The sequence below is a fragment of the Pan paniscus genome, chromosome 16, assembly GCF_029289425.2.
Source record: "Pan paniscus chromosome 16, NHGRI_mPanPan1-v2.0_pri, whole genome shotgun sequence".
Classification (NCBI taxonomy): Eukaryota; Metazoa; Chordata; class Mammalia; order Primates; family Hominidae; genus Pan; species Pan paniscus.
The window spans coordinates 89,108,036-89,359,670 of NC_073265.2; the positions used below are offsets into that span (position 1 = coordinate 89,108,036).

The 251,635-nt window shown below is 38.4% G+C and overlaps 2 protein-coding genes across 27 annotated transcripts; one reads left to right on the forward strand and one right to left on the reverse strand.

Moving 5' to 3' along the window:
* The first annotated feature begins 211 nt into the window (after positions 1–211).
* On the forward strand, positions 212–150,867 carry MEF2A (myocyte enhancer factor 2A). Of its 20 annotated transcripts, none has more exons than XM_055098867.2 (13): positions 218–720; positions 33,075–33,156; positions 36,558–36,726; positions 67,441–67,636; positions 80,015–80,218; positions 105,723–105,854; positions 108,791–109,010; positions 109,800–109,859; positions 124,693–124,880; positions 137,860–137,883; positions 141,220–141,346; positions 145,105–145,231; positions 146,860–150,867. In XM_055098867.2, exons 4-13 carry the CDS (start codon positions 67,583–67,585, stop codon positions 147,236–147,238), a joined length of 1,515 nt encoding a protein of 504 aa, XP_054954842.2. In that variant the 5' UTR covers positions 218–720; positions 33,075–33,156; positions 36,558–36,726; positions 67,441–67,582; the 3' UTR covers positions 147,239–150,867. The 20 variants fall into 20 exon arrangements, with proteins under 20 accessions (XP_008968116.4, XP_063453011.1, XP_014197078.4 ...); XM_063596943.1 differs by lacking the exon at positions 105,723–105,854 and adding an exon at positions 105,920–106,069; XM_008969868.6 differs by lacking the exon at positions 36,558–36,726 and having other exon boundaries at positions 212–720.
* Positions 150,868–161,877: 11,010 nt separating this feature from the next.
* Positions 161,878–167,938, reverse strand: LYSMD4 (LysM domain containing 4). Of its 7 annotated transcripts, XM_008969873.5 has the most exons (4): positions 166,191–166,384; positions 165,831–165,895; positions 165,649–165,674; positions 161,878–164,205 (listed from the first exon to the last, which is right to left on the reverse strand). In XM_008969873.5, exons 1-4 carry the CDS (start codon positions 166,382–166,384, stop codon positions 163,597–163,599), a joined length of 894 nt encoding a protein of 297 aa, XP_008968121.1. In that variant the 3' UTR covers positions 161,878–163,596. The 7 variants fall into 7 exon arrangements, 6 of the variants coding, with proteins under 6 accessions (XP_008968121.1, XP_008968118.1, XP_034795397.1 ...); XM_008969870.5 differs by lacking the exons at positions 165,649–165,674; positions 165,831–165,895 and adding an exon at positions 167,819–167,938 and having other exon boundaries at positions 166,191–166,480; XM_034939506.4 differs by lacking the exons at positions 165,649–165,674; positions 165,831–165,895 and adding an exon at positions 167,819–167,926 and having other exon boundaries at positions 166,191–166,536.
* Positions 167,939–251,635: the final 83,697 nt, after the last annotated feature.

Below are 251,635 nucleotides of genomic sequence, written 5' to 3' on the forward strand. Positions count from 1 at the left end.
CCGGGTTGGCCGCCCTGGAGGCCACGCGCGGCGATTTGCCACGCGCCGCGTCACCGGGCCGCTCCCGGCCTGGGCTCCCGGGGGCTGGTCACGGAGGTGGCGGCGGCTGAGCGGCGGAGCGGGGGCGGCAGGGCGCGACGCCGCCGGGCCGCCCCGCCCTGGGAGGCGCCCGGGCCCTCATCAAGTGACCAGTATCCCTTCCAGGAGAACACGGTCCTTCAGAGGAAAGCGAGCTCCAACCCGCGGCCCCGGCGCCAAGCCGCCGTCATCTCCTTCCTGTGCCGGGTGATCGTCTCCTCACCCACCCGGAAAAACATAGTCCGCCCCCACGTCCTTGTGGAATAGCGCCCGCTTCCAAGCACCGTGACTCTCTTTGCCCTACCCTTGTCTTTCCCATTCCAATTACTCTAGAACCCACCGAGAGGATAATTCAGTCCTGAAAAGAAACTGACGGGGAGAGGCGAGGAAGGGAACCCAGGAGGGAGGGGAGGCAGGGCTGCGGAGGGACACCGAGGCGGCGGACGTAGTGCGCACGCGCAGCACAGAACGAGTTCCGGTCTGGCCGAGGCTTGTCTCCTAAAAATAGCCCCGGTGTGGGGATCCGTGCGCGGATGTCCCGGCGAGTCCCGGGCTGAAAGAGGCGGCTCCGGGCGGCGCGGAGCGCTGGTGGCGGGCCCGGGCTGCGGCGTGTGCGCGCCCGCCAGCTGCTCCGGAGATACGGTGAGGGCCGCGGGCAGCGGGGCTCAGTCCGCGGCGCCGGCAGTGCTGGAGGGGGGCGGCGTCTCGCTTAGGGGACCGAGTAGGGGTTGGGGTGGAGGTGCTGGGGCGGGGGACGGCGCGGCCGAGAGGGTCGCCCGGGGGGCTCCGGGGACCCCTGGACGAGGCCGTGTCGGGCTTGGAGGGGGCCAGGGTCGCGTTCGCGCATTGGCGGGGCGGGTAGGGTGCTGGGAGGCGGGTAGGGTGCTGGGAGGCGGCGAGGGGTGGTCGGGTCGGGGTCGGCGCTGAGGAGCTAGGCGCCCGGGGAGGTGGGGGCGGGGTGCCCTGAGGGCGGGCCGGGGGGGCTGGATGGGGCTCGGCTGGGCGGGCCGAGGGGAGCTCAGTCGCGCGGGCTGGTGGCGAGCAGCCTCCCCGGGCGCGCACCGCTTGGGGCCGGGGGGCGGTGGTGGACGTCGCCTCCTTGAAAGTTGAAGGAGTTCTCTGGAGACCCCGGAGCTTCTCCGAGGTGGTGCGCTCCGAGGGCCCTTTCCTTCCCCTTTTCCCTCCAAGCCCGGGGGTCTCCCCGAAGGGATTAGCCCCAAGTGCGGGGGGCCTTCTGCCCTGTTGGACTTGAAGAAGTTCCCCCACTTCTGCTTTGGGAGAAGATTGGTCCAACGGGGCGGAACGCTTAGGTACGAATTCTGTGAGTGTGTAGATGTCAGTGGCGGGGTCGGTGTTTGGGGCGGACACCTGCGGTTGCGGACGCCGGATCGTGCGGGGAGACGTCGCGGGGACAGAGGGGCTGCACAGGGAACCGCTGGCTGAACCCCTGCCATCCGGCTAGATCCCAGCACGCAGAAAATATTTTTTGTGTTAGAAACTTTGCTTTTTGGCTCGATTTCATGCCTTTGAGCAGTGAGGGTTAAAGTAAGTGAGATAGTGCAAACAAGTTTGGAAAAGGTGAGCAATCCTGAATAAGAAAACAGTTTTTCTTTAAAAGTGTAGCTGTAGAATTGTTGCTCACATCCGAAATAGATTCCTGAGCTGTGAAGCGAGCCTCCTGTTATGGTCCAGCAGGGAACCGTGTGTAGCTTGAATATAACATAGTGTTAACCTGCGTTTTAGTTTACAGTGAGATTGGGATTCCAATAAATGCCCTATTAGAAAGGCCTGCTGTGATGTGTTAACAATAGCATATGTATTTTTAAACAAACATTGTCTTAACATTTTTTCGGGTTTTTAGCGCAGTGTGTTTCCCTTGTGTCTTGTATCATCTATTACTATATGAAGAGGAGATTCTCTAAAGCTGTAATTAGGTGTACATTACCCAAGAGTACTTTCCCTTTAAGAATCCAGCTGTGTTGTTTTGGCAACTGCTAAGTACTCTAGTTGTCAGTTTTAGAATCTGTGTTACCTTGGCAGTTCTTGAACAGTCTGTGGAAAAGGTAAACAAAATAGTTCTTTTTTAAACATACAAAAATGACATTTCTTTTAATATGAATTTAGGAAGTGAGGATAAAAATGACTGCATTGTGCCTTTATGGCTTTTGTATGTACTCTGTGTGTGTGTGTGTGTGTGTGTGTGTGTATTTTTGGAGAGCTCAGTCTCCATTTCTTTTTCTGTAAATTACAACTTTTGTTTTAGGGAATCAAGAGTTTTCACTAAAGCAGGTGCTGATTTAGATTAGTTTATATTAAATGTCATAAACACACACCTGTATATCATAAAACATTAAGATCAGTATTTGTTATATGGTGACACATTAATTGACAATAGAATCACCTTTATTTTAATTCTCAGTGAGCATTGTTGCAAAAAGTTGTGATAATGGTGTTACAATAATCAAAAGTACTCTGAAGAGCTAAAACTGGTGATTTGAATGTTTGTAGACTCTAGATTAACAGTTTTGTTGAAGAGTGTGGTTCCAGTAGCTACTTAGTGAAGACAGTGACTGTGAAGTAATGGTGACCTCTCTAAACGCAATTATTTGCTTACCTATTTCCTTTAATTCACACTATGGTTATATATAAAATTGTGGTTTGATTTCATATTAGAACAAAAGTGTTAAAATTACACTTTACTTGCCTTCAAAAGTTGTTTAAAAAATTAAATTCTGGGGGGTGTTCAGTGGAAGGAAAATAGCTTATTGACACCCAGAAATAATTGTAATGTCACCATGTTGAATTAATGGTTTGAGAATAATTTCCTTCTGTATTCTTAGAGTTTGTTTTCATATGGGTATGTGTGACAAGGATTTTTTTTTGTAAATGCAGTTGGAAATAATCTCTTAAAAAGGTTGAGTTGTTTCAAATGGTGATGTTATGTTTTTCAAAGCAATTTCATTACAATTTGCCTTTTCCATCATGCATTGTGGGTTAATATTAATTTTATTAATATTCCAGCAATAGCAGTGTCATCCATTAATTGGCTACCAAAAAGAGGAATATTGCATTATATTCTGAGGGTGGTTAAGAAATTGTGGAAATGTTCATTAGAATATGATTTTGGAGTTTGAAATAGTCTAGCTAAATCTTTTCAGTAGATTTGTGTTCTGATTTAGGAGGAAGAAGCCATGAGGAAATTTGTTACTGAAAAATAGCATTATGCTTGTCAGGTTGGAAAACCATCTTTTTTCCTCCCTTTGCTGCTTTTAGTCTGGCAAGAAGAATGTAGTGTAATATACGGTGATGATGGGCCTGGATTTGGGGGCATTTCTAATTTCACATATTCTGTGTTTTCATCAGACCGTGCCCCGGTTACTCATGGTACATATGAATGTTTCAAAGTCTAGCTGAAGTTTTCTTTTATGCGATGACACTATGAGAAAACCATTTGTGGACCAAAAATGATCACTATTTCTTTTTTCTAGATAAGAAAGAAAATCTGTGGATTCTTAGTAAATGGAGAAGTGAGTGCCTTCTCTCCTAATGTTTAAATAATAAGTGTAAATATGGAAATCAGATCACCCTTTAAGCTGGATAACCTCATGCAAGAGAATGCTTTTAACATATGCTGATTTGCAAGCCCCAGTAAAGGAAGGCTGCTTGACTCTGTAGTCAGATCTTGATTCAGATCCAGCTCCACTGCTGACAGAGTTGAGATATCTCCTGTAAAATGAGATAGAATTACACTACCTGCCCCGTGTTGGAATTAAATGAGATAGCGAGTGTAAAAGTTCTAGCACACTGCCTGAAGCTTCATGTGCAAAAATGCGTATTGCCTGATCTCCCTGCATCCCTTCTGGCTTTTGTTTCTTCTTTCCTCTGAAGATTATGTAGGTACCCTGCCCAGTACCCATACGTTTAGTGTTTGTGACCAAAAGGATTTCGTAGAATGTATCAATAGAGAATGCTTAATGTGTTTGTTTTGGATAAAATATCCCAGCATCTTAAATTCATTGTCAGATTATACATAAAACGCTTAATTGGCTGTTTTAAAACATTAGAATTTTGATCTTCAACCATAGTTTGTTTCTAATCTCCATAATCTCCCCAAATATTTTTCTAAAGATTCAAGTTAAATATAAATAGTTTCCCAATCTTCAGTGAATTCTGTCTTTTAGGGATTGTCTGTGGGAGTGGTCTCTAAGATATGGTATTTAAAATTTAAAGTTAGAAGAATACTTCTGTAATCTACCTTGAATAGGTATTTTAAAATAGCTTAATTTCTGAAGAAAAGTTTTTAAATATTTTAATATTGAAGGTTATTTTAATATTTTAAAGTAACTTTAGTTAATCTGTAATTTTTAAAATACTTTTATTTGGTGTGAAATTAATGATTTTCTCGTGTATAGTTTATCTGTGTGCCTTATAATAAATGGACCTTGTGTCCAGTTTATTATAATTAAGAGTGTAAATCCATTTGTTAATTAGTAAATCTTACACATAGCACACGATATAGGTTGGTACTTATTTAATAAGTACTACATTTTTATATAGATGCTTTATACTTTAATAATATTTATATTTACAGAATTTAATTGATATTTACTGAATTTAATATTTTAATTATATTAATTATCTTAGTCGAGATGAAATCATAAGCATATGAGTTAAAAATATTAGATCCTTTGTGAGGTGGAATACCATATTTAAACATTGGTGTATGAAGGCAGGTAATTTACTTCATCATTATTTTAACAAGTGATGTTGATAAAAGCCAGAGGAACAAACATGGGTGAAAAACATATTAATTAATTAAACTTCTAGTAAATACCAACCCGGGCATGTCTTTTTATGGTTGTCTTGAATTAATACTAATTTTACTTCCTTACACAAAAATACAAACTTCGAAAACAAAATAAAGAAACAAGAAAACATGAAAACATAAAAACGAAACAAAGCAAAAACAAAACAAAAACCTTTAATATATGGACTTAAAAAAATTCTCACCATTATTAAAATTATATGCTTGAGAAAGGTTTTCAGTAGTGGTCAGTAAGTTTATACTGCATGAGCTGGACATTTTTACTTTGTTACTTTTGCGTGACCAGCAGCATGCATGTGCAGGTTGACTTGGATTCATTTGAGGCATGATTTGTGACACTTGGAACAAAGGGCTGCTTCCCATTCGACCTGGTAAGAGAAATTGTAACTTTTGGGCTTAATAAAACAAGCGGCTCTTGCATTGACTAATACTATATTTGCCTGTTTCACCTCTCGTCCTCATCCTTAGCTGTCCATCTTCTACATAGAAATTGGAATTATATTTCTAAAATTCAGATCTATGTGTCATTTCTTCTTAGAGAAAAAAAACAACTTTTGAAGGCGTATGAGATCAATAGAGTGGCAGTAATGTAAGGGATAGAAGATTGGCCTGTAAAATCAGACTTCCTGGCTGGGCGCGGTGGCTCATGCCTGTAATCCCAGAACTTTGGGAGGTGGAGGCGGGCAGATCACCTGAGGTCGGGAGTTTGAGACCAACCTGGCCAACGTGGTGAAGCCCCGTCTCCACTAAAAATACAAAAATTAGCCGGGCATAGTGGCTCACACCTGTTATCCCAGCCACTCTGGAGGCTTAGGCACGAGAATCGCTTGAACCCAGGAGGCGGAGGTTGCAGTGAGCCGAGATCGTGCCACTGCACTCCAGCCTGGGTGATAGAATGAGACTCCATCTCCAAAAAAAAAAAAAAAAAAAATCACAACAACAACAGACTTCCCATCCTAAGTTAAAATACCTACTGTTCTTACTGTGTTCTTACTTAGTTACTTACACTTTGTGTTCTTCGGCAAGTTCTTATGATTTTTGAGGCTTAGTGTATAAAATAGTAATTATAACATTATTTCATACAGTTTTTGAGAGGATTAAATGAGGTGTGTATTATAAAGTGCAGTGCCTGGTATATAACCTGCATCAATTTTCCTCCTACCATTACTATCGTTACTACTACTGCTATTGCTATTAGTCATGGCTCACTTTATAATATGATTCCATCGTGTCTTTTGAGGCTCATTTTCAGCCATCACCTTTCAGTTTCTATGCCCTAGTCAAAGCCAACTATTAGCACTAATCTGAAAAGGCCATATGTTTTCATACTGATGACTACTACTTTTATTTTTCCAGCCCAGACTTCTCTTGAGTTTGATATTCACTTGGAAGTCTAGTTGGAATCTCAAATATAATATAAATGATATGGGTAAAATATAGCTATTTTTTCCCTCTCCCCCAGCCTTCTTCCTACCCCTAAACCCTGGTGTCTCTGCTGGCATTCCCCATATCCATAAATGGCAGTACCCAAGCCAAAAACTTAAGATATTATTCTTGATTCTTTCCATTTCTCTTAAGTCCGATCCATCCCCGCGTCCTGTTGCATCTTCACAATTTGCCTTGAGCAGTCCACTGCTCTTAGTCTTCGTTGCCACCTCTTTATTTGAAGCCATCATTCTCTTGCATGAAGTACTGCAGTAATTTTCTAAGTGGGCTTCTTCTTTTTCTTCTTGCTCCACAGAAGTTTTTTTTTTTTTTTTTTCTTCACACAGCAGCCTGAGAATTATTTTAAGAGCCTACATTGGATCATATCATTTCTCTGCTTAAAATCTTCTGGTGACTTCCCATTCCTCTCAAAATCAAGTCCTCCATTCTGTGGCCTAAATGGCCCTGAATGAGCTTTCTCCTTCTCATCATTCTTCCCCTCATTCATCACATGTCAGCCACGAAGGCCTCTCAGTGTTTCTTAAACCCTCTGCACCCTTTTTTCTTTTAGGGCCTTTTGCACTTTCTGTACTCCCTCCTTGGGATATTCTTCAAATGTCTGGCTTGGCTAAACACTTTGGAGTTTGGCCCAAATCTCACTTCTCACTCAGAGACCTAATCTGACCATCCTATTTAATACTGCAGTCTGTCATTTTACTCTCTTACACAGATTATTTCCTTCAAGACAATTGTAATTTGTGTATACCTGGTTTGTTTAGTTAATGCTTATTTATGGTATTTGTCTATTACCTGAATGTAAACTCCATAAAGGCAGAGGCCTTGTTCATCTTACTCTTAGCTGTATCCCCAGGCATTAGCATGCCGCCTGGCATTTGGAAGATAGTAAATATTTGATGCTTCTGTATCTTTGTTCCTGTTTTTTGCCAATGATTGGAATGCTGTCTTGCACACATAGTTATAGTTATTGAACTACTTATCCTTTAAGTCTTAGCTCAGATGTCATCTGTGATACCAGTTTTAATCTCCTAGACAAAAGTTTTTTGCTCTTGCTCTTGTGTGCTTCTAAAGCCCATGATACATGCACTATTTGTAGAGTAAATCCCATGTTAGGTATTTAGAATATTATTTGATTATTTGAATATAATTGATGTCACTGTCTTCTATTAGGCTGAATTGCTATGTCAAGGACCAGCTGGCTCTTTTGTGTGCTCAGTATCTACCAACCAACCTATTATAGTAGATATAGTGAATTCTCAGTAAATGTTGAATTGAGTAGAAGTTGTCCTAATCGGCCGGGTGCGGTGGCTCACGCCTGTAATCCCAGCACTTTGGGAGGCCGAGGCGGGCGTATCACGAGGTCAGGAGATTGAGACCATCCTGGCTAACACAGTGAAACCCCGTCTCTACTAAAAATACAAAAAATTAGCCGGGCGTGGTGGTGGGCACCAGTAGTCCCAGCTATGCGGGAGGCTGAGGCAGGAGAATGGCGTGAACCCGGGAGGCGGAGCCTGCAGTGAGCCAAGATCGTGCCACTGCACTCCAGCCTGGGCAACAGCTAGACTCCAGCTCAAAAAAAAAAAAAAAAAAAAAAAAGAAGTTGTCCTAATCAACGGAAATAACCAACCACAGACCAGTTTTCCCAAATCACACTTTAAAAATCATAAAGGTACTTTCCAGATTATAATCTTACTTTATGTGTTTTCTATTAACGTACGGTCATTATTCTAAGGGCAGGAATTTGAGAGCTATGGAGCACAAGGGGCATTTCCTCAGATTCTATTTTGCTTTCTTGCTGGGCACTGAGTAGCCATCTTGTCTGAGGGAAGTATTTCCAGTTTGAAATGCATATCTCTGTTGTTCCTTACTAACCAACATCCCTTCTGGCCCTATTCCTTCCCTCTAGCTTATCCAACTAATTTCATATGTTTATAGAAAAGCTCCAAGTTGAGGGGGAACCTTATGGAAATTAACACAGTATACATGAAATACATTACTAATTCAGCTGTATTGCTAATGAAAATACATCAAAGAACTTTTGTAGCCAACATTAGGAACCCAGTCACCATTTGTAATAGTGAAAGTCATTCCCCATTCTAAATAGCTGACTTACAAATAGGCTTTTGGAACATACCCCATTTGTAAATTGGGGATTCCTTTGGCAAAATGTTTATTTTGATACTGAAAACCTTTTTGTTAATGGTGATAAACCTAATTGATGATATGGATTACGAAGAGAAAGGGAGAGAAGAGTCTAGGAGTTAAGGTTTTGTTTTTGTTTTCTTTCAGAAATGGCTTAATTTCCACAAAGTAAAGTTTTAGGGTTGACAGATTTTTTTTTTTTAATTTATTTCGGAAAAAAATCAAACCTAGAGAAAAGTTACAAGAATAGTACAATGAACTCCCATTTATATCTGCCGCAGATTCACCAGTTGTTACCATGTACCATATTTGCTTTGTCGTTCTTGCTCTCTTTTTATATTTGCAGAGTGGGTACAAAGTCTGGAAACAGAGATTATTATTTTATTTACAGTTTGAAACTCCTTGATTACATCTTCTGCCTAGAGCAGCTATTACCAGCCTTTTTGGCACCAGGGACCAGTTTTGTGGAAGACAATTTTTCCATGAATGGTGGGGGGAGGGGATGGTTTCAAAATGATTCAAGCACATTACATTTATTGTACACTTTATTTTCCATTATTATTACATTGTAATATGTGATGAAATACTTATACAACTCACCATAATGTAGAATCAGTGGGAGCCCAGAGCTTGTTTTCCTGCTACTAGAGGGTCCCATCTTGGGGTGATGGGAGACAGTGACTGATGATCTCATCAGGCATTAGATTCTCATAAGGAGTGCACAACCTAGATCCTTGGCGTGTGTGGTTCACAGTGGGGTTTGTGCTTCTGCGATAATTAAGTGTTGCCGTTGATCTGACAGGAGGTGGAGCTCAGGTGGTAATGCAAGCGATGGGGAGCGGCTGTAAATACAGATGAAGGTTCACTCACTGGCATGCCGCTCATCTCTTGCTGTGTGGCCCCATTCCTAACAGGCCATGGACTGGTACTGATCTATGGCCCCGGGGTGGGGACCTCTGGTCTAGAATATGTCAAAGATGCAAGTTTATTTAGTTAAAGTCAGTGGCAAAACATCACAGGTATGATTAAATTCAGGTTATATACAGGGATAGATGGAAATGCTATGTTAATGCACTGTGTACATTTCTAACAAGGAAACCTGACATGTTATTATCATTAACACATCAGGCATTGTTATATAATATCAAGAATCCACTGTGTAGATCTGTTTCCTCATCTCTTTTTCTCTTTTTTGTTCTCTTCCTATTAAAATTATTTTTATTGTTGAACCATTTGAGAGGAGGTTGCGCACATCAAGTTCCCTTACCCCTAAATACTTCAACTGATATCTCCTAATAAGGGCATATTCTTACATTAGTATGGGGGATTCAAGAAATTTAATATTGATCTTATTGTTTAATGTACAGTTCATGTTGAAATTTCTCCCATAGTGTCAATAATATCCTTTAATATTTTTCCCATTCCAATATTATACAATGCATTTTAATTATATCCCTTGTATTGTTTAATCTGAACAGTTCTTCAGCCTTTTTAATTTTTGGGTTTTGTAGAGTACAGACCCTTTGTTTTGTAGGATGTCCATCAGTTTGGATTTGTCCAGGTGCTTCTTTGTAATTAGATTCAGGTTTTGCATTTTTGGCAAAAATCCCATGTAAGTGATGGTATATCCTCAGTGCATCACATCATGAGGCAGTACGGTGTCATTTTGACCATGTTGTTGATGTTTATTTGGACCACTTAGTTAAGGTTTTACCTGCTAGTTTTCTCTATTACAAAAGGTATCATAGTCCCCTTTGTTATTACTGAATAATCTGTTGGAGACACTTGGAGACTGAAAATTTCCTCCTCCAAACGCTTACAGAATGGTTTTAGCATTCATTGATTACTCTTGCCTGAATCACTTACTACACAGAATTGCAAAATAGTGTTTTTCTAACCATCGTTCCCTCTCCATTTATTAGTGGGCATTCTAGTCTGTTTTAAAGAAGACCTTGTCCTATTCATTTTGATATCAATATGATATAATGGATTCTTTTTTATTAAGTAGGTTGTTTTCTGTTACCTGCCAGTATTCATTTTGATGTTCCAAATTAACCCACATTTGGTTAGTGGAAACTTCTTCACATTAACTCATTGGTTGTTTTAACATGCCCCCATCATTTGTTGAGCACTTTCTTGCATTCCGGACCAGTAAGATATTCCAGGCTCATCTTATGGTCATCTCCTGCTCTTGTCCTGGAATCAGTCATTACATTATTTCAAATTTTCCTTTATTGGGTAAGAGTATTTAGAAACCAGAAACCAGGCAGCAGGTATGCTATTGATATTGGAGTTTCATTGTTTTAGAGCCTTTTGGCTTATTAAGCTGAGAAATTTTGAATTTATGCTGATTCCTCGGGCAGTAGTTTGTAATTTATCTTTATAGTCCCAAAACTCCTAGGAGAAACTGTTTTCTTTGAAAGTGTTAACAATTTAAATAACTACTTTCACCGAATTCTTCTATTTAATTCTACAGTGGTTGGGTCTTGTTTTCCAAAACATTTTAAAACAGGAGTATGAATCCTGTTTTATATCTTTTACTTACTCAGTGAATATGTTCATAGTGTCTTGAGCGTGGTTGATTTGTCTTGAACAAGGTTGTTGTTTATAATTATAATAATGACCCAACATTATTTTTATTACTTTTATATGATAATGAACTATTCCTGTATTTGTTATAATATTTTAGTTAATTTTGTGGAAACCTTTCTTTTAAGTGAAGTGTTGATTTTATATATTTTGTTTTTAATAACTGTTATTCTAGAAGAAACATAAACTTTAGTTTTTTTGTTGTTTTTTTTTTTTGAGACGGAATCTTACTCTGTCACCCAGGCTGGAGTACAGTGGCGCAATCTTGGCTCACTGCAAGCTCCGCCTCCCAGGTTCACGCCATTCTCCTGCCTCAGCCTCCTGAGTAGCTGGGACTACAGGCGCCTGCCACCACGCCCGGCTAATTTTGTTTCTTTGTATTTTTTAGTAGAGACGGGGTTTCACCCTGTTAGCTAGGATGGTCTTGATCTCCTGACCTCGTGATCCACCCACCTCGGCCTCCCAAAGTGCTGGGATTACAGGCGTGAGCCACCACGCCTGGCCATAAACTTTAGTTTTTAACTTAAAAAATTTAAAAGCCTAATTCCTGAAATTAAAGTATATAATTAATGAACATCAAAATGCCTAATGTTGGCATTGGTGTTATACTGTTTTGTTCATTAGCAAGTAAAATAACCTTTCTGGGCATCACTTTAATTATACAATGATATGATAGCTAGATCCTTTTTAACTCTATGTTACACACTGTATATGTAATTAATGTTAAATTGTTTATGAAAGTGAAATTAAGTGCTATAAAGCATAGTGGAAGGAATATTATGCTTCTGATCCAGGAGTTATTCAGTTCAAATTCTTTGTAACTATTGTGTTACTTTGGCTTATATATTTTGTTTTTAATAACTTATTCTAGAAGAAACATAAAGATTTATTTCACAGTTTGAAATAACTGGTAACAACTGGTAACTTCATTACTTTATTCAGTCCACTGGGCTAGGTGCTGCGGAATACCAGTGAGCAAGGCTTGGCTTTCACGGTCAGGGGGGAGTGTGGACATAGATGATTTGTGCTTGATTTTGATGTGTAATAGATGTGTACGATGCAGAGTACACATCTGCAAGGGTAATTAACCTAGTTTCAGGAATGCCAGGAAAATAAGCTTTAATGTTGGACAGCTATATAACCATAATGTAAATGCCAAAACCAGGAAAGTAATACTGGTATGATACTGTTTACCTTTTCACTATGAAAACCTTCTTTTGAATTTAATCAGTTTTTCTTCTAATGGTGTTTATCTGTTCTAAGTTCTAAGTTTCAATCCATAATCCCACATTGCATTTATTCGTTGTGTTTCTTTAGTCTCCTGAAATCTTGATATTAACTCATTTTTTCTGTTGTCTTTATGATCTTGATGCTTTTTTGAAGAGTACTGGTCGTTATTTTGTAGAATGTCTTTCAATTTGGGTTTCTCTGATGCTTTCTTATGATTAATGTGGGATTATACATTTTTGGCAATACACCGAAGTAATGGTATCATATCAGGAGATATGTTTATATCAGGGGCTACAGGATGTCACTGTCTTATTACTAATGATGTTAATCTTGTTCACTTAATTAAGGTAATATCTGCTGATCTCTCCTCTGTAAAGTCATAGTGTAGTTGATAAATATTTTTGGGGAGATACTTTGAGATTATGCTAATTTCTGTTTTTTCTTCCAACTTTCATCCATTCACTTCAGCATTCATTGCTGGAACTTATCTGTGATACCTACTACTGTAGTATTAACCTCATGGTGATTTTGTGATTTCCTTGTTCCTTTCTCATTTATTAAAATTCTTCAGTGAAGAAGTGTCCCTTCTCCCTCGTTTATTTATTCATTCATTTATATCAGTATGGACTCAGAGGTTTTTATTTTCTAGGTTGCAATCTGATGCTGTCGCTTATGTTACTGCTCAGATCGTTCTGCTTTGGCATTGAGAGCTCTGTCCGGTTGGTTCCTTGTCGTTTTTACATGCTCCCTTCAGCTTGAAAGCTCTTCTTCACTTTCTGGTACTGAAAAGTTTCTGAGAAACTTCAGGCTCATCTTGCATTTTACCAGCTCCAACCCTGTAATCATCTTCTTTTCCACAAAGCCCTGGCTCCTTGTTTTGGGGGATAGCATTTAGAAACCGAGATCTGGGTACTAGGACTGCCGCTCATTGCTACTGGGGAGTCTTTTTCCTTCTCAGCAGACAGAGCTAAGAAATATGTGTGTATACGAACCCACACATTTACTCACATCCACAGTCAATTCTGCTATAACGCAGCATATTTATTCCCCAAAATCACTATGTGTGCATAATCATGCAATGAAAGCCACAGGGTTCGTGTGATCAATGAAATTAGAGAAATAGCATTCAAAAACTTTGTCACTGACACAGTAAAAGAAAGGATTGGAACTTAAACCTGATTAAAACAGTGGCATGGTTTTAGACATGTTAAATCATTAAGGAATATATAAGTACATGATAAATGTGTTACTTTACCATGAAAAAGGCATGAAGTTTGCTTATGTGAGTGTCCTAAGGTGTGTGGCTTTTGAGTTACTGTGAAATGGTGGAAGGAGAGTTGTCAGATGAAACCTAACACCAGATGTGGATAGATGGGGCTCATAACACATGACCTGTGGTAGCTCATTTTCATTTGAATCACTTCTTTCTTGGGTGCCTTGCAATTTAGTCTTCATTTCTGTACTAATGTTGTATTTTTTCCCATTTCTTGTCTGAATTTAGCCACCTTTTAAATTGCTCTTTGTATTTTGTCCATTTAGTTTTTAGATTTCTGATTCACGGTAGTTTTCATATCATCAAATGCTTGTTTGAATGTATTTAATTCTGTTTAGAATATTGGCTTATAGTTTTTTTTTCTGCTTTAGGGTTTTTTTTTTCGGTCAGTGGAGGGTGGGGCAGGGTTCCTTGCTGGATATGTACCACATTCTCTTTCTTAATTTTCTGGACTTTATTTTTCTTTTGTCCTTTTTTTTGAGACAGAGTCTCACTCTGTCACCCAGGCTGGAATGCAGTGGCGTGATCTCAGCTCAGTACAACCTCTGCCTCCCAGTTTCAAGTGATTCTTGTGCTTCAGCCTCCCAAGTAGCTGGGATTACAGGCACGTGCCACCACGCCTGGCTAATTTTTTGTATTTTTAGTAGAGACGGGGTTTCGCCATGTTGGCCAGCCTGGTCTCGGACTCCCGGCCTCAAGTGATCCACTTGCCTCAACCTCCCAAAGTGCTGGGATTACAGGCGTGAGTCACTGTGCCCAGCCTTGTTTATTTTTATAGTATTGAGTGTTTTATAGTATTCCTAGTTTATTGATTCCCTCTTTTGTCAGTATAGAGTAGTCCTATTACTTCAGTGATTTTCATTTGTTTCAATGGTTGGAGAAGAGTTGTGGGACTTGCAATTTTATGAGTCTTTTAAGGTCTTGTAGGACCTTAACTATTCCCTTTTCTTTTTCCTTTTACCTTACAGTTACTGAAGAACAGTTTCCTCTCCCTTTTGCCCATTTTTGCCTGCTGCCAGAAGCTGTGTGTTTCGGTGCGCCTCTTTATGTGGCCCTTTAAATCAAGAGAATTTTGAAATTCCTTCCCTGTAGTCTGTGTTCTGATCTCTCCAGACACTTCTCCACTATTTTCAGATTTTAGGGTGGGTTTAATATTTCTGATGATCTTTCCAGATGATCCTTAGGTCTCATGGCTAGCCTCTTGCCACAAAGCTTTGGGGTTTCGGATGGATGAGAGTTTGGGGGATCAGTCAAAGAGCTGGGGTGAATGACAGTTTGAGGGATCAATGGCTGGGATTTGGTGACTTCCCCCGCCCCCCTCACAGTTTTGCATTGTCAACATTCTTTGTCTTCAGGCTGTGCTGTGTGGTTTGGAATAGAATTTCCTTTTCCTTTCTTGTTTTTTCACATGGTTTAGGGATAGTATTTTAGTGCATAGATACACTTGCACCAATGTGGCAAGTCTTTACTTTGAGAGGGATGAGGAAAACCCATTGACTTATCCTGCCCATGTTAATAAAGCTTTTAGTTATGAAAAGACATAGGCAGTCAACTTCCACTGGTGAGCTAGAGTCTCCGGAAAGTATTGTGGAGGAGGAGAAATAAACTACATTTAAATGCCCTTACTTCATTCTGATAACGTGCAAATACTGGTTCTGGGTTATTGCAAGTCTTACTGCTTTTTCTGAAAAGCAAGGTTATTCAAAGGTTTGTGTCTATAATATAAATAGGAAATGGCTTGGTTTTATTATATGAAGGAGTTATAGGCCTGTATTTGACCAAGGGCTTCCTTTGGTACTTTTTATTTCAATGTCAATCTAACATAAGATGTTTTCTGAAAAGGTAACTTCTAAACTTGTGAATTGGTTTGGTAGATGTTAGCTTTTTGAAAATTAAACTTCATTACCTCTTTATATATTTATTCTACTTTTGGTTTTCTTGGTTTTATTTTATGGTTTTGACAGTTGTTCCTTTCTTCCAATAAATGGTAGGTATGATGTTATTCCTTGACTCTACACTTGTTATTGTGTTTAGTAAGATGGCACTAAATCTGTTAGGTAGCTTAATTAGTTCTCTTTTATGCCTTTTATCTATTTTTTTAACGTGAGAGATTTAACATAAAGTTGGAATTGTGTAGAAGTTCTTTATGCTTGGTTTTCCTCTATAAATTAGTTGCTTAAAATATTTATTACTTGTGAACATTTTTTTCCTTAGAGATAGTGAGTAGTCTGTCAGTATTTTCTGTTGGAGTAAGAAATAGACTTAACTTCATTAGTCATTATACATTTATTTTTGTAAAAATATCAACCAGAATTAAAGGGCATATTGGCTTTTAACATCAGAATTCTATCATAATATAAATTAAAATCTTTTGCTATTAATGACACAGCTTTGGAGTTATCCACATGGCTTTCAAATGTTGTTCAAAAGCAGTCGGTCTCCATGCCCATGTGTCTGTCATTGGGACTTCATTTATGAGCTTTCTTTTTTTTTTCATAGTTTCCACAAGGCTTAATGACTTCTCAGACTCATTATACCTTCATTTCCTCATTTGAGTGATCATTTGCCAAAACTCTTTCTTTTTATTGACCTCCCGTTTTTTTCTTTCAACTGGTAAATATGGATCATCCCCATACAATGGCCTAGGCTCTGGTTCCCCCAAACCCTTCCTCTTTTGGACTCTGTCCCTTATCTGTTTCTCACTGTTTTAGTGATTATTTCTATATTGTTGATTCTGAAATGGAAACATATATAAGATATAGCTCTTTGCTTCTAGGAGGTAATGGTTTAGGCAGGGTAAAATCCCATTAATTACTAAGTGATGTGTAAATCTTACACATGATAATGGATTAGGGAGTTCAGGAGAGGAAGAGTTTGGAGGTGTTCAGGGAATGCTTCACGGAAGGATTGACATTTGAACTGGATATCAAGTTTTATTGTCAGAGTTGTGGAAAAAATACACCACATAGAACAGTTTGAGCAAAAGAGCCAAAACAGAAAAAGAAGAGCTGCTTGTTGGACACAGTTTGGCTAGATTGGAGGGTTTTTCAGAAAAAGAGATGGTAAAGTGGGAAAGAGAGCTCGAGACCAGTTTTTAGTGCCGCTGGAATGTTCAGCAGTTTAAATTTTGTTCTTCAGGTAAAAGAAAAAAAAGAGCCATTGACAGTTTGTAATCGTGGAAGTGACCAAAGCCTTCTTTAATATGCCCATATAAGATAATGAAGATAATGTATATGTCCTTTCTTATTATTAACATTAATAATGATTAATAAAGCTTGGGGCCTTAAAGAATAATGCTGAAGATACTTTTTTAGAAAGCATAGTGATAGGCTCATTCTTTGATTGTTTGAAGGGAATTGGTAGGAATACACAGCTTTCGAGTGGAAGATGGGGGTAAAGATTGTCCTTTCGTCATTCTTCCTTGTATCCCGCTTTCTTCTTGATTTCCTTTCCCAGGCCAGACTGTGCTGTCCTTGAAAACTGGATTCCTTCTCATTAGTAGTTTTTCTCTTTTAAAATCCGATAGTATTTTTTCTGCCTTACTGTATTTTTCATATTTGACCTTATACTAAGGTAATAGATGTATACACACTGCATTGAAGGCTTTTCTGCTTGTCTTATTTCTTCTTGTATTCTCTTCATGTAGCATCTCAGTGAAAATGTGGTATGTAAATGAATCCTTTACATTGCTGTCTTACAAATGACTCAGGATTTTACGCTTTGCAAAGTCGCTATTCATCTAGCATTTGGACTGAGCTGAGCTTTCGACATAGTGGCTTTAAAGTCATCTCTGTAGCTCTGCTGGTCTAGATAAGTAGTTGTCAGCCTTTTTCTTCTGTGAGATACAGTAGGTAAAATTTTGACATGCATGATGCACTCCCTTGACTTTTATAGCAGAGAGGTCTAGTATTACAGTAATTTATAATTGCCGCAACTATCCTGGGATATGTTGTAGATAGAACAGTTAGTAGGTAATGTGCAATTCTTAGGGCAGTAGCTATAAATCACCCCAGTTCTCTTCCACGGAAGAAGGGATATCATAGTGTAAGCAAAGGGGATGTTATGAGGATAGTCTGAAATAAACTCATTTTTCTTTTAAGATTCAAACTAATACTTTAGGAGTGTCACATTACTTGTAAGAGAACTCCCAAGTTGTTATGTTCATCTGTCAAGTTAGCTTTAAGACCTTTTGGAATTTTTATTTTCCATTAGTTCAGGTGCTTTTTGTTCGTTTTAAATAGATAGAACCCTATTTCAATATAGATTAGATTGGTAGTTGGGATTATACTCCTGGATTCTATTTCATTTCTCTGAGCTTTAGAGTTTGCATTCCTCAAATGTCCTCTGAGGCTTCTTCCAGTTCAGAACTTTAGGAAGTTGGTGAATATCATGAATAGAGCATCCAAACTTTTTCTACATTCTGGTTAAAAGCCTTATTAATATGGAAACCTGTTTGATAGACTTCGACACTTTACTAGATTGCTTAACCAAAGTCATGCATATTTGGCCATTATGTGAAGTACAAAAGATTACATTTTAAAGTGTTCCTGTTTTTAAAGTTTGTGTTTGTGTGTGCTTCTTGTTACAGGTGTTTGGGTGGTTGAGGACTGTAAAAGTGATGGATTCCAGTCACCATATGCCTGAGAAGGAATACTGGGAGTATTAGCTTGTACCATGATACTGAAGAGTAGGGCAAATAGAAACTTAGCATTTGGGAAGTCACATCCTCAATCTGAAGAATTAAAATTCTAATGAATTTGTAATTGATAATATGTATTAATAAATATTAGCCTTAATATTTATTACAGGCTAATATTAAGTTTAATGTGGAAACTTTCAGTATGGTTACTGATTATAGATTTGAGGTGGTAGTAGTGATAATTTATTTGGGAAAATACAATAGGTACAGTCATGAGTCACTTAATGACAGGGATATGTTCTGAGAAATGCATCATTAGCCAATTTTGTTACTTTGTGGACGTCATAGAGTGCACAGTATTTACACAAACTTAGATGGCACAGTCTACTACACACCTAGGCTATATTTGGTATAGCCTATTGCTCCTAGTCTACAAACCTTTACAGCATGTTACTCTGCTGAATACTGTAGGCATTTGTAACATAGTAGTGCGTATTCGTGTATCTAAACATATCTAAACGTGGAAAGGGTACAGTAAAAATATGGTATAAAAGATAAAAAATGGTAGACTTATATAGCACAGCTCCATTATAATCTTATGTGACCACCGTCATTTATGTGGTTCATTACTGACTGAAATGTTGCTATGCAATGACTGGGGAATGTCAGCCAATATGTGGATCACTGTGGAGAAGATGTTAGATACCCCAAGGCAGTGATACAGAAAATCTGAAGACACTCTTAGGTTTTTTATTGTAAGAACAGAAGCTAGAAATGAACACATAGATTCATGTGAAAACTTGTGTACAAATGCTCATGGCAGCATTAGTCATAATAGGTAAAAAGTTGAAATCACCCAAATGACCATCTGTTGATGAAAGAATGCATAATAGGTTGTATTTCCACACAAGGGAATATTACTCAGCAATAAAAAGGAATGAAGTGTAGATACGTGCTGCAACAGGGATGAATCTTGAAAACATGTCAAGTGAAAGAAGCCAGCCACAAAAGACCACATATTGTGTAATTCCATTTGTATGAAATTTCTGGAATAGGCAAATCTATAGAGACAGAAAGTAGGTGTCCCACTGCCTGAGACTGAGCCATAGGGGGCTGTGGTAGGCATAGGGAATGGGGAGTGAGTCCTAATTAGTACTGGGGTTCTTTTAAAGGGTGATGAAAATGTTATGGAATTAGATAGTGGTGAGGGTTGCACATACCTGAGGATATCAAAACATTCAAGTGTATGCTTTAAATGGGTGAATTGTATGTAAATTATATCTCAATAAAGCTACTTTCTTTTTTATTTTTTCAGAAAAGAACGGAAGCTGTTTGAACAGATGTTTTGGGCCTTTGGGTAGTTGAGTGGATGTAGATGGAGGTGGAAGGGCATGGGGGGGATAATGCGTATTTCTTGGCATTACTGTGTTATCACATTGTCACACAAATGCTACCTTCTCCTCCATCCACTAGCTAAGAATGTAATAAGTTGTGTTTTAGTGGAGATTGTATAAAAACCTATCTTTTTAACCTACCTAGCACTTGGGCTGGAATTGTGCTTTATTCTAGTTGACAGGATTAATCTTACCATTCTCTTATCTGTATTTTTTAATATTAAATTCAGATGCTTTCCTATTTTCAGGGTTAAGGTTATACAAAATTGTGTTCTGCCCATCTGTCTATCCTACACCCTCCTTTGCTGTTTGTTCATCCCTATTCAAGTTTGTGTCATTTTTCTTTTTTACCTCCTGTAATTGGAACAATCTCGTTTCGTGAGTGTGTATAATCACTTTCTTCCTTAAATGCTTGCTTGTGTGAAATTTTACTGACTTAAAGATATTGTTTCCTGTGAATTAGTATCTATTTATATGTTTTGAAATAAATCTGTTATTTTAAGACCTTATTAGTTTTTTTAAAAAAATTATAGTATTCAGCTATTTAATGATTCTAAATATATTCCAAAACTTCTAATTTGGCTTTTACTGTAATATTTGCCTTTCTGATGTCTTGGACACAGTGACGACTTTTCAATAAGAATGTCATTAAGAAATTAGTCATGTGTACCACAGTAAATACTTGGTACTTAAGGAGTTTTTAGTGTATGCCAGTCACTGTGCTAAGCACATTACATGCTTATTTAATTCTCACAACTGAACTTATGAGGTATAGATATTATACTATTTATAGATGAGGAAACAGACTCAAACAGTAATGCTGATTGTTCTTGGTGTTAACTTTGTGAAATCACAAAAATCTTTTAAATTATAGCTTTCCAGTGTTGAGGAGTGGCTTTCATAATGTATGAATTGTGGATCTTTTTGTGTTCTTCGGTGGTATCTTAAAAATTTGTAGGTTTTTTTCCTAAATGGAATCATGCAATAGGTATTCTCTAGTGTCTGGCTTTTGTCCCTCAGCAAAATGTTTTCGTGATTCATCTGTGTTTGTATCTATCAGTAGTTTGTTCCATTTTTCTGTTGACTAGTGTTCCTTTTATATTTAAACTACAATTTCGCTGTTTGCCTTTCATGGACTTTTGGTAGTATTATGAATAAAGTTGCTATGAAGATTTGAGTACATGCCTTTGTATGGACATATGCTTTCATTTTTCTTGGGTGAATATTATACCAAAGAGTGGGATTTCTGGGTCACATGGTATATGTATCTTTTATTTCATAAGAAACTGTGCAACTGTTTTCCAAAGTAGTTGTATGATTTTACAGTCCCATCAGTAGTAAATGAGAGTTCCAGTTTCTCCATATCTTCACCAACACTTTGCATTGTGAGCCTTTTTAAGTTGAGACATTTTAGTGGATATTTACTTGTATATCCATATCGTTTTAATCTCCACTTCTTTGATGACTAATGATTCTAAATGCTTTTCATTTACTGAGTGGCTCTTCATACATCTTTTTAAGTTTAATGTTCACATCTTTTGCCCATTTTTAATAGGGTTTTTTGCCTTCTTATTACTCAGCTGTAAGACATCTTTATATATTCTACATAGAAGTCTTTTTTTCATTTTCTCCATTATGTTGTGAATATTTTTATCCCTTAATGGTATCTTTCAAAGAGCAGAAGGTTTCAATTTTGATGAAGTGCTGTTTGTCAGTTTTCTCCCTTATGGATACCTGCTTTTTTGGTGTCCTATCTGATAAATGTTTGCCTTACTTGGGGCAGTGGGATTTTTGTTCAAACTATAAAACTTTGAGAAGTTTTATAGTTTAGCTTTTATTTATAAGTCTACAGTTCATTTTGAGTTAACTTCTGTGAATGTTACGAGGTAATGTCAAGGTTCAAGTATCATTTGTTGATAAGGTTTTTCTTTTCCCCTTGAATTACCTTGACATCTTTGTTGAAGATCAAATGACCGTATTTGTGTAGATTTATTTCTGGATTCTCTGTTATGTTCCATTGATGTATGTATTTTGTTATTACAAGAGCACACTGTATTAAATAGTCTTAAAATCAGGTAGTGTAAATCCTTCAACTTTTTTTTTTTAAATTATACTTTAAGTTCTGGGGTACATGTGCAGAATGTGGTGGTTTGTTACATAGGTATACATATGCCATGGTGGTTTGCTGCACCCATCAACCCATCATCTGCATTAGGTATTTCTCATAATGCTATCCCTCCCCTTGTCCCCCACCCCACGACAGGCCCCGGTGTGTGATGTTCCCCTCCCTGTGTCCATGTGTTCTTACTGTTCAGCTCCCACTTATGAGTGAGAACATGTGTTTGGTTTTCTGCTCTTGTGTTAGTTTGCTGAGAATGATGGTTTCCAGCTTCATCCATGTCCCTGCAAAGGACATGAACTCATCCTTTTTTTATGGCTGCCTTTGTTTCTTTTAAAATTGTTCTGGCTGTATTATAAATTTTTAATTTTTTTGTCAATCTTTACAAAAATGCTTTCTGAGATTTTGACTTAGATTGTGTTGAATCTATAGATCATTTTAGGGAGAATCAGTATCACAACAGTATTAACTGAGTGTTCAGCTCCATGAACATGGTATATAATTATTTTTGTAGGCCTTCCTTAATTTCTTTCAGCAGTGTTTTCTAGTATTCAGAATGTTAGTCTTGCACATGTTGTTAAATTTGTCTTTAAATATTTTCTGCTTTTGAAACTAATATAACATATTTTTACAAAACTTAATTTTATATTTTCATTACAAATATGTAGAAATACAGTTGATGTTTAATAGTGATCTTGTATCCTATACCCTTGCAAACTCCACTTCTTAGTTCCAGTTACTTTATTGTAGTTTTTTTTGTTTTTTACTGTGTGTGATGTTTGTGAATAGAACCTGTTTTAATTCTTCCTTTCCAATCTGGATGCCTTTTCTTTTTCTTACATTATTCCACTGCTTAGGACCTTCAGTAAAATAGCAATTAAAAATGGTTAGAGTGGACATTCTTGTTTTGTTCCAGTCTTAGAGGGGGAAATTAGTCTTTTACCATTAAGTATGATCTTAGCTGTAGGTTTTCTGTGGATGCTCTTTATAGGTTGAGGAAGTTGCCTTCTTTTTTAGTTTGCTGAGGTGTTTTGTTTTGTTTTGTTTTGTTTTGAGACAGGGTCTCCTCTGTTGCCCAGGCTGTTGTACAGTGGCACCGTCATGGCTCACTGCAGCCTCGACTGCCTGGGCTCAAGCAATCCTCCTGCCTCAGCCTCCTAAGTATTTGGAACCACAGGCGTGTGCCACCACACTCAGCTAATTTTTTTTTTGTTGTTTTTTCTTTTCTTTTCTTTTTTTGAGAAGGAGTCTCACTGTTGCCCAGGCTGGAGTGCAGTGGCACGATCTTGGCTCACTGCAACCTCTGCTTCCTGGGTTCAAGCAATTCTCCTGCCTCAGCCTCCCGAGTAGCTGGGACTACAGGCACACACCACCATGCCCAGCTAATTTTTGTTTCATATTTTAGTAGACTCAAGGTTTCACCCTGTTGCCCAGGCTGGTCTCAAACTCCTGAGCTCAGGCAATCTGGCCATCTCACCCTCCCAAAGTGCTAGGATTACAGGTGTGAGCCACTGCACCTGGCCTTAATTTTTGTATTTTTTTGTAGAGATGGGGTTTCACTATGTTGCCCAGGCTGTTCTCAAACCCTGGCCTCAGGCAGTCTTCTTGCCTCAGCCTCCCAAAGTGCTGGAGTTATAGCCGTGAGCCACTGCACCTGGCCAGTTTGCTGAGTTTTTGTTTTTTTTTTTTAATTTTTTCCTGAATGGGTGTTTTGTTATTTCTCTGTGTCTATTGGAATTAATCACATGGGTTTTTTTGGCATGTTAATGTAGTGAATTACATTGATTTTTGAATACTGAACCAACCTTGTATTCCTGAGACAAACCCCATCTGTACTGATATTTTCTTTACATATTTTGCTGGATTTGACCTGCTAATATTTTGTTAAGAATGTTTGCCTCTATACCCAAGTGACACTGGTATGAAGTTTCTTTTACTTGTGGTCCTCTTGCCTCATTTTGGTATCAGGGTTATTTATACTGGCCTCCTTAAATATGTTAGAAAGTGTGTCCTCTCCTTCTGTTTCCTGAAGAGATTGTGTACAGCTGATATTAAATCTTTAGATGATTGAAGAATTCACTAGTGAAACCATCTTGGTTTGGAGTTTTCTTTGTGGAAAGCTTTTAAATTACGAATTTAGTTTATTCGATACAGAATTATTTAGACTTTTCTTTCTGTGTCAGTTTTGATAGTCTGCATGTTCTAAGAAATTTTATCTACTTAAGTTGTCAGTTTTATTGGCATAAAATCACCCTTAGTATACTTTTAATGTTTGCAGCATTTGTAGTGATGTCCTTTCTTTTATTTCTGATGTTGGTAATTTGTGTCTTTTTTCTTGACCAGCCTAACTAGAAGTTCTTTTCAAATAACCAACTTTAATTGATTTTATCTAGTTTGTCCCACATCTCTGTTACCATTTTCTACTTTTGTTATTCCCTTACCTCTACTTTTAGTTTAATATGCTCCTTTTTTCTAGTGTCTTAGGGTGGAAGTTTGGAATGCTGTTAAACCATTATTTTTTCTTCTAAAATATGCACTTAAAAGCTGTAAATTTCCAAGTACGTATCTTTAGCTTTACCCTATATAATCTAATCATGTTTTTGCCATTTAGTTCAATGTATTTTTAAATTTTTAAATGATTTATTTGATCCATGAGTTATTTAGAAATCTTAATTTCCAAATGTTTGGAAAATGTCCCAAAATAGAAATGTCCCCCCCCAAAAAAATGTCCTTTTTGTAACTGATCTTTAATTCTTTTGTGGTCAGAAAACAGTTTCTATGTCATTTCAGTTCTTATAAATTCATGTGTCTTGTTTTATGGTCCAGCATATGTTCTTTGTTGTTGATTGTACCAAGACACATGTACATTTTCATGTTTGTTCTTATGTGGTTGGTTGTAGTATTCAGTTAAACCAAGGTGGTTTATAGTGTTGTTCAGGTCTTATACATCTTCACTGATTTTCCATCTACTCATTTTACCAGTTAGTGTGAAGGAAGTATTTAAATCTCCAGCTGTAATTGTAGATATCTATTTCTCCTTTTAGTTCTGTCAGTGTTTGCTGTATGTGTTGTGGAACTTTATCATTGGCTGCATAAATGTTTAGAATTATTTTGTAGTTTTGATAATTTGAGACTGTAAGCATTATGAAACATATTCCTTCTCCTAAAATCTTCTTTGTCTGATATTAATATAGGCACTGCTGCTTTTAGGATTAATGTTTATATGATATATCCTTTTCTATTTTATGTTTCCTATCTGTGTTAATTTAAAGTGATATCTTATAGACAACATATATATAGTTGGGTCTTGTTTTTTTACTTAATCTGACAATCTCTACTTTTAATCTAGTATGACAGTCTCTACTGTTTAATTGAGGTTTGTAGATAATATATATTTACTGTAATTATTGATATAGTTAGATTTAAGTGTACCATCTTGCCATCTTTGTTTTCTACTTGTCCTACCTATTTTGTGTTTTCTTTTCCTCTTTTTATACCTTTTTTGGATTACATATTTAAAAAATATGCATTCCATTTAATCTACTTTCTTGGTTGATTAGTTTTATTTTATGTATTTGGTAGTTGCCGTAGGGTTTTACAACATGAATCTCGAACTTATCGCAATCCACCTTCATCACTTTAGAAATAATGTAAGATCCTTACTGTAGTGCACTTCCAGTTTCCTTCCCTTCATTCTTTTTGCTTTTGTCATTGATTTTATTCTACATGTTATTACCATACATTATTACTACTTTTGCTTTAGATAATCAAATATCTTCTTAAAACTTAAATGTCTTATAATTTGTCACGTTTACCATTTGTTACTCTTTCCTTGTGTAGAGCTAGGTTTCTATCTGCTCTTTTAAAAAATTTCGTAGACTATATCTTAGAGCAGTTTTAGCTTTACAGAAAAATTGAACAGAAAGTACAGAGTTCATATATACTACCCCAATCCCACCCTTTGCAGGTTCCCTCTTGTATTGGTGTGGTACATTTGTTGCAACTGAGGGCTGATACATTATTCTTAGCTGAGTCCATAGTTCACATTAGGGCTCACTCTGTGATGTACAGTTCTACCATTTTTCTGCTTCTTAAAACTCTTCCTTCAGTGTTTCTTGGATTGCAGGCCTCCTGGTAACAGATTGTCTCAGCTTTTGTTTGTTTGAAATGTCTTTATTTCCCCTTTATCGGTGAAGAATATTTCTGCTTTATATAGATTTTAGCTTACAGAGTTTTTTTTTGTCCTTTCTAGCACTTTACAGATGTAATTCCTTTGTTGTAAACTTGTTGCATTACTCTTGACAAGGAGTCTGGTAATTATTATCTTTGTTCCTCTGTGTGTAATGTGTCTTTCCACTTCTTTGGCTTCTTGTAAGATTTTCTCTATATGACTGGATTTCTATTATGTGCCTTGGTGTGGTTTCTTTGTGCTTAATCTGCTTTATGTATGTTGAGTTTCTTGAATATGTGTGTTCAGTTTTCCTCAAATTTGGACCTTTTTCTGGCCCTATTTCGTCATATATTTTTTGTTTCTCCTTCCTTCTGCAGTTCCAATTACATTATGTTTAGGTTGCCCTTGATCTTCTCACAGGTTCTTCATAATCTGTTTTTGTTTTGTTTTGCTCTTTTTGATGTTTTTACATCTTCAATTTTGTCATCTTTTTTTCTGCAGTTTGATCTACTGTTAATTCCATCCAGTTACTTTTTTGAGATACTGCATTTTTTATGTTTAGAAAATGCATTTTATTCTTTTAAAAATCATTTTCTTTTTTGTTCCTTTAAAAAAATCCTTTAATATATTTATAATATTTTGAAGTTTGTGCCTTTAAAGACACCCTGTCTTGCTTCTGGGCTTCTTTCTTTTATCGGATTTCCCCCCTGGTGGTGTGGGTCACACATTTCTTCATTTTCTTACATTTAGTAAGTTTTGATTGACTCCTGGACATTCATCACACTGTTGTCTGGATTTTGTTGATTTCCTCTGAAGAGATTTTAATTTTGTTTTGGCAGACTGATAAATTTCTTGCAGATGTGTATGAACCTTTTGAGCTTCCTTTTACACTTTGTTCTGGCAGATCTAGTGTAGCCTTTACTGTAGGACTAGGTTAGCACGCGGCGGTGCTGCTGCTGCATTTTCTACTGATTGCCCAGGTTTCTCTGGGTGGAACTTGAGCATTCTGCAGTCTTATGTAATCTTTGGGAACTTTTTTTTAATTATACTGCTTCCTGATCATTGTTCTTTGCCTGGCCTTGTGAATTTCACTTTATTCATGCACACATTCAATGAAAAACTATAGAGCTGTGTTGTTACATGTGGTAGCCATTAGCCATATGTGGCTCTTGAGTGTTTGAATTATGGTTATTCTGAATTTAAATGTGCTGTATGTGCAAAACACACTGTGTTAGTCTGTTTGCATTGCTGTAAGGGAATAACTTAGACTGGATAATTTATAAAGAAAAGAGGCTTATTTTGACTCATAGTTCTGCAGACGTGCAAGAAGCATACTGCTGGCATCTGCTTCCAGATGAGTGTGTCAGGAATGTTACAGTCATGGTGAAAGGGAAAAGGGGAGCAAGCTTGTCACATGGTAAGAGGAGAAGCAAGAGAGAGTGGGTGGGGGGAGGTACTACACTCTTGAACAACCAGATCTTGCGTGAACTCAGAGTGAGAACTCACTACCAAGAGGAGGGCACCAAGTCGTTCATGAGACATCTGCTCCCATGACCCAAACACCTCTCACCAAGTCCCACCTCCAACATTAGGGGTTACATTTCAACATGAGATATGGGTGGGGACAGATATCCAAATCATATCACACACACTGAATGTTAGGGGTGTAGGTTGGAAAAACATATATGAAAATCTCACTTTTTAAATATCAGTTACATCCTGAAGTGATAATATTATGAGTGTATTGGGTGGTATACATTGTATTAAAATTAATTTCACCTTCTTTTTACTTTACAGTGTAGTTACTAGAAAATTAAAAATTACATTTTAGGTTCATAATATGTTTCTTTTGGGCAGTGCTGCTCTAGAATCCCTCTGCAGATTTCAGGAGCACTTTCTCTCCTGAGTACCATCCTTTTTGCTAATCTGTCGCACAAATTCCCACTACCTCAGACTTCCTGAATTTTTATCTGTCTCTTGTACTCCGTGAGTCCTCCGTATTCTTCTTGGCTTCCCTTTTCTGCACTGTCGTCCTGACTGTGCATCCAAGCATTTGTAGAGACACTTTCCCTTTTTCCAGGCCTCACAGTGCGGGGCTGTTCATTGTCTGATGTTTTAAAATTGTAGTTTTATATATTTTATCAGTTTTCTAGTTTAGTTCAATGGGAGAGCATGTCCGATACCAGTTACTACATCATGCCTGGTAGCAAATATCTTAAGGCATGAGGAGTTGGGTGCCCATATGAGTTCACCCTTATTTGGAATTAAAAATACCCGTTGCAACTAATCCTAAATTTTGATTACAAGTGAAATTCATAATTTTGTGAGTTTCATTTTGGATTGACTTTGGAACTGTTTTCATATAGAAACTTTTGTTTTCTTTGACACTGCATTATGCTCAGTACAGAAGCATCCAGTGAAATTTTGATAGTTTTTGAATGTAAGGTAGTTCAAATAGTTTGAACACTGATTGAAGTCATTTCATTTAACCATTCCTACTAGTATGGAAAATTGGAAGCTGAGTTAAGTTGTACCATGGTATAAAACATGATATTCAACATTTAAATGTCCTTGATAATGCTTCAAAGGTCTTGTTTCTTTCAGGAGTACCTTCTATTAAAAAAGATGTTTTGTTTTGTTTTGTTTTTAATCACCTATTTGAGATAGGTAAAAAACAAATTATTTTTTTTTTGTACTCTTTCACACACCACTCACCACAGGATACTTTGCCTTCGGTCACCAAAACGTGTGTGAGGGTTTCCCACTTACCAAGTAGTTCTCCAGTGGACACCAGCTGGATTTCCTATAATTCAGTTCAATTCTGATACTATCTACCTGGAGATGGCATCATATCCTACAGGTTGAGGGCTCAGCCTGACAAGACTGACCCACTTCAGATGCCAATTACAAGTCCCTGGTTGTGATCAGTACTTCTGATCAATTGGCTGTAAATCAGGGGTTCTCACTACCCCTTCTTCTGGTTTGATTAATTTGCTAGAGCAGCTCACAGAACTCAGGGAAACACTTTACTTATGTTTACCCATTTATCATGAAGGATATAGATGAATGACCAGATGGAAGAGATGCATAGGGCAAGGCGTATAGAAAGGGGCACAGAGCTTCCATCCTCTATCTGGTTGTGCTACCATCCAGGAACCTCCGCGTGTTCAGCAATCTGGAAGCACTCCAAACCCTGTCCTTTCTTTTTTTTTTTTTTTTTGAAGGGTTTGTTACCTAGGCATGATTGATTACATACATCATTGACCGTTGGTAATCAACGCAACCTTCCGTCTCTCTCCCCTCCCCAGAGGTTGGGAGTTGGGGCTGAAAACATCAACCCTCTGTTCATGCCTAGGTCTTTCTGATGACCAGCACACGTATTGAAGCTACCTAGGGCCCCCTAGTCACTAGTCATTTCACTGACATGCAAGAGACACTTGCCACTCCAGCAGAAACCAAATATGTATTTCTTATTACATCACATTATTTCTATCTGTGTGATTTGTGTGATATTGTATAATTTTTAGTTCTGGTAATTGTCATATAGAAACTCTAAATATATTTTAAAGGGTGTTATGAAATTATCAGTAACTGTAAATACTTCACAGCAGGTGTCTACATGTTCATGGTCTCTATCATATATAGGTATTGATGTACAACGTATATCTGAACCTGCTCAAATGTACTGGTCCTCTGAGACTGAATTTGCTTTGCTGTCTTGAATCTATTGCTATAGTAGGCATTCATTTTTTCCCCACCTCTTTATTCACCAAAAGCATTTACTGAATTGTGGTTTTGTATAGCAGTTAAAAGCATTCCTGGATTCTAATCCTGGCTTCACCACTTTACTAGCTGAATACCTTGGGAAGTTGCTTCTTTAGTATTTGCATTCCCTCTTGAGAATAGTAATGGGGTAATAATGAGGTTGTTGTTGGCATTACATCAGGTAATGACATGTAAAGCAATTAGTATGCTGATTAGCATATGATAAATACTCAAGTATTACTGCTGCTCTTGTAGTTGTTGTTATTATGTTAGGCTTTCCCTGGATGCATTGTCTATAGTTTTAATCTCCTTCCTCTGGCAGTACTTCCTTCCCTGCTTAATTTTTTTTTCTCATTAAGGACTTTTCCACCAACCTACCACCTATATTATATATTCCTTATTCACCTTGTACTATAGGTCTCCCCACTAGAATGTAAGCTCTATGAAGTCAGGAATAGGGATAGGGATTGATTCCTAGCACCTAGAAAAGTGCCTGGAATATGTTGGATGCTTAGTAAAAATTTTCCAAATGAATTATATTGAATCCTGGGCCAGATATTGAGTAGATATTGGGGATATAAAAAGAACAAAGTACAAAGTTCCTTCTTTTAAAAAAGCATATGGTATAATAGAGGAGACTCATACTTGTACAACTAACTACAATAATTTTACCCCCCTGGGAGTGATGGTGATAGTTAAGGTGTACTGAAGATGGCGTCACAGAACGCGTCATTGAAGTGTACGTTTGATCTATATAAGAGACACAGGGGAAAGTTATTTCCAGGTGGAGGTAAAAACAAAGTTAAAGAGCTTAACAGTTTCAGCAGTGGCTTGTTGTCTAGGTTAACAGTGTACGTCAACGGGTAGTCGAGGGAGATAGGGATAGCAATTAGAGGACCAGGCTGTCTCCCTTTTAGGTGGATGGAAGCAACGGGATTTGAAGGTTCAGTGTATGAAATTTGATGATAACTGACTCAGCACTAACATTCTAGTTTAGTTTTTTTTTTTAAAGAGCGTGTCTCATTACAGATTATTGTAAAATAACTATAAAAACTTGATTTTATACAGTATTGTCTTTTAGAAACTACTTGAAAACTAGGTACAACGTACATCATCAATAACAGTACATTTATATAATTGAGGAATGCATTTTGAGATGAGAATATGTACTGTGATGTGTAACTATCAAATTTGTGTTTAATCACTTGTTTGCCATGGGCCAAATAGCTAAATTTTGGCTTTACTTTGAATGATTGTATTTTAGAAGTTGGTAATGCAACTAAATTTGAGGAATTTTTTCCTGCATTTTAGTACCATTAGATTAAAAGCTGAAATTGGTGTTTTAAAGTAAGCTCCTTTTACCTTTGCAAAAAAAAAAAAAAAACTTGTTTATGTGTTTTTATGTCTTTTACAGTTTGGGTTTTTAATACTTAATTTGTTAGTATAAAAAGAATACTTGGCAGTTTGTGTTTTTCCCGCCCCCAGAGGAGGTGTCCGTTTCCAAATAGAAACAAAATCAGGGTCATAATAATTAATACTGCTGAATCAGATTCAAAAGATTGGTGTTTCTGTGGATAAATTACCATTTTCATTTGATGAAATGGATTTACTTGGGGATTGGTTGAATCACCGGATCATGCAATTCTAAATTATTGTGTTAGCATTATAATTGATCCTGGCCAATAGGAGCGAGGAGAGAGACAGCTTTCCTTTTTCTACCTGAATGTCCTGCTCTATCTTCAAGCAAGAATGTAGCAGGGCTGGATTATTGTTCGTGCACCTAATCCATTGAGCAGTGTTCACTAGTTGTTGCGAGAAGTCAGGGACCCCAAACGGAGGGACTGGCTGAAGCCATGGCAGAAGAACGTGGATTGTGAAGATTTCATGGACATTTATTAGTTCCCCAAATTAATACTTTTGTAATTTCTTATGCCTGTCTTTACTTCAGTCTCTTAATCCTGTCATCTGAGGAGGATGTATATCATCTCAGGACCCTGTAATAATTGCATTAACTGCACAAATTATACAGCATGTGTGTTTGAGCAGTATGAAATGTGGGCACCCTGAAAAAAAGAACAGGATAACAGTAATGTTTAGGCAACAAGAGAGATAACCTTAAACTCTGACTGCCGGTGAGCCGGGTGGAACAGAGCCATATTTCTCTTCTTTCAAAAGCAAATGGGAGAAATATCGCTGAATTCTTTTTCTCAGCATGGAACATCCCTGAGAAAGAGAATGCGCACCTGGGGGTGGGTCTCTGAACTGGCCCCCCGGGCGTGGTCGTCTCTTATGGTCGAGACTGCAGAGGTGAAATAGACTCCAGTCTCCCATAGCGCTCCCAGGCTCATTAGGAAGAGGAAATTCCCGCCTAATAAATTTTGGTCAGAGACCGGTTGATCTCAAAACCCTGTCTCCTGATAAGATGTTATCAGTGACAATGGTGCCCGAAACTTCATTAGCAATTTTAATTTCACCTCGGTCCTGTGGTCCTGTGGTCCTGTGATCTCGTGATCTCGCCCTGCCTCCACTTGCCTTGTGATATTCTGTTACCTTGTAAAGTACTTGATGTCTGTGACCCACACCTATTCGCACACTCCCTCCCCTTTTGAAACTCCCTAATAAAAACTTGCTGGTTTTTGTGGCTTGGGGGGCATCACGGAACCTACCGACATGTGATGTCTCCCCTGGACGCCCAGCTTTAAAATTTCTCTCTTTTGTACTCTGTCCCTTTATTTCTCAAGCTGGCCGACGCTTAAGGAAAATAGAAAAGAACCTACATGAATATTGGGGCAGATTCCCCGATAACTAGTGTTCCTTTATTAATGTGAATCATAGACAGCCATCAGTCTTCTATTCATTTTTGTCATTTTGTGTTAATTTCATTGTTCCCTTTAAAATATAGCTAGCTAGTGAAAATTACAAATATACACTTTGTATTGAAATACAGGTATATTTTGTGGTGATAACAATTATTTCACAATTTTCTTGATGAAAACAATATGGTGAACATTTTAAACTATTTAAAACAAGTTTAGTTTATTGAAACTAGTAAGTTCAATAGGCTATACGCACAGTACAGATAAATATAAAGCATAACATGATACAGAGGATAGGAAAATGGGACCTAGGAAACCAATTTTTGAATCTCGCGATGCAAAGAATATTACTGAACATTTGAGTAATACTTCCTGAAGAAAAAGGATTCGTAATAGTAGAAATACTCAGTTGGCTGACGTTTTGTTTTATTCCAAATAAATGACTTTTTAAAATATAATTTTCATTTAACAGTATTTGTGGAGCTTTCTGCTAGGAATGGTGTTGAGTGCTAGAATTTTGTATAATGTATATTTAATTCAGCTTTGGAGTCAAGAACAATAACGCATCTCAAATTTTTTTCTTTTTTAAGGAATTGCATTTTGTGAAAAAAGAACAAGAATTTTCTGCAAGGATCATATCTAAGTGCACTTTTTGCTGATACTTCATTTCTAGTAAGACATTTTTTCTTTTCTATGTTAAGTAAATACAATGGAAATGTATTTTAAAAATCAGGCTGTTCTTGTGAGATTGAATGGCAGTTATTTTAGAGGTTTTCTTGGGGGCGAGGGGGGCTTAATTTAGACCCAGTTGAGGAAATTTGTAAAATTCGGTTGAAATGCATAATATTGTGTAGTGGCAGTTTCTCTTATATTTTGTCTGACGCTGCTGAAATCATCTCATATTTTTTCATCTTTCACACTTCTTCCATATTCTCTATCAGTTAACCTCTATTTGAAGAAAGAAGAAAAAAAATTAGGTAGTTGGTAGTTACTGAGACAGTTAATAGGATGAAGGGAGAGTTGGGGGACATGAGTTACATGAGCTGAGGAAAGATTTTCAAGTGAAAGATGACATGCATGTCTAGCCATATCTCATGAAGCGTGGGAAAGGTCAAATAGAAAAAGCAAATTTTAGGGGATCTTTTAAAAATGTGGACATTTTTAATGACTTGGAATTTACTGCCTTAAATTAATGGGTTCATATTTGCAAAGCTCAGGAGGAGATTGTTTTGATTAAAAAAATTACATTGGCCTAGGTTAACATTCACAGTATCTCAGTAAGATGTGTAGTCCTCAAAAGTTTTCATATGTGTAGTCCTCAAAAGTTTTCATGAGTGAAACCTTACCTGAATTCCACCTTCTACTTAAAATGGAAAAGAAGTGAATTATATTAATGCTAGAATATTTTAAAATAAGTAATTTTGAAAAATGTTAGGGGATATTCTTCAGTGTGTTATAATAAGTTAACATTAGCATTTTAAATATTAGATATCATTGATCCAGGCTGATGATTATGTCAGTAAAAATCTTGGAAAAGGTATCTTAAAAATTTTTATTTTGCCCATTTCAGGAATACTTTTGCTACTTAACATAGGTCTAAATTTTTTTTCTTGAATAATTAAATAGTAGAAAGAAATCACATTTTACAAACTTAGAAAAATGAGTTCTTTGTTGAAGTATGATATTCTGACATCAGTTTCATATGGTTATATATTTTTCTTGTTATAACTTGACTGAAGAACAGCCCATTTAATGATTGATAATCTTTAGTTTAGGAGACTAGGAGAAAAAGACCTGTTTATCCAACTGATGCAAAGTACCTTCAGTTTAAAACTTGGTGTATGTGTAGGTGGGATGGGAACAGTGGAGTTTAATTCTCATTTTAAAATATAAACCTTGATTAGTCTTCTGTAAATCTTTTTCTTTTCTCATCATTACAGTTGGCCCTTACTACCCATAGGTTCCTCATCTGTGGATCAACCAACTGTGGATTAAAAAATACCCTAGACTTCAAAACAATAAAAAATAATACACCAATAAAAAATTTTACATTGCATTAGATATTATAAATATTCTAGAGATGATTCAAAATTATAGGAGGATTTATGTAGGTTGTATGCAAATACCGCACCATTTTTATATAAGAGACTTGAGTGTCCTAGGATTTTGGTATCCATGGAGGATCCTGGAACCAATTTCCCACTCCACAGATACTAAGCAAGGATTTTACTTAAATTTCTCACCTGTTTGTTTTGTTCATTAACTGCTGGAAACTGAGTGATATGAGCTAAAGCACTCATGCCCTTAGCTGAGAACTCTGTACTTTCTCTGAACCTCAGTGATGGCTGTGGGTATAACTTCAGATGTTATATTTTGAGTCATGTTTAAATTTTAGGGAATTCTCTATGCTGCTTCCTCTACTAGTCTCTAAGGATGTAGACAGTGTCTTATCCTTCATGACGGGCCTTCTCTATGGTTCTATGGGTTGTGCCTGAGTTAATAACTACTTGTTTAGGAGTTACTCTTGAGTGTTTAGATTGGAAATGCCCTTTCTTTTTGAATAGATTCGTATGTTAACTGGCGAAGCTCAGATTAGAGATTTTCTTTACAATTCTGCTGCAGTAGAAATTGAAGGTTTGTCATAGGGATTAGACAGAATTTCTCCTGGCTTTCCTTCATGTCTTGGAACTTCTTTGGACTACTACATTGAGGTCAGTGATCCATTTTGAATTAATTTTTGTATATGGTGTGAGGTAAGGGTTGAAGTTTACTTCTTTGAGTATAGATATCACATTGTTCCAGCAGTTTTTTTGAAAACATTATATTTTCCCCTGTTGAATTATCATGGCACCATTGTTGAACATTAATTGGCCATTATGTGTGGGTCTGTTTCAGGACTCTGTTCTGTTGATCTGTATATCCTTATGACAGTGCTTCACTGTCTTGATTACTGAAGCTTTTATAGTAAATCTTAAAATCTGGTAATGTAAATCCTCTAAGTTTGTTCTTCTGTTTCAAAGTTGTTTCTTCTATTCTGGATCCTTTTTATTTCTTTCTATGTAGTTTAGAATCAGCTTCTTAATTTCTACAAAAAAAGCCTAACAGGATCTTGATTATGAATGTTTTTACCCTAGAGATCAATTTGGGAGAATTGACCTCTTAAGGATATTGAATCTTATTAATGCGTGAGCTTGGTACCTCTATTCATTTAAGTCATCTTTACTTTTTCTCAGCAGTGTCTTGTAGTTTTCAGTGCAGTGGTCTGACACATAGTTTGTTAAATTCATCTCTAATTATTTTAATTTTGTTATTATAAATGGGAATTTAAAAGAATATCAGTTTCCAATTGATTGATGCTAGTTTACAGAGATAGAATTGATTTTTATATAAAACTTTATAATTTGTAATATTGCTAAATTAATTATTAGTGCTAGTGGCTTTTTTGTAGATTTCTTCAAATCGTCTGTGTAGATCATTATCTTCTCTGTGAGTAAAGACTATCATTTCCTCCATTTAAATTTATGCACCTTTTATTACTTTTGCTTGCTCTATTAGACTGGTTAGTAGTCCCAGTGCAATGTTGAATAGAAGTGGTGAGAACTAACATCCTTGCCTTGCTTCTGATCTTAGGTGGAAAACTTTGAGTTTGTCACCAGGTCTTGGTAAGAGTTTTTTTTTTTTTTTCGTTTTCACGAGTAGGTGTTGAATTTTGGCCAAATGTTTTTTCTGCATCTGTTGATATGGTCACCTACCTCCCCTCCTGTTTGTCTGTGCATATGGTCAGTTACACTGATTGATTTTAAATATTGAACCAACCATTCATGTATTCTTAGGATAATTATCACTTGGTCATGATGTGTTATACTTTTTGTGTATTGCTGGATTCACTTGCTAAAATTGCGTTGACTCTTTTAAAAAGTCTACATTCATAGAAGGCATTGGATTGTAGTTTTTGTCTGTTTTGTGTGTGTGTGTGTGTGTGTGTGTGTGTCAGGGTAATGCTGGTCTCAGAATGAGTTAAAATTTCTTGTTCTTGAAGAATTTGCATAGAATTGATGTTATTTCTTCTTTAGGTGTTTGGTAGAATTCACCAATGAAGACCTCTGGACCTGGAGGTTCTTTGTGGGAAGGTTTTAAACTGTTACCAGCGGTGAATCTGCATGGGTCTACGGCAACCTCAGTTCTTGCCTTCTCGGAAGAAAGAATTCGACTGAGGGGTATAAGGCAGAAGGAGAGACCGAGGCAAGTTTTAGAGCAGGAGTGAAAGTTTATTAAAAAGCTTTAGAGCAGGAATGAAAGGAAGTAAAGAACACTTGGAAGAGGGCCAAGTGGGCAGCTTGAGAGATCAGTGCGTGGTTTGACCTTTGACTCAGGGTTTTATATGTTGGCATACTTCTGGGGTCTTGTGTCCCTTCTGCCCTGATTCTTCCCTTGGGGTGGGCTGTCTGCATTCACAGTGGCCTAGCACTTGGGAGGGGAGCCTCTGCAGTGTGTTTACTGAAGTCGTATGTATGCTTCCTTGAGGTATTCTTCCCTTACCAGTCCAATGTCCCTAGGAAGTCATATACCAGTTAAACGCTACCATTTTGCCTCTTAATGCGCATGCTGGAGCCCATACGTCCAACTCCTGAGATGTTATAGGGAAGCGGCTGATCACCAGCTTCAGGTTTTTTCTATCTGTTGGGAGACTGCCTTTCACTGGCTTGGGCCGCGACCAATTATCATTTTAGAGAGACAGTTTAACAACTGCCTGACCGTCACCTGGTGGTTGCCTGACATTCCTGGTGTGTGTGTGTGTGTGTGTGTGTGTGTGTGTGTGTAGGGGTGGGGAGCTTTTCCTGCCCTGCTCATGTCTGACTAGCTACCTACTGTAACAAAACTATGAATTTAGTTTCCTTAACTGATACAGGGCTATTTGGATTTATGTTAATTCTTGTTAAATAAGCTTTAGTTGTTTGTTTTTCAAGGAATTTGTCTATTTTATGTAAGTTGTCTAATTTATTGGCACGAAGTTGTATTTTAGAATCCCTATTCTTTTACATTTGAAGAATCTGTAGTGATATTCCCTCTTTCGTTGCTGATATTTGGAAACTTACTTCTTTTTCTAAAAGAGTATTTAATCTTTTAATTTTCCTTTGTTTGCATCCTACAATGTTAGTAATGTTGTGTGTTCATTTACATGGAGTTCACAGTATTTTAAAATTTCCATTGTGATTTTTTTTCCTTGACCCACGTCATTTTCAAATATTTGGTTAATTTTCCAGATTTCTTTCTCTTACAGGTTTCTAATTTAATTCTACTGTTGTCCAAGAACATACTTTGTGTGATGTAAGTTCTTGTCAACTTGTGGAGATTTATTATAAGACACAGTTGTGGTGGTCTGTGTTAGTAAATTTTTTTTTTTTTTTTCCAAAGACAGTCTCACTCTGTTACCAAGGCTGGAGTGCAGTGGCGTGATCTTGCCTCACTACAGCCTCCACCTCCTGGGTACAAGCAATCCTGTGACCTCAGCCTCCTGATTAGCTGGGACTGTAGGCATGCAGCCATCACACCTGGCTGATTTTGTGTGTGTGTGTGTGTGTGTGTGTGTGTGTGTGTGTTTGTTTGGTAGAGATGGGGTTTTGCCATGTTGGCCAGGCTGGTCTCGAACTGCTGACCTCAAGTGATCTGTCTGCCTTAGCCTCCCAAAGTGCTGGGATTACAGGTGTGAGCCACCATGCCCAGCCAGTGTTAGTAAATGTTTTGTGTGTACTTAAGAAGAATGTGTTGAGTGGAGTTTTCTAAAAATGTTAACTAGGTCACATTGGTTGATAGTGTTCTTTTAAGACTTCTGTGTCCCTTTTGATTTTCTGTTTGTTTCAATAATTTCTGAAAGAGAAGTGTTCAATATTCAACTTTAATTGTGAATTTATTTTTCCTTTTACTGGTTCATGTGTTTGGAGGCTCTGTTACTAGGTGCATGCGTAGTAAGGGTTTTTATGTTTTCTTGATGAATTAGGTCTTTGTCACTATTAAATTTTGTGAAATAGTTTGTGAAATAGTTTGCATAGTTTCTGACAAAAAGTCTGCTGTTCTTACCTTTTGTTCCCAGTATGTAAGTTTTCTATTTTCTTTGGCTACTCTTAAGACTTTATTACTAGGTTTTAGTCATTTGATTTTGATGGGCCTTGTATGGTTTTCTTTGCAATAATGCTGCCTAGATTTTTTAGTTTATTGTTTAAAACCAAATTTGGAAATGTTTCACCACTATTTCTTCAAATATCCCACTTACTCCAGGTTTTTGTTTTTGTTTCCCCTGTAATTTTAGTTATATATTTGAAATATTGTCTCTCTTGGCACTGATACTGCTTTTGTTTTTCATTCTTTTCTTTCTGTCTGTGCTTTATTGGTTGGTTAACAGTACCATGCCTTGAAGTTCACTGATCTTTTCTTCTGCATTGAATAATCCCATCCAGGGTGTTTTTAATTTCTGAAAATCATTTTTCATTTCTGGAAGTTTTATTTCTTCCATTATTCTCTTCATGTTCTTATTTTTCTTTGTCTTCTGTAACATACTAAGTTTATTTATAATCTTTTTTTAATGCCCTTGTCAGTTCCATTAACTTTATCATTTTTGGATCTCTTCATATTGATTGACTTTTATTATATGGGCCACATTTTTTTGCCTCTTCTCATTCCCTATAATGTTTGGATGCTGGATGTTGTGGTTTGACATTGTTGGGCTTAGGGGTTTTTTTTGTGTGTGTGTGTCTTCTATATAGTGTTGGACTTTGTTTTTGTACATATATAAGTTAGTATCAGCTGAATCTTTTTGTTTAAGCTTGTCAGTGTTGGTCCAGAGAAGCCTTTTCCGTGGGGTTAATTTACTGCCCATTAAGGTTATATCCTTTTGAGGGCTATACTCCATGCTCTTCTGAGGATTATTCTCAATTCAAAGTAATCCCAATCAATATTCCAAAAATGTTGTTAGTTTATCTGTTTTTGTTGGAGACAGAGTCTTGCTCTGTCGCTCATCCTGGAGTACAGCAGTGTGAGCTCTGCTCACTGCAACCTCCACCTCCCAGGTTCAAGCCGTTCTCTTGCCTCATCCTCCCAAGCAGCTGGGACTACAGTCACGCATCACCACACCCAGCTATTTTTTTTTGTATTTTTAGTAGCGACGGGGTTTTGCCATGCTGGCCAGGCTGGTCTCGAACTCCTGGCCTCAAGTGATCTGGCTGCTTCAGTCTCCCAGAGTGCTGGAATTATAGGTGTGAGCTGCTGCGTCCTGCCTCTCTTCCACTTTTAAAGATGTGTTCACTTTGAGCCAACCCAGATAATCCAAATTAATTTACCTATTTTAAGGACAAATGATTACCAACTTTAATTCCATCTGCAACCTTAATTCTCCTTTTCCATGTAATGTAACATATTCACAGGTTCTGGCAATTTAGGATGTGGTTGTCTTTCCTGCGTAATTATTCTGCCTATCACAACTTCCAAAGTTGAACTATATTGTGCAAGGTGGACATCCAAGCTACCAACAATGTTGAAAGCTTAGATTTGTTCAACACATTTACAGACGTTACATTCTTCTTTATGCCTGAAAGGTAAACCTTATACATAAAGCATGAACAAGTAAATTGGTATGCTTTTTTATAGGATTCTTGGCTCAGGGCCCAAGGAGCTTTACAGTACTTTTTAGATTTTAGATTTAAAAAAAAAAAAGGGGCTGGGTGCAGTGGCTCGTGTCTGTAATGCCAGCACCTTGGGAGGCCAAAGGTGGGTGGATCACCTGAGCCTAGGAGTTCAAGACCAGCTTGGGCAACACAGCAAAACCCTGTCTCTACAAAAAATACAAAATTAGCCAGGCATGGTGACGCATGCCTGTAGTCGCAGCCACTCAGCAGGCTTAGGCAGGAGGATCACTTGAGACCGGGAGGCAGAGGTTGCAGTGAGCCGAGATCATGCCCTGTGTTGGATTTTAAAGGAAATTTTGTGGCCCAAGAATAGCTAAAGTAGTCTTGAAAGAAGATCAGAGTGGAAGAACTTTCTCTATTAAAAACTTATATAAATCTACAGTCACTGATTTCATGAAATAAAGCCACAAGGATAAACAAAAGAAATTAAATGCCTGGAAAAGGGTTCACATGTACACGGACACTTGCTTTATGACAAAACGCACACTTTAGTAGGGAAAGAATTATTCAATAAATCGTCCTGGAACAAGTGATAATCTCTATGGAAAGAAATGACTTATGTTCCATACCATATGCAAACATCAGTTTAAGAATGATTCGTATATTTCAACATGAAAGACAAAACTGAAACTTTTGGAAGCTAATATAGATGAACAGGTTCATGCTCTTTGGCCAGGAAAATATTTCTTAAAAAAAAATCAAAACGGCAAGTATTAAAAAGTTGATAATTTTGACTACCTTAAAATTAAGAAATTTTGTTCTTGCAAAGTCACCATTAAGAAAAGAGAGGCAAGTCAGAGTAGAGAAGATATCTGCAGTACCTTTAACAGACAAAAGACATGTATCAGAATATTCAAAGCGCTTCTACAAATCAGTGTGACAGAGACAATCCAATAGAAAAATGGGCAAGAGACATGAAAAATACTTCACAAAAGAAATTCAGATATTTAAGAAACGTGGAAAAAAAGTGCTTAACCTTATTAATAATCTGGGAAATGCGAATTAAAAAAAACTAGGCTCCACCATATGCCCACTAGAATGGCTGAAATTTTAAAAAGGGATTTATAGTACAAGTTTTTGAGAGGATGTTAGGTTATGGGAACTCAGCCAGTTTAAGAAACATCTTGACATTTACATACCCTGTGACGCATTAATTTCTTTTCATGGGTATACACTTGAGTAATACATGTACATGTGTGTGGAGGGATGTGTTAAAGAACGTTGGTAGCTGTTTGTAATAGCCTCACATTCAATATGATGTTCATCATAGTTGGCTACATAAATAAACTCATGATACATTCATACAGTGGAGTACTTTACAGCTGTAAAAATGGAATAACTATAGCTATGGATAAATATCACAAGATGTTTCTCAAATGAAGCCAGAAATCACACATTATGTGTGATTCCACGGATATAAAGTAAAAACAAAACATGCAAAAATAAAACAGGTAAAATAAGCTATGATGATTAGGGATCTGTGCTTATGCCATGAAACGGAAAATGAATAACAACAACAACAACAACAAAAGAGAGTTGCTACCACAATAATCAGGAAAATTGTTGACTTCTAGGTGTGGTGGAGGAGGGATTTAATGATTGTTGAATAGTGGGTGATTTTAGGAGTGCTCATATTCTCTTAGATCTGAATTGTAACTTGAGTTTGTAATCAGTCCTTGAATTGTGAATTTTTGTTTTATGTATTTTTACATCTCTGATATATACTCACAACCATATTTGACTGAATAAATATTGATAAGGTTAGACTTAGAGCACATTTATCAGGTTTGATTCAGATGATATGAGGTTAAAAGGTTTTAATATATTTGATATTTGAATCATGATGTAGAGAACCGAGATTATTTCTACTAATGATAATTCATCTTTTTGTATGATTTAATTATTTGTAAAACATTTTTTCCCCAGTAGTTATGACATCCTGAGAAGTATTTGAGATAGGCATAAGTATCTGCATTTTACAAATGAGGGAGCATTAATTATGAGAGTGAGTTGTTGGTGGTAAAGGATTAGAATCTCATTTTCATTTCTATGCCTTGCCTTGCTGTATCCTTTATTTCTCTTTTGTGTCCCATGTGAAGACAGGACGTTGTTCTTTATGTTGGTGTAATTAATCTGAGGATGAAAGAGCATGGATGGAGGGGCTGTCCTCTTAACAGGGCAGTTTACAAAGTCTCCTTTCTAATGATTTTCGTAATACTGTGCTTATCTCTAAGGAGTTCAAGGTGCCCTGTGATTATATCATCAGTTCTTATAATTTCCTGTAGGAGTTTTGAGCCATAGTCTTGCTGTGCTTTGTAGAAATGAATTGAGGTAGTAGAAGACATGAATCACCGAAAATCAAATTATAATTCATTGATATATTTGATATTTTATAGACTGGTCATCCAGATAAAAATTTTGAAGTTAGTAGTTTGGATGATTTACCATGATCAACTAATGGTTTATGTAGTTTTAAAATAATCATATGTCCTGTTTAAGGAAGCCCAACTTAAAAAAACTTTGAACTTCTTCAGCAGTTAAGTGAAGGGAGTGATTATTGACATTACAAAAAAAAATTACTTACAGCTTTAATGAAATTTAGTTAATTTCACTGTGAATGTAAGGTACTTGCACTATATTTGCTATTCATTGTATAAAATATGTTGCATATTTCACTAATAGGAATAGGCTGTAAACAGTTTACCCTTAAGCTTCTTTTATTTTTCAACATTCAGCTTTGAATGTCTCTAATCTAAAAACACTGTGTGGAAGCATACAAAAATATATAACTTGTTATTAATTAGAGAAATCCAAATTAAAATAGAAAGATGCCGTCTTTCAAACCATGTTTTAGATTTTTTAGATGATTTCTCCCCTCCTCCCATCCTGTTTTTGTTTTGGTGTATTGACTATTTTACCTAAAACATAAGAAGTAAACACATGATAAAAAGTAATACTTTGGGCGAGCGTGGTGGCTCATGCCTGTAATGTCAGCATTTTGGGAGGCCGAGGTGGGTGGATCACCTGAGGTCAGGAGTTTGAGACCCAGCCTGGCCAACATGGTGAAACCCCATCTCTACTAAAAATACAAAAAGTTAGCTGGGCGTGATGGCACATGCCTGTAATCCCAGCTACTTGGGAGGCTGAGGCAGGGGAATCACTTGAACCCGAGATGTGGAGGTTGCAGTGAGTTGAGATCGTGCCATTGGACTCCAGCCTGGGTAATAAGAGTGAAACTCCCGTCTCAAAAAAAAAAAGAAGGTGCTATTTTGTTGTTTTGATTTTAGGCAAAGGTACCAATAATCAGTATTTCAGTTGTCTTAACTTTTCTAACAAGTAGATAGTTTAGAGGTATCATAGCTAGACCACAGCTAGTCTTTGCAAAGTTGGAAAAGGCCCCTCTGATTTTAAGTAAATAGTGGCTTCTGCTACGGTTAAGGTGTTAGACAGTGGAAGACAAGTTGGCTTTCAGACCCCACCTGCTCACTCTTGGCCCCAGGCCCATGTGCATGGCACGACATTGTTCATAATGGCTTTGGGTCATAGTGATTTCTTGCTGTCTTCTAGTTAGTAAGGGATTATTTTTCTCAATGCCGTGTGTATTTTTGTATGTTTATTGATCTTATTTCTTGAATCAGATGTTAGTATTTTTGAATTTTACCTAAAAATGTATAATAACCTAATTTAATTCAGAACTTCATAAAATTAGTGTGAGTATTTGTAGGGTATGTTCTGCCTTTATGAAAGTTACATAAAGCCAAACTGCACTTTCAGGTAATGACCATAAGTCTATGAGATTTATATTCAAAGTACAGTTTATGTTTTTGTTATCGAATCATTTCTTTATGGCTGTGATTGTGTTCATACGACATAATGTTGTATTTTAAAAACATATGATAATATAGCATGTACAATTCAGGCTCAAATGGAATACCTTAGTCATTTTCCATAAAATAATAGCTTATGATAGTCTCAGGCTAATTTAGAATTTGAATTTTGCCTGGATTTAATTATAAACATTAATTAAAACATCTTAGTTTAGTGGGAACAAAGAAAAATTATCTTATATTAAAAGTAATTAGAAGATAATTCTGTAAGGGTAAAGAATCTGCCATTGTGTTACAAATTATAGAATAATTCTCCTCAAGCTTGACAAAGAGAGTATACAGTATGAGTGGGTTTTTATTTATATATTTTATAAGAAAATATATGGCATCATTTTTGTGTGTGGAATGTAGTTGCCTTGTCTCATATTAAAATTGGGATTAAAACTAATTGGCATTTCTTGATTCTGGTTTTTCACCATCTTTTAGCAAAGTAGACAGCCACTTGGGTTTCTTACTTAGATCAATTTTTTTTCATTCTAGTAGATACTATTCAGAGGACCCAGGGTATCATATTTAAATACAGTAAAAATTTTAAATTAACCATCTTTTATATTACTGGAAGCGTTTGAAATCAAGAATCGTATAGAGCACTGGCAGTGAACAATCCAAAAATGAAATTATGAAAATTATATTTATAGTATTATCAAAATAATACAGTTCTTAGGAATAAATTTCACAAAAGACACAGAGCACCTGTACACTAAAAACTACAAAGTATCATTGACAGAAATTAAAGAAGACCTAAATAAATGCAAAGACAGTACCATCTTTATTGATTGGCAGATTTAATCTTGTTAAGATTATAGTCATCCCAAATTAATCAACATATTTAACACAATTCCTATCAAAGTCCAGCTGGTCTCCCCCGCCCCCCCCCCCCCCCCCCCAGAAATTGACAAACTGATCCTAAAACTCATACGGAAATTGAAGATACCTAGAATAGCCAAAACAGTCTTTAAAAAGGATAAAGTTGGAGGCCTCCCACTTTTGAATTTGAGAATTTACTACAAAGCTACTGTAACCTAGACAGTATGTTACTGGCATAAGGATAAACAGATCAATGGGACAGAATTAAGAGTCTAGAAATAAACCCATGCATTTATGGCCAATTGATTTTTTTTAATTAATTTTTTTTTTCACAATGATGCCAAGACAGTTCAATGGAGGGAAATAGCCTTTTTAACAAATGGTGTTCAGACCTCTAACACTATATACAAGAATTGGCTCAAAGTGGATCAAGTACTTATTACATTGTAAGAGCTAAAACTATATAGGCTAAGTCTTCATGATCCTGAATTTGGCAATGGTTTCTTAGAAATAACATCAGAAGTAGAAATAACCAAAGAGGAAATAGGTAAATTGGACTTCAGCAAAATTAAAAACATTTTGCTTCTAGGGACACTATCGAGGAAATGAGACCGGGTGTGTTGGCTCATGCCTATAATCCCAGCACTTTGGGAGGCCGAGGTGGTTGGATCACTTGAGGTCAGGAGTTCGAGACCAACTTGGCCAACATGGTGAAACCCCATCCCTACTAAAAATACAGAAATTAGCCAGGCGTGTTGGCAGGGACTTGTAATCCCAGCTACTCAGGAGGCTGAGACAGGAGCATCACTTGAACCTGGGAGGTGGAGGTTGCAGTGAGCTGAGAATGTGCCACTGGACTCCAGCCTGGATGACAGAAGAAGACTCTGTCTCAAAAACAAAACAAAACAAAACAAAACTTGATGAGTGGGAGAAGGTATTTACAGATCATATATTTGTAAGTGTTAGTATCCAGAATATATGAACTCTTACATCGCAACAATGAAAAGACAGTAACCCAACTTCAAAAAGGATTTTCTCCGAAGAAGATAAATAAATGACCAATAGGCACATGAAAAGATGCTTAATGTTATAGTTGTTAGGGAAATGCAGAATTAAAACCACAGCAAGATACCACTTCACACCCACCATGATGGCATAATAAAAAAAGACAGAAAATAAGTGTTGGAGAGAATGTGGAGAAATTAGTATCCTCATACTTTGCTGGTGGTAATGTGAAATGCTTCAGACTCCTTAGAGAGTAGTCTGGCAGTTCCTCCAAAAGTTAAATGTTGTTACCATATGACCCAGCAGTTCTGCTCCTAGCGATATATCTGGTAGAATTGAAAGTATATGTCTGCACAAAAACTTGTGCACCGTTATTCATAGCAGCATTATTTATAATAGTCAAAGTGGAATCAACTCAGATGTCTATCACCTGATGAATGGGTAAATGAAATGTGGTGTATCCATACAGTACAATATTATTCAGCCAAAAAAGGATGAAGTACTGATTAATGCTATAACCCAGATGAACCTTGAAAACATCATGTTAAGTGAGAGAAGCCAGACACAGAAAGCTACAGATTGTATAATTGTATATTTCCAGAATAGGCAAATTCCATAGAGACAGAAAGTAGATGAGTATTTGCTGGGGACTAGGGAGAGGAAGGAGTGGGGAATGCCTGCTAATGAGTATCAAATTTCTTTTTGGGATGATAAAAATGTTCTATAATTAGATAGTGGTAATAGTTGCACTGCTTTGTGAATACGATTTTTAAAAAAACACTGGGCCAGGGGCAGTGGCTCACGCCTGTAATCCTAGCACTTTGGGAGGCCGAGATGGGTGGATCATGAGGTCAGGAGATCGAGACTATCCTGGCTAACAGGGTGAAACCCTGTTTCTACTAAAAACTACAAAAAAATTAGCTGGGCACGGTGGTGGGCGTCTGTAGTCCCAGCTACTTGAGAGTCTGAGGCAGGAGAATAGCATGAACCCGGGAGGCGGAGCTTGCAGTAAGCCGAGATCACACCACTCACTCCAGCCTGGATGACAGAGTGAGACTCTGTCTCAAAAAAACAAACAAACAAAACACTGAATTATTCACTTTTAAAAGGTGAGTTTTACGGTATATGAATACCATTCACATACCATATTTAAACTCAATTTAAAAATCATATAGAATTGAAGACACCACCCTGAACAACACAGTGAGACCCCATTTCTTCAAAAAACTTTTTTTTAAAAATTAGCAGAGTCAGGGCAAAGGAGAGGAGCTGAGATGAGAGGGTTCCTTGAGCCTAGGAGGTTGAACTATGATTGTGCTACTGCGTTCCAATCTGGCTAACTGAGTGGAAACCCTGTCTTTAAAAAATAAATAAAGGAAAACAGTGGTGTACTTCTAATAAACTGCTATCCAACCTGGATACTTTTGACAGTGAGGGGTCTTACTTAATAGTTACACCTGTCTCAGGTAAACCAGAATGTATGTTCTCCCTACTTTGGTGTGTTGAAACTATTTTTCCTTCAGAAATGTGAAGAATATAAAATTCTTCTCATATTCTTCTTTAGCAAGTGAAAAAAAAAAAAAAGGAAAAGACCAAGAAAGCCATGTAATTCAAGGAAACGGGAGAGAGAGATTTCTCTATGGAAATGAAGGCCATAAATGTGTGTATAAATTGCAGTGCGTAGATATAATGCAATCAGGACTTGATTCATTTGTATGATTTTGCTACTTCACTCTTGTACATAGCCAATCAGTGTTTGAATAAAGAGTGTAATATTGTAATATAATAAAACAGAGGCTGTGAACTAAAGACGTACATCATCATAATCTGTGGAGCTTTTAAAAAGTAGTCTTGCTTGGCTATTAGTCTCAGTTATGATTTGATAGTTTTATTGTGGGGCTAGGGCAAGTTTGTGCATGCAGAGTATATGTTTTAGTTCCTCAGTTGAATCCGGTGTCCTTTTAAATTGAGAACCACTGCATTAGATCAGTGAGTTTTATTGATCCATTTATTGAACTATCTAGTTATTATTGTTTTATGCAACAATAGTAAATGGCAGTAGGAACTGAGAGAACCTCAATCTAAACAATACACCCTTTAACAGTCCCCGCACCCACCCCTCCTAGGGCCATCCCTGTGGGTAATCTAGCAATTGTGATTCCTCTAAGTCTTTAATAATTGAGATTGAGAGGAGTCATTTATTTCTCTTTTTTTTAAAGGTACCTTGAAGCAGGAGTAGTAGTGGGAAGTAAGAAGCTGAAGTTCCTTTGCAAATGCTTGCAACTACAGTATATCCATGGAAGGCAGGGAAAGGTTATCAGCGTTGATAGCAGAGCAGGAGGGATTGGGAAATGGAGACCTTTGAGGAGGTCAGAACTCTTAAGTTAGCTGATAACTGCTCAAGGCATTTGTATTTTGACAGCCCATGGTAGCATCAGATAAATTGCCTTTTAAGGGGGAACGTATTGCCATGTAGTGGTCCTTCCACATGCTCTAGTTTCCCTTGTGCAGCCATACACAACTTAGTAGAAATTGTTTTAATATTCTACTACTGAAAAGTACCATAAACTCATGAAATTGGGGTTTGATGGCTCCTTGAAGGTTTTATCACATCAGTGACATTTTTAACCACTATTTAAATAGTTCCAGTGGTGATAATGTACTGTTATGGAAAAAGACATGATATTAGGGCCAAAATTTCAACTCTGCCTCCTAGTGTGACTTTGGGTAAGTACTGATTGTTTTTACTCGCAGTTGCTTCATTTAGAAAGTGGAACAGATGCCATCTACCTCACAGGGTTATTGTTACTGTTACATGAGATAATATATATTAAGGTCTAACACAGCTACTGATAAATGTAGAAGATATTTAATAAATATTGTTACCTTCCCTTCTGCAGTTCAGTGAAGAATAACTTCTTTTTTTTTGGAGATGAGGTCTCACTATGTTGCTCAGGCTGGTCTTGAACTTCTGAGCTCAAGTGATCCCTCACCTCACCCTCCCAAAGTGCTGGGATCACAGGCGTGAGTCACCGCGCCAAGCCCAACAATAACTTATAACTCCAAAAAATTGGTTCTTAGAGAATGTCCAATAGCCTGGGATTGTGAAATCTCATACTTTGACTTTTGCTTTCATTTGTTAAGCAACTATGGTAGCAGCTGAGGTTATAGGAGTAAATACAACAGACTTGATCTTCTCCTTTGGTTACAGTTTGGTTGGGGGAAAAGAAATCAAACATTTAATTGTATAAGGAAGTAATTACAGTTGAGATAAATGCCATAAGAGAGAAGTACAGTCTGTTAGGAAAGTGCATTAGAAATCCTAACATAGTTTGGATGTTAGGGAACATTTCCTTGAGGAAATAATGGTAATACTGAGACACAAAGGATGGGTAGGACTGTCAGTAAGGAGAAGGGCTTGGGATAAGAGCTACTGAGAGAGAGCAAGGTGGTAGTATGTATGAAAGCCCTGAAACAGAAAGGAGTTAGGAGCTTTCTAAGTACATAACAGCTTGTGTCAAGAAGCTTGCTGGGCAAGAGGAAGTGTGGCATGGAATGAGGAGTTCCATGAGTAGAGGAGTGACAGGATAAGGCAGAGCCTTACAGGCCATGTTAAAGGCTTGGGCTTTTAAGAACAGTGATAAGTGACATGATTATATTGGCACGTTAAAAGGTTGCTGTAATGAAAATGAGGAAATTGCACTGGAGGGAAATAAAAGTGCCTGCTGAGACCAGTTAGGGGGCTGTTGCAATGCTTAGGGTAAAGGTGAACAGTGGCTGGTACAGAAAAGGAACAGGCTTGGTGTGTTTGGTTTAAGAAAATGTTGGGTTTTGAGATACCTGTAGGGTATCTTAAGTTGAGTAGTTGAGAATGTGGTTGGATATAGCCAGTTAGGCTAGTGAGGTAGCTCTGGCTGAGGCCTTTGCAGTAGGCTGATAAGCTGAGTTTCTGGTATTTGTCTTTTATGCAGACTTAACAGCAACTTGAGTGCATGTGTTGTGAGTATTTTTATACTCATTATTTTACAGTTTTTAATATTAAGTAATGATTATCACTTTATTAAGTAATGGATATTGCATTATTTTACAGTTTTTAATATTAAGTAACGGTAATAATAATGGCCAACATTGAGCACATGTGCAGATTACTAGGCCAAATACTTCATATGTGTTATCTCTTAATCTTTACAAGTTTATGAGCATTATTATTAGTCCAGTATTTTAAAGATTTGGCATCTGAAGCTTAGAGAAATTGAGTAACTTCCTCAAGGCAACCCATGTAGTAAGAGGTGGAGCTGAGGTTTGAATGCAGGCGGGCATGCTGCAGACCCTGTCCTGTTAACCATGTTAACCACTACCGTATGCCACTTCTTTGTGAAATTTGAACCAACCAGACAAACCAAACAGAATGACTGAGAGACCATTTATTAGTGAACTTTTATGGAAGACCTGTGTATACTACACGTTGTACTATAGGTGATTTGATACAGTCTCTTATTTACATCAACATTCACATGGCCTGTGAAGTATGGTTTTTGCCTCATTTTAAAAATGAAGAAACTGTGGCTGAGCAAGTAAGTGACTTGGTCAAGATCACTAATAGCTATTTAGTGGAACTTGGATTCAAAATGGACTCTTCTGTGTTATACTACTTAAAAATAAAAACTGTGTTGACTTAAAAATAAGAAAATTTCGCTGGGGAACACAATTAGATTTAGTGGTTCCCATATATCAAGCCACAGTCAGACTAGTTCTTAAAAAAAAATTAGATCTCAATGTTTAAAATTATAGATTGAATTTAGAGAACAAACAGCTGAGAAAATTGAGATACTTAAAAATAAATAATAGGTATTTTACATGTATACAAAGTAAAGACTTTATTAAAATTATTTTAGAAAAGAAAATGAGAAAATATTTTCTAGGAAATGTGTATCCATTTTATAATATCTGCGAATAGATTAGACAAAATTACAATATTGATGACTAGGTTTTTTTTGTCAATAGTTAATTGTTAGCATTTGTATAGGACTGCATCTTGATCTTGCTGTAATCACTCTGTCCTTTAAAATTTCTTCTGTTTCTTCCTTAGTTTTGAGAAGACAAATGGAAATTAAGTCAATGAGGTAACATATTATAATGCATCTTAAATATTGGCTTCTTTTAGCATCAGAGTTAAGACTCATCTTACCAGTACTTTCTACTGCCTACTAAAAATTAATAAGAGGCAATTAAGCGTAGTATTAACAGTGTAGCTCCTTTGGGATCTGGTTTTTGGAATACTCTGTTTTCAGTAAGCCCTTTGCAGAGAGATTTAGCCTTAGGTATATACTAAAATAAATATGTATATATACACCCATCATGTGCCTTCCACTTTTTTACTGACAGTTGATGATGAGGGACATCTTTTGGGTACCGGATATCTGTAAAGTAATGTTATATTTGGTTTTCTTTTGGTCGATGGGTACACCATTGAAAGCTGTGGCCATGGGGCTTGTTATTACAGTAAGAAAAAGCCTATCTCCTGAGGCTAGCACAACCTGTCTGGAACAGATAATTGGATTTTGATTGGTTGGCTGGAAGTGAGAGCCTTTTTGAAGCAGTCTTATAAGGTGCTTTTGATTTTAGGAAGCCAAATCAACAAGTTACTCTTCCACTGTCTCCTGCCTTGTCTTTGTTACAGTCATTTATTTGTCTTTTTTCATGTGATTATGATCTGTGTATCTTACGAGAATTGCTTGCTCTTCTTTGAATGCTGTCTTCTGTCACCCAGCACTGCTGTTCAGCAGTTTTTGAGGACTTAACTCACACATCATCATTTCTTATAAAGACTGCCATACTGAGTTACCTATAGGATATCAGAAACAGTCAACTTCAGAACTGTATGAGAAGTTTCATTTTTAAGGCCATATATGTGTTTGGTTTTTTTTTTTTTTTTTTGGTATGGTCTGTATTTATTTGTAAGGTATCTTTGCTTTCTATTTCTAGCTTTCTGGCATTTTGACTTAGATGATTTTGGTCTTCTTGACACTTTAGATATGTTATTAGTACAGTTTTTATGGCTAGAATAGAAAATATAAGATGAAATGACAGAGCAGAGAAAGAATATTTATGATTTGACATGAAAATGACCTACCTAAAACATTTTTGAATGATGTATAATCTCCTTGTCCTTTTGGGAACAGATTATAATCAGCTCTTAAATTATCAGCATGTATGTATCAGGATACTTTCTGCTGCAAGTAACAGAGGCTAATCAAAACAGGAAAGATTTTACCATCTCATATAATGAGAAGTACAGTAGGGTGGTTCCAGGGTTGGTTAACTCCAGTCCCTCTTTCATCTTTTCTTTGTTATTTTCATTTTCTTCTACTCTTTCATTCTAAATTTTTTTTTGTTAAATTGCCCATAACTATTAGCATAGTCTCTAAGCAGTGTGTGGTTGACATAAACTGTGTTTATGCCTGTGGGGAGAAGAAGCAGTAGTCATAGGCTTCTTTGCTCTGAATTGTTTCTAATGATTCTAGTGTATTTTCTGTTTCATCTTTTATTCTCGTAGTTGAACCCAAAGGAATATGAATTGTTGCCTAGATACCTAACAGTGTTTATTTGTAAATTACATGTAAACATTTAATGAAACAAACTTTAAAAAAGCACGGAAAATCAGTGTTTCTCTCTGTAGTCAGAAGCCCCACAGACAATAAAGCATCCTGTCAGTAAATCCATTGCACTTACTGTGATGTCCCTTGAGTTGTAAAACATACTAATCTTTGCTTAGCAGAAATTATAATCTTCAATTAATATTACATATTACATTTTTAGAAGTGCTTTATAGATATTAGAACCATGGAATGTTAGAGCTATGTTACCCTAAGAAGGATCGAGAATCACTTGTGTAGTATTTTGGCTGGAACAATCCTAAACTGAGGAATATTCTGTATAATGACTGGCTTATATTCTTGAAAATGTCAGTGTCACAAAAGAGAAAGGCCAAGAAACTGCTCTAGATTACAGGAGACTAAAGAGACTGACAACTAAATGTGATGTATAATCCTGAATTGATCCTGTTACTGAAGAGGGTAAAAAATGCCCTAAAGAACGTTATTGGGATAAGTTACAAAATTGCGATTATGGCCTGCGCTTTAAAGTACTGTGGCAATGTTATATTTATTGAATTTGATAACTGTGCTGTGGTTATCTTTATATTAGAGAATATTCTTCTTAGGAAATTTCGACTTTAAATATTGAGGTGTAAAGGGCGTGATATATGCAACTTACCCACAAGCGGTTCAGAATAATACATTTATTTATCTATGTTTATATAGATGTGTAGTACATATACACATAAACATATCCATGAGAGTGAGAAGAGAGAGAATGAAAGTTAATGAAAAATGTTAAAAATTGATGAATCTAGGTAATAGGCAGGCATTCTCTATACTGTTCTTGTAACTTTTCACTAAGTTTGAAATTATTTTTAAAATGCAAAGTTAAAGTTGTAAGTTAAAAAGTAAAATAAAAACAGTTTTTCTAAATGGTTGCAAATATGAGTATACTTGCTAAAGACAAGCTTTATATTTTAAGGCATGTGTGAAATTTAAATTGTGAAAGGATAGGTATACTGAATCTAGGAAGATCTACATTCCAAAGTATGAGCAAATAGGAGGTGGCAGCACTTGAAGCTTGAAAGATTATAACACCTCTGGCATGGCTATTAAGGATGGAAGGGGGAAGGAGGGAAAGAACCAGGCTGTGAGAGCGGTGGTGGATTTCTTTATGTCGCTAGGGTTTATAGTCAACGCTCCTTTGGCAGCAGTGAGATGAGGATTTCTGTGGTAGGGCTGGGCAAGTAGCAGCCAGACTCCTTACCTTGGGGAGAGCCCTGGATCTACGGTCCCTGGGCAAGGGTGCTGCATTGCGCCTCAGACTAGCTGCTCCGAAAACCAAGGCAGGGCTTTAGCTTCTCACCCCCTCATGAAGGCAGCAGAATACAGCGGTTGGAGTGCTCTTCTGGAATACCACAGACCTGAGTTGTCTTGGCTCCAGTATTTAGCATCTGTGACCTTGGCGGGGTGATATTTACTGCCTAGGCTTCAGTTATTTTTCAGATTTAAAATGGGGATAATAATAATGCCTGTCTTATAAAGAGGTTGTAAGAATTTAAAAAGTTATGTGTGAAGTGTATTGCTGTTGTTACTATGCAGCAGGGCCCTAGAAAACCTTTCTTTCTCCATTCAGCCAACTGATTACTCATTTTGTTTTCAGATCATAAATATTCACATCATAAATGTTAATGTGTTCTATACCATGATTGAAAATGTGTGTGTTAGTATTGTAGTAATACTGTCTTTTGGACCCCTTTCTTCAAAATATTTGCAAATGTGTGGTATTTTATTCTGGCCTCATGTGGTACATATAATGCATATAATTGGATTTTCCTGTTATAAAAAGTCACTTTTACTTAGAAATTGTCAGGTGCCAAAGGTTATACAACTAGTTTAGTGACAGGTTTGGGGCTGGGATGCAGGTTTTCTCACTTGGCTTGCAGTAAACCTTCTCAGTCAGGTTGTGAAGAAAGAGTAACTGGAAATTGCACAAGATAGTAAAGTAGAAGCAACATTTCAGTAAGTTTAAAGTTTTCTGGCATTCAGGATGTTTTTCTTCTTAATCTTAAAAGCATCCATTAGTTCTTGTTTTGTAGTAACTTTTTTTCTTACCACGACAGTGGTGTGTATTTTAGAAAAAAGGAAAATAATTTTTTAAATTGCCTTTAAGTTATTATTTTAAATAACTTGAGTATATGCTGCTAGTCTTTTATCTGTGAACACAATATCTACAGAATTTTTTTCTTTGACTTTTATTTCTGGTTCAGGGGTATGTGTGTATGTTTGTTACATGAGTAAATTGCGTGTCACTGGGGTTTTGTGTGTGAATATTCATGTCACCCAAATAATAAGCACAGTAGGTGATAGTTTTTCAATCTTTACCCACCTCTTACGCTCCTCCCTCTAGTAGTCTCCAGTGTTTGTTGTTCTCAACTTCGTGTCTATATACACTCAATGTTTAGCTCTCACTGATAAACGAGAACAGTGGGATTTGGTTTCTGTTCCTGTGTTAATTCGCTTAGAATGATGGCCTCCAGCTGCCTCCGTGTTGCTGCAAAGGACATGATTTTGTTCTTTTTATGACTGTGTAGTGTTCCACGGTGTATATGCATCACGTTTTCTTTATCCATTCCACTGTTGTTGGATATCTAGGTTGATTCTATGTCTTTGCTATCATGACTAGTGTTATGATAAAACGTACATGTGTCTTTTTGGTAGATTAGTTTATTTTCCTTTGGGTATATACCCAATAATGGAATTGCTGGGTCAAATGGTAGTTCTGTTTTAAGTTCTTTGAGAAATCTCCAAACTGCTCTGCACAGTGGCTAAACTAATTTACATTCTCAGCAACAATGTGTAAATATTCCCCTTGCTCTGTAACCTCACAAACATCTTTTTTTTTTTTTTTGGACATTGAGTCTCACTCTGCCCCCCCAGGCTGAAGTGCAGTGGTGTGATCCCGGTTCACTGCAACCTCCGCCTCCAGGTTCAAGTGATTCTCATACCTCAGCCTCCGGAGTAGCTGGGATTACAGGCGCCTGCCACCATGCCTGGCTGATATTTATATTTTTAGTAGAGATGGAGTTTCACCATGTTGGCCAGGCTGGTCTTGAACTCTGGACCTCAGGTAATCTACCCTCCTCGGCCTCCCAAAGCGCTGGGATTACAGGCGTGAGCCACTGCGCCTGGCCAACCTCACCAATGTCTATCTACAGAATATTTAATAACAAAACTAGAACTACATTTTTCCTACCCACAACAATACATTGTAAACATTTATTGTACAGTGTTCCACCTTTTTAATGGCTACAGTATTGTATGGACAGGCCACCTCTGTAGGCTTCTATATTATTCCCCTGCCATATATTCACTCTTTTGATTGTGTTGGGATGAACATCCTTATTTGTATATTTTTCTCATTTTTTTTCTTAGACTAAATTCTTGAAAGTAGAATGGATTTTTCAGGGGAAGCTGAAATTCATTTCTTTTTGAAATACTAAATTTTTAAATGTTGCCCAAATTGTTTAAAAACTTTCTATCTACAGGATGATTTGGGGGCCATTCATTTGCAACAGTAGTAAGTGTTTCTGTTTCTTGGGGCTGAGTTTGCTGTTTTCATTTTACATTTTGTCCCTTTACTATTGTCTATATGCCCAAGACTCCCAATGCTTATTTTTAGCCCTGATGTATGAGTCTTATGTCTAGTTTCCTATTTGACATTTTCACTTGTCCATGACCATCTCAGGTTTCGTATGTCCAAAATTAAATCCTTAAGTTCCATTCTTTTAAAAAAGTAATAGATCCTTAAAGATTTTCTTTTGATAGAGATGCCTGTTTATTTCTTAAAGGAGTTCAGTTGTTGATTGTACATAATCATTTTTATTCCAAAAATCATTTGCTAGTTTAAAAAAAATTTTAATGTGTAGTTGATTGGCCAGAGTCATCAAAATGGGGTGTTCTGATGAACTCAGTGATTGGTGTTAATAAGGACTCAGTTGAAAAAGTAAAGTTTGCCCCCTGTTTAAAGTCCATGCTCTTAAAATATTTATTTACTTAAGCAACAAGTTTCTTTAAAACAGTAAACAAAATTGAGTTTAAAAGACTGTGAACATTTGTGATCAGTATTAGTATTAAATTGGTCTGAATATGAGTGCTAGATTGTATGATATCTTTTAAATTAAGACAGTAGAGCCCATATTGGGAATGTTTTTAAAAATCTGGTTCCTGATTTTTTTAAAAACATGACACATTTTTTTCAGTTACCTGAGTATTCAGTTTAAAGTAATTTTTTCCTGCATTCCTGTTGCCTGAATAACAGATATAGGACTTGGGATTTAATTGGAGAGATTCTTTTTTCCCTCCTAGGAAAAGATAATATTAGTTTATGGGAGAAATGCCCATCTGTTTTCTAAAGGTAGATTTTAAATGTTGCCATTTTGAGTAAAACTCCTTTAGCTTTACCATATTGAAAAATCAGTACTTGCATGATTTAAAAAGTTAGTGGTTAGCTTGAATTAATAAAATCTGACTCCTGGAATTATTTGAAAGATATATGCATTTTTTTCAGTATTTGAATATTTTGAAATTGTACATAAATTTTTTGAAATTGTTTGAAATTTGTAAAACATACTTAACATAGAATTTACCACTTTAACCCTTTTAAAGTATATAGGTTAGTGGCATTAAATAAATAGACATTGCTGTACAACCATCACCACCATCCTTCTTTAGGATGTTTTCTTTTTTTTTTTTTTTTCTTTTTTGAGATGGAGTCTTGCTCTGTCACCCAGGCTGGAGTGCAGTGGCGTGATCTTGGCTCACTGCAAGCTCCGCCTCCCGGGTTCATGCCATTCTCCTGCCTCAGCCTCCCTAGTAGCTGGGACTACAGGCCCCGCCACCATGCCCGGCTAATTTTTTTTTGTATTTTTAGTAGAGACGGGGTTTCACCATGTTAGGATGGTCTCGATCTCCTGACCTCATGATCCACCCGCCTCGGCCTCCCAAAGTGTTGGGATTACAGGCGTGAGCCACCACGCCCGGCCCGGATGTTTTCATCTTCTCAAACTGAAACTCTGTACTCATTACACAGTGACACCCTCCTCTTGACCCTCCCTGCAACCCCTAGCAACTAACTACCATTCTACTCTATGTCTCTGAATTTGACTACTTTACGTACTTCATACCAATGGACTCATTAGTAGATTGGTCCTTTTGTGATTGGTTTATTTCCCTTACCTAATGTCTTCAAGGTTCATCTCTGTTGTAGCATGTGACAGGATTTCCTTCTTTTTTAATGCTGAATAATATTCCATTGTATGTATGTACCACCTTTTAGTTTATTCTCCCACAGGTGGACATTCAGGTTGCTTCCACCTTTTGACTATTGTGAATAATGCTTCTATGAACATTGGTGTACGGATATCTGAGTTCCTGCTTTAAGTTTTTTTGATTATATGTCTAAAAGTGGAATTCTTGGATCAGATGGCAATTCTATATTTAATTTTCTGAGCAAACGCCATACTGTTTTCCATAGCAGCTGTACTATTTTACATTCCCAAGAACAGTGCACAAGTGTTCCAGTTTTCCACACCCATGCTAGTGCTTGCTGTTCTGTTTCTTAATAGCCATTTGAATGGATGTGAAATGGCATCTCATTGTGGTTTTGACTTGCATTTCCTAATGATTAGTGATGTTGAGCATCTTTTCATAGGCTTATTGAACATTGGTTTATCTTCTTTGGTGCAATGTCTATTCAAGTCCTTTGCCCATTTTTAAATTGGGTTATGTTTTTGTTGAGTTTTTAAATATATTCTGGATATTAATCTTGTATCAAATATATGATCTGCCGTTTTTTTTTTTTTAATTGAGACGGGGTTTCACCCTTGTTGCCCAGGCTGGAGTGCAATAGTGCGATCATGGCTCACTGCAATCTCCGCTTCCCAGGTTCAAGTGATTCTACTGCCTCAGCCTCCCAAGTAGCTGGGATTACAGGCATGCGCCACCAACCCGGCTAATTTTTTGTATATAATAGAGATTGGGTTTCACTATGTTGGTCAGTCTGATCTTGACCTCCTGACCTCAGGTAATCCACCCACCTCGACCTCCCAAAGCGTTGGGATTACAGGCATGAGCATGGCGCCTGGCCATGATCTGCAGTTATTATCTTTCATTTGGGGTTGCTGTTTTACTCTGTTGATAGTGCCGTTTGATGCACAGAAGTTTTTAATTTTGATAAAATGTAGTTTTTGTTGTTGTTGTTGTTGATGGTGCTTTTGGTGTTGTGACTAAGAAATTATTGCCAAATCCAACATCTTGAAGCTTTTGCTGTATGTTTTCTAAGAGTTTATAGTTTTAGCAGTTGGGTTTAAATCTTTGATCCATTGTGATTTAATTTTTGTATATGGTGTTAGATAAACATCCAACTTTATTCTTTTCCAGGTAGATATACCATTTTACCAGCATCATTTGTTGAAAAGACTGTCCCGCATTGAATGGTCTTAGCATCCTTTTTGAAAATCATTTGACCATATGTGAGGGTTTATTTGCGGGTTCTCTATTCTATTCCACTGGTCTTTATGTCTGTCTTTATGCCAGTACCACACTGTTTTGATTACTGTAGCATTATAGTAAATTTTGAAATCAGGTGTGAGTCCTTCAACTTTGTTCTTTTTCAAGATTATTTTGGCTATTTGGAGTCCCTTGAGATTTCATATGAGTTTTAGGGTGACCTTTTCTATTTCTGCAAAAATATCATTGGGATTTAATAGAGATTGCATTGAGTTTGTAGATCCCTTTGTGCAGTATTGATATCTTAATAACATGATCTTGAATCTATTAATATAAGACATCTTTCCATTTGTTTATGTCTTTATTCTTTCATCAGTGTTTTTTAGTTTTTAGTGTGCAAGCTTTTCACCTTCACCTCCTTGTTTCATTTTCTAAGTTCAGACGATACCCAACTTACAGTGGTTTGACTTACAATTTTTCGACTTTACAGTGTTGTGAAAGTGTTGAATTAATTACATGAGGTAGTCAACACTTTATTTTAAAATAGCTTTGTATTAGATGGTTTTGCTGAACTAGACTAATGTAAGTGTTCTGAGCACGTTTAAGATAGGATAGGCTAAGCTATGATGTTTGGTACGTTAGGTGTATTAAGTGCATTTTTGACTTAGGATATTTTCAATTTATGGTGGGTTTATAGGGATTTAACCCCATCGTAAGTCAAGTAGCATCTGTATTCTCTTTGATTCCATTGTAAATTGAATTTTCTTGTTTCATATTGTTCATTGTTAATATATAGAATTGCAGCTGGTTTGTGTGTTGATTTTGTATTTTGCTACTTTACTAAATTTATTAGTTCTACCATTTCTTTTGTAGAATCTTTAAGAGTTTTCTACGTGTAAGATCATGCTTGCTTATGAAAGGATTCTAGGGGACAAAAGACATCATGTCATCTTAAAACAGATATTTATACTCCTTTTTTTCTAATTTGGATGCCTTTATTTCTTTTTCTTGTCTAATTGCTCTAGCTAGAACTTCCATTACAGTGTTGAATAGAAGTGGTGAAAGTGGTCATCCGTATCTCATCCCTGATCTTAGAGGAAAGGCTTTCAGTCTTTGATCATTGAATATGATGTTAGCTGTGGAATTTTTATATATAGTATTTATTATGATGAAGTAGTTTCCTTCTTTTCCTAGTTTGGTTGAGTGTTTTTATCATAAAAGGGTGTTGTATTTTGTCAAATCCTTTTTCAGTACTAATTTAGATGATCATGTTTTTTTTCCCCCTTTATTCTCTTATGTGGTGTGTCACATTGATTTTAGTATGTTGAAACATCCTTGCGTTGCAGGAATAAATGCCACTTGATCACCATTATAATCCTTTTAATATTCGGTAGAATTCAGTTTGCTAGTATTTTATTGAGGGTTTTCGTGTCTATTCATAGGGTATATTGGTCTATAGTTTTCTTGTTGTATCTTTGATTTTGGTATTAGGGCAATAGGACCTCATAGAATGAGTTAGAAGATGTTCCTCTTCAGTTTTTTGGAAGAGTTTGAGGAGGATTGGTGTTAGTTCTTTAATTGTTTGGTAGAATTCATCAATGAAGCCATTGAGTCTAAAGCTTTTCTTTGTCAGGAGGTTTTTAATTACCAATTCAATCTCCTTACTAGTTATTGCTCTATTCAGCTCTTTTTTATTTCTTTGCAATTCAGTCTTGGTAGTTCTAGAAGCCTTTTGTGTTTCTAGGAATTTGTTCATTTTATCTAGGTTATCCCAGTTGTTGGTATATAGCTGTTTATAGTACCCTCTTACAGTCTCATTTATTTCTATAGAGTAAGTTGTAATGCCCCCACTTTCATTTCTGATTTTAGTAATTTTGCGTCTTCTCTTTTTCTTCCTAGTCAGTCTAGCTAAAGGTTTGTCAATTTTGTTAATCGTTTTGAAGAATCAACTTTTGGCTTCATTGATTTTTTTTTCTGTTGTTTTTCTGTTATCTATTTCATTTATCTCTGCTCTCAAATTTGTTATTTCCTGCTTTCTGCTAGCTTTGAGTTTTCCTTTGGGAGAAAATCACAGCATCTTAATTTTTATGGCTTTATATAGTATGTGTGTCTTTTAGCTTTATCATTCAAGGTTTTCTTGGCTATTCTTTAACCTTTGTATTTCCAAATGAATTTTAGAATCAGCTTATCAATTTCCACATACAATAAGAGAGAACCCGCTGATATGTTGATAGGGTTTGCATTCAGTCTGTACATGAATTTGGGGAGAATTAACATCTTTATAAAGTTGAAATTTCTGAAATTCTGCAAATATAGATTTGCTTATTATTTTCTACATTTTAAATTTCTCTCAGGATCAAGACAAGCAAAGTCATCTAACCGAAAGCGAAGATGACTGATGCATGTTGGAGATGTAAGCAGAGAGAATATGGCATAAAATAATCAACAAGGAATTGGGAAATGGAAGGTTTCTGGAAATGGAAGATTGTAATATGAAGGGAATATTTGAGGTTTAAGGTTCATGACCTTCATGAACTTAAAGTGAGATTAATTGGCTTGATTGGCATGCTAATTTTTTTCATCTAGCCATATTTAGCTACATGGAAGCTGGTCTTCAGGGGTCAGATTTTGCAACAAAATGGAGGCAAGGGGTTGGAGCCAAAAGGAGGTGAGGGTGTGAAAATGTAACTGGATAAGGAGGATAGTAAGGAACACGAAGTGGGTTAGGGCCAGTGAAAAAGTGGGAGTTTGAGATCAGCCTGGCCAACATGGTGAACCCCGCCTCTACTAAAAATACAAAAATTAGCTGAACATGATGGTGGATGCCTATAGTCCCAGGTACTCGGGAGGCTGAGGCAGGAGAATCACTTGAACCCAGGAGGTAGAGGTTGCAGTGAGCCGAGATCACGCCACTGCACTCCAGCCTTTATCTCAAAAAAAAAAAAAAAAATTACTTGCTATAATTGTAGACTTGACTTAGTTTTTTTGGTGTTGGCTTTATATATAGGCATACCCTGTTTCTTAGCTGAAGTTTATTTAGGAAAAGTGTATTTTTACATCGCAAAACTCAGTAGTCTAACAAACTGGTATATGTGAAAAGTCACAAATTATATTCCAAGTACAGTTTGTAGAATATTAGAATTACATTTAGGCATTTTGAAGCATGTAAAGGGAATGTGCATCTCTGATGTTGCTGGCAATAAGCAAGACATTACAATATTAGAAGCCTTTGAGCCATTGTCTTCCATGTGTGTTTGTGCTAAACATTTTTCTAATTGCCTTTCATATTTAGCCCTTATTTTTGCTTAGATTTGTAGAATGCACAAAAAAGTTGAGGAAGTGTTAAATTGTGGAGAAGGAAAAAAAGCCAGTGAGAAAGTAACTGCATATGAAGTCATGTAGTAAGCATTTTACATCCCTTAGCCATGGTAATTTACTATAAAAGGGGATTTTTTTGTGTGTTGAATTTTAAAAGAGAAATGATTGGGGATTATGGTTGATGTGTAACATATTATAATTTTTCCCTACTTGAAATAATGGGAAATAAATTTCTGGTTATGGTTTTTGCACAGAATATCTGATTTTCAGGAGCAGATTCCTAACTGTAAGTGTTGTTAGGTACACTCAGATTTAGAACTGATTTGTCTTCCTGGTGAATTGAACTTTTATTGTTTTGAAGTATCCTTCTATATCTATCCATGCACTCCATGTATATGTATCTAGTGTCTGCCTCCTGCATTCAAGTTTACTATGATAGCCACACAACTTTCTTTTGGTTTGTGTTTTACATGGTGTGTCTTTCACTATGCTTTTACTTTTTTTCTGTATCCCCATATTTAAGATGTGTCCTCTGTAATCATCATATAATTGGGATTTTTAAAAATCCACTTCTATTATCTTCTTTTAAAAATTGAGGTTTAGTTTAATCCTATTTAATGTAATTACTTACATATTTGAATTAAATCTGTCATCTCTGTTTGCTTTCTATTTGTCTTTCCTTTCTTGCCTTTTGGGTTATTTATTAATCCATTTTTTCCCCCTCTTAGCTATTTGTGCTTTTAGTGTTCTTGCCATAGTTACCCAAGAGATTACCACATGCATCCCTGACTTAAGGTCTAAAGTAAATGAGCATTTTTTCTACTTCCTAATCAATGAAAGGATTTTAGGACACTTTTATTTCATTTTGCTATCCTCCCCTATTATGTACTATTACTGTTATGTATTATAACATTTGAAATCCCACAAAGTATTATTGTTTAGTCAGTATTCCTTTATTCCTTTGGAGTTACTCACTGAACCCTCTCGACCCTGTTCATTGCGCTTCATCTTTTGTGCATATCCAAGCTGTATATAGGGTTCTTTTTTCTTTATACTTGAAAAGTCCCTTCAATATTTCCTGATAACAGACTCTGTTTGTTTGCCTTAAAGTTGCCTCTCTATTTTGCCTTCATTTCAGAAGGATTTTTTTTTTTTTTTTGTCAGATACAAAATTTTGGTTTGGCATTTCCCCACCAGCATTTTGAAGATACCATTTCACTGTCTTCTGGCTTTTATTATTTGGGAAAAGTCAGCTAGCTATAACTCTTATTGTTGCTTCTTGAAGTTAATGTTTTTAAATTTTTCTGGCTGCTTTTAAGATCTCTCTGTCTGGCTGAACGCGGTGGCTCATGCCTGTAATCCCAACACTTTGGGAGGCCGAGGCGGGTGGATCATGAGGTCAGGAGATCGAGACCATCCTGGTGTTAGGAATAACACTCAAAATCCTAAGGAAATTGAACACTCGAACAAAGGATTCTTAGCAAAGCAATTTACTTCTGCACAGAGGGGTGCCTCGTTGGCCAGTCGCCATGAGAGCACACCTGAACAAAGGGGCACGAGAGCCTTTATTCCTGACGCAAGTCCTGCCCCTGTACCCTTTTCCCATTGTCTGGGGTCGGGTCGTACAATCTAAACTAATCCCGGTTGGCTAAACATTTGATTTTTTTTTTAGATAAGGTGGGCATGTAAAAGAAAGCGGAGAGGAAAGGGGAAGGGGTGTCTGTAATGAGCTAGAAAGTTAGTCCTCTTTCCAAATAAGGAAAGGAATGTGAGCTGGTACTGATAACGCCTGGTACTGTGGCGTGCCTGGGCATCTAACAAAGGCAAAAGGAGAAAAAGGGAAAAAGGCCGGGGGGGTACTATGAATTAAAGAATAAAAGATTGATCATGTTATTTGAAGAGAAACTTCATCGTATCCCATACTGGCTAACACAGTGAAACCCTGTCTCTACTGAAAATACAAAAAATTAGCCGGGCGTGGTGGCATGTGCCTGTAGCTCCAGCTACTTGGGAGGCTGAGGCAGGAGAATCGCTTGAACCCTGGAAGCAGAAGTTGCGGTGAGCCAAGATCACGCCACTGCACTCCAGCCTGGGTGACAGAGCAAGTCTCTGTCTCAAAAAAAAAAAATCTCTCTTTGGGGGTGGGGGACCTCCTTCTCCCTCCCCCAGTCTTGCCCCCGTCCCTCTCTTCTCCCTCCCCTCTTTCTTTCCTTCTCCCCCTCTCTCCCCTTTGATGTGCCTAAGTGTGGTTTTCTTTGTATTTATTTTGCTTGAGGATTGATAGAGCTTCTTGAATCTGTGGCTCGATGTCTCACTGGTTAGTTTTGAAAGTTCTTAGCTATTATGTCTTCAGATATTTTTTTCTTGCCTATATGTTTTCTCCTCCCCTCTGAGACTCCAGTTACATGTACTTTGTATCCGTTTTCCATGTGCTATAATTTCTCATTCTTTTCTATATTTCTCATTCTCTTTTTGTGCTTCAGTCTAGGTGTTTTATTGTTTCCTGTCTTCTGGGTTGATTCTTCAGCTGTGTCTAAAGTATTATTAAAACCATCCATCACTTCTTTTTCAAAATTGTATTTTTTGATTTCATGTTTTCCACTTTTTGTTTATGAAAATTCTTCATTTTACTTTTTAATTCCTTGAACATTTAACTTGTTTTAAACTTTTTTCTGATAACACCATTATCTGGATCTACTGTGAATCTGTTTCTATTGCCATTTTAAAAATCTTGGTTTCAGTTGGGTTTTGACTGGTTATATTTTGATTTCCAGACATTTATATGAAACATGAAAAAATGTGAATTTCTAGATGATGTTATCTTTCTGCTGAGAATTACTTTTGCTACTGGTATGCAGCTAGGCCAATAAGAGTAGTTGGCCCAGATTGCCTTAATCTAATTAGGGATTGAGATGATTTAAAGCTGTGCTTCTCTTCCTGTGTGGGCTAGTCTGTTTCTAGTTTACCTTTATACCTAGAGTGTAGTTCTTTGGAGTCTGTCCATATGCCTGATGTGTTTACTAGGGCTGTTCCTCCTTGGTAGGCCCTAAATCTAAGTTTTGTATGTCCACCCACAGGTCTCTTGAAAGCTCTGTTAACGTTCTCAGTCTCTCAGGCAGTAGTTTTGGAATCTACAGGCAGATGAGTCCAGAGACTGGTCTCACCTATTTCTTCCAGATCTCCGCCCTGCAGATTCTCTAGTTTTGAAAGTTCTCTAGTGTATAAAACAGATTATCTTGTGTTTTTCTTTTCTAGTTGTTCTCAAAAGAAGGTTGGTTTGAAGCAAACTACTCCACCATTGTCAAAAGCAAAAAATGCCCAAATATGTTCTGGAATTCAGAATTTTTTAGGTGATATAAGGTAGTACAGTGTATCCATCTTACAGCCATTAAAATATCTTGCATGCCTTAGCAATACTGTCTCTGTAGTAAAATGTATTAATATTTCTCTTGCCTACTACAGTACAAGTGTTTATATTGGGAATTGGATACAATGTGATCTGTTAAAAGAAATATTCTACAACACAGCCTGTTTGATTGGGCCCCACGAGTGACTAGCCATCTTTCAGTTCCTCTAATGTTTCCTGTTCCCTTTTGTCATGGGGCTTTTGTACATGTTGTTCTCCCTGCCTAATATGTATATCTCATACTCGAGTTTGAGTATGAGACACATCCTCAGGGGAGCCTTTCCTGAACCATAAATTTAATTCAGATAAATGAACTTTCTAGTTTGGAATTATGCAAACTCATTTGCATTATGGTTTGATTAATGTCTTTTTCTTCTACTAGACTCTGAACTCTGCTAGATTAGGAATCATATCCTTTTTTTTTTTTTTTCTGACCATGTTATCCTCTGTGCATAGTTCAGTGTTTGGAAGTACATTTATTAGAAGTAGGTGAACAATTAATAGGTTATCAGTTAATAGATGATCAACTACTGTTTGTATCAATGAAGAAATAAAATAATGAGGGAAGATAAATAAGAAATGCTGTGCTGATGTTAGTGCTGGAAATGATAAGAAACGAAAGGCTTATAGCTTTTGAGCAAAAGCCAGATTTAATCACACACTGGATTTGCACAGTACAATTGAAGTTTTATTGATACACATGTACAGTATTAAAAATACTTGCATAAAATTCCCATGGGAATGTATTATTATGACTGTTCTATTATAGCATTCATGCCCCCATCTCCTCGTATTTTTATTATGTAAGTCTGAAAGCACTAGGTTTTTAAAATGACACAGCCATCATTCAGAACATGACAAACTATATCATTTCCAGTCATCCTACTACACAGAATAAATGGAATAAAAAACGCTTGAAAGATTTTTTAAGTCTTGAAGGAAAGCAGACTTAAAATTTATACACACACACGAAGGTGCTGTTGTTTATTCTACCAAGGGAAATTGATTTTCACTTCATCTGGCAGTGCAAACTAAATCTTGACTGATAAGGAGGTGTTCATTAAATGGCCAAAGGAATGTTTCATTTAAATGCATATTTTTACGAAAGTATATAGTGGCTTTGTGAATTGACAAATAGTGATTTGGCTGGAGGCTAGGGCAATTTGCAAGAATTTGAAAAGACAGATTGGGGCTATCCAGATTAGTTCATTGTTTGGTATGGAGGTCATCAGAAGTTTTTAAGGATATTCTGTGTTGTTAAGAACAGAAGTGCTGGAACCAGATTCCCTGAGTTTATAACCCCAAGCTCTGCCCCTTACTACGTGACCTTGGGCGTATTGCTTAATTTTTCTGTGTCTCAGTGTCTCTATTTATAAAATGGAGGTAATAATTATAGATTGCTATTAGGATTGAATGAGTTAAGACATGTCCATGCTTAGGAAAATGTCTAGTACATAGAAGAATCTCAATAAGGCTTGGCTCTTGTTGCTATTATTGTATACATTGAGAAAACCTCAAACATTATTGTTGCATTAGTTTAACCAGAACTAGAGACACAAAGAGATTCAAGAGGTATTTTAGGGGTAAAGTTAACAAGACTTCAACTTATTTGCTAATTTTGTATAACCAGAAATTTCAACTAATAATGCTGTGTGCAGTGTAAAAGCAAATTTGAAATTTGTATAATACTTACATGATTTGTAAACTTACAGATTTTAAATCTTCTAATTTGTGTTTTGTTTTAGATCTTGTAGAAAATTTCAGCTGTAGCCCTTGGACTAGAAGCTGAAATAACAGAAGCTGTGTACGATGCATTAGGGTATTGAAGAAAATTAACTTTTGAATTAAATATTTGGAATATAAGGAAATAAGGAAAGGTGACTGAAAATGGGGCGGAAGAAAATACAAATCACACGCATAATGGATGAAAGGAACCGACAGGTAAATGAAAATTTTAATTTATTTAATTGATATAAATATTCTTTTAAAAAAGAACATGGGACAGAATGGTTGGGTTTTTCTTAAACTTAATTTTAAGTCTAAATATTTTTAGTTACAGACTAAATGAAAAATTCTAACAATCATAAAATTGTGTCTTTTCATCATCTGCTTTAAAGAGACTTCCTTATTATAGAGATATGTCACCAAAAACATAGATACTCAAAAGTAAAATCACCACAATCCCCACCATTACCATCCATTATATAGATTCCTCATAAGATATTTAGTCTTCTATGTATTTGATTATATATTTGACTGTTAGTCTTTTTTACATTGATTATTTTTAAGTTATCTGTTTTTATAATTAGCTAAGTTAACTATAATTATCAGTGAATGTGTTCTAGTCAGTTAAATTTTCTGGTTAACCAATATGTAATGAGAATTTTTTATACTTATTGCAAATATTTATAAATTTATATATGTACCTCAGTTTTAATTGATAAAATATATTGAAGTTATTTTATGGTACCAGTGTGGGTAAATCCTTACAGATTCAAGGTAATTATAATGATGCTGGTATATGAAGAGGCCAGAAGTTTTAAGTGTCTAATGTTGGCTTAACAAACTATGGTCCATGGGCTGGCCATCTGTTATTGTAAATAAAGTTTTATTAGAGCACTGTCATGCTCATTCATTTACATATTGTCTATGGCTGCTTTCGCATTATAACAACAGAATTGAGTAGTTGCCCCAGAAACTATATGGTCCATAAGCGTAAAATGTTTACTCTCTGACACTTTTAGAAAAAGTTTACCAACTCCTTAGTTCAGAAGAAAGAAGGAAAAATAATTTCATAGCATATTATAAGGGAACTACTGGAGAGATGCTATCTCTGGGAAAGTTGCTTATCAGGAGAAGTTTCAAGAACAAGTGGTTTCAGAAAGTTTACCAGGAACAGAACGAAACTGAAGATTCTGCAAATCTGAGTAGTAATTCACTGGAATATAGATATAATTGGAGATAAAACTCAACTGAGCAGCCTGTAAGGAAGTTGGTGGGAGAGATGAGGGTTGCCCATAGACTGAATTAAAGAGGAGGCCCTGGTTTCAACTCATGAAGATTGTTCAACAAAGATATAAGGCCCACACAGTATGATTCATTATGAAGGTTGGTACAATAGGGAAGATTGGTAAACTATCCATGCTGTTATTCCAAAGGAATGATTCCAAGCAAGGCTGCAAATTATCTTCCCTTCACAATCTGAGGATTATGAAGTGTAGAGGAGGCATAGGGACCTGCTTCATGGATATATGCAGTATAAATATAAAATAGGGTTTATTGGGGAATAACATACAAGCAAAGAACTGGAGGACACATAAAATTTTCGAGCCCTTATTATTCCATAGATAGTCGTGTTTAAATTGGACATAGCTAAACTGGACCTACCTATGGAAGGGATTCACATTTGTAGAGAGAAAGAGCAGCTAGGAATGTGTAGGTGACGGTAATGGAACTTTTTGAGTTGAGGAAATGACCTTGTTGAAAAGATAGATACTGCCACTAAGCAACTAGAATGAGGCTGTTCTTACGTTGGACTTAGCTGCTGTGTCAGCTTCTTGCCTAGCTGCCAAATGGGGCAAGGACTATCTGAATTTCTGTCTCAGATAATTTTGGCAAAGATTGGAGAAAAGACATAAAAGAAATAATTGGACAGTTTATTTTTCAGGTTAAATTAGACACAGAAACAATTTGTCACAAACTAAAAGAGTATCTTTATTGATTTTAGAATTTGATTCTGATTTAAAAGTTTCATGTTTCTTCATGAAAGGGAGAAAAACTATATCTTTGCAGAAGAAAAGAGATGTCATTTATTTGTCCAGATTCAGATATATACTATATCCCAAGAGACTGTGTTAGGTCCTGGAAACTCACTAAAAATATATAGCCTACATAGGAGATCTAAATATGTGGCAAATAGAAATAATATCAGATACTGGGAGAGTTTATAGAAGAAACCGCTAACTTCTGATGGAGTGGTTTAGGGACTATTGGTTGGAGGAGGTAGTAGCAAATAAGAGTTTTGAATTACAGGTGTGAACTAGCAAGATAAAAATCACACTTCATCATTGGAACAGTACACAAATAATCTTGCAGGTGGTGGAGGGGTGACAGTATCATACACTTAAAGAGCTGCTTCACTTTACTTCCACTTAGAAGCCTCTGGTGAAACCTTATGTTTGTTCTTCCTTATCTAGAACACTTTTAAAAAAGTAAACCGTATTAAAGTATAAGATTAAGAAAAATTCAGAAATCCTAAGAGTGTGGTTCAGTGAATTTTTGCACAAAGAGGAAGACCATGTAGCCACCATATCCCAGAGCACCACCCGAGAGGCACTGTATCCTGTCTCCCAGTTGTTTCCCCCTGCCCCAAGGAAGGTCATTATCCTGACTTCTAACACTATAGATTAATTACACCTGTTGTTGAGTTTATATGAACAGTGTGTCTTCTTTCGCACAATATTACATTTGTGAAATTTATCAGTGGTATTGTTGCGTGTAGATATATGTAAGTATATCTTGTACATTTTCATTGATGTATAATCTGTTGTGTCAATAGAATACAATTTATGTATTTACTTTTTTCTATTGTAAATGGACATTTGGATTGTTTTCTACTTTGGTACTATTATGAAGACTGTAATTTTGAATATTCTCGATAGTATACGTGAACACTTGGGTAAATAGGAGTGCAGTTACTGAGTCATAAGGGTATGCATTTGGTTAGTAGTTGACGGAAGTTTTCTAAAGTAGTTCTACTGGTTTACACTCTGCTGGCAGAGTGTAAGAGTTCTAGCTGCTCCGGTCTTGAGCAATACTGGGTACTGTCCTTTTCATTTTAGTCATTCTTGTAGGTGAACAATAGTAATTTAATGTTAAGTTTCCATGATGTCTAATGAAGGTGCTCACTTTTTCATATTTTTATTGGCCATTTAGATATGTATCTTCTTCTGTGACTAGTCTGTTCACTTCATTTTGTTTTCTTCTAATGGGCTGCCTGCTTTTTTCTTATTAATATGCATTCTATATAATCAGGTGAGTGTTTTGTCCATGATATGCATTATAAATATTAGCTCTAAAACTATGGCTTGCCTTTTCACTTTCTTTTTTAAAAATTTTATTTTAGAGACAGGGTCTTGCTGTGACGCCCAGGCTGGAGTGCAGTGGTGCGATCATACGTCACTGTAACTCAAACTTTTGGGCTCAAGTGATCCTCTCGTCTTCACCTCTTGAGTAGGTTGGACTACAGGCATGTGCCACTAGGGCCGACCCATTCTTTTATTTTTTTGTAGAGATGGTGTCTCGCCTAGACTGGTCAGGAACTCTTGGCCTTAAGTGATCCTCCTGCCTTGGCTTCCCAAAGCACTAGGATTACAGGCATGAGCCACCACACCAGGCCTACACTTTCTTAATGTTTTAAAAAATCAATAATATTTTAATGGTTTCCCATTTACCTTTTTTTCCCATTCCTTTATGGGTAATGCCTTTTATGTCACGTTTAAGAAATCTTTACTTACCATAAGGCCATAAAGATATTCTTCTATGCTTTCTTCTGTAAGGACTCTTTTTTTTTTTTTTTTAACCTTTCATGTTTCAGACCTGTTATCCATTTGGTATTTTTGTGTTTGGTTTGAGGTGTAGGGGTCAGGATTTGTTATTTTCCAGATGGATATTGTTGTCCCAGTACAATTTATTGCATAAAACCATCCTTTCCTCACTATATGACAGGGTTGCCTTTATCATGAGTCGAGTAACCATATGTGTGTGAAACTGTTTCTAAATTCTCTGTTTTGTTCCATTTGATTATTTGTATATCCTTGCTTAATTCTGCACTGTTTTAATTACTATAATTTGATATCTGGTGGTGTAGTTCTGCACCTTTTTTTTTTTTTCTCAGAACCAGCTGACTATTCTTGCCCTTTTTCAGAATATCCAAATGAAACCAAGTGTCATTGTTCACTTAAGAAAACAAAAAACCTACTGGAATTTAGATATTTTTTTTCCACTGGATGTAGGGATCTATTTAGGGAGAATTGAAATCTTTACAGTGTCAAGTCTTGTAATCTATGAACATGTTTGTATTTCATTTGATTTTCATTAATTCTCTCCATAATGGCTGATAGTTTTCAAAATAAGTCTTCTACATTTTTGTTATATTTATTAGTAGATATTTGATTTTCTAAAGCATTATTAACATTTCTTCTCAAATTTTATTTTCTGCATATTTGCTGCTAAGTATATAAAAGTATACTTAAGAATTGCTAGATGACATGGTAACTCTTAAGTTTAACATTTTGGGAAATGCCAGACTGCCAAAGTGGCTGCACCATTTTGCTTTCTGCCTGCCATGTGTCAGCATTCTAGGTTTTCCACATCCCAGCCAACACTTGTTATTGTCTGTCTTTTTTTTTTTTTCTGTGTAAGACGGAGTCTCACTCTGTCGCCCAGGATGGAGTGCAGTGGCACGCTGTCGGCTCACTGCAAGCTCCGCCTCCCGGGTTCATGCCATTCTTCTGCCTCAGCCTCCTGAGTAGCTGGGATTACAGGCGCCTGCCACCACGCCCGGCTAATTTTTTTGTATTTTTAGTAGAGACGGGGTTTCATGGTGTCAGCCAGGATGGTCTTGATCTCCTGACCTCGTGATCTGCCCGCCTCGGCCTCCCAAAGTGTTGGAATCACAGGCGTGAGCCACCGCCCCCGGCCCTGTCTTTTTTATTGTAGCCATCCTGATGGGTATAAACTGGTATCTTGTGGTTTTAGTTTGCATTTCTCTGATGGCTAATGATGTTGAACATCTTTTCATGTGCTTATTGGACATTTGTATATCTTCCTTGGAAAAATGTCTATCCAAATCCTTTGCATAATTTTTCATTGTTTTTTAGTTGTATCATCATTTTGAAAGCTGTTTTTATTGGTTGTAGAATTCTAGATGGGCAGTTTTATTCTCTTAGTACTTTGAAGCAGTTGTCTTCCAACTTCCATTCATTTCTGTTAAGAGGCCAGCTTTTGATCTTAAAAAAAATTTTTTTTAAAGATAATGTGTCTTTCATTTCTTTTGTTGCTTTAAAGCCTTTGCTTTTCCTTTGTTAATATACATTTTTACTGTGATGGACCCACAAGGGGCATGTGTCTTCAGATATTGCTTGTGTCCCATTTTTTTCCTTCTCTGGGATTCTAGTTACATATAACGGTTTTGTATCCCATACATTTCTTATGTATTTTGTCCTCCTGTATTTTTTACTCTTTTTTTCTCTGTACTTCAGTTTGAATGTTTTCTAGTTATTTTCTAGCAATCTATTTTCTAGTAAGCCTTTCTCCTGCTTTTTAAAATTAACTGATAAAACAGCCTAGTACGTTCTTAATTTCTGATAATATAGTTTCGATTCTAGAATTTCTTTTTGATTTTTCATTTTTATGGAAATGGCCCATCTTTTCATGCATTTTCTCCATTTTTAAACTTTTTAAAAAATATTAGCCATAGTTATCTTTAAGTTCATGTCTGTGAATAGCTATATCTGGATTACCTGTAAGTCCATATCTGATCCCTTTTTCTCTTTGTTCTCAATTATACGATGCAGTCTTTTGACATGTCTAGTGGTTTTTAATGAGCCTTCAGACCTTGTATGTGAAAGAGATTATAGAATCTTAGCATCTCCAGTCTTCCTGCTTTAGCAGCTTTCTGATGTCTTTAAAGAGGTATTTGTTGTATTTCATCCTGTTTTACTAGTTGATTTCAGTGGGTTCTTTGGTCTTCCAACAACTACTCCCTCTAACCTAAAAGCAGACATCCTCATATACTTAAAAAAAAGAAAGAAAGCAGTTTAAAAATAAAAGTTTTTTCCAAAGGTTCCAAAGGTAGAGTACAGAGAACGATACTTCAAGGATTGCTATATTCATTATCCAGAAGTAACATATGTCAGTGCTGACACATTTGTTATATGTATTTTTATTTTTATTCATAAAGTGAAAACAATTAGAGATTTACTGTCCTCTTTATAATTTTTCCTGGTCTCTTCCTACTTTCCTTCTCATAACCACTATCATGAATTTACATTGTGTTTTCTTTATATTTTTTTAACAGGTATTATTTAATATGGTTTCAACATGGGTTTAAAGTTTTACATAGTGACGTTTTCATTTGCACTTGCTTTTTCACTCAGTGTAGTGTTTTGAGATCCATCTGCTCTTATTCAATACAGCTAGTTTTAGAAATAAATATTCTTAATTCATCAATACTTCTATCAAAGAACAACTATGTTGTTTCTAATTTTTTACTGTTATAAATGGTGTTGCAGTATATACATCTGTTGACCTGTCTCATTATACATGGGTAAAAGTTGCTCTGTGATACTTTCAGAAGGAATTGCTAGGCTGAGTATGTCCATCATCAGCTTTACCATGTTTTCAAGTTGCTTTCCAAAGTGATTGTACTAGCTACACTGCAGTAAGTTTGTATGATAATTCCTATTTGCCCATGTACTTTGCCTTTCCTTCTTTCTGTCTTGTCTGCCTTTCTTTTCTATTTTTTCTGTCTTTGTCCCTTTTTAAATTTTATTTTATTCTTTTTTTCTGATCTTAGGAAAGTGAAATGCAACCTGTTTTTGTGGTTTGCTTATTTTGTGCTGGGTTGTTGGTTTTGATTTTTTTCTCTTAGAAGTTCTTTACATATTCTGGATATTAATTCTGTATGTGTTGTCTCTGTTTCAGATAGTATCTTTCAGTCTTTACCAAAACACTTTGTAAACACTTTTATGATGGGGCTTATCATAGTGTTGTATATTGCCCTTATTTCAGTAGATTGTGAGCCTTTTTAAGTGTGTTAAGACTTGCTTTATTTCCTAAATCAAGATTGGTTTTTTAAATGTTCCGAATGGAGTTGGGTAAATATGTATTCTTTGATTGTTGGATGCATGCATCTCCATATATCTTTCAGATAACTCTCATTGTTGTGTTCTAACCTTCCGTATTCTTTGTGACTTTTTGTTTTTCGTTCATTGAGACTTATCAATAATTGTATGTACCACAATGGTGGATTTGTCCATTTCTCTGTATATTTTATTGATTTAATAATACTGTTTTATACATTTTGGGACTATTTCGTTAGGCTTGCACATATTTAGAGGTGATGTACCTTCTTGGCAAATTTTGCAATACATATTGACCATCTTTATCCTCAGTAAGGCATGTTTGTCTTAAATCTACCTTACCTCACCTTGATATAGCTACATATTTCTTCCTTTCCTTTTCTTTTTTTCTTTTCCTTCCTTCCTCCCTCTCTCCCTCCTTCACTCCCTTTCTCCCCTCCCCTCTTTTCTTTCTTTTCTTTTTTTTTTTTTTTTTTTGAGACAGGGTCTTGCTCTGTCACCCAGGCCAGAGTGCATTGGCATGATCATGGCTCACTGCAGCCTTGACCTCCTGTGCTCAAGCAATCCTCCTGCTTCAGCCTCCAGAGTAACTGGGACTACAGGTATGCGCACCATGCCTGGCTAATTTTTGTACTTTTTGCAGAGGTGAGGTCTCACCATGTTGCCCAGACTGGTCTTGAACTCCTGAGCTCAAGTGATCCTCCCACCTGGCCCTCCCAAAGTGCTGGGATTATAGTGTGAGCCACGGTGCCCAGCCAGTGTTTTCTTGGAGGTCTGAAAATCTGTGTTATCTTTCAACCTTACTGTTTCCTTATGTTTTAGGTATGTCTTTTATAGATAGTATAAAAGGCTGCATATTGGTTTTTTTATCTAGTTTGATACATCTCTTAACTCACCAGTCTAGTTGATTTTTATTCCCTGTGATCTTGTATGTATTTGTACTAGTTTACATGGTCCTAGTTGATCATATAAATTTGTTAGCGGGCCCCAGCCGTCAAAAAAGTCATAGTATCCGCAAAGAACTCTGATTGCAGCTCCACACAGAGCCCCCCAGGGAAAAGAACATTGGAAGAAGATATTTTATCTACCTGGTAATCCACCAAACTTGGAGGTTCTGAGTAAGAATGGTTGAGAAGTCACACTGCCAGAGGTTAGTCAGTTTCTACCTGATGTCTTCAACTCCTATCTCCAGCAGAGCTTTTGTACTGCCCAGGTTTCATTCTGGAGGGCGTCTGTCTGCATCAGCATGGCTGCCAGTTCTCTTGTGATGTAGCAGGCATTGAGTGTTCCAGGCAGCGGAGGTGAGAAGCACAAGCTGAACCCAAACTGCTGTTTTAAAAATTTGTCTTCTCGGCCGGGCGCGTTGGCTCACACCTGTAATCCCAGCACTTTGGGAGGCCGAGGCGGGCGGATCACAAGGTCAGGAGATCGAGACCATCCTGGCTAACACGGTGAAACCTGTCTCTACTAAAAAATACAAAAAATTAGCCAGGCGTGGTGGCAGGTGCCTGTAGTCCCAGCTACTCGGGAGGCTGAGGCAGGAGAACGGCATGAACTCGGGAGGCAGAGCTTGCAGTGAGCCGAGATCGTGCCACTTGCACTCCAGCCTGGGCGACAGAGTGAGACTCTGTCTTAAAAAATTTGTCTTCTCATAATCCCACTGGCTGATTTCTTCTCCAGGCTACAAGCCTCCACATCCCTGACCCCGTACATTTTCCAGCATACCCTCTGGGGTTTCTCACTTTTTCTTCATTATTCCTTTATAGATTTATTCAACAAATTTGTTTAGCACCGCCTCACTGCCACACAGTAGCTTTGTTTTAGAAGCTGAGCGTGCAGCATTGAACTTTTTTCAACTTATGTTCTACTCAGATGACTGGTTTTTTTTGTTTGTTTTTTTGTTTTTTCAGCAAGTAATGCTTGTTAGTTTTTTTGCCCCTAACAAGGGCTTGTAGGTGTTATACTTCCTGAGTTTTTTTATGTTTGAAAATGTTTATTGTCTTTATACTTGAAGTCTAACTTGGCTAGGTCTGACGTTCTAGGTATAGGCCCTATTTCTTTTCCCCAGAACATCGTAGAGATTTGGTCTTCTGACTTTGAATGTTGCCAGAATTCTAACACCAGACTGAGTTTTTTCCCTTCTTAAAAGTCACTCACTTCCTTCCTTGGTGTACATGGTATTCTTTCTTTGACCTTGACATTCAGTAACTTAATCTGAATATGCCATGAATTTGATTATTCCTTATCACTTTTTTGAGAGATTGTATGCCTTTCTGTGTTTCATTTTTTAATAAATATTTTTCCTTTGCTAAATGCTCTGGGCTTTTTTGGTATCTTCATTATCTGTCAACAATACAAACAACTTTTTTCTATTCATTTTAGTTTTCTGTTTTGATTCTTTGATTTTCATTATTGTGCTAAAAATCTCTGTTATGATTTGATTTTTTTTCTCTTCTCATTCATTTCCGAGCCATACCAGCTCACATTTTAGATCTGTTATCTCTGACAGTTTTGGCAATTATATGAAATATGAGTTAACAGAAATAGCTTTCCTATAAAATTATTTTCTTTATTTATTTTGGTTTCACCTTCCCTGGCATTCTACATTTAGAACAAGATTCTTCACTTATTTCATGGGCTTCTGATACTTGTGAATCTTGTAGCACTAATCAGAGGATCCTCTCAGAGGACACTGCCACTTGTGAAGAACTCAGTGTGAATTCTCTGAATCCACTTTCATTTTCTTCTAAATTTCACCACATCTGGCAGATGAAAATTTGTAGTTAGGGATTCTTACTTTCCTTGAAGAAAACCCAGTCTCTCTTTTATTATGTATGTATGTGTCCATGTTTTTAGAGGAGTAGAGAGGAGTAAACATGACTTTATTCCATTTTGAATTTAAAACTAACTTTTGTGATTTCTTTTGAAGTTAATATAAAGAATTTACATCATTTTAATGTAATTAAAATCATCAGTTTAAAAATATTGTCTTAGAATAATAAAGTTGAGTCTTGAGTTTTAATTATGTAGTTAGTATTCTGTAGCCTAATTTTAGATTACGTTACCTCTTTCATATCAAATTTATGAACTGAAACGTGGCTGTATTGTAAAATACTAATTAACACTCTACTAATTAGTTGGCTTTTACTGATTTTTCACTTTTAGATGTCTTAGAAAGCTAGTATGTAGAAGGAAAATCTCTGTATGACAACCAAAAACTTACTTTGAACTGAAAACACTAAAATCAAGGCAAAATGTAGACTCTTAACAGCTTGTTTTCTTGCTTTGTGACTTGTTATATTTTGTTATAATCTAATCTTCTAGGCATATACTCATGTCATAAGTGATAGTATTTTTCATTCCTTTCCTTATTGCTTTCCTCCATTGTATTCTATTTTGTTTTTGTTTGTTCCCAAATCTATTTGTAAAAACAAGTACATCAACAGATGTGGAGGTTTTTCTACTTGTAATTTCTGTTTTATATTGATAATTTTTTTTTTTTTTTGAGATGGAGTCTCGCTCTGTCGCCCAGGCTGGAGTGCAGTGGTGCGATCTCGGCTCACTGCAAGCTCTGCCTCCAGTGTTCATGCCATTCTCCTGCCTCAGCCTGCCGAGTAGGTGGGACTACAGGCGCCCACCACCACGCCCGGCTAATTTTTTGTGTTTTCAGTAGGGACGGGGTTTCGTAGTGTTAGCCAGGATGGTCTCCATCTCCTGAGCTCGTGATTCGCCTGCCTCAGCCTCCCAAAGTGCTGGGATTACGGGCGTGAGCCACCGTGCCCTGCCGAGAATTTTAAAGTATCAAATATAGACCAGTATTCAAAGATGATTCATAAAAGGTGATTTGGGTATATGGCACAATTTACATGTAAATATGTATCATGAACAGACTAGATGGTATTGGCTAGTTAAATTTTCTTGTTAAATGAATATTTAAAGAACCTTCTCAACTCTATTTTCATTCAGTTTACTAGCTAACAGAATATTTGAGCGGTCATATAATACGTGGAGTATTGTGCTTTGTGCACTTGAGAAATACGGAGAAAACATAAGGTTTTGAGACTGTTAAAGAGATTAGATCTACATAAAATTAAGAGTGATTAAGGTGACTAAATGCTAAGATGAGTAGATGTTAAATGCATTTGGTGTTACTATAGGGAGAAAACAGATATTCTGCTTAAATTTAGTGAAAACCATTGAACTACTATACCACTGTTTAATTTTATCATGCTACATAGGAAATAGACTGAAAAAATACAGAAACATCATTGAATTGTACATGTGAAATGAATTTTGTTGTTGTTTTGCTTTTACATGTACGTATTATATCTGTAATGAAAGAGGATATTAAAGTCATGCCCGTGAAAAAAATTTCTAGTGGCAGTAATTGCTTTTCATGATACTGGAGATCCTCTACTTCTTTAATAGCTACTGCAATAACTGATTTTAAGTCTAGGCCAATAGTTAAAGTTTATAGAAGAAAATCGTATGATAGGTATCCATGGGGAAAATTGCTGAACTTTATGTTGTTGCACAATTCCAAAGATTATTCAAAAGTATATTCTTACTGACCTTTCAAAAACTGTTTTTTAAATAGACTTTATGTTTTAGAGAAGTTTTAGGTTCACAACAGCATTGAGCAGAAAGTAAAGAGAGTTCCCTTGCACTCCTTTCCCATCCCGTATTAGAAGAAGAGGGATCAAGGGTAACTCTTGCTCACCCCAAGGAGGGTTGTTGGGTGGTAGAATTTTTGTATGGCATGAGCTTCAGAGTATTTGAAGTTTTTGAAGGGGAGGGAAAGAAAAGTAGTGTCGAAGAGAGAATACAGAGCATAAAAAGACATCGCTTTTAGGGCCTTCAGTCAATATAAAGGATGTAAATAAAAAAATTTTTGGGGGGGGTCTCTGTTAGAGAGGATTTCAGGTAACAGGTTTCAGTTAAAGAAAGAAACAGTTAAAGAAGAATTTGAGGACTTTGGGGAATTTGCTGATCCCAGACTGTGAATTTCAGTGGGTACAATAGAGAAGGGCTTGAGAGGGAGGAGAAATACTTTAGATTAGTGGATGTATTTAGTTGTTTAGGGATCAAAGTCTGGCTGATGCTACATTACCTGGCTGGGATTTGGGGTTTCTGATGGTAACAATTTTAACTGAATGATAAGGGAACACTGATCAACTGTTCCTTCTGCGGTTCTTCACCCTCTGTAGTGGAGTGGCAGCCAAGGATAAGGAAATACTTCCCCAGGAGACAGCTCTGTTGGAGAACTTGGCATATACAAAACAAATGTAGGACTGTAGCACAACAGGAGAGGGAAGGCTCATATGGAGGACAAAGCTGGGAACCTTTTCCGTCTTTGAAATCTGGCTCAGTATTAAGAAGAAGATTCATCTTCAGATAGCCCATATTCAAGTACTACTAATGCTTTTAATAAAAATATACCTTTTTTATTGTTTAGGTCACTTTTACAAAGAGAAAGTTTGGATTAATGAAGAAAGCCTATGAACTTAGTGTGCTCTGTGACTGTGAAATAGCACTCATCATTTTCAACAGCTCTAACAAACTGTTTCAATATGCTAGCACTGATATGGACAAAGTTCTTCTCAAGTATACAGAATATAATGAACCTCATGAAAGCAGAACCAACTCGGATATTGTTGAGGTAACACATATCTAGTAATACATGAATTGCAAGTAATACTGAAATATTTTGTTTAATAGCATTAACTGTCAGAATGACTTGTACATCTAAAACATAAATTAGGTGTATATGTATCTTTTCTCTAAATCATTTCTTAGAAGAGTGATTGCTGTATGGCGACTCACTTGTGTTATAAACATACTCTATTCATTCAGACAAAGTAAACTATGTTGTTTTACCATGTATACCAGCATAATCTTAACATTTCATCTATGATTACTTATTTTGTATGAGTTTTAAAATTAATATTGTAAGAGACTATCATTTTTGGACAGTATGAAGTTACAGTTTTGGTATGTCTTAATCATTTCATTATGTCATTGACAGCTCACAACTTTAAACACTTAAGAAAACAATGACAATTATGTAAATAATATTTGCTTTGTTAATAGTGCTTTAGTTGGGCAACAGGAGAAAGTCCTCATTTTCTTTGTTTATCTGCTGCCTATTTGATAGCTCTCATAGTTCTCCCAACCTAATTAAGTGAAAAAGAAAAGGATTTATTATTAGAATGATCTTCTCAGAAATAGTGTTTTACAATAAAACCTTCAAAATGGAAACCAGTATGCTTCCCCCTTTTTATCTTCTCTCTTTCAAGATCTTCCATAAGATAACTTTTCCATGTGTATTTCTAATCACATTTTAAATTAGCTTCATAGTTACTTTTGTCTCTTTTGTTTATATTTGGAGGTTTTATATTTATTCAGTGGAGGAATTTTTTATTACTTGAAAGATGCATATTTTGGCTTAGTTTGTAATAGAAAAGTATTAGGCATTTCGTTGGTGAAAGTACGGAAACCATGTGAGGATTATGTAGAACAACTGAAAAAGAACAAATGGAGTGCTAATCTAGATGGTATTTCTAATATTTAAAATTAAAGATAATTTAGCTGTTTTGTTGTATAGGAATCTAATTTATTTGCCTCCTCAAGTTGTTATTGTTCCGAAAATGCATTTTAAATTTCCCCTATACTTCTTTGCCTTAACTGTCCCTCTTTAGGCAGTGATTGATACCATTACTACACACATAAAAACTATTACTTGTATTTTAAAAACAGCTTTTGTTACTTTTTAGTCATTTTTTCAAATGAGAAGTAAAGGTATAGCATAATTACAGCTAGGACTCATCTCTGTTGCTTGACTTATCCATAGTTTTATTTATGGGGCTCACTGCTGTTAACCTCCCCTGAATTGTATATGAAATTTTTTATTTTGCTTTTGTTGATAACTTTGATTAAACTACATGGTTATATCTTTAGCTAAACCCCTTAATGCAGTTATATTTATGTCATTTATAAATTATATTATTTAGCAGTTATGTTATATGTTATTTATTTATAATACTGTATAGTAGACCTTTCCCCTATTACATGTCATGAATACATTTTGTATTGTAATATTGTAAATTAGGGTATCATTCAGGTAAGCTTTGTTAAGAGACTTCATAACTGGATTTCCTTGAAATGGAGAGTAACCCTGTTGTGTTTAAAATAGCTTCTTATCTTATAAATCTATATGTCTCATCAAAAGTTACACTGCCTCAACTCAAACCAGTGGAGCTGACTTCGATAATGTCAGCAAATAAGTATTCTAGCTAATTTCATTATAGAGGCAACCACCTCCTTAACCCTAACTACTCTGCTCTTTCATTGCAGCAGTTGTTATTCTTGGTCCGTGGAAGTTGAGGGTACTTCACACTGCCTAAAGCTTACTTCCCTAGAGAATACGGAGAATGTAGTCTAATTTAATCCTCATAGAATTTTCAGACTACCTCAATCTTCATCTCTGTTGTGGTCAGCAAAGTGTAAGAGAGCAGATCCCAAACATTTTTTTAAGCAGTCTCCTATATTACAGTCTGTTTCAATATGAAGGAAAACTTTTGCGGCTCAATTACATATTGGGATTTTGATGTTTTCTTTTTAATTGCATTTCCTCAAAATAAGTTAAAATGAATCGTGTTAATAGTTCCTTGTGAAGTTCTAAATTATATAAATACAGTAGATAGAAGACGCATTAGATTATTAGGGATTAATTTATTGTGGTAGGATAAATTACAAGGCTTAATTCACACTTCTTGTATATTAATGTCTTACTGAGTCAACTTTTATTAAGAGAGTGGTTGTTAAGCTTGTGAGATAGGCCTTTTTTCACATATGAAGATGATGCAGCCTACATCTTCACTAGTAGTGCAATTCACATACGAGTTCTTTTTGCCAGTGGTGTAATGGCTTACGCTAATGCATCTATACAGTTTGCTATGGTTCAAATTAAATTTACAGGATAACAGTAATGAAGTTACTTACATAGAGCTTCCTATGGGTCTTAGTTTTTACAAAGTACTTTACAGGTGTCTCATTGAAGGATATTTTTGGAATACCATTTTTTCCTTTTCACAGTTTCCTTTCAGGCAGTTGTATTGATGGGAAGCAGGCTTTTTGATGCCCATTTACTCATTTGACAAAGATTTGAGGGGCTTCTATGTGCTTTGCAAGTTGATCTTATTTAGAGATTCCTAATTCAGGCCAGAAGAATATTCTTCCTACCCATATTTTTATAAACCATTGAGGTATACTTTTACCAACTGAAGATTTTATGTATATTTATAAGAACTTTGAACAAGTTGGTGATAAGCTTCTGGACTCCTTAGCCATCTCATGTGGTTGAAAACATCAGGATAAAATAGAGGCATGAACAGTTATAAGTGATCTACTTTAGAGTGATTTCTAAAGTATATGACCAATATACTTAAGAGTTTGTGTCATTATGTGACCAATAATGACACAAACTCTGAAAACAACAACTTCCATAAGGCCTATAACCTGACTCCACATATTTCCGTTTGCATATATGTTAGTCTTTAAAAAATCGGCAGGATTTTACTTTCCCTATATTACTGAAATATGCTTTGACAAAGTCTTGAGTATATTAACATGGCGTCTTCATTAGATGTGTTCCTCTTCTGTTGCATCCAATACACAAGCCCTTTGAGGATGTGCTGTGAGGATATGCTGTCAGCCTCACCTGTGTAGTCTGTAGTATAGGACGCACATGTATTAGGTCTGTGGAGTTAGATATAGTGTGTTTTGTGGGAGTACTGTAAGATTAATATAATGTATTAAAAGTAGTTGGTATTTGAATATTGTTGATTATAAATAGGTAGAAATGGTGCTCTTATTTTTCTGTGTTTCAATTTTATTTATAAACTTAAATCCATCTATCTTTGTTCTGCCTCATTTTATATTATGTTTTTAAACTAGTTCTTAAATTTAAAATTTTAATCAATTTTTTAAACTTTGGTTAGAGTTGATAAAATTTAAAAAATTCTATACAGGTTTATTTTTTTAATTTGTACTTACATATTTTAAATTGCATTTAGGTATTTTAAATTAAGGTCTGCAGTGTCTTGAGGATGTATATATCCCCTACATTAAGAAAGCTGAATATATGATAAAGCAGACTTACACATTAGTAAATTAAGAGATTGCCATTAGGGTAAGATTCATAAGAGACTTCATAACTCAATTTCTCTGAAATGAAGAATATCATTGCTGTGTTTAAAATGTTTCCACACTGCTTTTCAGTAGTATATTTCTTACAAAACATGAGTTTTATAACTTTATTTCCCATATTTCATTAGGTGACATTCCACAAAGAATGTTGTCAAAGACACACATTTTATCTTTTCAAGTTATTAAGCATTGATACAAAAATAGGTGGCAGACTTTTGTTTGGTCCTATAAAATGTAGTAATTTAATTTAAATGTATAAAGAAAATGTTATAACTCCTTAGTTTTCTTTTCAGTAAAATTAAGATTAAAAATTATGAACTATATTATATAATTTTACAGGAATACTAGGTATGTCCTAGAGTGTAGGGAACCACAGATGGAAATTACCAATACAAGCAGTTGCCATTGTTCATACACATGTATATGTGTGTAATTTGAATTTATACTAAATAAAAGCCTAGGGCCAATAGAGGCTTTGGGATTCTGCATCAAAAGAACAATTATGCTAAAAGGCAACAAATGATACCTAAGAAACACCTGAGAATACTTTTGTATCCGTGTTTTTTCCTGTCATTTGGCAGAAATATTGAAAATACTAAATATTTCTGCTTATAATTTTTTAAAAATAGCCGTGACTTGGTAACATTCTGAAATCATTTGTATGGCAATTCAGATTATTGTGCTGTCATTTAAGGATGTAAATAAAAGGGTCATGGCCGTTTGTCTCTCGTTAATATCTGGTGCACTATTCCCAAAGAGAGGAGATTTTCACCACAGGCATACTACGGTACTTAAAACAAAAATTCTTCTCGCAGTATCTCATTTAAGCTTCATATCCAAGGTAAGCTTTTTCAGAAGCAAAAATTGGGATGCACATTAAAATGACTTGCCCAGAGTCATGTAGCAATGTAGTGGCAGAACCAGGATTAGGACCCAGGTCTGTGACATTAACCTTTCCCCTTGCTCCCTAGTTCACTGCATCCAGGGGAGCTCTGGAGCATTTTACCATAAGTAGATAAGATTTTATACATACACCAATCATGTACGATCTATAGCAGTCACGAATAAGTTTTCCTCAGTAATGAACACAAAACTAGTGAGGATAATAGCAGTAAGAATGATAGGTATTATTAAGCACTTAACATGGTCTAGTAAAGACTTTATTTGAATTATCTTATTGAATCCTTACTGTTGCCCTTATTTCACATTGAGGCAATGGAGACACAGTGATAAATTAAGTCAGATGTTGATAATTTGGATTCTGAAGAAAGAGAAAATCTGTTTATTTGAGTCTTAAAAATCCCTTCCTATTTTCAAATTACAAAAGAATTTGGAAGTAACATCTAAAAGAAAGGAAGATAGGGAATCAGTATAAGATCCGTCTATCAATTAGAAAATAAAAGCAGATGGTAGTGAAAGTGATTATACTTGAGAGTACCTTATTTAAAATCACTGGTCCTCACAATGTGTAGTGCCCTGATCAGCAGCAGCAGCAGCCCCAGAGGCTTCCTAGAAATGCAAGTTCTTGGTCCCACCTTAGACCTACTGAATCTGCAGCTTTTGAGATGAAGCCAAAGCAGTCATGAATTAATTTGAATTAACTTGCCTTGAGTGCAGTTATAGACTAAAAGTTTCCAGTTAACAGTTTCTTGGGAGTGATTATCCAGCTTTTTAAACATTTTTATCCCCAAGAATATCCCTGAAATAATTTCAAACAAAGAGCAAGCACAAACTGTAATTTTTTAAACCCTCTAAAAAGTAATTCAAACTAGTATGCAGTATTGGTGTGAATTGCACCTAAGGAATACATTTCTAATGGGTTACATTTCAGTTCGATTCCACATGGTTATAAGAGCTTGTGTGAGTGTGGTTTCTTTGAGGGGTGCTTCTTTGAGTGGTGTGGTGGGGATGAGTCGGAGGTGGAATCTGGCTCTTCAGATGAACAAAAAAGAAAGTTAAATGACTTATCTCCTAAGATCATCTAGTGCTTGACCTTACAAAAGTAGAAGCATGATTATGCTTGGATTTTCTGACAGTATCATGATATTCTCAAAGAGGCTTTTTGAGCCAGTCCTCTTTTCTCCCCATGTTATAGACGAGGAATGGAACAGACAGGGAGTATTTAAGAGGCTTGCCTAATGTTTTACAGGGCTGCAGTGGAGCATCAGGGAAAGGGAAAAAATAATGAGACATCTGAAGACAAGACAAAGCTTTCCTCCACCTCCAGTCCCCTGCCCTGCTCTTTTATTCCTAACAGAGCCTGAAGCAGCAGGATGATGATTCACAGGGTGAGGCACACAGTCCTCATGGCTCTCCTCCGCTTCCCACATGTCACTGCACCATCGCCTCACACAGCAGTCACCATAGCTCTTGTAATTTCAGTTTTACTACTTTTATTTTGCTGTGCATGTGAATATTATTTATCATACAATTATTGGTTTTCATTTATGTGCTTTGTATAAGGGACTACGCGTCTCTAAGTGTGGTTTTTCTTGAGGTCATATTTTTCTCCATTAGAGGTTCGTGTCATTGATACACAAATGAGAGTTCATGTGGGGAGGAAAAGATGATAGATATCACTTGTATATATAACTGAACTTTTTTCTGTAATACATTTCTTGTGATTATTGATGGATACCTACCTATGTGTTCTTTTTATGTCATATGTGTCAGGGATTGAATATTTTATTAATAGTACTTACCACCAGATAAAGTGTTCCTTTTTCTGCAGAAGATATCTGATGCTTTGGTCAAATTTTTGACCAATAAGAAGAGGAGATAAAGAGGATGGAGATAGAGTTGCTCTAGAGGTGATGCTATCACCAGAGTTCTTTAAAGCAGCAGTCCCCATCCTTGTTGGCACCAGGGATGGGGGTTGGGGGTGGGAGGAATGTGGACAGGGAGATGGTTTTGAGATGAAATTGTTCCACCTCAGATCATCAGGCATTAGATTCTCATAAGGAATGGGCAACCTAGATCCCTTGCTCGTGCAGTTCGCAGTAGGTTTCGTGCTCTTACGAGAATCCAGTGCTACTGCTGATGTGACGGGAGGCAGAGCTCAGGCAGTAATGCTCACTTGCCCGCCACTTACTTCCTGCTGTGCAGCCTGCTTCCTAACAGGGTCTGTGGCCCCGGGGGTTAGGGACCCTTGCTTTAAAGGGTATGGTAGGTGGAAAACAAAGATGCTGTAGGTCAGAGGGGCAGCTTATATGGAAATTAGGAAATGAGACACTGCAGTTAGTGTATGAAGTTGAAATCAGCCAAGTGTCACTGTAGTATACTGTGAAGAGTGGAATAGCTAAGACCTGAGAAGTAAACCAGGTCCACATGAGCTATATAAGGCCCTTCACTTTATCCTGCAGGTTTGGATAGCCACTGAAAGAGCTGAATAAAATAGCTGCTTAGGTTTCTCCTTGCATTTCCCAAGCAGTAAGTTGTGTTAGAACTGCATGGTAATTTTTTGAGGGGAGTTGAAGAAAAAGGAAAAGAGGTAAAAATATTGAATGTAATAGTTCTACATTTTAAATTTATTGTACTGATGTTTGTCATACTATGTACCAGGCATTTTGCTAAACACTGGGAATATAGTGGTAACTGGCCCTATTGCTGCCTTTTTCCTAATAAGATGATATGCTGGCTGTTTTATTATCTTATGGCAGAAGTGCTTTTGTTAGATACACTTCAATATCGACTTAAGACCCTTAGAATGCCAAGATTGTTATGTTACTCATCAGATATTAATCATTAAGCATATAACTATTATAAGATAAGATATTATACTGCTATTCAAGCCAGAAGCTCATTTAGGGCAGAAGATACTAGGTGCTTCCCGTGTTTCTCAATGTTCTGTGTCAGCCTGTAAGGTGAGATGTATATAGTCTAAATGATCTTTCAGTTCTCTTATATATAGATGGCTAATGCGGACATGCAGTTTTGTGAAACCTGGCACTTCAAACACACAATTTAAAATTAAAGAGACAGCTGTATAGTTTTCATATTTATTTTGAAGTTATTTTTGTGGCTCTGTTCTCAGAGACTAGGGATCTAGATTCTACAGAAAGACACCTTCTTGCATAGATTAGTCATAACTCAACTTTTTAATTTACAATTATGCAATCAGTGCTGTACTGGTAAAAGAAATTCCAAATGATAGTATGAATTATATTTTAGAAAATGAGACATACCTTATAATTTTCTAGGTTTTTGTTTAGTTGGTTGATTTTCAAATTTCTAACGTGTTTCACTGATTGTGTATGCTAAGGGTATTTTATAAAGAAAATTTGATATGGGATTATGGTTTTTTCCTCAAATAATGTTTCTTGTAGTTCTCATTTTAATTCATTAGCAGTAAAACATGAGAAGGTAAACCTTCCATATTGTTTTTAAAATGTTAGTGATTTTTAAAACTTGGTAAATAGGCACTACATGCTTAAGCCTTCTAGAATAACCCAAAGCTTTATTATGCACGTTGGACTTTATCTCCTGTAACTCAGTGGAGAATATTTTTCTGTCATGCTTTGTTTTTATATAAATTTTCTTTTCAAATATCTGGTTTATTTTGTGGTAATTTCTGGGCTTAAGTGTTATTTCCAGAATGTATCTCGAAAACTTTAAAAATGTTTATGCTCTGAAAAAAGAACGTAGAAGTAGCAACTAGTATTTGTAGAGGAATTCAAGACATTAGCTTGCTTTTTTTTGCGCCACCCATGTTCATATAGGATTATCCCATAATATTATATAATTAAAATATTTTTATTGTGGTTTTCCACATTTATGTAGTTGAATTAAGTTTTTAAAAATGGTTTCGTTACTTTGGTCTCTTATAAACCTATCAGTTTTGTGCTGTAGGGCAGTATAAAATAATGTTTTAGATATTTTGTGAAAGTTATTTGATATTAGACTCTCAAATCCTACTTAATATATCACTTACTAGTAAAGTAGATATCTGTATTTAATATTCTAACTAGCATATATTTGCTATATTATCCATTTATTTATTGAATGGTTAGTGTACTGGGTTACTAAGCTCAATGTTTAATAGGGCAGAGAGAACAGTATTAAAATTTTAAATCTTATTGAGTTTTGATGATCAGTTAAAATAATGTATGTGAAAGCATTTTGAGAACTATAGGTTGCTTCTGGATGCAGGCAACAGAAGACCTCACTGAAATTGGTCTTAAAAATAGGGGTATTGGGGGACAGAGCGAGACTCCATCTCAAAAAAGAAATAAATAAATAAATAAAAATAAATTTAAAAAAAAGGGGGGGGTATTGGTTATTTCATGTAACAAAAATTCCAGCAGCATGGTAGAGATTTGGCTGTGTTCAAGCGGGCTCCAGGTCTCTGCCTTTGCCCATGCATCATTGTCTTCACACTGGCTTTTTCATGTTGATAAAATGGCAGTGGTAGCTCTAGGCCTTATATGTGAACACAGCATCATATAAAGCAGCACTATCTAATAGAATTTGTTCCATACTTGTGCTGTCCAATATAGTAGCCATTAACTATGTGTAGTTATTGAGTGTGTAGTGCAACTGAAAAACCTGAGTTTTTAATCTTCTTAAATTTTAATTTAACCACATGTGGCGATTGGTTACTATATTGTTGAGCATCTATCTAAAGTATCAGAGATCAGTTGTGTCCCAGAATCCACAGCAGATGTTCTAAAATTAATTCTAATTGTACTGTTTAAATCGCTTGCCTCTCCATCTCCCACTCTGAAAACACTAAACACAGTGGTAGAGAAAGGATAGAATGTCCTGATTGGCTTATTCTAGCTAGATGTTACAGCCCTGGGATTTACTACAAAACTAAAGTAATTCAGTGTGATATTTGCATAGGGATAGGCATGTAGTTCAATAGAACAGAATAGAGAGCTCAGAAATGTACCCACGTATACATGGTTAATTGACTTTTGACAAAAGAGCCAAGGTAAATCAATGAGAAAAGGACAGTCTTTTCAATAAATGGTGCTGGAAAACCTGGATATCCATATAGAAAAAAAATAAGCCTCAGTATTTACCTTATATCATATACAAAATGTTTATGGAATAGAGGCTTTGCATAGGGGAGTAATCAAAGGTAAGGAAGAGACAAATTGAATATAGTTGATAGATGGTCTTGAATACCCAGCTGTGGTATTTAATATTTGTCCTATAGGCATTGGGCAGCCTTTAGAGGGGTGTTTAAAAGTTTTAAGTAGTCAAGTCATTGTTACAGGAATTAATCTGGCAGCAGATTAGCAGTATTTTAAAAGAAGTGTGTAGCTTTTAAAAATAAACTAAATTATCTCACTTATTACTTATGATAGGCTTTAGTAATGTTGAGAATTATAGAAAGAGGAATGCAATTCCATTTGGTTTGAATGGAGAGGGGAGATTAAAGTGGGGGGTTAGGCCATGTTCTAAGGAATAGAATATATTGACACATCATGCTGTTTAAAAATTGATTTATAGAAAATTTGCATAATTTGTAAAACATATATATTATTATATATAGAGAGAATTGACCTAATAATGCTGTGAAAAGTGGTTTGTGTGTTATAAAACAGTTAGGAAACTCTGATCTGGCTCTCTCTTTCATTTAACTGACGAGGAAGCCGCGTCCAAAGAGAGCAAGAAAGACTGTAGATCCTTTGAGGCAAAGACTTCGCTAAGGAACATTAGTATTTTTCACAGTGCTCAGTAAAGATTCAGCACACAGCTTAATAATGACCTATAAAATGGAACTAAAGGTAGTGTTGTGTACTTCAGCATTCACTTAATCATAAATTAAGAGTATTTATGATACTCAGTTAAAACTTCATCAAATATTACAAAATCTAGTACGGACAAAAATATAAAATATGTTTAAGTTGAAGGAACACTCAGTGTGTAGGAGGTGATTCTTTTTACTCTGTTAACACTGGAAATGATAACTTTATTTCCTTATCTCCCCATCCTCCACATCTACTAATATATATTACTTCCAACCTTTAGAGAAGTAAACGTACTTAAAAAGATAAGTATAGAGGCCTCTGCTGTATTGCAGTGTATGCATTCTTGAATAATCTCATAAACCGCAAAACCTATGCAGCTTTGTATCTGCACATGAACATAAATGATAATTGGAGGGATAGCTTGAAATGCTCAGTGAGGCATCTTAGTAGCTAGTGGCCACTGTGGTGGGTCCTGTAAATACACAAAATTACTTGAATAGAAATGCTGGCAGCACTTGAATTAGGATGGGCTAGTGCCTCTCAGGACAATATGATATGATTTCCAGTGTGATAACTTCATGATTGGAGTATACATTCCCAGAGCTTTCAGTAACCTAATTAATCAGGTTAATACTGTAGTAGTACTGTCACATTACCTTGTATCTTTATAAATAATTGCTCCAGACATCCTTAACTATCATGTGAAATTGAATGCATATTTTAATTGCTTATTGAAATGTGGTAGGCATACCTGAGATTAACTTTTTTGCTCTTCTTTTAAATGAGATATAATTCGTATACCATAAAATTCACCAGTGTAGATTATGCAGTTCAGTGGTTCTTAGTCCATTCACAAGTTGGTACAACCATGAACGCCATCTAATTCCAGAACATTTTCGTCAATCCGAAAAGAAACCCAGTACCCATTAGCAATCACTTACCAACTCCTCCTTCCCCTACATCCTGGCAACCACTAATGTACTTTCTGTGTCTATGGATTTACCTATTCTGGGAATTTGATATAGATGGAGTCATGCAGTATGTTCTTTTGTCCAGCTTTTTCACTTAGCATAATGTTTTCAAGGTCCATCCGTATGGTAGCTGTATCAGTACTTCATTCTATGACCAAATAGTATTCCATTTGCTACTGTGAAGTTTGTATACAAGTTTTGGTATGAGTATAAGTTTTCACTTCTCTTGGGTATCTAGTTAGTAGTAGAATTTCCTGGATTGTATGGTAAGTTCTGTGTTTAACTTTTTGAGGAACTGCCAAACCCTGTCCTACATCTAACTTAAAAAAAAAATAGCAAAAACATCAACAAAAACCAATAACTTTATGGATATTATTAGAAAATGGTTGATTTTTTTAAAAATTTTGATATTGTTGGGCTAGGTTATCTGGATCAACTCTTCTGTTGAAGACATCTAAAAACTAGATAAACTGTAAAAACAAAACAAAAAAACTTCTTTACGTTATCAAAGAGCTCAAGGAATATGCCAGGCCAAAATTTAAGAGAAGGTAAGAACATAAAGGTAAAAAAGTATTTAAAGTTCTAACCACCCTGAATCATTTGCCCATCTGGATAAAGCAGTTTGTAAAACTGAGATTTGGGTTCTGATAGATTCAGAATCAAGGGGAAAATGATCACTTCTAGGTTTATGAGCCTAATAGATACCCCCAAACCCCTTTAAGCTGGGGCCTTAAGAAAAGAGGAAAATCCACTGCCTTCTGCTCCCAAAGGATTCCAAGGAGAGTTATTTAGTACTGAGCAGATAGGGGAAAGAAGAGAACACGAAAAGAAAAAAAGAACATATCTGACAGATTGTAAACCAAGTTACCAGCATTGTGTGGAATCATAGTTCCAAGTCATATAATACCAGACATTCAAGAAAACTAGTGCCCTGTTAACTGGGGGAAGCAAATTTATATCCTTTTTGAAGAAAGTCACCTTATTCTGTGTATCAGAAATCTCTTTCAAATAACCTTTCAGAACTATAGAGCATCATACAAAGATGACCAAGCATACAAGAAAACAAGGCACAGTGAGGAAAACACAGCAGGATACAGCAGAAAATAGCTCTTATATATTTCAGATGACATTGTTATTATATGTAGATTATAGAACAGTTTCACTTTCTATGTTTTAAGAAATAAGCTTGAAAATATCAGTAGGAAACAGGAAGTTATATAGGAATTGACATAGCAGAGTTGAATGAAATACTTCAAGATGTGAAAAAATACGATGACCAAAACTAATTAATGCAGTAAACATGGTGGAAGTAGATTTTCCATAACCGCAGAGAGAATTTGTGAACCAAAGATAGAAGAAATTATCTAGAATTCAATGCAAATATTAAAAGGCAGAAAATATCAAGAAAGGTTTAAAGAAAAGGAGGATCATGTTTAGAAGTTCTAGCCTATGCTTAATTGGCATTGTAGAAGACGGAAACAGAGAATCGGGTAGAGGCAATATTTGATGAGATAATGACACAATTTTCTAGGATTGATGAAAGCCCACCATCCTTAGATTTAAGAAATTCAAATCCCATGCAGAGTAAATGTGTAAAAAAAAACCAAAAACTCTATATAGACATAGTGAAACTGTGCAGAAAACAAAGACAAGAAAGACGTAAAGAGACTATCCTCAAAAGAGTGCTATTTCCAAATAACAAATGAAATCTGGAGTCAATGAAATGATATCCTAAGTGTGCTGTTTAGGAAGGGAATAGAATGCAACCTAGAGTTCTATACCCAGAGAAAATTTCGAGAGGGAAAGCATAACACCTGTATATCAGTGTTACAATCAAACCATCTACTGCTTTGGAAGAAAGGGCCAAGACCAAGTCAGGCTGCCATGGTAAGAAAGCAGTCTTCATCGAATGACCAGATGATCTCTACAGTCTTCATGTGGACGATGATCTATGTCTAATTTATCAGTAAATATCAGCATCTAGTAGGGTGCTTTCGATAAATTTTGTTGAATGAAAAAAAAGGCAAATTAAGGTATTTATTCAGTAAACAAAAAGGGATGGTGAAGAACCAAGCTCCAGGACTTTTGAAGATAGACTTTCTTGTCTGTGGTGCACTGAGAATCAGCTCTATCTTAGTATTCATTTATGTGTGGAGATCTAGAACAGAGTTACATTCTTTCTGGTGACAAGCTGAGACTACCTGGCTGCTCAGTATCCAGCTCCTGGGAGACAAGGGCCTCAAAACTGTTGGGATTGGGGGGTGGGGCAGGTAGGGAATCTTACTACCATTTGTTAGGATTTTTACTATCAAACCTAGGAGTAGCTTAGAACTGGGTAAGATCTTAGAATTTAGAGAAGCCATAGCCTGAACACCACACACTTCTCACTGAGGAAGATAGGGGTGATAAGATCATGGAGGAACTGGAGAGGAATATGAAGACAGTGCCTACAACCACCACATACACAGTAAACATTCTCTCTTCTCAGTGGTTGAAGTTGTTCCTGATTACAGCTCTCTTATCTGTTCTCCCTTTGATTTGCTGACTGATGGATGCAGTCCATTTAAGAAATGAGCATAGCATATTGGAAAGAGCACTAGACTTAGATTCTAGTCCCAGTTCTGTCACTTAACAGCTATGTGTTGAGGTGAGGTGAGGGAAGAGTACTTGGATCTCTGGATCTCTTTTAACTTTAATATTCTCCTCTATAAGGGTAGAAGATGAACTAGAGGATCACAACAGTACCATTTAGTTTTCTGTTCAGTGGCAGTTTTGACATACTTTTTTGAGCATATATAATCTCAGAATCCTATGCCTCAAAACTTTGATTCACTGGACAGATTTCAAGAAAAATATAATTTAACAAATGTAATAAAGAAAAAATAGAAAAATTGAATAATCTTGTCAAGTTTTCCACAAAACTACAAGTCCAGATGGCTGCATAAGAAAATACTAGCAAATTTTTAAGAAGGAAGTAATTCCAGTATTTCACAAACCCTTCCAAAGAATAGTAAAAACAAAGAGCTTTCCTTTCCTCGTTATCTAAAATTAGCCTAACTTTGATAGCAAAACCAGCTAGGAGAGTTGCAAAGATAATAATCAGAAGCCAGTCTCACTGAACATAAATGTGAAAGTCTTCAGCAAAATATTAGGCTACTTCGTGTTCACATCTTTCTTACGGGAGACTTTTTTGTTTGTTTGTTTTTGAGATGGAGTTTCGCTCTTGTTGCCCAGGCTGGAGTGCAATGGCGTGATCTTGGCTCACCCCGATCTCCGCCTGGGAGGCATTTTTATTTTCAGAATGACCCATTTTCTCTACTGTTTGGGCACAAAACTAGACTCTGTATTAGCCTCCCCTGTGGTTAGGAGTGGCCATGTGACTGACCTCTGACCAAGGAGATGTGAGTGAAAATGATGCAGGCTGCTTCCAGGTGTGACCAGTAAGATACTTCCCACATAATCTTCATACTCTTTCTTCCCTGTTTGGCATCCCATGTGCTAAGAATGGGAACCCTGAGGTCCTATATGTGGAACCATAAGGTAAATGTCTTTGGGCTCTGAATCTCACACAGGGCTCACTGAGAATAAGAAACATCCTTCTTGGGCTTTGTATGAATAAGAAAGAAATAAACTTTCATTGTGTTAAGCCACTGAGATTTATGGATTTATTAAAGCATCTAGCATTACTTATACAGAGATTAAATCTAGTGATATGTAGATGAGATAATATATTATGACTAAGTTGAATGTATCCTAGTAGAGTTATACCATATTCATAGATCAGAAGTCTCAAATTATATATATCTGTGCCACATAAGATAATCTCTGTAGAGTTGATGAAATATCAATCAGATTCCCAAGAAATACTTTTTGAAAGAACTTCAACAACTGATTCTAAAGTTCACAGAGAAAATAGAACAGAAGACACTGAAGAAGAACAAGGTGAGAGGGTTTGCACTGCAATATATTGAGACTAATTTTAAAGCTATAATAATTAACATACAGTGGCAGTGGCACAAATACCAAATGCCAAACATACCAATGGAATAGCTCAGAAACAGAACCATGCATATTTAGATACTTAATATATGGTAGAGTGGCAGAACAAACTCCTTAAGCAGTGGTATAGGGACAATTGGGTATCCATATAGAAAACTCATGAAATTGGACTTACCTCAGATTATATACAAAATTACCTCCAGGATGCTTATAGACCTAAATGTAAAAGGCAAAATTATAAAGCTATTTACAGGATAATATAGGAGAATATCTTCATAATTTTGGAAAGGATTTCTTATATAAGGCATAAAAATCACTATCATATGGATAACTGGAAAGGAAAAAACTGATAAATTTGACTCCGTTTAAGAACTCTGCATCCAAAGATAAGCGTTTTTTTTTTTAATGCTACATAATGGGAAGATATTTTTACAATGTATAAAATTAGCCAAGGGCTTACATTGACTACTTATAAAATAATTACTATAAAAATAAATAATTAAAAGAACTACTATAAAACAATTATCAGAAGGCAGTAGAAAACTTAGCAAAGTACTTGAATAGGTGCCTCACAAAAGAGAACATCCATGTGGCCAATAGATATGAAATGTGCTTCATTTCATTAGTAGTTGGTATTGCAAGTTAAATCCCACAGGTAGGAATGCACATTGATACAATTACTTTAAAAGACAGTTTGGCATTATCTAGTATAACTGAAGATCCACATGTTTTATGAACTAATACTTCTATTCCTAAGAATACATACCCAAGAGAAATGTGTGCACATTATGCAGTAGACTATCTACAGAAATGTCCACAGCAGCATTTTTATAGATTCAAAAGATTGAAGCCACTCCAATGTCTGTCTGTTGTAGAATGGATAAAGCTTTTTTTTTTCAAGCCATGTAATACAGTATTTAGTGAAAATGAGCCAGCTATAACTCTGTGTAACTCTATGGCGGAATCTCATAAACAGTGTTAATACTGAATAGTGTACTGTGTGTGGTTCCATTTACATATCATTCACAAATAGGCATAGCTAAATTATATTTTTAGGGATATGTATATATGTGGTAAACGTATAAAGAAAATCCAGATAATTGTCATCACAGAGTTAGGATGGTATTACCTGTAAAGGTGGGAGGAGAGGGTTATGGGATGAAGGGAGATAGGGAGGGTTCTGGCCTTGGTCTATTTTTTTGACTTGATTGAAATGACTGATGTTCACTTTATAATTATTTGTTGAATTTTATATAAACTTGTACATACCTTACATATTTCACAATTTTTAAAAATTGTTTTTATGTGTTGTCAGAGTAGCTAGAAAGAATAGTATATGTTTCAAAATTGGAAATAATTATTTACAATGAGGAAAGACAACTTTTCTCATTTTTAAAATATCGCAATAATCTAGTTTCAATTTCCTGAAACTTAAGAAATGATTTCTTTTTTCCTCTTTTTTTTTTTTTTTTTTTTTTGAACAGAGTCTTGTTCTGTCACCCAGGCTGGAGTGCAATGGCACGATCTCAGCTCACTGCAACCTCCACCTCCTGGGGTTAAAGCGATTCTCCTGCCTCATCCTCCTGAGTACCTGGAATTACAGGTGTCTGCCACTACGCCCAGCTAATTTTTTTGTATTTGGAGTAGAGACAGGGTTTCACCATGTTGGCCAGGCTGGTTTCAAACTCCTGACCTAAAGTGATCTGCCCGTCTCTGCCTCCCAAAGTGCTAGGATTACAGGCATGAGCCACCGCGCCCGGCCCAAGCCATGATTTCTTTATTTTACAAGCACTTGCTTATACTTATGCTAGATTTACTGACTACTCAGCTGGTGTTTATGGAGCATGTACTGCTCAGCTGTGTCATAGCAATGAGATTTAAGGTGGGTGGTCAAATTTTTTGTGGGTTTATTTAATTGATTTAAATCAGTTAACTCCTCATGCATTTAAAAACCATGCATTTATACCTTTTGAGTAGTTTTAATTCCATAGTTTCACTTGTAAGTGCTATGATTCTATTAGCTTGGAATGGAATTTGGCAATAATAAAGTTGAGCGTATGTTAATTTTTTTTTTCAGTTCTTGGTAGGCAGGAGTTAAAAGTGCAGGCATGGGCTCTAGCAGATACTCCAGCAGTATAGGCTCTTCGATCCAAAATGTAGTGTCATATGTCAAGATTCCAGAAAATGCAAGTCCCTTGGGATATTTATAAGTTCTTATTTAAGAGCCCATATGCTTTAAATATTTATTTAAACACATTTAGAAAGATAATCCTGATTTATTTACTCTGTAAACAGATGCCAAAGATTATAGTAATATGCATTTGTGCACGTATATATATGCACACATTATATACAGAAATGGACTGCACTTTTAACTCCTGACTACCAAGAACTGAAAACACTTTTAACATATGCTCAACTTTATAATTGTCAAATTCCATTCCAAACAAATAGAATCACATATATATATTTAAAATTTTAGACAAGCTTATTTTCCATGGAAGTTTTTATGTATATAAAACTTTTTATATTTTATGTATAAAAGTTTATATTTAACTATTTTTTATATATGTATAACATTTCCATGGAAAATGTGGCTAAAATTTTAAATATAGAATTTCTTGCTGAGTATTTAACATGAAAGAGCATAAGCTAAAAGAAACGCATTTTAAATGAGTTGCCCTGCCTAATTAGTAATTCATTTTGAAATAAATTTTTGTAAGTTTATTATGTAAAAGAAAACCTCAACATACTTAAAAAAAAGTTTATACAGTATTGTTTTTGTCCTCTCAAGTATCTTTTTTCTTTGTCTTTTCACCTCTTCCCTTAATCCTTTCCATCTCTAGTTTCACCAAGAGGTTTAGTATATAAACCAGAAAATGAGAGGCAGATGTACAGGGTCAGCCAAGTGGTAACATATACCCAGAATTCTGTAAATGTTTCCTTGAATTTGAAAGGTAAGGTTGTCAGTACTCTATAAGTAGAATGATAGGACGTATGACTTTAAAGATTTTTGTTGGGGTAGATACCATTGTTTCAATCAGTTATCTTTGACCAACAACAGTAATTAATCATCACTTCTGGGTTTGAGACTCTTTCTGGATTCTATGTTGTAGAGGTACTAGCCAGACTTATTTTGAGAAATATGTGACTTGGATAAAGAGACTAATAATGTGTTACCTAAAGGATCACTAACAGTTTTCTTCCTCATGCTTCTTTGATTATAAGGGATAGAAACCCATTTAAAGTAGCTCCAACTAAAGAAAGAATTTGTTGAAAGAATGCAGACAGATAGCACTCAAAGGCAAGAGGCAGGAGTAGCTGGCTTCCTGAAGGCCGGACACCAGGAACTCCATATTAAGGGCTCCATGGTCTCTCATCTCTGCCACCAAGGCTGGTTTGCAAAATAACTCTCCTTGCAAGCACAACTGATAATCTTCATGTAGAAATGAATTGATTTAAAACAGGTGAGAAATTCAAAATGATATTGAGGGGAACTGAATTGGTAACAGTTTATGGAACAGATAGAATGGAGAGAGAGAAAAGTGGAAAAAAGATATAAGAGTCTAGACATAAGATAGTGCAGGCTTGAGTGAGTATGGGGACAGTAGAAATGGAAATAATATACAAAATTTGGTATTCCATGTGAATGTAGAGAGAGAACAAAGGGAATAAGGTCGACTAGGTTGGTAAGTCCAAAGGAGAGACTGGTTTAATAAAAGATAATGAATTCTATGCCAGTTAAGTTGAAATAGAAATGTTAGTAAAATATCCAAATGAAAGTGTGCAGCAGGCAGTTGGGATTATAAATCTTCCAAGTTGCAGATTAGATTTGGATGAAGGCATAAACATTACTATCATAAAATTATAAAATGAACATATTAGAGATTTTATTTGAGTCATTAATGAATGAGGGAACAATAAGATCATAAACAGAGGAGAACTCAAAAATATAACACATTTATAGTTAAAGAATGCAGAAGTAAATTTATAAATAGAAACAAAAGTGGCCAGTATCCACAGGGTGACAATCAATGGTATTCCACAGGAAACAATTTCTGGAAACAAGAATTATTTGCAGCTACTACAAGTTTTCTATAAGTTAACTAATGTCCATCTCTGCAGTGTTGTAAAATAGCCTCATCAAAGAAACGGAAGTGGATATAACTAACCTAAATGGAGGTTCTAGCCAGGGCACTCACTAAGTTTCAGGCTTTCATTGTTTTTCCTTAAATTGGTATGGAAATTTTAAACTCAAGAGCCTTCCTACTACTGGAGTGTTTGGTCAGCAGTAGATAGAAAGAAAAACAAGCAATGGGGAAAGGATTCCCTATTTAATAAATGGTGTTGGAAAAACGAGCCAGCCATATGCAGAAAGCTGAAACTGGATCCCTTCCTTACACCTTATACAAAAATTAAGATGGGTTAAAGATTTAAACGTAAGACCTAAAGCCATAAAAACTCTAGAAGAAAATCTAAGCAGTACCTTTCAGGACATAGGCATGGGCAAAGATTTCATGACTAAAACATCAAAAACAATGGCAACAAAAGCCAAAATAGATAAATAGGATCTGATTAAACTAAAGAGCTTCTGCACATCAAAAGAAACTTTATCATCAGAATGAACAGGCAGCCTACAGAATGGGAGAAAATTTTTGCGATCTATCCATCTGACAAAGGGTTAATATCCGGAATCTACAAAGAACTTAAATTTACAAAAAAAAAAAAAAAAGCCATCAAAAAGTGGGTGAAGGATATGAACAGACACTGCTCAAAAGAAGACATTTATGCAGCCAACAAACATAAGAAAAAAAGCTCATCATCACTGGTCATTAGAGAAATGCAAATCAAAACCATCATGAGATACCATCTCAAGCCAGTTAGAATGGTGATCATTAAAAAGTCAGGAAACAACAGGTGCTAGAGAGGATGTGGAGAAATGGGAACACTTTTATACTGCTGGTGGGAGTGTAAATTAGTTCAACCATGGTGGAAGACAGTGTGGTGATTCCTCAGGGATCTAGAACTAGAAATACCATTTGACCCAGTAATGCCATTACTGAATATATACCCAAAGGATTATAAATCATTCTACTGTAAAGACACATGCACACATATGTTTACTGCGGCACTGTTCACAATAGCAAAGACTTGGAATCAACCCAAATGTCCATCAGTGATAGACTGGATAAAGAAAATGTGGCACATATACACCATGGAATACTATGCAGCCATAAAAAAAGAATGAGTTCATGTCCTTTGCAAGGACATGGTTGACACTGGAAACCATCATTCTCAGCAAACTAACACAAAAACAGAAAACTAAACACCGCATGTTCTCACTCATAAGTGGGAGTTGAACAATGACAACACATGGACACGGAGCGGAACATCACACACTGGGGCTTGTCAGGGAGTGGGGGGCTAGTCTAGGGATAGTGGTAGAAGTACGTAATGTAGATGATGGGTTGATAGGTGCAGCAAGCCACCATGGCACATGTATACCTATGTAACAAACCTGCACGTTCTGCACATGTATCCCAGAACTTAAAGTATAATAATAATAATAATAATAATAATAAAAAGATCAGCAAAGAAAAAAAGGAAGGCTTTTAAAGTTCCTCTTCTTTTAGGTAAAACTGGTTTAATTAATGCTAGATAACAAAGCAAAACCTTCTCTTTTAAGTTTGATTTGGGCATTTACAACACAGAAATAGTGTGGATATGATGTAGGGATTCCTTTTCCCTAGAAATATTTTTAGGCAGTATGCCCTCCTCTCTTCCTCCACCAGCTTGAATTTCATTTTAGATCTTAATAGCTTCCGATGAAAGGAAGGTTGTGGGATTTGCTGTTTTAGACAGTTAACATTCTTAATGCTGCAATATAAATAACAATTTATGAATTACCACAAGAAGATTTTGAAGATGAGTATTGAAAGGCCACAGGCCCTGTCTTGTCATATTTCATCGATACTTGATATTATAACAAATACAGATTAATCAAATATTTTTAGAAAATTTTAAAGAACAGCATACTACTTCTTCCTTTCAAAAACCAATACTTGCTCCAATAATAAGTTCTATCGAGGGTTACTAGGAATCTCTTCCTGAGTTTAGATCTGAAATCAGTGACTTGGGTGGTTTCACACTCGTAAGTGGTAAAATAGTTTTTGTTTTTTGGTTTTTGGTTTTTATTTATTTATTTATTTGAGACAGAGTCTTGCTCTGTCGCCCAGGCTGGAGTGCAGTGGCACGATCTCAGCTCACTGCAAGCTCCGCCTCCCGGGTTTACGCCATTCTCCCGCCTCAGCCTCCCGAGTAGCTGGGACTACAGGTGCCCGCCACCACGCCCGGCTAACTTTGTTTTTGTATTTTTAGTAGAGACGGGGTTTCACCGTGTTAGCCAGGATGGTCTCAATCTCCTGACCTCGTGATCCGCCCGCCTCGGCCTCCCAAAGTGCTGGGATTACAGGCGTGAGCCACCGCGCCCGGCCGTAACATAGTTTTTTATAAAGGTGATTATATCAAGTGAACATGAGTCAAAAATTTTAAGTAATTAATTAGTGAGGGAGCCTGAAAAAAATGTTGCCTTTGTAAATTCAAAGATCAGACAAATATATAAGCCCACCAAGAAGGCCAAATGAATTTGCTTCATAAATACAAAAACTGGCTCTTCCACAGTTGAGAGAGGAAGTCAGTTGAACTTCCACGAGGCGGGATTTGTTTGCACATCTACAAACACACATTATTTGCATTACTCTCACTTTTCTACACATTATCTTCTGTTTACAGAGTTGGAAAATAGCTCAGAAACCAAGGTACAAACCCCCTAGAATCAGATAACTTGGAATGTGCTCTAAACAATACAGAGTTTTAAGAGAGATTTAGTTTTTTGGGTTTCATTTAAAAATATTTCACTATCCTTACATAACTAGCGTTGAAAGGTAAATATTAGCTAAGTTTATTACTTAAATCCTGCATTTTGTACCATAAATGAGAATGTGCAGAAAGTACCTGAATTGGCCCAAGTCATAAAAACCTGTTAAAATAATAATGGAATTTAACTTTGTTGTGACATAAATAGAAAAATGATTGTTTCTAACAAGTGCTTAACTGACCCTCCAAAAATAAAATTACTGTCTTCTGTAGACGTGTACTGATGAAAAATATAGGTGTGTTAATTTTAGGATTTTATTTGAGTAATATTGCCAATTGGGACCTTTAAATTAGTTTGGAACATGTATAGAACAGGGTGTATCATCGGCTTAAATTGATTAATAATTACTTATTAATATTGATCTTTATAGCAGCCTGTAATGTATGTTTTAGAAGACATTTCTTTAAGAAAAGCAACTAGGATAAGTCAACTTAAATGGGTACACACCATTGAAATTTGAAATTATTTTGGCACAATTGAGTTTTCTCCTTAAGTTTGTTGGAATGGCATTGAAAAACTCAATCACGTTATTTACAAGGAGTAAAATATCTTTGAAGTTTTATTTACTTTAGAATGGATTATAATGACTAGTAATAGCTATAGAGAGTACTCAGTGCTAGCACTCTTGATGCATTTTTCTACTTTTTCTTTATGAGGAATAAGCAGATCTCTCATAGTGGTGACCTTTCACACTGTATTTTCCTCATTGAGCAAGTGTCTTTATTGTGGCTAACTTGTGTGTGAGAAAACTGAAGCTGGCCAGGATCGTATGTACCTTGCCTGGCCTTCTTAATAGATTACGGCATTCCGCTTGATAATACCAGTGGCACAGGAGAAACTTCTACTGTTGTGCTATTTGGTAATGTGAAGACAGAAAAAGTCTTTTTATGGTAGTTGGGTCCTCAAAACAACTCTTCATGGTTTAGTGATAAGGAGACACAAGTTGCCTATCAAACAGAGGTACATTAGCTTATTATCTACAAAGCTGATAGAGCCTCTTAAATTCTCTCATGGTGACAGAAACCCCATCTGAAGTGAAGGCTTGCAGAGCTGAAGATACCAGAGCACTTTCCTTCCTCATAAATACAAGTAGAGTTAACCCTACTCTTGTAGAATAAAAATTGCATGTAATTGTTGAACAAAAGCTGCCTTCTTTTTTCTCTGGCAATTAAAATGTGGTCAAAGAGATATATACTTGGTGATTGCCATTTGTGAAAATTTCAGTGATAAGCATTACAGCTTACTAAGAAGAGCAAGACTAATTAACTAGTCTTAAAATAGATGAAAATTGAGGGGAAATATCAGAGATTTAGGACTAGAATAAGTCAACAACTTTATGATAAGATCTGTGTGTAGGCACCTACTATATTTGTTCTGTTTCTAGTGCTGTGTAGGTTTTAAGAGTTCAATGTGTTCCAGTGTTCTGAGTGTCTACATTTTCACTGCTCATAGCTACTTGGAAAGATTTGGCAAGTAAACTTGCTACCATGGTTGGGGGAGGATAAATGCCTTTATCCTTTAGTGCTCCCAACAACAGGACCTTTTATGGCCAAGCACACATAAAAGTCCATGTGATTACTTAGGCTCATAGAGCCTAGTGCCATGGAGAAAATGTTGGAGAAATAGATGTTGTGTTTGCTATATGCACATGCCAAGTAATTTAATAAGCTAACGTATCTGTACTAATGATTGTTTATGATTCTTCATGAAAAATTTTTAAAAATCACATTGAATAAAGTGAATTTTAAAAATAATTTGACTTTGGAGAAACAAAAAAATTCTTGAATCTTAATGTACTGTGCTTATGTTCTGCTTCATTCAAGAAAAAAGTAAAATAAACATCCATAATTATTGCTAATCATATTTTAAAGGATACTAAGATCTGCTATGAAATAATCAAAAATATCTTTAGATCTAATTTAATCGTTTATTGATGAACTTCTCTGGGACTAGTTCAGTGATCAAGCTTTGTTTCCTAACTAAGCTCTGTTAGTTAGGCTTACTTAGAAATTTTAACTTCCTAATCCTTCTCTGCAGTTGGTCAGAAAATCAAGAAGTCTCAGCCATTTCAGTGTTGAACCCTGTAACTCTACTTTAAGATACGACCCACCAGGATTTTTTAAAAAAGAAGAAAGAAAGAAATAAGACATTCTGAAAGTAAAGGAGTATTCCATATATTTTCAAGCTCTTGGTTTTTAATTTATCCTTTTAAGTACTGGACAAGTTATTTCGTGATGAATTTATGTTAAAAATAGAAATCAGAAAACCAACTGTTTTTTGCATTATACTAAGAAAAAAAAAGTCAGTATAATCCAGGAGATATTTTAATGGCACTCAAGAATATTCTCCAGAAAGGGCTGGGCACAGTGGCTCACGCCTGTAATCCCAGCACTTTGGGAGGCCGAGGTGGGTGGATCACGAGGTCAGGAGATCCAGACCATCCTGGCTAACATGGTGAAACCCCATCTCTACTAAAAATACAAAAAAAATTAGCCGGGCGTGGTGGTGGGCGCCTGTAGTCCCAGCTACTCGGGAGGCTGAGGCAGGAGAATGGCGTGAACCCAGGAGGCAGAGCTTGCAGTGAGCCAACATCGTGCCACTGCACTCCATCCTGGGCGACAGAACGAGACTCCGTCTCAAAAAAGAAAAAAAAAAAGAAAAGACAGTTCTTCAGAAAGTCAAATCAGTGGATTAAATCAAACCATGAAATACACTCTGAATAACTTTTGAGTGCAAATTTTAAGAATATGTAAAGTCACTGATAATTTGTACATTCTACATAGGAGTCATTGCAGACATAAATAATTATCAAGTTTGTTGTATTTCAAAGTTATACAGGAAAGTGAATAATAGGAATGAAATTATTGGGATATCGTGCTGATTCTTTCTGTTGAGTAGGATAAAAACTCCGATAGGCAGAAAGGAAGAATACGTGAAGTTGCTGAAATGTTCAATTTATAAAGGTATGATAACTTCTCAAAGCATCATTTTTATAGATTTCTATTTTAGTTCTTTCATGCATTGGTTATATCAGATAAATTGATCAGGCTTTAATCAGATTTGAGTTTTAACTGTGAGAGCAGTGAGTCATTTAGTATTTTGAGAAGTTTAGAAAGGAAGAATCCAAACAAATATTCCTTTTCTCTTAACATACAATGGGAGAATTAATTTTACTTATATTTAATGTTTATCTTATTTGAAGAAGTAAGTACATTTGTGATCATTTAGAAACCGTTTCAGTGGCTCTTGTATAATTCAGTTCATTCCGTCTGTGCTCTCTTAATAAATTTTACAGAAAAACTCATGGCAAGTTAGCATTATTTGTGTGTGAATTTTCCAATTGTATTTCAGACTTTAAGAAAGAAAGGCCTTAATGGTTGTGAGAGCCCTGATGCTGACGATTACTTTGAGCACAGTCCACTCTCGGAGGACAGATTCAGCAAACTAAATGAAGATAGTGATTTTATTTTCAAACGAGGCCCTGTAAGTACTTTTACTTTACCTCTACTTTTTATTTGTTGATCCTTTTTGTTAACTTCATTATTTAGGCTCTGAACAAGAAGGAACACAGAGGGTGCGACAGCCCAGACCCTGATACTTCATATGTGCTAACTCCACATACAGAAGAAAAATATAAAAAAATTAATGAGGAATTTGATAATATGATGCGGAATCATAAAATCGCAGTGAGTACTAAAGTATGGTTTGTGCTTTTATCTTGTGCATGAAGAGATTGACCAAACATCTTGTTGCTTATTTTTATAGTGGGTGATGACAACAATAAGTAGAAGGGAAGAAATGCATTTTATTAGTATTTTTTATAAAACTTCAAAATAAAATTGCTGAAATCTTATACATGTTCAGTATCTTAAATGTAGAAGTGAAGAGAAAACATGCCGATCCAGACTTTGCTACTTCTTACCCCAATACCTTTGGATAGGGCACCTAAACATCTTGAATTCTTTCTCCATCTATAGTGAGTTGGCTCTCATGATTTTTAAGGTATCTTCCAGCTCTAAAATTCTATGATTTATAGTATAGAGTATGTATAAAACTTTCCCTCTACTCCCATGACTTAAAAACATATGTGTTCTTAAATAGATCTTGAGAAAGCAAAATGTAAGGTAGTTAGGTTTGTTGCGAAACTTGTTTTTTTCCTAAATTATCTTCAATTATTTTATATAGTTGCTATAATAGCAGAGCTAAGCTTACTGCTTTGCAGTTTGTAAATGTCCCCAAATCACTTAGCAACAATACCACCAGACTTTTGTTCTTTTCTTATGCTGTAGATACTAAGGAAGAGCAGCTTGGCTTAATTTTAATTTAGGGCAACAATTTTCTTAAACTGATTGCAAAACAAATAGTGACTTTACAGTTTCTGTATACTCATTCATCTAACCGTAGTGAAAGAGTATTTTTCTTTGAGCTCATGCTCCTAGACTTGATAGTTTTTCAAAGAATTCTCACTGGAAGCTCCATTGGCAAGAGCTACTTAAAACAGTTATTCTGGATCTGATTTCCTAATTCTGTATATGTAGGTCAGCCGCCCTTGAACAAATTAGTTTCAATGCTGATATTTATTTTATCATCAGAGTTAATTCTTTCAAAACTGTGCCCTAAAGTATGCATGATGGATCATTTCTTCAGAGTAGTCCTGTATTACAGGTTGGGTATCCCTTATTGGAAATGCTTGGGACTAGGAAGTGTTTCAGATTTGGGATTTTTTTCAAAATTTGGAATATTTGCATATGTATAGTATCTTGGGGATGGGACCCAAGTCTAAACATTAAATTTATTAATGTTTCATACATACCTTACATACTCATGGACTGAAGGAAGTTTTATACAATATTTTTCATAATTTTGTACATGAAACAAGGTTTGTGTACATGGAACCATCAGAAAGCAAAGATGTCCCTGTCTCAGCTACCCATGTCATAGGTCTTGGCTCCATGTGGAGCATCATTGGGAACCTGCTGTTAGCATGTGTAGCCTACACATGTGCCATTTTATTACCCTTTGTGGATGTGCTTGTGTGAGGGAATCTGGGTGTGCACAGAAAAGATACATTGAAGCTGATGGCAGACTGGAACGGTCCTTTTCCCCTTGGAGACACTGAATAAACTGTGTATTGTATGCCTGCATTTCCACATGTCAGGTTTGGAATTCTCTATGGCATCATGTTGGTGCTCAGAAAGTTTTGGATTTTGGATTTTCAGATTAGGGATGCTCAACCTGTATAAGAAGCCAGCTCACAAAAAAATAGCCTTAAGGAGTTACTTTTGGGCAAGTACCATTATTATTCTTAAAAACAATACAGTAGCAAATAAAGGGATGTTGCTGACCTTGCAGTTAATGTTAAAGCTGCAAAGATATCGCACAAATAAAAGTGTTTTACTTTTGAAAAAAATTGTCATATACCCACTGTTTTTATATTTGTTGATGTATAATTTTTCTACATGAAATAAACTACTGTTGAATAAAGTACAATAAAATATATTCTTCCAACTTTGAATTAGCAGTGTTACCTTATTTTTGTATGTTAGTCTTTTAAAATGAGGGCAGAGTAAAGTTGTTTTATTTTTTCCCACTTTAAATTGTAAAGAGCAACATATATTTATCATGGTTAACAAGCATATTGTAAATGGTGTGTGGAGGAAATGCAAGATGAAAATAGAAAATAGAAAAAAGGGGATATGGAATAATTTGGAGGGAGGGAAGGTTAGCATTTATAATATTTGTAATTTAATCTTTATACAATTTAAAGAAGATACCAAAAACTTTATTACTTTTATTACTGGCTTGGTTAGTAGTTAATTTTGTTGTTTAGATTAGATTTCTTTGCATTTTCATTAAACTCAAATTGCATTGTTATGTATATAATTACTTTTTTTTTCTTAGTTTTGCCCTTTAGAAAGTTAGTCAATTAAATCAGAATGGGGAATATTTATGATTTATCAGATTTGACATATTAAGTTAATAATATGTGTACACACTTTTCTCCTTCCGTTATATTTGGGCTCTCTCAGTAGAAATGTAATGTTATTAAGGTTTACATTGAAGTGCCAATTTATGCTTACTTGGTGACAGTGATATATTTTGTAATGTCTAAATATGACAACACTACTTGATTATCAGGTTTATCCTCTTAAGTTTGTCTTTATGAATATTTGAAATATAGAATATAGACATTAGTATATATTAATATATAAAGTTGAAATTGAAAAGGCTCATGTCAGTCATATTCATGTTCAAACATAATTCTAAAGAAAATAGCTTTAATCTGTAAATTGGTTAAGAACCTATCCCTATCCTCTACTTTTAGTAACTTGAGTTACCTTGCCAAATTAAAGTTCAGAAGTTACTTTGTAGATGAATACGAAACCAACAGTTTTTTCCTTCTTTTTCTTTATTTACAGCCTGGTCTGCCACCTCAGAACTTTTCAATGTCTGTCACAGTTCCAGTGACCAGCCCCAATGCTTTGTCCTACACTAACCCAGGGAGTTCACTGGTGTCCCCATCTTTGGCAGCCAGCTCAACGTTAACAGATTCAAGCATGCTCTCTCCACCTCAAACCACATTACATAGAAATGTGTCTCCTGGAGCTCCTCAGAGACCACCAAGTACTGGCAATGCAGGTGTGTAGTGATACCTATTATGCTGGTTCTTTAATAAAGAGGGTGAAAAAATTCATGCTAACATAAGCAGTTTCTTATTTTGCTATTCTTACTTTTATTGCTTTGATGAGCAAGAATCACTGATACATAATTGGCCTCATTTTAAAGTATTTTTTTGAAAATCAATTGTGGGTGTAGCATTGTGTCATGCAAAGTAGAACAGTACTGAGAACCTGCCATTTATATGCTTTCCTTCTCATGGGAAAGCCATACTTTGACAGGCAGAAAATTTAGTTAGATAACAGAAGCAAAGATTTAAAGTAGAGTGTGAGCCATTCATGTTAGAAATATGGGTGATAGACTACCTGATTGGAGTTAGAGTATCTTTTACATCTCCTCCTGCCTGAATTACTTCATTAATTCAGCAAAATTTATGTTACATTTATTGTATTAGTCTACGAAATGCAGTGTCTCCTCTCCCTTAAGTCCTAGATTTAATTTAGTGATTTAATCATACTCCTTACACACTGCCCCCGTTTTTATCAGTATGTACTATTTTGGTATTGATGCAATACCACTATTTGGTATTGAAGGCGACATCAAGCTTGAAAGGTAAACTCATATATATGAGATATAATAACTACATCAGATTACATGTTAATGCCAACTTCAGACTGAGCCAGTTTTTATTTTTGTGTCTTTTTAGGATTAGAGTGAGAGTTACCTCTATTCAGTTCACATTCAGTTAGGTAAAGAGAGCTAATTCATATTCGTTCTCTGCCCTCTGTCTTCTCTCCGTAACGTTGTTAGGTGGGATGTTGAGCACTACAGACCTCACAGTGCCAAATGGAGCTGGAAGCAGTCCAGTGGGTGAGTGAATTCCTACTCTTCTGTTTTGTAGGTATCTATCCTATATGAGATTAAAGGAATGTTGTTCCTGAAATAAAGCTTTCTGGGAAATTTCCTTCTGAAGGGTGCTTTCACTAATACATCAAGATAATTTCTTAAGGGGAGACTTTCTCTAACTTCCCTGCTTACCAAAGTTAGACTGTTACCAAACTACTCTATCTTACAATAGCATGAAATGTTTTCAGAGAGATTAGAATGAAAAGAAATGGGGGGTCTATCTACTTCTACAGATAGAAAGATAATTAAGATATTTGTCTTGGCCGGGTGTGGTGGCTCACACCTGTAATCCCAGCACTTTGGGAGGACGAGGTGGGCAGATTGCCTGAGCTGAAGAGTTTGTGACCAGCCTGGGCAACACCGTGAAACCCTGTCTCTACTAAAATACAAAAAAATTTAGCTGGGCGTGGCAGTGTGCACCTGTAGTCCCAGCTATTCGGGAGGCCGAGGGAGGAGAATTGCTTGAATCCAGGAGGCGGTGGTTGCAGTGAGCTGAGATCGCATCACTGCATTCCAGCCTGGGCGATAGAGTGAGACTCCTCAAAAAAAAAAAAATTATGGAGATGATTGAATGAATTAATAAAAATGATGAGGAAGAAATAAACATCAATAAAGATATTATTAAGACAAGTTACAAAATATTTAATGACAAAGTAGGAATAAATGCCTAATTATATCTGCCACAGTATTAAATATTTTAATGGAATTAAACAGATAAGACCTATTGTGGAGTCTTACTTAACAGAAAACAATTAAATGTGGGAAAATACATAAAGGTTGTACCAGTTAAACACTAGGGCTGCTACTCTTGTATGTGTATTTCCAAATATTTATGGTTTTTTTTCAGCTCTTGTTTTAGTTGTTTGTATGCCTACATACTGTTTTTGTGTCCCTTTTTTTTTTGATTCCCCCAACAAAATAATAAGTTCAGGGCCCACCAAGAATTGTGAGAGCCTAATATGCTTCTCTCACATTGGGTTGACACCCCAAAAGGCTGGACTCTAGAAGTAAAGTAAACCAGAGATAAACAGTTCTTCTCAGTAGTGACATCTTACAGATGCATCATACAGTTTTGTGTTTTTTTTTTGTTTTTTTTTTTTTTTTGGATACGGAGTCTCGCTCTTGTCGCCCAGGCTGGAGTGCAGTGGCTCCATCTCCGCTCACTGCAAACTTCGCCTCCCGGGTTCACGCGATTCTCCTGCCTCAGCCTCCCGAGTAGCTGGGACTACAGGTGCCTGCCACCACGCCGGGCTAATTTTTTTGTATTTTTAGTAGAGACGGAGTTTCACCATGTTAGCCAGGATGGTCTCAGTCTCCCGACCTGGTGATCTGCCCACCTTGGCCTCCCAAAAGTTTGTTAAAATTAGATCGTAGTGATTAGAAATTAGATTTAGGGTTTCCAGAATGCCCAGAAAAGCAAATAGTCTCTGGAAGAATAAAATAAGCCTGGCCCACATGGCAAAACCCCATCTCTACTAAAAATACAAAAATTAGCCGGACGTGGTGGCAAGTGCCTGTAATCCCAGCTACTCAGGAGGCTGAGGCAGGAGCATCACTTGATCCCAGGAGGCGGAGGTTGCAGTGAGCCGAGATCATGCCACTGCACTCCAGCCTGTGCGACAAGAGCAAAACTCTTGTCTCAAAAATAAATAAATAAATAAATAAATAAATAAATAAATAAATAAAATAAAACACCATCTCAGACCTTATTATTTCTAACTTGGCACATAAGCTGAACTAGGCACACACACAAATAAAGCAAATGAAAACTTGCAGAAATAAACAAACAATGGAATCAGCCTCCTGGGAACTCCAGAATTTGGAGTTACTAGGCACAGACTTTGACTTTAATATAACAGTGTTTACTGTGTTCAAGGGTATTTAAAAAACAAAAAGATTGAGAATTTTAGCAGAGAACTGAAATTTATTTAAAAAATTGAAATTTTAGAACAAAAAAACCCCGTAATGTTAAGAACTTAACAGATGGGCTTAAAAACAGATTGGACAAAGCAAATACAAGAATTAAGAAACTAAAAGATAAGATAGAAGAAAATTATCCAGAATTTTGGAGACACAGAGGGATGGAAAATTAAAAAGAAGACCCAGAGCATGCAATAAAAAGGACTAGCATACATTAAATTGAAGTCCCAGGAAGCAAAGTCAGAGAAAATTGGGCAGAAGCAGTATTTGAAGAGATAATCACTGAGAATTTTCCAAAACTAACAACAACAAAAAAGCCACAAATTGGGAAGGCCTATAAAACTCAACGTGGAATACAGATAATGCTGTGCTTTATGAGAAATTTAAACCTTTATGAACAAAAGACTGGGAGATGGTGAGCTAAACCTCCTTCTCAGGAAGTCAGAAAAGGACAGCAAATTAAACATAAAGTAGGTAGAACCAAATAACAAAGATACAAGCATTGAAATAGAAAATAGAAAATTTTCTATTTCAGGCATGGTGAAACAGATGATCTCATACGTGCTTTTGTGGTATTGTAAATCAGTAACAATCTTTCTGGAAAGGTTTTGGCAAGATGTTTCAGTGGTCATAAAAATACAAGTATTGATACTGAAATAGAAAAACAAATTGAATTAACAAAACATACTGATTATTTAAAAGACTAATAAAATGGAATGTTTTCACTAATATTCAATTCGAAATATTTTCTAGTTTCCATTATATCTTTTTCTTTAACCTAACTTGTAAGTTATTTAGAATTATACTTCTTAATTTCAAATACATGGAGATTTTCCAGTTATCTTTGAGATACTATTTTCTAGCCAGATTGTTTTGTTACCGGAGAACTTACCTCTATATGATTAAGTTCTCTGAAATTTGCTGATACTTTTTTATAGGCCAGCATGTGCTCAATTTTTGTCTGTGTTGTGTACTGGAAAGGAATGTTTATTCTGTATTATAAGCATGGATTGCAAATTCTACTTGTTTTAAATACGTTTTATCTGTATATGTGTCATAACTTACTGTATCAGCTCCAGTTTAGAAACTCGTGATAGGTCAGTTCCAGATAGTTTTGCGTTACCTTTAAACCATATCATTTTTACCAATATTGTCATTTTCAAATACGTAATTTGTTTATAGACGAGTCTTCCATTTGCCTTGTTCGTATTTTAATTTTTGTTGCATCTTCTGCCTGCTTCCCTAAAATTGGAATACTTCAGGCCCATGTACTGTTGAAAGAAGAGGCATCCTTGAGACTTTTAAAGCACTGAACAAACTCAGGAAAGGCAAAGACTTCTTAAATAAGAAACCAAAGAAAGTCTAATGGAAAGACTGATTGATTTGCTTGTGTGAAAATTGGAAACTTTGTGAATCAAAAGCACTGTAAAGAGAGTAAAAAGGCAAGACAGAATGGGAGAATATATATAGTATGTATACAATCAATAGAGAGGTTTTTTTTTTTAAGAATACCTACAAATCAGTAAGAAAAAGAAAACTCGACTTTTGAAAATGTGCATGAGAACACATCACTTCACAAAAGAAATGTCTGATAAATGTGAAGAAATGCTCAGTCTCAGTAGTCATGGAAATGCAAAATTAAACCACAAAGAGAGAACACTGCACACCCACCAGAATTGCTAAGATGAAATAGATGGTATACCAAATATTGACAAAGCTATGAAAAAGCACAAACTCATACACTGGTAGTGGGAGTACAAGTTGTTGCAACCATTTGGCATTATCTGCCTAAGCTGCAGATACGTGTATTGTGTGACCCAGCATTTTCACTCATCCTTATGTACTGTAGAGAAATGCATTTGTGCATCACGAGTACCAAGAGATATGTAAAAGAATGTGTACAACATTATGTTAAAGTCATTATCTAGAAATAGTACAGATCTCTGTCAACAGTAGAATGGATAAATATAAGAGTACATTCATATGAAAGAATATTATACTGCAGTGAAAATGAAATCACAGCAGTTCTCAACATGGATGAATGTCACCAAACATTATGAATTAAAGAAGATAGATACATACTCAAGATTCTAACTATATAAAGTTTGAAAAGCAGGCCAAAAAAACTATAGTGTTTGGGACGCTTGTGTAGATAGATGGCAGAGCCATAAAGAAAAACCAAGAAATTACTGTAAAATTCACAATAGTGGTTACTTTGGGTAGGTGGGACTCTGGGAATATTTTAAGGGGCCCAGTTATGGAAACTTCTGGGGTTCTGGCAGTATTCTTAATCTGAATGGTGGTTACGTGGATCTTCACTTTATGATAAATCCTTAACCTATACGTTTTTGTTTTGTACATTTTCTGTTTATGTGTTACATTAGCAAGAAAACAGTTTTGAAAATAAAAGAATACACTAGATATAATAATAAAGGAACTATAACAACAAATATAAAGGCACTTTTTAAATTATAAGAGAAAATAATGTACATTTTGTGGTATTTATACTATTCCAAAATTCAGAGAGAAAATTTATAGACACTCAACACTCACATTCATGCACAAACTAGAGGTAGCCTTTGAGTCTTTGGACATTGTTGTCTGCATGTGGCAGCTGGAACTCAGCACCCATCTTAAGATCATGAGACAAGTCAGTTTAAGATGACAGGTCAAAATGCCAAGGTTGATGAAGTGAAAAGCTGGTGGCCCTCAGTGTTGAGCTGCTGAAGCAGCTGAGTCTGGGACCACTCTTCCCCTAGTCTTTTTATGTGAGATAATACGTGTTCCTCATTCTCCAGAGGAAAAAAGTAAGATAAAATCCAAGCAACAGATAGGGGAATGTTTAGTAATGGGCAATTAATTGTGCCAAAATACACAATTCAAAAAAGAAACCTAACTAGTATTTTAAAAACTGAAAAGGTTGTTCATCATTGGTAGTATTCATGAAATTCAAATTAAAATAACAAAAAAAAAAATACTACTCTTACTTACTAATTCCCAACTATTAGCACTTTTTATTGTGATATTCAGTGCTAATGAAGGCATGGTGAAACTGATGATCTCATGCATGCTTTTGTGGCATTGTAAATTAGTAACAATCTTTCTGGAAAGGTTTTGGCAAGAGGTTTTAGTTGTCATAAAAATGTTTATACCTCCAAGCCCACTAATCCCATTTTTGGGAATCTCTCCTGAAGAGGTAAGTTAGAATAAGCAAAGCTTCATTGCAACTTTATTTGTAGTAATGAATAATAGGAAGAAATCAACATATTCAACAATATGAAAATGAAGTAAATGAAATTTCAACTGAATTTCTTTTTGGTTGTGATTTAAAATGAGCAAAAAATATGAGCATGGAAAGCAAGGGAAAAATCCAAAGAGATTATAATACTTACATTAAGATGGTGGGACTGTAAGTGTTTTTCACTCTTTTTCTAGTTTCAGTGATGCTGTATTAGTACAGTTACCTCTACAGTCATAACATCTTTATTGTAGTAAATTAGAATATTTCTTTATTTATTACTTATAACTTGTTTTCCATTGTCATCTGTGCAAATAAAACTTGGCAGCTTTGTACATATTGTAATTTGTATAGATCTTTCATAGAGGTAATTTGCTTATTTGTTTATGATTTACTAGGTATATTTCTCTGGGGAGTTTATATTTAATACTGGGTTTATACTATAGTTCAAATGACTTTGGGGACTTTTTACTTTGGGCACACTTTAAAATATCAAGCATAAAATAAAGTCAGATATCCAACAACTTCACTTTTTAAAAACACATTGAGAAAGAGAAAAAACATATATGGTACTAGACATAGAAAGGCTCAAGATGCTCTTGGAATTATTTGGGGTTAAATGAAGGTAAAATAAGGGTTTGCATTGTAGCAGGCACACTGGCAGTTAAAAAGAAGAGATGGAAGAGGTGAAAGATATCATGAAGAAAGCTTGATTGCTCTGAAGGTGGGGATGGGATGGCGGAGGACAGCAGTAGTTGAAGTCTTTAGAACAAGCTGAGTTGAGATGACAGCAGCATGTCTGGGTGAAAGTGGCCACCAGATTATTGAATATGGACTGGAAATTAGGAAAGATAAAGCAGAAACCCAGTTTTCAGTCATTCACATGGAGGTGATAGTTGAAGTTGTATGTGCTTCAGCATTCATGCTTCATGAAGTTGCTGAAGTTTCTGAAAGAGAAGAAGATATGTTGCCTTTTGGGGGCTGCCCACATGGGATAGAGATGGGGAATACAGTATTCAGAAAGAAAAGAAGCGGACCCCATGAGCATTGCCTATTTTTGTTATAAATTTTTATTGGACAGGATCCATGTTGTCCATCTTACAAGACATTTCATTGAATCAAGTACACATGCATTCAATTCTTTCAAAACCTGTGATGTTTATTATTTTATTTTATTTTAGACTAGTCAGGTGCAGTAGTGAGAAGGGGGTAAAGAGTAGAACAAGGAGTTGGATAAGTTGAGATAACTCACTGCCTTCGAACCAGCCCTGTAATCTTTTCTACTTTCAGAAACCTCAAACAGTTCTTTGTACAAATGACATAATTTTATAACTGTTAGAATGTATTTTTGTTTATTGAATAATTAGCTGAATGTCAAATTTTATGAAAATTTTGCCAAATATGATTGAACTTTGCTTTGGATGAGTTTTTCAGAATCCTTTGAAGTTTGCACATCAGTTGGACTTCTGAAATGAATTCATAGTGAAATATTAGTGACATCATTGTCTGCAGTTTAACCCTAGAAGAGTAGTATCTAAGGTCACAGAGTACTTGCCAGCTACTCGAATGCATTATTTCAGCTGATGTGATTTATATTTTGAAATATGAGCCAGACTGATGGAATTGACTAACCTATCTTATAGCTATAGGACTGTAATTGAGATCAAGTTCTGTTAAGTTTCTGAAGGCATGGGTATGCGGTTTGCTCAAGAGCATTTTTTCACATTTGTGTTAGGATAGTAAATTACCTTGAAAACTGGAAACACATTTTAACAACATTAAATTGGATTTATTCATTTAGTGTAGATACTGTAGTTCCTAGGTTTGTAAACTGTGGCAAGATGGGTTATATACTGAAAGTATTTACCTCAAAAGTCTATCTGAAAAATATCTTCATTTTTGTAATAAAAATTGAGCTGGAGGTAAGAAGGTATATATTAGGGTATATATCACTGCACTCTACAAAATAACAAGTCGTGCATAGGAGATTCTCTTAGCTTCAGCCTGGCAAGTTACCAAACACTTACATCATCCTTTAATCATCATCTGCTACTGACTCCTGACTTTACATCAAGAAATACTGTGCTTTTAAGTCCCCTCTTACTCTTGAAATTTGGTTCTCATGAGTTACCATCATGTCATATCTATCTAAAGCACCATAGGCTGCACATGGGAAAATAGTATTTGTGCTTCTTGATGATGTGTGGCTCTGAATTATATATTTACATCATTTTTTGTCTTTGAGAGGAAATTCTACTTTCTCCTTCAGATTTGAGTATAAATCAAGTAAAGAAGAATCTTCTAAATAATATCAGAATCAGAACACATATTCATGCCATTGTATATTTTAAAAATTATTAATCTGACATTCTCATACTGTTAACGCAAAATGAAGTTTCTATTTAACCTTCCTATTTTTGAATAAAATTATTTAATAAACATTTTTAATTCTTCAACTGTCTGGCTTAGCAGTTACCTCTGTCCAAGTCATATATGATCTCTACTCGACAGGATGGCCTGGTGAAGTGGTTGTTTTTTAAACTGCACTGCTTTCTGAAGCTTAACAGGATGCAGGAAATTACTCTATGGGGTGTGGAAAGGATTTAATTCATACCCCTTCAAGATAATGAAAGCAGAATGCAGGAAATAACCTCATGAGGTTAACTGAAATACCAGTCCCCACAGCAAAATTAGATCATACATATGAATTAAAACTGAGTGGGTCACTTGGTAAACGTTTTGGAGGAAACAAGAGGAATTGGGTGAGGGTAAGGAAGAAAAAACCACACTAATCATCTGGAACTCAGAAATTCTTTTGTTCGTTTGAGACAGGATCTCACTCTGTTGCCCAGGCTGGACTACAGTGGCACGATCTCGGCTCACTGCAGCCTCCGCCTCTGTGGCTCAGGCAATTCTCCTGCGTCAGCCTCCCTAGTAGCCAGGATTACAGACATGCACCACCATGCCCTGCTAATTTAGCATTTTTTTTTTAGTGGGGTTTCGCCATGTTGGCCAGGCTGGTCTCCAACTCCTGACCTCAGGTGATCCACCCATCTCGGCCTCCCAAAGTGCTGGGATTACACTTGCAAGCCACCATGCCTGGGCCTTTTATTTAAAAAAAAAAAAAAAAAAAATTATTTCAGTAGTTTTGGGGGAACAAGTGGTGTTTTGTTGCATGGAAAAATTCTTTAGTGGTGATTTTGGAGTTCACCAGAGCAGTGTACCCTGTACCCAATATGTAGTCTTCTATGCCTCACCCCCTCCCAGCCTTCCTCCTTGAGTCCCCAAAGTCCATTGTATCATTCTTATGCCGTTGCATCCTCATAGCTTAGCTCCCACTTATAAGTGAAAACATGTGATGTTTGGTTTTCCATTCCTGAGTTACTTCTCTTAGAATAATGGTCTCCAGTTCCATCCAGATTGCTGCAAATGCCATTATTTTGTTCCCTTTTATGGCTTAGTAGTATTCCATGGTGTACATATATGTATATATATATATTACGTTTTCTGTATCCACTTGTTGGTTGATGGGCATTTGGGCTGGTTCCATATTTTCGCAATTGCAAAATGTGCTGCTATAAACATGTGTGCGCAAGTGTCTTTTTCATATACTGACTTCTTTTCCTCTGACCCAGTAGTGGGATTGCTAGATCAAACCGTAGTTCTACTTTTAGTTCTTTAAGCAATCTCTGTACTGTTTTCTTTAGTGGTTATACTAGTTTACATTCCCACCAGCAGTGTATGAGTGTTTGCTTTTCACCATATCCATGCCAACATCTATTATTTTTTGATTTTTTAAATATAGCTATTCTTGCAGGAGTAAGGTGGTATCTCATTGTGATTTTGATTTGCATTTCACTGATAATTAGTGATGTTGAGCATTTTTCGTATGTCTTTTGGCAATTTGTATATCTGCTTTTGAGAATTGTCTATTCATGGCCTTTGCCCACTTTTTGATGGGATTGTTTTTTTCTTGCTGATTTGAGTTCCTTGTAGATTCTGGATATTAGTCCTTTGTCAGATGCATAGTTTGCGAAGATTTTCTCCCACTCTCTGGGTTGTCTGCTGATTATTTCTTTTGCTGTGCAGAAGGTTTTTAGTTTAATTAGGTCCCATCTATTTATTTTTGTCTTTGTCATATTTGCTTTTGGGTTCTTGATCATGAACCCTTTGTCTAAGCCAATGTCTAGAAGAGTTTTTCCAGTGTTCTAGAATTTTTGTGATTTCAGGTCTTATATTTAAGTCTTTGATTCATCTTGAATTGATTTTTGTGTAAGATGAGAAATGAGGATCCAGTTTCTTTCTTCTACATGTGGCTTGCCTATTATGCCAGCACCATTTGCTGAATAGGGTGTCTTTTCCCCACTTTATGTTTTTGTTTGCTTTGTTGAAGATCAGTTGGCTGTAAGTATTTGGCTTTACTTCTTGGTTTTCTATTCTGTTCCATTGGTCTGTGTGCCTGTATTTATGCCAGTACCTTGCTTTTCTGGTAACTATAGTCTTGTAGTATAGTTTGAAATGGAAATAATGTGATGCCTCCAGATTTGTTCTTTTTGCTTAGTCTTGCTTTGGCTATGCAGGCTCTTTTGGTTCCATAGGAATTTTAGGATTTTTTTTCCCCCTAGTTCTGTGAAGAATGATGGTGGTATTTTGATGGGAATTGCATTGAATTTGTAGATTGCTTTTGGCAGTATGGCCATTTTCACAATATTGATTCTACCCATCCGTGAGCATGAGATGTGTTTCCATTTGTTTGTGTCATCTGTGATTTCTTTCAGCAGTGGTTCATAGTTTTCCTTGTAGAAATTTTTCACCTCCTTGGTTAGTTATGTTCCTAAGTATTTTTTTTTTTTTTGCACCTGTTGCAAAAAGCGTTGAGTTCTTGATTTGATTCTCAGCTTGGTCATTGTTGGTGTATAGCAGTGCTGTTGATTTTGTGTCCTGAAACTTTACTGAATCCAGTAAAGATGTCATAGATGGCTTTTATTACTTTAAGATATGCCCCTTCTGTGCCAGTTTTGCTTATTGACTTGTGTATGTTAAACCATCCCTGCATCCCTAGTATGAAACCCACTTGATCATGGTGTATTATCTTTTGATATGCTGTTGGATTTGGTCACCTGTTATTTTGTTGAGGATTTCTGCACCTGTGCTCATCATGGGTATTGGTCTGTAGTTTACTTTTGTTATATCCTTTCCTGGTTTTGGTATTAGGGTGATACTGGCTTCATAGAATGATTTAGGAAGGATTCTTTCTTACTCTGTCGTTTGGAATGGTAAAATAAGATTGGTACTAGTTCTTCTTTGAATGCTTGATAGAATTCGGCTCTGAATTCATCTGGTCTTGGACTTTTTTTTTATTAGCAGTTTTTAAAATTACTGTTTCAGTCTCGCTGCTTGTTATTGGTCCATGCAGAGTTTTTATTTCTTCCTCATTTAACCTAGGCGGGTTGTATATTTCCAGGAATTTATCCATCTCCTCTAGATTTTCTAGTATATTTTTCCACCCCTTTACTTTATGTGAGTCCTTACGTGTTAGGTGAGTGTGTTGAAGACAGCAGATACTTGGTGGATTTTTAACCATTCTGCCATTCTGTATATTTTAAGTGGAACATTTAGGCCATTTATATTCAATGTTAATATTGAGATGTGAGGTACTATTTTATTAATCATTGTGTTAGTTGTTGCCTGAATACTTTTTTTTTCATTGTGCTGTTGTTTTATGGGCCCTGTGAGATTTATGATTTAAGGAGGGTGTATTTTCAGGTTTTGTTTCAAGATTTAGAACTCCTTTTAGCATTTCTTGGTTGTGCTGGCTTAGTAGTGGTGAATTCTCTCAGCATTTGTTTGTCTGAAAAAGACTCTCTTCTTCATTCATGAAGGTTAGTTTTGCTGGGTACAGAACTCTTGACCGGCAATTATTTTGTTTGAGGAAGCTAAAGATAGGACCCCAATCTCTTCTGGCTTGTAGGGTTTCTGGAGAGAAATCTGCTGTTAATCTGGTAAGTTTTCCTTTGTTGGTTACCTGATGCTTTTGCCTCTCAGTTCTTAAGATTCTTCCCTTTGTCTTCACTTTAGATAATCTGATTACTGTGTGCCTGGGTGACAGTCTTTTTGCAATGAATTTCCCAGGTCTTTGAGCTTTTTGTATTTGGATTTCTAGATCTCTAGTGAGGCCAGGGAAGTTTTCCTCAATTATTTTCTCAAATATGTTTTCCAGACTTTTAGATTTCTCTTCTTCCTCAAGAACACCACTTATTCTTAGGTTTGGCTGTTTAGTGTAATCTCAAATTTTTTGGAGGCTTTGTTCATTTTTGTTTTTTGATTTTTTTTAAATTTGTCTTTGTTCGATTTGATTAATTCTGTCACCTAGGCTGGAATGTGGTGGTGTGGTCTTGGCTCACTGCAACCTCTACCTCCTGGGCTCACCTCAGCCTCCTTAGTTGCTGGGACTACAGGTGCACACCACCATGTCCTATTAATTTTTCTTTTCTTTTTTTTTTTTTTTTGTAGAGACGGGGTTTCACCATGTTGCCCAGGCTGGTTTTGAACTGGGCTCAAGCGATCTGCCCACCTCAGCCTCCCAAAATTCTGGGATTACAGGCATCAGCTACCACATCTGACCCAGAGGCAAACCATTTTACGTCTCAGAATGCAGTCTTGTCAGGATGAGATTATTAGGACGAATTTTAGACCAGTGTTAAGCACACAGCAGACACTCAGTTTTTGTTAGTCCTTGCATGTGTATTAATACAGGGGTGTGTGGGTGTGTGTGTGTATTTGTAACACCTAGTGTCTGCTTATTTTTCGTGAATTCTGAAGTTTTCTTTTTGGCTTTATACTAGAATGAAAGGAGCAGAACAAATACAGCTACTTTTTCCTTCTGATGGTCCCTGAAGCTGTGGATTATCCAGGCTTATCTGCTCTGCCATTCCTCACTCACACCTTGTTCATTCGTGCTTTAATGTGTTTTTCTCACATTTATCCATAATGCCTGCCTTCTCTTTTCTTCTGTTCTTCTCTCATTTCAGACTGCTCAGTAGTTAATCCCACAAAGGCTTTCCTAATTAAGCTGATAGATTTGTTATCAGTGCTTTCTATTTCATTGTAAATTTTGTGTGGTTACCTCTAGTTTGCCCATATTGTGAGTATAATTTTGGTATATTCATGCCTATGTGATATGCCTGCTCTTGCTAACTAGATGAAAAGCTACTTGAAGACCTGTAGGCTTTTTATGGTTTCTCTACATATACCCTCCCAGGGGCACAGTACTGTATACATAATAGATATTTGAATTTTTTTAATTTCCAAATAGTAAAGGTACTTCTATGATTTCCAATTTTAGGCAGTTGCTAGTCTTAATGACATATGAATGCTGAGTCCTCCCCGGAGAACTTAAGAGGCCTGTTTGGCTCATCAGGAACCTCTGGTTCACTATTCTGAATATTTTGTTCTTTGCCAGCTTTGTAATAAACACTTATCTTTTATTCTTCTCTGCTTTATTTGTGATTTACTTTGAAATTGAAATACCACACTGTAATCTCTGTTTTATAAATGCACATTATATGTTTCTGTACACTGGTTACTTATCTACTTTTTACTTGTCATTATCTCTGCTGTTGGACTGCAAGCTGGTGAATAATAGCTGTTTCTATTAGGATAGTATCAGTTGCAACTAACAGAAAACTACCTCAGGCTTAAATTATATAGGGGATGTATTAACTTACATGTAACCGAAAGATCCAGAAGTGGTACAGACTACAAGCATGGTTTAATCAGGGATTTTACATCATTTGTTTGCTGTTCTCCTTTTTGTATCAGCTTTTTCCTCATTCTGGCCTTCTTCTGAGTCTCAAAATGACTTAATAAAATGCTGGCCGGACACGTTGGCTCATGCCTGTAATCCCAGCACTTTGGGAGGCCGAGGCAGGCAGATCACGAAGTCAGGAGATCAAGACCATCCTGGCTAACACGGTGAAACCCTGTCTCTGGTAATACCACAGAAAATTAGCCGGGTGTGGTGGCGGGCGCCTGTAGTCCCAGCTACTCAGGAGGCTGAGGCAGGAGAATGGCGTGAACCCAGGAGGTGGAGCTTGCAGTGAGCCGAGATCGCGCTGCTGCACTCCAGCCTGGGCAACAGGGCAAGTCTCCGTCTGAAAAATAAATAAATAAATAAATAAAAATAAAATGCTTCCTCAGGCACAGTTTAGGGAATGTGGGAGCCTCCTGATAATCATGGAAGAGTTGTTTTACCCGGGTTCTGATTGGTCATTACCACATCCAGTCACTGTGGTGAGCGAGAATGACCTGAGTCAAATGCCTATCACTAAGTTCATCTGGGGGTTAGAGGGAGGGTTGCAGAGAGTCAGCCCCACCCAGTCCACGTGGTTGCTCTACATGGGAAGAAGTAGAATGACTGACTACAGTATTCATGAAAACAGGATGGTTTCATATTTATTTTATATCTCAACTAGTACCCAAAAGTATTATATACATAAAGCATATATCACAATGTGCATTTTTCCTCATTTCATTAAGGGAGATGGAAGGTTCTGTTAGGGAAAGTTTAGGAATAAGATGATTAAAGTGAGATAAATCAGAAATATTTAATAAGGACCTCAGTGAAGCTGAAGAAACAGAGTAGAAGTAGAGCCATAAGGAAGAAGTACATGGTGAAAACGGGGCATTAGAAATGAGTGCTGAATAAGCTGCAGTTAAGAAGCTGCTCTGATACGTACTTCACTACTCAGAACTTAGTGGTAGCAGTGCCTTTGCTCTCACAAGAGTGAATGAATAGGCTGGTCTCAGACATTTTTCTATAATACCTCCATTATTTTAGTCCCCAGTATGAGATGCCCTCTTAGAAATGTGGTCTTTTGCTTGTTTGTTTCTTTGAGACAGTTTCACTCTGTCACCCACGCTGTAGTGCAGGGGCATGATCTCAGCTCACGGCAACCTCCGTCTCCCGGGTTCAAGTGATTCTCCTGCCTCAGCCTCCTGAGTAGCTGGGATCACAGGCGTGCGCCACCACATCCAGCTAATTTTTGTATTATTAGTAGAGACGGGGTTTCAACGTGTTGGCCAAGCTGGTCTCAAACACCTGACCTCAAGTGATTCACCCTCCTCGGCATACCGAAGTGCTGGGATTACAGGCGTGAGCCACTGCACCTGGCCAGAAATGTGTTGTGTGTTAAATCTCTTTCAGCAAGTCCAAGGAGTAATGCTGTACAAGTATCATTAGTCTTAAGCTTTATATGTATTTCAGACTTTGCTTGTCTTCCTTTGCTTATTTTTAAGATATCCCAAGGTACTTCATTAGTTACCACAGGTTGAGTATCCCAAATACAAAATGCTCTAGAATCTGAAACATTTTGAGCACTGACGTGATTCTCAGAAGTGTTAATTGGAGGATTTTGGATTTTCAGGTTTAGGGATGCTCAGCCAATAAGTATGTAATACAAGTATTCCAAAATCAGAAACACTTCTGGTCCCAAGCATTTTGGACAAGGGATACTCAAACCTGTAGTGAGTTTTGTTATAAAATTTATTTGCAACTCAGACTGGGGAAAACTTGATTTGTTTGTGCCAAAGTATTTTAATAACTCTTCTCACATTATTGAATGATATTTTTCCCCCCAGGGAATGGATTTGTAAACTCAAGAGCTTCTCCAAATTTGATTGGAGCTACTGGTGCAAATAGTTTAGGCAAAGTCATGCCTACAAAGTCTCCCCCTCCACCAGGTGGTGGTAATCTTGGAATGAACAGTAGGAAACCAGATCTTCGAGTTGTCATCCCCCCTTCAAGCAAGGGCATGATGCCTCCACTAGTAAGTTGAACCTTTCTTCAACTTCATTCTTGAAAACACATATTTTATACATAGTCAATCTGTAGCTTCCTTTGGAATTTTCTGTGCCACCGTAGAATCTACACCTATTCCTAATAAATATTTCCATTCAAAATTAGTATTTGAAGAGACAAGTCTATTTCAAATACACAAAAATCAGATTATGGAAATTTGCTTAACAGTTACTTAAAATTAAAGCTAAATACGAACGTGGTTGGAACTGGAGGTTATTGTGTTAAGTGAAATAAGCCAGGCACAGAAAGATAGATACTGCAAGGTCTCACTCATGTGGGACCTAAAAAAATTGGTCTTGTGGAGATAGAGAATAGAATGATAGCAGAGGCTGGGAAGGGTGTGTGGGTGGGAGACGGGACGAAGAGCGGTTGATTCGTGGGTAAAAACATACACTTAGATACAATAAATATACCCCTGTATTTGATAGGAGAGAAGGGTGACTATAGTTAGCAACATTGCAGATGGAGTATATTTCAGAGTAGCTAGAAAAGAGGACTTGAAATGTTCCCAACAAATAGAAAGGATAAATACTCAAGGTAATAGATGCCCCAAACACCCTGACCTTGATCATTACGCATTCTATGAATGTAACAAATATTCACATGTACCCCATTAATATGTAACACATTTCGAATCAGTTTTTTTTTTGAGTCGTTTTAAGGAGTGAAATTTAGTAGCCAAGAAAGAAGGAAGGAAGGAGAAAACAGCTCCCTCCAACAGAGACAGAGGGAGGGGGGATTCAAACAAAGAGAAAACCCCTCGAATGAGTTTTTAAAAAGTAAAATACAGAGAGATTATTATGTTTAATTTTAATTTTACCAGGCTAGAAGCATTAACCATGACTTATTTATTCTCTGTACTTTGTATACTTTCATTAATCAATTAAACATGCTTTTCTGTGAGAGAAGCACTAAACTATTTGTTAGAAAATTCTACATACCAGGCAGGGTACAGTGGCTCACACCTGTAATCCCAGCACTTTGGGATGCCAGGGCGGGCGGATCACCTGGGGTCAGGAGTTCAAGACCAGCCTGGCCAACATGGTGAAACCCCATCTCTACTAAAAATACGAAAATTAGCCGGGCGTGGTGGCGCACGCCTGTAATCCCAGCTACTCAGGAGGCTGAGGCAGGAGAATCGTTTGAACCCAAGAGGTGGAGGTTGCAGTGAGCCGAGATCGCACCACTGCACTCCAGCCTGGGTGACAGAGCAAGACTCTGTCTCAAGAAAAAAAAAGAAAAAATTCTGCATACCACAGAACTATTGTAGGATAGGGAAGAAAGCACACAAACTTGAGTGAGTTATTCTCCAATTAATTTTATTTGCTTATTCCTTCTCAAATAACCTATTTAACTGTATAAAGAATGCAGGTAGCCTCTATTCCACTCCTTGATGACGGCTTTAGGGTTCTAGTCTCATTTGTTTTTGAGTCTTAAGTCTGTTTGTAAAGAACAGGAGAATCTATTTATCGCCCTTAGCTTCCTGTAGAAAAAAAACTAGAATATATAATCAAGTTTTAAAACTTCTTAGTTTAGCAACTGTTTGACTACTACCATACTAAATGATATGCCAGGTGTTCTCTCTGCTGAGCAGTTGCTAAACTCACCATTAGAGTTTTTGCTAAGTGAAAGCGATGCTGTCAGGCTTAGATAATAATTCCACTTTGGTATAATGCTTTATAGATTCCATAGCACCTTCATGTGTATATTGTCTCATTTAATTCTCAATTAGCCTGTGTCATTGCAAGGTAGAGATGAGGAAACTGAGTTAAAGGTTATTACTTGTCCAAGATAGTTCAAAATAGAGCTAGGACCAAATCTCTAAGTCTTACAGTCCAGGTCAAAAAACAAGTACTTTTTTATTTGGTTATACAGAAATCTGGAAACAGTCACTCCCAGCCTCACAATTTAAAAAACTTGGATATACAGAAAGTTCATAGTTTTCCTTGAACTCATTATAGTGCTGAGATTTCACGGCAACCAACTGGCCCAGATACTCCAGAGTCAAAGACACTGTAAGGAGAGTTGACATTTGAGCATTAGACAAGACACAGATGGTAAGAGTTAAGCTAGGGTGATTGGTGAATTGCTGGAGGCCAGGTGTACACTGACAGAACTGTGTGAAACTCCTGGGGGCCGCAGTATAACACACGGTGAGTCTGTGTTCTCTTGTATACTTTTTTCCTCCGTGAATCCCATGGGGTGCTCAGAAGCTCCTGAAAAGGTCTCGCTGTGGTACACAACTGGGAGAGGGGAAGAGTAGCCACTACACTAGGGGCAAAAAGTTTTGCCTGGATCTTTTTGTCTCCTTTCTCTAATATGAAACAAAAGCTTTAATCTCTGAGAAGACGAACAACAAACATTATCACTCTTAGGGCACTGTTGAAATCCTGTTTAATGGAAAAGGCAAAATATCTCAACCAGTGGTGAAGGAACAGGAAGACATGCTCGGTATGGAGCGATGCCAGGAGAGTGGCAGGATGACTGAGAAGGCCACAGCCTGAGGCACAACAAGAGAGGGGATGACTTAAAGCTGAGAGTGGAGCAGGCACTAGGGGAAAACCTGGCATGCAGATCCCCACCCCCAGAGGGATATGAAGCTTGTGGTAGGTGCCCTGATGGTAACCAGAGCAACAGTAAGGCTCAAACCCCGTCCAGCTGCTAATGAAATTAACTCGATTCTTGCACTAATAGCTTAGCAGGAGGGAAAAACCTGTAGGTGTATTAGTAGGAATTACCCATGCTGAAATACAAAGAGAAAGAAGAGTGAAAACAAGACAAAATAAACAGAACTAAGTATCCAAGAGCTATGCGCCATTATCAACTGGTGTAACATATTTATAATTGGACTTCCAAAAAGAGAAGAGAGAACAGATTAGGAGTAATATTTTAAATAATAACCAGTACCAAGTAGGATAATTACTACTGCCAACACACACATGCACGCATGCACACACACACACAGATGTATGCACGCACACACTCACTCCTAGACTGCTAAAAGCAAAAGATCAAGAGAAAAATCTTAGAGAAGAGATACATTACAGAAAAACAAGGATTGGTAACAAACTTTTTTCTTCACGAACTAAACTATTCGAGCAAGAAAAAGGGAGTAACATTATTTAATGTGCTGAAATTTGTAAAAAATTCCTCACCCCAAAATTCTCTACCCACCAAAAATATCTTTGAGAAATGAAGATTTCCTCAAACAAAAGTCATGGGAATTTATTGCCAGCAGAACTGCTCTACAAGAAATGTTAAAGGAAGCCCTTCAGCAGGACTGTGATCCCAGCAAAAACTCGAGTCTACACAAAGAAATGAACAGTGGAAATGCAATAAATGAAGATAAAATAAGTAAACTCTGGTTTTCCCTGCATTTTATAAACGTTTTATTTTTAGAACAATTTTAGATTTATAGAAAGATTGCAAACATAGTACAGGAAGTTTTCATACACCCCACACATCATTTTTTCTATTAACATTAGTATGGTGTTATTTGTCACAACTATTGAACCATTACTGATACGTTATTATTAACTGAAATTCGCAATTTATTCAGATTTACTTATTTTTAACCTTGCGTCTTTTTCTATTCTAGGATCCAATCCAGGATACCACATTATGTTTAGCAATCATGTCTCTTTAGCCTCCTCTTGACTGTGAGAGTTTCTAAGACTTTCCTTGCTTTAATGACCTTGACAGTTTTGAGGAGTACTAGTCAGGTATTTTTATAGAATGTCTCTAGTTAAGATTTGTCTGATGTTTTTCTCATGCTTATACTGTGGTTGTTGGTTTGACGGAGGTAGGCCATAGAATTAAGATGCCGTTTTCATCACATCGTATCAAGAGTGCCTACTACACATTTATTATCCCTTATCTGATACTCAGGACCAGAAGTATTCCAGATTTCAGATTTTTTCCAGTTTTGGAATATTTCCCTTATACTAATAAGTAGAGCATCCCAAATCCAAAAATCTGAAATCCACAACGATCCAATGAGTACTACATGCGAGTGTCATGTTGGTGCTCAACAGGTTTTGGATCTTGGAGCATTTCAGATTTCAGATTTTCAGATTTGGGATGACCAACCTGTATCGTCATAACTATTGCTGATGTTAATTTGGTCACCTGGCTGATGTTTAACAGGTATTTACCAGGTTTCTTTTCTGTAAAGTTACTCTTTCTCCCGCTTTTCATACTGTAGCCTTTGGGTAGGAAATTACCATGTTCAGCCCACACTTTTAAGGAGTGGGGAGTTAAGGCTTCACTTTCTTAAGAGAAGGATATCTACATAAATTATTTGGAATTCTTCTGCACAGGAGATTTATCTCTTCTCTCTCATTTATTCAACCATTTATTTCTATCAATATGGACTCGTGGGCATTTATTTTAATACTTTGGTTTATAATACAATACCACGTTTTTCTGTTGCTTTGTTCTAGCTTCAGCGTTTGAGGGCTATCTACTTGATTCCTATGTCCCTTTGATATATCCTTATTTTTGTGGGGTTTTTTTTTTTCAGGGGGAGCAGGCGCTTTTTTATTTTCCGGCACTATAATATGTTCTAGGCTCATCTTGTGTATTTTCTGCCCCAGTCCTAGAATCAGGCATTTCTCCAAGGAACATTATTTTTATGGAGAATGAAAGAAACCAAGATCCGAGTGCTTTCCCTCTTTTTAATTGCTCCAAAAGGTATCTGACTATGTAAGGCAAAAATAGTAACTGTATTTTGTTTCTGTAGCACATGTAAAAATAAAATATATGACAACAAAAGATGGGAGGGAGGAATTGACTCTACACATGATGTAAATATTATTTGAAGATGAACTCAAGGTAACTAAAGGTGTATATTATAAACCCCAGTGCAACTACAGAAGAAAATTTTAAAGAAGTGTAAATAAGTCAGTAGAAGAGATAAAATAGAAATATAAAAAATGCTCTACTAAGTAGCCCAAGAAATGGGAGAAAAGAAGACAAAAAGCAAGATAATGGTAGCTTTTAATCCAGTCATATAAGTAATCACATTGAATGTGGTGAGAAAGCGTCAGTTAAAAGATTGTCAGATTTGTGTGTGTGTGTGTGTGTGTGTGTGTGTGTGTGTGTGTGTGTTTCTTAAAAAGCAATGTGGTGGCTCATGCCTGTAATCCCAGCACTTTGGGAGGCTGAGACAGGCAGATCACCTGAGGTCGAGAGTTCGAGACCAGCCTGACCAACATGGAGAAACCCTGTCTCTACTAAAAATACAGAATTAGCTGGGCATGGTAGGTAGCACACGTCTGTAATCCCAGCTACTTGGTAGGCTGAGGCAGGAGAATCACTTGAACCCGGGAGGCGGAGGTTGCAGTGAGCCAAGATCATGCCATTGCGCTCCAGCCTGGGCAACAAGAGTGAAACTCCGTCTCAAAAAAAAAAAGAGAAATGCTGCTTACGAGAAATCCACTTTAAATATAAAGACATAGATAAAAGAAGGGAGAAAATTTACCATTGCAAACACCAAAAAGAAAGCTAAAGCAGACCTATTAATTTCAGACAATATAAGCTTCACAACAAGGAAGAGTATCAGCGATAAGGAGGGACGTGACATAGTCCACTTTCCAAGAAATAACTGTCTTTAATGTGTATGCACCTAACAGCAGCCTTCAAAATACATAAAGTGAAGACTGATAGAACTAAAAGGTGAGTAGAAAAATCCACAATTGTAGTTGGAGACTTCTATATCCCTCTCAGTAACTGATAGAACAACTAGGCAGAAAAATCAGTAAGGATCTAGATGATTTGAGCAACACTCGACCAACATGACCTAAGAGACATTTATAGAACACATCACTCGACAACAGCAGAACACACACTTTTCACAAGTGCACATGGAACATTCACCAAGATCACATCCTGTGCCAGGAAACAAACTGGCAAATTTCAGTGAATTGAAATCAGGCATATTATATTCTCTGGCCATAAGGAAATCAAACTAGAAATCAGTAACAGAAAGGTAGTAGGAAAATGGCCATATATTTAGACATTAAACAACATACTTTAACCCAAGGACCAGAGAAGAAATCTCAAAGGAAATTTAAAAATACATATAGCCAAATGAAAATGGAAATACAGCATCAAAATTTTGAGGCCCAACTAGAGTAGTGATGAAGTGAGATTTATAGCAACAAATGCCTATATTTGAAAAGAGGGATCCCAAATCAGTAATCTAAGCTCTTACCTTAAGAAACTCAAAAAAGAAGAGCAAACTTAACCCCAATCAAGCAGAAGAAAAGAAAATGTAAAGTGATACCAATTCTACACAGTCTCTTTCAGAAAAAATTAGGAGAGAACACTTTCCAACTTATTTTTTTAGGTCAGCATTACCCCGGTGCAAAACCAAAGTAAGCCAACACAAGAAAAAAAGTCTACAAATCCATATTCCTCATGAACTCTAGACACAAAAATCCTCAGTAAAAAGTAAGTAAATTGAGCAATATATAAAAAGGATAATATATCAAGACCAAGTTGGTTTTGTCCCAGGAATGCAAGGCTGAGTCTACATTTGAAAATTCATTAGTATAATCAGTATATTAACAATTCAACATCTATTCATCATTTTAAAAAAAAACTCAATGAACTAGTAATAGAAAGGAACTTAACCTAATAAAGAGCATCTACAAAAAATATACAGCTAAAATACTTCATAAGGGGAAAGCATTCAGTCTTCTAGCATTTGGAGCTAGGTAATGATATATTTTTTTCTCACCAGTCATATTTACCATGGTAGTAAAAGTCCTAGCCAGTACAGTTAGGCAAAAATAAATGAATAAAATGCATATATATCGGGAAGAGAGAAATTAAACTTCCTCTATTCACAGGAGATAGATTCTTTCATGTAGAAAAGTGTAAAGAAATTACAAAAAAACTCCTCGGACCAATCAGTGAGTTTAGCAAGGTTGCAGGGTACAAAGTTAATATATAAAAATCGATTATATGCCAGCAGTGAACAATTGGAGTTTGAAATTAAAAGCAAAATGATAGCACCCCAAATAAAGGAAGGAAAAGAAACATCTAGGTAAAATTCTGACAAAATATGTACAGTCTGTATGTTGAAGACTGCAAAACACTGATGAAAGAAATGAAAGAAGACCTAGGTGAATAGATAGATACATCATGTTAATGGATTTCAAGACTCAGTATTGTCAAGATGTCATTTCTTCCCAGATTGATCTGTAGATTAAACACAATTTCAAAATCCCAGCAAGCTCTTTTGTAGTTACTAACAAGCTGATTCTAAAATATATAGGTAAAGACAAAGGAACTACAATAGCTAGAATGATTTTAAGAAGGAACAAAATTTTTAAAAAATACTACTACTACCTGATTTCAAGACCTACTACAAAGCTATAGTAATCCAGAAAGTGTGATATTGACAAAAGGATGGGCACATAGATCAGTGGACAAAACGGCTCAGAAAATTTACACCTATACATATATATTCAGCTGGGTTTTTGGCAGAGGTAGTAAGGCAATTCAACAGAGAAAGGATGGTGGTTACAACGAATGGTGTTGAAACAATTCTACATCCATACACAAAACAAAAACAACCCAAAGTCTGAAAATAACTCAAACTTTATTAAAAAATTAACTAAAATTGGATTATAGACCCAAATTTAAAACAGGAAACTGAAATTTAGAGGAGAAAATCCAACACAAAAAGCAGGATCCATAAAGAAAAAACTGATGTATTGGAGGTTGAACTTAAGTTTTGCTCTGTGAAAGGCACTGTTCAGAGAGTATAGGACAACCTACAGATTAGAAGAAGGTATTTGCAAGTTACATATCCAATAAAGAGTTTGTATCCAGAATATTTTAAGAATTCTTAAAACCCAACAGTAAGAAAACATTTTTAAAAGGGCACAAGATCTGAACAGATACTTCAAAAAGAAGATACATGGATGGCAAATAAGTGTATGAAAATATGCTCAATATTTTCAGGCCCTAGGGAATTGAAAATTAAAACCTAATGAGATATAACTGCACATCTAGTAAAATGGCTAAAATTTAAGAAAACGCAACGGCTGGGCGCGGTGGCTCACACCTGTAATGCCAGCACTTTGGGAGGCTGAGGCAGGCAGATAACCTGAGGTTGGGAGTTCGAGACCAGCCTGATCAACATGGAGAAACCCCATCTCTACTAAAAATACAAAATTAGCCAGGGGTGGTGGCGCATGCCTGTAATCCCAGCTACTCAGGAGGCTGAGGCAGGGGAATCGCTTGAACCCAGGAGGCAAAGGTTGCAGTGAGCCAAGATCATACCATTGCACTCCAGCCTGGGCAACAAGAGTGAAACTCTGTCTCAAAAAAAAAAAACAAAAACGCAAAAACTAGAAATGCTGGTGAGGATGCAAAGCAGAAAATCTCTCCCATATCTTTGGAATGCAAAATGGTACAGCCACTTTGAAGAGTTGGTCAATTCTTATGAATTTAAATATACACTTGCTGGCCAGGCAGGGTGGCTCATGCCTATAATCCCCGCACTTTGGGAGGCCAAGGCAGGAAGACTGCTTGAGCCCAGGAGTTCAAGACCAGCCTGGGCAACACAGCAAGACCCTGTCTTAAAAATTTAAAAAAAAAAAAAAAAAAAAAACTTGCTGTACTATCCGGTAATGCCACTCTTTGAGTATTTACGCACATGAATTGAAAACTATACTTATAAGAAACCCGTATCTTTCATAATTGTGAAACACTGAAACTAGCCTAGATGTCCTTCAACAGATGAATGGATAAACACACTGTACACCCATATAAAGAAATGCTACTCAGCAATAAACTGTTTATTCACCCAGCAATACAGATGAATCCTAAGTGAATTTTGCTAAGTAAAAGAAGCAGTAGTGTATGATTCCATCTATATTTCATTCTGGAAAATGCAAAACTCACCGGCTGCCATGGGTTGGGAGTGGAGAGAGGAGTTGACTATAAAGGGTTAATAGGGAATTTTTGAGGTGATGGAACTAATCTGTGTGATGCTGTTTTGTTAGATGCATGGGTCTGTGTTGAAACTTATTAAACTGTACCTACAAAGAGTGACTTTTACTAAATGCAGTTTAGTAAAAAAAGATTCCGGGGGAGCCCAAGATGGAATGCATATTGTCACACATGAATATAACTTTATTACAGATGAGTAACATGATATTGAAGGGGTCAAGAAAGAACCTGGTCTAAGTAACTTTGGAAACTTTTGACTGGATACTGTAAGGTTAGAGACCAACAAAATTGTAGCAAATCACTGTACTCTAGATGGTAAATTCATCCCTCACATACACAAACACAAAGGGTTGAACATATAAACATAAATAAATATAAAATATAAATAAACAAATGGACATTGTAGATAAAGGCAGCCAGGTTTCTCATGGTTGGAGGAGAAAGTTGCAGATAACCCAGGGGGTTGGGGGTGGGGTCTAGAATGAGCCTGTGTTTCAGGGTTATAGTTGAAGGATTCAGTAAGAGTTTATATGTGTGTGTGTGTGTTTGTGTGTGTGTGTGTGTTTGTGTGTGTGTGTGTATACATATAATTTTTGTATTTTTAGTAGAGACTAATTTTTGTATTTTTAGTAGAGACGGGGTTTCGCCATGTTGGCCAGGCTGGTCTCAAACTCCTGAGGTCAACATCTGCCCGCCTCAGCCTCCCGAAGTGCTGGGATTACAGGCATGAGCCACTGTGCCCAGCCAGACACATACGTATATATGTGTGTATACACACACACACACACACACATATATGTATATATATATACACACACATATATCTATGTGTCTGGCTGGGCACAGTGGCTCGTGTCTGTAATCCCAGCACTTCGGGAGGCTGAGGCGGGCAGATGTTGAGCTCAGGAGTTTGAGACCAGCCTGGCCAACATGGCGAAACCCCGTCTCTACTAAAAATACAAAAATTAGTCGAGCGTGGTAGGATGCCCCCGTAGTCCCAGCTACTTGGGAGGCTGAAGTGAGAGGATCGCTTGAGCCCAGGAAGTCGAGGCTGCAGTGGCCTATGATTGTACCACTGCACTCCAGCCTGGGTGACATAGCGAGACCCTGTCACACACACACAAAAAAGGTACAGTTGTGTGTACGTATGAATTAGTATACATCATATATTTCCTAGCTCTGTTTGCTGAGAGGTCTGTGAGGCAATAGCATCCAGTAACTGAACATACCTGGTGCTCAGATTTTAGTTTCAGAACACCATTTTCTAATACAAGGACTCAGGGCTGCTTGGAAAAAAATGGTTTGTTGTAGAGCTGGGGCAGGGAAACGGGATGAGCTGGGGTTGTCAGAGGTTAAGAAAGTGCGTATCAAAAGTCACGGGAGCTGGCCTTTCAAAAGAGTTTCCAGTGGCCAAAACTAGAACAATTTGAGTAACAGAATAACAATAGTATTGGATTATAGCCCAGGGAATAAAAAACATTGAGTCCATTACTGATATAAATAAATGATAGAATAAATAAGGGGAAAGGGACAACTCTTCCTTAGAAAATAACTAATTAATAAATGTAGGAAGAGTGAGAGAGAGTAAATCAGCATTAGAACACCACAGTACAATGGTAATTGTTGCAGGCAAAGTCAGTGGATAAATGCTAACATAAGTGGGCAAAAAGTTTAAGTAAAAAGCCATTTTGCTTCATCTCAAAATGTCTCTTCCCCAATATTCATTTCTTACAAAGGGAAAAATTAGAGAATTAGAAATAGGAGAATCCTGGAAAACACTGCCTTAACCGGAGGATCAAGGTTAACATCACCAGTAATGGGACATAAAGACAACATGTGCCTTCCAATATGACATGCTAAGAAAGCCATGTCTCTTTGTGGTATTCTTGCAAAAATCCATGCCCTTCTATCTGATTATGAATGAAAATCAGACCCAAATTGAGAGACATTCTATAAGATACCTGATCAGCACTCTTTCAAAACAAGTTGTCAAGGTCATGCAAAACAAGTTGTCAAGGTCATGAAAAGGAAAGACTGAGGAACTGTCACAGAGCAGAGGAGACGAAGGAGATGTTGAGAACTAAAGGCTTGTGGGATCCAGGATCTGATCCTGGGTCAGGAAAAAGGACATCAGTTGAAAGACTGGTGAAATCCAAGTAAAGTCCAAAGCTTTAATTGGTGCTGTATTATTTTTATTAGTTTCAACAACTGCATTGTATTTCCTTGTGATGTTAACATTGTGGAAAGCTGAGTGAGATGTGAGGGAGCTCTCTTTGCAAATGCTGTCTAAAATTATTTCAGAATAAAAAGTTTAAAATATATACATACATACATAACAAAGAAATACACCCCAAAAGGGAGCCAAGAAAAAACGGCATTTAGGATGGTCCCATAGCTCACCTTTCAGGTACTGGATATGCAATACTTGCTACTGTCTTTCAGAAATAAACTCTACAAAATGTCATGTAGGGTACAGAAATGTTTACAAGAATTGTTAGTAAACTGCCAATTTAGAGACAAACTACATTTAAGCATTTTAGCAATTGCTTAATAAAGTTATGTCTGATTGTTAGGAGAGCATGAAGGATCTCCATGGAAAACTCAAAATGTGTCATATGAACTATTTACACGCTTATTCCTGTATATTAAAGTGAAAACCATATGTTTTACACATACACAGCTATAATGTTAGACAGTATATTTTGGTGTGTACCTTGTGTTTGGAGATATGTAAAGATATCTATAACAAAACAGTTGAATAGCATCTTGCCCACATTGGAGATAGCAGTTGTAGATCAAGTGATTGTTTTTCAGAGTAAGTAATCGGTCCCACCTACTTTACACCATTTACAGAGAAACCTTCTTCCAGATTAGGGCTTCATGTATCAGTGGCACTTACAATGACACTTTTCACAGACTGACAGAGAAGCTTAACTTACTCAAGTAAAACAAGTAAAAACTGATTAGACTGTTTCTAGCATATTAATATTTTCTAAATGTTACGGAGAAAAGGAGCAAAAATGTTTCTTTTTTTTTTTTTTTTTTTTTTTTTTTTTTTTTTTAGACGGAGTCTCACTCTGTCACCCAGGCTGGAGTGCAGTGGCGTGATCTCAGCTCACTGTAACCTCTGCGGCCCAGGTTCAAGCAATTCTCCTGCCTCAGTCTCCTGAGTAGCTGGGATTATAGGCACCTGCCACCGCACCTGGCTAATTTTTGTAGTTTTAGTAGAGACAGGGTTTCACCTTCCTGGCCAGGCTGGTCTTGAACTCCTGACGTGAGCCACCGTGCCCAGCCTTATTTCTTTTCTTTACATGACTTATGAATTCATTTCTCCTTCAGTCTCATTTTCTTCAAATATGTGGTTTTTCTCCATTGAAGTCATTTTATTCACATGAAAATATATTTGCAAATGATAAACATATATAAAACTGGTATTTAAAACTCATGTATTTATTAACAAATGTTTGTGTTCCTGTTGTTTTATAACTATGCTAGCTCCTGCGGGAAATAAAACATACAGCAGTTTCTTTCTGCCAAGAAGCAGAATTCAGTAGGAGATAGATAACATGTATCACCAGGTGGGGTAATAGTAGGGTGATTAAGATACAGAGTTACAGGTACAGAGTTGATATTCTCACAGTTCCAAATACAGATCGATAGCATGATGAGGAACCCCTTTTAAATACTGTTGCAGTAGCATGACTGTGTATAAGAGAGGCCAGCATGAGAGCAGACCAAGTTGGGGTAGGAGGGTGTCTTTGAATACTGGCCCTAGAGAATTTAAAATAATTTTTCTAGTCTTTTGAAAAATCAACAAGTAGAGACAAGTAATTTATATTTCTATCTGTTGTGTATATAATCGTCTCTTTAGAGTTCCAGACAGCTGCTAGTGTCCAAATATGTTTTTCTAAAGAAATATTTTGTTTGTGAGTACCAACAGTCTTAGTAACTCTCTTATCCCTCTTATGTGCTGAGTACAGTCGGAGGAAGAGGAATTGGAGTTGGTGAGTGTGGGTTTCTGCTTGAAGGAAGTTGAAACAGATGTAGAAAGTACTAATTCTCTTACGTGTTGTTATCTAACCAATGTTCCCTTTGTTACACAAATTTTTTTAAACACTATTCAAACACTTTGAATAAAGCAATCTACTGGTACTACAGACTCTAGTTTTTCTATTTATAATTGTATGTGTTGACCCATTTTATTTGTTGGAGGGAACATTGGAATAGAGCCTTTAAAAACAGTAGCTGTCCATGAGCATAGGATACTTGTTAATTTTTTTTTTTAAGGAAAGATACAAAATACCTTATATAGCTCTCCAAATTATTGAAATATTTTTAGAAAATGACTTCACCCTCGAAGTTCCTCAGATTGTAACACACGATGTTGTGTTGTTTCTCTTTCAAAAAGATTACATCATTTTTGGTGAGGTCACCTTTTTCAGCGTTGGAATTATTTCATCCTGCATGATACAGCCTGAACCACAAGGGGGTTCCCTGTTTACTAAAAGGAATGTCTGTAATTGAATGTATATAAGTATACTTTTCTATCAGAAGGCACTCTTTTCTTAAAAGCAGCTATTGCCCTTTTTCCAAAACAAACGTTTTCTGTTGGCTTTTCCTCTAGAAAATAAACTTGACTAAAAGCAACTTGCAGTTGATCTATTTCTTCTTTAGGAACTAAAACCAAAACCTCACAGGAGTCATCATATAATTTCAAAGTCAGCTGCTAATTAAAGGACTTTAGGGGAATAAAAACTTGAAAATGTTTCTTAGCATGGACAAAGGTTAAAAGTGCATGAAAGCATGGGGGAGGAAGGCATCCGCTGGTTTTAATATTCCATGTTTATGCATGCTGGTGTGTTTTGCACAGTTTGTTTTCTTTTCAAAGAAGGTTATCTGTTCCCCTTAAAATACGAGATTGTTCTTTATTTAGCTTTGTGATCACTCACAGTTTTGGGTGTAGTTTTGTACTGGCCAACTGAAATATTCTAGTCAGCTGTAAATGTTTTGAATTGTATTATGAATATCTTTTGGAGAAACACTTTCCTTAATGATACCATAATGATCAGTAAATGAGAGTTTATAATTCAAGCTAAAATAATTCACCTTAGGTTAGACCTCACTGTTCAAGGAGTTGTGAATGCGTCCATGAATTATCTAGCACTATACTGCCCTCTTGTGGTTCTGAAAATCACTCACTCTTGTAGAACTCAGTGCCGTTGAGATGAGGAGCTTAGATGAGTGCAACTAGTGTTTGAAGTCTTCACTGCTTTTGAAGACATGCCAGGAGATTGCATGAAGATGATGCCATGGAGTAGGTAGGGTCCAGGCAAAACTATGTCATACTGTATTCTTTCACCTAGTGATTGGACTTTTGAAGTTCCAGACTAAATATTAAAGAAGAAATTAAGTCCAAAGTAGATCTCTATCTCGAAAAGTCATTAAATTTATAAACTTCATGCTGAGACTAAAATATATTCCGAACTGGCATACGTTGATTTTCCACATTCCTCAGAGTACATCTGTAATTACAGAACCTCAGAGATAAATATATTAGGTCCTTGAAGACTTTAAAATACATATCTAAAAACTTATAAACAGCCATTTATATTATTTAAAACTTAATTAAAAATGCAGAACTTTATGTGCCAGAACCAAAATATAATCAGAAGCACAGTCCGTTACAACTTAGAAAGTTGTTCAACTTGCCTTGAGCTCTAAAGTATAATTGTGGATGACTCTGATCCGAAGTGCAGAAGGACAGGTGCCCTGGGGCCTGCACTAAAGACTGTACTGTTAAGACCAGCGACAGATTCCTTTAGAAGCCGAGCAATACTAGAACAACTTGACTTCATGAAAGCTGCAGTAGACTAGGCTATGGATTAGAAGGAATAAAAATATGTATCTTTTTTCCCACCAGTTATATAGAAATTTGGGACAGAGGGTTTCTTAGGACAATAAGGATATTATCTTACATTTGTGTAGTACTTCAGTTATGAAAGCACTTCTGACATAATAACCTCATTTGATTCTCACAGTAGCTGTGCAAGGCAGCCAGGACAAAGATTGCTATATCTTCTTTATTTGACAATGAAGAAGTTCAGAGAGGTCAAATTATTTTCCCAATGCCTAGGAAATGGTGAATCTGGGACAGAAACTCAGGCAATACATCCACATCCACATGATCTTTCTCACATCTTCTAACCTAGGTTAGAAAGTAGAAATTAAAAAGAAATAAACTGAGATCAGGATCCTCATCGAATGTTTGTAAGTGTCTACATCTAGCCAAAGGCCTTTTTGTCTGATGTACCCTTTTGAAAATTGTGATAGAGAAAATGGAATCACATTCTAACTCTTCATAATCTCAAAGGCACTGAATTATACTTTACTGATTTGGCTCAGACCCCCGAATGTCAGTTATCAGGCTGTAACATAATTTATAAAAAACAAATAGAGTTGTGCTGTGGCTTTCTTATGTGCTAGTGACACAGAGTCTGTTGTGTTCCTCTGATCTTTGATTTTCGAAAACTGTTACCTTAAGCCAGTTTGGCGAGAAACTGCTTCTGTCGTACTCCTACACGTTAAGGACAATGACTATCTTAGACTAACTGGATTATTTAATAGTTGAATTTTTTTTATCCATTCCCAGCATGGATAGGATGCTACACAGATGCATCCAGTTGGCAAAAAGCATTTAACATTGCTCTTCCACTGCCCTGTCGGCAGCACTTGATTCAAAATTCTCTACTCAAAGCCTCTGCTACAGAAGGCCAGGGGACTATGAAGGGATACATGTCCGAATCTGTTGTTAAAAAATAGGTCAACTGCATGATTGGAGAGAAAGAAATAAGAATACAAGCAGCACCCAATAAGCCATGACTTCAAACCGTGTTAACACGTAAATAATACCGCAAAGAAAAGTAGTTTTGATTCCTATACTCATAGACGTACAATCCCTATATATACAGATGACCTTTGCCATCATCAGGTATTTAAAACCTACACATACTTCATTTAGGGGAGTCTGACAGTATTTGTAGTGGCATCAAGTCCTCATTTTGTGCTAACAAATAGAAGTGCTAATGCCTGTAACAGAAGTTCCTATTTTAACGTGGGGTGTCTGACATTAATCAACTATTTTAAAAGAATTAATGTAAAAATAGGACCCTTCAAATTAAATATTTAGTTATTCTCACTAGTATTTTTGAAGTTTTCACATCATCAGTGCTTCAGAAAATGACATTCATATGAAACTGAAAAATGTCACTTAAATTGAAAGTGAATTTAAAGTCAACATAAATACCACATCAGAACACATTTTCTCTTTTTTGATCTCACAGAATACCCAAAGGATCAGTAGTTCTCAAGCCACTCAACCTCTTGCTACCCCAGTCGTGTCTGTGACAACCCCAAGCTTGCCTCCGCAAGGACTTGTGTACTCAGCAATGCCGACTGCCTACAACACTGGTGAGCCTGCTCTGGTGCCTTCCGTAGGTTTTACTGCTCTCTGTTTTGTGATCAACGTGTGCTTCTGTGATTTTTTTTTAAGTATATTTATTGAAATAAACTATTTCCAGTTTTTTAGATTTAAATTAGGATGTATTTTTCAATGTGCTAGCCTTGAAAAAATTACAAACAAAATGGATAGTGTGGATAGTGCGATGAGTAAGTTATTCCTGCTTCTCCAGTGTTAACTTTCACTTAACCCCTGACACAAAGCCACATGGATGATAGCAAAATGGTGACATGCATCAAGCCAAGAGGGGAGCAGCCTGTTGCTTGAGTATTGCTGATGTAGTTTCTCTTTATACAGTATCACGCTTTTCCAGGCTTTTAAAATAAGATGTTTGTCTTTATGCTGTGTTAACCTGCTTTGGGAAAGACATGAATCCCTTTGGACCTGAGACTTCGGGAGGTGGCCCATGTTTGGCTGTGTCTAACAGGCTGTTTTCCTCCCTGTAACCACTAGCTTGGTCCATGTCATGTGCACCTGAGGGGCAAAACAAGGGCTGTTCCGATTTCTCCTCAGAGCCAGTCACTCTGCCTTTGAGGGGAGCTTTTACTTCATTTATGTTTATTTAGGCATTTCGTCTTAAAATGCCCTAATTTGGGGTTGTATTAGGAAAGTTTAAGAATATTACAGTGATTGTAGGAGTGCTTTTAGCCAAGCAGACCGTATGGAGAATCGAGGGCAGCTGGTTTCATTTAAATTTACCAATCTAAGAAGGAGTGGAAAACACATGTGGTTTCGCTTACTCATCAGCTGAGCCAAACACCTGATGCTTCAGAGGAAGACGGCAGTAGTTCAGTTCTCCCTTGCCCATTACTCAGAGACTGCAATGCAGAGAGGTTATTATGATTCTCCTGAGTGTCATAAGTAGACTGTGGTAAAGATGGTCTGATTTTAGCCTTCAGGGTAAATGCTTTGGCACAGAACTTTGAAACTGCTGTCTGCAGCTACCTGAGGGGACAGAGCGTTGATAACATTTGATTGCCACTTGAATTCTAAGAAGTTCTTTTAAAACAGAATCAACAATAAAAGGTTTTATTGAAAAAAAAAAGCCTCTTAGGAAATATCCATTACTTTTCCAACAGTTAGTATGAAAAATAATGCCCAAATTTGTCAACTGCATACTATCTTAGGGATTGTGAATCATAGCCTGTTATTTGTGCCTTGCACAGAACAAGGTTCCAGAGTAAAGCCAGGGATGAAGCATTCATAGAAATTCTGTTTCGACGCATTGATCACCTGCTCTGTGAGAGACTGTACTAGGGACATAGCTTTCTCCAAGTTTATTCCAAGTGAGGAGGCAGGACATACCTAAGTGGGTAACCGTGGAGGGGAAGTCCTGAATTGTTGTGATTGTGAATTTATACTCTGAGAATTGAGAAGGGAGGGCAAAGCTATACTGTTCAAAGGTGTATTGGCTGAGAAGAGGGAGCTTGAACTGGGTGTCAGATTATGGTTTACTGACCGTTTCATTACAGGTTTTTCAATATACTTAGAAATTCCACTATACTTATTTTTAGAAATGCCATTGAATTGGGAATTTATTTTTTAAAAGTATAAAAGAAATTACCAAAGCATATGAAAATGGAGGCAGGCTCTCAAAATCATCAGTCGCTTAGCGTCAGTCTCATGCCACCTTTTGACCGACTTTATCTTTCTTCTCTTTCTCGTAACACTTACTCTGTTTGAAGTTTACCATGTTGTTTTTAACTTATTTCCACATCTATTCAGCAAATATTTAGCAGGCAGCTACTGTGTGGCAGGCACTGGAAATGCAGGAGTGCAGAGTCAGCAGTGAAGCCTGGGGGGAAGGCACAAGACACACACCTCTAGGGATAAGCTGCTGCAGTTGTGTCAAGGGCTGTGTCTCAGCTCGGACATGAAGGAACATGCGTAACTCAGCCAGGCAGAGGAGGCAGAGTGCTCTTGGGAGAGGGTGTGCCTGTACAAAGGCTAGGAGTTTGCGGGCGGGACGGGGCTGAAGGAATGGGGACAGAGCGTGGGTGGTTAGAATTGAGACTAGAGAGGTAAGTAATGATTTTTAGACTATGTCAAGGATTTTGGAAACTGTCTGGAGAGCATTGGGGAGCCATAAAAAACTTTCGAAGTAGAGGAGTGCCACGACCATATTTGTTATTTTAAAAAGATGTCTTTGCTGTATATAGGGTTAAAAGGCAATGCCAGGAAGCCACATCAGAGGCTACTGTAGTGATCCAAGCAATGGGTGCTGATAGCATAGACTAGAGAGGTGGCAGTAGAGATGGTGAGACCTGGGCAGGCTTGAGAGAGAGCAGATAGAATTGCTCAGACCTGGAAGTTGATGTTGGGAGTGAGAGGGAAGGGAAGTAGCAAGGATAACACCCATAGGCTTCTGCACGAGCTGCTGGGTGCATGTTGGTGCCGTGTACTAAGAGTACTTAAGGAGGAACAGGTTTGCAGGAAAGGATGGGCCATGTCAGATGTGTGGCGTTTGGAGTGGCGTCCAAATGGACATGGCACTAGGTCGTTTAAAAGATCTAGAGGTCGAAGGAGACTGTGGGCCGGAGGGAGCACTGGGGAAGGCGTCAGTGTGACGGGCCCTTGCCCCAGCCCATGGGAGTGTATAGAATGACAAGGGCAGAGTCAGGACAGCCCTGAGCACCAGCTGTGTCGCTTCAACTCCGTTCCTTTTTTAAAATGTTAATTCACTAGGAAGACCAATTTCTTTAAACACCTCTCTTGAGACATGAGAAAGAAGATAAAAGTAGAAGAGTTTTGCCACCTCTCTTTGGAACCAAGTGAGAAAGACAAGTGTTAATGATGAGCTGAAATAACTCCCCGTGTGAGTGATAACTAACGTCCTAAATCTTGGTCCCAGTGATTACGACTGAAGCATTCATATGATATGAGCTGGGTATACTCTAGGACACCGAGTTTTTTCATGAAGTTGAAACTCTTGCATGCTGTCAGGGAGTCTGCGACAGTCTAGGTACTTGAAACAAATGCGCTTACTAATTGTGTAATGATGTCACTGAGCTTGGCAGGGATTCTGTCTTTCCTGTCCCCTATTCCCTGTCCCCCAACCCCTTGCTTCATTAAGACTTGCTGATTCAAACTCACTCTGGTTGAGGTTGAGTGTTTCTCTTTGTTCCAAAGGGTAGTGGCAGGCATATTTAAAGTAACAGTTGTACAGAACACTCTTTAATGATGGCCTCTTATTTGAATCATCCCAGACAACGAAATATTGCTAGATCCTGTAAATCTTCCAAGAAAAGATTGTGCGGATTTTAGACCCACATGTATGTTGTTTTGTTGTGAAGTATCTGGCTTCTCTCAATGTAGGAACTTTCTATTTTTATTTTTTTGAGAAGAAGTCTGTTGCCCAGGCTCGATGGAGTGCAGTGGTGCGATCTTGGCTCACTGCAGCCTCTGCCTCCTGGGTTCAAGCAGTTCTCCTGCCTCAGCCTCCCAAGTAGCTGGGACTACAGGCATGCGCCACCACGCCTGGATAATTTTTGTATTTTTAGCAGATACGGGGTTTCACCATGTTGTCCAGGCTGGTCTCAAACTCCTGACCTCAAGTGATCCGCCCATCTTGGCCTCCCAAAGTGCTGGGATTACTGGCATGAGCCAGCATGGCTGGCCTCAATGTAGGAACTTTTGCAGTAGCTACCTAAAAAATAGATTCCGTATGGACCTTCCATCACATGCAGAGCCCTCTTGTCTTCCTTTGTAGATTATTCACTGACCAGCGCTGACCTGTCAGCCCTTCAAGGCTTCAACTCGCCAGGAATGCTGTCGCTGGGACAGGTGTCGGCCTGGCAGCAGCACCACCTAGGACAAGCAGCCCTCAGCTCTCTTGTGTGAGTAACTAGAAGTTTTCCCTGCATCTTTACTCCTGGCCTACACACTCTCTTTTCCTATCAGTGACAGCCTTTTGCTCTGTTGAGTTTCGTGTGAGGAATCCTGTAATGATTCCTTTTCAGGTAGATACAAGTGTCGGGAGAAAATATTTTCTTACATGGCTCTAGACAGTAGCTTGGATACTGACAAACTAGGCATTCCTTGAAGGGATTTGGGGAGCAAGGCTTCTCCCATAGGGACATCCTGAGGTAGAGAGACTCAACCAGGATCTGAAGGGGTCTGAAGGCACAGATACCACCCACATGCACCATCCTTCTGCCCTCTGACCAGTGATGAAGCTGCCTGCTGCACCCCTGCCCCCAAGCACCTGCCTCTGGCTGCACTGCTTGAAAGGCAGCCTGTAGGCATTCAGGACCCCCTGCCACCCTTGCCATTGACTGCTTCGGTGAGTATCTGTAGACAAGAATAGGAAGACAAGCTGGACCTGTTGCTTTCTCCCTGGGCCACAGGGAAGGAAAACTGGGGACAGGGTGTCTTATATATCAGTCAGGCTCCATAGGATTTGTGTGACTGATCCCAGCCCAATGCACACACCAAACCTCATTCACAAAGAGAACGTTCCCTATGGGCAGGCTGTAAGGATATAAGCAAAGAGGATTTACAGTGGCGCCCAGATGAGGCCAGACATCCCTGACAGCAGGGAGAAAGAACAGGGCTTTTGTGGAACCAGGATGACAGCAGACCCATGGAGCAGTTGGAGGAGAGTGTCCCAAGAGAGGGGACAACATAGCAGACCCAGCTGGCCTCCATGAAGACTGGCTGCCTTGCCTGTGCTCTGGGCAGTAGGAATACCCCAGGCCCCTAGCCTCTGCCCAGGAAGTCCCCAGAGAGCCTGAGCTCAGCAGTCCCTTTCCCTCATCCATTCTGAAGTAACTGCACAGTGAGGATGGTTGTCAGTGGTCTTCTTAGGAATTATGTCATGGAAAAAGCAGCAGAGTATCTCAGGGAAATTTGCCTACACAGGATTTGGCCCTCAGGCCTGTCCTGAGCATCCTAAATGAATGCACTAGAAATGGTCCTGGAAAAGCAAGTGGAAAGGGCTCAGAGCCCAGGCCTGGGGAACAGCCTGCTTGCATCCTCCTCTACTGCTCTCAGCCAGCTCCTCATTTCCTCCTCTGGAAAATGGGGTGGTATGACTTGCACCTTCGAGGTGTTGCGAGGATGAGCGATGTTGTGCCCTGTCACAGGGCCAGAGCAGTTGGGGAGCAGATGCTGAGGAAGAAGAGGCAGTGAGCAGATGAGGCTGCTGTTCCTCTGTCTTTCTGGTCCCTGCACAGCATTAAGACACTGACATTGTTTCGTATACTTTAGCTGCAAAAGTACCAACGTTGTGGGTAACAGAACCAAGTAACGTAAGGGCTCAACGGTACTGTTTTCTTTCCTCCTAGGAAGATGGGATTTCCTTTTGTGCCAAGCACTGAAGGAAACGACCCAAACCAGTCTTGGGGAACTCTGATAAGATTTCAGACTCTGGGCCCTTTTCCATCAGGCAGTGTCTCTACTGTATCATCCCAGTTTTGCAGAGGTACTTGCAAGCCATCTGACCTCTCTCTTTTTTTTCCTTCAGTGCTGGAGGGCAGTTATCTCAGGGTTCCAATTTATCCATTAATACCAACCAAAACATCAACATCAAGTCCGAACCGATTTCACCTCCTCGGGATCGTATGACCCCATCGGGCTTCCAGCAGCAGCAGCAGCAGCAGCAGCAGCAGCAGCCGCCGCCACCGCAGCCCCAGCCACAACCCCCGCAGCCCCAGCCCCGACAGGAAATGGGGCGCTCCCCTGTGGACAGTCTGAGCAGCTCTAGTAGCTCCTATGATGGCAGTGATCGGGAGGATCCACGGGGCGACTTCCATTCTCCAATTGTGCTTGGCCGACCCCCAAACACTGAGGACAGAGAAAGCCCTTCTGTAAAGCGAATGAGGATGGACGCGTGGGTGACCTAAGGCTTCCAAGCTGATGTTTGTACTTTTGTGTTACTGCAGTGACCTGCCCTACATATCTAAATCGGTAAATAAGGACATGAGTTAAATATATTTATATGTACATACATATATATATATCCCTTTACATATATATGTATGTGGGTGTGAGTGTGTGTGTATGTGTGGGTGTGTGTTACATACACAGAATCAGGCACTTACCTGCAAACTCCTTGTAGGTCTGCAGATGTGTGTCCCATGGCAGACAAAGCACCCTGTAGGCACAGACAAGTCTGGCACTTCCTTGGACTACTTGTTTCATAAAGATAACCAGTTTTTGCAGAGAAACGTGTACCCATATATAATTCTCCCACACTAGCTTGCAGAAACCTAGAGGGCCCCCTACTTGTTTTATTTAACTGTGCGGTGACTGTAGTTACTTAAGAGAAAATGCTTTGTAGAACAGAGCAGTGGAAAAGCAGGAACCAAGAAAGCAATACTGTACATAAAATGTCATTTATATTTTCCAACCTGGCATGGGTGTCTGTTGCAAAGGGTTGCATGGGAAAGGGCTGTTGATATTAAAAACAAACAAAACAAAAAAGCCCCACACATAACTGTTTTGCACGTGCAAAAATGTATTGGGTCAAGAAGTGATCTTTAGCTAATAAAGAAAGAGAATAGAAAACACGCATGAGATATTCAGAAAATACTAGCCTAGAAATATAGAGCATTAACAAAGTAAAATTAATATATTAAGTTATAATTGGAATATGTCAGAAGTTTCTTTTTACATTCATATCTTAAAAATTAAAGAAACTGATTTTAGCTCATGTATATTTTATATGAAAGAAAACACCCTTATGAATTGATGACTATATATAAAATTATATTCACTACTTTTGAACACATTCTGCTATGAATTATTTATATAAGCCAAAGCTATATGTTGTAACTTTTTTTTAGAGAATAGCTTTATCTTGGTTTAACTCTTTAGTTTTATTTTAAGAGGGGAAAACAAAAATATCTTGCAAGCAGAACCTTGGAAAAAAAAAGCCATGAACACTTATTCTAAATGTAAATTAAAAGTTGAGCCAAACTCTTTGTGTATATAGCATCTTAAATATATTATCACCTTTGATGTAAGTACCTATGTATTGTATGGTCACCAGATTAAAAAGTATATTTTTGTGGATTGCCGCCAATTTGGGGGGAAAAGGCGAGGTCCTTTATTAAGTATTCACTGTTTAATATTTACTATTTTGTTAAATATACTGTACTTTGGATTTTAATTATTAGCCCAGTTTTTTCAGAGGATTGTATAAAGGGGTTTCTCCCCTCACTGGTGGTGAATGTGTGATGTTACATTGTAATCTTTGTGCCGTATGGGTTGAGCATCATTATATATTTTGTATGTGTACATAAATAGCAAAGTGGCAAAAAAAATTGGTGTTAAGTTCATCCTGCATAAGTATAAAATGTGTTGTAACAGATTTTATAAGGCATTATTTAAAACTTGCCTTTTGTGAGGAAAAAATGTAGTAGAAAAAGCTGACCTAATTTAATTAATATTAGAGAAAATGGCAAAATAGTAGATGAGCACAAAGGTTTTATAAGTGGTAAATGATTAGGGGAAAATACTCGTGGGGAAAGGGATCTTTTTTCCTCGACCCTCTGAAAACAGAACGATGCAGCTGGTTACAAAATCCTACCGTTATCAGCTCTTCTGCACATTGCAGTGATGCTTTGGTATGCGGGGAGAAACGCTCTTAGGGTGCCGGTCCTTGGCATGACTCTTGCCATTCTAATTGGAATTAGTGCCACCCTCAGCTTGGATTTTGAACAAGGCCTTATTCTTTCAGGAAGACAACTAATGGATGATAGCAAGTTCATCCACTTACTGGGCTTGTGCCATGAGCAAAATTCAAAGTCCTGTATATCTTTCATTGTAGATTTTTAAATACTCCTTTTCCTAAAAAACTCAAGGGTTTAAAAATTGCTATTTTATATTTTAAATGATATTGAGCAGCTACCTACAATTTCTATGTACATTTTGTTCCCCCCCCCCCCCCAAATTACGTTCCTTTTGACATTTTCCTCATCTGCTGTTTGTGACAAGTCATCAGCCAGATTTCCTGACTGACACACAGGTATGATCAGTGCAGGAGAGACCTGCACATCACAGGCTGCAAACTGGAGGTTCTGTTCTCACGGCAGTTTGGGCAGTAACTTTTGGGAGAGGCCAAAAGAGGATGACATGCTGTCTCCTCTCTTCAGTATAGACATTTGGCTCTTATTCAGAAAGGATTTTTCTTTAAAAATGTACTTACTTTACTGAACTACTTACAGGCACATTTCTTCATAAGGCCACACCTAATCCAAACAAGACAGTCTCCCAACACTGAAGTTCCAAAATAATCCTTACCACTTTGTAAACCATTTATAGCTTTGAAAGTGTTAAGTGATTCCTTCGTTATTATTTATGCATGTTCATGAACTTCTGCTGTACATTGGAATAGGAGTTAACACATTCACATTTACTGTCTATTTTCTTGTGTGCCTTATGAGATGGCTTTTCTGACTGTATCTCAATAGTCTTTCTTTCTATGCAGGTTTATAATCAGTACAACTACTGTTTTCTAAAATACTACTACTCAAGGCTCGGAGTTTGTATTTAAATTACACTGACCAAGTAACAATGTATTCCATTTCAGGAACTGAATATTTGACTGTTAACCTTTTTCCCCTATGTCCAGTGTGGCATGGAGCATATGGACTTGACAGACATCTCTCACCCAGACGCCCATGTGTGAACACACGCACATCCACATCTCTGGGTGGAAACCAGCCTAGAGTGCGGACGACGCTAATGGTGTTGCTTTAGAACCGTCTTTTCTTACCCTTTTAGACTCGTGTTTTGTATGAGACACCATTGCAAGAAAATTTTATCCCTCCAGAAGTATTTTATTACTAAAGAACAAAAGCAAAAAAAGCTGAAATTGCACTGGTTAAAGTACAGTTTCCAACAGCTGTCCTTCCTCAGTACTCTAATCGCTACTCCACTGCGAGTGGAAGTCACCGTTGTGTGTACACAGGTGGTCCCAATCAAAACTCCATCTTTTGAGCCCAATTATGTCCATTGTGTTATAGACTAAATCAGGGGTTTGTTCTACAAGAACAATACATGTTTTACCCTTTCCTTTCACTAGAAGGATAACTAGTAATGCATCAACATAATTTCTGTATTAACCATCATGCGCACAAGAAATACATAGTAAATAAGGAAGCTGAAAACTCCTGGCATTGGATCTTAAGCTAGATGATTAGAATGTGAAAAAGATTTTACAAATGTAAAACTTCTATTTCTCTGTAGAAACTTTCTTCACTTTGCTGTGCAAGAAGACACTGCTTTGCTATATTTAAAATGGCTTTTTTAAAAGAGATTTATGTATTTGGTAAATGTTTGTAGTCAACAGTTCACACAAGAAGCTGTACACGGTTTGATCATGTAAAACCGTTTGGCGGCACAAGCTGGACTTTGTTGCCATCCTTGAGATGAACCTTTTAAGAAAAATAAGTTAATCTCAATTTTTCCCTGAATGTGTTGTTTTTCTTCATTATACAATAAATATAATAGTGAACTTTTTATCAAATGGTGAAGACAATGCTAACGGTTGTTGTAAACTGTTTGTCTCCCGCACTCACTCAGGTAAAGACGGACTGGCTCTTCCTGTGCGTCGAGACTCTGTCACGTTTGCCCGGGGACACAAGGCGCTGGCTTTGCCACCAGGCAGCCCCTTCCCCTAAAGCCCTCTCCTTTTTCATTCCTTTCACGAAGACCCTTTTCACCTGCGGGCCTCTTTCTCCGGGTTGAGACAGGGTCAAGGAAACCGTCCCAACGCCCCCACTGGCCTCCCCCTTGTCGGCTCCCGGGTCATCCCTGCTGGGCAGCCCTGGTGCCCATAGGAAGCAGCGGGCCACGCAGTCCCACCGGGGCCTAATCTGGCTGTTGCATGCACAGTGCTGTGGATGAATGGAATCCATTCGGCCTCCAGTGACTGCTGCTCACAGGAAATACGCCAAAGCCTGTTAGAGGGGGTGGGTATGTTAGAACCATCATTAGATTCTGGGTCTCTTTAAAGTCTAGGGTGTGAAATGATTAGTTTTGCCCAAAATACATACATGATGCTGAGCTAGATGCAGCAGAAGACAGATGTGCTGGCATGAATTGAGTTTTCAAAGTGTTAGGTGTACTTCCCAGTATGTTGGCAGGCGCTTCATGGTCATCTCCCTTTCTCACAATTCAGCTAGAAAATGAAAAATCTTCAACTTTCAGTAGAAGATGGTCTCTCCTGATGTGCCTTCTAAGCCAGCTCCTAGCTAAGCAGTTTCCTGGTGTTAAACTGAAAACTAAATTTTTGCGCTGGCTACGGTGGGGCTCTTATTAGCAGGTTTTGAAAGCTGGTTGATTCCTGTGGCTAAAAATACTCTAATCACAGCTGCAGCTACTTAAAGTCAATTCATTACATTTTCCTGCTTGGCTCCCCTGGGTGCCTTGCTCTAGGCAGTATCCTGTTTTCAGGCCGATTCTGTGGCACCAGCCAAGATGATTTTCAGTCGGAGCCCTGTGCCAGCTGATTGGCTGCAGCCTGCTCCGTCGGTCGTCCGGTGCTCACAAGCAGCCCGAGGACCACTCGGTTGTAAAACTGAGAGGAAGAGGAGTGTTTCTTCCCATCTTCCACGGGGCCAGGAGGTTTCAGATTGGGGCTTCAAACACCAGACGTTCCAGGTCAAGTGGGCTTGTGTCCTCATCCCGCAGAAAGTTGCTGAGCCCCGTCTGTGAGAGGTAAGCCCTGATCCCAGCTGTTGCGGGCTTTGGGCTGAGGACGAGCTCTTCCCAGGCAGCCCCAGCCCCAGATGCACATAGCTGGGGTGTAAAGCTGTGGTGCTCCTCATTTCATCAGTCTTGCTTCCCAGAGGACCCAAATTGACAGGGCATCTTACTCAGCTTAGACGCCAGGGCCTACACTCCAGTCACTTTCTCACAGATGCGTGATGGGCCTGCTTTCTAGCTAACCTAAGCAAACGCAGCTGTGGAAGAAAGAAATCAGTTGTACTGACTGGTTTCACTACACAGTCCCCCCTTTTTTTACTCTTAGTGTATACACTTCATTTTGAACTCACTTTTGACTTACAGAAAAGTTGGGAAAATAATGTGGTTTCCACATATCCCTCAGCGGGCTTTCCCTAATGCTAACATTTACATAACCATAGTACAAGTACGAGAACCCAGAAATTAATATTGACACAGCATTTTTAACTAAATACCTCACTTGAATCTCCCCATTTTTTCCACTCATGCCTGTTCTAGGATCCAATCCAGGATCCCACATTCCCTTTGCCACTTGTTACAGCTTTTCTTATATAACCTTTGACACTTTTGAATACTGATCAGTTATTTTGTCTAATACCGCTCGGTGTGGATGTGTCTAATGTGATGATTGGAAGGAAGTTGTGCATTTTGGCGGGAAAACCACAGAAATGGTATGTCCCTAATGCATCATGGGGTCCATGTTGGTGTCTTATTCCAGGCGATACTGACTTTGATCACTTGGTTCAGTGGTTTTTACAGGGTTTCTTCAATGTAAAAAGTTTCTCTCCCTTTGTAATTGATACATATATTGGGGGAGATACCTTGAGACTCTGCAGGGTTATATTTTCACCCACTAATTGTGCAGCGTCTATAGCTGTGGTAGCTGCCTGTTTTCTTCCACATTTATTCATTGGAATTCTGCTGCGAGGAACAGCTGTCCCTTCTCATTTCGTTACTCATTATGTCATTGTGGACTCGGATTTTATTTCTCCTGTGGGCTATAATCCTGTCATTATTTTGCTCCTCCACTTGTTCCAGCTTTGGCCATGAGGAGCTTGATCAGGTGGCCTTCCATGTGAAGTCTGAGTCTGTCCACACCCTTAGCATGTCCTTTCTGGCACCACAGATGCTCCACACTCATCTTGTGTTGTTGGGTCAACCACTTTTTCCACGATTCCTGGTTCCCTTTATTGGAGAATGGTATTTGGAAACCAGATCTGGGCAATAGATGTGCTTATTGTTACCAGGGTATCACCTCTTTCGGACTCTTTCTGCAGACACAACAAGGAAATACATGTAGTTATGCACACGCACACACACACACACACACACACATCCATCCATATTCCTAATTACCTAAACATGTCAAAAGCCATGGTTTATGCGAATGCTTTGGATTCATTTGTAACTTCTTTCTCCTGTGGTGGGGAACCCAGCTCTTATTATCTACAGTCCTTTTACTTATTGTTCAGTTCCAGTGTACACTTATTTTCAGAACTGCCCATACCCGTGTAGGGAACACACATTGACTGACTAGATGACAGCATTTATGTGGTTTTGTGGTTTTTGCCTTTGGCCTTACACTATCCAGTCAAGACAGTGGTTTCCAGTTACTTGTAGTTCCCAGTCCCTTCAGTGTGGTTATCTTACTATCTGTAACATGGTTAGCTTCATCTGTTCATGTTTTATTTCACTTTCGGCACCCTCCCCATCCTAGTTGGTTTTAATGATTTATTTTGAGGGGTGTATGAATAGTATCTGAAACATTACTGTGTTTCTAAGCTATACAAAAAGATGCTCAGAAAAGCATTCTCTCTTCACCCCTGCTAGCCTATTCCTATCCCCGCCTCTCTCACCCGCCCCTAGAGACAACTAGTCTCTTTAGTTTCTGGTTTAAGCCTTCCTGTACTTGTACAAATAGGCAGCTTTGCTTTTTCCACTTAATAGTCTAGCTGGAAATCACTCCATAGAGTGATTAGTTCATAGACGTTTTCATCCATGGTGTGGATGTACCATGGTGCTAGGCATTTAGGCTGTTCCCAATATTCTGCAGTCGTCAATGAATAGCCCTGCACATGCGTATATTTGTATTTTTAAAGATGTATCTTCAGGGTAGATTCCTAGAAGTGGGATTGCTGAGGGAGTTCACCTGTAGTTTTGCAAGGTACCGCCAAATTTGCCTCCAGAGATGTACCAATTTGCATCTCCTCCAGCGGTGTAGGGCATCCTTGCCAACAGAGTGCGGTCCTATTTTTTATTTTTACCAGTCTGAGAAGTGTATCTCAATGTTGTAATTTGCCTTTCTCTATTATGAGTGAAATTGAGCATTTTTTCATATGTTTGAGAACATTTTAATATCTTTCAAGTGTGTGAATTTCTGTTCTTTTTCTCATTTTTCTATTAGATTTTTGATTTTCATCCTCCAACTTGTAAGGGTTACTTTTATATTAGGGATATTGACCCTTTGGTGTGTGTGCTATGAATAACTTTCTTGTGGTACTTTAGTCACGCAAAATTCTATTTTTATGGAGTCAAATTTATCCATCTCATTGCTTATAGATTTTGAGTTACATTTGGAAATATTTTCCGCACACCAAGGTTAGAGAGGAAGTCACCCACGTACTCTTGTTCTAGTATGGTTTCATCTTTTACTTTTAGATTGCTGATGCATTTGGAGTTTTTCTTGTATGTGGATCTAATTTTATGTGTTTACAAAAGGCTCTCTGTGGCCAGGTGTGGTGGCTCACGTCCATAATCCCAGCACTTTGGGAGGCTGAGGTGGGAGGATCACTTGAGCCCAGGAATCCGAGACCAGCCGGGCAGCACAGCAAGGCCTCCTCTCTACAAAAAGAAAAATACACAAGTTTCAAGGCTCTCAACTTGTCCCAGTACCATTTATTAGAAAGATCATCTTTACTTCACTGAGTAAAGGGGCTAATTCTGGACTGTTTTCATTCCTCATGACCGTAAATTGTAAATGGCTCTCAACCCCGCCCAGAGATGCAGCTGCGGCTTCCTGGCACGCCGGCTTCCTCGCTTTGAGACGTAACTACTTTACTGCATCTCCTCTGCTCTCACCCCTCCAACACCACTTCCTTCTCTCCTCAGCTGGTTACTTCCTCTCGCATTTTCCATTGAGAAAATAGATGGAATCTGATGAGACCGACCTCACCTTCTCACGGGATATCCAGCAATCTTCCCTCCAGGCACTGTCGAGGGACCTTGGTGCCCTTATCTAAGTCCAAGCCTTCTGTGTTGCATCCTGGGTCTCATCATCTCCTTCCCAAGGTCTTCGCTTCTGTAACTGTCCCCTCTTTCTGGCAGCATCAATTTCTCCCTCTCTCCTAGATCTTTCCTGTCAGCATAAAAGCATGCTCTTCTATCACCCGTTTCAAAAACAAACCAAAATAGAACAAAACTACCACTGCCCCCTTTGTCTAAGACACTAAGGTTCATGTGAAGATCATGAGATCCCCTCTGGTTTACCTCGGGGTGCTAGACATATTTGATTCTTTTCTATATGTGATACAACCTGAAAAAGATGGGGAAGCATTGACCTGCAGGGGTATCAAGGATGAGGACAGGTGCTAAAGTCATCACTGGAGGAAAGGAAGCGACCAGATCTGTAGATGATGCAACAAGGAAATGGGGCAGGAACTGTGTTCTGACAATACGTGCTTCAAAGAAGCAGGAGGATTTAGGGAGGAGGGAGGAGCAGTGATCTCAAAGTGCCCATAAGGAGCCAGGGTGACACTGCCACTGCCTGGATGACTGGTACATGGGCTATCCTTCCTTTCTAACTACTCAGCTGAGCTAAGACTCTCAGAAACAGGGAGTCTGGCACTTGACAGGGGGAATGCAGTCATGTTGATTGAACTAAGTCAACGACACACCTCCAGAGCAGCTGTTTCACAGTGCATGGAATTTAGTGGACTCCTTCCTAAGCCTTTCTAAGAAAAATCTGCCCCTTTTGGCTTCCTGTCCCATGATCCAGTCCAGGCTCACAAATTAGAGTCCACTGACAGGCCTGCTCCCCTGGCCCTGCCTCAGAACCAGTCTTGCCCCGTCATGCCACCATTTTGGCTGCCCCTCCCCTGACCCTGGCCTATGATATTCTGTTTCTGGCCATATTAGAATAACAGCAACCAGGTGTATTCTTTCACTTTAAAGAATCCAAGAAAATATGAGGCCTTGGACAACGGGCAGTGCAGGACAGTGATCTCTCAGAGACCAGAAATAAACCAGGTGAAACTGATGAGTGCCCCAGCTCACCACCTGCAGGGTTTGCAGACCATAGGACAGAGCCAGGTGGTCTTGCCAAGTAGAGGAGATGGAGTTTGGAGTTCAGGGAGTCTGCGGCATCTAGAATTTGTGGGGGCACAGTACTGGGGAGGGGGAAGCTGGACAGAGATTCCCCCAAGTCTTTGGCTGAGTACTGGCCTGTACATGCATGTGAGGAAACTGCAGAGTCAAGGAAAAGAGCCAACAGAAAAAAGTAGGCGGGACAATTCCCAGAGCTTACCCAGGGCCAGGAATCATCTGTGTTCCCACCAGATAGATTATGAGGTGATTATTAACTAGGTTATTAATGCTGTGTGTGTTCGGTGGTGAGACCTCCTAACGCACACAGCATTCGGAGAATCTTAAAAAGGCATCACCACAGGAGCAGGACTGAAAAAATCCTCAGAAGGCCTTGCCCCGGGAGCAGGGCCGAATGAGTCCTCACTACATGCTGCTCTACACCTGCCCTAACATAGCAGAAGAGTGAGCCTCAGAAGGACTGAACTCATTCCAAGTAACCATGCCCCAGGACAAAGCACAAACTATTTAAAGGAAGACAACAAAATCCAGCATCCAACAACATAAAATTCACCATGTCTAGCATCCAACAAAAAATTACCACACATGTAGAAAAACAAGAACATACAATCTATAATGAGAGGCAGATGGAGGGAGAGATCAACAAATGGACCCAGAATGACATAAATGACGGAATTAGCAGATAAGGATGTGAAACAGCTGTTACAAATATACTCCATGTGTCAGAATATACAAACACAATGATGAAACAGAAGATATTTAAAAGACTCCAACAGAACCTTTAGAGATTAAAAAGACCTGTAGTAAAAGATGCGTTGGGCCAAGCCCAACGGCTCATGCCTCTAATCCCAGCACTTTAGGAGGCTGGAGTGGGCAGATCACTTGAGGTCAGTTTGAGACCAGCCTGGGCAACATGACAAAAACCCATCTCTATTAAAAACACAAAAATCAGCCAGGCATGCTGGTGCATGCCTGTAATCCCAGCTACTTGGAAAACTGAGGCAGGAGATTCGCTTGAACCTGGGAGGCGGAGGTTGCAATGAGCCAAGATCACGCCAGTACACTCCAGACTGGGTGACAGAGCAAGACTCTGTTTTTTTTTTTTTTTAAAAAAAAAGGACGCACTGAATGGAATTACTATAGATTAGACAGATACTACAGAGGAAAATAGCAGTAGAAACTATCCAAAATAAAACAGGAGACAATAAAAAATGAATAAAATATAAATGAGCTATATAATTGGAGGGAAATAATGAGGAAAAAGTTTTCAAAGAAACAATGGCTAAAATTTGTCCAAATTAGATGAAACTATACAAACCCACAGATCCAAGAAACAATGAGCCCCAAACAGAAATACGAAGAAAGCCACACCGAGGCCCCTCAGAATCACACAGCCAGTTCTGCGCCGCCTCCTGTTCTGGGCTTTCTTAGATTCTGCATTTGTCTGTTGAGCATCCCTTCATCACAGGGCCAATTGTATTAACTCTTTCTTATTGTGGTAACTGGTTCTTATCTTCTGTATTCTTGATGCTCTGGCTTTGTGGGCCTTGCTGACTGAGGAGAGACTGCTGTTCCCAGGACTAGCCTGTTTGCCCTGCCCTGCCCTGCCTTCCCTTTCCCACAGAAACACGATGAAGCCTCTGGCCTGAGCGTGCCCCTGGCTCCCTTCTGCCTCCTGACCAACACTGGTGCATCCCTATGTGGCCCTGTGGGGCCTGGTGTGTTCCCTTCTCTTGGGAATTACAAGTAGTAAAGCTTCTTGCGATGACACCAGGAAGAAGCAATGTTTCCATGTTGTCATGCATCGCCTCTATCAATTAAAATCCCATGAGTAAAAATCGAGACACCTCTTAAGGTCTCCACTCCTCCAACCAAGCCTCTCCAAAACTGTGACCAGCATTCTTCACTTCAGTGCTCATCAACTCGCTATTGCTCCAAGACTTCAGTAGCTTCCCACTGTCCATCAAATCATGTCCAGATCACTTCAATGTGGAATTCAGCGTTGCCTAGAACCTAGCCTCAAACTAGTACTGCAGCATTTTCCCACAGCTCCGTTTACATTTCCTTCACGCCAGGCCACCAGACTATTCATAGTTCTCTGTCTACATAGTCCCCCGTTTCCAGCCTCTAGGCCTTCGCTCACACTGGACAGTCCTCTTTGAAAAGAAGCATCCACTGCCATATTACTAAATCCCAGCCTTCTTTCAGATGTCGACTAAGGAAATGTCATCTCCTCCAGATGTTTTATTAGCCACTTGTCATATATTTCCCTCTGTGGGCCATCGTGTGTTCTACCGTATCTCTACTTTGGCATAGGTCTTTTTAAAAAATTATCATTATTTCTCCTGAGACAGGGTTTGGCTCCGATGCCCAGGCTGGAGTGCAGCAACACAGTCTCAGCTCACTGTAACCTCCACCTCCCAGGCTCAAGCCATTCTCCCACCTCAGCCTCCCAAGTAGCCGGGACTACAGGTGCACGCTACTGTGCCTGGCTAATTTTTGTAATTTTTCATTACAGATGGGGTTTCACCATGTTCAGCCTAGGCTGGTCTTGAACTCCTGGGCTCAAGCAATCTGCCCACCTCAGCCTTCCAAAGTGCTGGGATTACAGGCGTGAGCCACTGCGCCCAGCCCTGGCATAGGTCGTATCCCATTAGGTTATAAGCACCTTGAGGACAGGGGCCATGTCATGTTATCCCATCACCTCTTGGTATATAATTGGTGTTCTGGCAGGTTATGGATGAATAGATGGAAAGTAGCTCATGTTCCTTATTCAGGATAGTGAAATGGTGATGTACAATAACCCAGTGTTTTCCAAAGGTGTGAGAAAGTCTCCCCCAGGTGTGGTAAGGACTCCCTGCCTCCTCACTGGCACTGTGGTGGCAGTCTCTCTGCAAGTTTTGAGCAGGCATGGGAAGGGGTACAGGTCACAGGTTGGAGCTGCACTTCATCACCACACTGGTCCTTCCAGGGGCAGTGGGGTGTGACTGGCGGTGCAGGAGCAAGGAGGCTGCCCTTCCTCACAGCAGCTCCACTGCACCAAACTTGGAGAACAGGCAAGTTGGATGCTATCCACACTCTCCGAGCCCTGTTCCCCTGCCTGGCCTGAGACCAGCCATACCCTGTCTCTGGAAATAAGCTTGGAAGACCTGTCCCAAGGCCTTAAGTGCTGGGAAGGAAGCAGGTAAGGGAGGCTCCTTTCCTGACGGTCTCTGTTACTCAAAGGCAAGGTGTTGGGAAGAAAGCTGAGGCAGTGCTTGCATGTGTGACATAATGTCCTCTAGAATGTGTCTAGACTTCCTGGCTCCTTACTTCTAGCCCTCCTAGGCTCCTAGATCAATTGTATTCCCATTATCTCAAGTAGCAGAACATGTTCCTTATAAATGCTAAACCATAACAGCTATAGATCATGTGTCTGCCCTTTTGACCTCCACATTCTCACCACCTGTTTCTTTGTTGGATTACCAATAAATAGCATGAGTTCCCAAAGCTCGGAGCCTTTGCGGCCTCCACGATCGCGATGGCCCCCTAGTCCCACTTTACTTCTCAAACTGTCTTTTTCTCAATCCTTTGACTCTGCTGGACTTCGTGGCCCCCACAACTTGGTGTTGGGTCTGATCACCCCAACACAAGGGGCCTGGTTCACTGGCTCAGAGGCTAAATCCAGTTGATTCTCCACCAAGAAAATGGGCAGGTAAATGCTGATTCTACAGTTACTGCGATTCAGGCAATGGATCTAACTTTTCTTATTGTGAGGCCAGTACCCCAAGTGGGCCAGTAGAAATTTTCTCTGCTGTCCCCTCCTGAAGCCCTACCTTGGGAGACCTTAAGCATCCCCCATGTTCTGTGAGCCTGGATCATGCCACAGGTGCCCTACCCCAAGCCCACAGTGGACTGTCAAGCAGGTGGCAGAGCAGAAACGGATTAAGAGCACAGGCTCCCAAACACCCCCATTTACCAGCTGTGTGGTCGTAAGCAGCTTGCTTTTTCCATCTGTAAACTGGGGATAGAAGTGCCTGCGTCGTAGGGAGGTAGTGAGGGTAAAGTGGGTGAACGTATAAAGCTGTTAGAGCACTGTGGCATCCAGGAAGCACCATGGCTTATATGATTGTTGTTGCTCCTGGGGCTGCAGCCCAATCTTCCCCAAAGAGGAAATGGTCATGGCTCGTTGGGCCTTTCCCACAGCTGAGCCCAGGCTTCCGCTGTCTCAAGTGGTTTGTTTTTTTTTTTTTTTTCCGTCTGAGTCTCGCTTTATCTCCCAGATCTCGGCCCGATCTCGGCTCACTGCAACCTCTGCCTCCTGGGCTCAAGCCATTCCCGTGCCACAGCCTCCCAAGTAACCAGGACTACAGGCCCACATCACCAGGCCCAGCTAATTTTTGTATTTTTAGTAGAGAGGGGGTTTCACCATATTGGCCAGGCTGGTCTCGAACTCCTAACCTCAAGTGATCCATCCGCCTCGGCCTTCCAAAGTGCTGGGACTACAGGCGTGAGCCACTGCGCCTGGCCCCAAGTGGCTTTTGATTCCATGACTTCAGGCACATCTCCTCCCACCCCTCCCCTCCACACTCCCCCCACTGCAGCGCAGAAGGCCTTGCATGGCGGGGCCTTGACTGTCCTCCCAACATGCTCCTAGGCTGGGCCACACCTTCCTCACCTCTGCTGGGCAGTGGCGGTTCTGGGTGACCCTGAGGTGTCTGCCTAGTCCCTGCAGCTTTGTCTCTCCAGAGTAAAATTAAAGCATCATTTGCTTGACAATGGAGATTCCTTGGGCTTCAACATTCAGCACTATAGTTCAACCAAGAAGACTGGAGACTAGATAGCAAACCTATTTCTCTAAAATATTCCCTCCCCAAAGACACTGAAAACATAGCAAAATGTGGAATAGGAAGTATCGTGGTTATTTCTTATATACACCTAATAAAGCAATATTAAAGCCTGTATACAGATCAATCAGCGATCAATCATCCCTAGAGCACTGGTTACCACTTTGTCCTGCACCTGTCTGAGTAACCTCGGGCACCATACAAGCCCCAAGTTGGTGGCCAGGTGCAGGGGACAGGCACAGTCCTCACTTCTGACAGATAGCTCCATCTTCTCCAGCAGCATCCCACACCTTTTAATGCTAAATTATCAATCCCCAAATTTTAAAAGGTTGGGGCAGGTGCAGTGGCTCACATCTGTAATCCTAGCACTTAGGGAGGCTGAAGTGGGCAGATTCTCTGAGGTCAGGAGTTCGAGATCAGCCTGGCCAACATGGCTAAACCCCATCTCTACTAAAAATGCAAAAATCAGCCAGGCATGGTGATGTGTGATTGCAATCCCAGCTGCTCAGGAGGCTGAGGCAGGAGAATCGCTTGAACCCGGGAGGTGGAGGTTGCAGTGAGCCCAGATCGCGCCACTGCACTCCAGCCTGGGGGAAGGAGTGAGACTGTCTCCAAAAAAAAATTAAATAAAAAGGGGGAATCAATTTTCCTTCACAGAAGAAATGATTTTATTCCATTTGAGAAAAGTAAAGGACACATTCTTTGTCTGACAAAAGTGATTTTGTCATGGAACTCCAAGGCCTGCCTGGTGAAGTGACAGTGACAGATGTTAGAGGAACCTGTGGCCCTCAGTGACACAGAGAGCACAGACATTTGGCTGGGAAAGCACTTGCATGATCGAAACATTTCCTATTGCAGAGATTCAGAAGTTCTTTTTATCCTGGAGATCATTCTGGTCTCTAATTTAAGATTGAAGATGATTTAATTTGCTAATGGAACCCAGGCCAGTTGTTTTTTCACACAACTGAAAGGAGAGAAATCGGAAATCACTCTTACATGGTGAGACCTTTGATACTTTTCTCCAGGCCTCATGAGTCAAAGGCCATCACTGTCCCTCCACCGAGCATCTGGGCAGTGTCTGCCTCCTGTCCAGAACTCTTGGAGGCTGGGCCAGCAGCCATCTCAGCCCCTCCCACCCCTCCATGCCACAGGGCAGCACCAACTCCCAAGTAGTAGCAGGCTCTGCCCCGCAGTCCCCAGCCCATCCACAGCACCACTGCTGCCTTGGCAGCGAGAAGGGCTGGGAAAACTGCAAGGCCCTTCCTCCCTCAGGTGTTCTGATCGCCTTTTACAACAAGGGTCGCCTCTAGCCCCTCCATCAAGCCTTTGGCCCTGGAACATTGTGAGTTACATTGCACATAGTGTTATTCTAAGGGCATCACCCAGAGAAAAAGGACGAAGCGGCCTTCTCACTCTGGAGCTCTGAAGAACTGAGCCAGGGAAGCAGCAGGGGGAGCGCCCTGTGTTAGGTGTGTACAGGGGCTGCGGCTCTCAGCACAGGCCTGACGACTGCCCAGCTTCAGACGCCAACCATGGTGGAGCCTCAGTGACAGGCACTCACCCTCCCCTCCAAACACTGGCCAGCAAGAGCTCCTTCCAAGGAGGACAAGTGGGAGAATCCAGAGAGCCACGCTGTGGGACGGCTCCTGCGGAACTGGGCACAGCCTGTGTGTGCTTGGCCTGGGAGATGCCTGTGTGTCACACTAAGCCGCTCTAAAAGGACAGGAGTAGGACTGCCCTTTATTCAACAGTGCAGCAGTTTGGGTCCAGGGCTTTTTCAACTCTAGAAATGGCATTGCCTCAAAAAGGCTAACTGAGGGGGCCAATATGAAGTAGGCTTGTTACAACTGTAACTGTCACTCTCTAAAAACAGGGTGGCATGCCAAGCCTATTCCACAGCACCTTTGCCAGGCAGACAGAGAACACTCCTTCTCAGAGCCAATCCCCGCTCCACAGGAAGTGAGGATACAGCGAGAGCCAGGCAAGCCGCGCAGATGCCACTGGCTCTCACACTGCAGGTCCCTCGACAGAGGCCATAAATCTTTCCCTCTGAGCACGTCCAACTTGGGGGTCCACACAGTGCTGCTATGAACTGGCCAGTCCACTAAATGTCACAGGGAAATGGCTCTCTTGCTGAGCCTCTGTGGATAGGGGCCGAGGTCGCTGCTGTTTTAGATCCTGCCAGCTTAGACTGGGTAAGGCCATGCCCAGGGCCAGTGCAATTGGGAATACTGCAGTGACTTCTGAAAAGTGTCCATCCTTCCCCGGAAGCAAAATGCAGCACCCCTAGGACATCTCCAGTGACAGCTGAGGCACATCAACAGCCAATTGCTAAAGCTGGGCCGAGTCTTTAAAAACAAAGCTTAGCTCCCCGCCTGGGTGGTCTGACTGAACTGGCTGTCTGCAGAAGTGACGGCTGGCACTGCAACTGCTAGTCTGGGGGCTTGCCCTGGAACTGTACCCATTGCCATCGAGCCATTGGGGATGACAGTTGTGTTCAAGCTATTAGGGGTCTCACCACTAGCTTGTATTTTAAAATAGACCAAATAAAAGATAGGCAAGACAATACCAATCAGCAGCATGATGAAAACAGCATTCCACCACTGAATGCCACAATCTGCACCATCCACTGGCGTCTTCGGAGGTGCCGGGAGCAGTGGCTGATGGGAGGTGTCCATGCAGTAACTTTCATGTAGAAAGATTTCTGACTGCACTGCACGCTCAATATCCTGGTCAATCCCCTTAAAGAAGCCCATCAGTTGGCCGGCCTGGGCACCGGTGCCCACGCCTGCTCTGTCTGCCTCTGGCAGTTCCACGGTCACTGTGGTCTCAGAAGACGGGCTCAGAAGGGGTTTCAGTTCTTTGTGGGTCTCTGTCAGGATCCCATGGTTTCTCACTGGAATCTTAACAGATTTCAAAGCATATAAGTCTTGTTCTCTGATGAAGTTGTTGACTTTCTTGATATCTGCAACCTAGGAAGGCACGAAGATAAACATCATAAAATATGCGGAGCTCCTTAAAAATAACTTTCCAAAAAGTGGCTCTTAATCTTTCTGGGTGATGATTCAAGCCCACTTCACTGACGTATCTGATGAAGACTAGAAAACTACAGCTGTACACAAAGTTAGTTTAGGCTGAAATTTTGTCTTTTTTGGCTTTCACTCAACCTCAATATATAGTTTAGTAATCAGATAGTCCTAAAGATTTACAGGTTTGAACAATTTAAGATCAGTTTTGAAAAACAGATCTTTCTTAAACTGTTTAAAGTGTGACTGCAACAAATCGCTTTGGGCGAAACCACCATGGCACTGAAAGGAATGTTGCAGCCTTCTCCACCTTTCACTTTTGAGGCAATAGTGCCCCCATCTGCCTGCCTTCCCCCTCATGCCAGAACTCAGTGGCTGCCAGATGTTAGCATTCACCAAACACACAGCCTCAGCCAGCTCTGCAGACACACTCGAAATCCAGTTTACCTGTAATAAGGTTGACAGATATGCCCTCGGCATTTTCTTTCCCAGAAACACTGTGGGGCATGTAAACTTATGAAATAGAAGTGACTGACAGTTACTGTACTTAACTGTCAGGAAAAAGGAATAATGCTGTGAGTTTCATCAAGTAACAAAGTTCATGACAAACTCCTCTCATAATCAAACACGAAGATTTAAGAAGCAGGGAGAAATGTAAGTCAAAGGGTAACCCCTCCCTCAAACTAATGTTTGAAAACTTTCCAAAAGCATCAGAGATGAACTCTGAACTTTTAACACTTAAGTCCACTTAAACTAGAAAGTGAATACAGCCAACAGATCTCATTCAAATCAATCATTTCCATTATTATTCAGCAACTGCTGTTATTGTAACTGATTTGGGGTAGGGGACGTTTTTAATTCACTATGTCCTGAATCTAATGCATGAGACCCTTGAGATCTTTCTGTCTCTGCCTTCAATAAATTAAGAGCAAATTTATTTACTTCAAATGGGAAAACTGATCACTTATCAAAGGCTTTATATATTCTTTACGGATTTCGACATCACCATACCAAGAAGCCTACTCCATCTATTCCGGTCTTTGTAGGACAGGCTTCATTTTTCAGCCCATGTTCTGTAAGCCACACAGTATGCCTGCAGAAGCTGCTTATCGGAGCCAAATATAATTGTCAGTACAATTTAAAGACCACTGTGTGTCCCCGGAGACCAACCTGTTTATTTCCCTGAAAGACCGCAACACCCCACACAACATGTTTTAGACATTTGGACCTTGTTAGATAAGACACTTGTAGGAGAAAGAGATTTTTTAAATTAAGTAGCTTATATACCCCTAGAGAAGGCCATACAAATCTGTAGCACAGTGTTAGCAAAGTGAAACAGTTACAATCTAGGAGAAAATGCAGCAATTCTAGAAATACTTTCCTACTTACTTTGCCATTGTTAATCACTCTGAATGCTGAAAACATAATTAGAGAAAAACAGGGTTATATAGATACACAGCATACAAAAGACCATGCAGTTCTAAACGAGAGAAGGTAAAACTTTACCAGTCAAGTAAGCTACCACCAAGAAAGGTTCAGAAAAATAAGAGCAGCGAGAAAAGCAAGCATACCATAGAAATCTGGAATTAAATTCTGCCTGGTATCTCCAGCCCCATTAGGTCTAAAATAAAATGTGCTCGAAAGAAGAAAAAAGGTTTCAGAATTTCAGTGTGGAGAAAACAGGAAAAGGAGAAGTTCCCTGCAGAGAAAGAAATGCGCTAACCCTCCCTCTTTGGGGGCCAGGGTTCGGAACTAAAGGTACTCCCACCTGCATTCCAATTCTGGCTAAATAGGGGAGTCCTTGGCTGCTACAGCAGGCCTCTCCTGACGGCCTGGCAGGGTTAAGAAGGGCGGCAAGGGCACCCACCCTGCAGTGAGTTCCCCGTGTTCCTCGAAACGGAGTGGGGCAGGGCCCCTGAGGGGTGTCTTACTTTGCAGCCATACTGCAGCGCCAGCTTGTTGAGACTGTCCTCCTGGGCCAGCTCCCGCTGCAGCAGCACCACGTCACCTGCTCCCGCCTGGTGAGGCCGGTGGACACCGCTCTTCTGGCGCTCCTTGCCCCGGGGCCGCAAAACCACACGGTGAGACTCTTCTTCAGAAGAGTCCCCCGAGTCCCCACTGCCATTCTTAAACATGTATACGTGGCTGGTCGGAGTCCCACACACGACAGCTGGGCCTTGGAAGGTCTTGGTTAACAATTCCTTGTGCCTCATTTTCTTCACTGAAAATCAAGCCCGAGGGTTAATTCCACAGAAGACATCATCATCCCTCCACCGCCTAGTTTAAAGACAAGTGTCTTGTTAGAGAGTATTCCTTTTCCTAATCGCTGCAAATACTCAACAAATATCATCAACAGAAAAAAAAGAATGTGCTTATGCTGGCTGAGATGGAAGAAGATAGGCAGAATAAAAACCCTTTGTTTTTCCTAATCGCATACGTTTTGTGCAGAAAACAAACCCCGCCCCTATTCCTCATCCACAGCCGTCTCCCCTAAACCCACATCTGTAAAGAAACAACTACTTTTGCTCTCTGAGTAGTAAGTTGAGATCCTTGCAATGGAAAGTAAGGGCTGCTGCCGGCCTCCGCGCACTCAGAATCTTCAACTCAGAACCTCTGCACAATAATTTTGTATTCAGTATTTTACACATTGCAACGTGTCTTCACTAGGAAGGTCAGCGCCAAGGACTCTTGCTCAGAACCGTGGGACTAAACTGCTCTTACTGTGACACAGTTTAACTCACAGCATGCGGGGCAAGCTAGGGGGCGAATTCATGCCTGTCCGCCGGAGAGAACCGTCCAGTTTGCTCACGGGTCACTCCGCATTCATTACATCCCCACGTCTGGTTTTTATTTTCACCTCGAGTCAGCAGCCAAAGCCGCAAGACCCCCCCGTTCCTCTCTCCAGATTGTTCGGGTGAGATTCCAGAAACGAAATCTCAAACACGCTGACTGACAACTTCAGAAAAAGGTGGCTTCGGAGCCACAGGGGAGCAGCCCATACGGGGACAGCCGCGGCCCCAGCTCCACCCCCTACTCCCCGCCCACGCCTTCGAGGGTCACAGGCCCACACCCCGCTTCTCGCACTCCTGAGCCTGCCCAGAGGAGGGGGGCGGCCGGCGGTCCTCGCGGGGTTGAGGGTCACCTGCAGGACCACGGCGGCAGCCCGGGGACGGGGCCAGCCTTCGCGTCCGAGCTCAGGGGCGGCAGCAGCGGCTCTCAGGCCCGCTTCCCTCCGAGTCCCCTCTGCGAACAGATGGGGCACCTCAACAAGAGCCGACAGGAAAATGGGGAGCGGCCCGGCCCTAGGGCTCCACGGCTCCACGGGCGGGGCCCTAACATTCCAGAAGGCAGAACCTCTGACCTCTGACCCCCAACCCTAGCCACCTGGGGCCAGCCCACGACAGTCGCGGTCACCGCCCCTCCAGCTGGACGGTCCCCCTAGGAGCCCGGGGAGGGGCGGCCCGCCCGCGAACCCACGAGCGAGGCCAGGTCGCCGTACCGCCATGAGCCCGCGCGGCTCCCTAGCCAGACCGCGGCCCCCTCGTCCAGGCCCCGGTACCTCAGCGCCCAGGCTCCGCCGCGACCGGCGACCCGCGACCCGCGACCCGCGACCCGCGACCCGCGACCCGCAGCCGCCGCCGCGCCTGCGGATTGGCTACGAACATCAGCAGGGCCCTCCTGGGGGCGGGACTGGGGAGGCAGCCAATGAAGTCAGCGGTGGGCGGGCACTGGAGCGAGCCTGGCTGCGCGGAGAGCTCATCCCGGGACCACAGGGCCCGGGGCGGGGCTTGGGGCGGGGCTCGGGGCGGGGCTTAGGGCGGGGCTCGGGGCGGGGGCACGGTTCCACACCCCGGAAGTGGCCCTCGCCCCGCCCACCCGCCTACCAGGTCTACCCGCGCGGGCCCTGGCTTGTTTTCGCGTCTGTTCGGAGTAATAAAGCACCTCAGCTCCTCCCTCCCAAAGTGCTTGGCTTTCTGCTGAGCCGCAGCTTTCTCGCCCGTAAAGAGGCCTTTGACCCCACTTGTGGGTAATGATCTGTAGCTGTGACTCGGGGTGGATTCCAGTAGCGTGGGGTCCCCTGAGCCCTCCTGCGGGGAAGGGCTGGGCGCAGATGGGCCAGGGGTCTTTCTGCGGCGGGATCTGCGCTCCTGGGCCTTTGAGGGCCGCACCAGGGGAGGCATTGCCCCACCCCGAGAAGAAAACAGAAATCCACGAGTGTAAAACGTGGATGCGGACAACAGGGACCAAGAAAACTTAAGTCGTGTTTATCAAATGTCAGGTGGCCGAGGATTTCTTAAGATGAAAAGTGGTGGAAGAATTCTCACACACTGGCTGGGCGCGGTGGCTCACGCCTGTAATCCCAGCACTTTGGGAGGCTGAGGCTGGTGGATCACGAGGTCAGGAGTTCGAGACCAGCCTGGCCAAGACGGTGAAACCCCGTCTCTATTTAAAAAAAAAAAAAAAAAAATTAGCCGGGCATGGTGGCGGGCGCCTGTAATCCCAGCTACTCAGGAGGCTGAGACAGAGAATTGCTTGAACCCGGAGGCGGAGGTTGCAGTGAGCCGAGATCGTGCCACTGCACTCCAGCCTGGGCAACAGAGGGAGACTCCATCTCAAAAAAAACAAAAACAAAAACCTCACACACTAAGGCACAAAGTTCAGAGCTTCTACTTAAAAAGGAAAACCAAAATTAAAAAGCAGATAACCTAGGGAAAATAAACTGAACACAACAAAGGATTAAAATCCTTCGCTGAGAGAGACTTCATATGAATAGGAAAGATGCTAAGACCTCAGCAGGTCTGAGGGAGACCTCAGAGAGACAGGAGCAAATAATTCAGCAAACAAGGCAAATGGTCAACAGGTTGAAAATGTTTTTAACCCTCACTTGCAATCAGATTAAACAACAAAGCAAACATTAAAACAAGAGCTCACAAACCTTTTCCCACTAATAGGATTTGACTGTGTCCACACCCAAAACTCATCTTGAATTGTAGCTTCCACAGTTTCCACCTGTTGTGGGAGGGACCTGGTGGGAGGTGATTGAATCATGGGAGCAGGTGTTTTCTGTGCTGTTCTCCAGATAGCGAATGAGTCTCACTAGATCTGATGGTTTTATAAAGGGAAGTTGCCGTGCACAAGTTCTTTTCTTCTATCTGCTGCCATGTGAGATGCACCTTTCACCTTCAGCCATTATTGTGAGGCCTCCCCAGCCACGTGGAACTGTGAGTTCATTAAACCTCTTTCTTTTGCCCAGTCTCGGGTATGTGTTTATCAGCAGGATGAAAACGGACTAATACACCCACTTAAACTAAAAGTCAAATTGTTAATCTTGGTGGACAAAGCCCAAAATGGTCTGGACTCCAGGACTTACCCTCCCCTAACCTCCAGGGTTCTCAAGACTCTGGCCTTGGAATGAGAGTGACATCATCAGCTTCCCTGGTTCTGATGTTTTTGGACCTGCACTGAACCATATTATCTGCATCCCAGGGTCTCCAGCTTGCAGACCCACCTGTCCCGGGACTTTCAGTCTCCTTAATCGTGTGAGCTGATTCTAATCTCTCTCTCACTCACTCACTCTGTGTCTCTCTCTATAGGTAGATATAGATAGATAGATAGATAGATAGATATCTCCTATTGGTAGGTAGGTAGGTAGGTAGGTAGGTAGGTAGATAGATAGATAGATAGATAGATAGATAGATAGATAGATAGATTAGATAGCTCCTATCAGTTCTGTCTCTCTGGAGGACTTGACTCTGTGTCTGTAGATAGGCAGATATCTCCTATCGGTTCTGTCTCTCTGGAGGACTTGACTCTGTATCTGTAGATAGATAGGTATCTCCTATCGGTTCTGTCTCTCTGGAGGACCTGACTCTGTGCCTGTAGATAGGCAGATATCTCCTATCGGTTCTGTCTCTCTGGAGGACCTGACTCTGTATCTGTAGATAGATAGGTATCTCCTATCGGTTCTGTCTCTCTGGAGAACCTAATACAGGCTTCAAGGCTCCTTCTCTCAAGCTGCTTGCATTACTGGACTGTCTGAGCCTCAGGCCTCAAAGTAAGTCATCTTCTCAGTGAGTTCTCCCCTGTCCAGCGGGTATATGTAGGTGCTCCCTTAGTGCTCTGTGAGAACACAGTTTCTTCATAGTACTTCCTAGTTCATTTACTTGTCATTTATTGCCAGAATACTACTGTCCCCATACAACTTCCAAGGCCCAGCTGAGTGACGGCGTCTAGAGGTGCTCATTCAATGTGGGCTCATTAGGAGAGCTGTTCTGATGACCTGACCCAGGATACGGGAAGGCAAACTAAAATTAAAAAGCATATTATCTGGGGAAAATAAATGCATCCCGACAAAGGATTAAAATCCTGAGTTGAAAGCACCAAAATCCAAATCCTAGTGTGTCTATTCCAGAGGCCTGGCTCTCAGCCACCAGCTGTACTTCGGGCCCAAGGCACCTGGCCATGGCCCGGTGGGTTTGGCAAATCCAGGAGTCAGAATTTCAAAGTGTGACTAATGGCAAGAAAAGTCACAACAGAATTTGCAAAGCTGGATTAGTATTGCTGCTTTCTGATCAGTTATGGTTGTTTCATTCATTCAGTGTGTCCAATACAAAATAAATCCAGACTTAGGATAAAGTTTATTCCAAAAGATTATTGCAAGGTGGTGGGAGGGACTATTGCAATGGAGAGAACTTCTGACCATAAGCTCTGTAACATCTCAAGAGTTAGACAGAAAGTTCTCCTTTCACAGTGAAGTAACAAAGCTAGAAAGAGCACGGTGTGGGGAAGCGGGATGAAAGGGTGGTGGGATCTGGTAGTAGATCAGAGAATGTTCTACCCTGGGGTCAGCCGAGTCTCAGGAAGAGCTTATGCTGGCTCAGGTTGTGGTGGAGTCAAGGTTTATTCAGTGGGCTAGGGGAAGAGAGAAGCCTAATCAAAGTTTGGTTAGCAAGCATTTTGTTCCAATTGATTACTGGGGTCAAGCAGTTTCACTAATTATTTATGAGATAAAAGGAATTTGGAGGGTCTGGGGCTGGCCTTGTCATAGGTAAACCAGGGCGGCATTTGTGGGTCTTACCTAAGTCATATGGAGAAGGGAGTTCTTTGTAGTAGGTGTTTCCCAGAAGACAAAGGGTGGAGGAATTTCTTAAACCCCACTGTTTTCCAGGAGCACAAGGTTTGGGTAGAGTTCAGCACTGTCAAGCTTATGTCTGTGGCACTCCTTCCATGTGCTGGGGCACAGTGGCGGACAAAGCTATAAGGTCAACTTTGATTGGCTGTATAAGGCTGATAAGGCCTCATAGCCTTACAATTGCCAGAAGGAAGATGGAAAATCAAAGACATACACAGAAAAGGTCATTACAGATGGTGCAAGATCTTCCAAAGAAACAAGGTCATGCATGTGAGCAAAAATTATATAAACTTTGTAAAGGCAAAAGAATGGCTGTGTCCTTTCAAGGTCATATGAGGACTTGGCCGGCTGAACTGCCCAGGAATTAAGTGATTGTCAAGGCAGCAGTTCTCCAAGTGTGTTCTAGGGATCCCGGAGTCTGTGATGTCCAAACGACGTTCATAGTAATGCCAACATTATTTGCCTTTTGCATTTCACTTTCTCCTGATGTACAATAGTTTAGTTAGCTCATGTTTATTGAGTCCTTACTGAGTACAACACCCATGTGAGGTGGGAACTATTATAATCCTCAACTTACAGTTGGAAAAACTCACTAGGGGAGAAATTGCAAGTTTGCCACCTAATATCAATTCTCATCTTTTCCTTTAGAAAGAGAACCCCAACATTATTGGGGGCATCAGCATGCCAAGCCAAAACCACATATCAGCCTTCCTTGCAGTGGGTTGTACGCATGTGAATAAGTTCTAGACAATGAGGTCAAAGAAGAAAATGTGAGCGGGACTACTGAAGAAGTCCTTAAAAGGGGGAGATCTGGAAAAGCTCTGAAATGTGAGTGCCTTTTTTTATTCTTCCTGCCTCTCTGCTGCCTGGAATAAAGATGTGATGGCCAGAGCACATGCAGTCATCTTGGACCATGAGGTGGAATCCATGTGCTAAGTAAGGATGGCAGAGCAGAATGGTGGATGGGGTGTAAAAGAGAAATAAATGTCCTCATGTTTAAGATGCTGTTATGATCTCTATCAGTAGCAGCTGAATAAATTCCTAATTTATATGCTTATGCACAAAGATGAAGTTACTTGCTCAAGGTGTCATAGCTAGTAAGTACAAGAGACAGGATAAAACCCCAGACTGTGGCTCCATAGCCCCAATCTTGTGAAAACTTCTGAGCAGAGCCCATTTTTGCTTTCACTGCTGACTCAGCCCCACCCAGGAAGCCTGTTCACCTGGTCAACATTTTCCCCAGAAACATCCCCAAGTTTTCTCCCCAGGCCTTGGCTTGACTGGCTGAGTTACAGTATCTCTGGCCTGAGTTTCCTGAGGCCGGATGAGAAGTGTTAAGAGTGACATGACTTGTCTCCTGAAGTGTGCCAAGGTCATGTCCACCAAGGACTCCACTACTGTGGCCCCAAGAAAGCTGGGACTAAACCTGCACAAGCAGACATGCCACCCAGGTGCCAAAGCTGTGTCACCTCATGCCTGTGCCCGACCTTCCTTGGAGCCCTAGCAAGGGTAGGGAGAGAAGAAAAGTAGCAGGTGCTCACTGAGTGGCTGGCTTTCACAAAATGTGTCAAAAATCCAGTGGGTGGAGAGCAGAGAACTGTGTTATCAAAGTCATTAGAATTTCTTAAGCTACAACTGCTCATTTTATAGAGAGGAATTTAAGACCCAGAGACATGAGGGGACCTGCCTGAGGCTGCACAGCAGGTTAGCACGTTGGGAGATGAGCTGAGTCCAAAGCCAGCTCTGCATTCAGTGGCTGTGTGACCTTGACTGAGTCCTGTAAGCCTTCTGGACTTTGTTTTTCCACTGCCACTGTGTTTTTCCCTATGCTTGGGGTGACCATACATTCTTTCTGTCCAAAACAATCCCAGAGCATGCCTATCGTCACAGCACAATTATTAGAAACACTCCTTCCCTCCTCATAGTGTCTGGACACACCCTACACCTCTCTGTGTGACAGTGATATGGTTTGGCTCTGTGTCCCCACCAAAATATCTTGTTGAATTGTCATTCCCAGTGTTGGGGAAGGGATCTGTTAGGAGGTGATTGGATCATGGGGGCGGATTTCCCCCATGCTCTTTTCATGATAGTGAGTGAGTTGTCATGAGATCTGATGGTTTAAATGTGTGTGTGATGTTTCAAATATTCCCCTCACTCTCTCTCTTCTGCTGCCATATGAAGAAGGTGCTTGCTTCACCTTCTGCCATGTTTGTAAGTTTCCTGAGGCCTCCCAGTCATGCTTCCTGTTAAGCCTTTAGAACTGTGAGTCAATTATACCTCTTTTCTTCATAAATTACCCAGTCGAAGGTAGCTCTTTATAGCAGTGTAAGAACGGACTAATAGACAATTTGCCCATGGACTGTGTACCTGGCACCTGCTCCCCACGGACCCCCCAGCAGACTTTGCCAGTTCATTGCAGAGACCCAGATGGCCGTCAGTATCCAAGACAGCCATGACCAATCAAGCAATATTGTCAGGGGAGGGGAAACTGATTTGCCATCCCTGCTCTGCAGTATCTAGTAGTCTGGATTTGGGTTCTCTAATAACTCAGGAAAATCCACTGGTTATTGCCAGTGTGGAATTTGCATTTCCATGAAATAGAAAGAAGAAAACTTCCTGACTTCTGCTTGTTGTCAAGTGACTGTGAGAAGTGAAGCCCTTGGAAGAAACATGGCTATGAGTGTGAGAGCTCATAGCTCCAGAGATATTGCCAACTTCAGGAATTCATGAGAAAGTAGTAGAAAGAAGAAAACAGGAAATGTATTGCATTTGGTACGGCAAAAACAATTATTGAAAGTTTAACAGGCTTATGACAAATTGGGTAAAAATGTTTGCCATCTTTGATACGTTGATATCCTTAATATATAAAAGGCATACAGATCTCAATAAAAAAAGCACTTTATAGAAAAATAACCAAATGATGCAAAAATTCACTAAAGAAATACATATAGGAAAAAACTGTTAACTTTACAGATAGTCAAGTAAATGGAAATTCAAAAAACTACAAGATATTCATTGTCACCTACAGACTTGGAAAAAGTCAAACCTAAAAGGATGATAGCGAACTTGTCTGTGCACGTGGGGAAAGGAGTGTACTTACTCCTGGGCAGTCTCATGGGAATGTAAGTTTGGGATGTTTGTAGCATTATATAGTAGTAATTTTTTAAATGTTCATATTGTTTGATTCTGATCTCCTATATTTAGGAGTTTACCAAGGAAGCAATTTGGACATGTAAAAAGGTTTAGCTACAGGACTGTTCTTAATGGTGAGAAATGGTGGAAAAACTAAAAATGTCCAAGAGTGGGAGATTAGGTTGAGTTCATTAAACTCATTTATTAAATGGAATCAAGTATGCTTATTTAAAATAATCTTGTAAAAATATAGGTATTGACATGGAAAGATTTTTAGGAACAAGAAATACTGTTTTAAAAATCTCTAGGTGATGGTTCATGCCTATAATCCCAGCACTTTGAGAGGCCAAGGTGGGCAGATGACAAGGTCAGGAGATTGAGACCATCCTGGCCAACGTAGTGAAACTCCATCTCTACTACAAATATAAAAATTAGCTGGGTGTGGTGGCCCGCACCTGTAATCCCAGCTACTCGGGAGGCTGAGGCAGGAAAATTGCTTGAACCTGGGAGGCAGAGGTTGCAGTGAGCCGAGATCACACCACTGCACTCCAGCAGAGCGACAGAGCGAGACTCCATCTTAAAAAAAAAAAAAAAAAATCTCTAAGTGGATTGAACCTATAATCCCAGCACTTTGAGAGGCCTAGGCAGGAGTTCGAGACCAGCCTGGGCAATATAATGAGACCTTATCTCTACCAAAAAAAAAAAAATTACAAAAACTAGTCAGGCATAGTGGTGTGCACCTGTAGTCCCAGCTGCTTGGGAGGTTGAGGTGAGAGGATTGCTTGAGCCCAGGAGGTTGAGGCTGCAGTGAGCTGTGATCAAGCCACTGCACTCTAGCCTGTGAGGCCCTGTCTTAAAAAGAAAAAAAGAAATAAAAAAAATTTTAAATGAAAATAAAAATCTCTAGAAAAAAAGTGAGGAAGATAAATCCCACAGCATCACCTCACAGACATCCAGAGGGTTGTCAAGCTCATAATGTCTAGTCCCAGGTGACTTTCATTGCCTTATGTCTGTTCATTTGCATTGTTTGAATTGTCTCTATGGCACACGTTTGCTCTTATTATAAAGAGGTGGCATACCATACCGTGGTTAAAACCACAGTTTCTGAAATCAGGCATTCAACATTCAACTTTGAATCCAGAGCCATCCTTTAGTACCTATGAGAAAATTCTGTGGTCCCTGCAAGCCCGAATTTTCTCATCTATGAAATGGGATCTGAGATGGTTGCTGCTTTGTGACAATTAAAAGGGGTGATGCCTGTTGAGTGTTTGACAGGCCCCTAGCATACAGTAAGAACTCCGGGAATGTTAGCTATCATTATTATCAAGGGGAAACAATAAAAGCATAAAAGTTAATTTTTCATTAAACAAATGCATTCCTGCCTGCAATGAGCTGCATGTTCGTCTCCTCCTCAAATTCGTATGTTGAAATCCCAGCTCCCACAGTGATGATATTAAGTGGGGCCTCTGTGCTTGTGGTCTATGCTACTCAGAAGGCTGAGTCAGGAGGATCCCTGGAGCCCAGGAGTTGGAGGCTGCAGTGAGCTATGACAGCACCACTGCGCTCCAGCCTGGGTGACAGAGTAAGATCCTGTCTCAAAACAAAAAAAAAGTGGGGCCTTTGTGAGGTGATTAGGTTATAGGGGCAGACCCCTCAAGAATGGGATTAGTACCATTGTGAAAGGGACTCGAAAAAGCCCTCGAACCCTCTCTCTGCCTTGTGAGGATACAGTGAGAAGGTGGCTAGCTGTTTGCACCCTGGAAGAGGGCCTAGCCGTGCTGGTACCCTGGTCTCAGACTGCCAGCCTCCAGAACTGAGAAACCAATGTCTGTTGCTTCTAAGCCACCCGGTCTATGGTACTTTGTTAGGGCAGCCTGGACTAAGGCACTGCCCTAACTTACCTGGCTGGAGGTAGTTTGCGAGGCTCTTCTGGGGCCCATATCTGCTCTGATCTGAAAACAGATTTGTGGAGTGGGTTTTAAGTCTGTCTACAGCTTTATTTGTGTCTGTGTCAGACTCAATGGTCCCCAGGGCCAGGGTGTGGGGAGGTGCCTGCAAACAGGAGGTTGATGAACTGGGCAAGCTGTCCTAGGCAGATGTCAGCTGGGGCCACCCTTCAAACCTGTGTGAGACTCCACTTGGGAAGTCCAGAGCCCCACCCAAGCATCCTGGACTCCCCACGGGGCTCACCTTCCTGGGCTGACTTCCTCCTGACCCCTTCCCTTCCTCGGAGCCTGGGTTGCTCTGCCACCTCCACCTTGTTGGGGAACTGAGTCTCCTTTATTGGTTTCACCAGAAAGACACAGCCACCAGACCTTTGTGTCTACAGCAGGGTGTTTAGAGTTTTCACACTCACATCTTAGTACCGCCTCTCTTTTCCTCTCAGGAGCAAAAACTCAATTCCTAATCCTCCCCACTCTTCTACCTCCATTTTCCAATCCCCTTGGCTCTTTTTTTATTCTTTTTTTTTGTGATGGGGTCTCACTCTGTCACCCAGGATGGAGTGTGGTGGTGCAATTTTGGCTCACTGCAACCTCTGCCTCCCGGGTTCAAGTGATTCTCGTGCTTCAGCCTCCCTAGTATCTGGGATTACAGGCACCTGCCACCATGCCCGGCTAATCTTTGTATTTTTAGTAGAGACGGGGTTTCACCATGATGACCAGGCTGGTCTCGAGCTCCTGACCTCAAGTGATCCTCCTGCCTTGGCTTCCCAAAGTGCTGGGATTACAGGTGTGAGCCACCACAACAGGCCCCCCTTGGCTCTTTCTATTGCCAACTTTTAAATTCGGCTCTGGCCTTCCTGGGCATACCTGGGAATTATGCCCAGCTCTGGAGGGCCTAACTCAACACTTCCATGGTCTCCGTCTCTTCCCAGTCCCTCAGGATAGGGACAGGGGACATGCTTCTAATTACAGTGAGCCCTCTGAATCCAGGGGTCCCACATCTGTGGGGTCAACCAACTATGGATCGAAAATGTAATTAGGCTGCGATGGTTGAATCTGTACTGAACACATCCAGACCTTTCTGGGGGGTCAGTGTTCCCTAAACAATACAGTCTAACAACTATTTACATAGCATTTACATTGTAGTAGGTATTCAAAAATAATCTAGAGATGATTTAAAGTATATGGAAGGATGGGCGTAGGTTATATGCAAATACTACACCATTTTATATCAGGTATTCATTTTGGTATTCGTGAGAGGCCCTAGAATCGATCCTCTGAGGGATAACTATACCCTTTGAAAAGCTGCCACTGGCTGATCGTGGTGGCTCACACCTGTAATCCCAGCACTTTGGGAGGCCGTGGTGGGCGGATCACGAGGTCAAGAGATCAAGACCATCCTGACAAACATGGTGAAACCCCCGTCTCTACTAAAAATACAAAAATTAGCCGGGCATGGTGGCATGCACCTGTAGTCCCAGCTACTCGGGAGGCTGAGGCAGGAGAATCACTTGAACCCAGGAGGCAGAGGTTGCAGTGAGCTGAGATTGCACCACTGTACTCCAGCCTGGCAACAGAGAGAGATTCTATCTCTCTATCTCAAAAAAAAAAAAAAGAAAAAGAAAAAGAAAAAAGAAAAAGAAAAGCTGCCACTCTTGGAGGAAATGTACAGCCTGACTGTTAAGGGCTGATATATGTCTCTCCCAAATTCATATGTGGAAGTACCAACCCCCAGTGCCTCAAAAGTGGAAGTAAGGTCTTTAAAGCGGTGATTAAATTAAAATGAGGCCTGTAAGGTGGGGACATAATCCAATCTGACTGTTGTCCTTATAGGAAGAGGAAATTTGGATCAGGCATGGTGGCTTCTGCCCATAATCCCACTGCTTTGGAAGGCCAAGGTTGGGGTTCACTTGAGGCCAGGGGTTCGAGACCAACCTGGGCAGCTTAGCAAGACCCCTAACTACAAAAATATTTTAAAAAATTTATCCAGGCGTGATGGTGCGCATCTGTAGTCCCAGGTACTTGGGAGGCTGAGATGGGAGGACCACTTGAGCCCAGGAGTTCGAGGCTGCAGGGACCTATGATCACACCACTGCCCTCCAGCCTGGGTGAAAGACTGAGACCCCATCCCTAAAAAAATTTTAAGTAAAAGAGAACATTTTGCCATGCAGTGAGACAGCAGGCATTGAGCACATAGAGGGAAGGCTCTGTGAGGACACAGGAAGAAGGCAGCCACCTGCAAGCCAGAGAGAGAGGCCTCACCAGAAACCAACCCTGCTGACATGATCTTAGACTTCCAGCTGCCAGAACTGTGAGAAACTAAATTTCTGTTTAAGATGCTCAATCCATGGTATTTGTTATGGCAGCCCAAGCAGGCTAATAACACTGCCCAAGACTCTGTTGCTGGTGGAGTCAGAATTCGGCAAAAATCCAACCCACTGATGGCAGCACAAAAATGCCACCCAGATGCCGAAAGGCGTCCCCTCCATCTCTCCCAGATGCGCCCCTGCTGGCCAGGATGACAGATGTGACAGAGAGAAGGCTGTGTGCCAATGTCCTTCATGATCTCTCTCTGTAACACCCACACACACACACACACTACTTGTGTGAGATGGGCACGGAGGTCCCTGACCTATCTCCTTCAGACTTTACCAGCCTTGCCACAGTTGCTGTGCCATCTACTTCCAGGACAGTCTGGCTGGCTTTGTCAGGACTTTTCAGACGTGGTGACAAACACCGAAATCATGGGGCAGTGGTCAGTTCAGACTGTCCTACCAGTGCTAGTGAGAAGGTCTCTGTGCCTGGGTCTTCCTGAAGAGTGGCCTCTTGGGAACCGGCCCAGGGACCTTCCATATCACCTGCACATGGCTCAAGGGTCCTGGGTTTATTTTTAGAGTTTATACTTAAGGGCTCCCATCTTTGAAATTGGAAATCATCTCCCCAGTTTGTGTGAATACAAATAGCGTAATTCCTAAATCACTCCATTGACATTCACTTTTTTTTTTGTGGCTTTATTGAGATACATTTCACATACCATAAAATTCACTGTTCACATTCCCTTAGGAAAATTTTCTTCAGATTCACTTTTGAGCGAACTACACGTTGTGATTAATAATGGGGGCGAGGGGACACCATCCTGGTCTCTGGGCCAGGTGAGTTGGAGACCGGAACGGAGGGAAGCCACCGGGCCCTGTGCACCCAAATCTTGTCCCACAGGAGGGAAGTGGCAGGACATCGATGAAAGTTTTCGGCTGTAGTCGTGTTAAGGGAAACACTTGGAACACGGATATTTTCTAGGCTTCGTTTAGGTTTGATGTGTCCAGTCGACGCAGCTTTTGTCTCCTCCATGTGTGAATGCCTCAGTGGCACTGAGCAGCTAGCTGTGGGGTCGGAAAGCCAGGGTTTCCACTGGAATTCAGGGCAGGGAAAGCAACACCCCTTCCCCTCTCCCTTGGCAATGCTTACGACTGAGGGGGATGTCCTCAACATAGTCAACGCTTTCACATTTTAAAATGAGAAATAAGGGACACACTTCGAGATTTCTTGAGCCATCTTAAGGACAAGTGCCCGTGTTGGGGTTTGCAGTATGATTTAGCTGCTCCCAGCCAAGATACTTAGAGGTTTCGTCTCCATCTTTCCTTGTTGCAAGGCATCATCACTGTAGGATCAGAACCTGAGCCAGAACAGATTAGATCCTAATGCATGCTGGGGAGCGGCCCATATACTGTCGGAGGGAGGTCCAACATCTCAGATTACTGACTCACATGAAAGCAGAAAGAGTGGAGAACTAGCCTTGGCTAGTTTTTAAAAGAGAGTATCTATACTGAAAAGAGAAGGAAGGGAGGGCACGGGTAAGGGCCATTCTAAGGAAAAGACATGAAGATACTGACATCTGGGATCCCCTAATGATTGGCCCAGCCAGGTCACTTTAGAGCAGTGGTTCCTAACGGGGATGATTTTGCTCACAAAGGGACATTTGGGGATGTCTGAAGACACAGACTGGAGAGTGTGTGTGTGCAGTGTGTGTATGTGTGTTTGCGTGTGTGTGTGTAGTGTGTGTGTGTGTAGTGTGTGTGTAGTGTGTGTAGTGTGTTTGCGTGTGTGTGTAGTGTATGTGTTTGCGTGTGTGTAGTGTGTTTGTGTGTGTGTAGTGTGTGTAGTGTATGTGTTTGCATGTGTGTGTAGTGTGTGTGTAGTGTGTGTAGTGTATGTGTGTTTGCGTGTGTGTGTAGTGTGTGTGTGTAGTGTGTGTAGTGTGTGTGTTTGCATGTGTGTGTGTAGTGTGTGCGTGTGTGTGTAGTGTTTGTGTGTGTAGTATGTGTAGTGTATGTGCGTGTGTGTAGTGTGTGTAGTGTGTTTGCGTGTGTGTGTAGTGTGTGCAGTGTGTGTATGTGTTTGCGTGTGTGTAGTGTGTATGTTTGCGTGTGTGTGGTGTGTTTGTGTGTAGTGTGTGTAGTGTGCGTGTGTGTAGTGTATGTGTGTTTGCGTGTGTGTGTGTAGTGTGTGTTTGCGTGTGTGTGTAGTGTGTGTTTGTGTGTAGTGTATGTGTTTGCATGTGTGTGTTGTGTGTAGTGTATGTGTTTGCGTGTGTGTGTAGTGTGTGTTTGTGTGTAGTGTGTGTAGTGTATGTATGTTTGCATGTGTGTGTGTAGTGTGTGGTGTGTGTTTGTGTGTGTGTAGTGTGTAGTGTGTGTTTGCGTGTGTGTAGTGTATGTGTTTGCGTGTGTGTGTAGTGTTTGTGTGTGTGTAGTGTGTAGTGTATGTGTTTGCGTGTGTGTGTAGTGTGTGTAGTGTATGTGTGTTTGCGTGTGTGTGTGTAGTGTGTGTGCAGTGTGTATGTGTGTTTGCATGTGTGTAGTGTGTGTTTGCGTGTGTGTGTAGTGTGTGTTTGTGTGTGTAGTGTGTGTAGTGTATGTGTTTGCGTGTGTGTAGTGTGTTTGCGTGTGTGTAGTGTATGTGTGTTTGCGTGTGTGTGTAGTGTGTGTGTGTAGTGTATGTGTTTGCGTGTGTGTGTAGTGTATGTGTTCGCGTGTGTGTAGTGTGTGTAGTGTATGTGTTTGCGTGTGTGTAGTGTATGTGTTTGTGTGTGTGTGTAGTGTATGTGTGTTCGCGTGTGTGTAGTGTGTGTGTAGTGTGTGTAGTGTATGTTTGCGTGTGTGTGTAGTGTATGTGTTTGCATGTGTGTAGTGTGTGTTTGTGTGTGTAGTGTGTGTAGTGTATGTGTTTGCGTGTGTGTGTAGTGTGTAGTGTGTGTGTGCGTGTGTGTGTAGTGTGTGTGTGTAGTGTGTGTAGTGTATGTGTTTGCATGTGTGTGTAGTGTGTGTGTAGTGTGTGTAGTGTATGTGTGTTTGCGTGTGTGTGTGTAGTGTGTGTTTGTGTGTGTAGTGTGTGTAGTGTGTGTGTTTGCATGTGTGTGTAGTGTGTGTTTGCGTGTGTGTAGTGTTTGTGTGTGTGTAGTATGTGTAGTGTATGTGTTTGCTTGTGTGTAGTGTGTGTGTAGTGTGTGTAGTGTGTTTGCATGTGTGTGTGTGCAGTGTGTGTAGTGTGTGTGCGTGCGTGTGTGTGTAGTGTATGTGTGTTTGCATGTGTGTGTGTGTAGTGTGTGTAGTGTATGTGTGTTTGCGTGTGTGTGTGTAGTGTGTGTGTGTGTGTGTGCATGTGCTGCTATCTGTGGATACTGCTAAGCCTCCTACATTGCACAGGAACATCCCCATTCCCACCCCAGAAAAGAATTGTCCACGCCACAATGTCAACAGAGCTAAGGCTGAGAAACCTGCCCTTCAGTGAACTTCAGCGTCTATAAGCCTGCCATGCACTTGACTATCCGAGCAGGCTTTTAATCATTTACCCTTGAACATAAGCAGACAGTGATCAATTAGCAGACAATTGAAGAAAGCCCCTAATACGAATGATAGTGATCATAACACACAGAAAAAAGGTAACTTGAGTGAAATAGATTATACAGGGAGAATAAAACGTGAGAGATAGATAGAGACAGAAAAAACAAACCTAAATACGTGAAATAAGAACAAGATGCTATTTAAAAAGTAGCAAAAAGTGGCTGGGGGCTGAGTGTGGTGGCTCACACCTGTAATCCCAGCACTTTGGGAGGCCGAGATGGGAGGATTGCTTGAAGCGAGGAGTTTGAGATCAGCATGGTCAACCAGCCTGGTCTTTTCAAGATGCCATCTCAAGAAAAAAAGTAGCAAAAAAATAAGCAGACAAATAAGAACTTTTAAAAATGAAAAATATGATAGTAGAAATAACAAACACTAAACAGCTTAGAATATAAAGTTGAGAAAAATCTTCCAAAAAGTAAGGCAAAAAATCAGAGTGAAGACAGAAGAGAAGGTATGAGAAAATTAGGGGACCAGCCTAAGAAAATAGTAGGAGTTTTACAAAGAGAGGACAGGGAAAATGCAGGAGGAGAAATCATTGATAAGTATTTCAAGAGGCCGGGTGCAGTGGCTCATTCCTGTAATCTCAGCACTTTGGGAGGTGGGTGGATCACGAGGTCAGGAGTTCGAGACCAGGCTGACCAACATGGTGAAATCCTGGCTCTACTAAAAATACAAAAAAAATTAGCCAGGCGTGGTGGCGCATGCCTGTAATCCCAGCTACTCAGGAGGCTGAGGCAGGAGAATCGCTTGAATCCAGGAGGTGGAGGTTGCAGTGAGCCGAGATCGCGCCACTGCACTGCAGCCTGGGCAACAAAGCAAGACTCCATCTCAAAAAAAAAAAAAAAAAAAAAGTCAAGAAAATCCCCACAACAAGAACATGAGTATTCATTCTGAAGGGGTGAAGTAAACCCATATGCAGGCATATCATGGAGAAATTTTCAAGTACTGGTGACAAAGAGACTATTTCATAAGCTTCAGGAGAGCAATTAAAAAACCAGGCCACATTCAAATAATTGGAAATAAGAGTGACTTCAGATTTCTCATGATCACACCAGAAGCCAGAAGACAATTGTCCCAGAAGACAATTGGGACATTGCCTTCGAACTTCAGAAAATTGGTTTTCAGTCTGGAATTTTAGATCCAGACACACTGTCAATGAAATGAGAAGATGGAATAAAGGCATTTTTAGATATGCAGAATCCCCTAGAATTTGCCTTCCATATGCCTTTTCTTAGGATGCTACTGAAGGACGTGCTTCTTCAAAACAAAGGAATACAGCAAAAGGCATCCAGGACACAGAGTCCCACACAGGAAAAACAGTGGTGGTGAAGGGCGTGCACGAGGTGTTGGGGCACCCTGTCCAGACTGAGGCAAGTCAGGTAAAGTGTGTCTGAATATATTCAGATAGATTAACGGAGAGTTTAGAATTCAATTATTTTATTTTATTTTATTTTATTTTATTTTATTTTTGAGACAGAGTCTTGCTCTGTCGCCCAGGCTGGAGTGTGGTGGCGTGATCTCGGCTCACTGCAAGCTCCACCTTCCGGGTTCACGCCATTCTCCTGCCTCAGCCTCCCGAGTAGCTGGGACTACAGGTGCCCGCCACCAGGCCTGGCTAATTATTTGTATTTTTAGTGGAGACGGGGTTTCACCATGTTAGCCAGGATGGTCTTGATCTCCTGACCTCGTGATCTGCCCACCTCGGCCTCCCAAAGTGCTGGGATTACAGGTGTGAGCCACCGCGCCCGGCCAAGTAGCTCAATTATTGACAAAAACTGAAAACTACAGGTTTTTAGAAATCCAAGAATTATGACTCCAGGAAAAGTAAAACGTAGTGTAGAATCTAAACTTAAGAGTGTTATACTACATGACTTGGTTGTAAAGAGTGTGCTGACCTAACCCAGTCTGAACACTACTTGGGGAGTGGGAAGGAGGGGTGTCTATGGTGTGGTGGAGTATGCAAGACCCTGCATTGCACACCTGGTACCCCAGCTGCCTTATGTGGCAGCCAGTGGGCATGATATTTTATGAATTAAATTGTGTCCTCCTCGGAAAAGATACGTTGGAGTCCTAACCCCCAGTACCTCAGACGTGACCTAATTTGGAGATAAGGTCTTTGTAGAGGTAACCACGTTGAGATCACTAGAGCAGGCCTTAACTCAGTGTGGCTGGTGTCCTTATAAAATTTGGACACAAAGACAGATATACACAGGGAAGATGACAGAGAAGACGGCCATCTACAAGCCAAGGAGAGGGGCTGGAACGGATCTTTCACAGCCTTAGAAGGAACCAATCCTGCCACCACCTGCATCTTGAACGTCCAGTATCCAGAACGGTGGGACAATACATTTCTGTTTAACCTGTCCAGTTTATGGTACTTTGTTATGGCAGCCCCAGAAAATTAATGCAGGAGTTGAGGGGGCAAAACCGAGCAGTTTTGTGTGTATGTTTGTGTGTGTTTGTGTGTATGTGTGTGTGTAGGTGTGTGTGTGCACGCATGTGCTGCTGGTATCTGTGGATGCTGCTGAGCATCCCGCATTGCACAGGACCATGCCCATCCCTGCTAAACTGCTCACCTGCTAAACTGAGAAATCCGCAGGTGGTATCTGACACTAGAAAATCAAGAGGAGCAGCAGAGGCAGTGACTGAGAGATGGAAAGGAAAATATGGAATAATTCGGATGAAAGAGTTGAATGGATTTTCCCCTAGGGGGAGGGAAATGGGACGACAGATGATTGCTATTGTTTTTAAAAAGCCTTATAGAATGTTTTAACTCCAAAACAGATGCTTGTATGCCTTTGATAAAAATGGAAATTTAAAAAAATTAAGGGAGGGATAGTAGGGAGGTGGGAGGAAGGGAGATGTGCTTTTTACAGCTGGTGCTTCCTGACTAGTGACTAGGGGGAAATGCTTGGGCTGAAGTGTACCCTTCTGAATGCTGAGCTCCTTAACAGAACCCAGGAGGGAGAAGCCTGGGAAAGCGTCAGGCCCTGGCCCAGGAGGACACTTCATTCTCGCAGGTCTTAAAGGTTTCAAATGTTCAACCCCAGAACTGCTATTGTCATGAAGGAATGAAGCCAAAGAGGTAGGTTTCTATTAGGGCAATCTGACCCAGCAAAGGGGGCTTGATGGAGGTTTCTGGTGCTAAGACAGAGGGAACTCTTTAACATCCCCTCCCCGGTAGCCCCCACCCTGGCACACTCTAAGTTGATGAACTTGGTCCCACCCACGGGCACACGGCCGTGACTGTGTGGACAGAGGACAGTGCTTTCATTTGGGTGGTTCTCTTCCAGGAAGTGTTTGTATTTGATCTCATGATAACCTAGAGAGGCCGGCTAGATGAGTTTTCTTCTCATTTTCAGACAAGGGAAGCAGGAGACAATGATGTCATAGAATAAACTTTGGGATGACACAGGTTGGGGTTCTTGGCTGCTGCCTACTTCCTGTGTGGCCTTGGCAAGTTGCTTAGCCTCTCTGAGCCTCAGTGTTCTCTGTTCCTCTTCTATGTCAAGTTATTCCCACTTCATAGACTGGTGGCCGGGATTACCTAAGACAAAGTATGTAAAGCCTGAAACCCAGTACGTCATAAGCACCAGTGGGTGTTCTCACTCCTCTTCTAGCAATAAGATGCTTATTTTATATGCAAAATAATGTATCTGTTGTCCTGACTCAGAGCATGAAACCCCTAGGTGAAGTATGGCATCTTGACAAGCTAGGTACTTTGAACTGAAGGACATTGGAAGAGCCTCAGAAGTGAGACCTCCCTGACCTCCTTCTACCCTCCCATCTCTCCCAAAGCAGGTCATAGAAACCAGAATTCCTCTTCCCCACGGTGGGTCATAGAAACTGGAATCCTTCTCCCCCAAAGCAAGCCACAGAACCTAGAAAGGTCACTCTCTCCCTTCTCCCGTGAAGACCCTCATTCCAGAGGGGTCCTGGAATATATATCTGGGAGGACGCAATGCTACCAGAGAGGCCAAGACGAATCTGGACAGACAGGCCTTGCAGGGTCCCCCTTCAGCCTGTCACCATTCGATCACACTCTGTCCATTCTTCATCGAATCCAAGCATACAGACAGTTCTCCCTGGGTTTTGGGGTTGTGAAAGGAAAATAAAATCTCAGGACCCCAGTTCACTATGTCAAAGGGAAAAATGAAGCTGGAAGCTGGGTCAGGCAAGAAGCTGCCTTTCCTTTTGTTGCCCAGCAGACAGCGAAAGATGAAAAGGCCAGGCAGAGGCCAGCCGTCTCCACAGGTGGCTGCTGTGTTTATCTCATGTAAAGCGCCGACTTGCCGAGCGCTAGATGAATATATAATCAACTATGCCTATATCCCCTCCTCTTCACATGTAACATGTGGATTCAGTGACGTGACCGCACCCTCATTCCTTCCCCTCCAACATGTGGATCCAGTGACGTGACCGCACCCTCCCTCCTTCCCCTCCAACATGTGGATCCAGTGACGTGACCGCACCCTCCCTCCTTCCCCTCCAACATGTGGATCCAGTGACGTGACCGCACCCTCCCTCCTTCCCCTCCAACATGTGGATCCAGTGACGTGACCGCACCCTCCCTCCTTCCCCTCCAACATGTGGATCCAGTGACGTGACCGCACCCTCCCTCCTTCCCCTCCAACATGTGGATCCAGTGACGTGACCGCACCCTCCCTCCTTCCCCTCCAACATGTGGATTCAGTGACGTGACCGCACCCTCCCTCCTTCCCCTCCAACATGTGGATTCAGTGACGTGACCGCACCCTCCCTCCTTCCCCTCCAACATGTGGATTCAGTGATGTGACCGAACACTCCCTGCTTCCCCTCCTGCCTGCTTTTCCCATTTAAATACGGAAGCCCTCAAAATTCTCTTGGGAAAAAGTAGGGATCGCAGATTTTTTCCTGCAGTTTTGTGTTTCTTTTTCCCTGGTGCATCCTTAACCTTTGCTAAATAAACCTCTAAATTGCTTGAGGCCTGTTTCAGAGACCTTTTGGTTTATAGACTCATTTCTGAGGCCTCCTGTATTACATAACACTATGAGTAAATACATTTGATAGGCATTTCTCTTGTTAACCTCTCTTTTGTTAGGAGTGCCAGCCATGACCATTGTGATGGTATCACATCTTTCTTCCCCTACACCATGCTCCATTTCTTTTTACATTTTAATTTGAAAAACTATTTTATAATTTCTAAAAATAATAGAGATGGAGTCTTACGATATTGCCCAGGCTGGTCTTGAATTCCTGGGCTCAAGTGATCTTCCTGCCTTGGCCTCCCAAAGTGCTAGGATTATAGGTGTGAGCCACTGCACCCAGCCCATTTCTTTTCTTTCTTTTTTTTCTTTTGATACAGAGTCTTGCTCTGTCGCCCAGGCTGGAGTGCAGTGGTGCAATCTCAGCTCACTGCAACCTCTGCTTCCCAGGTTCAAGCAATTCTCCTGCCTCAGTCTTCCGAGTAGCTGCGACTACAGGCGTGTGCCACTATGCCTGGCTAATTTTTGTATTTTTAGTAGAGGTCAGGTTTCACCATGTTAGCCAGGTTGGTCTTGAATACCTGACCTCATGATCTGTCCGCCTAGGCCTCCCAAAGTGCTGGGATTACAGGCGTGAGCCACTGCACCCAGCCCATTTCTTATTTTTAAAATGTCTTCTAAGTTGCTTATCACTTTAAATAGCTTATCTAGGCTCTGGGATACAGCAGCCATTAAGACAGGCACAAAACACTTCTGCAGCTCATATTCCGGTATAGAGAAGACAGGGTTAAAAACTGTTAGGTTGGTGCAAAAGTAGTTGAGGTTTTTGTAATTAAAAGTAATGGCAAAAACCACAACTACTTTTGCACCAAACTAAATAAGTAAGCAAAACAGTTGACATGGTAAAGTGATTCAGAATAATACAATAGGGAGATAAGCAGATTTCTAAGGAGTGGGGTGATCACTATTTATTATAAAATAGGAGAGTGAGGAAAGGATTTGTTCAGGCGACATTGGAATAAAAGGAAGTAAATATATGATGTCAATGGCAACGAATGCTATGCAGGAAGATAAAGCTGGTGGAGGGAGGAAGACTGCTGTATTCTAGAAGTCTGGGGAGAGATGGCATCTTACTGTATTGCCCAGGCTGGTCTTGAACTCTTGGGCTCAAGCCATCCTCTTGCCTTGGCCTCCCAAAGTGTTAGGATTACAGGCGTGAGTGATAAGTGGCATTTGAATAAAGTGTTAGGATTACAGGCGTTACCAATGAGTGGCATTTGAACAAAGATGGTGGGAATTAGTGGAGTGAGGCACATAGATTTCTTGTGGAAGGAAGTCCCGGCAGAGGGAGAAGGGGCTGAGGCTGTGAGCAAGTGCCCAGCCTGCAGAATGGCAGGGCCAGGGAGGTGCTGTCGTGGGGTCAGATGGCCAGCAGTGGGAGGTTGCGTGTGTACATATGTATGTGACAGACACAGGCACACCAGGACCTTTTGGGTTTTTCTGTCTTGCTTTTCTCACCCAACAGCTCTGCATGTCAATTCCTCTGTCTCATTCATGTTACAGCCACCTAATTGTAGTGGATGCTGGGCTGTGCCACACAGATCACCCCCTTCAGAGAAGGAACTTGTTCCCCCAGTGCCAAGAGCAGCTCGACACACCCCAGTCCTTCCCTTGGGATTTCCCTTGGCCCAGGAAGCTGCCTTGCCCGTGGTGACTGTCCCGCCTGAGGACAGCCTGGATTCAATGCCTGCTCAGTACAGGGCTACATAGACACAAAGGGGCTCCTTTTGCCTCAGTTAGGGACACTTGAAGGCCATTCCAGCTCCAACCCTGCCTGGGGCTGAGCCTTTGATGCAAATGTCTAAACCTGCCTCCCTTATCCCAAGAGCATTCCCCTGTAAATGTCTTGCCAGAAGTCTCTATCTGAAGCCTGTCACCAGGAACCTGCCCTAGGGCAGTGGGTGCCAGGGGTTGTCTCAGGAAGCTGAGTCCAAAGTAAGAGTTTGGAGCTGGATGCCCTGCTGCCCAGCAATGCAAAGCCACTTCCTGGCAGGAGGTGGAACACCTGTCACCTCTGCGGTGCCCCTGGGATGCAACGGGCAACTCTCATGGGTCTTGGCTCTGGCTGTCATAACAAAACACTAGAGACCTGTGGCTTAAACAACAGATCTTTATTTCTGACAGTTCCAAAGCCTGACAGTCCAAGATCAAGGTGCTGGATGATCTGGTGTCTAGTGAAAGCAAGCTTCCTAGTGAAGGCTTGCAGATGGCTGCCTTCCTGCTGTGTCCTCACCTTATGGAGAGAAACCATCTCTTTTGTGTCTTTTCTGATAAGGACGCTAATCCCAACATGAGGCTCCACCCTCGTGACCTAATCACCTCCCAAAGGCCCCACCGTCTAACACCATCCCACTGGGCGTTAGGCTTCAACATTTGCACTTAGAGAGGACACAGACATTCTGTCCATAGCAGGTGGGGTATTGGTGGAAAGAAATTCAGCAGCTGGTGCAGTATTTCAGGATCTGGGGAGCTGCAGATAAAGTCGTCATTATAAGGATTTTAGAATCAAATGGCTATTTCAGAGGGCAAATGATGCATTAAAAAAGACAAAAGGTGAGGGTGATTACTCAGCTATAGAAGGCTCAGTGTGGAAGCCCGAGGGCCTCCTTGACAGCACAGGCAAAGAATCTCACGCAGCTGATGGGAAGAAAAAATGGAGAATCAGGCCCTAGACTTAGTTACAGGGGAAGCAGAGCTGCCGAGAAGGTTGAATGCTCATGCTCAACCCTAGTAAGCTTCCACCCTAAGTCATGGGGTGGGGAGAACTGGGTTGATACACCTGGAAACTCTGAAACCTCAGAACCTCCTGAGCCTCTGGGCCTGCAATGGGCTAGCACTGACCCCTTGCTTGAAGACAATTGCAGATGCTTCTGCCTTGTGATTCTGTATGCACCTCCCTCACTCTTGGGGATCTGCCTCCTTCTCCTTGGACCACCTGACTAGTAACTAGGGTCCAGACTCAACATACCTCAGCTGAGGGAGTGTGAAGCCAATTAATTGACCCTCACGGGGAGGAGGTGGATGCTGCTGGTAAACCGTGGGGCAGGGAACAATGCCTTTGGTCCCCAGGTGATCCACAGAGGTGTCATTTGCCACTTCCCTACCAGAGGCAGGCCTGGGCAGGGCATGATGACCAGGGGCTCAGACCCCTTTGCCATCTGCCTAGTGGAGGAGTTATTGAGGCCAAGGGGGAAACCAGAATGGGCTATAGAGGAGGAAAACCATATGCGTCCACTGGGGCCTTGTGACCAGTGGCAGCTGTGGGGATTGGAGTTTGTCTCACTGGACTTCCCCTGTGAGTTTCTCCAGGACCGGAGACCAACCAGAATCTTAAAGGAGCTGTTCTCAGATCAGGCAAACTGGCCACAGGAATCACGTGGACCCTATTAACGCGATGGGTGGACAGTAGTGGAAGCTGCAGTGCCCTAGTCAGATCCCCCCAGCTCTAGGATTGCTGGTCACTGTGGCTCATAGCCGAGTCTCTCTTTGGGAATCACTGCCTGCTGCAGGGGCCACTTCACTCAAGGTTAAGACTCATCCTGGGGGCATCCACAGCCAATGACTGGCTAATGTATACACCCCAATGCCTGGCTCTTGAGCTCCACTCAGGACCACTCTGAAAGCCTGCTCAGCTCCAGTTCTCCATGGGTTGATAAAGCCTGTCTCAGAGGAGTGATGCCCAAAGCAGTTCCCAATAACCTCACTAGTCTCAGTCTTAGAGTCTGTTTCCAGTGGAATTGAACCAGAGATGCTATTATTCGGGGTATGAATGAAACATAATTCATCCAACCATTTCCCCATCAGCAGCATTCACTTTGTTTCCTATTTTTTCCAATATAAACATTGCTATAGTTAGCATCCATGCAGATATAGCCTGCTGTATTAGCCCATTCTCGCATTGCTGTAACGAAATACCTGAGACTGGGTAATTTATAAAAAGAGGTTTAATTGGCTCATGGTCCTGCAGGCTGTACAGGAAGCGTAGTGGCTTCTGCTTTGGGGGAGGCTTGGGAAGCTTCCAAACATGGCAGAAGGCAAAGAGAGAGCAGGCGTCTTGCATGGCAGGGACAGGACCAAGAGTCGGGGCAGGGGGAGGTGCCAAATTTTTACTGACCAGATCTCATGAGAACTCATTCACTATCAGGAGGCCAGTACCAAGGAGATGGTGCTATAGACATGTAGTATTTTAAACAAGAGAAGCTTTATTATGAAGAATTATTGGCCGGGCGCAGTGGCTCTTGACTGTAGTCCCAGCACTTTGGGAGTCGGAGGCAGGTGGATCACCTGAGGTCAGGGGTTCGAAATCATCCCGGCCAACATGGTGAAACCCCATCTCTACTAAAAATACAAAATTAGCCGGGCATGGTGGCACATGCCTGTAATGCCAGCTGCTTGGGAGGCTGAGGCAGGAGAATCACTTGAACCTGGGAGGTGGAGGTTGCATTGAGCCGAAATCATGCCATTGCACTCCAGCCTGGGCAACAAAAGCAAAACTCTGTCTCGAAAAAAAAAAAAATTATTAAGCAATGAGAAGAACATAACTACAAGGTACAATGGAAAGCTAAAAGGTATCTTAGGCCTGAGGAAGAGTAATTTAGGAAAGACAAACTTGGATACCTCCCCAGGGCTTGGGTTCAGGCCTTGGAGGTTGGAGAAGGTGTGATTGCTGTTCACTGGATGACACAGAAGATCGTTGGTTTGCCCAGACCAGATGTGATGCACATTCACTAGGCCGGCAAGAAGTCCCTCTTCAGGGGGCAGTTGGACTGCAACTGGGCAGGTGTACAGAAGGCATTGGTGTGCTGCTGCTGACAACTGGAATATGCATGTCCACATTGGGAGGGCTCTAGGAAGGGGGTTGCTAGGCTGGACTGGGATGGCAAGGTTGCCGAGGGCGCACACATTTTAGCCACATGGTAGGAACTATCACCAGTTGTCTTCACACATGCTCTGCTGACCAAGGGTGCAGCCGCTGGAACCAGCAGAAGCCCTCTTCCTCCTGCAACGTCACTCTATTGCCCTCTACCGAGAAATTTTAACAATGTAGTCACTGTTCCGGAGAAATGCTTAAAGGAATCCCATTCATTAGCACAGAGCAAATATTGAAGAATGAATTTAAAGCTGAGAGGCAAGAAATTGATAACTATAACAGAATCTAGGAAATCATATTGGAAAAAGATTGTATAATTGAAAGTCATCTGCCTTCTTGTCCCTGGAGTAGTACAATGAGGCAGTAAATGTTCAGCACTACTGTTTAAATTTTAATTCTGTCATAACTGGACTGCTAATAGCTAACAGTTTAGTGCCAGTTACCTTTAAAAATGGTTTATAGGCATGAACCTATCACATGCTCACTATAAGCTTTTGAGTTAAATACCGTTATTATGCACACCTGAGGAAACTGACACATACATTTTATTTACCGTAAATTCCCATCAGACCAATAGCAACAATCTTTAAAACCACCTGCTAGTGAAGGTTTGAGGGGGAGATAGTGGTCTACCCGGATTAATGTCATGATAGTTTTGATAAAATTCAACCTCTGTACACTTATAAAAAATCTCAAAACTTAAGCATTGGTCCAGGGAGCAGTTATTGGTAAAGTTAAATTCATCACATCAAAGCCAATTACTTTTTATTTTTTATTTTGAAAAATGAAAAGTAACTTGAGAGATTATTTGTACTTTATCGTCTCAAAGAAGTCAATATCTAAAAATCTAATCTTTCTGTAATAGTTATAATAGGGAAGTACCATTTTGTTTTTTGTTCGTTTTGGGAAGAGCTACGGGAATAGAGAACTGCAATCCCCATAGTAGAATGGTTGAGTTTTTGCTGGTATTTTGCTAACAGATATTTCTTGCTTTCTGTTCTATACAGAATAATAAATCATGAAGCTAGACTTTTTGTGTCATATGGTGAGGTAATACATTGAGGAAGAACATCTTGGGAAAAACGGTTAATGTAAAAAAGAATTCTTTTTTCATTGTCTTTTATTCCTAAAGGATTATTAGAGCTTCATTCTTAGCATTGATCAGGGTATAAAGAAACCCTAATGTCATTTTATTTTCAAAAAGAAACCCCTCTTTTTGCCTAATGAGCCCAACCATATCTAACAGAAATGCTTCTGTGACATCAGTGGGCCTTCCTTGTCCAGAGGCCAGGGTCACCACAGCAGTACCATCTTCCTTGCCAAAAACGGAACAAAGAACGCGAGAAAGAATGATGATATTCAGCTGATGGAGAAAGGCCAAAATGTCCCAACAAAGGTGATGCCATTAAAAAATGGACAACAATGCTTGAACACTCAGAAAACTTCCTGACAAAGAAGGTCCTTTGGGAAAATTGTCTCTTTTTAGCATAGTATTTTTGCTATGAAAATGAAGAGATGATAGCTCTATTATTTAGTCAACTTGGCCCAGATATTTAATTCTGAAGAAAAATCAATATTATACAAAAACAAATGTATTTTCAAATATGCACATGCTTATTTTCAAATATCTCAATCAAAAAAATAAAAGTTTATCAATAATCTTATTTAACCTAGATGAAGTAGATTTATAGCCTGAGAAGATTTCACATGGCTTATTAAGAGCTTACTTTTTTTTCTTTTTTCTTTTTTTTTTTTTTTCCAGACAGGGGTTCACTCTGTTGTCCAGGCTGGAGCGCAGAGCTGGGATCATGGCTTACTGCAGCCTTGACCTCCTGGGCTCAGGTGATCCTTCCACCTCAGCCTCCTGAGTAGCTGGGACCACAGGCACCACCAAACTCATTTAATTTTTCTAGTTTTTGTAGAGATGGGACCTCGTCATGTTGCCCAGGCTGGTCTTGAACTCCTGGTCTCAAGCAATCCACTCACCTTGGCCTCCCAAAGTGCTGGCAAGCTCACATTTTTGTAATAATAAAAGTAATTCTGATAAAGTTGCCTTGAAATAATGGATGTTCCAAAATGAATTTGCCTTATTTGGATTTGGAATGCAGTTTCATATTTATATTTTAAATTTGGATTCATCTGGTTACTGGAATTAAATATACAATTAAAAGGATCACAAAGCGCACTGATACCAGAAAGGCACTTTAATAACACCAGGGTGCATGGCCTGCCTCCTCCTTTCACTTACTGCTTGTGTCATCCTGTTCAAGTCATTTAACCCCAAGTGGTAAGCCTCAATTTGCTCTCTTATGAAATGCACGAAGTCGCTGTCTCTCTATACTTCAGGATTACCGTGAGAGTAGAACCGGAACCATGTATGTGGCAGCAGTTTATGAACTGTGAGATATTAGTCTAATCATTCTCAGAGTCCTCGCCTCGGCTGTTTGTATGCCCCTCCCAAGTTTTCAGAAATGGACAAAACTAGCCCCCTCTCAAATCATGTGTGCAACAACCGATTGCATATTTCCCCAAGGGAACATTTAGCGCTGGGGATGTCTCCGAAACTATGTTAGACATGAGAGTCAACAGAGATGGCAGTAAGTCTTGGTGAGAAGGGCCTGGAACTTAGAATCAAAAGAAGGAGGAGAGAAACACGGAGCAGTCACTCACCAGCTACGTGGCTTTGGGCAATTTGCTTATTGCACAGAGCGTCGGTTTCCATATTGGTAAAATTAAGATGATATTTGAACTCAGCACTTCATGTGGCTGTCGTGAGGATCCACTCTAGCAATGCAGGTAAAGGTGCCATCAAATAGATATAAAAATAATATTAATAGGCATAATTGTAGTTAAATTTCAATTCAGACATACTTTCTTTTGAATGTCTGGTAGGTCGGCTGTGTTGGTTGTATGTGGGTTTTCCTCCATATCCACTTTTTTGGATTTAATCTCACCATTTTTTACATGTAAACGTATCACAATATTAATAACATTAATTAATTGAAGGTTAATTATATAAACTAAGTGAAATAAATCTTTAACCAGAAATAAGAAAATTTATTTGTATTTGAGTCACAGAACAATATCTGCTAAAAGGTTTAAATTAAATAATCTTTACTTATATGTTACTAAAATGTTTTGGAGGAAGCAAACTAAATTCTGCATGGCCAAGGAAATTATTTAAAAACCCTTTTAGTAAACTGAAAATAAAAAATTATCTCAAATCATAATTGACTTGATCAGAATAATTTTTTAAATGTTAATCTAAATTTTTTAAAATGTTAATCACAGATCATGACCGTGATGAATTTTTTCTTTTCAGTTTGGGAACTAATATCTTCAAATTGTACTTGAATTGACTTAGAAATTATAGAAAATACACTGATATTAACTCTTGGGATTTCAAGCATATTTTTAGGATTTTCATTTTTCCTTGCAATTTTACAGCTGACTCTGATTTTGCTCTTCTTTTATGATTTTCAAGTATTACCTACAGCAAGCATGTAAAAACATTGTCTTTCTTTAAACACATATGGTGAAAATCATTCAAGCAGATGGCTGTATACAGTCATTAGTAATAGAGGATTGAGTGTCAGCTCAGTTGCTGCTGAAATGGAGTCCAGTTTAATAGCTCAAACGAGGACAAGAATTAAATTGGAAATTGCAAACTGAAATATTCTGCATTTGATCATAAAGTGATTATAGGAAGGAAAGAACACAGTGTAACTATCTATATTTTAGAAGGAGCCAGGCTTCTGATAGTTCTGTGCTGTATCAGTTCATAATCAAAGTAAGCAATATAAATCCATTTTTAAAACACTAATGTGTCTTAGATTTTTTTTAAGGAAAAGGCCAATTTCTTGCAGGTGTACAGTGGCATTAAAATTCTATTTCCTGACATTTATAATCCTGGTGCACTGGACTTGCAAAACAGAGTTTAGTTTTGCTTTGTTAGGGGAGAGGGTAATATTGTCTCTGTCCTGGTCCCTGTTCATTCTAGCCAGGTGTTCGGGTGTGTTTGATGACATCCTCTGCTGTTCCCAAGACCCACATTTAGTGGCTGCAATTTTATTTAGCACCATCAAGACTTCTAAGATGAGGCAAAGGTTGGGTTGCTCATGAGCTCCTATTTGAATAACCATATTAGGTTCTAGCTATGTAACTAGTACAGTTAGATCCTGGCATGCCGTCAGAATAATGTAACATAGAACACAAGGGCTTATTTGGTGGCATAAAATATGGTGGAACACAGTGATTAGAGCAAGTCACTTAGCCTCTTGAAGCCTCAATTTCCTCCTTTGCAAAGGAGTTAACAGTAGCACCTACAGGAGGACACTGTGAGCATTCATTGAAACAATGCATATGAGACGTGTCGTATAGAATATGCCTGACCTAGAGTGAGAGCAGAGACACTACATACCTTCCTGGTCCCACCACTTGCTTGCTGCTGGATGTTGGGCAAATAACCTCTCTGTGCCTTGATTTTCCTAGTTCTAAAGTGGGATTAATAGTAACATTGTGTTCACTGATTTCCTACGAGGACGAAATGAACTAATGTTTATAAAGCACTTAGTACAGGGCCAGCCCTTAGTGATATTATCATGAACGCACAGTCATAAGCACACGAATGCATGTTATCATCAGTATCATCATATATTTATTCAAAACAAATGAAGTGTTGTCAGTAAAATATAAATTGTTGTATTAAGACATTGTGAAACTTAGAGACCTAAATGAGAATGTTACAACAAACTAAATATTCTGTTGGTACAAATATATTTTAAACAAACCAAGCTGGAAATATCCTTGTCATAAATTAACACTGGACAAAAAAAAAAGAAGTGTTCTGCCATGCTGAGCAATACTAAATCTAATTGTCTTTTTTACTTATAGTTTTAAATTTGTTTTTTTTTCTTTTAGTTTTGTGCAAAGAATATTCCATTTTCAGTTCAGTACGGTGAACTGTCAAGCAGGCATACTTAGAATTTTCTCATGGTATTTTGAAATTAGTTTGAACAGATTGGTTAACACATTGTTTTTTCCAATTTCAATTTGAATAGGCAAAATATTATTTGCATTGGTAATAAATATTAGTCGTAACTTGAACATTTATTTCTTCTTTTTTAGAGATGGAGTCTCACTACATGGCTCAGGCTGGTCTCGAACTTCTGGCCTCGTGCGATTCTCCTGCCTCAGCCTTTCAGAGTGCTGGGATATGAGCGTGAGCCACTGTGCTCAGCCAATATTATAACAAACTAAACTAAACACTCTGTTAGTCTCCATCGCTCAGCCAATAACTTGAATATTTCTTTTTCCATTTCTAGGCTTTTTCTTCCTTTCATTATCATTCCTTTAAATCATTTGGGCTGAATTAAGAAATGCCAAGAAACCAGTGTATTAGTTTTATAGGGCTGCCATGCCACAAACTTAGTGGCTTAAACAATAACAATTTTAATACCTTACAGCTCTGTAGATCACGAGGCCGACACAGGCCTCACTGGACTCAAAGCAAAACACCGACAGTGCTGTGTTTCCCCTGGAAGCTCTACGGGAAAATTCATGTTCTCGTCTTTTCAGCTTCTAGAGGCTGCCCCCTTTCCTTGGCTGCTGGGCCCCTTCTTCTAGTATCTGAGAGTCCTGTATTTCACTCATCTCATCACCATGATACTGACTTCTTACTTTTTGACTTTTAATGCTCCTTTCGGTTACATTAGGCCCATTCAATTAACCCAGGATAATCTCCCCGTTCTACCATCAGTTGATTCACAGCATTAATGCCATTTACAACCTGAATTCCACTTGATCATGTAACTGAACATATTCATAGTTTCCAGGATTAGAATGTGGACATCTTTGGGGAGGAGGCATTATTCTGTCCACCACAGCCAGCAATCATATTATCAGCCTGTGAAATCTCGTGTCTAACTGGGTCATTACAGTACCAATTATGTGATAAAAGTGATAAATTCCCCTTTGCCTACAAATGCTGAAGAACAGGGTAAAGATCATGGGTTTTCTATGCACAAGTTGAAGCAGACAATGCCAAAAGTATTTTATATATCATCAAATCTTTAGGAAATTTTGACCTCGAGAAATTTATTTCATTTTATTTTTGTTTTATTTTTTGAGACGGAGTCTCGCTCTTTCCCCAGGCTGGAGTGCAGTGGCGTGATCTCGGCTCACTGCAAGTTCTGCCTCCCGGGTTCACGCCATTCTCCTGCCTCAACCTCCCGAGTAGCTGGGACTACAGGCGCCCACTACCACGCCCGGCTAATTTTTGTATTTTCAGTAGAGACGGGGTTTCACCGTGTTGGCCGGGATGGTCTCGATCTCCTGACCTCGTGATCCGCCCGCCTCGGCCTCCCAAAGTGCTGGGATGACAGGTGTGAGCCACCGCGCCGGCCGGCCTCGGGAAATTTTTAGCACTGGGAACAAAACTGAAAGAGTGGATTTTCACATGGCCTTTAAGGAAATAAGCGTCCATTTTGTGTGAATACTTGATGTGGGTAAAGACCTCCTCATCCTTTCAAACAAGAAGCAGCCAAGTGTCAAGATTTATCAGCTTCTATGACAGCTGTATTTGTGGATGGCATCAAACACTCCCTGAAAGTGTTGCTAATATACTAGATCTTAAAGTTCAGTCATGAAGAATTTTAATGTGTCATCAAATATTTGTTATATGTTATCATCCTCTAGGTCAACAATAGCAAAAAAGCAAAAAACCTAAACTCAGAATGAAATAGAATAAGTTTGACAAATTTGGTAATCTCTTCAACATTCTTATTTACATATTTACATTTTTTGGCATTGTGATATTTAGCTCTTGCAGTTTGGCTTTTCTGATTGGGAATTGGAAGGTGGGATCAAAATGCAGCAATACAACTGAAGAACAAATTCTTACCTTCTAGGTGAGGACACAGAATACACCGGAGCATTGGTGGATTTGTTATTTAGTCTGTTACTGCAGAAGACCAAACCATAACACTAGAGCCAGATTATCATGAAAATCAAGAAAAAGCTAAAATATGTTTAAGGAAAATTCCATTTATTTGCTAATGGCTGGACTGACTTAAAATCTATTAGCCTTTTTAAGGGCCAGGATCAATACGTTTGAAACTTTCAACTCCCTTGGGGCCCTGAAAACCCGTGGGCCATGATGTAATGAATTGGCTGCATCAGCTTATTTTCAGTATTCCTCTATTCAATCTCCTTGTCTTCATGTGATTCCTTTAGCTTTAAAAATATTAAAAGGTAATTTGAGATATTGGAAACAATATTCTCTTAAATCAAGTTGTGTATATCTCCAAACATTTTGATGTTTACTCATGAGAAGATGATGGGTGCTGATTTCTAAGTTGATAGCTACTCAACAATTTCTGAGCATAGCATCATCTTCCCGCTGAACTGTCAATAAATTCTGCTTGGAAAATCAGTATTTCAATAGTGTATAGGACGTTTAGTGATGTGAGACACGCCTCTTGAGATTAAATGATAATATGTTGTAAACTGAAGAAGACCTCTGATCCCATTAGTTGAATTATAGTTATTTCCTCATCAGTTTGTATTTTATATTGTGATTATATAATTTAATTTATTAAAGTGACTGTTGACAAAAACAAATTTGACTTCATAAACAATGTATAGAATACATTGTAATATCTACTAAATGTTGATCACTAAAAAGTTCATGTCAAATTAGGAATGAGAAACACAATTCTAAATAGAAGGGTAAAAAAATGTGGACTCATTACTTTAAAAAAATCTTTAAAAAAAAGAACTTGAAAGAGAAATGTATTTCCTTTATATAAAACAAAAAATGAAGTGAAACTTTAATCAATAGGCCCATTCTAAAAAAAACAAAAAAATCACTTGCTTTAGTCATAAGTGTGGCAAATGAATGTAAATTTCTACATATTTAATTGCAGTAAAATGTAAATATATATTGTTATGATTTTTTTTTTTTACAACTGTGCTCTTTCTTAATTAATGGAAAAATCTTGTGGTCTTAGTCTGAGAGATAGGGCAACTTTACTGAAAGTTTTTAACTCTTTATTTTGACTGTAACAGCAAAGCCCTAAGAACCCTTGCTCACCACCCTTTATAGCACTGAAAAAAAGCTATATATGAGACAGTGTCATCCAAGGGGAAGAACTATGGCCTTGAGGTTAGGTTGGCAGGTTTTTATTTGCATGACCCTGGACGGAGATTGTAACCACTTAGATTCAGTTCCTTTATTTAACAAGATAGAACTTAGAAAACTAATCTTTAAGAGAAGAAATAAAGAAACCAAGGTGAAAGTGCCTGGAGTGGTGTAATCACGCAATAAATGTTCGTTTCTTTTTCCTTCAGTAGAATAATGTATAACCTGTTTTGGAAAACTTATGTAGAAATGTATTGATTTCCTTCAAAATTTATTTTCCATTAAAATATTTACGTATTCCTTTAAAGCTTGCTATTTCAGGCAAAATTATGCTTAGTTTACAAATACTTTCTCCAGAATGGCTTATGAGTCTTAAAAAGGAAATGAGTGCATATTTTACCTTACAGAAAAATCCTGCTTTTCTTGCCTAAAAGTGAATACAAGAGGAGTAGAAGAGGTGTCACACCTTTTACATCTGGGTGTTTAATGCAGTTCTCCCTTTGATTTGCCAGTTGTAAAATTTATCTGATTATTTCCTAAAATTTTCTGATTAGGATAAGAAAAGAATAACATCTTTTATTTGGATTTAAACCAATTCTATCTGAAGTAAGTTAGCCTCAAAATAATGGTGCTAGCTGGAGGCCATTATCCTAAGCAAATTAATGCAGGAATAGAGAAACAAATACCACATGTTCTCACTTGCCAGTGTGAGCTAAGCCTTAAGTACACATAACCATAAAGATGGGAACAATAGACAGTAGGTTCTGCTAGAGGGAGGAGAGAAGAAGGGGAACAAGGACTGAAAAACTACCCACTGGGGACTCTGGTCACTGCCTGGGTGATGGGATCATTTGTATCCCCAACTTCAGTGTCCTACAATATACCCACGTAACAAACCTGTATATGTATCCCCTGAATTTAAAATAGAAATTGAAATTTTAAAGTAATTAATGAAACAGCAAAAAATAAAATGAAGCAGGAAAAATAGACACAAAAATAATAACAGTGGGGCTAGCCATATTGCATTAAAACATCCACACAAAGCACATGGACAACTGTCTTTAATATCTCCATCTTCATTAGGCTAGTGAATAAAGCAATAGAAAAACTCCAATTGTGTAATTTCATTATCTAGGACACTGATGACTTAGAATCTCTTGTTTCACAGATGGATCCAGGAAAATCCTATTGACACAGGGAAAAATTGGTTGCTTTGGGTTCCATTTACCTGCAGAAATGGAAATTATTACTTGCTAAGTGATCATTTAAATTACTAGCCCTGGAAGGCATATGTCGGCTCACATGTTTAAAGCATATTTTATCTGACGACCGCTTTTATTTTAAAGATATAGAATAATGTTTTATGTCTTGAATTATTTCTCTCTATATACTTGGCAAAATAGCGCAGTAAAAATCCAAGACTTTTTTCTGTAACTGGGATGTATCTTAATTCCTCTTTTTTTTAAAAAAAATAATTAAGTGCATAGCAGTTGGAAATAATGAAACGTTGATGAGTAATTGATGGATGATGACGAAGCCCACCCCAGACTGTTTTCTTCTGAGTTAAATTTCTAGATCCACAAGTGATATGTTGCATAAATGAATGAAAGTGCTTAGGATGTAGCAAGACTGTAATAACAATACTTTAATTAACTGAAATTAAACGGTGATGTCAGAGAAAAACTTATGTCAGATCACCACAATCAATTAAACACAGTGATAAATGTCACATTATTCTAATAAAAGAACTTAATCCTATTTGCCACTTCAGATTGAATAATCAGTTTTTCACTCACTAAAATGGAACCCAGAATACATCTTCTATCTTACTTTGTCGTTTGATAAAATGTTAGTTTTTCTATATTTGTTAACACAGACCAGTATATGTTATTAAAACACTGGCCTTAAACAGTGTAGGTAGTCTAGCATATATTCATAATTTCTTTGTACCAGCTAAGAAAGAACATATTGATCGAGTCCTTTTCAACATAAATTGTATTTCATGCAAGTTAAAATTAAACAGAAAAGTGCATTTAAATAAATGTGAAAGATTCAAATAGAAAATGGCCTTTGGAACTCTTTTTATATTTAGTCATCTATTATGTTTCTTTTAAAAACTATTAGATAAAAAGCTTAGAACAATTAACATAAAATGCTTTTTGGGGAGAGGGGCTCTTTTTTAAACACTGTTTAGTATCATGATATCCTATTTTATTTTACATGAGACATTTGCATGGACATATTAATTCCAAATGATCTTATAGACTTTATAGATGAAATACAGCAAGAAACAGAAAGCAAATAATTGCATGACTGTTACTGGCTATATTCCGGGTCTTTAAGAATTTAAGACCGCTATAGATAAATGATATTGCTTGGTACCTGCCCGTCACCAGATTGGAGTGGAGGAATTTAGTATTTAGAAATCTTTTATTTTCTTCTTGCTATTATACAGTGTTATTGAGTTGGTAATCAGTGAACCATCTTGGGCTTTGAAGCTTCCCTTGTGTTATGCTACCCTGCTAGGGTACATAATATGATGGTTTACCGTTCAGCAAAATCTTTTGTTTTCACTCAAAAAAAGCAGTCCCCAGATATATTTAAACTCATAGTATAAATGCCATGGTTTTAATGTACGGTGCCATTTTGTAGGCATAAAAGACAAACAAGGTGTGTTACTGTTTTTGATAATTTACTCACTTTTATAAAACCTAAGAATAGTTATCTGAAAATATGTCATTCCCTTGGACTGGAATCTAGCCCCCAGACCTGTGACGAAATAAGGATGATTTCAGCACACTGAAGAAACAACGAAGTGAAAGGAAGAGGAGCCCACATAGGGTCCTCTTCATTGTGTTTTAGGAGGTCAAATTCTCTGGTTATTAACAGACAGAGTATTTCAGAGTTTGAAGAGACATTAAGAAACCAGGAATCTCCCTCCTCCCTTTTACAGAAAATGATACAAAAGATAATTCTTTGCCATCTCAGTGCCCACGAATGGCTTCCACTTCACCATTCAACCTTGTAGGTGGTGGAGCTGGAGGGCCTGTGTGAGGTGAACAGGCACCAAAAGGACTGAGAGTGGAGAGAATACGGTGGAAGGAGAACACAAACTTCCTGGCAAGAGCCGACTTATTGAGGGAATGACACAAGAAGCAAGTGGTGTGCCTGGGCAAAAAATGCACAGGGTAAGGGTGACATTCATAAGAGACTTTCCGAGGCTTGTGGAATTGCTGAGAGCTGGAGAGCTGGTGAGGAGGTGAGAACCAATCTTGATAACTCTTGCTGTGTTATACGTCTGGACCTTATTTTAAATGTTCTTTGAAGGCACAGTGAAGAATTACAGTTATTTCTGAATTCCTATTGGAGGCTTCTTAAAAACTGCCGTCTTAAACTGGGCAACACATCAGCTATGGTATAGAGTGGGTCTCTAAAATGATAGTTTATAGTCATATAAAGAAACAGATATCAGGAAAGAGAAGATATTTATCTAATGAGTTGATCTCTTCAGTCACAACAGTCAGTTTGGATAATGTTATTCACCGGTGCATTCTTCTTTCCTTTCTAATCATCCCCAAGTTTATCTCCTCTGAGGCTCACGCTCAGGCAGAGATTGATTTACTGAACTATATAAAAGTAGCTGCTCTCCTGCCACAAAAACTCCAAACCTTCTTTCTTTTAAACTTTCTTTCATAATAAAATAATGTAAGGCAACCTTTCTAATGTGAAGACAACTTTACTAAATCAGTTGTAGAGACAGAAGAGAAGCTTGGCTGGTAATAGTGATAACACTGCACAGTTACACATTTTACAGAAATCTAGGAGTTTATTTATGAGCATGTGTGGAAATGAATAAATGACATTTGTATAGTGCTTACTATATGCCAGGTATTTTTTTTAACTGTATCATACAGTTAACCATTCGATATTTACAGTATGTTCAGGAGACAGGTTCTGTTGGGATCATTTCATTTTATGTAGAAGAAACTAAGGCATCGAGCATTTAAGTGACTTGTTCAAGTTCACTTCTTTGGCAAATGGCGGAGAGGGGATGTTGAGCCAGAGACCACCTGCTCAACCACTGCCTACATTGCTTTTATTGACTTAAAATTACAAAATGTTTAATTAAAATACCTGTTAGGTATTCTTCATATTTACATTATCTTGGCAAGTAATATAATGATCATAGCTAAATAAATGCTGCATAACTTACTGAAATGAGAAAATTGCTTTGAGTATGTTGAAAAATCCAGTAGATCGTGCATATTATGTTACACTATTACTTCACTAATGAAGGACTTTACTATGGCTAGTCCCATGGATAACCAGCCAAGGTCATGTCTCGAAAGCAATGCTCTTTCCACAAATGTGGTCTGAATCACAAAGTTTTACCTGCATAAATTATATTGTATTTTATTTTGAATGTACTTCAGAAATTTGGAATTGTACTTTGGTACCGTAGACATTGCCTACTCTCGTATCCTTTATGACATGGCTGTGAGGATGGGATGTATATATATAATATATATACACATGCACTATATATGTATTATATATAATAGCTATTACATATACTGTATCTGTAGTATATATAATATATACATATACTGTATCTGTAATATATATAATATATACATATACTGTATCTGTAATATATATAATATATACATATACTGTATATGTAATATATAATATATACATATACTATATATACACATACTGTATATATAGTATATGTACTTATATATACTAATATAGTGTATATATAGTAAATATACTGTATATACTATACTATATATACTCTATATACACTATACTATATATATACTATACACATACTCTATATATAGTATATATATTTTTTACATATATGCTATACATATACTCTATAGTATATATTTTTATATATATACTATACATATACTCTCTATATAGTATATATATTTTTTATATATACATATATATGTGTGTATATATATGTAGTCTTTACTTCTCTAACATTTATACTCATTGAGGAGAGTTGGCCTTTTCCTGTCTAAAGGTTCACTATAAAATGGACACATCAGCTGGGCACGGTGGCTCAGGCCTGTAATCCCAGCACTTTGAGAGGCCGAGGCGTGCGGATCACGAGGTTAGGAGATCGAGACCATCCTGGCTAACTTGGTGAAACCCCGTCTCTACTAAAAATACAAAAAATTAGCCGGGCGTGGTGGCGGGCGCCTGTAGTCCCAGCTACTCGGGAGGCTGAGGCAGGAGAAGGGCGTGAACCCGGGAGGCGGAGCTTGCAGTGAGCCGAGATCACGCCACTGCCCTCCAGCCTGGGCGACAGAGTGAGACTCGGTCTCAGAAAAAAAAAAACAAAAAACAAAAAAACGGACACATCTTTCCTTTGCCTTGTTTAAGAGTGGCATTTCCCAGCAGCCAGGGAAATCATTTTAATTCTCTGTATCTGAGGCAGAAGGAAGATTTCATGTGTAAAATAAGGTGAGACTGTTTCTAAACGGGGATCTTTCCACCTTTTGCCTGGTATGGAGACTCATCTATGAGTGATGTTGCCAGCGTATATGCCAGTGATACAGAGAACCATTATGTTCTAGACTCGTTCCATTTACCCATCTCCTTCTCTCACTACTTCCACTGCCAACATTAATGTGACAGACAATCACAAATCTTAACTCTTTCTGCTTCGGCCCATTCAGAGACTCTCTGGTTTATCTGCTTATTAAAAAGAGTGGGACCTGGAAATATGTGTGAGGTAGGGGCCATATTGATTTGCAGTATCGGTGTTGGCAGAAATCATGCAGCAGACCTTGTAGGCCAAAAACCACAATTGTTGTATGAGGTTCTTTGACGTTGTTACCAGTAGAAATCCAATATTCTCATATCATAGTTATTTGCAGTTATCTCAGTATGTCATATACACATCACTATTTTGTAATCAAAGTAGTTCTTACACTTACTAATAGATTTTATCATTTCATATGTTGAAAAAATAAATATAGGTTATATCACGATTTGTTTATATTTTGCTAACAATATTTAAGATAATTGGTTTACTTAATAATTGTCCTTCATTTATGCCAATAAGGTCACATTCTGGGTAACAAACAAAAAGGTCAGGAATCCCTGCTATAAAGTGATATACTGTGGAAAAGGCAGTAGAAAAATAAATGAATGCAGAGCCTTTTCCGCTTGCATTTTTGAAATTAATGCTGAACTCTTGGGTGCCTGAAGAAAGGGGACAGAGAGTGTTTCATGTTCTTTCGTGTGATAGTCAGATGTGGTCATATGAGGAGGCTGTGGAGAGGCTCCAGAAACAAACTTGACTGTGCTCACAGGCCCTGTAGACAGTAGACATGAGATACCACACGGGACCATGTGGAAAAAAACACCAGGTTAGTCAGAAGACAAAAGACAAGAGCAAGGGGAAAGTTTAGGCCGAACCTTTGTTTGAGTTTCTCCCTGGCAAGGTAAGGCAGGGTGATCAGCTTAGGATTAGCTAGTTTGAATAATTTTAGTGGGCTCTAAGCAACAGGGTGGTCCTTAGTCACCTGGTACCTGGCCCTGGATGATGCAGGCAAAAGAATATTGCCTGTTGGAGTGTAAGAGCCAGATAGGGGAGGGCTGGCTCTGGATTGGTTCACTTGCAAATGAAAGGTGTGCTCCTGGCTAGGCCCTTCTATCTCTAAGAATTGAGTAGCTGCAGAAGGGACAGTCTCTCCTTAGCTAGAAAGGATTTTTAAGATGTCAGAACATCATAGTATGCAGAAAATAGTACACTTGCCCCAACCCCCCCGCCCCCCACCCTGCCGACACACAGACATACACACACACACAAACACACTACAAAGAGCATCTGACAGAAGTCAGGGTAGCTGTCCAGATGCTGACGTACCGTTACTTATACATGTATTTTTAGCCCACCTCTTTCATCATTGCATTGTATGCTTTTCTATTAAATCTAAAGAGTTTCCACTTCCTTAAAGACATCGTGTTGAAGTTGTCCCTTCCACTTTCTTCTATTGCCGGGTAATGTATGCTCCCGTAGTTCTGAGGGGAAATAAGCCAAGCACCAAGGGTAAGCCTTGTTCTCTTGCTGGCTGAGCAGGAGTTGAAAGAGGAGGTTCTAGTCTTTTAGACAGAATGTCCAATGGACCAGAATACTGTTACTATAAGAGTATTTTTTGATGCTTGCTCCCTGCTGATCATGCCTGAAAAACACTTTCTAGAAATCTGTTGTGTCAGAAGGGAACTCTGCCATGCGGACTTCACAGCACCAGGATCACAAGAAGCTCTAAGACTTTCCGGGGGTTTAGTATACCACTGCCTGCAAGTGGTGAGAAGATATCAATATTTATTCAGGTATTTGTTTTATGTTTTTTTCTATTACTATGTGTGCTAAATAATAATGTTGTTCTATGTTCCAAGGGTTAGCAACAGAGTTTTCTTTGTTTTCTAAGTCTTATATCTACAATCTTAAGAAGTGTACAGAAGAATCACCTGTAACAAATATATATATATATATATATCTTCCCTGCTTACATATATATATATCTTCCCTGCTTACCCCAGTGATATTCTGATTTCAGAGACATCGGAGGTTTTCAAGAAACCATGTTTTTACAATGGTGCATATATAACAAACATAACCCCAACTGAGAAAACTACCTTACTGAATTCATGAATAAATAAACCCTTGTATCATTTTGACTATGATAATAACTGCACAAACACATATAATACTTGGATGGCATTGGTTAATATTTTATGCAGTTATGTGCACTTTTGTGTAACTTTTTTTGAAAAAGATTAAAAAATAACCAACCCTGAGATATGTCATTTGCATATGTTAATTTCTTTTTTTTTTTTTTTTTTTTGAGACGGAGTCTCGCTCTGTCGCCCAGGCTGGAGTGCAGTGGCGCGATCTCGGCTCACTGCAAGCTCCGCCTCCCGGGTTCACGCCATTCTCCTGCCTCAGCCTCCCAAGTAGCTGGGACTACAGGCGCCCGCTACCACGCCCGGCTAATTTTTTGTATTTTTAGTAGAGACGGGGTTTCACCAAGTTAGCCAGGATGGTCTCGATCTCCTGACCTCGTGATCCACCCGCCTCAGCCTCCCAAAGTGCTGGGATTACAGGCGTGAGCCACCGCGCCCGGCCTGTTAATTTCTTTTATTAGAAAATGCATAAATTAACTTTAAAGAATGAAGAACATTGAGATATTGTAATTTATGTATTGCATTTATAGACCAAGTCTATATAAAAGTATAGCTTCCTTTAGTTGAAAGGATTATCTTTATCAGCTTTCCTGAAGTCCTGTGTGCTTGATTTACTAACAATTATGCCACAGATCTCTAAATAGCAGTTATCTTTTCTCTAATATTTCCATTGCTGGTGTTAATCTTCTCTTGATTTTCCAGTTACCTGTTTCTTGATGATGTACATGAATCTTCTTTCTTTCTTTCTTTATTTTTTTGAGACAGAGTCTCTCTCTCTTGCCCAGGCTGGAGGGCAGTGATGCGATCTCAGCTCACTGCAAGCTCTGCCTCCGGGTTCACGCCATTCTCCCGCCTCAGCCTTGCGAGTAGCTGGGACTACAGGCGCCCGCCACCACGCCCGGCTAATTTTCTGTATTTTTAGTAGAGATGGGGTTTCACTGTGTTAGCCAGGATGGTCTGGATCTCCTGACCTCGTGATCCGCCCACCTTGGCCTCCCAAAGTGCTGGGATTACAGGCGTGAGCCACCGCGCCCGGCCTTAAATCTTCTTTTAGTACCTTGGATCCCATCTTGTTGCTCTCATGAACTCCAAACTCTTTATATTTATCATTTCCTTTTTCATCTGGATATAGTATTTAATTTTATTTCTCAAATACAGTCTCTATTAAATGTCAAGGAACATTTTCTGATATTCCAGGCACTGTTCCAGACCCTGGAGATGTGGAGTCCCAGTCCTCTGAGAGCAAACAAGCAGTTATAATACCATGTGACGATTGCCATAATCCAGGTGAGCCTAAGTGCTGACTGAGGGTGACTCTGTGCAGGCTTGCCCCAGGATGTGATTCCTGAGCCAGTTTACAATCATTAGTGGAAGTTAGGCATTCAGAACTATGACTTATCCACCTGTACATCACCAGCCCCTTATATGGTACTTGTCTCTGACACAGAGTAGCTGTTCAATAAATGTTAGATTTGACTGAAGGATGAGGAAAACAGAGTTGTTAGCAACTGAAAATAATTATCTGGGTTTGAGGATTGACTGCAATTCATGAAAAAGTTTAAAAATGTGTTTGAAACTATGCCAGGGGCTTTAAAATGTATTTCTGTGCTATACAAGGTGTTTACGTTTTATTTTAAGACAATGAAATTCCAATTAGGGTAAAGTATTATCTAATTTACTTTCTATAATGTGCATTTGGGCTTCTTATAGAAAGTTTGGTCTTGTAAAAAGGCCTACCAGTGCCCTTCCCAAACCCCTACTAAAGAATCTACATAGCTTTTCAAAAAATCAAACTTTAACCACATCAACATGGTAAGACAGAAAAACAAATTTTTCAAAATCTGCAAAAATTTTGACGCTATCACTGATTGAGCTGGACTGAGAGAAACAATTGGTCGTCTATTTAGACTTATGTGACAAAAAAGACAGACTTGGTTCATCAAAAGGGGCTAGGAAAGCACTATATCCCTCCACAAGATCGCCCCCGTCCTTTTTTTTTCCTCTCAGAGATCTTAAAATTGTGCTAAGAACAAAAAAACAAACATCGAGAGTAGTCAATCCTGTTATCTGATCTCTGATGACTGTTGCAAAGATTAAAACATTCCCTGTGTCTTTCCTTTCCCTCTCTTGTTTTAGAGCTGGCAATGAGAAACTCTTTTCCTCTCCTGTTTATAGGTGAATACTCTTTAAAAAACGCTTATATACCAGACTATGATACGTAGACTATCTCAGCACATTCAAAAGAGCAGAAATTGTACAGATGACATTTCAGACCACAGTGCAGTACAATGAAAGATGATTAACACCGTTTTAAGAATACGTGATGATCTATAACAAAAGGTTACTACATATTTAATTACTCTCTGGATGGGCAATGGCTTTCTAAGAAGGTAATTTTAGAAAGAAAGAAAAAATACTACATTTAAAAATGTGGTTAAACGCTTGTCTTTGCTCTCTGGCAGCTTTCGCTTGTTATGAAAGAGCACCTACCACATTAATATTAAGACTGGGTGTTTTCACGTGTGCATTAACTGACATTCTGTAAGTTTATTGAAGATTGCAACTGTGTACCTTAGGTCTCTATATCCTGCCTGTTACATAATGGATATTAATAAATCTCTCATCAAAGACTTTATCTAAAATTACACTTAAAAATAAAATGTCGAGAAATATAAAAATAATATTTGCAAGTCAAAAAGAAAAGACTAGTACTCTAGTAGAAAAATATTTTTAAAAGTCCAGACTATTCAGATATCTGAATTATTAATAAACTATTTCTAAATGTTTAGTCTCCTGCATTTAAAACAAAGTTAAAACTAGATCACACAAATTTTGTTTAATAAGTTGGCAGATGTATACTTTGCTTTACAGGGTGATGGTGTGAATGTAGATTCATTACAATCTTCCTCGAATACTTGGAAAAAGCAAAAGCAGGAGATACTTTACCACCATTAGAAAACAAAAACAAAACAGAAACCCAACCATATTATTTATTGCCCCATATAAATTCCAAATACTCAATTTACAGGAAATAAAGAGGAGTATAAAAGTATCTATGCATTCACAAAATCAAATAAAGTTACTGAAAGTGATTCAGTCACAGCCCAGGAAGATTACTTATATTATTCTTCATGTTCTCCACTATAGTATACACTTGTATCTGAAATACATTTCCTACTTGTAAGGTTACAGACTTAATACTCTCCTTCTTCTTGGCTGCACTCTAATTTATTACTCTAATAGATTTCACTAAGTCAAGGATGCAACCCATGTAGCAGATGTATTTTGCTAGTATATGGAATATATATGTAATATATATATTTAACATTTATTAAATATATGTATTGTATTAATGTATACGTTTATATATTCATATATTGTTTATGTTTTATCCAATATGTGCTTTCATTCTAAAAGCCCATATTCTTATATGTCTAATTTTAAATTAAAATTAAAAATAAATTATATGCATTTACTTTATCTTACATCATACAATTAATTATATACTGTAAGATATATATTTATATCTTTATTAATTATATATGTTACATTATATATGTATTATTATATATAATCTTATAAACATATGCAACAAAAACCTACTTAAAGGACAAATTTTAATAAAGTTGGAAATGAAGAATTGATTTACTGTTACCATTGAAAATGTTCTCTGTTTATACAAATAAAATTATATAATGTATAATTATATAATGTAAGATATATAATTATATTATATATAATGTAAGATTACATTATATATGTAATGTAAGATATAGTTACATTATATATGTAATGTAAGATATAGTTACATTATATATGTAATGTAAGATATATAATTACATTATATAATTTTATTTGTATAAACAGAGGACATTTTCAATGGTAATGCTAAATCATTTCTTCATTTCTGACTTTATTAAAATTTGTCCTTTTTTTAATTAAGTAGGTTTTTGCTGCATATGTTTATAAGATTAAGTCATTTCCTTTTATTCTAAATTGAGTTAAATGTTTCATTATCAAATAAAGAATGGACATTTACATTTGCTTTTGCTAAGTAATTTTAGATATCTTTCAGAATATCATTTAAATATTGTTTTAAGTATATTTCCATGAGGATTTCTAAAGTTCATCATTTCTTGCTTTCCTGAGATAAACTCTATTTAGTCAGGATGTCTTATTCTATCAATAAATTGCTGCTGTTGAGTTGGTAGTACTATCTAGTATTTACATATATGTTCATCGTGAGAATTTGGTAGAGACAGATAATGTGTATGTATCTTCTTTCAGTTTTATTGGGATATAATTTACATTCCATGATGTTCCCATGTTTAGTGTACAATTTCATGTTTTTAGTATGTTAATACAGTTGTGCAAATACCACCATAATCTATTTTTAGAAGATTTTTATAATCTTAAAAAATAAACCTTGTACCAATTAGCAGTAACTCCCTATTTCCCACTTCTGGATTTTAAACAGTGCCAGAACATAGAGAAAAAATAAACTTTCTAAAAACTTACAGGAGGTTATGAAGTTGTAAAGAAAACAAAAAATTATCCATTAATTGTAGATTTAACAGATCTCATCTATTCAAATTACTTTGCCTTGTAACTTCATATACACATATACATTAATTTTATTGACTTATCAAATATATATATAATCTATCAAATTTTCAAATGTATATGAATAAAATTTTATTTAACATTTTATATAATGTTTTATCTATTTTATCTTTAGTTGTATCATTTTCCTCTTTCCTCATAGTAATAGCATCTCCTTTATTTCTGTCTTGTTTATATTTGAAAAACAATTTATTATTTATTTATTAGTTTTTTTCAAGTAAATAGTTTTGGGGATGAATTTTTGTTTCACTAAGTTTGTTTCTTTGTTTGCTTGTTTGTTTTTGAGACGGAGTCTCGCTGGGTCCCCCAGGCTGGAGTGCAGTGGCGTGATCTCTGCTCACTGCAAGCCCCGCCTCCCGGGTTCACGCCCTTCTCCTGCCTCAGCCTCCCGAGTAGCTGGGACTACAGGCGCCCGCTACCACGCCCGGCTAATTTTTTGTATTTTTATTAGAGACGGGGTTTCATTGTGTTAGCCAGGATGGTCTCGATCTCCTGACCTCGTGATCCGCCCGCCTCGGCCTCCCAAAGTGCTGGGATTACAGGCATGAGCCACCACGCCCGGCTAATTTTTTGTATTTTTAGTAGAGACGGGGTTTCACCGTGTTAGCCAGGATGGTCTCGATCTCATGACCTCGTGATCTGTCCGCCTCAGCCTCCCAAAGTGTTGGGATTACAGGCATGAGCCACTGCGCCCGGCATTTCACTGTTTTTAAAATAATTCCTGAACATTAAATTATATTGGATTATTCTACTTTTTTTTTTCCTCTTGCTTCTTGGGCTAAATCTATACAGGTAGAAAAATATAATAAAAATACATAAATCAAAATTAAAAGCATAATGTAGTTGGCTTATTGTTGCTTTTAATTTTCACCATTAGGTTTTCTACATTCTTGATGCTATCAAGAATCAGTATGCATCACTGTTATACTCAAAAGAAAAGAACCATTATTTTTTAAAAATTTCACTTGAATGAAAAGACAGAGGGTGGTTTATAGATAGAAGAGTACACAGCAGGATAGTTTGATTCATATGTAACTTTCCAAGCCATTTGTGATATCACTGTTTTGATGAATCTGTAAACTATTTGAAATGTACAACTTCTACCTTTGTTATCAAATAATATGAGCATAATGTGTCCTAACTCTTACTCTTACTCTGCCCCTTATTGAGCCACAATTGTGGGCAAATTTTATTTTTTCTTCTCTCGTATATTGTTTGAATATGTATGCACAAGCGTATGAATTATATGTCTTTTATAATTAGGATAAGAGCTACAAAAATATTTTTACCATTTTGGTTAGGACCATATTTGCCTATGAGAAGGAATCAGTCATGTTGTCAAATGACATCATCATAAATGTGTGATGTCATTAAATATGAGGTATGTAGACTGTGGGATACATTGGGAGAACCGTTAAAAAGTTAGTTGAGGAGGCTGGACGCGGGGGCTCACGCCTGTAATCCCAGCACTTTGGGAGGCCAAAGCGGGCAGATCATGAGGTCAGGAGATCGAGACCATCCTGGCTAGCACAGTGAAACCCCGTCTCTACTAAAAATACAAAAAATGAGCTGGGCGTGGTGGCGGGCACCTGTAGTCCCAGCTGCTCGGGAGGTTGAGGCAGGAGAAGGGCGTGAACCCGGGAGGCGGAGCTTGCAGTGAGCCGAGATGGCGCCACTGCCCTCCAGCCTGAGTGACAGAACGAGACTCCGTCTCAAAACAAACAAACAAACAAACAAAACTGAGGAATTCCTGTGGATTCTGGAGAGGAAAGCAGGACTTATGCTGCGGCTGACATAAATTTTCCCATGTTTGTATAAAGTTGAAGAAACCAGAGATTTTGAAAACAAACCATTCAAGGCTCTACAAAGTTGTCAGCTAATAAAGAGCATTTATGCTCAGAAAGATTGAATCATCTGGTTTGATTGTGTGATGTAGCTGTCAGACGGTTCCTCTTTGTTCCCTTTGCTTGGATATATTCCGCATATCTACCTTCTACAGCCCTATATGGTCCCACACTCAGGGGTTGAGTATGGCTTGAGGGTGAAACTGTTTGGGGACATTACCATATAATTTTATTGAAAGACTAAATTTTGTATAGATTTGTGTCATAATGTCTACATGTCAAAAGGGCTACTTTCAGGTATCCAACTCAAATTCCAAAGTTTCTGACATTACAATAGCAATACCAAAATAAGAGTTTAGTTGGTTGGTACAATCATCTAGGTGAGAAATTATGAGGACTAAAGTAATACGATAATGGCATAGGTGATGGAACAGAAATTAGTTTTGAGAACAAATTAAAACTAACAGGTTTGATAATGGGCTAGAGATCATATTGGATATGATGGGCTAGAGGTTAAAGTCAGTGTTATCTAACAGGTTTCTGTGCTGGAAGAAAGATTCTCTGAAAGTTGTATTTATTGATACTGAACAATAAATGCAGAAACAAATGGCAGAAATAAAAATAGTAACATCAATTATGTAAATTTTGACTTAATGTTGCTTATGGGTTGAGATGACTAGTAGGTATGTAGATACCTATTCTAGAAATCAGAAGAATAAAATGGACTGGAAGTATCCATTTGGTCTAATCAGAACAGTCATAAATAAAGCCTTGAGAGTATAATTAGTTCAGTCATGGAGAGTGAATAAAGTGAGAAAAAAAGAAAGTACAAGTGAGAATCTTTAGAAGTAAGAGAGAACCCCTTGAAGAAGACATAGATGTTTCAAAGTAGGAAGAATGGAGAGATGATCTTGGAAACTAAGGACATATCAATGAAGGGAGTGATCAACAATGTTTAATATTTCAAACAGGTTAAATTATTTAAAAACTGGAAAAGCATCTCTTGGACTTAGACTCCAAGTAGACACAGTAAAATAGCCAAGAAACCTACTGAGTATGTGACTCCAGGATGGAGAGATCACTCAGTGGAGAAATCAATGCAGAGCATGGAAATGAAAGAAAATTATTTCAAAGTGTTGAACTAACCCAAAATTCTTTTAAGATTCATGACTTCTTCTGAAATAATTAACATTCTGATGTCACTGACAAATCTGAGCCTTACCACTGGTTTAGCCTTTAGCTATTTTTTTCCATTTATCTTCCTCTTACAAAGTAACTTCGTTTTTTTAAAATTTTCTTGCTCTTTAAATATAAAATTGGCTCTTCTTAAATTTTACAAAGTGAGAAAATATGATTCCTGCAGATCCCATAAATATATTATCTGTCATTCTTCTTCTTTTTCTGTTAATCCTTATTTTGTGACCTCTCTCTGAGACCCCATATGTGCTCTTAAGGGCGAGGACTGTAACTTCTCTCAGTATTTATAGCACTGGAAAAGCTGCCCCCATTTCAATATGGGTTTGTTGAAATGGAAATTTTTGATAGCCATTGTTCTCTTCCTTCACTCTTCACACTTACTTTAAGTTAGTATTTTCAAGATGGTTTTGTGAAATATTACACCAAATTCTCAAAGTTAAAAATGGATTTTCATTAAACAAGTTTGGGAAACAATTTACAGTATTTGGCTTTTTGGAGATTTCTCATTTTACATTGGCACAGTGACATCACAGAGAAGTCCTGACTATTTTCGTATTTTAAATTAACGCATATTAGTATCTTGTAGTACTAATTGGAAAATGAAAAAACTCTTTAAACAGCTAAAAGTTATTTCCAGTTTGCCCTTCAGGGAAAGTCTTGAGAGACTTGCTTGACTTCTTTTCTCTCTCTCACCAAATGGTCTACATTTTGATTAGTTTTCTATTTCCATAGAGAGTTTCATAATTCCTTTTTTTGTTTGTTTGTTCTTCTCACATTATTCTTGCACAGGCAGTATTTCTTCTTACACCTCCTACCTCCTGCTGTTTCTCAATACCAAATGAGTTTAACATCTAGACTTCATCTCAAGATCCCTTATGTTTCACCCCAGTGAAGCAATTTTCATGCTCTGCCACCCTAAATCAAAATAAAAACAGGTTGCTTTCTTCCTGTCTTTACACTAAACCTTTATCTTACTCTTAGTAGCTCCTTCAGATGAAATTATATCCCCATGTGCAAGTAAATTATGGGAGTTCTCTGTTTTTGCAAAGTAAATGACTTTGGAGAAATTTCTTGGTTACTATGCGTCTCAAATTTCACTGTTATTCAAGATTTTTTTTCCCTTGCAAATATCTGGTTGATCTGACCAATTTTGACTTTTAAGAATTTAAGAAGGTTTTTGAGACCTCAATTTCTATTTAATTATTTTCTATCTCTTTTTTTTTTTTTTCTTTTTGGCTGCCTGGTTTTAGATTAGCAGTGTCTATGGTAATTGTCACAGTTTGGGTGAGGGAGGGACACAAAAAATTTTAAACTCTCATACATTGTGCTGCACTGTGTGCTTCAATTCTTCAGTCTTTTGGTTTCATAAGGTAAAGACATTCTCTCTGTTTCAGAACGCAAAGAATTCTGGTCCTGAGAGCATAAGTATGAGTATAACTAATACTCACAATTATCACAAAAGCTAAACAGCATTGTCAGCATTGTTTTCTGCACATACTGTGCTCAGCGTTCTAGTTAAAGCTCTATTTGATTACGTCCCAAGAGTAGATGTAATGGGAGTATAACTCAAACATTGGTAGGGATATTAATCCTTTGGCTTTTTCTAAACGATGAGCTTAAAAATAAACAAACAAAGCAAGGCAAAATAAAAACTGTAAAAACAGATGAGCATGAGTTTGTTTTCTGCCTCACTGATCCAAATATTATCAGGATAATAATTATGTTGTATATGCTGCCGTTGTTGCTGCTGATAATGATGTGTACACATATTGATATATCTTTACAAGTGCCATCAATCCAGTAGTTTTTAACGTAAAAGAAATGCATAAATTTTCAGTGTACCTTTACTGAGTTTTGACAAACATGTATACCTAAACATGAGTCAAAATACAGATTTCAAACAAGTTTTTTACTACTCCTTTTTCAGGTCTTATATAGATAATACCTGCCATTGGAATATGTTACTTGACACATATTTCCTTACTTTTGGCCTCTGGATCCTGATTGAAAATCAAGACAAAAGAGGCCCATTTTGATACCTACTTATTTCTGTAATTTGATAAAATTAATTGATAGTCTCGTTCTCACTTCGTTCATGCCATAAATTTGAGAGATATTACAAACTACTCTTCAAAATGACAAAGCTATTATCAGAGACATATATACTGAATAGAGATAACATAATTCTTTGGAGCTAAAGAGCTCAATCCCATGGAGTAATTTAATAAAAAATGTAGGTTGTTGACCTGGATAATAATGCTTCCTACTTACTGAGAATGCATTAAAACATTAGCTAAGATTCTTATGTGCTCATTTCTAAAATAATGAATCTATTACCAGAATGAAATAATACATAAATAGATATATATCTAAATAATATAAATGGAATCACATCATATATAGAGATAAAAATTCACAACCTATAGATTTAAAATGCTTAAAATCAAAACTGAAAACAAAAACATTTTTTATTTCTTTGAAGAATAGATATTTCTGGCTTAAGAAACAGGGAGAAACATTCAGTATACTTGAATTATAGTTGTCAGTGATATTATATGTTACAGATGAATAGCTATATCAAGCTTCCAATGTCAAGGTTTACAAAAAAGAATTGTGTGTGTGTGTGTGTGTGTGTTTGGTAAAAGAAACTTCCCCCTTTTACCCCTACCTTCCTGCCTCAAACTCTTATTTAAATAGAGATTTTAAAAAATCACTTGAAATGAGAAAGGCAAAATAAGAAAAAGGCAAACTGTTCGAGGATGTAAAATGGAAGCATACTTGGTTCTTAGCAGACTTAATTTTCTCCTTTGCTGTTAATGGGCAATAAGTTCTAGTTTGTTGTTATTTTTCTTGAAGGAGGCGTTGTTCTCATTTGCTGAACATTCAAACACTATGGATACTAGTGCATGACAGCCATCCATACAAATATTAAGTCATTTCAGTGCCAGGAAGTGGCATGAGACATAGTGAAATATATAGATAAATGTTAAATTGACTTGGCTTTGGCTCAAGTCTCTGAACAGAGGTGAACTCTGCCTTCAAACCCAGAGAGAGAACAGCTCGCAAAGAGGTAGACCCCAATTTGTTTTGCTTGAATGTGAATTATTAACTTCAGTCAAAGATAATTTTTAAAAAGAGGAAATAAAGATCCTTCATAACCTGCAGCATTAGAAAAATAAGAAAAGATTTTCTGTCTCTGTTAGCATGACTAAATAAGTAGTTAAACCACACAGAAATTAGCTGCAGTTTAGTAGGTATATTTCCATTCCCTATTTTTTTCTTTGACTTGACGTATTGAGTCAGAAATAAGTATAAAACTCTTACCTTTGCAGAATGGACCTTATTCAATAAAGCTCACAACATAAAGAGGTCCCTAGGGCCAGGCGCAGTGGCTCATGCCTCTAATCCCAACACTTTGGGAGGCCAAGATGGGCGGATTTCCTGAGGTCAGGGGTTCGAGACCACCTTGGCCAACATGGCAAAAGCCCGTCTCTAGGAAAAATACAAAAATTAGCCGGGCGTGTTGGCACACACCTGTAATCCCAGCTACTCAGGAGGCTGAAGCAGGAGAATTGCTGAAGCCCGGGAGGCGGAGGTTGCAGTGAGCTGAGATTGTGCCACTGTACTCCAGCCTGTCCAACAGAGTGAGACTCTGTCAAAAGAAAGAAAAAAAGAAAAAGAGGTTAAAGAGGTTCCTATAGTTAACCAACTGATTTATTCATTCTCTATACTTTTTTCATTTCAAAAATGAGAACATTCATATTTTAAATCTAGCCAGAAAAAACACTGGGTATTAGAAAAGCTGCCCACTGGAGATATTTTATCCTCTATTTTAAATGCTTATCTCTAAACTTCATTTACATTGTTCCGTCTGTCACTTTCAGTATCTTTAGTCATTTAAAAAATTTTTAGTGTTTTTTATTTTTAATTTTTGTGGGTACATACTAGGTGTACGTATTTATGGGCTACATGAGATGTTTTGATACAGGCATACAATGTGAAATATGCACATCATAGATAATGGGTTATCCAATTTGTAGAGCAGATTTGATATTCACATAGTAGACCAAAAAATATAACTAAGAAATAAGAATTCCCGGAAAAGTAATGGAAAGGTTAAGATGTTGAGATTATACCGTATGAAGAAAAAAAATATAAGCAAAGTGGGGATAGTTTTAAAGTTTTTATGTCTTCACTTTTCCACATAAAAATCTGTATATATTTCGCTTAGTACATGATACATTTTACTCATACTTAGTATTTCTAAATATTATAATTGTCATTAATTTTTAAAGCTCTTGTGTGTGAAATTTGACAAAGGCCAGAAAGAAAGGCTTGGAGATTTTATTGCTGGCAATTATTAAAATAAACATTATTGTTATTTGTTTAGCCTAACTTAAATATGATGTATTTTATATATTTAAAAATATAATTTGTGACATTATATACTTATATATATATTTTTAATATAGAGGTACTGCCTAGTATATGAGACCATTCATGTCATTTTGATAACATTAATTCTATAATTGTTGCTTGGTATATTTACTTTTAATATTTTATTTTCTTTAATTAAAAATGACGATTTTTTCCCAATAAACCAACCACGTTTTTTATCTTCGTCAATTTTTGTGTTCTTTGCCTGAACATAGAAGTTTACAGGCTGATCTCAACTTTTATGTTCAATTTGAAAAGAATAGTAGCCGTAATAATAATTTTTCTTTTTAATTTTTGATTTTTTAACTAAAAATAATTTCCCATTACCAACAAAGAACTCTGAGTAGAATACAAAGATTTTTTATAGTTGGTTGTATGCCCTTTTGCTTGCAGGCAGGTTCAAATGCTAAATTGCTATATTGATTATAGAGAAGAATAGATCTTGAAAGGCTGGCTCTCTGGGGCTATCCTATCAGAGCATAATTAATTTATCCAGTTTGAGGTTGACAGGTACACAATATGTAAGAAGAGAATTCCTTTAAAATTATGCTGTTTTATTCCTGGAAACTCATTTCAAGTTTCTCTGATGAGTCACTGAAGGAGACTTCCTTCCTTCCACATCTGCCTCCAGTGACTAAGTCAGCTGAAAATAGGTAAAAATACCTCAAGCATCTGCATCAACTTCAGGACTTTGTGAATAGCAGAAAATTTGGAGCAATGTCATTCACAGATAAAGTCTTTCCTTGCAGTTACATTTTTTTCTAAAGCACTTTGAAAAAATATATTCCTTCGCTGATTCAATTTTATGTTTATTATTATTTTAGGTCATATTTCTTGATTCTCTTTTTTAAAAGGAAGGACAATTCATTTTCATTAATATTTCCCTTTTAATCTAAATGCTCTTTCATTTTCTCATTAAAAAACACCAACACCAATCTATTTCCCCCCAAATGTGAATGCACCTAGCATCATAATGCATGATATCTTTTGAAATGAGAAAATTTCTTAACTCTCAATGAAAAAAAATTTTTTTTACTTTACCCCCTCCATTCACATAAAAAAGGAAAAGATGATCCTAAAACAAATGGAGAAATTATCTAAATAATGTGGAAACTAAATTTCAGTATCAAGCTAGTGATTTCAGTTCACATATTTAGTGTAAGCTTCTTTCCAAATATTAATTAAAATGACCAAAAAAGAGATAAAAATAAATTATGTTTCACTATTAATACAACAAAAAAAATTGGTCCTAGATTAGTAGGCCCAAAACAAGGGAAGGGCCAGCTGCCTCATGGATTATTTGATACATGAGTTGGGAAAAAACAAACAAAAACCACTTGGGTTATAAGACAGTAAGAGCTGAGAAAAACAAAACAAAATAAAAGCAGAAGATAAAACCCAACAACAATAACATCCAAATCATGTCTTTTAAAAAATTTGTCACATAGAAAATTCCTCCAGTTCCATTCTGGCAAGAGGGCAAATTTAAATGTTCCTTTGAGCAATGTCACATTTGTATGAGACAATTCCCCAAGTGGGCTTTTGCAGTTACAAAAATGTTAAGAAAACACCTTTCTGTTAAATGCCAATGTATTTCCAGAGTTTCTATGGTTGTGGGATGAGGCTGCAGAAAGGTGGCTCCTGGCTTTAGCTAGCGCCTTTCAAATACTTCTTTTCTGTTAATTATCACAACAAGAATGGGTGGTGATGGAAATATTAAGACGTCTACAAGTGAGCCCAACATCATGGAAAACGGATGGAATCACACCCCCATCTCAAACCAGGTTTGGTGTAATTAACAGTTTCTATTAGTCAATATGACCAAGTAGCTTCTCTTATTTAGTATACATTCATTACATCAAGGGTACTTCTATTTGGGATTTTGAAATTTAAGTTTGGCAATGCAGTATTTAAAAACAAAACAAAACAAAACCCCCACAAAGCAGTATAGCCCAACGACATAACATTAGCACGTATTTTGATATGTATACAGAAACTGGAGAATCTTGTGTCTAAACTATACATATGAGATGCATTTTTATGTTGCAAAGGGTAAACTGCAATAGTTGAAAAATAACACTTAAAAGTGTATGTCAATTTTAAATATATAGAAAGAGTCTTAGGCATATTTTTGGAGCCTAAGTAAAATATATTGAAAAGGTAACATTTAGATGAAAAATTTTAGTCTTCCTTGCATTAAAATATAAGAAAATAAACCTTCACCTAATATTAAGGCGTCCATACGATTTTTCAAATCCTTTCTCTTGTGAGAATTGAAGGAGGTTATTTTAATCATTAGGGTAAATATAAATTAACCCAGACTGCCCCAGGAAAACCAGGATATATGATCATCCTACCTAATATAAAACATAAAGAAAGCAAAATCTTATTTTTTATTCTATAAAATTAATAATAAACTGGCGAAAAGGATGCTGGATCTGGGGCAACAAAATAATCATTATATCAAGAACTCCAAATACACTTGTAACATACATATTAAAGAAATAAGCTTTCAAAGCAGTAATGTAACTTATAAAGATCTATCACTTTCATCTTAAACATATAATTGAATAGTCTCAACGGTAGTTGATGAAAGTAAGTTAGGAATTATTATTTCCATCTACAGATGCAGAACCTAAAGATAAAAATGAAGTTCAGATAATTACCCAGACATTGGTTTACTAGGCAAGGTAAACTAGGACACCTTACACTTAAAGTAGCACTCCCGGTCAAATCATACTACTGTCGATATACATCTTTATCAGAAGGCTGATCAATATTTATAAAAAATAGTAGTGAACATGGGAAATACATGTATAAAATCCACCTATTATAGTTCAAATTATAAAAGTATAAATGTTGCATCTGTTGAAAACTGGAGAGTATAGGCTTTAAGAATACAGGCTTTGACATCTGGCAGACTTGGGTTTGCATCCTGTTACTATCACAAAGCACCCATGTGACGTTAGATCAGTTATATAACCGATGTAATCTCAGTTTACATTTCATGAGAATAATCAAAACATTTACTCATAAGATCGTGATGAAAATAAGATAAAATACTGAAAACTGAATGAACGCACAGGGTCAGACACATTGTAAATACTCAATAAATATTTACTCTTATTAGCTACTATTATGTAATAAGTATGAAGTGTTTTATTTTTAAATATTTTTATTGAAATATAGCATACAAAATATTAAGTATAGAAATATAAAACCCTATGGAGATTAGTTAAAGAAGACTTATACAAATAAAAGTATACTCCATGTTCATGAATTGAAACATTCAGTATTGTCCTTGCCACATTAATTTACAGATTTAATGAAATCCCAATCATAACCAGAGCAGATATTTTTGCTTGTTAGTTTTTGTTGTGAAATTGGCAAATTAATTATAACATATTTATGAAATGCAAAGGACTAAGAATTGTGACAACAGTCTTTAAACGGAATAAAATTAAAGAGCTTTCACATTTGATCTAAAAATTTGGTATAGAGGATGACATCTGCAAGATGGCTGACTAGAAGCCCTTAGTGCTCATCCTCCCCATAAAAACAGCCAAAACAAGAAATAAACAATTACATTTTGTTGAAAATAAGGAACACACCAGAGGTCATCAAAGGAGTAGCAGAAACCCTGTAGAGCAACCCACGATAGCCACCTAGAGAATAGAAGGGAACATCCAGTCTCCGCCAGCCCATCCCCCAGTGGGAACCAGCTCAAGGCAGGAGGAGCTTCTCCCTCAGAGGAAAGGTAAGCAGAAGGATTCCAGCAGCCTTTTTCACCACCTTGGACACTTCCAGTCTTTACCGTTGGGACCCCTGCAGTCCTTGGAGGCACTAAGCCCAGTTGGAGGAGCTTCCTGGAATCCACACAGCTGTGTTCTCCTTGGAGAAGCTGGCACTGTGTCCCAACCCCTGCTGCTGGCACAACTTATGCCCATCTTAGAACTCGAACTACTACTGGAGTGTGTCCTGCTCCACAGCCATTGTCCATGGCATCCTTCCATGCCAGAAGCTTAGCTGCCGCTGAACCACCCCCATCCCATCCATATCCATGAGCCAGTTTGCTACTCTATTTACACCTCCCAGTCACTGCTGCACACGGCGCCTTGAGATCCCAGCTATAGCTGTGCGCTCAATCCTGTAAAATCAGTGCCTTGGCAGAGCCTCTCCTTCTATGCTTCCCAGTAAATGCTGTGCCCTAGACTTTATGCTGAAACTGAAGTGGCACCCTGCATCCTAGGAAAATGGTGCCGTTGTCACTCAGAGTAGTCGTATCTCTTATGTGTGAGCTGAAGCAGTACCCTACTTTCTGGGAAAATAGTACCTTGGATACCCAGAGTAGTCACACTTCCCCTGCATGCTTAAGTCGCCTGAAAAAAAAATCAATATTTTAAGGAAACTCATTGAAACACAAGAGAATATAGAGACAATTCAACGAAATCAGAGAAACAATTCATAATCTGAATGAGAAATTTAACAGAGATAGGTAGATTAAAAAAATAAACAAATCGTGAGTTTAAGAATTTCATGAATAAAATAAAAAACACAATTGAGAACTTGAACAACAGACTACATTAAGCAGAATAAAGAATTTCTGAATTTGAAGACAGGTATTTTGATATGACCCAGGCAAACCAATAGAAAAAATGAATTTTTAAAAACTGAAGAGGCCGGGCGCGGTGGCTCACGCGTGTAATCCCAGCACTTTGGGAGGCCGAGGCATGTGGATCACAAGGTCAGGAGATCGAGACCAAGGTGAAACCCCGTCTCTACTAAAAATACAAAAAAATTAGCTGGGCGCGGTGGCAGGCACCTGTAGTCCCAGCTACTGGAGAGGCTGAGGCAGGAGAAGGGCGTGAACCCAGGAGGCGGAGCTTGCAGCGAGCTGACATCGTGCCACTGCACTCCAGCCTGGGCGACAGAGCAAGACTCTGACTCAAAAAAAAAAAAAAAACAAAAAAAAAAAATGAAGGAAGCCTATAGGAGTTTTGAGACAGCATTAAACAAGCAAATATTTGTATTACAGGAGTTGCAGAAGATGAAGAGATGAGAAAAGGAGTGCAAAACTTATTTAATGTAATTAATACTGAAAACTTTCCAAATATTGGGAGAGATATGGGCATCTAGATTTAGGAAGCTCAAAGATATGCTAATAGACTCAATCCAAAAAGGTCTTCTCTGAGGTATAGTCAAATTTCTAAGACAAAAAGAGAATTCTAAAAACAGCAAGAGAAAAACATCAAGTCACATGTAAGGGAATCTTTATTAGACTAACAGCAGATTTCTTAGCAGAAACCTTACCTGCTAGGAAAACATGGAATGATATATTTAAAGTACTGAAAGAAAAAAATAACTGCCAGTCAAGAATACTGTACCTAACGGAAATACACTTCAGGAGTGAAAGATAGTCTCTAGCACTTTGGGAGGCCAAGGTGGGCGGATCACGAGGTCAGGAGATTGAGACCATCCTGGCTAACTTGGTGAAACCCCGTCTCTACTAAAAATACAAAAAATTAGCCGGGCGTGGTGGCGGGTCCCTGTAGTCCCAGCTACTTGGGAGGCTGAGGCAGGAGAATGGCGTGAACCCGGGAGGCGGAGCTTGCAGTGAGCCGAGATCGCGCCACTGCACTCCAGCCTGGGCAACAGAGCGAGACTCCGTCTCAACAAAAAAAAAAAAAAAAAAAAGAAAGTCTTTCCCAGACAAGCAAAAATTGCGATAATTAATTACAAGTAGGCTTGCCATACAAGAAATGTGCAATGGAGTCTTACATCTGGAAGGAAAAAGACAATAATTAACATCGTGAAAAAATGCAGAAGTATAAAACTCACTGGTAGAGCAAATACACAAATGAGAAAGACAAAGTAATCAAAACTTATAACTACAGAAAACCACCAAATTGCAAAGATGAACGATAAGAGATGACATTACGTCAAGTGAAATGAGCCAGGCACAGAAAGATAAATACTACGTGTTAATCACTCATATGTAGAAGCTAAAAATGTTGATCTCATAGAAGCAGAGAGTGGAATAGTAGTTTCTAGAGATTGGGAAGGGTATGTGGGGGTTGGAGGGAATAAATATGGTGAGGTTGGCTAATTGATAGGAAATTACAGCTAGATAGGAGGAATGGAGTCTAGTGTTCCACAGCAGTGTAGGGTGACTACAGTTAACAACAACTTATTATATTTTCATCTAGGTAGAAGAGAGGATATTAAATATTCCCAACACTAAGAAATAATAAATGTTTGAGGTGATGGATATGCTAATTACCCTGATTTGATCATTACACATGGTACACAGGTATTGATATATCACGCTTTATTCCATATTATATACAAATGTGCCTATTAAAATTTTAAAAGTGGAAATTTATTTTACAACAATAGTAGTTAAAACAGACCCTTTCTGGTGCAAGAACAGAGAAATAAATCAATGGAAGAGAATAGACTTCAGAGACAGACCTATGAATATTTAGTCATTTGATCTAACACAAACATGCCACTGGAATGAAATGAAAAAATAATGTCTTTGGTAAATGGTACAGGAGCAACTGAATATCCTTGTGGAAAAAAAATGAAACTTGATTTCTAATTTACATGACACAAAAATGAATTCCATATGGACTAGTAGACACACATGTGCAAAGTCCGAGTTAGAAAATAGCATGGGAGAAAATACTCACGAGCTTGGGATGGTCGTGAACATTCTCCAAAAACACTTTTCGTAACAGAAAAGATCAATAAAGCAGGCTTCGTTAAGATTAAGAACTTCTGTTCATTAAAAGACGTCATTAACAAAGCAAAAAAGGCAATTTCTACAGAGGGATGTTAACAATATAACTAGTATCTAAAATAAGAAAAAATAGAAAATCAAATGAAGTTGTGTAAAAAGAATTTATCAGGCACAACACAAAAAAAGGAACATGGAAATTATCAGTGTATTCACTTTTCATGCAATAAGTTAATTTTTTCTCAAATCATATGTTTTTATGTTTTTAAGTTATTGTTTCCCCATAATAAATACATTTTCATATAATATTTTTAAAACACTGGAAAGTAATGCATAGATACAAAACCATCCATCTTGTACTACCTTGCCAAACACCATAGCAACTTACAAGGGATTCAATTTCTACATTTTTATGTACCACCTTACAAGCATTTTAAAAACATTTTAAAATATGCTGGTGGTTACTAAAAGATTTTTCTCATATTTTCTACTTATTTAATACTATAACCTCAGTGTTTCTCTATACTATTCCATAATCTTCATAAACATTATTATTATTATTATTATTTATTATTATTATTTTTTGAGACAGAGTCTCGCTCTGTTGCCCAGGCTGGAGTGCAGTGGCGCGATCTCAGCTCACTGCAACCCCTGCCTCTTGGGTTCACGCCATTATCCTGCCTCAGCCTTCCGAACAGCGGGGACTACAGGCACCCACCATGACGCCCGGCTAATTTTTTGTGTTTTTAGTAGAGACGGGGTTTCACCATGGCGTCCAGGATGGTCTTGATCTCCTGACCTCGTGATCCGCCCGCCTTGGCCTTCCAAAGTGCTGGGATTACAGGCGTGAGCCACCACGCCCAGCCCATAAACATTATTTTAAAATTAACATCATTATGATGAACCATATGTATATGTCCTTATTTACTTGAATCTTCATCTGTTATATCCAATATGGGAATCTAAAGTTCTGTGAGTATTTATGTAACTTTCTACATTAACATTTTAGAACCAGGTGGTATTCCCTGCTAGTCCGCCTATCATACTTCACCCAGTGAGGTAACTCCCCTGGTCTTCTTGGACATTGGTGTTCTCATGATTTTATTAACATGATTACTATTCTGAGATGTTGCAAGGACAATGGTCATACAACAAAACTGAAAGTTCTCTACAATGTAATACGTGTGTTGTCATTAGACCATATTTTCCCTGGTCCCAGAAATATTTATCATTACAATGTTGCGTAGAGGGCCTATGTAGCCATTAATTATTTTCTACTGAATAGAAGTTCGTTTCTTCCACAAAACCTTCCTCCTCTTTTTCCTAATCAGTCAAATAGTTTTGAATTGGACCACTTGCAAATGGTCTGACCATTCCAAAAATAAGCTGCTCAGATCAATTAATAAAGTACCCTAGACATTTGCAAATTGATCCGGTTTTGTAAATATAGATTAGATCAACTTTAAATGTATTTTTAAATAACACTATTAAATATCAATTGTAAGAAAATAATTTGTATCCCCTATCACCAAACACTAATATTTCATCACATTATTTTTTCTTTCTTTAATTCACAATTCCCGATCATACTTTTCTATAGGTCCACTATTATCATATTCATATTTATAGCCATCTAACACCTTAAGGTACATCTCATGCAGCAAGGAAGCTACATAGCAATTGCTTTTATTTATGTGTTGAAAGAAGAAGAGAAAACTACTGAATAGCTTTGTCTGAAAGTGTTTTCTTCATGTAGGTTGCCACATTATTCATGATAGAGCTTTTCATATTGATTAACAGATATGAGCATGCTGGAGATTTTTTGGTTTATTTTAATCTATATCAATATATTGTTATTTTGCAATTCAAATGTGGAAAGGCCCCAACATCTATAAACAGTCACATAATGAATATAAAGACCAAAGTCAGTTAATCTAAAACTAGTCATATAATGTCCTTAAAAGTATATTCTTAAGGAAAATATTTGTTTCTATAATAATCTGGAAAATTCAGAAAATATTACTACCAATTATATAGAATTATTAATTCTAACCTTTTTGGTTCTTTAATTGGATTTAAGCCAATGAATTAAGAAAACTGGAGGGTGGAAAAGAATTACTAGCCCCAATGTACATCCTTCTCAAAATTAATGTTTAAGCAGGATAAAATGATATAGAAGACGTTATCAAAATGTGTTCTGTGAAGTAAGTGCATATAGAGAGGTGAGTACCAATATTACCAAGATACTAGGGTAAAGGAGGCTATAAAGAGGCAACAGAAGGAAAAAGATGGGAAGGGAGGGATGGAAAGAAAGAGAGAAGGAAAGAAAAAACTATCATCAGAGTGAATAGGCAAGCTACAGAATGGGAGAAAATTTTTGCAATATATCCAACTGACAAAGGGCTAATATCCAGAATCTACAAAGAACTTAAACAAATTTACAAGAAAAAAATAAACAACCCCATCAAAGAGTGGGCAAAGGAAATGAACAGACACTTTTCAAAAGAAGACATTTATGTGGCCAACAAACATATGAAAAAATGCTCATCATCACTGGTCATTAGAGAAATGCAAATCAAAACCACCATGAGATACCATCTCATGCCAGTTTGAATGGTGATCATTAAAAAGTCAAGAAACAGATGCTGGAGAGGATGTGGAGAAATAGGAACACTTTTACACTGTTGGTGGGAGTGTAAATTAGTTCATCCATGGTGGAAGACAGTGTGGCGATTCTTCAAGGATCTAGAACTAGAAATACCATTTGACCCAGCAATCCCATTACTGAGTATATACCCAAAGGATTATAAGTCATTCTACTATAAAAACACATGTACACATATGTTTATTGCGGCACTGTTCACAATAGCAAAGACTTGGAACCAACCCAAATGCCCATCAATGATAGGCTGGATAAAGAAAATGTGGCACATATACACCATGGAATACTATGCAGCCATAAAAAAGGATGAGTTCATGTCCTTTGCAGGGACATGGATGAAGCTGGAAACCATCATTCTCAGCAAACTAACACAGGAACAGAAAACCAAACACTGTATGTTCTCATTCATAAGTGGGAGTTGAACAGTGAGAACATATGGGCACAGGGAAGGGAACATCACACATCGGGGCCTGGTGGGGGTGGGTTGCAAGGGGAAGGATAGCATAAGGAGAAATACCTAGGTGATGGGTTGATAGGTGCAGCAAACAACCATGGCACATGTATACACATGTAACAAACCTGCACGTTCTGCACATGTATCCCATAACTTAAAATATAATTTAAAAAAAGAAAAAAGAAATGGGAAAAAGGATAAAGAGAGGTAGGGAGGAAGGAAGGAAGGAGTGAAGCAAGAGAGAGGGAAAGAAAGGAGACAGAAAAGAATAGGACGGGAAGGAGGGAGGGAGGTGGAAAGGGATAGATAAAAGGAAGGAAATACAATGGAATAAAGAAAAAAGGAGGAAAAGGGGAGTGGAGAAGGAAGATCAGGTGGGGAGAGGAGGGGACGGAATGGAAGTGGAGGATGAATAGATAATCCATTTTTACATATGTAACATATGGTTACTCTAAACAGACTAGTTTGGAAAATTTCAAGTTATTTGCTGAGTTAGCCTGGTCTAATGAAATTAGCATTAGACAGGGAGTCAAAATACTTTAGTTGTAGCTCTAAATAGGTCACCAGCTTCCAGTGTAATTTTAAAGAAATATATTAACCTAATTCTTCTTTAAGCTTCTTAACATGAAAAATTAAATGTTTAGACCAGCATCTTTAAGATTCCTTCTTGCCTTAAAATCCTATTCTTTCAAAAATTTCCATAGTAGGAGACAAATTAAGAAAAAAATTAAAAAGACTAAGACAATGATGCTATTTAGATGAGACATTTTCAGTGTCTTTTGATTGGATTTATAAAATGCCTTCCTCATGCAACTAGCATCAACTTTGTATCTTAAGGTTTGTTTGACTAAGGAGTTTGGAATGAGCGTCTCACTTGGTATGTCAGCAATGAGACATGGAGATGGATAATATACTCTTAGGCTGGCAGAATTCCAACATTCATTACCAAAGATGTCGCTGTTTCTGATATCTGTGGGAGAGCGGTAATGCACTAGCACACCTAGGAGACTGGTTGTAAACTTACATTAGGCAATCAGGGAAATGATGATGAACACTACTTGAAAGCTAGTGACATGAACATATTTTACTCGATGCCTGGAATGCAAGAATTCAGATAAGCCTGTGCATATGTTTAGCTCTGACAGAAGAATTTATAGTCTGTGAGGTGACCAAATCACATAAAAATTAAAACTCCTTGAAGAAGTCAGTTGTCTACTTTTACTGATCACTTGAGCTATATGGTGCAGTTAGAGTTGCCTTTGAAATGGAAAGCATTTATTTAAGCCACAGATAAAAAGGTTGTTCTTGGGAACCTTTCAGTCACAATTTCAATTATTTTCTGACATGATAAATTTTCTTTCACAGATGCTTATACCAACTACACTACCGTAAATCTGCACTTGAAAAATGCTTTAATGTTTAACTTCGAAATATGCATTCAGCTACTTACATTTAAAAGACTGTTCACGAGTTGCTAAAACATAATGTAAATGAACACCTTTTCTTCATACTGCTTTAGATATGGACTTTTAAATATGGTAACAGTTCTTGGAACACCCTTTAACTATAAGCCAAAAACAAGGAGATGTAAATCTTTTCAGAGCTAACAACTGCAACATACCTCGTTACATATTTTCTTTGATAAATACGAACAAAGCAGAAGATTTGAAAACTGCCAAGAGATCAAAACTTACAAAGAATTAGACAGGCATACACACTAACAAGCCTGCATAACAAAAATAAAATGATTAAAATTTGATATATCATATTTGACTCTTTTTTTCTGTGATTAATGTATACAAAATTATGATATTAATACATATTTGAATTAAATGTATACCAAAAGACTTTGTCCAGATCATCAGTTTCCAATAACCATGATATTCATGGCTACTGAAGGCTTTATTTGTAGATATGCCGTAATTTAATAATTTCCTTACCTGAGAACACTTGCTTCAGATTTTTGTCATTATAAACAATGCCAAAAAGAAAATCTTTGCTCATAAACTTTCTTTTTGCTTTGTTTTTCCCCCAGGCCGGACACCTAGAGTGGGATGATGGAATCAAATGATTTGCATTTTCTCAGTGCCATCTGTATAAATTACCAGACTGCTTTCCAATCCAGCAGAGGTGAGAGGGCCTATCTCTGAATATTCTGATCTTTGTAACAAAAAGTATGCTAATTTAATTAAAATAGCACCTTGTTCAAATCTGTTTCCCTTTTATTAGTAGTGGAATTAACATTGGGTTCTTCTACTTTTTATTGATATACATCTTTCATTCATATGTTTATATATCTGTGTATATATTCAGTATTTATTAAAACTATTAACTGAACACTACTATTGGAAATGTATCTGACATAGATGGTTGGGAACTATAGTGAAATGGTTTTAAAAATGCTGCATTTTACTGTCCGTCATGAAGAATAATACCAGATACTGGTGTATGAAAGGCTCAGAGATGATGCACATTAAATAAACTTAAACGTTATTTAGTAAAAGACACCCAAATACATTTTAATACTCATCCATTTTTCATCTAATAACTATTAATATTCTGGTAAGCTAATGTTACATGAAAAACATATCCTGGAAATTCACTATTAAATATATCTGTTCCTTGTCTAATTTTTGCAAAGTTTTTCATGCTTCCATCTTAATTTAATACATATTTTGATTAAGATAATCATGATCATCAATGCTCACACTATTCCACTGAGGTGAGTTTTTATATTGTCCTCAAACTTGCTATATTAATTCCAACCTCCATGCCTTGTTGTTTCCGTTTCTAATATACAAGTACCAGGGAATGTGGTGTTTAAGTATGAAATTTCTGTGGCAAATAAAAGCTGTGTGCAAAGTAAGTTATTGGCAAAGAAGATCATGTGAAACCAACCCAATAGTCTCAAAGACGGTTGTGTTTTTTTTTTATAAACATAGAAATGGAGTATTCTAGTCTTAAAGCTTAAAATTTATACTTGTTTTATTTGAGTTCCTTCCTCAAGAACTTACTCTCAGGCCTCTGAAAAAGTATCAAAGAACAGAAACTCACCAAATCACTGCCTCCAATGAGGTGCCACAACCCTCATTCATCATGATTGCTTCTGGACCCCTCCCTAGTTCCTGTTTTCTTACATTTTGTTACATTTCTTTCCCGCTACGTAAACGCCTAGTTTTAGTCAGTCAGGGAGATGCATTTGAGGCTGAGCTCCAGTCTCCTGGGCTGCAGCGCCTGATGAAAGCCTCTTCCCTGGCAATGGTGGCTGTCTCAGTGATTGCCTTGCTGTGCAGCAAGCAGCAAGACCTACACGGAACCCTTGGTGTTTTGGTAGCACGTGCATGAACTGAAGAGAGAGATTCATCAAGGAAGAGTAGAATGAAGCAGACATGAAAAACATATGGACTCAGAGAAGAAACACCAAAGAGAGAAGCCCAGCACTATAGGTCTTTACGGCTTTCCATTTCTCCCCTCAGGACTCCATGAAGCCCAGCCACATTCCTGACCATGGAAGTCCGTGACATTTCCCAGAATTATTCAAAGCAACCCTTTGAAACTAACCTAATTTAAATGGGTTCCTGTTCTTTGCAATTTAATGAATTTTGACTAGAACTCTAATAATATCTCATTTGACTTTGTGGGCCAGAATCTAGCACAGAAAGATTCAATCTAAGATCAAGGATATGATTACATAGGTATCTTTGGAAGTACAACTGAAAACTAATAAGGCTTTCTTCCTTAAACCTTTGGCTGTGTTTGTTTCTCTTTTCCTATCCTCCTCTATCTGTTTTTTCTTGTACTATATGTTTTGACTTTTTTTTATCTTGTATTGTTCGTGAATTGTTTTATATCTTAATATATAATCCTTTTAAAAATTTAATTCTATACCATTTCATTTTACTGTCTAATTCATATTTTTTTCCTCTACTACTTGTAAGCTTTTTGAGCACAGAGAATACATTACACAATCATATTTTTCCATACATGAAATACTCACTCAAAGTTACTTGAATTAATATTTTGCAGTAAAGGTCTAGGGAATTTTCCCACCTTACTAAAATTTCCGTTTTCCACCTAAAAAATCTGGTAATGATTCTGCCTTCCATTAAATGCTTTGAAATACATGTAGAATGTTATGTGTGAAAAATACTGTCTAGGAAGTTATTGTTATGAGGCAGAACACATAAAATAAATGATTACATGCCCTCATCCTCCTTTGCACAACTTTTTTGTCACTATTCTCTGCTTGGTGCAGAGGTATATTCTTCCAAGGTGAAAGGCCTTGAGAAAGGAAAAAAGTTGCATAGGACAAAACTATATTTCAAGGAAGCCTGACTTGTGTCATTTATTTATTGGAGACAGAGTTGCGCTCTGTTGCCCAGGTGGGAGTGCAGCGGCATGCTTGCTACAATCTTTTCCTCCCGGGCTCAAGCGATCATCCTACCTCAGCCTCCCAAGTGGCTGGGAAAACAGGGTGCCACCTGCTCAGCTATATCTTTAAACTTTTTAAATTAAATTTTTTTTGAGATGGGAGTCTTGCTCTGTTGCCCAGGCTGGAGTGCAGTGGTGCGATTTCGGCTCACTGCAACCTCAGCCTCCCAGGTTCAAGTGATTCTCCTGCCTCAGCCTCCTGAGTAGCTTGGACTAAAGGCACGTGCCACCATGCCCAGCTAATTTTTGTACTTTTAGTAGAGACAGGGCTTCATCATGTTGGCCAGGATGGTCTCGATTTCTTGACCTCGTGATTCGCCCGCGTCGGCCTCCCAAAGTGCTGGGATTACAGGCATGAGCCACCGCACCCGGCCTAAAACTTTTTATAGAGACGAGATCTCACTATATCGCCCAGGCTGGTCTTGAACTCATGGGCTCAAGTGATCTTCTCACTTCAGCCTCCCAAAGTGCTGGGATTACAAGCATGAGCCACCTCACCAAGTCTGTTTCTGTCATTTAGTATCGGTGCCCAAGTAGCATTGGGGAAAAAGGCTTTGTTATGAAGAAAATTCACACCCTTAGTTAGGTTTTTGAATTGCAAATCTAACTTGTGTAAAAGTTTTCTGATAATATAAACAGTTCCTATCTTAAATATTCTCCAAGGACCCTGAAAAGGATGTGGTTCCTATAATAAAAGGGAAGGAAATAAAAAAATGGACCCCCCATCGTGAATTCCCATTAATCCTGCTTTCCTCTGTCTAATCCTTTTACTGTCATAAAACAATGGCTTTCATACCAGAATGTATTTCTTCTGAGGGAAGCCTATCAATGAGGTCTTTTCAAACATACATTTACCCTCTATTTAATGCTATGGGACTGGAGTTTCTGCTGAACTATGTTAAACCAAGAAGTGGGGCTGAGGAGATACCTGTTTTAGGTTCCAAAACTCACTCTTATCTAAAAAAAATTTGTATTTAATACTCAAAGCCCTATTATGCTGGTTTCAGCATAATATGTTAGCTTCTTCCCTTCAATACAATGTTTAGACACAATAATAATACAAGTAAATGAATATTCCCATTATAAATAATTATTGTAAAGAAATTTTCTGATGGTAATGTTAATGAAGAAAGAATTAGAAGATTTAGGAAAAAAAGTAAAGAATTCAAGGGAGATTTCACAATTTATCAAGATATGATTGCTAGCTTAAAAAAATAGATGAACTTAAAAAACCTATAGTATGAGAACATGTAGTAAGATAAAATAAAGGTGGAAGTTAAATTTTTACATGTATTTTCATCATACATTTTTTATTTAAAAAGTACTTTTAAGGTAAATGTTTGCATACTAAATTCTTTTTCCCATTGGATTCTATAATAAAATTTGAAATAAATTCCTATGATATAATAAAGAAGAAATGAACCAACATTTTAAAACTGCATTTATACTGAAGAATATATTTTTTGATAAAGCAGTAATAATTATTCTGTAATTTGTCATAAAATGAGACTGTTATGTAGAAAGGATTATGTTAGTACTTGCCAAAGTAACGTAGTTCAAAAAAGGAAAATGTCAGCTTAATAAAACTGCCACTTAGGATCTACCTAAACCCACATTGTTTTGATTGTTTATAACTCTGTTTGTTATGTATTCTTTCATTTTGCAAAAGATGTTGTGTTTACAAATGAATTAGTTTATTGGGTCCTAAAGAAAAGTGAAACAAGAATATTAAATAACCACTCCTGAAAATATAAATAAGCAATGGAGAAGTTTGGACCTGAAACCCCAGTGAAAATACCTGAGTCTTCATATAGTTCATGCTGTATTACCATAATTTTACAAATCCCTGAATATGCCAGATTTAGAGATTATAAAATGAAGAGGAAAGAGATTAGACTTCAGTCCTTTTGGGGATCCTCTGGTAAGTGATCAAAAGAATTGGTGCCAGCTTGCAGCAATCCTATTTGGTGTCACATATAGCGTTTTGTATTTCTTTGGGATTTAGTAACCTACATTTGGATATTAGACTATTTTGATTTTCCATAAATTATAAGCCACTTGCACCATCCTTTGTCTTTCATCCAGATCTATTACATGAAATATTTTTATTTACGATCATCTACTCCTCCTAGAAAATAAGTTCAGTGAGATCAGATAGTTTGTTTTCATGATTTTAATAATCATCAATGTCTAGTTTATAGTTGGTATATAATATATATACTGAATTAATGAATGAATGTTTGAGTTATGTGTATCATTGTCTTACTGAGGTCAAAGAGCTAAACTACAGCCATGTGGATAGGGGTTTTCCCTAGAAGAAACTGTCATTTGTGTCACTTCTGAGGAATTAAATGAGGACTTAAGAAAATGGGCAGTAGAAACTTCTTCTTTTCTTCGGAAGTCAGTAATAAATTTTTATTTGCAGGCTGGATATATGGATATAGGGGATGAGCCACCTGCCTTTAATTAGAGGCAGCCCCAGCATGAGAAAAAGAAGCAACCACATAAAATTCTCTGAAGTGCATCTGGGGAGGTGCAAGAGTTAACAGGTAACTTAATGACACTGTACTATCCTATGTCCAAATTTGATTACTTTTAAATGAAAAATGTCAAACTGATCTCAGTTGGACTGTGTGAAATGATAACCATATTACTCCTACCCTTAGGACAACATAATTCATTACAAAACATAATATAAAAGTGGCAGTGTATCCTTCCCTCAGGAAATCAGAGAGGCGGCACCTGCCCTGATCACTGCGAGTGGAGAGCAGTACTCATAGAATATCAGTCTTCACTGTCAACAGAGGCAACGGAATCCTAGCATAAGCTGGAATAGGAGCAGAAGAGTTTGAGGAATGGTTCTTGATCTGCAGCAAGGCAGAGCATGTGGTGTGGGGCACTCATTTCTGGCAAGATCTGATGAAGGTGATCACAAGATCTAATCTGTTTATACAGACACATACTGTATGTACATATGTATACATATGTATCTTTATAAACATATATATCTATATATGAATATATACACACATATATATATTTAGTGTATTATTTTTACTGAATTGCACACAATGAAATATATATATTTTCATATCTCTATATATTTTTAAATATATATATATTCATTGTAGCAATCCAGTAAAAGTAATATATCCTAAAACTAGTGATCTATTCAACATCCAAACATATATTATTTAGTTTTAGGTAGCCAAAATCTCTATTGTAACATTATTCTTACCTAATATTAATCTTTTATCACATGGGTATGACTCCTTGAGTTCAATGAGATTACGGAGGCTCACATGAACTTATCACCTGTCAGAGTAGAAAAAGAGTGTAGGCTTTGGCTTCAGGAAAATCTGCCAAGTTTCAACATCTAAGACGTGGTACAATCAGAAAGATTCTACAATCAATGAAAGCCTTGATATTGAGCCGGGTGCGGTGGCTCCCACCTGTATTCCCAGCACTTTGGGAGGCCAAGGTGGGCGGGTCACGAGGTCAGGAGATCGAGACCATCCTGGCTAACACGGTGAAACCCCATCTCTACTAAAAATACAAAAAATTAGCCGGGCGTGGTGGCGGCGCCTGTGGTCCCAGCTACTCAGGAGGCTGAGGCAGGACAATGGCGTGAACCCGGGAGGTGGAGCTTGCAGTGAGCTGAGATCACGCCACTGCACTCCAGCCTGGGCGACAGAGAGAGACTCCGTCTCAAAAAAAAAAAAAAGCCTGGATATTAGAAGCTTCGATTTCTGTCGTATTGTGCTAAGGATTTAGGTCTTTATTACCTGCTCAGTATTTGGGCTTTTGCTCTAGAGGAAGGTAACTATTGAAGGATTTAAGCAGAAAGTGACAGGATCATGTGTGCTTTTCAAAAGATCACCTGAAAATCTATGTGGAGATTCCTGGAAAGCATTCAGAAGTCCCTGGAAAGCATTCAGAGGAAGATCATCATTTATGTAACGATTCATCAATCTCAATTAGAAAGAGTAAGAACCTGAAATAAGGTAGCAATAGGAGAGACATACAGAAATGTGCAGAAGTGTGAGTTTTTAAGAAAGTATGGTGGAAGGCATTTATGTACGCGTGAGGGTGTGAAAATGGCGTTGACATAGGAAAAATGAAGAACTCAACCCAAATATTTTACTTAAATTGGAAACCTTGAATGTTGGAGATATAATGCCTTGGGCCTATCAAACCCTCTTCCTCTTCGGTACACAACTAGACTGCATGTCCCAGGCTTCTGTGTACTTGTCTGAGGCCACAGGAGGGAGGTCTAACCAATATAATTGGCAGGAAGTATGTATTCTACTTTCAGACATGGAAAAACAAAAATAAAAACAAAACAAAACAATTTCAATGCCATTCTTCATGTTTTCTCTTTTTTCCTGCCTCCACTGGCTGCACTCACAAAATACAGTGGGGAACTCTGAGGCCTTAGTGGGTGGATGGCAGTGGCACTAGATGTGTTCTTGAATACATGTAGAGAGCTGAGCCCCCCACTTCCACCTTGACCCTAATCCACATGCCCTAAATTGAACTAATACGTGACGAAAAAAATAGCGCTTTTTAATATGGAAGCTCCTAAAATTTCATTGTGTGTGTGTGTGTGTGTGTGTGTGTGTGTGTGTTTTGAGACAGAGCCTCACACTGTCGCCCAGGCTGGAGTGCAGTTGGCGCGATCTCGGCTCACTGCAAGCTCCGCCTCCCAAGTTCACGCCGTTCTCTTGCCTCGGCCTCCCGAGTAGCGGGGACTACAGGCGCCCCCACCACGCCTGGCTAATGTGTTTTTTTAAAAAGACATGGCCTGGTGCGGTGGCTCACGCCTGTAATCCCAGCACTTTGAGAGGCCGAGGCGGGCAGATCACGAGGTCAGGAGATCCAGACCATCCTGGCTAACATGGTGAAACCCCGTCTCTACTAAAAACACAAAAACAAAAAATTAGCCGGGCGTGGTGGTGGGCGCCCGTGGTCCCAGCTACTCTGGAGGCTGAGGCAGGAAAACTGCATGAACTCAGGAGGCGGAGCTTGCGGTGAGCCGAGATCGTGCCACTGCGATCCAGCCTCGGCAACTGAGAGAGACTCCATCTCAAAAAAAAAAAGTAGATAAAAGCTTATGGAATAAGAATATAACAAAAAAAAAATCGTGTATAACAGTACAATGTGTTTTAAGCTACATTTATTAAAGAAGAGTCAAAATGTTTAAAAAGCAAAATTATAAAGTAAAAAATTACAGTAAGCTAAGGTAAATTATTAAAGAAAAAGAAATATTTTCAATAATTGTAGGGTATTCTAAGTGTACAGTATTTATAAAGTCTGCAGTAGTATACAGTAGTGTTCTAGGCCTTCACGTTCACTCACCACTCACTGACTCACCCACAGCAACTTTTTGGCCTGAAAACTCCATTCATGGTAATTTCCCTATAAGGTACGATTTTTTATCTTTTACACTGTATTTTTGCAGTATCTTCTCTATATTTAGAGACACAAATACTTACCATTGTGTTACAATTGCCTACACTATTCAGTACAGTAACCTGCCATACAGGTTTGTAGCCTGAGGACAAAAGGCTCCACCATGGAGCCATAGGTGGGGAGCGGGCTGTATATCATCTAGGTTGGTGTAAGTCTGCTCATGATGTTCACACAATCGTGAAATCACAGAAACATGCATTTCTCACAATGTATCTGGTATGGTTGGGCTGTGTCCTCACCCAAATCTCACCTTGAATTGTAATAATCCCCACATGCCAAAGGCGGGGCCAGGTGGAGATAATGGAATCATGAGGGAGGTTTCCCCCATACTATTCTTGTGACAGTAAATAAGTCTCAGGAGATCTGAGGGTTTTGTAAATGGGAGTTCCCCTGCAAAAGCTTCTCTTGCCTGCTGCCATGTAAGATGTGCCTTTGCCTTCTGCCATGATTGTGAGGCCTCCCCAAACATGTGGAACTATGAGTCCGTTAAACCTCTTTCCTTTATAAATTACCCAGTCTCAGATATATCTTTATTAGCAGCGTGAGAACAGACTAATACAGTATCCCCATCATGAAGCTAGGCACAAGTGTAGTTACTCCTTCTTTCTTCCTACTGAATTAGAATGTTCTTGAGGATGAGAACTGTTTGCTCTTGTTGTATTGATTAATTATTCACTCACTCAGCAGCAGTTCTAGTTTGAGTGCAATACAATAGTGGATAAAAGTGTACCTGACTTCCGCTCTAATGGAAGTTATAATTTAGAAGTAGAGACATTTATCAAGTATTCATTCAAACTGGTGCATAAACTGAATTTTAATTATATAAAAAGTGGTATTTCAGGGGGAAAAAAAAACCTGGCCAAAACTGGAAAGAAGAATGTTGTTAAGGAACCTTTTACTCTTCCAGCAATGTTGGAAAAGAGGTAAGTCACTTAAGGATTTTGAGCTCAATCCTAACTTCAACAAGAAGTGGTTAAGTAATATAAAAAGCAGAGAATGGATAAGTTGATTTTTTAGGAGTTTCTTCTGGCTGCCTAATGGAAAAAAATAAGATAAGGGTGAGTGGGAAGCAAAACAGTTTCTAGGAGGTGAATTAACTGGTCATTTAAGTAATTCAAAAGAGGGATGTTGTTAGATTAAAAGAGAATGGTGGTTGTGGACATGTGGATATAAGACAAATTTGAAATGTATTTTTGAAAGAAAACAATGAGACTTGTTAGTGGAAAGAATATGGGGCAGTGTGTCAGGCACAATCTGCTACACACCCAACATCAGAATATCTTTTTATACTTAGCCTCCCAACATCAGCTAGGTGTTAAAAATCACTTGTCTTCAACCCCCTTCTTCTATTCCAGTAGGATTTGATTTTTTTTTCTAGCTAATGAGAGTTCAGTAGATCTTAGAAAGGAAATGATCCCCTGTCTCAGCTCCAAGGGGTGAACTGTGATTGTCTAATTGAACAGTGCCATGACAATTGAATTCTTTTGGTTTGTGGTTGGTTCAGAGTGGTCATGCAGCCTAATTCTGGAAGGGGGGATATAAGCAAGTGAAAGCTCAGTAGGGTTTCTCTGAAGGTTTTTGCTTTCCAGATAGAAAGTGACAAACTCAACTGGCACGATTCTTTTCCCCTTTTTGCCCATACATGTTTGTTAGTTTCCCATTGCTGCTATTACAAATTACTACAAGCTTGGTGTCTTAAAATAATACAAAAATTAGTGACCTTAGAGTTCTGGAGGTCAGAAACCTGAAGTAGAACCCAGTGAGTGAAATCATCTGGATGTTCCAGCGGAGAACATGTTCCTTTGCCTTTTCCAACTTCAAGAGGCCACTCACGTGTCTTGGCTCGTGATACTCTTCCATCTTTAAAACCAGCAATCGCGAGGTGAGTCTTTCTCGCTCCACATCATTCTGCTTCCATGGTCACACCTCCCTATCTGAATCTCCTGGCTCACTCGACTCTTATGATTCCATTGAACTCACCCAGATAAGACAGGTTAATCCCTTCATGTCAAGCTTCTTAATTTAATCACATCTGCGGAGTACATCTGCAATGTAAGGCAACACAGTCACAGGTCTGGCAATGAGGGCTTGGGAGTCATCTCTGGGGAGGGGCATTTCCTACTCACCACAGTGGTTTTTAGTCTTCGAATGTAAACGTGAGGCCTGGGATAATCTGTCATCTTGTGACCATGAGACAACAAACGGGAGAGAAAGACCATTCCAGAATGCAAATACTAGCATGTACCTGGCCATGGAGCTATTGTTAGTGCATGTGTAACTGGGACTTCTTATATGACATAGGTAAACTCTCTATTGGTGAGCCTTCTTAAACTTGGGTTTTCTTTTTCTTGGAGCCATCCACAATAAGAAATGTATTTTATGTTATGACCCAATAGTGAGCCATAATCCTTATTTGAAAAACATTGTCCTAAGAATAAAGATTATTTAAGCTTTTTACTGTTTTTTTTTTGTTTTCTGCACATTATACTGCATTTTATTTGAGCCATGTAAACAAGGCAATATTCCCATTTAAATTGCTTGTTAAAAAGACCTCTCAGCACTGAACTCCATGCAAATCTTAGCACCATCTAAGTCAGCTACTCTTTGCTAAAATCCCCCTACTGTTTGTATTGAAGATTCTGTTTCACTCTGCTTTTTTTACTTTGTAGTCTTTTTTTTATTATTATTTTTGTAGAGATGGGGTTCTAGGTTGCCCAGGCTGGTCTCAAACTCCTGACCTCAAGTGATCCTCCCGACCTCAAGTGATCCTCCCAACAACACCTCCTGAAGCTCTGGGTTTACAGGCATGAACCACCATGCCTGGCCCACTTTGTATTCTTTCTGATGATTATCCTTCATCCTGCTGTCCTCTAACTGTAGCTCCCTCAAGGTATTTTACTTTTAAAATTTTTGACCAGGACCTTTATTGAGAAATGCATTTTACATCACAAGTTACCACACACATAGGGCTAATGTTTGGTTTTCAGCTATATTTTCACAATTTGATTTTTCTCTGAAAAAATAACTGTTATGTGGATAAAACAACTGCATTCCTATCAGATGTCAGCCCCTTTGTGTGCTAGAGCCCACTGCCTTGCCTCGTCTGAGGACTTATTTATTTTGGACAATTATCCAATCTCTTTCCTGCATCATTAATTTCTTACCTTCTACAGGATTATGCCCTAAATTTCATTCTGTTACACTCATGGAAAGAAGAAGAAACTGGAGATGGAGGAGAGGGAGGAGGGGGAACTATGTCTGCAGCTCTACTCTAGTTCTCTGCCACCCTTAAAAGTAAAACTTCTAGAAAGAGCCATCTATCGTCGCATTCTCTACTTCATCACCTGAATTCTCTCCTAAGACCACCCTAACTGAGCTTTCATTTTCACTGCCTTTATGAACGTTTGTTAAGCTACATGCAGTGAAATCCAAAGGTAACTCTTCTATTCTTGTCCAAAATGTCTTAGAAGTGTTCAGTGAAGTTTATCACTTGCTTCTATGATGAAGGCTTTCTTCTCCTGGTTTCAGAAACCCCATCATCTCCTTGCATCTCCTTTGTCACTGAAACTCTCTTACTGTCTCCTCGGCTCAATCATGGTATGCCCCTGGGCCCTTTCCTGGTCCTGCACTCCTTTCTATATAGAGGTGAAGCATTTTAAACCTATCTAATCCCTGGGCTTTAACCAGTATCTGTATAAACAGGACTTTCAATTCTATATGTCTCATTCTGAACTCTTTTGGACTATGATTTGTGTAATCACATACGGACTTGATATCTCCACATAATACAGAATATTGGAGGTACATATTGCCTAATGATGATCTTCTTTGTCCACTTCATTTCCTGAAACTGAAATGTAGAGAGGTTGAATAACTTAACAGATTTCCTATTGCTAGTCAGAGGCACAGTAGATATGCCTTCGAAACAGTGCTATCAGCTACTCTTTAGTAGGGCCAAAAAATTAAAAAGCACATAATGCATGTATTAAATACTAACAAGCAAGAGTGTAAGATTTCTTTCTGTTTGTTAGGAAGCTCCAGTGTCGGATAAAGCTGTGCTGGACAGACTCCTGTAAATTCAAGCCCTGTGGTGGGGCTCTTTATGTCCCATGCTGAGTATGGCAGCAGAGGCATAACTGCATTTCTTTTAAGCTTTCCCCCAAAATTCAATCTGATTTTTGCATTTTTATCTTTTCTCTCCCTGCTGGTAGGTTTCACTGGACTGATATAGATTTACATATTCCCCAATCTGATTATATTCCAGTTTATTGATTAAAAATTACCAGGGTGATATTAAGTTATTACAAAGTGAGGCATAATTTTTTAGTGAATTATCACTTTTGCAGATAGGGATCACTGTGATGGGAGGCTCTCTTTCAATTATCCCATCAAATAGTTATTGGTTATTTAGAGCTTGCTGAGAGTCAGATCATTTACATAAATTTCTAAATCCCCAAGACTCAAAGCTGATTTCCAAAAATATTTGACTTTAACAGTATAGTTTCTTCAACTCAACTGTCTTTATTTACAAGCCTTTTAAGGATCAAGAGAAATTGCAGGTTTTGACACTCAGCATGTGAAGGCTTATATTAACTATTAAAGAATGAATTTCCTACAGAATATTTTTTCTCAACTGGGTCTTCATGCAATAATGTTAATTATCAAGATAAATGATACAAAATGAGATTAAAGCTAAACATCAAAATACTGAACAAATTCTCCATGATCATGGGGATGACTCCATTAAAGCAAATTGCAGCTAAATGCAGGGCAGCAAGAAGGGAAACAGGGCAACAAGGAGATAAATTATCTGTATCAACAACAGAGCTCTAAAGCCAAAATATTTAAGAGAAGTACAAATGGTCCGGCTTTGGGAAATAAACCGAATGTCAACAGTTTGCTATTACAATGATCATGAATGCCAGGTACTTTGAATACTTAGCATTTTGCATGCCAGATAGTTTACTGGGCAACACCGGTTACAGCAATGTAGGCTGTACAGTGAATGGCTGCTGGTTTTCTTTTCCCCTGTAACAACATACCGCTACAGTAACTCTGCATGCTTTCATTTCGGTAACCTCTAGAGGTCCTTTATTACAAGGTATCAGAGCACTAGAAAGATTTCTGGGACTTCATTGAGTTTAAAAAACAGATGCATATGCCTATTTTTGTAATTGTTAACAGATACTTTTTTACATGGGGCAGGTTTTGGCTACAGCTACTTTTATTATAAAAACACAAGATTTTCAAGGAAGAAACCTAATGCCCTCATTTTATGTTATCAATTTTAGAAAGAAATAACAATTAAGCATCAGTCAATTACCTTCACTTAGGAGAGGGAAGAAGAAAGGATAGCCCTCAGACAGACTGGGGAGGCAGGAGAGAATTATGCAAAACAGGAGGTTTACTAAGGTCCTACAGATACATGCCTGGGTTCTTCCAAAAATACCTTCACCCACTCTCAGATATTGGGCTTAGGATTCTAAAGTATTGAGCTCAGTTCTTGTGGCAACAGGACGTAAGATTCTAAACAGTCTTGGTTTGAAATGGAATAAGATTATGTGGAATTGCTTTAACAAGGCATGTGAACAAGTTGTTCTTCACTGCCAACCCTTTCCCTCCACTTTTCCTTCCTAAGATGTAAAGCCGTGGTTTCCTGAAATGATTTTTTTGCATAGGTGTGCCTAAATATTGTGGAACACAACAGCATTTGCTCGTTATTAAATGTGTCAGATTCACTATCTTCTACTGTTTATTTTCAATGCTACATTTGTTCTTGTGTCCTTGCTCCACAGTTTGTGAGTATACTTCCTGGTTACAATTTACTAGTTAAAAATAAAGTTGGCCTGGCATGGTGGCTCACACCTGTAATCCTAGCACTTTGGGAGGTCGAGGCGGGCAGATCACGAGGTCAGGAGATTGAGACGATCCTGGCTAACACGGTGAAACCCCGTCTCTACTAAAAATGCAAAAAACTAGCAGGGCATGGTGGCAGTTGCCTGTAGTCCCAGCTACTCGGGAGGCTGAGGCAGGAGAAGGGCATGAACCCAGGAGGTAGAGCTTGCAGTGAGCCGAGATTTTGCCACTGCACTCCAGCCTGGGCAACACAGCAAGACTCCATCTCAAAAAAAAAAAAAAAGTTAGAGGAAGCACTAATGGTACTATTTTTACTACAATTAGAAAGACAGGTACTCATTTCCTTCACACTCAAAAAGAACATTGGTTTGATGATTTTGTGGCAAGGCTTGATCTACGGACGGAATATAACTTTTCTGTAATCACTGTATAGTAGTCTTCCAACCTCAGCAGATATTTTTTCTGAATATATTTGAATAATTTCTCATACTCTTCCTGTCTTCTTCACTTTGTTGAAACAGATCAAGCCCAAGTATTTTTGGGTTGTCTACCAATTCCAAAAGAGAGTCTTGATTTGGGATTAGGTTACTCTGAAATATTTTCCAAAGTAACTCAATTTTACAGAATCAAAGTGTACTTGTAGTTCATTTTATAGCTATGGAGAATAAGTATTTCTAATTTCCACTTTAGAGGGTTTTTTTTAACCATCACAACTAGGAATTTTAATTCTTTGTCTGAAAAATTATACCGTACATATTTCCCTCAAAACCATTTGGTATGAAGTACTGCCCATTAGAAGCAAGCTGAACATTTTGAATATATATTATTCATCTCATATGGGATGACCTTGCTCAGTAGGTCATAATTTGAAGATCTATTATGACTGTGATTAATAGGACTTCTCCCGACCAGTATCTGAAATAAATGCAAATGGCCACCGTAACACAATTACTTGGTTTCCATTTTAAAGTCTTTCCACTTAGAAACTAAGTATACATAGAGGTTACACATCTCAGTTTGGCTGACAGACTCTCAGGTGGGTGGGCCTATTACAATCTATGCAAACAGGAAGACCAGGTCACTCATTAAACCATGGTCAATATAAATGGTGCAATGGGTTTTGTCCCAAGGACCGATGGCTAGATAATTTGACAAAAGGACAGGGAAGGATTGTGGAAAAAAAACAAAAAAACAAAAAAAACAGATCAGTGGCTATTAATTTGAAAGCAACACATATCCTAGAAAGAAACAGTTTATGCTGTTATTTAGAATAATTACCATTTTCAATTAGCTGACATTTCACATAGCTTTGGGACTATAGCAAGGCAATGACCCTCAACATCTAATCTCAGCCCTGCCTTTTGTCAATGATCTCCTGATACCACTTCAAAGGCAAACCCAATACTTTGTGAGCAATGGCTTTCTTTGTCATAAATAGCAAGTAGTGCACAGAGTTCAAAGGAAGTTCAAGTGATATACACACTAAGGCAAAATATCTCATGTTAAAATTTCCCTGAGTACGTGAATATTTTTTTCCTGGCCATTTCCTTAATGAGCATATAGTTCTAATGCAATAGAGCAGTAATTTTATTGTATTATGGTGACACTGTAAAAACATAAAGGAATTAAAAGTTCCATTGTAGATTTCTATCCCGTCAGTGTCAATATACAATTTACATAAGTTTTTAAAGCTAAATTATAAACTTAATTATTCATATCATTTTAAGATACTGTTTGGAATTTGAAAGTATAATATGATACATAGTTTAAAATAAATTAGCCATTTCCTATTTGAAAAATAAAATCCTCAATCTGTTAAGAGAACACATCATGATACTGATGAGAATCACTTGTGTTGAAATGCTTATTTGGTCAGCACACCAGACCATTAGTCCAAAAGCACAGGACTAACTCTTGTCTATTCTGTGGCCCATGCCATACGTTCTTAGTCACCTAGAACTCTGCCTGGTAGAAGGCTTCAATCACTACACTGGAGCTGAAGAGAAACAGTGTCACCGAGTATAAATAAAACATTGCAACCCATAACTTCTGAAACACAAAACTCGAAGTCTGTATCTTATTGGTTACTGGTTAGTTGTATCATCTGTATTGGGCATTGAGGTACTAGCAATAATTAAAAATACAAGCTTGCAAAAATATTATAAATGCGTTAGACCTAATAAAGATCTAGACAATGGATGAAAATATGTGGTTTGTGCTGTCCAGACCACAATCCTTGGAATCTAGTTGTGAAATGCTGCTCTATTCCCCTTAATAATTTTTAGAAATATCATCAATATCTGTTTTTGACAATTTTTATTAAAGTGGCAAATGGTGGTTAATCATTTTTAGATCAGTTTTTCCATTAGATACCAGACAGAATTATGTAGGTATGAAAAGCCCATCATAAATAAGGTACCATTCAGTTAAACCGCTTTGTTCACACAGAGAATCATGCTATTAGTTTGCTACTTCTTAAGGCTTCAATTTCACACTCTTCAGTGTCCCAATTATATTGTCAATTAAGTGTGTCATTAGCAAAGCTGGGAACCCTCAGACATAACATTTCCATTCAAGGCAAAATTAATACTGAGCTGATGTCTAAAATGCTTACACTTTACAAGATTTATCTTATTATAGCTCAGATAGTGCATTCCACTTTTTTGTCACTCTATATATTCATCTACAAATAAGCAACAAAATAAAGTCATTTAAAGACCAGAATTAAGTGTCTGTTAAACTTCTTAGGTGTTGTAAAGTATTCATCTATTGACCCTGCTCTCCTAGGCTCTGAACAAGTTGTTCTATTTGGGCAACTGGCAAGAGGTATTTGGATCTTCTGAATAGAATGCCCTAAGAGATTCATAAACCTTTCATAAGAAGAAAGGGTCTCAATACTTATTGAAACACTGCACGTGAACTAACTTACTTATGTTATCTTATTTAATCTTCATAACAACCTTACTAGCCTGAAATTTCCAGCAGACCAGGAGTAGCACTGGTTTTACTCAACTTGTATCTTAAAGAAGCCAGCAAAGTGGAAAGAGAACAAACTTCCAATAAATATTCCTAGAAAGAGAAGGGGATAGAAGTGAAAGGAAAGATTACGATGATATTATTGTACTCATTTTAAGGTTGAAAAATCTAAAATAAATACAGAAGGAGTAATATGTCCAGGATCACACAGGAGGAAGTTATGGGCCTAGCATTTCCTTCCTGATCTTTCAGAATCCCAAACCAATGGTTTCTGTGCAAAATATGCTTCCATTCATATATGTGCCTTCGTTTGCATTTTTAAAACAATACTTCATTCATGCTAGCCACCAGCTAAGAGGGTCCCAATTATCTGGAATCTAAGTCCAAAGGAACACAATGATTGAACAAATGAGCTGTCAAAATATTTCTGCATCACTCACTTTCTGTAAAAACAGAACCACCTATTGTGGCAAGTCGGGGAACAGGTGAGCCCTTATTTCACCCTCCAGCTCCACATTTCGAGTCTCCTTGTGAGTCAAGCATGCAAATGCCTGAGCTTCTTCACTGTGATGTTCACATAGTGAATATCTAACACATAGACATTCACAGAAATCTTCACAAAAGTAAGTTCTTGAAGAAGTAAATTTTTTTAATGAAGTGTTATTTGAGCACTCTGGAGCAGCATACAAATATAGGACAGACCAAAGGGATACATGCAGCTTAATTTGAGTTAACATTTTTTGAAATTTTATATTGCAAAAGTATACGTATTTACCGTTGTGAAATTAGAAAGGATAGGCAAAGAGGGCAGTCTACAAAGCACTCCCTAGATCCACCATACTGAGACAATGCTTAATGCTTTGATGGATTTATTTATTTTATACTTTCTATGCATATGCATGTATTGTATACATACATGTTCATGGTTAAATATAAACAGTTCTCCTTGGTGTCCTGTTTATCCATTTATTGTGATGAAGTAAATCCCCAAAGAGTACATTTCCTTTGCCCGAGGGAGTCTTTTGCTACATACTGCTGTACATAATGAAAACTAAAAAAGGGGCTAACTTTTCAGCCTTGTGACGTTATGGTGATTCAAACAGAGGCTTCATCAAAGGCAGATTCAGCAATGAACTTGGTGTGTGTAGGTGGTTATGCTTGGCATTATTGCCTGTAATAGTATGATAGGGATGATTTCAGTGTCTGCCAAATGGGAACTGGTTAAGTAAACTGTGGTACATCCAAATGATGCATACTGTGTAGCTGAAAAGAAGAATGAGAAAGACTCTGTACTCACGTAGAACTCGGATATATTCTGTGTGTTTTTTAAAAGGGAGAAGGAATGGTATCGTATGTGTGGTATGCTACTTTTTGTGTTGAGAGAGAAGGGTAGAATAAGAATATACATGTGTATTTGCAAAGATAAATTCTGAAATGATATATAAGAAATGAATTTGGCTGTGGAAGGAGAATAAGACTGTGAATGGGATTTTGCCACATACTTTTATAGACAGTTATATTTAAAAATTTTCTGGACTATATATTTGTACATATGACACTTTTAAAAATGAGTGAATGAAGGAATGAAGTAGGATTATGAGAAAGAGCTAAGAAAAAAGGATGTAAGGGGCTGCCCATCTTCTTAGTACCCAGTGAATATTAATATATAACAATAGCAGCAAAAATTGGAAGAGTAGCCCCAGAAGGGTGGTAGGGAGTCAGCCTTTCCTTTGTCTTTTCCTCAATTCCATATATTAAAAACATATATATATGTATATATTCTGAGAACAATAAAACAATTTGAAACAAAAATGTCTCCAGATCTCTTCAAAGGAAGATGGGCAGCTTTATGTAGTGCACTTCCCAAAAATGGGCTGGTTTCCCTCAAGAGGCGGGGATTCTAGCCTACATGGGATACACATGGGAGAAAAAATAAGAAAGAGAAAAGAGATTTAAATATAAATAAATGAAAACACTTCTCCCTGATTATAATAATTTGGATGACAAATATTAAGAAAAATCTTTAACTTGCCATTCAAAACATTCTGGTTTGTTGCTTTTTATACTTTTTTATGCGTATAAACATTTTAAAAAGTAGAATCATAATAGATAGCCTTTTGTCACTTACTATATTTTGGGCATATTTCTGTTGCAGTAAATATTTTCTGGCGTCATCATTTTTAATGGTTGGATGTATATTAATTCCTTTCCTTTCCTTTCCTTTTTCTTTCCTTTGTTTCCTTCCTTTCCTTCGTTTCCTTCCTTTCTTTCCTTTTCCTTCCGTCCTTTTCCTTCCCTGCTTCCTTCCTTCTTTGCTTCTTTCCTTTCTTCCTTCCCTCCCTCCCTCCCTCCCCTCCCTCCGTTTCTTCTTCCTTCCTTCTTCCTTTCTTTTCCTTTTCTCCTTCTTTCCTTCCTTTCTTCCCTCCCTCCCTCCCTTTCTTCCTTCCTTCTTTCTTTCTCCTTCCAAACTCCAAAGTCACATTTCTCTTAACTTTTATCCTGCCAAATTTCAAAGCATTTTAACTTAGTGATTTTAGTGTAAACAGGAGGAGGAGATAATGTGATTATCTAGGTCTTTCTCTGTCACCCAGGCTGGGAGTGCAGTGCCATAATCATAGCTACTGCAGCCTCAAATTCCTGGGCAGAAGCAATTTTCCCACCTCAGCCTGCCGAGTAGCTAGGACTACAGGTGTGTGCCACCCTGCCGAGCTATTTTTTAAAATTTTCTGTGGATATGTGAATTTGCTATGCTGCCTAGGCTTGTCTTGAACTCCTGACTTCAAGTAATCCTCCCACCTTGGCTTGTCAAAGTGCTGGGATTACAGGTG

Bases quoted from the DNA above. Each gene is read 5' to 3' on its own strand.
- LYSMD4 (XM_008969873.5), bottom strand. From the start codon at position 166,384: ATGGCAGTGGGGACTCGGGGGACTCTTCTGAAGAAGAGTCTCACCGTG. The intron at 165,675-165,830 runs GTATGCTTGCTT...TTATGTTTTCAG, and splicing joins TTTAATTCCAGATTTCTATG to CATTCAGAGTGATTAACAAT. The intron at 164,206-165,648 runs GTAAGTAGGAAA...GTGCCTTCCTAG, and splicing joins GAGTGATTAACAATGGCAAA to GTTGCAGATATCAAGAAAGT.
- MEF2A (XM_063596941.1), top strand. From the start codon at position 67,583: ATGGGGCGGAAGAAAATACAAATCACACGCATAATGGATGAAAGGAAC. The intron at 80,219-105,919 runs GTAACACATATC...TTCATTATTTAG, and splicing joins CCAACTCGGATATTGTTGAG to GCTCTGAACAAGAAGGAACA. The intron at 109,011-109,799 runs GTGTGTAGTGAT...TAACGTTGTTAG, and splicing joins ACCAAGTACTGGCAATGCAG to GTGGGATGTTGAGCACTACA.